This window comes from Ambystoma mexicanum, chromosome 2p (genome assembly GCF_040938575.1).
Source record: "Ambystoma mexicanum isolate Mex_15411 chromosome 2p, UKY_AmexF1_1, whole genome shotgun sequence".
NCBI classification, from domain to species: domain Eukaryota; kingdom Metazoa; phylum Chordata; class Amphibia; order Caudata; family Ambystomatidae; genus Ambystoma; species Ambystoma mexicanum.
The window spans coordinates 1,042,604,637-1,042,892,994 of record NC_090923.1 but is presented as its reverse complement, the minus strand read 5'-3'; the positions used below and the strand labels follow the sequence as shown (position 1 = coordinate 1,042,892,994).

The window sequence follows — 288,358 nt, the reverse complement described above, 5'->3', positions numbered from 1 at the left end:
GAATGGAGAGCATAGAGGGAGTCGGAGGGATGGAGAAAGGAGTGCAGACATCCGAAGAATCAGGTAGGTGGGCCAAATTAAACAATGCTAAATCCACAATGTCCAATCATGTGAAGCACCATGTGTCCCCATAGTGCAATAGAAACACATGTCCAGGAGAACGTCCACATACATTGCCATGATAGCGCCCTGTAAAAGTCAGATTAAATACATAAATAAGTAAAAATCCTAAAAACACCCTCTGCATGTGCAGCATGCACACCCTAACTGCAGGCTGCAAAATAACTGCACCCTCAATCCACACGAAAATGAGACCTCCCCCAAGGCCCTGACCCAAATCACCCTCAGGTACCACCCCAATGCATGTGATACAGTGCCATTCCAATTTCAACAGACCCATAAATAACGCTTGCCCTCCTTTACTCCACCACAGGGTCCGAATCAAACGACGAACTTCAGGACACCCCTACCAGCACACCTGCAAAGAGGGCCAAGACCAACGGCCAAAGACCCTCCACCTCAGCTGCACGGATGAAGACACGTCAGCAGCACGAATCGAGTGGCAGCACACTGGAGGGGACATCAACAGGCACCCCAGCAGCCAGCATGTCCACAACAGCAGCACCACAGGTCCCCCCAATGGATGCCACAGAAGGCACTGCTTCTGGTGGCAGCAGCACCATAGGTGACACTGCTTTCATGCCAGCATGCTCCGACACAGAAAACGGTGCTGTAGATGTAGGATCCATCCATGACCTGTCCCAATCCCCCTGTATGTTTCATCCCGTACACCATGAGGAAACCACGCAGGGGCACCCACAAGACGACGACTGGCCAACCCCCACAAGGCCTGTGGCAAGGCAACATGAGGTGATCAGCCCCTCTGTGACACCTCCGCAAATGGCCATGGCCCAGCAGAGGCAACAGTCCCTCGAGCAGATGATAGTGCAACAGCAGCAACTGGCCACGCTCCTCAAGGAGCATGCTGCTGAATGTGGGGGTTCTAAGGCAGCCATTGAAACATCTACTGAGACACTTAGGGCAGAAATGGAGCGAAGTACAGAGACACTAAGGGCAGAAATGGAGCGAAGTACAGAGACACTAAGGGCACAAATTGAGGGAAGCACCGAGAGCCTGAGGGGACAAATGGAGAGAAGCACCGAGAGCCTGAGGGGACAAATGGAGAGAAGCACCGAGAGCCTGAGGGGGGAACTGCATGCGACGTCCAAAGATGTATGTGGTGAACTTGCCGCTGTGCGCCGTGTGCTCACTGAGCTCTCACAAACCCTTAGGGACATGCATGGACGTGAGCAGGCAGAGACATCATCCGTTGCAAGTTCCGTCCAGGGCAGCCCCCAACGTAGATCTGGGAGGAACCTGCGCTCCACAGGCAGGGGTGCCCCTGATACCCGGAGAGGGGGCTTGCAATAGCGTCTGACCAATGACAATGAGCATCTCTGGACACTGGTGTTCGGGGGGAGGTAGGAGGGTGGAGGGGGTGTGTAGGGTTCTTCCGGGTGGCGGGTCGATTGGGTGTGTAATACCATTTCACATTTGCTATACATATATTCACATTAATCCAATGAGATGTGTGGACATTGATCTTTGTGTACGAGGCCTTTCTTGGCGTACAGGCCACATTGTTCATGTTCCCGACACACACAGTGCCACGAGTCCCGTGTCCATGTAACAGCCACCAGGCGTGAGTGATAGAAGCATGCATCTATGATATTCTGACGAATCTCACGGGCCTCCTGTGCCTCGCGGACTCCTTGAGGTGCTGCCACATCCCCACCCTCATCATGACCATCTTCAGGTGCTTGCAGTTCTGCGTCAGGGGGCATGGCCACATTTCTACGTACGCACATGTTGTGTAGCATTACACATGCCATGACCATCTTTGCAACCTTCTCATGGCGGTACAGGAGTGCCCCGCCAGACCTGCTGAGGCAGCGGAAACGAGCCTTCAGTAGGCCGAATGCCTGTTCTATGACTACACGGGTACGTGAGTGGGCATGGTTGTAGTCCTCCTCATGCTGGTTCTGTGGGTTCCGGATTGGTGTAAGGAGCCATCTCTTCAGTGGATACCTGGCATCACCTGTATGTGGACAATGAAGGATGTTTGTGTAATGACATTGCTACGTACGCATCCCCCCCCTTCCTGCCACGTCATTGACGCATCACCTACCCCACATTCTCATGCATCAAATGAGACTAACCGAGTAGCCAGGATCGGTGCCCTGCGTGTCGCTCCATGTAGCGTGGTACTGTAGAGTTCCTCAAGACCATAGAGTCATGGGTTGATCCTGGAAATCGGGCACAACAATGTGTAAAGATCCTGTTGGAGTCACACACCATTTGTACATTGATAGAATGATATTGTTTCCGGTTGCGGTACTGGACCTCCATGGCATGTGGGACAACCAATTCCACATGGGTGCAGTCGATGGCACCAATGCAACCCGGTATGCCGCCAAGTGCATGGAATCCCACTTTTGCTTTTGTGAGCTCCTGCTCCGAGCGTGGTAAACAGATGTAGTCGTCTGCGTGCTTCAGGAGGGCATCAAGCACTTGGAATAGTGTCCGTGACAATAGTGGCTGTGAAATGCCATGCAACTGTCCGACTGTGTGCTGGTAGGTGCCTGTGGCCAGGAAGTGGAGTACAGACACCACCTTCAGTAGGGGTGGGATGGCGGTTGGGCTATCTATCATGCTGACAAGGTCAGCGTGTGTCATGTCGACAATGGCGGTTATGGTGTCCCGGTCCAAACGGTAGAGGGTGTGGATCTGCTCAGCAGTGAGGTTGAACGGATTGGCTCGGAGGCGTGGGATTGCGGGCTGCCTGCGTGGTGGTAGTGGCTGTGCTGGTGGGCCTTGCTGCCCCTGCCTTGCCCTCCTCCTCCTCCTCCTGCGTCTCCTCTGTGCGGCCGGTTGTTGCAGTCGCTGGTGTTCGTCTTCTTCTTGAAGTTGGAGTACTTGCAGTGCTATCAGGTCCCCCAGGCCCAACATCGCTAGTCCTGTCGGTAGCATTTGGGAGTGGGTGTGGTTGTGGGAGGGGTTTGGGTGTGCAATTTATGTGTTTTCAGGCTGTATAGCCTCCACCTGTGGTGATTCATTTCACCTGTGCCAGCTGCAATTACTTCTGGGCGAGCACGTCCCGCACACAACGCTGCTATTTGACGCATGGCATCTTGCAATTACAATCATGTATATGATCCCGATGGCAGTGAAATATTGGTTAATATGTTGATTCTGCTATGGTCCCATTGTTTCACATACTATTTTTGCAGTCGCGGACAAACTTGTGAAGGGTCAGTGGAATGTAGTACTCGATCAACGGTGGACCCTCATGCAGCACTGTACCGACGTTCACCGACGGGCGGGGAGTCCCATTAGTGATTGAAGCCAGTTACCATTTTCACACACAGCCGCACTACATAGATGTATTTGTGAATTCAAGCGTTCACAGATGCCTTTTCGACGTGATGTTGCAAATGAGGAATTCGAAGGACAGCGCTTTTGGTTTTCAACTAGCGGCGAGGAGACGCCCACAGGTCTGACTGGAAATGTAACGTTCTATTGTTGAATGTCCTTGGGACAGGGCCCATGACGAGAATGCAATGATTGATGTGAATTGAATGGGATGCGCAATAGCGTAGTGGACGATGAGGCAGGACGTCCCCAAATACATGTTACTTCACTACACTAGTGAACCGGGCAGGAGCACAGTGGATTTTGCAGACTGCATTACGCACAGACTCAATGGAAATTTCAAATGTAATGTGAGTAAATATTCAGGCGTTTCTATTCCGGGATGAGGGAATGATGAATGGATGCATGGACAGATCATTTAATTGAGAGTTTGTCATGTGCATGGCTTTTTGAAATCTATCCCCTTCCCCTGCGCTATGTGATGCAAAGCTGCCATAGTGGGTCCATCATCTGTCTGCCCTTGTTGAACCCTCCCTGTCTCGACGCGCCTTCAAACACTTGTGTCTGTGCACGTTACTAATCACATCTAATGGATTCTGTTTTAACAGACGCATGCACACATACACTCGTTAGTAATGGTGTATTGACCTCGATTTATGTCGTTATGATTCGCAAGTGATTTTTTGGTGACATTAATCCTTTTGAGTGGGCTAGCATGCATATGGTTGTAGATTTAGTGTGTTGAATGAACTGAGTAATACATATGAAGTTCGGATGCCCATACTATTATTTTTTTCTTTTGGGTGACAGGTATCTCCTCCCCTTTTGCCGCTGCCATCTGTACGCCACTCCTGCAGATGGCTTTTTCACTCGACACCTGCAGCTTCGAGTTAATCAGTGGAGCACCATTACGATTTTATGGGACGATCGCCAATGGGCCACATGCCCTTACGCAGTACTAGTGGCTAGGAGCAACATATGTACCTTTCAGCTGGACTAGTGCCTACTTCATGGGACTGCCCTGCGGTTCTAGGCGCTTCCGTGTTGCCTTTTTGATCGTAAATGTAGGCCCTGTGTACCATGAAGGAACAGGGCGTCACACAAGAAGAAGCTGGTCATTCATTGCGGATGCAGCCCACAGTAATGGAAATCATTTGGGAGTTAGTGAGCGAATAGCTGTATGGGCTTGGTGATTTGGATGTGCATTAAAATTATGTTCAGATATTGACCGTGTAGCCTTATTCTTTACTAGTGATGTAGCATATTTCGATTTGTGGCGCAATGTATTGTGAGATGATCTGCATTGGGTTCCGGATTCTGAGTGGAGTTGTGTGGTACTGTACTGGCCGCGTTTGCCTACGAAGCCCAGTAAGGTCAGGGATAGGGGCTGCCATTATGACTGTTTTTCTGATGTCATGCTCAGGGGCGGGGGATTAGCTTTTGTGCAACTGTTGCCGGTCAGCCAGGTGGATTGGTGGAATGATGGGATTTTCAGAATATGGCTGGTCACAGGTGCCTGTGTTTGCGTGCGTTTCTTGGAGGGGGACTGAGGTCAGGTCCATTGGATTTGGTTCTGTATTCGTGCCATCTGTGCCCGACAGCTCCCATTGGCCCCTCTTGAGATGAGCCTGGCTGCTCAGTCACTCTGCCTACTTGTGTGGTACATGCTTATGCTGATGGTTGGTTTGTCTACTGGCATGGGTACAGGGCTGGTGCAGTCTCCCTCAGGATACTGCTTTGAATGTTGATTTACACTGGTGGCAAGCGATGGGGGACTATTGTTGTTTTGTCTCATGGAATGTTTCAGTTCATTTTGGTGTACTTGAGCCTTCACATGCCTGTGCTGCATCAGTGCGGCAATGGTGTCATGTCAGATATGGATGGCCACTCACAAGGCACTTGGAGCCCCTGCAGGCATTTGTTCGTTGGCATGCATGGGTGACTTGTACATTTCACTGGTTGCATGGTGTGGCTGCATTGCGCCTACGAGGAGTTGTGCAATATGGGCAGGGAATGGAGTACAGGCACTCAGTAGGGCCATGTACGGTTGGTTCGCGATGCCGTAATTCTCACCATGGCGGAAAGGTACTTTCCGCCATGCTTGATGGCGTTGAGTACATGTCCGCTAGGGTCAGAATTCGCGTACCGTTGCGCCATGGCGGAAATTACGGTTTTGCAAGGCGCGTGTGCGCGTGCTTGGTGCAGTTAGCGTTGGCGTTCACTACGGTGTCGCTAATGGCATCGTACTTTACGGTGACGGGTCATGATCGCAATGAGCGGTATTCGATGGCGGTATTTCATTTCCGCCTTCGTTTTTGGAATTCCGCCAGGGTCGTAATGAGGGCCTGTGAGTCAGTGTGCAAAGGTATCTAAAAGAAGGCGTTTTTTTAGATCAACCACTGTGAAGTGGGTCGCCTCCTTGGGGATACTACACAGAATGGTGGCAGGGTTAGGAACCACAGGAAGCTCTTTCTGTAACACATCATCTAGGGGGGTGTAAATCCTGGATCATCCTCCAATTGCCCCCTGTTACCTTTTCGACAGGGTAGATCACTGTGTTACACAGTGATGTGGATGGCACTATTATACCTTGATTGAGCAGGGCCTGTATCATGTCCCTGATTCCCTCCTCTGCTTCTCTTGATAGTGGGAACTGTTTTACCTCAGGTAGCACTGCTCCTGCCTTTAGTGTTAGGTGTGCTGGGGTTACTTCCTTTAAAAGCCCAACATCATGTGGATTGGTGGTCCACAGCTGCTCGGGTACATATTGTAGGTCTGCTTCAATGAAGGGGGGCGAGGCCATAACAGCCATCAGGAGGCACTGCACTCTTCGGGACTGCACCATGAACTCAGAGGGGATGCAAATCACCAAACTTATTTCTCTATCACTGTCATTGTTTTCAAACAATTCTGCATCTGTCACCTCCTTAAGAGGTACAGTGGGCAAGGTTCTCTCTAAGCTGTGCGCATGTGCGCTTTCCCAACTTCCTTCTGGGTGCCGCTCAGAAGAATTTCAGCAGCGCACAAAGCCAATTCCCACCTATTCAAAAAGATGTAATAATGCACAAGGCACAGCATGTACCTAATATTTGCTTTCTCTCAAAATGAAGCTAAATTATATGAACTAGTATTGATATTCTGGTCTAGCTTATTTAGAGTGCCCTAATCTGAAAGCTTTACCTTAAAAATGCCAAACCCTAAAAGTAGAATAAATCCACAATAGGTTAAAAGCTAATATGAAAAAGCTACTGCATGAACAGAAGATATAATTAAGAGACGTCTGCAAAAATTAACCAAATTATTTGCCCTCCCTCCCATGACTCCTATACTTGACTCTACCACACATATACCTTATGACTCGAACTTCCACACCAGCCCTCATTCAGATATATTACCAGACAACCTTGACTCTGCAAATGGTTACCAGACTTTTACCTACATCCACCTGTTTAATGTTTCTAATATGAATGCAGTTTAAGCACAATAATGTATGTTACTCATGGCGCCTTAGCAAAAGCATCACCCAGAATATGTAGCCCAACTGTCAGCTCAAATATCAGATACTTAGTGTAAGTAACCAGGCTACTTGAATGTGTAACCTCATCCCATGATTCCTATTCTTTGTACATATGTCACAGAAGCACTTTGATGCGGCCCCCTTGCTAGTTATTGCATTCTAAAACTTAAATATTAATTTTCCCTGAAAGGATTTTGAGTAGGCAAATGTCATGTCTACTTTTTAAGCAGAGTGCTTGCAATATCATTTACCTAGCCTGCAAGGGATAATGGGTATGGACTATGCCTGCCATTATTCATATATAGTATTAGGGCAACAGATATTCAGATCACTAGAATGCTTTTCACACAATCTGTGTGTATTTTCTGAAGGATAGGATACTCTAGGAACAGTCTAAGAAACCGTGTCTTCGGTTTCTTTCTCTGCTCAGCTGCTGAGGGCTTTTCAATGTGATAATGTGTTTGCGTTTATTGCCTCTAGCATCCTCATGTATCTTGTCCAACTGATGACAGCAAATTTCATAAGAGTGGCCCCTAGTTAAAGAAGAAAGCACTGAATCTGTTGTACCTAAGACAATGGGCCTCATTCCGAGGCTGGAGCTATCCATGGAGTAAAGAGCACCATGGTAAGCAACCATGAAGCTATTTACTCCATGGATATCCGGCATGGTGAATGGAGTAATTACCGGTCCATTCCAAGGTTGGAGGGACCGGTAAGTCCCCATTCACCATACCGGTTCCCCATCCCCATTCCTGCCCCCATAGGGCTCAATGGGAATGGGGAAGGAGTAAATTACAGCACCGTAAATTACGGTGCCGTAATTTACTCCAAGGTGCCTTTGCGGGTTGGATTTTTAACGCCTGCTAAAGGCAGGCGTTAAATGCCAACCCGCAAAAGGGAACTCGGAATATGGTGGTAAGTGTTAACGGTCACCGTTGCCATTAACGGTGACCGTTAACCCTTACCTCCAGCCTCGGAATGAGGCCCAATTTCTGCTATTGACTTAATAGGCAAATGTATGTGATTTTCTTCAACAGTGCTCCAGATAAAACCTCAGTAAGACTCTAGTGGAATTGTGTCTAGGCTGCGGTGAGAAAGGCTGGGCAAAACTGTAAGCTGTTGTATGTATCCTGTCATATCACTTCCTACGTCAGGGTTACAAGGCGGGCTCTGATATGATGTTACTACCTACTCAATCAAATTTCAGGGAGTACGAAAGTAATTAGCTTTGCCAGTAGGGATATTTCATGTTTATTAAAATATGTTCTTTCCTCTTAAAATTCCTCAGATTGGGCAGTAGTATTATTTGAGTTTCTACCAATGCCACTGCTCTGCGGGTCACTAATTTTAATACATATCAGTGGAACTTTGTGGCTAGGAGCAGGGGGTAGGCTCCTATATGTTCATGGTTTCCCATTTTTGTTGGGCACAGTGGGCCTCATTACACGGAAGGCGGTAATCCAGGGTGCTATTAGCACCCTGGACCATGCCGGTAAATTACCGGCACCGCCTTGGCGGAAAGGGGATTTACCGCCACATTCCAAGGTTGGAGGGGCGGTAAATCCCCCTTCCGCCATTGCCCTTCCCCATTCCCATTTCTGCCCCATAGGGCTCTATGGGAATGGGGAAGGCGCTAATTACGGCACCGCAATTTTGCGGTGCCGTAATTAGCTCCGAGGTCCCTTAGCGGGTTGGTACTTAACGCCTGCAAGAAGCAGGCGTTAATTCCTCCAACCCGCAAAGGGACCTCGTAGTACGGCGGTAAGGGTTAACGGTCACCGTTGCCATTAACGGTGACCGTTAACCCTTACCGCCGTCCGTGTAATGAGGCCCATTGTCCTGTTTTTAGGGAGTAAAAATGGATTGTGTATATGCCTCGAAGCTGTAAGGCTGGTTTTGGGAAAATGTCACAACTCACAGGACCACGTAATGTGGATAGCAAGCAGAGGCCCAGGAATTCTGATCATCGTATTCTGTGGTGCAGTTATTTAAATGCAATTATCGTCCTTACACACATTTTGAGGCATGTTCTCATGACCCTTAAATTACTTCATTAAAGTGGCACGTGAATTCCTATTTGTGTGTTTTCTGACACATTCCTTTTAGTTGCTATCATCAGTGATAAGTGATATTTGCTTTTATGTAATAAACAGGAGCATTTTCTGCAAATTATTTTACACACTTTCTGCATTGTCTCTAACAGTGTCGACAAATGAATAGCCACATCAAAATCTATTCTCATCCCGACCATACAAAGCTTTTTTGTGCATACACATTTTTTTTTCTGCACATGAGTAATTCTGGTAAGGAACTGTGACATATCTTGAAGTATTGGACTGGTTGATGAGCTCTCCATATAACCACATACACTTTGCTTTCTTTTTTAAGCCTATATGTTTGGAAAAAGTGTTTCAAGATTGACTTTTTACACTGACTCGTAAAGGATTGTAGCGGTTGGGAAGGAGATATTCTCTTCCAAACTCTTTAGAGATGGTAGCTCATCAACTATGCATGCTCACAAAGTAGCTCACCTCGTAATTTAGTTGCGCACATGGAAAATAAGTTGCGCACGAAAGCTAAGCATTTCCGCACTTAGGGAAAAATAATTAGAGGGAACATTGACAGTGGGGTTGATGCAAAGCACTGTACGCCACTCACACCCATGCCTGTCTGTCCCTAGTACGACCACTCTCTTCGCCGACACTAAAAACCCTTGCAGGTCCATGTACAGGATTGTGCCTGCCACCATTTCAGGGGACACTACAGGGTGAAAGATAAAATCTGTTGGTAAAATCTGTTGGTACTCTCAAACAGCCCTTGGCAATTTGTGGCACCACTTCCACAAGCACTGTTATTGCATAGATAAACATGTCTGGGTTTATGGGTATCCCTAAGACCACTGCCCTTCCTGCCATTGCATGTATTATTACCATTGCTCTTATTGTGCCCATTCCTGGCATGGCACAAACAATGCCCTGATCAGTGAATGACATTGTCATGTTCAACTTACTGAGCAGATCTGAGCCCAGCAAGTTGACAGGAGAAGTCTCAGAATACAATAAGGGGGCGCGCACCACCTTCCCTTCCACCTTTACATACAGCTCTTTTGTGTATAGAACCTTAGAAATAGCCCGAGGTAAGCCCCGGAAGGAGGTAACAGCGGTTGCCTAGAAAACCTGAAGCGCACAGAAAGAAGATCGGTAGCCTAGAATGCGCTGTACTCAGGAAAGCACAGAGCCATAAGAGAGAGAGAGAGAGTGAAGCCAGAGGTAGGCAAGACCAAAGAACAGGGAAAGGTGAATGATCGGCGAGCAGAATGGCGAGGAGAGAAGCCCGCTCACAGGGGACAGCAGAGAGTGTAAACCAGGTACCTTGGCCGGCGGGGAGATTAGCCACGCCGAAGGGGGCATGACAAGACCACCGGCGCGGAAAGGAGAGACAAGAGTGGAACGAGGAAGAGAAAACTAGCGTCAGACCCAAACAGTGAAGAATTCAACTGGGTTGCAACGCGCCGGTCGCTAGGAGGGGAGGGATTAAGAACCTCCCGGCATCGGCCATGATGTACAACAACTAGACCTCTCAGAAAGTGAGCGATGCAACGTGGTGGTAATAATCAATGGAGGTGAGTCCTCCATCGATTCTAGATGCGCCAGTTGCCCTGGCGCGTGACAGTATACCCCCTTCTATCTCAGGGACTGCCAGGATGGCCCGGATGAGCCAGATGGAATTTGTGTACCAAGGCTGGGGCATAAACAAATGAGACGGGTTCCCAGAAGTTCTCAGGAGTTCTCAGAACTAGAGTAACCCTTCCAGCTTGTCAGATACTCAAGGCATCCCCGGCGGTAATGGGAATCGCATATTTGCGAGACCTCATATTCCGCAGAAGTGTACCTTGTAACCGGTTTCTGGCAGGGTATGCGACACTTAGCTTTGTCGGGAACAACAGGTTGTAAGAGGAATGAATGGAAAACAGGGTGTGTTCGGCTCAGGCTCTTGGGCAGCTTGAGCCGAAAAGCGACTGGATTGATCTTGGACTGTATGGCATAAGGAGCCAGATAGCGAGGTGACAATTTAGAGTGCTTGATCCAGCGGGGAAGGAATCTAGTGGCTAGCCAGACTTTGGAGCCCATCTTTCATTCGGGACATACTCTGCGATCTCGAGCTGTTTGTTTTTTGTACATCCGTTGGCTGTCTTCTAAGCTGAGCTTCGTGGTCTAATGAGTCTCTCAGATCTTGGTCAAGGTCAATACTATGGCTGGTAAGTGGAGACCGGAAAAATGCTGCGGGGATGTTGTCCATAAGTGCAATAGAACGGGGTAACACCAGTGACTGAATGCTGAGAATTATTGTACGCAAATTCAGCAGTTGGTAACAAAGACACCCAGTTATCCTGTTGTTGGTTTATAAAACATCTTAGGTATTGTTCGAGAGTATAGTGTAGCCACTCAGTCTGGCCGTTGGTTTGTGGGTGGAATCCCAACGAAAAGGGCTCTCTCTATACCCAACTGGTTACTGAGTGCCTTCCAGAACCTTGAGGTATACTGACTTCCTCTGTCGAAAATGATCTTGTCGGGCAATCCGTGGAGGCGGAACACATCCTTCACAAAAACCTCAGCCATGACTGAAGCCGAAGGAACACCTGGCAACGGGGAGCAGAGAGCCAGTATGGAGAACAAGTGCACTGTAACCATTATGCAAGTAGAAGATTGAGACATGGGGAGGTCCACAATGAAGTCAGTGGACCCAATGCTCCAAGGTCGCACTGGCAAGGGCCCTTGTTCCAACAAACCGATGGGTTTGAGGGTGCCATGTTTGCTCTGGGCACATACCTGACAAGATCGTGTATATTCTTCCACGTCTCTCCTCATTCCTGGCCAATAGAAAGAACGTTGTACCAGCTCTGGGTACAAGACTGGCCTCGAGGATCTGCTGTCTTGCTGTCGTGACACCAACCGAGGACCGAACGGCGCAAGGGTGTAGTAGGAATTAACAATCGTTTATTGAGGAAAAGTAGGCCCTCCTTTCTTCTCATGCCAGTTGCTGAACCCCTCGAAATGGCTGTTTGTTCCTGGACAGTGGCTTCCTTGACCTTCTGTAAAAAGATAGAACTCTGTGCAATGATCCGGTTTCTGGGGAAGAAACGTTCCGGTTTCTTGGCCATGGTCGGATCATAGGTGTCCCTGCGAGAGAAGGCATCTGCAAGAGTGTTCTGAGTGCCAGGTAGGTACGTTATTGAAAAATTGTATTGCGCAAAGAAGTGAGCCCACCTTGCCTGACGAGAGTTGACACAGTCCATACTTTGGAGGACCCTTAAGTTCTTGTGATCAGTTTGGATAAGAAAAGGATGGGAACCTCCCTGGAGGAGATGCTGCTACTCCTTGCAGGCTAGCTTCATGGCGAGGATCTCCTTTTCGATGACGGAATAGTTACATTGGCTGGGTGTGAGGTATGCTATTGGGTGTTCCTTACCCTCGTGTTCCTGAAGTAAGACTGCTCCCATGGCAGTGGCAGAGGCACCCAATTCCACGACGAAGGGTTGATCCTGGTTGGGTTGGTTCAGTATGGCGGCTGAGCAGAATAATTCCTTAAGGTTTCTGAAACTGGCACCCGTAGCTTCAGTCCATAGAAACGGGGTTGCCAATTTATTTAGCAGACTCGTGATCAGCAAAATCACTCCCAAAAACCCTGGTATAAAGCGCCGATAAAAGTTTGCTAGGCCAAGGAATCTCTGGATATCCTTAACCGTGGTCGGAACTAGCCAGTCGAGGATGGCAGACACCTTCTTTTCATCCATCCTTATCCCTTGATCCGAAAGGATAAACCCTAGATAGGGAACAGAGTAGACCCCGAACAAGCACGTCTCCGGCTTGGCGAGCAAATAATGGATTTGAAGATGTCGTAGAACCTCCTGCAAGTAGGATTGGTGATCGTGAAGAGTAGGCGAGAAAACCAAGATGTCATCTAAACAGACGATTAGGGAATGGAACATGAGATCGTAAAATAACCTATCCATGAATCATTGGAAAACAGCTGGGGATTTCACCAAATCGAACGGCATCACTCTATACTCAAAGTGTCCGTATGGTGTCCGAAAGGCTGTTCTCCATTCATCGCCTGCACAAATTCTTAAGAGGTGGTATGCAATTCGGAGATCCAACTTGGAGAACATCTTGGCACCTTGGACTGCCTCCACAATGTCTGCGATGAGAGGCATTTTGTAGCGGTCTCTAACTGTAACCTTATTGCATTCTCGATAGTCTATATCAAAGCCGTAGCTCAGTGGAATGGCGTTTAGGTTTGAAAAAAAGTGAGGCGCCTGCAGGGGATCGAGAGGGCTGGATAAGGCCGTTCTGGAGGTTGGCGTCCAGGTATACCCGAAGTGCCTTCTTTTCAGTTTGAGAGAGAGAGACCATCCGACCAAAAGGCACCAGAGCGTCTGGAATGAGGTCGATGTCACAATCTTCAGGCTTCTGGGGAGGCAGGTCTTGCAGAATCTTTTCAACAAAGACTTCACTGTATTCCGATAAAACAATGGGCAAACAGTGAACCCCAACAGAATCCTCAGTAGCAGTGGGAACAGCATGGACAGGTTTGTATGCAGCCTCTAAGAAGCAGTTTTGTTTGCAGTAAGTAGAGTCGAACTAAAGCTGGGACCAGTCAATCTTAGGGTTGTGCTTCCATAACCAAGAAATCGCCAGGATGACAGAGAAGTGAGCAGCACGAATGATGTCAAACTTGAGAACCTCAGAGTGATGCAGGACCGTCACCTGTAGGTCTTCTGTAGTGTGGGTGATAGGACCCAAACTAAGGGGACTGCCGTCGACCCCTTCCACCTTTTGATCCTCCTTACGCTCAAGGCATCAGAGTCCGTTCTTGTCCGCCCATATAGTGTCCACAAAGTTCCCGGCGGCTCCGCAATCAAGGATCGCAAGGGAGTCGATCCTTTGTTGATCGACGAGCAGTTGTATGCTCACAACCATGAGACGTGAGTCCTCAGGGATGCTTGAAGAAGCCACAGAAAGAGAAACATAGGGACTGGGAGTAACACCTCGGTAGCCAGTCCCTACTAGGACCGAGGTTGCCTGTTTCCCTGACGCCAAGGGGGAACCTCAGGACAGTCCCGCAGAAGATGACCATCAGATCCACAATATAAGCAGAGCCCCTTGTCCCTCCAACGCTTCCGTTCTTCCGGTGTAAGTGGCAACCAGGCAGTGCCTATTTGCATGAGTTCCTCTTGAGATGTTCGCCGAGATGGGAGAGAAGCTGGAGGTGGTAGGTCGGGAGAAGAGAAGTTTCCACAAAGTCGTCTTCTTTCGGTTCTTCTTTCCAGAATGCAGTACTCAATCTGAAGCACGTGGAGAGCAGATCAGAGAAGAAAGGGGGACGTGAAGACCGGGCTAACTCGTCCTTTACTTCTTCCCTAAGTTCACGCCGGAAGATGACGTATTGCGCTTGCTCCGGCCAACCCGCCTCCGTGGCTAATCTCTTGAAGGTGGTAATGTAAGACAGCAGATCCGAAGTTCCTTGCCTGACATCCAGCAACTCTTCGCATGCAGTAAATATCATTTCTGGCCGTTCAAATGCTTGTTTTAGCTGAGCCACAAAACCTCAGAAATCATGAAGAATGGGATTGGCGCTGGTCACCAACGGCGTACCCCAGGCTAATGCATTTCCAGTCATATTTGAAATCATATACCCGACTCGGGCGTGTTCTGAAGTGTAAGTGCTAGCCCGGAAGGTAAAATGGACCATACATGCATCCATAATTTCCTTCATCTTTTTGGGTGCCCATCATACTTTCCGGAGGCTACAGCAATGGGTGGTAGTCTGCTGGATGGTATTCTCGGGCTGAAACCAGTTGGCGCAGAAACAGCTTTTCTGTCTTGAGGTTTTGCACCTCGTGGGTGAGTCCGTGGACTGCAGTTAGTAGCTCTTGGACTTGCTCCGGGGTGGCCATACTTTCCTTTTGGTGTTGCAAACTGTCAAAATCCCTGGAATCCTCCCCAGAATCAGAGATATTGATACTGATATTTATTTCTATCACGCTCGTACACAAGGGTTTCAGAGCGCGACAAGGCAAGGGAGCGGAACAGGGGAGAACAAAATAGCGATCTTACTAGGCCCAGTGACATTGAGAACCTGCAAGTGCATGGGAGGGCGGGAGGGGAAAAGTGCATTCCTTCTTAAAGTAAGTTGTACACGCTCCTTGCCTTTGCTCTATTATGTGTTTAAATAATACATTGCGCCAGTCCAACACGAAAAGATCCAAGATTGCACCATTGTTGGTCCTATCTCTTTCCCTTCTAAATACACGCTCGTTATACAAATATGGCGTGGAAATTTCGGATTTAGCAAATGATCTCAAGCCAGACTTTTTCGGCATAACCGAAACCTGGCTCAACTCAGATCTATCCACCCAAGCCACACTCTCCATGCTCGACGACTACACCCTTTTCAGAGCAGTTCGCTCGCTGGGTAAAGGTGGCGGAGTTGCACTGATGTGCAAGTCAAGCCTTGAATGTTACGAAATTCCCCATACTTCTCCCGAGGGCTGTGAGACTTTATGGGTGAAAATAAAAACCTCTTCACATACTACTTTAAATACTCTCACAATCTATCGTCCACCAAGAGTCATGCCCCTCCTTGAAGAACAGCTTAGTGATCTGCTGGCTCAGATTTGCACTACCAAAGGCCTTGTTATTGTTATGGGTGATTTCAACTATTGGGCCAACGACCAACAGGACAAAGCAGGTACCAATCTTATGGACACCATCACCTCCTTTGGCCTTACTCAGTGGATGAAGTCTCCCACGCAAAATAAGGGTCACGCCTTGGATTGGCTCTTGTCTCAAAATACCAACATCTCTGACATCTCAGCCACACCATGTATTTGGTCTGACCATTTTCTTATCCAGGCCAAGATTTTACTACCCTCCTCCACTCTTAAACTGAATGCCTGTGCAGGCATTCATAAAATGTCTCGCAACCTCAAAAACCTAACAGCCCCCAAATTAGCCACACTGCTGTCAACCAAACTTCAATCCCTAGATAACTTTGTTGACTCCTCGGAACTTATTAACCATCTGTCACTTAACATCAAAGAAGCAATCAACGATCTAGCTCCATTGAAAATGAAGGCAATAAAGACTTGCCTCTCTAACAAAATTCTTGTTGCCAGACAAGAAAAGAGAGCTCTCGAAAGAGCTTGGAGGAAGGATTCTAATGATAACACCTTAACAAACTATAAGAAATCCATCCTTAGCTACAAAAAACTCATAATTGAGGCCAAGGCCACACTCTTTAATGAAAGAATTGTGAATGCACAATCCAACACTGGGGAGCTATTCAAAATCCTAGCGGAGTTTCAAAATCAGCCTCCACCCACTAACAATATCATCAAGGACGATAAGTGGTGCCAGGGCATTCATGATGCCTTTCTACTCAAGATCGACTCTCACAAAGAAAAAATCAAGAAAGCCCTTAGCAACGTAACTTCGACACAAACTTCTACCGATACCACTCCGTCCAACACTAGTAAAAACACTATTCCTCAAATTTCATTTTCACACAAAATGAAGTATGTATGAAGTATCCAAAATCATACAAGATCTCAAAGCCACTTCCTGTCCTGCCGACGACTGTCCCACTAGCATTCTTAAGGAGTCCTTGGAAACCTTGGTTCCATGGATTACCAAATTGGTAAATCTCTCCTTCGACAAGGGTCTGGTGCCGGACCTGTTAAAATCGGCATGGATCACACCTTTGTTGAAAAAGGAAAACCTTGATCCAGCCAACAATGACAACTATATGCCCGTGCCTTTTGTCCTTAAAATACTTCATAAACTTGCTTATCTAGAGTTACAGGACCATGTTGAAAAACATAACATCCTGGGAACCCGTCAGTATGGCTACAGAGCTCGTCACAGGACTGAGACAGCTATGCTAGATCTCAAATCCACCCTAGCTAGCATTGCTGACAAAAACCAAGCTGCATTGCTCATGCTATTAGACCTCTCCGCAGCCTTTGACCGAGTTGATCACAGCTTACTGGTGTCAAGGCTCGGAGAGGTCGCTAACTGCTCTGTAATTGCATCCAGATGGATTGCTTACTTTCTTGGTCCCAGAAAGGTTAGGGTTTGCGTTGGCAATAATCAATCTTCCCCGATCTCTCAGACATGCAGAGTTCCTCAGGGCTCCTGTCTGTCGCCCCTGCTCTTTAATCTTTACATCTGTCCCCTTCTCGACCTCCTAAACAAATTAGGAGTGCAATACACAAACTACGTTGACGATACTCAAGTAGTCATACAGCTGAGTGGCTCTTATAGCAGCGATGTGGAAACCATCAACAAAATATATAAAGCCATACAAGACTGGATGGCCTGCAACTCTCTTGCTCTGAATGACAAAAAGACCGAACTCCTTATTGTGTCATCTAAAAATACTCGGACTAAACTTGACTCCAAATATGCGAGCTTCCCTATTGCTGACAATATTATCACCGTCCAAAAGAAAGTCAAGACCTTAGGAGTTGTTCTGGATGAAGAACTCTCCATGAAATCCCACGTCTCCAGCATTAAGTCCAGCTGCGGTCTTATAAACAAGAGAATAGGATACATTCGTCCATTCATTTCGGAAGAGAACTGTGCTCTCCTGTCCACTGCACTGATTAACTCGAGATTAGACTACTGTAATAGTCTCCTAGCGGGCACCGCAGCCTCTAACATCCAATCACTACAAGTGGCTCAGAATAATGCTGTGCGTAACATCTTTTAATCAATCTCGTCGAACACATATCTCCACTTTTAGGAAAAAACTTCATTGGCTTCCTATAAAACATTGTATAACACACAAGGTGCTTACTACGACTCACAAATGCCTTAGTCTTATCTTGTATTAGCACTAAGCCTAATGTGAGGAATCTTCGTTCATCCATTGCGATTGTTCTTAAACACCCCAAATTCAGGTCAGCCAAATTTGGAGGTACCACTCTGGATGCTCAGGGTCCCCTTCTTTGGAACACACTTCCAGCCCGGATACGGCAGATCCAGAGCTATACTGTGTTCAAACGTGCAATAAAAGCTCACTTTTTTAATCTGGATTAACTCAATGACTCTTTTCTCCTCTTCTTCCTCATGTGCCTGTTTGTCCTTGTCTTGTCTTTATGTGCGCCCTGAGGCCCACGGGGCATGTTGGCGTGTTACAAAAATAAAAATAAATACAAATAAATTAATAAATATAAAATGGAAGGGGGGAGAAGTGGAAAGTGTGAAGCAGAGGAGAAACAGATAAATAACAATAAATAAATAAAAAAGACAACAAACAGTGGTTGTGCAGCCAGCAATTTATAAGTGCTAGGTTTAAGGCAGCAGACAGGGTAGGTCTAATAAGTGCAGGAAGAACAAGGGGGGGTTTATGGGTACAGATACAGACCCCAGTGCAAGGGGTGGCCCGGAGTCAGTGCGCGAGGGTGGCAGGGTGAGCAGGTACCTGGGCCCAGAGGACAGAGGGTGGCCAGGTGCACAGTGCCAAGAGAGAACAGATCAGCAGGGGAGAGGGGGAGCAAAGGCAGAAGAAAAGAGGAAGGTCTTGAGGTGCTTACGGAATCGGAGATGGTTCTCCTCAAGTTTTAGAGTGGCAGGGAGGCTGTTCCAGAGGGAGGCCCCAGCCGAAGACAGATATCTACCCCCAGCTCGTTTCTTTGAAAAATGACTGACCCTGGGGGAGTTGGAGGTAGAGGAGCGAAGAGCTCGAGAGGGGAGGTATTTGCAGAGGGATAGCTGATGGTATTTTGAACCTAGGCCACAGAAAGCCTTGTGGACAATGCAGAAGATTTTGAATTTAATCCTTGCATCCACTACGAGCTAATGGAGAGATTTCCGAGCTGGAGAGATACAATCCCAGGGCTTGAGGCCAAGGACAAGTCTCGCAGTCCTGTTCTGGATTAGTTGCAGAGGGCGGAGAGTAGAGGCAGGTAGATTTAGAAACAGGCTGTTACAATAGTCCAAGCTAGAGAGAACCAGAGCTTGGGATACCATGAGCTTCTGGGGGAAGGAGAGGAAAGGCAGAGTACCTCTGAGGAGGTGCAGTAGGAAATTTGACTTTTTAGAGACCTCGGAGGTGTGGGCGGAGAAGGAAAGGGTGGAATCAAAGATGACCCCGATGGTTCATAACATCGCAAGTGGGGGTAGGAGGAGGGCCAAGGGAGGCCGGCCAGAGAGTGAGGGGAAAGGATGGTGAAGGTGTGCCGATGAGGAGGATCTCCGTCTTGCTGGCATTCAGACAAAGATCATTGGCGGCACACCAATCTTGAATGGCAGTTAGGCAATCAGAGATGAGAGAAGGAGAGGAGATGGCAGAGGGCAGCCTGAAAATGAGTTGTGTGTCGTCAGAGTAGCACTGGAAATTTGAGCAGAAAGTGGCAATGCAGTGGGCGAGAGTTGCCAGGTATTGGTTGAAAAGCCAGGGCGAGAGTTTAGAGCCCTGGGGAACACCACAGGTAGAGAGGAAGATAGATGAAAGGAAGGACCCAAGTTGGACCTGGGAGGGTCGATTTGAGAGGAAAGAGGTCAGCCAGGCTAGAGCCTGATCAGTGATACCCATGTTTTCACGGAGACGGTTGAGCATGATGGTATGGTTGACCGTGTCAAAGGCAAAAGAGAGATCGAGGAGGATGAGGACTGTAACACTCACCTGATTCCCACGGAGGCGCTGGTCTTGGCAGGAAGGTGTCTGTGACTCGAAAAGTGATGTGCAGGACTCGATTGGCTTCTGGGGTCGAACCTCTTCGCACTGTGTGTCGAACTCGTAGGGTGAGGTTCTGCAGGTGAAAGAATATGGGGGTTAATGGTCTGGGTTGTTGAATGTCCCTCTCTCTCTCTCTCCGTAGAGCCCCCCAGGTCAACGTGCTCACCTTAGATAGGTGAATACTGGACTCTCCATCTGCGTCTGGTGCAGGGTGCCGTTGCCAGTTCCTTCACTGGTGAAACATACGCCTCTTGAACTCAGAGGATCGCTACCGTCGTTAACTGCACGAGCGGTGAGTTTCCAGACACCTTTTTAGTCTTTATAGTCTTTAGGTGCGTGGCACATTAATATTGAACAGGACTCTGTATAATGCTTTTCCCTTTTGTCTTGCAGGATTCTTGAGATGGAAGATGGAGTGAGCACCTGGAAATGCGTAAGTAAATGCAAGTGCTCTAACTGTCTTTTTCCCTTGCAGCTTAATTCGTGCTGAAGAGATGCCGGAGTATTTGCAGGCGTTCTACTGCGACGAGCGCGATGGGCGTAAGTAAATACCTGTCTAATGTCTCTTCTTTTGTCTTTCAGAAGTTGGGTTGCAGCGCCGGAGTTTGCAGCGCCGGAGTCCGCGGAATGCCCGTAAGTAATAACAATGCTTTTGTCTTCACAGGCGGCGATGCAGCGTGAAGAAATCCGGAATTCGCGGAGTGCCGGTAAGTAATAACAATGCTTTTGTCTTCACAGGCGGAGGTGCAGCGTGAAGAAAAGGCCGCAGCCGATGGATCAGGTGAGTAAGCACTGCGAGTAAAGCTTGCCTTGCTAACCTGTTGTTTCTTGTCTTTGCAGGTGCTGCTGTTGACTGGATACAGGAATGGTAAGTATAATTCTTGCAGGTTCAGGATCGAAAGAAGAAAGGCTGGAACAGACTCGGTGAGCGTTCTGCTGCAGATGCAGAATAATGCGAAGCACGTTTCATCTATCGGGTGTGGTTTAAATAGCCTTGGAGTGATGAGGCGTCTTCCTCCACGGCCCCGCCTAGGTAAGAAAAGAGTTCCAGTTCCAGAAGAGTTCCAGTGCTGTATCCAGGGAGTGGAGCTTGCCCCACCCAGGTAAGAAAGTAGTTCCTGTTCACAGAGGACTTCTAAGTGGCTGGTAAGTAAGCAGCATGGTCTGCTGCAGGTAAGTCCACCCAAGCATCTTCACACATATTATGAGCCCGGCGCTTCCAGTGCCGGGACCGATGGTTTTGATGAGCGTGGTGCCACCGGCGCCAGGACAAGGTCCAAAAGGTCCCAGTGGGGACCGGCTGGTGCCTAGGATTAGGGTTAGGGGCCTGCTTCCAAGGACGTTGGGCTGGTCCAGGCTCCTTGGAAGCAGTGATCATGACAAGGACAGAGGGAATGGTAGAGTCAAGGTTGGAGAGCAGATCTTCACGGATGTTCAGGAGAACAGTTTCCGTGCTTCTGGCAGCTCTGAAGCAAGACTGGTGGTCATGGAGACAGTCAACAGAATTGGAATGAAGGGTAAGCTGAGAGATGGCCAAGTTTTCCAGGAGTTTGCCCAGCAACTGAGTAATGGAAATTGGACGATAGTTAGCTGGACAAGAAGGATCAGCCATGGGTTTCTTGAGAAGAGGATGTAGAAAGGAGTGCTTCAGAGTGGGGGGGAAGGATCCCGAGGCAAAGGAGTGGTTGCAAAAATCAGCAAGGGCCGGAGCGAGGGTGTCAATATGGTCCTTGATGGTTTTAGAGGGACAGGGATGAACCTGTTTTGATGAGGCTTTCATAGATCAGACTTGTCTAGCAACCTCGTCAGGGGAGAAAAGAGGAAAGGGCGAGACGGATGGTGGGTGGGTGGCTAAAGGAGGGTTAGCAAGCACAGATGGAGAGGGGAGGGGAGGGGTGTGGGAGGGGTGTGTGTGGAGAGGGTGGACAGGATGTCATGGGTTTTTTAAATGAAGTGAGAGGCAACAGCATTGCAAAGAGCCTGGGAGGCAACAGGAGAGGTAGAGACTGCAGCAGGGTTGGCAGCTCCTCGCAGATTTTAAAGAGTTTGGCTGAGTTGTTAGATGCCGCAGAGACACAAGCTTGAATGTGGACTCTCTTCTTGATGAGGACAGAGAGTCGGTATTGCCTTTGTAGCAGGCGACAGGCCAGTTTGTCAGATGATGAACAGGAAGTCCTCCATTTCCTCTCAGCCAACCTACACTTACGTTTAAGTGTAGCTAGGTCAGAGTCATACCAGGAATTGCACTTGGCTTTGGACTTCAAACGGATCCTCATGACAGGGGCAAGAGCATCAAGCGTATCAGAAATTGAAGAGAAGAGCAGAGACAGGGATGTGTCAGGATGTGAGACAGCCAAAGGTGGAGTGGGGGGAGAGAAAGTGGTGGCAAAAGCCTCAACTGACACACGCTTCATGGGCCGGATGTCAGAGAAGGTAGGTGGCAGTGTTGGGGTAGGCTTGGCTATGACTTCTTCCCCCTCACCTGAACTGCTGGAATCGAGGTGTGACTTCTTCCTTCTGCCATTGGATTGATAGTCCTTTTTTTTATGCAGATAGGGTCTACCCCGGAAGGAAGCCACAGTGACTGCTTGCTCAGTTAGCAGCCATGTGGCCCCTCTCCCTAGGCAACCAGAATAGAGGAAAAAGACACAGCAGGCATTAAAAAACCCTGATTTTTTAGAACGGAGCAGACAGATGCAGACTTGCTTTTGTCCAGGTAAAGTCCCTTGAAAGTGGTGGAATCTGGATGGGAAGGCAGGCGGAGGCTGCGAGGAAGAACAAGGAGCCAAGCCCCACAGAACCCGAGTGAACCGAGAGACGAGCCCCACGGAAAGAGGTAACAGTGGTTGCCTAGACAACCTGAAGTGCACAGAAGGAAGATCGGGAGCCTAGAGTGCTCTGTACTTGGGAGAACACAGAGCCATAAGAGAGAGCGAAGCCAGAGGGAGGCGAGACCAAAAGAACAGGGAAAAGTGAATGATCGAAGATCAGAAGGGCGAGGAGAGAAGCCCGCTGACAGGGCACAGCAGAGAGAGTAAACCAGGTACCGCGGCCAGCGAGGCGATTAGCCGCGCTGAAGGGGGCGTGACAAGACTGCCGGCGCAGAAGGGAGAGACAAGAGAGCAAAGCATTCCGGTCTGGCACGAGGAAGAGAAAACTAGCGTTAGATACAAACAGTGAAGAATTCAATGGGGTTGCAAAGTGCTGGCCACAGGGAGGGATTAAGAAACTCCTGGCAGCAGCCATAATGTACAACAGCTAGACCGCTCAGAAAGCGAGCGAGGCAACGTGGTGGCCATAATCAATGGAGGCAAGTCCTCCATCGATATCAGACACGCCAGTTGCCCTGGCGCGTGACAGAAGGCCCCATTCCTCCTTCTTTGGGCCCCATTACACCAAACCCCCTCCTCTTGCCACACTAAACATACCTCTTCTTTGCGGCTGTCCTCCTTGTTGCCACTGTGGGCCGGGATACTGTGGACTCCCGCCTCACTGTCCTTGCCCTCCTTCTGACCAAACTGCAGCTATTCTAGCATTTGCAAACTCTTGGGCTGCTATCGATACTGACGCCACCACAGCAACTTTAGCAAATTTGTTTTGTACCAGTTTTGTTTCCTCTGCTTGCAGTCTCTGGGCCGTTTTCTTGTCACACTCCTTTATTCTCTTACAATGGTGTATTATTATGCTTTGCATTTCGGCCCACCCCTCCGCCTCGATGCCCACGATTTTGTCTAGTACCTTTTGCCCTTCTTTGGGCAGGCCCTTTTTAATGATAAAATAGAAAAAGAGTATTGACTGGTCCCATGAGCTGCATGTCTCCGCTCCCTACATCCCCTGAATCTTAAGAATAAATTGAGAGGGATCTTCATCATCGCACATAATACATTGCATTATTGATTGTAAATCAGGTGTGTCGGGGAACGCTCGCCGCAGTGCGTCCCATATTTTTGCCCAAATCTTGTTAAATGATGCTCCATCGTGTGCATTGTTTCCTAAATTCACTCCCAGGTACCATGCTTTTACCCACACATCCCCAGCTTGGTCTTCAATAGTTGCTACCAATAAGCTTTTTATGTCTCTGACCACCAGGGGCACTCCGGCTGTCTGCTTTTCAAATGCATAAATCCACTTACTTGCACCCGTCATTAGGGGCGGGAGCACTTTCATCAAATTGTTTTCATCCATCTGTGCCCATGGTACATAGTGCGGCCTGCCGGACCCCTTATGTATAAGGGGCATCTGCATCTTTGCTCTACCCGCGTCAACCTTTTTCCCACTTCCTTTTTTCCTTGCCACCGCCACTCAGCCAAATCTGCTTCTCAATCTACCTTCCCACAAATTCTCCACCTGGGGAGTTTGTTCAGGTGCTTGCTCTGCCTCCTCGTCATCATCCTCGTACTCCAGCCCTCTTCCTCTCCTCGACGAGATCCTATATTCTCGTATCCTAAACTAACCGCCCGCTCGTCCCCTTCTCCCTCCTTTTCTACATGCATGTTTTTATAGCGGCACTATCTATTCTGAACATAAAGAATCTGGCTTTCCACCCATCCTATCCCTGCTCTGATGGTTTATCGATTTTCACTTCACTCTGTGCTGCCCGCAATCTAGTCAATTCTGTTCGCACCTGCAGCCAGTGCCACTTCTAGGTCTCTTTTGTTGACATCGGCATGTGCCGGGACATCCGCATGTGGTGGGGCTGTCGCTCTGGTAGAGACATAGGTCGGGTTAGAGTAACTTACTGCGGGGCAAGCTGCCAATGGGCATATTCCCCACGCTCTGCTAGTGCCCACCCTCCTTTCCTGTACAGTCGCCCTTGCTATCATTTTGCGCTCTTCCTCCCTCAAGATCTTCTGTATCTTCAAACGTTTTCCAAAGGTCTAATATCTTTTTCCTCTTTTGCAGCTGTTTCTCTTTATATTTGGCTGACAGAAATGTGGACATGTGTTCTAGAATTCCCTTATTATGGGATCCCTGCTCTGTTCACGAGCGGGGCATCCCCCTTCTCTTGTTTGTGTCACCCATTGCTTGTGGTACTTCTCGATGGTTTATAGTGATTAAATCGAATTACATTATGTCGGAAGACATAGGCCCTCATTACGAGTTCGGCCGGTAGCCATGCCGCTATTGGCAGCATGGCTGCCGCCGAAATCGCATCCGTGTCCGGGTCCTCGGAATGAGGACTTACCGGGCCATTCCAAGTTCGGATGGCCCGGTAATTCCTCCCTCAGGGACCCGGACACGGTCCTTCCCCATTCCCATTTCAGCCCCTATAGGGCTGAATGGGAATGGGAGAGGGAGCAAACAACGGGCCATAACGAGATGGCCCGTTGTTTGCTCCCTCTTCCCCTCGCGGGACCCGGTAAGCACGCCTGGTTTTCCCAGGCGTGCTTAATGTGTCCCGGGAGGGGACCTCGTAATGTGGCGGAACCGGTTGAATGGCGCCATCACCTTTTACGGCACCGTTGAACCCGTTCCGCCAGGGTCGTAATGAGGCCCATAATGTCGAAAAAAAAGGTAGAAAAAAAATTTCGAATGCCATTTTTTGTTTGATTTTTGTTCGAAATGGGGGTTCCCCCCTAAACCCCCCCTTTTTTTTTTTCTTTTTTGTTTTACCCATTTTTTTTACTTACGGAACCCCAAAAAAACATAAATAAAAAAATTAAAACATTAGAAAAACATTTTTTATTTCGACATTGTCTTTCGACATAATGTTTTCGACTTTTTAACTGCACACCCTTCTCGATTCTGCCTTACACATATTCTATAGGTGTTTCTCCTATCCTTATAAGGTATGTGTGCCTCACTGTCTCAACGCCTTTGTTAGCGCGCCACGCACACTGCCAGCGCCTGTCATAAAAGTCAGTCCTTCATCCCCTGCCTCCTATCAAAAAATCAAAAAAACACTCTGCCCCATTTTTTACCACACCCACTCCCACACTCCACACACTCAAAACACAATGCTACTTACATAATGGACCTCATTACAAGATTCGTGGTACATCTAAAACGATGCCAAAATGGTAATACCGGCATCGTTTACCATACCGGCCCATTACGAGTCTACATACCGGTATTACAGGCAACCCCATGGAGGCGTTGATACCGTGAACCTTCGTACCGGCATGTGTGCTGCCACGCGCCCTTTGTGGCGGCAATACCGGCATGCCGCAAACAGGAGGACATTACAAGTCACGTGGACATGCACTTACCGGTATCCAGATGGCGGTAATAAGGGTTACCACCATGCCGGTAGCCCCGGCATCACGGATCACCCATTAATAGCAATCTGCTGTGTCCCCAACTGCCACAGGTGCACACAATTAGCACAGTTGGAGGCAATGGAGTCTGGCCCAGCACAAAAGGAGCACACTCACACACCACACCCCTTCCTAGCCCATAATGATCCCACTTGCTGTTGCAATTTTGGAGCTGGAGGACATGCCTGCACTGCTACTCCACGAGCAGGCACTACATCAGGTACTACAGAGGAGACGCAGGAGGAGAAGGAGGGTGAGACTGGCCCAGCAAGTACCACCAGTGCAAGCAGTGGTACCACACAGGCAGCCACCAATCCCTCGCATAAGGGCCTCTTCATTCAACTTGACTCCGGCACAGATCCACACTCTGTACCACCTGGACAGGGACACCATCACCGCCATTGTGGAACTAATACACAATGACATAGTCAGCCGGATTGAAATCTGTACCGCCATTCCCCCTCTACTGAAGGTAGTTTCTGTGCTCAACTTCCTGGCCACAGGCACCTACCAGCAGACAGTGGGGCATCTGCATGGCATATCACAACCATGTTTCTCACGCATGCTGAACCAAGTGCTGGATACCCTCCTGAAGCACACAGGGGACTACATATCCCTACCACGGACTGGCCAGGAGGTGAGTGACACAAAAAATAGGTATACATGCACTGGCAGGGGCTGCGGCCATGACAGGGGCAAGACATTGTATCAGTGCCCTCGACTGCACCCACATTGAGTTGCTGGTCCCGCATGCCATGGAGGTGGTGTACCGCAATCGCAAGCTATACCACTCCATCAATGTGCAGATGGTATGTGATGCCAGCAAGATGATCACACATTGCTGGGCCCGATTCCCTGGATCAACGCACGATGCAATGGTGCTGCGGAACTCCTCGCAACCCCGCTACATGGAGCGACATGCTACACGATGTGCTTGGTTGCTGGGTAAGTCTGCTCACAGGCTCACGGTAGTGTATGGGTGGGGGTGAGACATACATATGCTACCTGGGTGTGTTTGGGGGGGAAACATGCATATGCTACCTGGGTGTGTTTGGGGGGACATGCATATGTTACCATGGTGTGTTTGGGGGGGGGGTGGGAAACATACATATGCTACCTGGGTGTGTTTTGGGGGGGAAAATGCATATGCTACCTGGTGTGCATATGCTACCTGGGTGTGATTGTGGTGGTGACTGGACACTGCCCATGCTGGCAAACACTGTGCCCCTAATCATCCCAACCTGACCATGACACTGACAATGTATGCCGACATACTCTGGCCGCACACCAGTGTCAAAATGTCAGACTCTCAAGCAGCGCACAACCCTCATCATGTCCACTGCACATCATCAGACCGTACCCACAGCACCACAATGCACCTACATGCAGTCACAAAGAGTAATATACAAGACTGCATCAAAGCACCTCACAGATCATGCATGCCTGAGTGTGTAGAATAAAATGCCGCTAAGGGAATCCACTGTCACTGGCCCTCCACCACAGGAACAACGCATACCACCATGGCGAAATGTGTAGATGAATGCCAACACAATAATCTACTTGTGTCAAGACTGCTGGGAATCCAACCCATCAAGTAGTGAACATCACCTATATGAGTGCAATTGGAGTGGTGACATCCACTGCACATGAGTACCAGCATGCAAGTGGACACCCTGTATCATCAAACGAACGCATCCCTACACTTGTGGACCATACCACCGAACACATTGTGGCATGATTACATGTATGCAGGCGTGTAGGGACATGTGCATGGCGTCATCAAATTACAGCAAGCATGATACTCCAAACAACATGTGACATGGTGTATATCAGCATATATCATCAAACACTGTCATACATGAATTTGGTCACATCACCTGCCACACATCCCCCACGAGTACATCAGGGTCCCTCTCACTCCATCTGGGTGAGTGGTGAGTCTGATGTGAAGTCCCCTCAGTCCTGTATGTCACACATGCCTGCCACCATGGCTTGGCAAGCTGTGAACATGCCAGATAGTTGCGCATATGTGTAGTCAATGGCTGCCATCAGAAATATCCTGCATATGAACATGAACAATGTACAGGCTGAGCACAGATGGAATTGAAGAATTACCCGCACACATACCTTATTGTGCTCCCATGCAGGTGATGCAGGCTGTCCCCTGAAGCCGTGGCTTCTCACACCTGTCAGAATTCCGCGGAACAGGCATGAAGAAGACTTCAATCAGGCTCATACATGTACCCGTGTCGTGATCGAGTAGACCTTCGGCCTGTTGAAGGGGTGGATTTGCTGCCTCAGCAGGTCGGGTGGGGCACTCCTGTATGGGCCTGAGAAGGTGGGCAAGATCATCATGGTATGTGCCATGATGCACAACATGTGCATCCGACGGAACGCACCTCTGCCGCCTGACATTGACCAGCACCCACCGGGTGAGAATGAGGAAGATGAAAGGAGAAGGGGTTGCACATCAGCCAGGTGGCGATGCACATGAGGGACGTGACCAATTTTTCTGATGCACTTGAATGCAGAGGGTGCCATGGATGTGGGGCTCTGGGCAGTGGGTGTGTGGGTAAGCAATGTCCAGTCATAATTTTACACAACAGGTGTATTAAATAGGTGATATTTACAACTTGCACAGACCCTCCACCACACACAGACCCCATTCCCCCCCAAACCCGCCACATACCCCCTCCTCCCTCCCCTCTCCCCCCAGCACCCCCACACACCCATCCTCCCAACACCCCATACCCTCAACACCCCCACACACCCCCTCCCTCCTCCTCCAACACCCCCACACATGAAGTGCACAAAATGTTTCTTGATGCACTTGCAGTCAACACATGCAGGGTGCCCCTGCTACTATTCAGAGAAGGGGGTCGCATTTCATTGTGCCATGTGCTGCGCAGCGACCTGCGCACAGGGCTGGTCTGCGTAGAGCTGGCTAGTGTGGCAGATGATGAGGTGGATGGTTGCGGGTTGGTTGGTGCTGGACACCGCTGCTCCATGTTGTCAGCTATTCGGGCCAGGATCTGGCCCACTGCTGAAAAACCATCATGGACCCACTTGCTGTTTATGTTTACGGCCTTGATGATGGCCACGGTGTTGGCACGCATTTCACGCCTACTTGCCTCCCCATCTGCAATGTACTGTTTGACAAGTACATGCATCGCCTGTTGCCGGCCCTCCATCTGTGTCATGCGCCCCTCAATGTCCCGGATCGCAGTGGAGGTGGATGGTACATTTGCTGAGGTGGGCAATACGGGGGTGTTCTCAGATGGGGACCACTCTGCATGTGTGCCCTCGCCTCCAGACTCAGGCCGAGGGGAGCCCTGTGGGGTGACCTGTCGGGTGACCTCGGGGCTTAGGGTTTGCACGGCATACTCAGACAGGGTTCCTCCCTCGTGTGTGTGCTCCTCATCATGGCCCTCTTCCTCATTGCCATTAAGGGGCGCAGATGCAGCTACCTCCCCGACAGAACTCGTGGCAGTCGACTGCGTTCCCTCATGCTCCGAATCAACGATTGTGGCCAGGTCCTGTGTGACGGTTGACTCCTGGGGTGTGGCGGCAGGGGTTTGTTTGTCCTGTGCTGGTGGCTCTGAAGATGGTGGGGCACTGGTGTGTCCCTTGCGTGCCACTCGAACCATCCGACTGCCCTTGGACATCGATGGCCTGGTGCCATCTTCCCTGGCCTGGGCCTGGGCACCTGCTTCATGGTCATCACTGTCTACATCCGTGCCTGTGGGGGACAAAGAGAGGCAGGGCATCAGTGATGGTATTACTTGCATCATGCATACATTGGTTTCTGTGCAGTTTGTGCCGTGTGGATCGTTGCATGCTTGTTGTTGTGGTGGATAGGGTGCGTGCTATGTTAGGGGTGGGTGGAATTGGCATCCCTCAGGTTTTTATATGTTTGCCCTGGTGTCTGCTGTGGGGCCTACAGGTGTGTTGTGGCTTGCGTGCAGTGTGACACATGCTGTTTATCTGTGTGTCGGGTGCGTTTTGGGTATGGGTGCAGCATGCAGCATGCATGTTGATGTGACAGTGGTGGGGCCAGCATCTAGGCAGGGATATGTGTATGTGTGAATGATGGGCCGTGTATTGGCTTGCATCACTATCACATTTGATTACCGACATTGTACTTTGCATGTCAGTTGTTTGTGGGGACACTCACCTTCATCAGCTGATGATGGTACTTCGAATTCCGCTGCACCAACTCCTTCGATCCCCTCCATGTCTATTGTGGTGCTGCACGTTTCTTCCCACCTTGTGAGCTTAATGGGTGAGTGGGACCTGCCCCCTGTTGCCTGCCCCTGGCTGCGATTTGCCGACAGAATGTTTCTCACTCGTAGGCGTAGATCGTCCCACCGCTTCTTACAGTCCTTCACGGTGCGTGTGGTGGTACCAACCGCACTGACCCTCTGCGCCACATCCTCCCAAATCTGCTTCTTCCGGAGCTGTGCCGGACGCCTCAGGTCTGCGCAAAATACTACGCCCACCTGCTCCGCTAAAGTGTCAGCCAACATATTTAGTTCCTCATCACTAAATCTTGCCTTGCGCTGGCAGGGAGCGCCTTTATGGGTGGCTTTTGACATCTTCTTCAAGGTGTGTATGCGATTTTGCCAGAACAGATCCTGTCTATCAAGGATTGCAATGGATTGTGTTTTTAAAGATGGCCGCTGCTTCATTTCCGGTTCCGGCACGATGACGCTACTTCCGGTTCTGCTGATTAGGTACGCGGTAATACCCTTAGCGGTACTACCGGGTCCGTTATTTAGGGGTGGTCAGAGGCGGAGGAGGTATCAGCGCATTTCATGATGCCGGTATCGGGTTTTAAGGGACATTACAGGCATGGCGGTATGGCCGTTACCGGCTTGCCGGTACGCGTGTGCACGCACTCTCGTCATCACCCGCTATTTGCGGCGTCAAGGCTACACAGACCCGTTATTATCGCCATGCCGGTAATGACGGGATTTTAGCACGAATCTCATAATGAGGCCCAATGTCCTTTCTCGGGCCTCCACCCTACACAATAAAAACATGAACAAAGCAAGCTAAAATAAAAAAAAACTACTATTTCCGAGCCCACTATTTATGCAGGGCTCCTACTTGTTTCCTTTTTCCTCCATTACACAATATATGTGGTACCACCTTCTTCCCTCACTCGGCAAGGCTCCCTGACACTGTGTTTGCCTTTCCTTAATATTCTCCTTAAAAAAACGAATAATACTAAAAAATACAATAAACCACATCCACACCAACAACCTCACCTTTCATGTGTTCACAACCTCCACACTCTCCCATATACCCATCCCCTACTTGTTATCACTTGCAAGGTATACTCACATGCGCGTGTTCACCTGAACTCCCCCGTCACAGGGTTCCCAATAACACCAGCTGTCAGGAATGCTGTCAAGGTCGGAATCCTCCTCCCTCCCTTCCTCCTCACCTGTCTCTTCCAGAAGGTCTTCTCTTTGAGATTTCTTCTGACGTCGGGGGTTCCGGGTCTCTTGCTTTCCTTTCTTCCCCTTCTTCTGCAGTAGGTAGGGTCTCTCTCCTCGGAAAGCCACCCTGTCGGCAGGATATACTCCAACAGAGAGGCCTCCCCGGGAGCCAGACCCAAATACACAGGGAAAAGCCGAACGGCACAAAAACCCTGCTAATGTGGTCCTTGGAGCTTGCACAGGCGAGCCACGCACTACTCTATCGATGGGACTTCGAATACTGATTCCGGAGAGAGAGTGGCCTTCAATCCATGGGATAGTTGTGTTCCCGGGACAGGAGGGCGGAGCAGCCACAGTGCGGTAAGGAAAACAGAACGATGACAGGAGCATAACACGGGGCAGAAGGAAGCCAGAAAGGGATGACAAAAACAATAGCAGGTAAGAGGGAGGCAGTTGCCATGCAAAGAGGGAGCAGAGGAAACAGGTAAAACACTACAAAGGAATAGTGAGCGGCCAGCTGACAAGAAATAAATAAACACTGAGTCGAAACACAGTGCAGCGCAAGCATGAGAGGAAAATAAGTGCAACGCGCGGAGCTGCAGGAAGAGTGGAAATGTATACACGGCAGCGCCCATTGTGAAAACAACTAGACCGTTACCCAAGAAATGGCAGAAGCGTAACGGAACTAGTAATGGCGCCACCATCTCCCCCATAGTTTCCAGCCGGGCATGACAGTATAACCTCTCTTCCTCGGAACCCCTCCAGGCTTGCCTGGATTTCGTCTATGGAATTTCTTGAGAAGTCGGGGGGCATGTATATGGGACCTAGCCTCCCAAGTACGTTCTGCCTTAGAATAGCCCTTCCAGTGCACTAAATACTGGAGGACTCCTCTCCTGTACCTGGAATCTACCAGATAGGCCACCTCATATTCTTCCCCTGCGGGTGGAGTGAAGACTTCAGCCCTGGGAATCTTACGCTTGTAGGGATCCTCTCTGCATTCCTTCAATAGTGATGTGTGGAAGACTGGGTGTATTCTCTTCATACCTGCTGGGAGACAAAGGCGGAATGCCAGAGGGTTGATCTGGTCTATTATGGGGTAAGGACCGATGTATCTAGGTGAAAACTTCCCTCTACGGATCCACAAGAGCAGAAATCTGGTAGACAACCATACCCGAGTACCCTTCTTCCAATTAGGGTTAGGCTGTCTCTTCTTGTCAGCGTAGGTCTTGTAGGCCATTCTACTCGCCTCAAGGGATTATTTAGCTACTTTATGTGTTTCCTTGAGATTGTCCAACAGATGTTCAATGGACGGGATCTTAGAAGACATCGACAGCTCCAAAGGGAAATGTCTGGGATGGTAGCCGTAAGTACAAAAAAAAGGGCTCATCCGAATGGCAGAATGAACCGTGTTGTTATATGCAAACTCTGCAAAAGCTAGGTTCTGACTCCATTGATCCTGTATGTGGCTGCAAAAACAACGTAAATACTGTTCCAGGGTGGAATTTAATCTTTCAGTCTGCCCATTACTTTGGGGGTGATATCCACAAGATAGCGCCCTTTGGATACCCATCTGATGGCACATGGAGGACCAGAAGGCAGAGGTGAATTGGGTACCACGGTCGGACACTGTGGTGAGAGGGAGTTGAATGGAGACGAACCACATCCCTTAGAAAGACAGTGGCAGTCTGAGGAGCTGAAGGGAGACTGGGCAAAGCAGAGAAATGGGCCATCTTGGAGAAGGTGTCCACTGTTACCATGATAGTTGTGGAACCTTCCGATAAGGGAAGGTCCATGATGAAATCTGGGGAAACATGCATCCAAGGCTGGGAAGGGAGAGGCTCTTGTTGTAGTACACCCAAAGGTCTCTTGGTTGAGTGTTTAGCTAGGGGGCAAGTTGGACAGGTGGATACGTATAGCTTCACATCCTTCTGTAATTCGGGCCACCAGAAATATCGGCTTAGGAGTTCGATGGTGGCCTTTTGTCCTTTGTGACCAGCCGTGGGTAAGTCATGACACCATGAAATAGCCTGATTACGAAGAGCCTTGGTAGGCAAGAACAAAGCCTGCCCCTTCTGGTATAGGCCTTCCTTTACGTCAAGGAGGTGTTTCTGATTAAGGGAGAGCACTTCGGAAGAGGAGCTTTCTTTGACTTCTTGGAGAAAGGTGTTAAGGGTGGCGATGATCTCCTTCCCTCCAAGTACTCTTTCGCCCTTGTACAGAACTTCACCTTCTGTATCATGACAACGAGAAAGAACGTCTGCAACGGTATTGTCCTTGCCAGGTATGTATGAGATGGTGAAATCGAACTGGGAATAAAAATACACCCAGCGAGCATGCGGGGCATTCTGACACTCCATCTATTGAAGGACATGGAGGTTACAGTGATCCGTCCTCACCACAAACGGGTGAACAGCTCCTTGTAAGAGGTGTCGCCATTCCGAGCAGGCATGACGAATGGCAAGTAACTCCTTCTCGATGAATGGATAGTTCTGTTCACTGGATGTAAGCGTCCTGGAAAGGTAAGCAATGGGGCGCTCTACTTTGTCCTCTCCTTTCTGAAGAAGAACCGCCCCAATAGCCCTATCAGAGGCGTCGGATTCAAGTATGAATGGGCGGTCTTGGTCCGGCTGCCTAAGAATGGGTGCCGGGGTGAATGCCTGTTTGAGATGACGAAAAGCTTCTTCAGCTGAGTCATTCCATGCAAAAAGAATTCCCTTCTTGAGTAGGGCTGTAATAGCCAAAACCTTTCTGGAAAAGTCAGGAATGAATCGCCTATAAAAATTCGCCAGTCCAAGGAAACGTCGAACATCCTTAACCTTCTTAGGACTGTGCCATTTCAGGATGGCCTGAATCTTGGAAGGATTCATCTTTATGCCTTCTGCCGAGAGAATAAACCCCAGGTACGCTATAGTGGAAGCTTCAAACACACACTTATCTATCTTGACGTACAGGATATTGGCTTGAAGACGGGAAAGAACTTGTCGTACCAGTTTGCGATGTTCGTCCAAAGAGGAAGAATAAACCAAAATGTCGTCTAAGTAGATCACCACATTGACGAATAGTAGGTCTGAAAACATCTTGTCCATAAACCTCTGAAACACGGCTGGGGCATTAACGAACCCAAAGGGCATGACGGTGTACTCATAGTGGCCTAAAGGGGTGCAAAAGGCCGTTTTCCATTCGTCACCAGAACGAATGCGCAACAAATGGTAAACACCCCTAAGGTCTAACTTAGTAAAAATAGTAGCCCCTTGGATGGCTTCCGGAATACTATTGATTAGGGGAATGGGATAGCGGTCCTTGATTGTCTGTTTATTCAAACTTCTGTAGTCTATGCAGGGTCTTAATTCCAGGGAACCTTTCTTAGGTATGAAGAAGAGAGCTGCTCCAGCTGGTGACTTGGATTCCGGTATGAGACCATGCTCCAGATGGGTCTCTAGGTATTCCTTCAAAGCCTGACGTTCCGGAATGGAGAAGGGATACATCCTACTAAAAGGAATAGAGGCTTCAGGAAGAGTTTCTATGGCGCAGTCCTCTGCTCAAAGAGGAGGAAGGAGGTGATATACCTTGTCTTCGAAAACCTCTGCGAAGTCTCTGTACTGGGTGGGTATCGAATTCACTGAAATGGGGATGACAGACTCTTGGACTCCATGAAGTGGTTCAGAAATTGAGTTGGCCAGACAGTGATCCCTAAAATCGGGTGCAGCAAATAGCACAGTATTTTCCGTCCAATCAATAGCGGGGTTATGCTGACGCTGCCACGGCATTCCCAATATTATAGGGAAGTGAGCAGCCTTGATAAGGTCTAAGATCAGTTCCTCCTGGTGAGAGAAAATGGTGGTTCTTATGGGAAGAGTATCCCACTGAACTGGTCCTGAAGACAAAGGATAACCGTCGACTGCTTCCACTGGGACTGGTCTTCCCTTGCATCTAATAGGAAGAGCATTCTTCTTTGCCCAGCTGATGTCCAAGAAGTTGCCTGCTGCCCCGCAATCCAGCATGGCTAAAGTTTCGAGTTCCTTGTCCTCAAAAGACATCTTGACCTTTATCACCATGAGTCGGCTGTCTTCAGTTGTTCTGGTAGTCTTGGTGGAACTACAGGGACTGATGACAATCACCCCCGACCTATCCCTGCCTAGGTTCGGTGATTCCCGTTTCCCGACCTTCGAGGAGGCACTTTGGGACAGTCCCTTAGTAGATGTTTCTGGGAGCCGCAGTACATACACAACCCCAACTCCCTTCTTCAATTGCGTTCTTCTGCCGTAAGAGAACCCCTCATAGTACCAATCTGCATCGGTTCCTCTCCAAAAGATGTTGAATGTTTCTCGTTTGAAGCAGGAGGAGTAAATTGTGAAGGAGGATAGGAACGGCCTTTCTTCTTTTCCTTCTTGCGCTCCCCTAAACGGAATTCCACCTGTAGAGTAAGAGTTACTAATTCTTGAAAGGTCTGGGGATGAGCCGTTCTAGCCAATTCGTCCTTCAATTCTTCGTTTAGTCCTCTGCGAAACAAAGTTTGTTGAGCCGAATCAGGCCACCCATCATTAGTGGCTAAACGTTGGAAGAGCGATGCATAGGTCTGGATGTCTTGGGTACCTTGTTGAATATCGACTAAAGCCTCATAGTTGGAGTATTGTGCCTCTTGGCATTCGAATCGGTTCCTGAATTGCTGGATGAACTGGGCATAGTCGTTGGTAACTGGATCTGAGCGAGTAATCAATGGATGCACCCACGCCAGGGCGTTACCCACCAAGTTGGATACCAAAAACCCCACCTTTGCCTTTTCCTTCTCAAAAGTGTGGGGTCGGAACGCAAAATACATAAAGCAGGCATCCAGAAATTAATTTAGGGTCTTGGGGTTCCCATCATACTTCCCAAAAGATAATGGATAAGGCGGTAAATCCCCTTGGTCGCCTTCGTTTCTAGCAGCTATGTCCGCCATCTGTTTCTTTAGATTTGCGTTTTCTTTGCGAAGTGTCTGCATCTCATTGGTGAGATTTTGAATGGCAGTGACCATTTCATGATACTGCTCTAAGGAAGCCATAACTTTGGGTTGGCGTTGCACGCTGTCAGGAATGCTGTCAAGGTCAGAATCCTCCTCCCTCCCTTCCTCCTCACCTGTCTCTTCCAGAAGGTCTTCTCCTTGAGATTTCTTCTGACGTCGGGGGTTCTGGGTCTCTTGCTTTCCTTTCTTCCCCTTCTTCTGCAGTAGGTAGGGTCTCTCTCCTCGGGAAGCCACCCTGTCGGCAGCATATACTTCAACAGAGAGGCCTCCCCGGGAGCCAGACCCAAATACACAGGGAAAAGCTGAAGGGCACAAAAACCCTGCTAACGTGGTCCTTGGAGCTTGCACGGGCGAGCCACGCACTTCTCTATCGATGGGAGTTCGAATACTGATTCCGGAGAGAGAGTGGCCTTCAATCCGTGGATAGATGTGTTCCCGGGACAGGAGGGCGGAGCAGCCACAGTGCGGTAAGGAAAACAGAACGATGATAGGAGCACAACACGGGGCAGAGGGAAGCCAGAAAGGGATGACAAAAACAATAGCAGGTAAGAGGGAGGCAGTTGCCATGCAAAGAGGGAGCGGAGGAAACAGGTAAGCCACTACAAAGGAAAAGTTAGCGGCCAGCTGACAAGAAAAAAATAAACACAGAGTCGAAACACAGTGCAGCGCAAGCACGAGAGGAAAACAAATGCAACGCGCGGAGCTGCAGGAAGAGTGGAAATTTATACACGGCAGCGGCCATTGTGAAAACAACTAGACCGTTACCCAAGAAACGGCAGAAGCGTAACGGAACTAGTAATGGCCCCGCCATCTTCCCCATAGTTTCCAGCCGGGCATGACACCAGCCTGCACTCTCCACTGAGCTGCGTCCCGCTTCAAAGAGCAGAAAGGAAATCTGCAAAGACGGCTCCTCTAAAACCACTATGGAATAGATTTCTTTTCGGGACTGGTTGCTGTAAGCGGGTGCGGCCCTTTCAGAAAAGTGACCTGGACACCTCCGCAGGCACAGGGGGCATTGGGATCATGTCGCGGGCACCAATTGAAGGCACGCCACTAAACACTCACACAAGAAAAAATACAACTTGCTAGGCAAAAAGGCCCAAGAAACTCTTGGAAGGATAACAAGTTTTTCTTTCTACAAACATAGGTGTGCCAGCAAACAACTCTGCTGCCATGGAACGTTCTGGGCAAAAAGGGTGCAAGCAGAAGCTTAAGAGGGGGCACAGTGTCATGGGGCATATATATATAGTGAAAATTTGCATGGCTGGTTGGTGCAACCCTATTCATGGTCTGCCTACTCCATAGGGGATGCCAGGCAATTGGTCCCAGCCCCGTCCTTCTGTCTTCCAACACGTGGGTTCTACTGGGCTCATCGTTTCCAGGGAACCAAGGTCGAAGAAACAATTAGCTACATTTTGCTAATAGTGCTACTCTATCATAATACAGTGCACCTGGCATGATCACAGACTGGCCCAGGGGGAGTCTCGAGCTCTCACTTACCCACACACATTTCACTCATCACAATCGTGTCTTTCGGCTTCCAAGGCTTTCACCCTCGCTTTTGAAGTATAATGTATCCCTCACTGCATCTTGCATAACAAATCATGTCATTATGAAATAAAGGTGGGATGACCATGTTCTTAGATCTTTTATGGTGGATTGGTTTATTGTCGGTGGTCTGGAGTCAACTGGTATCTTGGAATTCAGGGGTCTTGGGGCTAGGGCAGTTGTAGGGGCTATAACTTGTGGTTGGCTGGGAGGGAGTCAGAGGCCTGCTTTTGGCCTGTGTGTGATAAAACGTACACCATGGCGCCCAGCACTATCTCATGGCATTGCAGGGCACATTTGTTCTTAGAACAAACATATTGGCAACAATTATAAGACAAAGAAGAGTTTCTGTGGAAGTTAGTAGTGTGGGCCTATCTCGTCGACGCTTGGGCGTATTCAGATTTCTTCGTCAGGCTTGCGGTCTGTGTCTAACATACTGAATACTGCATGGCCGTGCAGGCCTTATGCTTTGACTATGGCTACTTAATAAGTGCAAAATGGTGTCTGCTTATACACGCGTATCTTCGTGCCCAGAACATATGCACCAGATCTGTATTATTTGCCCCGCATTTAGGGCAGGCCTGCTCCGTTGCTTTGCCAAACTCGGCTATCCTCTTTGGGGTCAAATATGCCCTGTGAGTGACATATAACTGTATCAACTGAAGCCTTGCGTTCCTGGATACCCTCTTGTGATATTCTAATATGCGACTGAAGGCACATCTGTGATCTGCTCCTGCAAGTCTGCTTCCCAACTACCCTGGGTCATTTCAAGCATATCTCCCCACTGTGATCTGAATAACTCATATATCCTCGACACTGTATGTCCCCCCTCCGGTATATAGTATAATGTTTCAATGGGCTCATCTTCTTGTAGTTCTCCCTCTCTGCCCGGCCATCTCCGCTGCACTTCTCTGAAGAGTGCAGTGTGTGTGATGTGCTGCCCAACATTCCCGCCTTATTCCGTGGTAAGCATACTAAAGTCCATCGGTTTGGCGTCTCGTAACAAGTCCCCCACTGTGCCCACCCCCATTGGTTCCCAATACTTCCTGACATTTAAACTGAGTTGTGGGTCTTCTTTAATTGTCACCAATGGGGCCTGAGGTGAGAAGGGCGGTTCCCTCCCTAAAAAGCGACAAGCTCTATGCCATATCACTTTACCCAATGTCAGAAGCAGTGGAGGTCCCGGGACACGGGGGCTACGGTCCATATCACCTCTTGCAAGAAGAATGGGGTACAGAAGGGCTGCAGTAATGGGGTGTCCTGGGTCTGCTCATCCAACAGCCAATTTGTGATTAACTGCCGTTGGCACACCAAGAGATATGCCTCGAAGTGATGGGCTTTAATTCCCCCTCGCTCATACGTCCTCTGCAGTTTCGTCAATGCCATTGGGCATCTCGAATTATGCCAAAGAAAGCTACGGCTTATAGCGTCTAATCTCTTAAAGAAGCCTTTGGGTATATCCTATGGTACATTAGTAAAGTAATGGACAAGCCTTGGAAACACAACCATCTTTAGCAGTGCAACTCTACCCATTAGTGAGAGCGGCAATCTGGCCCAGAAGGCCATAGATTTTTCAATTGTGTCCACCGCCCTCTCTGTGTTTTGCAGGTGTTCCGTCCTAGGATAATGATAGATATCCACTCCTAAATATCTGAATGTGGACACCTCCCATTTAATTGGCAGTGCAGCTAATATGTTCAAAGCCTTCCCTCTGTATCCTGCTAAATGGAATAAGCAGGATTTTTGTGCATTAATCGTGATGCCCGATAGGTCCGCATAGCGCTCCCACACGTCTACAATGTATTGGAGGTTAGTTGCTGGGTGCTGTAGATATAAAAGCATATCATCAGCGTATAGGGAAATCAAGTTCCTACTGCCCTGCACATTAATGCCCGTGTCTTGGTATTCCTTCCTGAGGTACACCGCTAACGGTTGCAAGGCCAGTATGAATAGCATCGGAGACCACGGGCAGCCCTGCCTGGTGCCTTTCTCCAGCTGCCATTGCTCAGAGACATAGGTACCTGTCCGGACTGTGGTCATTGGACTGTTATATAGCAATTGCACCCATTTTCGGTATGTTGGCCCAATGCCAAAGCTTCTCAGGGCAGCTAGCAGCCACGGCCACATAACCGAGTCAAATGCTTTCACCGCATCTAGCGAGGCCGCGGCATACTGGTGTGTACTGGTTTGATTATGGTCAATGACATGATGCAACCTTCTCAAGTTACATGTGATATTCCTGTTTGGGACGTATCCCGACTAGTGTGGATGTATGAGTTTAGATATTTTCGGCTTGAGCCTATTGGCCATTAGTGCCGTAAGTATCTTCCCATCTTGATTGAGCAGTGATAACGGTTGGTAAAATCTGTACTCGTACCAGGTTGATTGGGTTTCAGTAATGGAACTATGATTGACTCTCTCAATGACATTGGTAGTGTGCCCATGTCCAAGGCTTCATTCAACAACGCCAACATCGGGGGCGTGACATCTGCTATGAATTCCTTGTAGAATTTGTTTGGTAATCCATCCGAGCCTGGGGCTTTGCCAGTCGGCAACCATCTTATTGTGTATTCCAGCTCCTCAATAGTTATGGGATCTTCAAGCCTGCTCACCGCTTCTGCCTCCAACTTGGGGAGGTCTATCGGTGCTAATGCCTTATCTATTTCTGACATTTGTGTCTTGGATGTATCTGTATATAGCTCCTTGTAATAGTCAAAGAAGCACTTGTTTATGTTTTCATGCGTCACATGGGCATTGCCATTTCCCCCATAATCTCCTGTATCGTCTCTTTTTTAAACTCACTCTTATACAACCAAGCCAGCAAGCGTCCGGGCTTATTGCCTTCCGCATGCTGTCTTTCCACATATTTCTTATAGCTCAAATTACCCAGCCTTTCCCAATGACCCAAACACTCTTGCTGCAGGCGTGCAAATTCTTGGACCCGCTCTTTTGTGGTGTCTTCTTAGCTCACCAGGGCCTCCAACCCAGCTCCGGCTGTACTTAAGTCTCTTTTAATCGTGGCTTGCACGCCTTTGGCAGTGGCTATGGCTGTCCCCCTTATTTCTACTTTAAAAGCTTCCCACTGTGTGCCTGCCGACCTCACGCTCCCTGTGTTGTTTCTAAAATAATCTTTCACCCCTTCTCTCAAGCGCTCACGGAACACCCTGTCTCTGAGGGATTCACCTCTGAAGTTTCCATGTTGGAATGCGTGCCCTCAGTGGGGAGCTCTGCCATGTTACCATCAAGGGAGCATGGTATGATAATACACATGCTTTGTACTCTGACATTTTGAAGTCCCCTACTGTCTCACTTCCTGTGAAGACGTAATCTAGTCTAGTGTGTACATTCGTGGGGGCACTATAGTGGGAATATTCTCTAGCCTGTTGATGAAGGGTTCACCATATATCGGACAGTTGGCACGCTTGCAGTAGTGTGTTCAAGGCTTTTGCCGCAGGGCTCCGATGTGCCACCTTCTCGTCTGACCTGTCTAAGCCAGGGCACAACGTACAGTTAAAATCACTGCCCCACACCAGTGTGCCGTCTCTGTATCTGCTCAATTGTGGATACAGCGAGCGGAAATAGGCAGCCTATTATCATTGTTTGGTGCATAAGTATTAATGACACAGGGCTCTCTTTGTTCTAGCCATCCGTCCCTGTACTATAATCATCCTACCTGCTACATCCTTTTGAGTCTTAATAACTTTGAATGGGACCGACTGCGAAACCATATCAGCACCCCCCTCGCATATGCGGAGTACGATGGGCCCAGGGTTGTGCCGCTCCATTTATTGGCTTCAGTAGTTTATCTCTCTCCTGTCAGGTTCGTCTCCTGAAGTAGTGCTATATATATTCTTTGGCATTTCAAATATGTCATGATCCTATTACGTTTAATATAACTATTCAGCCCCCTGACATTCCATGAAACTATCCTTAGGTCAACCATCCCAAAAAGGCATTATTACTTTACACCTCTCATGCGTTACTGCTGTGGATTTATAGGCTAACTCCCCTCTACCTACCCCTACTACTCCACCCTCTACAACTACCCAGCTCGATTCCTCGTGCTCGGGCATCCCTGCTTCTCACCCTGCACCAGTCGCTGTTTTGGTGCCTAGGGTGCAGGAGGCGGATACTCTACAACTATTATCCGTGGACTAATCCGCCCTTAGGTGGAGGACGCTACTTCGCAGTGTGTACCCTGCCGGGGACCCCACTGCTGACTCTGTAATTTACGAAATATATGTGCCTGAATTTACTACCCAGAGGTTACACCCGCTTGCATTCAATCATTCGAGCTCGGACCCACCATTTCAAGACTTCGGGCGCATTCCTGGATATATCTCTTCCATCTGTAGTCTGGTCATCGGCTCCGTTTGGCAAGTTTTCTGAGTCCAGCCATTTGTGCGCATCATCTGTGATATCAAAGAAGATGGATCTGCCATTGTGTATCACTTTCAGTCTCACTGGGTATAACAACATATACTTCAGGTTTGCCGCACGTAGCCGTCGTTTAACAGGTGCGAAGTTCATTCACTGACACTGCACCTGCAAAGTATAGTCCGGGTACGCCGTTATGCTGGATGATGCTCGCTGTATCGTCCCGCCTTTCCGGAAATATTCCAGGATCTTTTCCTTGTCTTTATAATTCAAAATCCGAGCTATGATGGGCCGCATCAGAGGACGTGGCGGCAGTTTCTTCATCAGGGATCTATGTGCTCTTTCAACTGTAAATCCCTGGGTGAGAGTGCCTGGGCTGACTTCCTGCTGCAACATGTTTTCAATGAAGTTAGTGGGGTTTGTGTGTCAGGAATCGAGGTGGGATGGCTCCACCTCCGTCTTGTCAAACACAACATGTGTTTTCTAAAAGACAAGATTCACACACTCAGTCGCAAGTACCATCTCGAAGAAACCCTCTTAAGGGACTATTAACACCCTGCAGAACCAGGTTTATTGGAAAGTATACTTCGTTCTCTTCGCGGTGGAGGTTGCCATGGAAATTGAGTCGGAGACACTGAATCATTCAACGTCAGACGCACGTTATGGTCATGTGACCTTAACTTCATAAACTCCCGTTTTTCCTGTGCTCATTGCTTCTGATTATTTTTCCGAAGTGTGCTACGTTCTTGTTTTCAAGTTGCCTGTTTTCCCTGTTCTTGACCTTTGAGAGCCCATTGAGAGAATGTATTACCCGCTGTTCTTCCCGTGTCAACCTTTCCCCTCCCTGACTCTCTGCACCTTGTTTTCTACTGTGTCTTGTATCCCGATCCTGTGTTATCCATCTCACTCTATCCCTGATTTCCTGTTGCCGACCCGGACTACCTACTGGATTGCTTTCGTCTCACAAACTGATTACTGCCTCCTCCACGCACATTGTCGACTCAGACTTCTTACTGGATTGCTTACATCGCACAAACTGGTTACTGTTTCCTCCACGCACATTGCTGACCCGGAATCCATTGGACTGCTGAATCTTCACTGGACCCACAAGTGCTCCCCCGTATAGAGTGCTGGTACTCTCCTCCTCACCTTATCCCGGTACGGACTAGAGACTGCCGTTGTAGCATTGCTGGGGAAAGGGAGGAGCGTCCTCGTGTCGTCGGGTGCTTCTGTTGGACTTCCTCACCCCTAGGCGTTTGCGTGCCGTCGGGAACAGCCCCGTGCCCCTCAGTATCTTACAGTCTTACCTGGAGCACTTGTCCGGTCCATGATTACCGCTTAATCATGTCATGGTAAGAAGTGTTGGTCCATTTCCTCTTTGATTCATATTTCTTCGACCTGATTGTCTGTGAGTATTAAGGATTCTCTGTATTGTTTTTGTATTTTTAAACAGATATCCCAGGCCTTCCATTTATGTGATGTGGTTATCAAGCTTTGTTACCTTGGGGTTTTGGGCATCTACATTAAGGTAGTAAGTTTAACTGTTTTCCGTTTTTGCCAAGGAAAGAATAAGGGTTGTTGTTAATTACTCTTTTCCTTTCCGGTTTAGGAAGTCTCCTGCCACGCGTTTTGGGTCCATTCTTCCAAACAATTGATCCCTGGTGCTGGTTTCTTTGTATCCAGACACAGGGTTACATTGTAGGGTAGAATTCTTCTTCTACACTACGAGGGCAATTTTGACCAGGCAATCCTGACATTGTGCCCTCTTTCCCCTCCGGAACTCCAATGATCCTTACGTTGTTACGTCTAGCCCTCCCTTCTGCATCCTCAACTCTCCCCTCTAGGTTCTGCACTTGCTGCTGCAGGATCTTCATGTCCTTAGAGGTGTCTCTGAATCCAACTGTGCGTGCCGCAACTTCTTTCTCCAAAGTTCCTGTGCGTTCTGCAAGCGACTGAACATCTTGCCTCAAGAGGTTGACATCCAGGCTAATGGCGTCCATTTTGGATTCCAGCACCATCTTCAAGGCAGCTATGGCTTCCAGGTCCTGCTGGTATCCCTTGACTTGGGCTGATTCCCCCTGTGGGGGTGAAGACCCTTGCATGATGTTCTCTGCCAAGGTCACTGGTTTGGCAAAAGTGTCCAGGGTATGTTCCTTAGCCGTGCTCTTCTGCGACCTGGATGCCATGAGTGTCGTAACCGGCCCTGGTTCACTAAGCTCCTCTATTTGGTATCCGCCGTTGTTCCTTCCAACCAGGTGGCTCCTGGTATTGGTTGAAGGCAGTTAGCAATGCTTTGAGGCAGTAGGGCTGTCTACCAGGTGTTGTTTCTGCATCCGCCGTTGAATGCTGCAATGTGCTGGTTGTGATGATAGTCTGATGTTGTCCTGCTGGGTATTGTACAGAATGACTGAATACCAAACGTTTGACTCCCAAAAGTCTGACCCCCAATTTTCCGCATATATATATGTGGGGGGGTAAAGTGTATAACAAATGTATAGGGGTAAGGTGGGGGGGCTGTAGGAGGTCTCCCCCCACACATATATTTGCAGAAAATGTAAAATAAAAAAATTCGAACTTTTTGGAGTCAAACCTTTGAGTTTGGTAAAATCACGCAGGTCTGTCCTGCTCCCGGCAACCTTATACGCCCATTGGTGTAGTGCCGTCTATGCCGTCTGTTGTGGTATGTGTCCAGCAGATGTCAAAATGTTACTGAGTGCTCCTTCACACCAGTATTCTCTGGGACCTGTCTTGAGTATGAATCACCATTACAAGGTCTCTGTGCTTACTGAAGGCTGGCCATTACTGATATTCCTTTTAGTGCAGTTCTTTTCTATGTCCCCTACATGTGCACTCGTTTGCTACTGATCAGCCCCCAGCGTTGTACTGGGCCTGTAATTTGCTGCCATGTCTGGCTGCTGTTACTGTTCGCCTCGCTACTAGAGTAATGTTCCTGGGTGTGATGTTGGCATCCTTTTGCTCCGTATTCCTGGACTACTTATGCTTATTCGCCTTTAGCAGGCACCCGGGCCATGCCAGCGTAAAATTCGCCTTTTCTTTACTTCTGCGGAGTCATTGGCCCCATACACGGTTCAGAAACTGCGTTTCAGGTACTCCTTCTCAGGCCTGCTGCCTCTGCGGTCCGCTCCTTTCATCCTGTGCGCTCCATGGGCAAACTTCCACTATGGTCCGCCTCTTTCTTTTGAACACGGCCATCTTCCTCTGTGGTCCACCTACCTACAGCGACCTGCTTCCTCTGTGGTCCGCCCATTCATACTGTGCGCTTCATGGGCCAGCTTCCACTGTGGTCTGCCTATTCGTACCGACCGGGGTCAGTGCCCTCAATGGTCCGCCTATTCGCAGCAGCCTGGGTTGCTTTCCGCTACAGTCCACCCCAGCCGTTATTGACAATTGTTATTGTACGCGCACCCATGGCGCAGTTAAATGTCACTATGGGGAGTTCGGGTGCAAACTTGGAGTCACATCATTGATCGCGCTCCTAATTTTACCGGCCCACTGCTAGCACCTCGCTCTCCTTACCGTGGACACGGTTGGTGGCTTGATGCATGGTATTTCTACAGTCGGCAAGGGGCAGCCGCTGTTTTGTTGTCCCCCTGCAGCCGGCCGGCAATGTGGGCCTGCCTTTAGGGGGTGGTTCTCATACCGGACGGCACAGGCATCCGGATCTTGCTGTCCTCCCCTGCCAGCTTCTGTAGCTGCGGTCTCCGCCACGGTCCGTGTCCACTTCAGTTGCTCTTGCTGCCCCTCTCTCCCGTCATAGGGTGTATACCTTCCAGGCACTGGTACCGTTGCTCATGTAGGGCGATCCGTTAATCGATCTGCTCTATTGTTTTCCCCTTAAACACGGGGCTCAGCCTCGTGGTCTCCACCATCTTGGAGTCGTCGTGCCACGCCAGGTCACCAACTTCAAAGAGTTCTTTCAGCACAATCTCTGTGCCGTTTTCTTTTTATGCTGCACACAACTGTGCGCGGCCTCTTCATATATCCTTTGTTATCTTTGCAGACTCTTCTGCACTCGAAAGCCTGCTTTCTCGGCCTGGATCATTACGGATCAGCAGGAGCAGCTAGTTTTGCATCCTCACTGCCCGGCTGCCTAGCCACGCCTCAAAAGGGGGTAAGGAGTTAGTGAATTGTTCCAGGGTGATCACCTCTATCAGTTCTTCTAAGGATTTGTCACTTATCCAGAGGGCCACAGTGTTTTTGACACGTTCACCCATTTCTAAGGGGTATTCTCCCAGGTTCATTCTAATGGCCCTCAATTTCTGCCGATAAAAATTGCAGGTTTGCCCCACTCTTTTTAAAAGCCCTTCTTTGATGGATCAAAACGTGGCTCCCGGTGCAAGATCAAGTAGCTGATAGGAGGTTTGTAATTCACCTTTCAGTAGAGGGGCTAACTAGCATCTTTTAAGGTTCTCTTCCTATCTTAGTTCATCTAGGTGTTCGAAGTTTAGAAAAAAATGTCCTAAATCTCTGCTTTCAAGATATGGTTGAAGCACCCCCTGGGGTAGCAAGGGTCTTGCTTGCAGTTCAATTACCTTAGCAACATTTTCTTGAAGTCTTATCTCGGCCTGCATCTGAGGGGCTGCTAACTGGGCGGTGACATTGGCTAAGTCGGCCATTTCTTCCGAGGGTGTAAGCGTCCCTTTTGTAGATGATACTGAATCAGAAAGGAAGCAACTCTCAATTCCATTGGATAAGGTCCCGAAATCACCTGGTTCTTCTGGCTCTGGGTCTGTCTGAAGTAATGGGCTGCGGTAAATTGATCTCTAAACCTGATGGTCCAGCACCAGATAATGACTGGGTACTATGGAGAAAAAAAAGGTTTGGAAGGAGTGGGATTCAGAGCACTAGCTCTAATGAAGGAAAAGACAGGCCAATCTTTTAGAATTATCTGGTCCCATGTTTGGACCTTGTAATGAGAGAGAGGAAGGATATCTAGTAACACTTGGGTTTTAAAGAACAGATCCTGTTGAGCAGGTAGGACACCCCATTGAGAGAACACCTCTTTCAGCGTGGATACGCGGTCAGAATCAAGGACATCAGCTTTCTTATTTTCCCCTTTCTGTGGTGCCACAATTCTTAGCAGTGGTTTCAATTTTTATCAGTTGAATCACATCCCACCCTGACACCATATGTAAGGAACTCATGGTGGCAACAGTAAAGACAGACACACATTATCACAGTTCAAGGGTGTTTAATGAACTTTATAATGGGTGAGATAAACGCCTAATCTAAACCTAAATCTAAGATTGTAGCAAGCTACAACCATCAAATAATAATAAGGCAGTCCTAATGGCATCTTGTCAAATAAAAAGGGCCTATACTAAAAAACCTATTGCCAATCCCTACTGCTAAGTTACAAAAAGACTGTGGGATAATGTCCACCAGAAAAGAAAGTAGTGTTTTCAAAATGACAAGTCAGGATGGTATGGCTGGGTCTCCCTTCCCCGTGTTTTTAGCACGGGACAAGGCGGGACTTCTGAGCACAGCAAACTCCTGGGCCTCTCCAGCACGAGGCTCACAATTCCAGTTCAATGATACCAAAACCTTCAGGGCCAAGTCTCTCCTCTGCAAAGTCAATTGCCTTAGAAGGCCTGGTGGATCAAAACAACAAACAAACAAAAGTTCCTTAAGTAATCTTGCACCTTGGGCGATTGCTACATCGCTCCTCAGATCTCCCTCTACCAGGCTTGGATCCTTCTTGCAACTTGGGCTTCCCTCCGTCGGGTTCACTAAGGCCTTTCAAATGCAGCTTGCAATATTCAAGAGCCTTAATGTCTTTTTAAACAACTTCTCACTGTGGACAACTCTCAACCGGGTTCACTCTTGTCGACACAATGTTCACTTCACTTTATCACAACGCAGGATTCACTCTCATTAGCTTTCCCTTTGGCATCCCCCATCGTGTTCACATAGCCACCTTTACCACAGTCCATGAGTTCCTAATACAGTTCATGATTTGCTTCATCTTATCAGAAAGCGTGGTCCCTTTTCCTAGCTTTCTTTCGGAATCCCTCTGTCGGGTTCACACTTGCCTTATTCTACAATATTCACAATCTTCTCAGAAAGCGGGGTTCCCTTCCCATAGCTTTCTTTTGGCAATGCGTCAGAGACGATCGATTGTACAAGGGTTTTGATGTGACCCTTGTAGGAGCACTCTGACATCTCCTGCCACCCTTTCCTAGGACCTTCGAGTACTTGCAGTTTCAACACAAAAGGGACTAGCGAGAGTCCTTCGAATGAGCACTCCTGCTCGGGGCTTTCCCAAAAGTTCAAACTCATACAAGTTCTTTGTTCTCAAGTTCTTGCGCAACTTTGGGCTCAATACAGTTCGGTTTGCTATCAGTTTCCTCCAGCTCACCGATTGTGCTGAGCCTGTTGGCTGGTCTTGCTTCTGGAGTCAAGGATGGTACCACGGTAGCCAGCGTGTCTCCCCACCTGTGTTATCAATGCCGGAGGCCCACGTGCACCATTGACATCTGTTCCTCCACATGCCAGCTGTAACTCACGATCTTATGATTTCCTTTTCGGAGGCTTCGCAAGTCTGAGTTGAAAAGGGCAAGGGCAGTTCCCTCTTCGTCGTCCTTCTAGGTCTCGCTGCCTTTCTCCTCCTTTTGAACTGCCGGTTCGGTGTAGCTGTTTCCTCGTGCGTTTGGCCTTGCTCGAAGTGTGGTCTTGTGTTCCGCCTTTATCCCTGTGGGGAACATAAAGGGGTGTCGGGTATGCGTGGTTATTGTCATCTGCCTTTCCCTTGTGTTGGGATATGTCAGGTAAACTGTCCATTGTCTGTTTCTGTGTAGGAAAGTGCTTGTGTTGGAAAAGGGGGTGGGGGGGTGAGCTTCTAAATATCCTACAGAGTAGGATGGGGAAAAGGTGTTATAAGGAAGGGGGTACCGCGTTTCAACCCTCAGCGTCCCACTTTCACTCCCTGTAGACCCCTCATCCAGGTGATCCGTGTTAGGCAGAAACCTGTACAGTTCCCTTAGGGAACACTGCAAAAGATTTAGGACTACAGGTGTTAGCAGTAAACCCACTTGGTAGCAGTCTGTACCACCCAGATTTACCTGGTAGCTGTGGCTGAGCAGTCAGACTTCCCTCAAGAAGAGTTAGGCAGTATGCAAGGTATACACAATAGGCACTCAGACACAATAATACAAGCAAACACTGACCAGAGCTTTGGTATCAAAGTATATAATTATTTATTTAAAAACACACTGTTTGAAACACTCCAGCACTCTTATTGTAAAATATTCTAAACACAGTTACTATTGTAATCTATACACCCCTTATTCCTTATCAGATAAGTCTTAGTTAACACCACTTATTTTCATACAGAGGTGAGCGCTTAACTATAGATGGCACTCCAATAAGTTTATGAAAAAGGGAGGGAAAAAGACAGAACATGGAAAGGTACACCACTCTAAGATTTTGGAACACTATTAGCAAGGCAGAAGAGCAAAAGTCACTTGTGAGCCAAAGTCCATAGGCTGGGCCCACTCTTAGAGAGAGCAGAGCACAAATGTGCCCAAGATCACACAGTTACCCTAGGCTTAGAAAGTCTTGCAGAGAGTTCGAAAAGAGTTTAGAGAGGCTCAGAAAAGTTTAGCCAGGGTGTCCCAGGCTAACCCAGGTTCGAAAGCCGGGGGCTAAATCTACCCCATACAGTCGGTGGCAAGGGAAGCCAGGCGGGACACGGTACCTTAAGTGGGAAGGATCCTCCAGCGGTGGCAGTTGTTCCTGGCAGTGGGTGCAAGTCTCGTCGTCGTCCAGGGGAAGAGAAGATCTCGACTTGGAGGAAAGAGGAAGGTCGTTGCACTGCCAGGGAAGAAACCAGCCGCAGAGTTTTCCGGTTAAAGGTATTACCCTTTAATTCGCGGTTGTGGTAAAACGTGGTATCCCGCTTGCCGGGGTGCTTGGCACAGGCAAGGCGGCCACGAGATACGTCGGGAAGGTGAAAAGACGGTGAAACTGGTTATCCCCACCAGTCAAAGGAAGAAGACACTCCGGGGGGAGATCTCCTCTGTCGTTGAGAAAAGTGGTGAGATGGTTCAGCAGGGCTCCACCGGTGGTGTTGTTGTGGCAGGTTGGCTCAGCTTCTCCCTCGTCGGATTCTTAGGTCCTGTGGCGACTTCTGAAGTTCCAGTCCCCAAAGCCCTGCTTTTATGCAGAAAACCCCCATTCACTCAGCCTAGCTGTCGCTCAAACATGCTAAGTGGTGAGCCGGCCGGCTCACCACTTGGGCCAATCAGAACAGAGTGCGACTTGAGTTGCCTAGGCAACTCAGTCCAGGGTGCCTAAATCCCCCTCCACCCATCCTAACTACCCCAGACAGAGTGGCACCACTTTGGATGGCTTCTGTGGAGAAGCCCGCCAAAAAGTGGAACAAAGGGCTCGACTTGGGTTGGAGTCACAGAAGAGAACACAAACGCCATTTTAGAACCGAGTTTTGGCAAAAAATACCAACCGGAGAATTAATATTAATTAAATAAACCGGCGGAATGTTCGAGGCTATCGTAATTAAATAAATAAAGATAGTAGCCTCGAACAATGGGAAAATCCCATAGAGAAATATTCGCGGTTCAATATAAAAAGTAGTATCCACTGCCACCAGCCAAAACTCGATCAGGGGGACGGAAACGCGCCCCCTCGACTAACAAACCCCGGGGCAATTGAATTGCCACAGCCAGTACGTCCACAATATGATGGTTTGTACTGGTTCTGTTCAGAATTTAAGACTATTAAAGTCAATGGTGACTTTACATGCCCTGGGAGACAGTAGTCAGTCCCAGGGTATGGAGTCTATACTGGGGGGTCACTATGACACCGCTGTGTTACTGCACAGAGGGTGCTGTGTAACACACATCACAAAAACACATGAAGCCCTATGGGGTAAAAGACCCCATAGCCCATTAAACACATCTAGATTCAAAGAAACACACTCAAATCATGCCCAAGAGTGAGGGTAAAAGAGTCTCACTTTTGGCAGGAGAAAAAAAATAAACCCCAAAAATCCAGCAAAGCTGCTGGGGGACTCACTAGGTTAGGAAATTCAGCCTAAACAGAGAATTCTCCCTAACAATCCTACCCACTGGCCCACCCCCAGGAACTGGATCCAATAGCGATGGCCGTGTCCTGGCCACCTGGATGACAGATGCCCAGGGACTAGTAAGTGAGACACCTTCAGGTTTCTCACAGTCACCACTCTGACTGTGGAGTTCAGTTGAGAGTCAGCATTACCTGAAGTCAAAGAGTTTGAAGAGATGTCACTATTGGGAGAGTCGAAAACAGAGGTAACAACAGTCTTTCCAGTTGCCATGCAGGTGAATAATGCACTTTGGACCAGGAGTTCCTTACTGGAATGGGGGTCCTTGTCCCTGAGAGAGGAGTCACTCCCAGTGGGGCCCATTTTGCCCAGACCCTAGGGAGGGTCATGCTGAGCAGGCTCACCTCCGTAGCCTCAAAGTGGGGTGTCTCCACTCTGGGGAGAATGGTTGAATAGTCCAGATTCGTCACAGGACTGAAGCTGTGTATGTTGGCGTTGCACTACAAAGCATGAGCTTGGTTTTGGAAGGATTGATCTTAAGTCTTTTAGCCATCATTCATGTGTGCAAGACATCTTTTTAGGTCTGCACTGCAGTTGATACGTTATTTTCCAGTTTGTGGATAATTTGGGTATTGTCTGCATACAAGTAGCAGGTGAATCTGGAGAGGCTGATGAGTTCTAGTAGAGGAGTCACGTAGATGTTGAAAAGGAGAGGTGACGGTGTGGAACCTTGGAATATTAAACAATCCAACTGGCATGGCTTGGATCTGAATGGCTTCATGATAGTGGTTTTGTTGCGGTTGGTGATGAAGGCTATCCAGAGTACAGCTGGTCCATTTATTTAAATTTCTCCAAGTCTTTTTAGACATAGCTTGTGACTCATGGTGTCAAAGGTTTCTGAGATGTCCAGAAGGATAAGGGCACTCTGAGCTGTCGTCTGCACTGTTCTTTAGCCTGTCCGATATTGAGCACAATGTTGATTTTGAGCTCCTCGTTGGGTCTTGAAATTGAGTGTAAATTAATTTTTCCAGTATTTTCTGATGAACAGAGTGTTTGAGATTCAGCAATAGTTTGTAGGGTCTCTTGGGTTCCCTGTCTACTTTTTTAAGAGGGGCCTGTGATTTCAATAGTACTGGGATGATCCTGGTAGTGAGGGAATTAACGAGGAATGACAGAAATTGAGGCTTCAGTTCTGGATTTTTCTTGATGATTTTAAAACAATTTGGAGGACAAGGGTCATGAGTTGATAGTAATGAGAAGGCCTAGCAGGCATAAAGAGAGGAAGGTGGTTAGTAGCGGGGAGATTGGTCTGAGGGGTAGCATCTCCTTGCAGGGGTAGGGAGATGGTTACAGCACAAAATGAGAATATTATGTGGGAGACATGAAAGGATGTGATTAAGACTGGGATACAGACTGCAAATGTGGGGCATTGCAACACAAGAAAGTACATAATGGTTATTGTTAGGAAAGATTTCATTTATGTGCAATTTTCCCTCCATTTATGGACCCCCCACCCCCAAACCTTTTTCTTTGGTTTGGTTTTCCTATCCTGACTTTTTCCAGTGGATCCCAGCCTTTGGGGAAACTGACACGTCCTTCAGACTGTCAGTACTGGGAAACTATGTTTCTCTTAGTCTTTAACTGTGTTGCCATTCCTTGGTAACTTATTTACAGTGCACAATGTACCTTCCAGGTCCGTGTGCTGGGGTCTGTTTTTGTTTTATGGCCCTAGACACCCTCAAAGGGTTTTTTGGTGATTGTACGAGTGTGCCTTGGACAGACTGGTGGCAGCAGTTACTTTTTGTAATGTTTTACTTCTTTTTACTGAATCATATCATGTTTACCGCATTTGGTTTAAGGCTTTGGCCAGGTCCGAAAATGGCTGAGCCACAAAGGCTTTTGTTCTTTCCAATGCCCATTTTGTCCCTTGCCTTCACCCAGGTCGCATTACACAGGTTTTCCTTATTTGGGCATGCAGCCTCCCATGAAAACCGATCTCTTTCGTGGGCTTCTGCCTGTCATATGTGTGTGCCGAGGAAACAGGCTGCAACTGTCTGGTCCCAATCCCCACTATTGGTGCCAGGATGTCTGGAGTGCCTGAATGACTGAGACCACTGTGGATCATGATTGGTCCATGACTGGGATGCCTGCAAGAGAGCAGATTTTCGATTGGAAGTCCTCGACTTTGGTGCAAAGCAAATCTTGGATAAGAGAGGGGGTTCTGCATCCATTCCAGGTCGATCACCTGAGTTCTCACCGAACTACAGAAGGAGCCAAGTCTCCTGCACGAAGAAACAGTCTTGTGAAACTGCCGGAGACGTTTCGGAAGGTTTTGGCACCCTTCACCCTCTGCTGTCCCGTTGGACCCGTTTTCTTCTTCGATCAAGAAGGCCTGCCAAGGGGAACTACTCTTGGCCGCCCCCTGCTTACCATCTGAACAAGCTCCTTCGGAAGTGTTCCTGGGCCATCCAGCGAACTGCCCAGCTCAACCTCAGGTTATCCCGCGGAACTGCCTCTGTCTCAAGTGCAAACCCGAGACTTGGGACATCTCTTGCTTGTGGTCCTGTGCATTCTCCGGCCAAATTTCGCAGGCTTATCTCCTCTGCGTCCCAAATTAGGAGAGTGTGTAACACTGCCTGCACCTGTGATTCCTGTATCACTACGTGTTGGTGATGGTGGCTTTAGATCCCTTGCTGTTCTGCTCTCCTGTGCCCTGAAGCCTGCTGCACCTCTTCATACCTCCTTCGGGAGCTGTGGAAAGGCAACTGTCGCCTCACGGACGATCGTTCTCCTCCGCAGCCGCTGAGAGCCAGAGCACTGCAAAACTGCAGGATTCGAATCTACTAGAGGCCTCGACTAAACTGGCAACGTTTGGTCCGGATTGTGCCGAGGGTCGGTGAGTTCTTGCAACACTTACCGACGGCCCTTGGCATAACCGATCACTTTTACGCACGAGTATCCCTTAAAGGTTATTCGAACTTGGCTGAGTTAGCCTGCGCGCCCCAGCTATTCTTGCCATTTGAACACTTCTTTGCTGCCAGGGGCAGGGCCTACTCGAATAGTAGGAACCAATTCTTCATTGCTTTAATCCCCTTCCTGACTTGCTACAGCCCTTCCAAGAACACCCACTTTTTGCTTCACCTGCGTGATCGTGTGTTTTTACGCACAACTGTACTGTTGAGCTCAAGGCTCCACTCTTCTTAAGGCTAAACTCAAAAGTTAGGGAACGACTCTGAAGAATTACCTAATCTTATTACTGTGCTAATTCAACCCTCTCCTTACAGGTTGTGGCTGTATTTCATCACTGTATTACATTAGGAATTGTAATGTATATATATTGTATAGTACAAGGATTTTGTGTGATAAATGTTTTCGCATTACTAAAGTTACTTGTGTCTATTGGTCTGGCTGACAATAAATGTATACATATTTTTCATATAGACTTGTCTAAGAGTGATTTGTAGTTCATTGCTGCATGTGCTCATTGTCGGCTTCCGATCACAATCACCCCTCATGAGACTTAGTTTTGACCGCCTGCCAAGCTACCTAGATTGGTCTGGATTGTCGAGAAGGTTCCCTTGTTTCACTAAACCGAGGGTGGCCTCCTAAACTTCTGCTCACCAGGTCAGAGTTTAGAGATCCATTTTAACAGTTATCAACTGGATGCACTCTCCTTTTAAGTTAGTTACACTTCTCACACATTGCCACAAGAGGCTTGAGGGCTCTGGGTAACTGCATAGCTTGTTGACAAAAAACTCATAACCACACCACTTCTCCCCAACATTATTAACTAAGCTATGCCACTGACTAAAGAAAAGCAGTGTTACCTAATAAGCCCTAACTAGTGCAGTTGTGAATGTTGCCATGAAGTACTGAAATTGTGCATCTACTCTAAACATTCCCCAACATGACACTCCATCACCTATGCTAGTGAAGGCATTACCCATCGGCGGCCGTTGTGGTCGCCACTATTATCAGCACGTTCTCCCTTGATTATAGATCGCTCCCGATTGGCCTGTTTTCTTGTGTTGTTGTCTTGTGTTTTTGTTCAGCCCCATGATGCCTGTGTGTTTTCAAAACCCTATAAATGAATAAATAAAATAAAGCTTTGTCCACCTGAACCCGAGGTTCTGATGCCACACCATGGGCCATCAAATGGGGAGTGAGGTCCAATATTTGGGGAACTGGGTGGGATGTAATTGGGTCAGTGGGTGGGGCTGGAAGTGTTGCCACCAGGCAGTGACTCTTGCAGGTAGAGGGCGAACTGCAAGGTCACTTTGTGGACACAGGGTTTCATTACGAGTTTGACTGTAACTCGCCAGTGTTACTAGCGGGTTGCTGCCGAATCCGCTCCCAGGATGTCATGCAGCAGAAAATGTAAGTCCCCATTACCTTGGAGTCTCAAAGGACTCCACGGGAATGGGGACACGGAAGCACTGTCACTGTTGCTAACGGTGAGATCAGATCTGCAAGGAACAACGGCCCCTGCAAGCATACTTGTAGTCTGGCGGCCTGGAAAGGGTGCCAGTACGCTGCTACCAGCACCTTTATTTCCGGACTGCCAGGCTTGTAATGAGGCCCACAACAGACTCTCCTTTTCGGCACCGCAGCAGCGGAGTTACAGGGTGCATCCAATAAGAAAACAAGAGTGCCAAAGAAAGTAAACGTGTGAGAAGTAAAAGAAAGGTGACAAAAGAATGTCAAGAGACGAAATTAAAATGTGGTGTTTTAGTGACGTAAATAAAGTATACATGCCATTTCTCCCCATTTAGGCGGGAGACTCGATTTTCTATTAAAGATATTGCCCCTTTTTTTTTTACTTTCTCTCACCTAATATAATGAACTCCGCAGTGCAATCGTATGGGAAAATTCAATGTTGGCATGTATTGTATGATAAAGTTAGCGAGGGCTAATCGTGGAGTTTTAAATTCAGATGTACGATGTGTGCGTTATTTCAGGAGTGAGGTTGAGGTTGGGGGCGGTGAGGGAGCATGACGGGGGTTTAAAGTGATGTATAATCTTCCAGGAAAGAACCACTGTGGCTGTGATGTGTTTTACACGCTTTCTTCAATCTTGTGAGTTTTTAAGTCACCCTAGTTTACCTTTCTACCCTTCCGATTAAAGAAAATAACATCCTCTCCCGGCCAACCGGCATAGGACGTCGTTATTTTCTCTGGTTGTTATCCCCGCCTGCACCAACTTCCCCCCGCTCTGCTTCCTGCCTCCGCCCAGCGGAGCCCATCCCAGGATGTTACGTGTAGCCTTGCTCTGGAGCTGCCCGGCACAACCCGCCCACCTTATTTCCTCCATTGGCAGGGAGGAAGCAGCTCTGCCAGGCCCAGTGAGAGGCACCGAGCACATAGAAAGCAACAGCTGAGACCTAGGGGGTCTGACCATGGACAGTCAGGGCAGGAAGGTGATCGTCTGTGACAATGGAACTGGGGTAAGTGCGCAAAAAGCTGCTCGGAGTCCTCGCCTTGCTTAGTAATATCCTAGAGATGTACTCTAAAATGCAGAAGCAGGAAGTGGCTGCTGCCTGTGCTTTTGAAATCTGACTGCCACCACCACCCTGTTTGGTTTCCTCTCCTGTGCCTTTATCTAACGCTCTAGCTAATCCCCCCCCCCTCCCTCAACATAATATACCAGGTATATGTTTTAAAGTATTTCGTTTCTTTGTTTCGGTCTCTCTGCATGTTCCTCTATCTTCCGCGCTCAGACTCTGCCCGTCTCTCTCTCCATCACTTTCTTTCGTTGCTCCCTTTTCTTTCTTGCCTACGTGTTTGGGTCCCTTTCTGTCGCCATATGATGTACATGCCCAACGTTTACCATAGCAAATGTTCACCCTGTTTCCAACTGTTGATAGATTAGATGAGGAAACCGAGTCGCTGGGATGAAAAGCGATGTGTGCACACGATCAAACTGTTAGGCGAGCACTGGTGAAGGGTACGGCGCTGGCCGCAACCGCCCAATGTCTTACCACATTTAATAACAAATGTTACTCTTACGCCCGCTGACGGTTGTTGCTTACCTTTAGAATAAGGTAAGGCAGGGTGGAGCCACGCTAATTTTCGCGTGTTTACATGTGAATGAAAACTTGGAGAAACGGATGGTTGTTTTCTTTAATAAAACATATGATCCTGCCAGTTTAAGACCCTTTTTTAAAATAGCTCATAGGTTTTAAGCACCCACCCCCGCCATTTCTCTGTAATATCAGTTTTATAACACACTTTTTAAAAGCAGGTGTTGAAACATGTTCGTCCACCCATGATCTTGACACACACGTCTCCCATGCTATAACTCCAGACCACATAATCTTCCTAGTAATAATATCGACATGCACTTCATATTAGCATGGAATAAAAGGGACAAACGCACCCAATCCCATTATTTCCAACTGTAATAGGGCTGGAGTTAGAATAGTGGCTTAACCCGGTTCTACAGCAGTAGGTTTAGGCTGGGGAGTGACTCGCTGTTTTGACAGCTCTTTTCACGTTCAAAGTATGGTATTGGTTTAGGTCGCCTAGAAAGACGCGTTATTTGATGGGTTCGTCATAAAGAACAAAGCATTTGAATGTCTGGTAACTGCTAAATGAAATGACATTGTAAATAATCAATGCATTATGGATTAGGTTCATTTGGCAGAAACATTTGACGTACGTTTTTCCAATTTGCGGTAGTATGCACGTACCTCAGACTGCATTGTGTGCTATTACCAAAGCGAGGTCACAGATCTAGTGTGGTCTGGTGATCAGTAAAAAGAATAGTGGTTGCAAACGTGCAGTGCTCAAGCGCTCGCCTTTTTTGTTGAGAGTAGTTAAATCAGAATAAATAGCATAATAAATTAGACCCAGGCATGACCATCTCCCCATCTCCCCTCTCCCCCCTGACAAGGCTACAGTGCTGGCTCCGTGCGCGTTACTGGCCAATGGACAGGGTTGTTTGTAAAGTGTCAGATGCATAGATAATACTTCCTAAAAAGGTAGCACTGGGACGTTCCAAAGAGTTCCTCATCAGTGGCCTGGCCTTCGAGGCCTTCACTTTCTGCTCATTAACACGCTCCTTTTCTCCACTTTGTAGGAATTGTGGCATTTCTTACGTTCTTGAATGTAAAATGATTTGGAATATGTGATGGCAGTACCAAGTGTAAATCCACCTATAAAAAGGGGTTACGCTCCCAGTAATTTGACAGACAACAAAAAGAAGGCGAAAAAATGCTGCCCAATGTTGTATCAAAAAATGCAAGACAGACGTTTCTGGTTAAGAGTGAACGCAACAACGAGCTCTCAGGAGGATTTACAAACTAATGTAGAGAGATTGGGAAACTCGCATTGCTCACTTACACAGGCCTCCAGATGTTGCAATTTCCTAGGTCTTTCTTTTCCTGTTGAGGGTATAGAATCCCGTATTAAGGCAGCCTCTAATTCCAACGCCTGTGGTCCCAATGGGTAAAGTAATGCTATTATGAAGATCGACCTGCCGCTCTGGGCCTCTATCTTTTGTAGTTAATTGTATGCAAGAAATGGGTAAGATCTCTGGTGAGGCTCCATTAATATGGCAGTGATCGATCTATCGCAAGCTTTCTATACCATTAATGAGGACAGGCTGTGGGCTAAACTACGTGGATGGCATATCTCAGAAAATCTGCTGGCTATTTTGATGTGATCCACGTGAGTTCTTCAGTCCAGGTGAGGTTGAATAAGCTGGGACAGTTAACGGATGATTTAAAACCTCCCGTGGCGTGCGCCAAGTTTATGCACTCGCCCGTGCCTCTTTAACCTCTATCTGGCAGATATTCCTGTTTATTTAGAAGCCTCAGCCTTTTGTTCCGATTAAACTGGGAGATCTGAGTGTGTCCTATACATACATCATTCGTGCAGATCGTACACAGGTCGGCCTACTAAATTTGATAAATGCAATTGTGTTGTATACAAAGGAGAACAAACTAGTAATCCATAACAATAAAGCTGTTAAGCCCTTCAAATTCACATGGACTGTTGATGGGTCTCGTTGTATCTCTATCCTCTGAAATCAAATATCTAGGTATGTTTTTTTAGAGCCAACCTGAGGAAATCTGATGTTTATCTTAAACGGAGGCCCTAGTGGGTGTCTCTTAGCTTAAATGGTTGTATGAAAGGCATTGCAGATTAACTATCGGGCCAGTTCTAGACTACAATAAACAAACAAATCATGCTGTTGCTTCTATGCAGGCAGGAGATCTCATGTGTCACCAGACATAAATTGGAATTTAATTGAAGACTAATTTGCCGTAAGACCCTAGGGCTACCAACATGCGTCCCAATGGCCGCTTTGCGGTTTGAATTGGGCATGATTTCTTTAGTGGTCTGGTATCGATGGAGGGTTATGTCTTTCTTTGGCACGTTACTTAAGCCCTCTAGGGGTTCCCCATTTATACATCTCCAGGGAGAATTACTGGCAATGAATCTGCTGACTCCAATTGGGCGATTTTGTTGCTATGCATTTGATATCCCGCGTAAGATACAAGCGAGCATTCATTTACATATTGCAATGCATCTCCTGGTGAAGAAGCTGCTTTTTAGAGGAGATTGGATGAAACAATTAAAAAAAAGAGATATTATACTCTAGAAAAGCTTACCTGGATCGACACGCCAGTGAACATGCTACCAAATTATTTAGCACGTTTTCCCCATCCTTATTGGCGTCAGCAGTTCATGCGCTTCTGGGTGAATGCGCTTCTGACTGGTGAAATATGGGTTTTAGGTCAGGAATCACCCCAACTTGTGAAGCGTGTGACTTTCATCAGATCCCGGGCACGAGGCAGACTAGACGGCACTTGATTATCAAATGTAATGCCCTACAGGAGCTGAGACTTAAGTATTTTCACAGGTTTGTCAAAAACTGAGTGGTTACAAATGGAGAAGTTCTATAACTAGAGTGGTGGGAGGCCAGAAGGTGGGCTTGATCATGGCTATTTTGACATTTCTAGGTGCAGTGGGCATAGCTCATATTAAAGATACGTGGAATCCTCATGACTCCCGTATAAGGGGCACACACGCCTTTACGAAAGGGGAATTGAACGAACGTGTTGCTATACAAATAAAAAACTGAGATGAGGTAACGATGGACACCAAGCCCAACTGCCAGGTTGACAGGGCTCATTTACTTACCTACTTATTTGGAGTGATTTGTTTGGTAAGAGTGGTTATACATTGGACATTAGCTAAAATTTGGTTTGCCTTTAATTTTAAGTGCTGGATTTATTTTATTTGCATGATACTGTGTTTAATTTATTGTTTTAGAACTTAATTCATTTAAGAGTTTATAGTGTTTTGTGAATCTTTCTACAGTATGAATCATGAATGATGATTTTATTTTTTTAACTTTTGGTTTTATTAGCATTTATTCAAAACAATAAAAATAGCCTCCGGAACAGCTCTGTTACACTTCATGCATTATCAAACAAATGTTGAGCATGTCCTGCCCCCCCTCCCTAACCTGATCGCCTCCAACTGGGGATTCCGTGAACTTGAACCGCTATAACTTGACGGTAGGCATTATGCTATGGCACTAAGACTTTGAAAAAGAGCTTCTTTGCTGGTGCTCGAGAACTTGCTAGGAAATGACTCTTATGATGGTCTATAGTTTGATCCCTTTGTGCTGGATAGTGGATCTCCCCTTCTCTTCTCCCCGCCTGACTCTTCTGTCCCTTCCCATTTTCGGTGTCCTCCTTTCCTGTTTCAGGTCCATCCAGACATCCTCACCTCAATGTACTTCCCATCCCCATGATTGTCTCACCCCGTCCCAGTTCGATTGACTGGTGCTCGAATCATTGTTGACCATTGCAGTCAATTTGTCCATGAGGAAAATGTTCTTCAGCTTCCTTTGCCACTCCTCTTTAGTCAGGGCTGTCTGGCTCTTCCATTTCTGTGCTAGGGCCACCCTCCCCGCCCTTAGCATCTGTATATGTCAGTCCCTCGGGGGCAAACCTAGTATCAATGTCAATGTCAGTGGGTCCTGTGGGAGCTCGTCCCCGGTGACCTCTGCAATCCATCCCCTCATATCTTCCCAGTACCTTTTCCAATCAGCAGACAGTGCCACCACATGTGTTCCCTCGTTCCCCCCTGGCCACATCCCCTCTGACATTTCGGCGAAACCCCCAGGAACATCTTTGATAGTTTTAGTGGGTCCCTATGACATCCATGTATGATTTTTAAACTATGCTCCATGTCTACTGTAAATAGGTTCCCATGGAAGGCTATTTTGAAAAGCTTGTCCCATACTCTTCCGGGAGGACTTCCCCTGCCATGCCATTCCAGTAACTTTGGTACCCTCTCCTCTGTGAGATTGTTGGTATTCAATATCCTGTACATTTTTAGACACCATCCCCTTCCTTGAGGTGGCAGTCTAACATTTTCTCGAAGGGAGTCAGTGATCTCCTGAGTTTTTGCCCCCAGGTCTGCTCACATAGGATGCCCTTCAGCCTGAGATATTTGAAAATAGAGATTGTCTCCTGACCCAGTGCCTCTTTCATCTCCTCATATGATGGGAAGTCTCTCTCTCTGAACAATTGTCCCGCATGAATGAATTATTAATGTATGCAAATGTTTGATCCATTTTATGTAAGGCCAACTTGTTTGGTCAATTCATACATTAAAAAAAGTGCATGTCCAGTTAGTAAGGGGCTGCCACTGAATCAGAACGTGAGTGCAGCCAGCATGTGTGTCAGATGTGTGGGGTGCCCCCCTCGACACTGCTGGTGCGCTGCCAGCAGACGGGAGCTCTGCAGATGCAAACTCAGAATCTCCCGCACCCCCAGTGGGTGAGCATCACCAACCTGTGAGGGTGTGCGTGCCAAAGAGCGGTGGCAGGGGGCAACATCCGCATTAATGCACAGATACCTTCGTTGCCACTTCTACCCAGATGTGTGAACAGTTGTTTACCAGAGAGTATCGGTGCCATCCCTCCCAGCGCACACACCCTAAAAACGTGCAGTTAACATCTTAGCTGGAATGACTGCCACTGCGTCTCATCGGAGGGCGAGATGTGCCCCCTCCCAGATGTTTATGAATTTTAAATTCGTCTGGAGAAAAAAAGAATCCACAAGCAACTTTAAGGGGGGCGGGTGTCGTCTTTCAAAGCTGCACGAATAACCCAAGAAAATAGGCCTTTGTCCAGAAACTCAACGCTGTGTCGGAATGTGTCTGTTGGCTTTTCTCACTGTGGTCAAAACCACCACGAATTCCTCTCCTTCCGCCTGAGCGAGACGCAGAAAGCTGCCGCGCTGCTTATAGTCTCTGTATTTTGAATTCTCGCGGACACCTTTCAACCTTATCTCAAGAATTGACTGGTCTAGAAATTGGACCCTGGTTGGCCTTCTTGGGTTGAGGGTTGTCCTGTGGACTATCCTCCTGAGTTTGGAATCGAAAGCTGCTCCAGGGATTGTTGTTTGCAATGTGTGGGAGAAATATAACGCGTATGTACTGTGCGCGCATCTAAAGGTTTTGCCTGTTAGCCAAAATCACTGTTTATTGCCTTAATGGCGCTCATTTTATCATCATTTGGCGGGTGAAAGACAATGTGTCATTCCTGGTTAAGAGCAACCGTTTTATCGTTGAAACACGTTTTATTTTGCAACTCCTGTTTTAATGTGGCAGGCTGGAGAAGTGTCCACGTGTTGTGGCTGGACTGTCTCCGAGTGCTGGCCTGGCGCGCACTAGTACATGAAGTACAGTACAGCTCTGTCCACGCGGCTTTCAGCCTGCTAATGTCCTCTTACGAGGAAACTGATGCCTGTCTTGGAATTGCTTTTTGGACTGGGTTAAAACGGTGACCAACATCAGTTTATTTTAAGACTTGTACGTGGCTCAGGAAGTGGAGAGCTGTGAGTCAGTAGCTGATGGCCCTTTAGGCTTGCTTAGCAGTTTTTCTGGTAACCCTCTCTGCTGGACGTTTAGTGGGGTGGCTGAGCCGGCTAAAGTGCCTGCTACAGAGATTCTCATCTGTTTAACTTGCAGTTCACAGATCCAAGTTGTTGTTCATCATACTTCGGTTGAGGAAATTGTCACCAAAAAAGTCCCTCTGCCAGAGCTGACAGATGATTGCCAGCGCTGCAGAGGCACTTTCTTACGAATAGTTGAGTTGATGCGAGCCGTTAGACACAGTTCCTTCCGCATGCAATATTGGGAGGTTTTGGTGGGCGTTCCAAGGTCACTTAAGAAGGAACTGATACACACTCAAAGGGAACTCGTCATAGGACCACACTGTCACCCTCTAGCCCACAGTGCTCAGTGTATGTATGGCCTGTAGACCATGGGAGAATTTAAGGTTTGAGGGATGCTCCTGGAATTGCAGAATCGGGCCGAGCAGTTGTGAACCCCCTTGCACAATACCACCGGAGATGCTTCAAACTTTTGCTCCCATCGTTGAGTGGGCTTTGTTGGGGATGCTTTCTGGGTTCAAAATAAAAGTAGTTATCTGTGCCGAAGAAAAACATTTAGTGTATCCGTGTGGCTCTTCAGCGACATAATGCTTTCTGTGAGTTGCAGCTTGCTTCCAGTGAAATATGCAAATTACACTATTTCACGACTGGCGCGTGGCGATGTAGATTTGTCTAGTTGCAGGTAGCTGTTCTTCCAGGCTTCTTGCTCCGGTGCTTTAGAACAGTAGCTGCCTGTATGATGGCTGGCCAGGTTTTATTTTGGGGTATGTTGTGTTGCTTGCGACACCCATTAGCCAAAAGCATTGCATTGAGTGCAGAATAGGGACAAACTGCATATAAGGAGGATCACACAGCATGTAGGTGTTTTTTGCCCAGCAATGTCTGCCCATGGCCATGCTAATCCCTATGGCCATTCCCACCCAGTTTCTACAGCTCCCTTTAATCAAGCCTTACCATCAGTGCTTTAAGTGGGCTGGGGTGAGCCTGGGCCGTGCCCCGGCAGTCTCCAAAAAGTGGAGCTGAGCCGGGGCCCTCCGTTCCCACCACAACATTGGCGGGACACATTATTGTGTCCGCCATTACAGGCAAGCTGACAGAAGTGCCAGCCAGCCACTGTAACGTCCTCTGGTGACAACTCGCGTGAGGTGTCCTCAGAGGAAGTCCCCCACACCCAAAATGAGGGACTGGGAGTGTTTTTTCAAAGCAGTCTTCTGAGAGTTAATGAGCCTTTAATGCGAGGGCAACCTCACCTTACCGTTACCCGACATCACTGTTGCCGGGATATATCAGCCACTGGTGGTACGTTCCCATTCCCATGAAGTCCCATAGGAATGGGAACACTGAAGCACCAGCACTGTTTTTAACGGTGCTGTTGCTTCAGTGAAAAACCTGCCTCTAGGGGCCTGAACTACCGGCAGGTTAGGCCTGCCGTTTGTTCAGTGCCCCTACCGGCATTTTCGAAGTAACCTTATTTGGAAATAAAGGTGCTGGTGTTTACCGGCACCTTGTTTCCGGACCAGGCACTCGTAATGAGGCCCAATGACTTAATTGGATTTGTAAACCCGCTAGTTGTGTAATACACATTTCTTAACCAGGTCTACCTTCAGCCACTTTGTTTAAGCACTATGAGCGTTCTTCACGGAAGTCCTGTTAAAAACCAGCATAGCATTGGCAAAGCCAGTAGTTTTTGACTGGTGTATAAGTATTAGGCATTTGCCAGACACTGCTATTAGATGCCCAGGTACTTGCATCATTTTGCACCTCCTACCATCAATGGCCAGTTAATGCCACGACGACTGTCCTTGGCAAATGCCTTTTCCATGCATACACAAAAGCCCAAACTGTTGGCACTGCCAATGCTTTTTCTCCTTTATGGAAAGTATCTGAGGACTCGTATCACCTGACTTAGGTGAGAATGTGAAAACCTGCTTTAACTGAATGTACCTGTGAGTGTAATCTGAGTCAGTGAATTGTTGTTGTGGTAATTCCAAGCACGAAAGCGGGCCTGCAACGCTTGGCTCGTCAGATATTTTGGAATACAACTCCCATCATCTCCCACCAGCATAGTTGTAGTCCAAGGCATTTGTAAAGCCACAGGTTGCAGACCCCCGTCTCATTCCGTTCATTAATTTGAACTTCCCAACGTACTGGCTTGCCTGACGCATGTTTAGGGTTTGAAATTTGCCTTTCTCAAAATCTGAGCAGACAGTAAAGTTGACTTGCATACATAGTTGGAAAAGGGTTAACTGTAAAACAAATGTAAGGGATAGGAGGCCCCCCCTCCTTCCGTTAAGATGGCTTTGAAAAGAAATGACACTTAAGCTACGTTTTCTTTCTAACACTATTTTTACATCCACCCCATTTAAGGTGCTAGTTTTGACATTTATTGAGGTTCTCACCTGGTTCCCGCTTTTGGCAACAAATACTCTGAAGTAGATGCGCAATAGCCAATTTATGGGTTACCTCGGGCTGAGGATTACTGGGGCAGAGCAATCTGCAAAGCGGTGCATCTCCTGCACTGTGCCACCCATTGGTTCAGGCTGGCGGAGAAACATGGTGGCCTGTCCACCAATACCCTCCAACTTTGGTGCTACCGTGTCTCTGACAGGAGTAGGAGTGTAAGTAGGGAAGTTGGCGTATTCTCCTCCCACCCACTGTTGGTGGCCTAATTGGACATGTGATAGCAGGATGCACTGCACACATGCCCCTTGCATGGGCGTGAGTGCTTTGAGACTTGGGCAATGGTGCAGAGGGGATTCAGTAAATGTATTCAGTTGGGCGTTGGTGGGCGTTTTGCTGCTGCTGCATGATGGAGAGTGGATGTTGGCGGTTGGAGGACAAATGCTGATGGGTCATTATGCACCCTTGCATAAGGTGGAATGGAACGGGTTTGGCTACGGCTCAGCCGCCGGAGTCAACCCTCTTCTGTCTCAGGCTGGAGTTTGGGGGGAGTGGTGTGCATTGGCTGGATGTGGCACTGCCTGAGTTTGGATGTTGACCCTTATTTGGCTTCTTGCCTTCCTTATATATTTCTTCTTTGCTTACCCTTTTTACAACTGTTTAATTTATTTTTCACATAAGTAAACTTGGGAATTTTGCCCTTGGGCAGCCTATTTATCTAGACCTTTTAAAAGACACGGCCCATCCATTAGCATGATCCTGGTCAACTATGCCCAGAGGATGCTTGGGATAGCCGGAGCCCTTCATGCATCCAGACTTTACATTGATAATGAAGCAATCGCCACCTACTGCCTGCTTTCACAACTTCTCGTGCTCTCCTCTAGATTTTACTTCAGCACATTTCTCCTTCTGTTATCTCGCCATTTTCTGGTCGGTGCATTTAAGTAGAGACCGGTCCCGATATCCCTGGGCAGGATTTAATGCTCGGACAAGATTTACACGCTTTGAGGCTACTACGGTGGTGTGATGTCGCTATAGGAAAAAACCTAATAGTCGCTAGTCTTAAAAAAAAAAAAAGAAACTACATTACTTCTAAGTAGAGGAAGATTTAGGGGCCCACAGAGTTCACACACAGCTCTTAAACCTGGGAGTCTTGTCAAAGTTCTGTTAACTTTGTAGTCAAAACCATCAGTCCAATCTTTTAAAGTTTGGCCATGTCTGCCATCAGAGTTGGACTTGCCTTTATTTTTTGTTTGCTAGCATTGGGCCTTGTGGGTGAGTGGCTTTCTCCAAGGTTCCTATTAGTTTTTCATCCCTTTTTTAATTCGGGCTATTGGATGTCGCTTGCGATACCTATAAGCTGAAACTATTGTATTAAAGATGGGGAGGAATGGCATATGAGGAGGGACACCCAGCCTGTCGGTGTTGTTTGGTTATGTTGAATACAAACCAACGAGACCCCTTCAATCAAGCAACGAAATCCGCCTGGAACTCAAACCATTGGTTTACAATTGGGGTCTGTTCTGACATGTGATATTTCAGGGGAGCTACTAATTGGTTATAGTAGACCTTATAAAATTTTTTTGTGTCTCAAAAAAATATACAAAAACGCAATAAATGTGAAGATGTACAATGAGAAATTCAGACAAGAATAGATATGATTCGGACAGCTTTTTAAATTTATTTTGCTGTTTGATGCATTTAGTCGTCATGCAAAATTAGTATTCAAAAAGAGAGGTATTTGTAAAGATAACAGACAAAAATGCAACTAAATTCTTCACAAATACTTGAGTGTACAGGGAGGTTAATTCTCAGTCTTAGCCTAACCCTAACACAGTTATAACAAGGTAAATTGCAAAATAAAGTTGAAAGAAAAAAACACAAAATAGCTCTATAAAGAGCACTGTGTAACCACCACCTTTTGTGATAAGCGATTAATGTGTATTTAATACAAGACAATCCAAACAGAAGCAAAAGATGCGAGAACTTTTTGTTGTCTATAGCCAGGCTGAAGGGTGACCTCATACATGGTCGACGTCTAGAAGTGGATCAAAAAAAGGTGTTGGGACCAGGAGAAATCTAAGTGTTGGTCCTGAGGACGTTTCGGCTGAATGCCTTCATCTAGGGCCTGGTAGGTCTCCCTAAGGTAGAGATATAAGGACACTATTAGTGTCTGAATTGTGGGTTAAAAACTGTTTAAAAGACACAATGCAGAGTCTGTTCCAAAACTTTGGTACACCTCAAACAAATAGGGCTACAAGGAAGTAAAAAAGGGGGACTGACCTTTAGGGGCTGCAATGCTGCATGTAATTGGAGGTAGCTGGTGGCCCCACAGTAGAAGAATGGGGCTTATTTTTGAACAGTAGCTGCAAGCTGTGAAAGACTACCGGGGAAAAGGGGAACAATATAGGGTAAGATGCCAGTTGTGGAAATACAGAACTGGAACATGGCTGGCACTAAAAATAGGCGGGCTCTCACCTTGATAAATGGCTTTCGTGTGAAAGATCACATGAGGTAAGCGGGATGCCGGTGGGGCAGCTATGTAGTGTCCCATGCGTTTTTAAGTCTTGGGCTGTTGAAAAAAACGAGAAATAAGTGCCCGTTTTTTAAGATAGTAAAATTAAGATACAACGTTGGGTGCAGGGATAGGGGGACTGTTCACCTGGAGTCCGAGTCTCAAGTTCTCTGCTGGTTGGCGAGCGTTGTCTCGCCTGTGGCTTGCGAGTGAAGCGCCGCGTTCACAAGAGAGAAAGCACCATGAAAAAAGCCGAACTAAATACGGCTGTGTTGGGAAAGCGCATGCGCGTCTCACGTAGTGTTCCCTGTATTGCCCAGCGATTGCGCATGTCTGTGCGCGCGCTCCTGTAGTGGTTCCAAATGAGCCTGCTAAAGTGAAATGCTAATCACTAACTCCTGCGCGTGTGGCACCGGTGTCTCCATTGCCTTGCGAGCATGAAATGGAGGGAGCGTAGCCCCATAACTAATGTGGGCTATTGCGAAATGTGTAATGGTAATGTATTAACTCTGAAGAATATAAAACGGAGTGCTACAGAAAACAGTGTGGTACTGTGAGCCCTAAAATTGGGGCTGTAGTATTGGATGGTATCTAGAAAGGATAATGGTATATGCTTAAAATGAAAAGGTAAAGAGGTTTATTGTGGGATAATAATATAATTATCTGTAAAAGCGAGTGGGGTCCATCTCGTTCAGGCCATTAGTGATGCTTTTGAGTTTAAAAATCCACCATGCTTCTTTATGGTTGAGAGAGTTAATAGCGTTGCTTATGTTAGGTACTAAGTCTGCTATCCACCACAGGATATCGTCTGGGCCATGATGATTTTCAATGAAGTGTTGTACCAAGGGGGCATTGGCAGATTTGCAGCGGATGCGGGATCTGTGTTCACCTATCCTTTTGTGGCTTTGGCGAGTTGTTTGCCCCACGTAACGGAGACCACAAGGACATTCAATGATATAAATCACGTTAGCTGTTTTGCAGTTAGAGAACTGTCTGAGTTCCCAGTCTTTTCCACCAATTTTGAATGAAGACATTTTTCTAGTGAAGCGGCATGCTGTGCAGGTACCACAGGGGTGGTGCCCCCTTATTTCCCGCATGTTCCAGAGCGTGGATCTTTGAGACTTCTTCTCCAGTCTGGCGTGTGATAGAATGTCCTTAAGGTTCTTCGATCTTTTGAGCGCCATTCTTGGTGTCTTTTCTTCTGGCAAACTTAGTTGTACTAGGGGCCAGAATTTTTTCAGTATCCTTTTAAGTTTGGTCGTATCAGGGCCAAAAGTGGAGACGAATGTGAGAGTGTTTTCCTGATCCGGATTGTTTGGTTTAGGTGTTAGCAGACTTTCCCTGGGCGTATATTTTGCTCTTTTTATCGTCCGTCTGATAAGTTTTCTTGGGTATCCCCGTTCTAATAGTTTGCTTTGTAGTTTTGTGGCATTTACTTGGAAAGCGTCCATCTCTGTACAGTTGCGCCTAAGTCTCAAAAATTGACCGTATGGGAGATTGTCCCTTAGGTTTTTTGGGTGATGGCTATTGTAGTGGAGTAGGGTATTTCTCTCAGTTTCCTTTGTGAAAAGATCACATTGTAGAATGCCATTCTTGACTAAGATGGTAAGGTCCAGAAAATTAATGGCTGTATTGCTTTTTTGCATGGTGAATTTGATCTCTGTGGTCTGAGCATTGATCCACTCAAAAAATGAGGTGAGGCTGTTTTCATTTCCATTCCATATCAGGATGACATCGTCGATGTACCTATACCACGAGAAGATTTTATCCAGGAAAGGGTTAGAGATGTCAATGACGTGTTGCTTTTCAAATTCTGCCATAAAAATAATGGCTAAACTGGGGGCAAATGCTGCTCCCATAGCGGTTCCACTTGTTTGAAGATAGTATTCGTCATCAAAGGCAAAAAAATTATTGGTTAACGCAATCTCAAGCAGTTCCACTATAAAGTTGGTGGGCACTCTTTTCTGGGTCATAAAGTGGGTTAAGTGATGACGGATGCACTCTACCGCTGCTTCTTGTGGGATGTTGGTATAGAGGCTAACTACGTCCATGGTTACTAGGATCTCTTGTTCGCTGTTGAATTGGCGTCCTTCAAATTTAGAGATAGTTGACATGGTGTCTCTAAGGTACGTGGGTGTTTGCTGGCTTAGAGGCTTCAGAAAGTAGTCTATGAATTTACAGATAGGTTCTAGAATTGAACCGCAACCTGACACAATTGGTCTGCCTGGAGGGTTATGGCTGTCTTTGTGGAGTTTGGGAAGGGCATAAAAAGCTGGTATTCTGTTTTCAGACGTATTGAGAAAGATTTCTTCCCGCTCCGTGATCCACTCCTGCTCTAGGCCGAATCTAGTTGTTTCCTGGATTTTTTGTTTTATAACAGCCGAGGGGTCTTTCCTTAGTTTTTTATAGTTGCCTTCTGTATTTAATAGTTGCATCACCATACCCTTGTATTGCGTGATGTTCTGAATAACAATTCCTCCACCTTTATCAGCTGTTTTTATAATCAAATTCTTGTTTTCCGCTAAGGTTGTTAAAGCCTTGCGTTCACCAGTGGTCAAGTTCTGTCTCATCTGTTGAGAATTTGTTTGCAGTTTTCTAATTTCCTTTGTTATACATTTTTCAAAAGTGAGCAAGGAACTAGGAACTTCATTTTCCATGGGGTTGAATGTGGATTTAATTCTGAATCCTGTGTCATCTTTTTCTGGACGGGGGTCTTTATCCATGAAGTAAACTTTCCTTCTAATGCTTCTAAAGAAATTGGATAATTCAGTATCCAGTTTGAACCAATCTGTGTGTTCTGTAGGTACAAACGATAGTCCTTTGGTGAGGACGGAGGTTTCTTCTTTTGAAAGTACATATCCTGATAAGTTGAAAATGGGTATTTGAGTTAAAACCTGCGGTTGGTTCTCCTCCTCTGGTTGCGTTGTCCCCACTGGGGGAAATTGAGAAACGGCATTGCCTGTGGATGTGGAGGAGGCCCCCAGTATGCGCCTCTGGGGGCCATTTGTCCTAAAAAAGGCATCTGGTTCGGAGGTTGTCTATTGTCCTTGTTGAACTCAAACCATACCATTAAAAAAAACTTGGAGGCACCTCCTTCTACCACTTAGCCGCAAAAACCTGGAACAACATCCTAAAAGAAATAAGAAACACTGAAGATCACCTAAAATTCAGGAAATCACTAAAAACCTGGCTCTACAACACCACAGATTAAACCAGGAAACCAAAACTGAAAAGGGATGACTAAACCAAAAGACACGGACATCCCGGACCTGAGAGAGTAACGCCCACGGCACCTGGACGGGTAACACCGGCTAGACTGGAACAAAGGCGATCCGCACGGAGACTAAGTCAACTGCCCCAGACAATCCCACCAACACTTTCGCCCGCCCCTTAATTAACTACCGTCAGGTACCATATGGGTGTGGAATTATCGAGATATTGGCAATCGCCCCACTACCTGAGAGGTTGTCATTGGCAGGTGCAATGGCCACAGGAGTATGAATGGAAGATAAGGGGAGCTATGAGAGAGTATGTCAGAGGCGGGGGCTAGAGGAGTAAGGAACTTGTAGGCCAGTCAGACCCAGTTCAGGACAGAGCCGCAACAGGGGAGACTACGCAAACAGAGCGCATCATAGAGACGCAAACTAACCAACCCCTACTAACTATTTCCCTTTCTGCATACACCTCTCAAACTCCAAACCAAACGCAACCAAAACCTACAGCAAAACAAACCGCACAAACTTCACTACACTGCAACAACAAAACAAAAACACACAAAGCCTTGCACAACAGTACACAACAACTACCGGCCGCAAACACCCCAGGCCCAGCCAACGGACCCACCGGGCTGTGGCAGCCAACAGCACATCACTGCCCTCGTGCACTTTTCCTGCTTCCTCCCACTAACTCAACCTCCTCACCCGTTTCAGAGCCAACAGAGCGCCAAGGGACCACTCTGGTGGTGATACTGCGCGTTACAAATGTCCTTTAACATTAACATGTGCCCACCCATTGACTGGCCATGGCCATTGTAATCCCTATGGCCATTCCCACCCAGTTCCTTACCCTCACCGTTCAAAAGACCTCCACATGGGAACTCGTTGAGCTTGCTTTAATCGAGCCTTATCAAACTTGGCACTCAAGTGCCTGTCATTTTTTTTCCAAAGCAAGTTAATTCCTTAATTGGAGTTATAAACCTGCTACTGTTTTACCAGGTCTGCCTTCAGCCACTCGATTGTATAAGCACTGAGTGTGTCCGGCACTGAAAGCTTGTTAAAAACAAGCTTTGGGAAAGCCAACAGTTTTGGCTTGTGTGTAAGTATTGGGCGTTTGCCAGGCACTGCTATTAGATGCCCAGGGACTGCGCGCCATTTTGCATCTGCTATCAACAATGACCAGTTAATACCGCTACGGCAGTGCCTGGCAAATGCCTTTCCAACGGCTACACAAACGCCCATACTGTTGGCATTGCCAATGCACTTTTTCAGTGATTTTGCCAATCGACCACTACGTTACAGATCGCAGGAAATTAAGTTAGGAGGGCGATTCTTCACAAACTAGTAAATGCACCCCTTGTGGATTAGGATATGCAACACCACAGTAAGGGCAGTGGCTCCATCCAAAGCGTTGAGAACCATCAATGATGCGAATGTCCAGTGTAATTAATGCAGCTCTTGATCGCCCTGTTTCTAACTGCTCCCAGCTTTGTCCGGTGAGATCCTTGCTTGGCAAGCTCGATTCAGTTCGCAACAGTGAACGAATGCTGACTGCCCCAAATGAAACCAGGTATTTGTTATTTGGCAGATCGGCTTCAACTAATGTAAATTGTTTGCTCAGTATCGCATATTTTTGTTAAATTGGGAAAGGCAGCTTTAGCATCTAGCCACGCTGTCTTTTGCTTCTACGTGGGAGGGTCACATGTCCTCGCTGATTTTCCTCAAGGGGCCAGGACTGGTTTTTGAGGTGAGTACGGGTAGCTTCTCTGCTTCCCCAGCTCGCTTGCTGGAGCCGCCTCTCGGACGCATACCTGCCGAGCGCCGTGCAGGTTGGTGCACGCTTCTCCAGGAGCGTGCTAGGAATGCGGCTTGGCGAGCGGGGGTGGGGGCAGGGTGTGCTCCTTGGACTCTTTGGGATGGACTTTGTACGAGCCGGTTCCGATACGGGGGTGGGGTACGATACGATTGTCGTGCTCCAGATGTGCGCTGCCTCTTGTTAGAATTTAATTTATTTATTTGTTAACAATCTGGAATCGGTGCACCATGCTTGTATATCAGCAGACTGTCGTCGCTCGAAAGTAAACCTCTGCGTTTTTCAAAGTCCTGCACCTCCAGCAACACCTGAATGTAAACGGTAATGGGGTGCTAATGCTTCCGTGGCCTCGATTTGCCATTGGTGCCCAGGTCGGTCTACACACTGCCCTTGTTTGGGCCTTGTGCTGCAGCTTCCAGGGTTACCCGGAAGTTGGCCATCTAACTTGACATCTTACTGAATCTTTTACCTCGTGTCTCGTGAGATCTAAGGGGCCCCTCGAACAACCCTCGCTGTGTGCACTTGTTGCCGCTGCCGTGTGTCAATTAGGAGGCGAATCCCGACACGTGGGGGTCTGCTACCCTGCAGAAATCTAAAGTAAGATTGGTAAGCAGGAGCTAAAAGCAGAGCTGAGCATGGTGTGCCACTTGAGTGCTACCTCCAGTCCTACACATAAGGGGTGGTGTATCGGCCACTTTTACGCCCTAAAAGTAGGCAAATACTCGCACAAAATTAAAATGGGCAGTAAAAATACACTCAACGAAAAATGGGAATCCGACACTTGGAACATTGACCCTGCTTTTACCCACCCAAGTCCATTGGATGTATTTGGACTCCTAGTGCACATAGTAACACGAGGAGAAACTTTTGTTACTGCCTGATTGGAAGAAGTAAACATGTATCCTTTTAATGTGCATAACTAACCAGATGCAAAAATAATTATTACAGAAACTTTTCCGTTTTCCAGTTAAAGCATACTTTTGCTTGCTTATAATATATTCCGATTGGGAATTGAAATTACATGTTTACTTCTTTTTAAAAAAAATAACAATCATTCTCCCAATGAAAAAAAATAGGGAGTAAAATAATCTCACTTCCTAATCTTATTTGGAGCGCTGGCTACCTACCCCACGACCCAGGTTCAAATCCCCAGTAGGGAAGAAGTTACTAAATACATAAGTAAAGGTGTCCATCACTGCCATCCTGGAAAGGTGCTCCGGGGTAAATAAAGTAAGAGGGATCATTTTTTTTTTTTTTTTTTTTTATTTCCCCAGAAAGTAGGGGAACGTCATACACTTTAGTTTACGCCCACTTTGATCTCTTCCCCTTATACTTTAAATATCATATAGGCGGGTCCTAATATTTATTTATAGATCGTGCCACATGCACAGACTTACATTCCTATAGGTGTCTGTTCAGCATCAGTTGGCTTGGGTAACCAAAACTAGCTCCTAGTAGATGATCAAGGTAACCATGCTCTTCTAGGCCACAAACTCCCAGCTGCCCTCAATTTCGAATCCTCGGCTTTATCAACTGACAAGCGACTGAATGGTTCACTCTCAACTTGAGTGGCATTCTGTCCTCACTTGACAACATTTCAGGGCGTCTTCTACATGGCTGCCGGGCCATGGCTACAACTCTACATTACAAAGGAAAGTCTGGTCTCCTGCCAGATGTCTGCTCCAGAATACATCACAAAGAAGCCTGGGTAAGGGATACCCTTTTGGTGTGTTCTGAAAGTCTTTTATTTGCCCTTCCGTTAATACCTTTCACCAGGCAGCCCTTTGATCTGGCAAGACATTGAAACAGGACTCCTATTAGCCCCTCTCTGATAGACCCAGATTAATGTGGTACCCAGTTCCTGCTGAGCTTGTAGGCCTCTAAACTGTGGAGACTTGCAACAGACCCATCACCACCTTTGCCATGCCTGGCTTTGCAGTGCTTAAGTCGAGCACTGGGACGGTTTTGGAAGGTCTTTTCAAATTGGTGGATTTTATTGGAATGCTTTAACCAGAATTCTAGGATGCCTTAGGAATCCCAAATTTTCTTAAATACGGGTTTCATATTCTGCCATCTGCATCAAACCTAGGAGTTCAGCTGGCAGCTCTTCAAGCCCTGAGGGAGGTCTCGGCTATGGTGACTTAAATAGAACTAGCAGGCCAATTGCTGAAGAGCGTCACGCTGTAATGTCTTTCAAGACCGACACCACAGCTATCCTGGAACATGCAACTACTCTAAAACTCTAAAGAACAACTTCCATTACAGCCTTTGCGGGGAGTGAATGGGAGATTGCCTTACCCTTTTTTGTTGGCAAACGCCACTTTTCTTGTTGCCGTCTTCTGAACTCCAGACTGGGTGAATTGGGAGCTTTTATGTATTCGAGTTTTTCAGCTTACTTTAAATCACTCCAGTTCGGTTTGCATTGCAGTCACGCCCAGACTTCATTCCCGACAGCTTCATCTTTCCTCGTAAATGCAAATTAGTCTTCTCTCTGAACCCATCCATGCCAGAAGGGCACAGACTGTCTTGTCTGTAGGGGAGCTGTGGATGTTTTTCCGGAACAAGCAACGGGTCAGAGTTTTCGTATATGATTGTGTCCTTCGAAAAGGGACAGAAAAGTGAAATTGTCTAAGACCGCATTGGCTATTTGTATTAGATCAGCTACATGGGGCAGCCACTGTCCTACTGCCTTCATGTACCTTGCTAAATCCAGAGGGGGCATGGCAAAGTCATGGGTAGAATGTTATGACCTATCTCATGGACACCTACGAGGCAGCAACATGGTCTTCCTCTGTATGTTTATGGCCCATTACAGGATGCAGCTGGCACATGTCAGCACTATGCAGTTGTCCACAGGGGCTTTTGCAGATGTATACTGAATACATACAAAACACGATAATTTAATGAATAAATCCAATTGTGCAGTATTTCTATTAGTAATAGATTTTGGGATTGTTTGGTGGGTTGCTGCTAGGTCAATCTCCTCTAAAAAAGGACTGGAATGAGGAAGCTAGATGTGGGGGCAATGCCCAGATTATTTAAATTAATCCAAGCATCTCCGTCTTCTCAACCCTTCCCATTGTGCTTGCAAAAATAACACCTCCTAAGTCCTGGTGTGGGGGCTATGTAGCCCAGGAAAGTCTGTCTTATCACGGCGCCTTGTCCGGGAAGCTTCAGAGTGATCTCGGAGATCTAGTCCTAGAACCACAAGACTCGGGAGTGTGATGATACACCATTGTCCTCCCAACAAAGCCTAATTCCCAGTACATACATGCACTCCGGGGATGGTGAACCTACTTCTATTAAGCTCGGGGGCAGTAGATTTTATTTCCCACACGGCATGCAATGCACAACCTGGAGTTGGATCTGTGTGTGGGACTGTGGATTCCAGGTGAGCCACCTGGAGATTGCATAGGGTGAAAAGGCAAACCCCGATTGCACGTCCTGTGCATGCAGAATGAGTTTTGCACATTTCGTATGGCGGAAGGGATCCCTGCAGGGAAATCTGGGGCATAGCCTAGTTCTAACCCTAGAGTGAACGACCATTCGAGGCACTGAGTGCAGTCGCGGGGTCCTACTTTTGTAATCCCGTTTCCCACAAACTCATGGACATTGCATACCGATAGTACTGTGCCCAGCGTAGATGCGGATTCAGATAGCGAAGTTTCCCACATAAATGAGCAGACGAGAACGATGAAGCCATGAAACGCAGACGTCTCTAACATCTGGAGTCCAAATGGCCGCTGGGCCTCATGTAAGCTCTCGAAACGGCAGACCTGCAGCAACTGTGACACATTTCATGTTTTAATTAAGCAACCAGACCAATCTGACAAGTCTCCACAGTGGAGGAAGGACACAAACCAATCAGAAGAGTCCTTCTACAGAGAATGACAGAGGACTGTAAACAGGCCACACCAAGGCAGAGCTAGGAAAGCAGTCCTCTGTAAGCCAATGGACCAGACGGCACGAGAATGGCACCAACTCGGAACGCTGCACAGAATGCTGAATCCTAAAGGCACACTGGCAGTCATAAGCCATTGATTCCTGGGCAGGCTGGCCAGACTGCCAATTCTGGAAGTGGTACCGTCCTAGGAACTTGAAATATGAAGGGACTGACACCGGTTAAGAATAAGAAGGGCACACTGCCCATTGTGACTAAACAGCAGCACTATGTCACTGGAACAGAAAGAAGTGGTCCAGGCTTTAACTTCCTGGCTGGATTACAAATGGCGAGATGGCCCTGTAACCCTGTGCAGGCAACGTAAGGCAAGTAGCAGTTGGGCGCTTTATCTTTGGGCTTGAGAAACAAATGGTGATCAGGGCACTCACTGTATGATCATGAAGGATAATCATGTCAAAGAAGCGGGCTGGGCATTAAATCCCTGTTACTGTAATGTTGAGAAAAAAGTTGCCTTGTACTGTACCCATGAGACTGTGTTAAAAGTAAGAGAACTGGCGTGAGACCAGCATCCCTGCTCGGGAGTGAAAATCGATATAGTTGAACCAATCCTAATGCCATTTAGTTAGATAATTCCTAGATCGGTTCACCTTGCTCAGCTGGAGAGGAAACATCATACTGTCAGTTCAGCCAGCACTTGGTCTCTTTGGTAACATTGGCGTTGACGACACCACCACTGGGTTTTTAACCCTTCAAGATGGTGGCTGGTTGGTACGCTCTGTAGAAACTCTGGCAGTGTTTCAGCTTATTCCAAAATGGTGCCCGGGAATCGCTTCGACTCAGAGGACAGGCATATAATGCAGCACAAAAGTGAGCGCCTTGCGTCAATTCAATTCTTTAAGCACTGACGCCATTTCATAGCCCTTTCTGCTTGTGTCCTCTACGCCTTCCCTCCCGTTTCGGCTTGCGCTGTGCTCTGGGCCTCTGCTCTCTGCTCAGTGCCGGCTTCTGCCTTCTCCTGTTCAGCTTCTATGCCCCTTCTTGCTATTCTGCCACTCGTTCGCTATTGCTGGCAGTGCTCTGCCCGCCTACTTCCTGGCTCTTAATTTACCGCTCCCCTGACATCCTCTGGCGCTCTACCTTCTGAGCGGTTTATGCTCATTTTCCATCGAAGGCTGTACCTTGGATTTTGTCATACTTGATCCACCCGGGGAACCTTTAAGCAACACCAGCGCTACAGCGTCTACGGACAAGAGTTTTCCCCTTGGTCTTGGCCCATTAAGCACCCATTGTTGCCCTGTTCCTTTAGGTCTCAGAGAAGGCTTTGTGGACTCTGTTGCTTCACACGTCAGATGATTCATAACAAAACTCGCGGCTTGCTCAGGTCAGTCCAAACACCTAATCGTTATACATAGGCCCTCAAGGCCTTTCTCTATATCCCTGCCCTTTTTTCAGGACAGAAAACTGAAGAACACAAATGGACTAACTTTCAGGGAGAATGCATTGACCTTAAGTCTTCAGAGGAGCTGTGGACCTAGGTTAATGGGAAGTAGAGTACAGAAGTAAGACTGGCAGAAGTGGTAACATCAAAGTGTGGAAGCAAGAGGTTGAAAGAGCGAAAAATTGGAGGGACAGAAGTGGTGGGTGGAGTGTGATAGTCGGAATAGACTGGAAAGGTAAGCGTGGGTATGAGTGAATCTGTATCCAAGTGCCAGGAACCTCCCAATTCCCATAGAATACAAACAACTGGCAGGAAGTCTGCTGACTCTTCTACCATATTCAGCAAATCTTTCTTACCTCGAAGACACAAAACTCCTCATTAGTTTGAGTGGCACCTACCAAGCAGCTGACGCATCTGGGCCAATGCTCTGAGGCCATCAGCCTTGGAAGAGGAAGAAGTGGGTCCAACTTCACATGGGATACACAAGATCTACTTTTCGGCCCTCCTGCCATGGTTACCCATTCCTCCCACTAGCTCCTACTACCTCCCCTGGTTGGCATTTCTATCACAACAATCTATTGTAGTTTATTTTTTTTCTAAAATCTCTAGGGTAAATGGGACTCAAATACCATGGAGCCTGCTCCCAGATTGTCAACTTCAGTAGTACTGCTACTTACAAATGATGTCTCTTACGCCTGGAGATCTCTGCACTCGTTACAAGTGGGGGACCTAATCTGTTATAAAACACTGGGCCTCATTACGGGTCTGGCGGTATCCGTGCCTGTAATACCGGCAGGTTGCCGCTGGACCCGTAAATATTTAACGATGCCTGATTTCCTGGTAACACCAGGGGATTACAACCCCTGCGGCAGGAAAGTCAGGCGCCGATAAAATGGTGACCCCCCCCCCCATTCCCATAGTCGCATAGGAATCTATGGGAGTGGGGACCACGGAAGCAGCGGCACCATTAATAACGGTGCTGGTACGTCCGTGAAACTGTGGGTGGGGGCAGTCCCGCCCGGCAGAGTAGTAGTGTGCCGGTAAGTTTACAGGCACCGTTCTTTCCGGAACAGCATGCTTGTAATGAGGCCCACTGTTTTATGCACAGATGTCTTTGGGTCCTATCTCCTGTATACCCGAATGCCTTGATGCACCATTATTGTGCTTCCAAATCATTCCGATCGGCCCAGTTAGGGATCTTGGTCATACCGAAGATCTGCTGCTCTACCAGGGGTGAGAAATGGTTTTCTGTCTAGGGCCCCAAGCATTAGAACTAATCTCACGTTAGAACCCAGCCATCTACAGTCTAGATCCCTGCTAAAATCTCCCTCTTTCAGGCCTACTATCTGCGAGCACCCCCCTTCTTTGATGACCAGCCAGTGGCAAGAGGCAATTCATTTTTTTTTATAAACTTTATTGACATTTTAATCGAAAACAATGCAAACGTTTTGAATGAGCCCTGTCGCATTACCCCAAAATATCCATTTGGTCACCCCCTTCTTTAAGCTCTGCTATGTAATGCAGTCCACATGCTCTGGTCCACAACTGCCTCTCGGGCAACATTCAAACATTCCCATTAACTCCCCTCTAGTCCTTTTCCCCCTTACCCCCCCATGCAGCCTCTATTCCTTCCCTTCGGGAGGCTCGCCATCCCAAGCCATCATTCCTCCCCACTAATGGTTTTGTGGTCTTCTGGCCGAGTTTGTTTTCATTCCCCCATCGTATTCTGTGTCCCTAGTGTTTGCCCCTTTCATGTCATACCCGGGACTGTGAGACCAGATATTCCACTGCTGGGGGTCCTCAACCTCCTCAATCTTTCACCTCCTAGCTCTTTATTCCCCCGTCCCCCCGCGTCTCCATGCTCATACTTTTCAAAGAAAAGGCTCTCAACATTAGTGCGGACTCGTCAAGCAAGTGTGTAAAACTCCATGTCGGCTCGCACCTTGGCTACCCAGTCCTTTTAATTGGCATGGTCAGTTTCTTCCACAGATGCAATTCAGTTTTGATCAAATGACCACTCGCAAAATAAGTGTTACAGGGCCAGCAGTTTATAGGGAAATAAGAACTTGCATACATGTATATAAGATAGCAGAGTGGGTTGAACACCTGCCCAGTGAGATTAGAAGTCTTTGACGAGTCAGTTGCCAGCTTTGAGTCCCGGACTTGAGGTTCATGGGTTGAGTTGTGTGTGGATCCCCAAAGTGACATATGATGGGATACCACAGATTCGTTTTAAGGTGCATTAATGGCGTGGATCCCAATACTGGATTGATCTAGGTTACTGTTTAAATGCTTTGCCAGTCGGTGGGAGCCATCCCTAGGAACAAGGGGGTGCCAGTGACATAGAATTTCCTATTATCCCGATGTCCCCATTGCCCCTTTTTCTACTATCACTCCGGCTGTTTATGGATGGGGTTGAGCCTCCTCTCTTGCCATGTTTGGAGGAAGTTCTGTTTATCAATTCTTTAGCAAGGTGCAGTTGTAAAGGTAGCGGTTGCAGCGCTGGTAGTCTGTTTCTTTAATGAGCAACCTTTCTCCCCCCGGACAGTCGAATCTCCGTAGATACTAGGGGCATGAGCTATTTCACTGCATAACAGAATATAGGGCGGGTCCAGGAGATGCCCGTCTCATTTCCGTCCGTTCCACCCGGACCAACCCAGTATGCATTGGAATGTGCCCCACCCCAGATCCCCATCTCATGCAGTTAGAGCACCCCTTTTCATTTAGATAGAGGGCTCCACCACTTCCCAGAAGAGATCCGCCTGTGCGGAGCGAGACAGATGCCTGTACGCACCGCGCTCTAGGGTGCACAATTTGGCGAGCAGGGTATGCCAAGCTGCTTTAGTGGGCAGGGTATCAGACTTCCAGTTAAGAATTCGAAGTATGCGAGCAGTGAAAGGCATCACATGGATTAGTCTGCTCTTCAGTAGGTCTGCGTGCCATTCGTCACTGTTTGCTCCCAGCAGCATATGTTCTGTGGAATGTATGAGCCCGGATTCTCCGATGCAAGAGATCTTCGAATGAACCTTGCCCCAGAATGGTTTAATTCATGGGCAAGACCACAGAATGTGTCCAATAGACCCCAGCCCCCTCCAATGTCACCAGCACTGCAGTGATTGTATGATATCTATCTTGTAGAGCTTACTATGGGTATAATACATTCTCTGGATTATTTCTAACTGAATTTCCCTATTCTTAGTGTTAAAAGACACAGCCGAGATTCCACGTCTCCTGAGTCTAATGTGACCTCTAGGTCACTAGACCACATGAGTGCCAGTGTTTGATTTCTACCCGCATTATTAGGAATGCACATATTGTAGAACGTGCGATGGTTGTCGTGGTGCATTCCCTTTCTTGCTCGCATGCAGATGGTCTGGCCTGGAGGGATTGCTCAGAAGTGTGTGCGACGATAACGGATTTGGGGGGGGGGGGGTCCTACAATGAAACCAGTCTGAGCCCCCCCCCCACCCCAGGAGTTGGCACCTCATGAAATGGTAGAGGGCCTTCCCCCTCGTACATGTCCATTACCCTCACGTGTTGCCATGTAGTGTCATGTCTGGGGTGGAGCTTGTGGTCTAGCCCATATGAGAGTATGTTCTGATACTGATCCAGGCTTTCCCCTTGTGTGTCGGCAAGCCATGTATAGCCTTCATCTTGTGCCATTGAGTAAGCGTTGGGCCTGTTATGGAGTGTGCCTTGATATGGGTAGATAGTCTGGTCAGTGGAATGGCCAGTACCTCTTGGGGAGAGTACGGAGCCAGCAAGTTGAGCTCCGTCGTCCTCCAGCTCATTCCGTTGCCCTGATTGAGCCCGCGTTTGGCCCCACAAATGTATGCTGCTTGACCCTTGCACAATGGGAGAGCCAGTCCCCCATCTGCTTTCGAGGCCTACAAGATTTTGACATGACGCTGTGCCTTCTTGCCCAAGCATATGAATTTGGAACATTTGGGGAGTAGGTGTTGTGGGATTCATTCGACCAGATAAATCTGTTTTGGTAGGGAGTTCATTTTAAAGTCGTTTACTCTGCCTGTAAGTGATAACCAGCGAGTCCTCTTTAGGTCTTGTTCAGTTTTGTCGAGGATGTTGGGACAAACTTAATCTGAAGTGTTGCACTGATGTTTACCCTCTGATATTTGATGTGGTGTAGTTGCTGCCTAAAACAGGCTATACACCAGGGTCCCAGGGAAAATAGTTTTTAATGGTAGGAGCTCTGATTTATCCCAGTTAATTTTTTACCCTGCCGTGGGACCAAATTCCTGAAGGAGCCACCGGATCTGTGGAATCAAGGCCATACATTTACTGACATATATAGGTAGGTCGCGTCAGCATATAAAGAGACTTGGTGTTCCTCACCTCCCCTTGATATGCCCACCCACACTGGGTTGTGCTGGAGCTTTGTCGCTAAGGGCTCTATGGTTAGCAAGTATAGGGAAGGAGGATAAGGGGCACCCCTGCGCATTTCCGAATGTAAGCAGAAGGGTGGCCAAGGTTGTGCCATTCGTGACCATGGTGGTTCCGGGATCCGTGTATAGTAGTTGGACCAATTTTGTAAAATAGGGTGGGAAACCAAATTTATGCAAGATCCTGAACATAAAATCCCACTGGACCTTGTCAAATGCCTTCTCGGCGTCTAAGGTGAGGACAGCATCCTCTGGGTCTGCTTCTACTGCTAAGATGTGAAGTAGCCATTGCACATTGTCGGCTGAATGTCTGTCACAAATTAAGCCGGTTTGGTCCCTATGGATCAGGAGTGGGAGGATCCCCTCTACCCGCTGCACCAGGCACTATGCCAAGATTTCTGCTTCTCGAGTTGATCAAGGAGATGGGACAGTATGAGCTACAGTCCATGTGGCCCGTCCCTTTTTGTGAAATACGATGTTAGCAGCCAGCATCGAGTGTGGCAACCTGCCTTATTCGCCAGCCTTGGAGAATACCGATTCTAGTATTGGCGCTTTCTTATCGGCCAGCGCCTTGTAAATATCAATGTGCAGCCCATCTGGGCCAGATGCCTTTCCCCCTGTGAGTGATTGGATGGCCCTGATTATCTCTGATGCTGTGATCAGGGTGTTGAGGTTGTCTGCCTTTTGATGCTGTGAGTGTTGGTAGCGCAGTGGAATCGAGAAAGCCGCTCAGGTGCTGCGTCTCCTGTGCTACAGGTTTGGCATACAGTTCACTATAAAACTTTGCAAATAGAATTGTGTTAATATGTTCATCCCCCATTCAGAGGGTCCCCCCCTCCCCTAGTCCCGAATGGATTCGATAACTTGTGCCATTTGCCTACTCTGCAGTGGTTACGCCATCATATGCACTGGCCTGTCGCCCTCCCGGGAGAATGTTTGCGGCCATCTTGTGAAGGATTTTTGAGCGCAAGCCGAGCATACTTGTTTCTCCAGCATGGGGTCTGGCATGGATTCACATGCTCATGAATATTCCCCGTCGTCAGGCCGGGAATCCTCGGTATAGAAAAAATCAGTATCCGTATCAGTTTCGTTTCTGATCTGTCTTTCTCAGTAGTAACCAATCACTGGTCTCTGGGTCATACTGCCCCCAGCCAATGACTGCCCTCTCCCTAAGCCCCGCCCCTAGCGGCCATCCTCCGATTTTACCGCACGTTCAAGTGTTGGGAGTCCTCGTGCTGTAGCTCTCGAGCTTTTGCTGCGTTTTCGTGCTTTTTTCAGGAGATTTACTAATTTTTTTTGGTTAAATAGAGCCTCAAGCTCCACCGTTTCTACTTCCGATCAACGGGGATCCGTTTAGGAGTTTCTACGCCCCTCAAGGGTGAAGATTTCGTCGAGTTGCGCTTTTGGAGGATTCCAGAAGTTCCGAGGCCTACCCCGGACATGGCCCAGGAGAAAGGGAGCTCGACGCCCCAGGACCTGCCCTGGATGCCAGGTTCAGAACGTTTTCAAGGAGGACGAGCATTCGTTATGCCTCTACTGTCTCCATGAGGACAAGACGCACAAGGAAAAGGACTGCGCGTTTTGTGGGAACATGTCGGAGCGGACCATGAAGGATCGCCACTTCCATCTCGCCAACTGGCTGGAAGGTAAGAGCCCGCCAGGCGAGAAGAAGAAAAAGAAGTCCGAGCGGTCTTCTAAGTCCTGTGAGGGTGCCCCGGCGACGGGGGCCCAACAAAAGGCTAAGCACCGCGAGTCCGCGGGCACCGGGAGCGCCGAACGGTCGGGCTCCTTGGCTGCCAGGCAGGGCGCATCCTCCCCAGGGCCATCGACCACGAGCCAACGCTCTGGCTCGGGTAACAGGAAGTCCGAGAACCCGGCGAAGCTTCTGGAGAGGCCCCGGTTGATCTAGAAGATTCCGGCAGAGGGGGAGCAAGGCTCGGACCTCCCCCCCCCCCCCCCCCCAAGGTGAAGGCCCCAGGCGTACAGAAGGTGATGTTGGCCTTAATTCACCCTGCTAAGACCTCGATTGAGGATGTCGCCGCGGCCCTGGCTCAGCCTGTGGAGGCTACACCAGTGGAGGTGCCCTCGGGTACCAGAGTCTCCCTGCCACCACAGAGGGAGTCGTCTTTCAGGCCCATCGAGAAAACCCTCACAAAGTCCTCGTTGGAAAGGGTGGGGGAGGGGCTGGTGGCCCTCGTGGATACGGACACGACCTCTGAAGAGGAGCTCATCCAAGTCGTGGAGGAGGCCCAGCCCATCGGGAGGGATCCTGACGAGGGCGACGGTGACGCAGACGAGGCTCCTCAAGAGCCCTCGCTCCCGTCGTTTCCGGCGCCACAGGACACCTTGGCGGCCATTTTGTCAGCCATCCAGTCCTTATGTTCCGAGATAAGGACTAGGTTGCCCCTGCTCCCGACGGAGGTACCTGAGCCAGAGCCGACGGGGGAACCGGAGACAGGACCTTCGGAGAGCCCACCACTTAAGAGGAGGAGGAGGAGGAGGATGCATCCTACGCCTCCTCTCCCGCCTCTGCGGCCTTCTCTGCCTTCCCCCGGTCCACTACCCACGGGGATGATTCAGGCATGGACACGACTACGATGGGTACGGATGACGACGGAGGCGACCACGGAACGTGTCCCCCGTCGCCCCCTGCCCGGGCATCCCCCGCCCGACAAGATTGGATCCTTCCATGCTATGATTTCCAGGGCATCCAAGCTCTTCCATCTCTGCCCCGAAGAAAAGGAAGGGTTCCTTTACCAATGGCGCAAGGCTAAAAGGAAGACGGTCCTCGCCGTACCGCTTCTTGATGACATCTGTGATGAGGGGCTCGCCCTCCTCAAGAACCCTGCCACGGCTCCTGCGAAGAGGGACCGGTATGAGAAGAAGTACCGGGTCCCCGACGCTGCCCCCTTGTGCCTTAGGGCGCAACCTACCCCGGATTCGGTCGTTTCGGCGGCGGCCAAGAAGAAAGCGGGGGGGCATCGGCCTCGACTTCAACCTCCCCGCCGGACGGCGAGGGTAGGAAGCTAGATGCGATGGGACGACGGGTCATCTCATCTGCAGCGACGACCATCAAGGCGGCCAACGCCCTGGCCATCGTAGCTCGCTATGACAGGGAGTTGTGGTTCAAGATCGCCCCTCTGTTGGTCTTCCTTCCGGACGCCAAGAGGGCTGAGGCCCTGGAAATCTTACAGGAAGGTCAGATTGCCTCGGACCACGCCATTACGGTGGCTACGGACATCGCCGACACTGGTTTCCGTCAGTTGGGCAACAGCGTTTGCCTGAGACGACGAGGATGACTCAAGGCCACGGATTTCCGTCGGGACGTACAGACCAAGGTTTTGGCCATGCCCTTCGATGGGAACAACCTTTTTGGCAAGGCGGTTGATGAGTCCCTTCAGGCGATCAAGACGGAGACGGCCCGTGCACTGGATGTGCTCCAACAGCGACGGCCGTCCTTTCAGAGCTCCGGAGGCAGACGGGGTGCCTCCAAGGGATCCGGCAGCAGGTTCTCTACGTACCGTCAAGCGGCAAGATCTTCGTCGCAGGAGGCCTACAGGGGACGCGGCAAGTCAGGTGGATCCCGCTGTCGTCGCCAAGGTGGTCAAAGAGGCAAAGCGGCCTCCAAGCAAGATTGAACCGACCTTCGGGTCGGGCCCCCGCCGAAGCACCCAGGTGGGAGGCAGGCTGACGAAGTTCGTCGGCGTGTGGGAGTCCATCTCCACCGACCGTTGGGTGCTGGACGCCCTGGCCCTGGGGCACGCCCTCGAGTTCCGCAAGAGGTGCCCCCGCATTCCTCCCGTGGCCAGGAAGGAAAATCACGTCCTTCAACTGCTGTTGGAAGTAAGGGCGATGCTCAGGAAAGGTGCCATCGAGCTTGTTCCAAAGAGGCTGACTGAACAAATGCATCAAGGCACAGAAGTTCTGTATGGTCACCCTCCAGCACGTGCTGGGACAGCTGGAGGAGGGCGATTTCCTGTCGTTGTTGGACTTAGAGGATGCATACTTCCACATCCCTATTCTAAAGAGACACCGAAAGTTCCTCAGGTTCGTGGTCAAAGGGCGGCACTACCAGTTCAAGGCCCTTCCATTCAGATTAAAATCGGCGCCCGGGTGTTCACCAAGTGCCTAGCACTGGTGGCTGCGCCTGCAGGGGATCCACGTCTACCCCTACCTGGACGACTGGCTCATACGGGCAAGGACAAGGGAGCTCGCCGTGGAACACACTGCGAAGACCGTCCAGCTGCTCACAGACCTGGGATTCTCCATCAACTTTCCAAAATCCCACCTGGTCCTGTCGCAAGTCGCCCTGTTTCTGGGAGCACAGCTCGACACAGTGGCGCGGCGGGCCTCACCCTCGGAGGAAAGGATAAGGACCAGCCTGGGGAAGGTGCAACGTCTGCTGGCCACAGACGTGGCCAGAGTGAGGTCTATCAAGTCCCTCCTCGGAATGATGCCCTCCTGCATTTATCTGGTGCCCCACTGCAGACTTCGGATGCGGCCCTTGCAAGAATTCCTTGATGCCCACTGGATCCAGACGACGGGCAGCTTCGAGGACAGGATCCCGCTCGACGAAGCGTTCCGTCAGGCGATACGATGGTGCGGTGTCCGCTCTCATCTGACGGCGGGAACAGGTTTCCTAGCCCCGGCCCACCAGGTGACGGTGACGACGGATGCCTCCCTGGAAGGTTGGGGAGCGCACGCCGGGCTCTCCACGCGAGAGGCCTTTGGCTCCCAGAGGAGAAGACTCTCCACATAAACATCTTGGAGCTCCGTGCAGTGTTCTGGGCCCTCGGGTCCTTCCGTCCGTCCCTCAAGGGCAAGGTGGTGAGGATCTTCACCGACAACACCACCACAATGTTTTTACATTCGGAAGCAGGGCGGAACCAGATCCCTGCCCTATCCAAGGATGCCCAGGATCCGTGGCATTGGGCCGTCGCCCAAGGGATGTTTCTGGTACCCTTTCATCTGGCAGGGATAAAAAACACCATCGCCGACTCACTCAGCAGAGAGCTGCGCTCGTGCCATGAGTGGGAACTGCGCCAGGATCAAGTGGACCGATGATGGGGCGAACCCCAGATCGATCTCTTTGCGACGGCGGCTAACTCCAAGTGCCGGAGGTTCGCCAGCAGGTTTCCCCAACCGAGGAGCATGGGCGATGCTTTCTCGTTCCCTTGGGACGGCCTGTTCCTTTATGCGTTCCCGCCATTGCCGTTGCTACTCCGGCTCGTCAACCAGCTCAAGAGGTCCCGGTGCAGGATGATCCTCGTCGCACTGGCGTGGCCGAGGCAGATCTGGTTCCCGGACCTTCTGGACTTGTCAGCGTCCATACCAGTCAAGCTGCCGACGGACGTGCATCTTCTCTCCAGAGAAGGAGTTGCCATTCTTCATCACGAACCAGAGTCGCTGAACTTGCAGGCCTGGCTCCTGCAGCACTAGAGTTTGGAGTATACGACATCCCGGCCGACTGCAGAGAGGTTCTTGCGAAGGCCAGGGCATCCTCAACTCAAGTGCTACAGACACAAATGGAAGAGGTTCTCTGTCTGGTGCCGTGCACAGAAGATTAACCATCTGCGGATTACGGCCCCTCAAGTATTGCCGTACCTATTGTCCTTGGCCAAGGCTGACCTGTCTCGCGCTTCCATCAAGGTACATCTGGCTGCCGTTTCACGTTACACCAGAACTACAGGACGGGTGTCCTTGTGGTCTCATCGACTGGTGAAGGAATTTATGAAAGGACTGTTCCGTTCATTCCTGCCGGTGAAGGCCCCTGCCCCGGCGTGGGAGCTCAACGTGGTGCTGACTGGGCTCATGGGGGCCCCATTCGAGCCTATGCATTCAGTGCCGTTGAAGTTTCTGTCGTGGAAGACAGCATTCCTCGTGGCCATCACCTCTGCACGACGAGTGGGAGAGATCCAGGCCCTGTCTTGCAAGCCTCCATACTTGACTTTTAACGACACGAGGGTGGTGCTGAGGACGCACCCCTCCTTCATGCCCAAGGTGCCGTCGGACTTCCACCTCAACGAGCCCTTGGTGTTGCCAGTTTTCTTCCCGTCGCCTTCGTCGACGGCTGAGAGGACTCTGCACTCGCTGGATGTAGCTAGAGCGCTGAAGTTCTACGTGGACCGCACAAAGAGTTTTTGGAAGACATCACAGCTGTTTGTGAACTTTGGACCTGTGAATCAAGGGAAGGCTCTCTCGAAGACTTCCATTTCCAGATGGCTCACCGGCTGCATCATGCACTGTCACCGGTTGGCAAACTGACCGTTGCCAGGCCGTCCGAGGGCCCATTCGACCAGAGCGATCGCTGCTACTACGGCGTTCCTGTCTGGTGTGCCCCTGCTCGACATCTGCAGGGCTGCTACGTGGAGGTCGACGCACACCTTCACGAGATTCTACTGCGTCGACCGGGATTCCAGGGAGGAGTCCAGAGTCGGCCAGGCAGTGCTGCACAACCTGTTCGCCTAAGGTGAGCCGGATGAGGAGCTAAGAGTTGCTTAATGTTGAATTGTTGTATTGCTTGATATTGAGCCTTTTGCCACCTCCCGTGGTTGTGCATGTGTATACTGCTATGTATTCTTATATTCATGACCATGTGAATCCATGCCAGACCCCATGCTGGAGAAGGAACAAGTTACTTTCCTGTAACTTTTGTTCTCCAGCATGGGTCTGGCATGGATTCACATGTGAACCCTCCCGCCTACCCCTCTGCGGCTCTTCACTTGGTCATACTGCCACTTCACGTGCTACCAAATCTGAGGATGGCTGCCAGGGGCGGGGCTTAGGGAGAGGGCAGTCATTGGCTGGGGGCAGTATGACCAGTGTTTAGACAGATCAGAAACGAAACTGATACCGATTTTGTTTTTTTTTTTTTCTTTCTATACCGAGGATTCCCGGCCTGACGACGGGGAATATTCATGAGCATGTGAATCCATGCCAGACCCATGCTGGAGAACAACAGTTACAGGAAAGTAACTTGTTCCTTAAATTCTGCGCAGAGTTTAAGGACGTGTGCATGGGTCTAAGGATCATGTGTGCGCCTATGCAGTTTTTCCAATGCAAGGATGTCGGCCAATAGTTGCGTCTCCCGGTTTCCCCGGGTTTTTAGTTTGTGGGACCATTGCGAGAAACACTTGCTTCGCATGTAGGCCTTAAAGGTGCCCCATCGGTCATGGCATGCATATCCTTAGGACATGTTGTTCGACCAAAAGGCTTCTACGTCACGCTCTAGGTGTGCGAGAAAGTCGGGGGAACTGTAAGGCCCTTAAATTCAGTCTCCAAGATGGTACCCTACGTGGGACATCTGGCAGTGCCATATACAGGATAATGGGTGGATGATCCAATAGGGTGGTGGGTAATATAATCGCATTTCTGCACTAGATGAGTTGTGTTAGAGGGCAATAGCCAGTAGTTCCTTCTGGAGTAACTATGATGGCGATTGGAATAGAAGTTATAGTCCCTCTGCCCTTTATGTTTAAGTCGCCAGACGTCCCGCAGCCTAAGGTCTCTATAAGGGAGCCAAGTGTAGCCCATTTTCAGGGCGCATTGCTTGGGGCCGTATTTGCACTGTCCATCTGTGTGTCTAGAGCGACATTCGGGTCCCCACACCCTATTGCCAGGTTTCCCATGAAGCGTGGGCACTAAAAAGGATGGGGTGTCGGTTTTGTGGGCACCTATATATTGAGTAGAGTGAGAGGCCAACCCAATGTTGCAGACTCTGCAGCGTTGAGGTGCGTCTTGCAAAAAGATATCTATACTGATTTCTGCAGGATTGAAAATATCCCTCGGTCCAGGGCTGCCTACTTTGATTCCAGCAGCCCAGAGGGCGTTTCCAACTCTCGGTCTGACAGCCTTTACCTCACCCCTCCATCATGTTTGCGCCCTGGGCCTCCTTCTCTCTCTCTCTCTCTCTCTCTCTCTCTCTACCTCTCTACTCCCATGTCTGTCTGATTGTATTACATGGTTACCAGGTCCATTGTTTGAGGAATCGCCAGGCCAATTTGGGGTCTTCAAAGGAGTGTCACTGACGGTCGACCTAAATGCACCGAATAGCCGGAAACCTTAGGTAGTATATGTATTTTTTGCCTTTCAGTGCTTGTAGCAGCAGGTTAAAATCCTTCCTGCACCTCTAGACTTCGAGGGAGTAGTCATTGAAGATGGGGTATGCCAGGCTTGCCAACTTGTACCACCCCTGCTGCTCGGTAGGCCTTCATGGTGTGTGGGTGATCCCTGCGGCCAGCTTAGAGATGGGGGCTTGGTGCACTTGCTTGATTATATAGCTCTGTGGATTGTCCATATGTAGTTATGTCTTGCATGAAGACCTCTACATAAGCTTTAAGATCAGAGCCATCGGCATCCTCTGGTAGGCCCAATAAACGAAGGTTGTTGCGCCTAGACCTGTTTTCCTGGTCTTCCAGTTTGGTCCCTAGGCGCTACAATTTTTTAATTGCCCAGTCAAGATCTGTGGCGGTTGTGTCTTGATTTTCCTCCAGCACACTGATGCTTGGTCTGTTTTGGGTGGTATGCTCAGCTTGTGCAGTGAGTTGTGTGTGCACATCTTGTAGATCCCTCGATATCCTGGACGGTTGCATTTGTTTTAGTGTCTGTTGGCCTATGACTCATCTGTCAATATGGCTTGGAGGTACGCTTGGGGCGGCGTCGGCATGAGCGGCGAAGCGGTTGTCACTGCTAATGTTGACTGACACACTACCTGGATCTGAGACTTCTGAGGGCCGTGGTATGCCCAGCTCATGCCTGCGGAGGTTGAAGGAGCACAAGGATGCAATGCAACAGCATTATGTGACTGGGTACTGTGTAGCCACAGATATCTCTGGGGCTGGGGGGGATGGTCAATGGCTGTAGGAAGCCAACTGTTACAGGGCTTTTGGATGAGGCACCGACCTCTGCTTGCGTAGAAACTGGGAGAATGCAGCAGCCTCACCTGGTGCAATGCAGTATGTCCAATTGCCCAGTTGCGAGCCAGCCAAGCCTTGTCCGATGAATACCTGCTCTTTCATGCCTCTGGCTGCATTGCACCACGGTTGAGTTGTCCTGCTATACCCCTATGTGGGTCTGCTGCCGGCCTCAGCCTGTGAAAAACATGCGTATGTGGGTTTCCCCAGCGTGTTCGTGGCTCAACTCCCTCTGGGCCAGCTGCTCAACGTGTGATTTGTGCGCCGCTAGGGCTCTGGGGCGCTGTGTCAGTTCATGCTCCTCACTGTATGAATAGTGGCTGCCGTGTGCTCCAGCACCAATCCGTGCTATAATCAGTGGAGCCCACAGCCGGCTGACCTCTTACCCTGGTTAGTGTTTGTCAATGATGACCTCAGGCATTGAAAAGGCAGTGGGTTTTATTGCACACGTATAATCGTACAACACATTTGGGTACATTTATTTATCCAAAACACACAATGAAAACACTTACCTTTTGGGTCCCCGGGACCAGGGGCATCTACCAGGCCCGTGCTGCCACACCTGCATGGGTTCTCGGCCATCCAGGTTCCCCCAAAAGTTACCATCCTACTTGCATCCTCTTGCAGCTAAATTATTAATGACCTCAGAATGGAAATTGTCCATTCCCTTAACTGACTGGTGAACCCTGTCTGTGTGGAACAATTGGTCTTCTAGTGAAATTGTGTTGTGCCGGATGGCCTGAATTCTTCTATGCCCCTGTTCAGTTTCTTCCTGGCTGTGTCGCTTGCTTTGTATGAATTGGCCCCTTGCCATGTCTTTCTGGGTAGCATGGCTGAAAAGAAAATGTCGGTCTCCTTCCAGTTGTGTGCTATTCCTGCCAGGGATGTGCATGTGTCTGACAGCAATTTCTTTCTGCCTTGTTCGACCAAGTCGTTGCCTCCCAGATGTATAATTAAGAATTCTGGTGGGTCCCTGAAAGCTACCAGTTCTCGACAAGTTTGTTGTGTATCTCGGCCCATCTCATGCCCCTGTACCCCCACAATGATGGAATGGTATTCCTAAAGGCCAGTTTCTCTTTGTTTCCTCAGACCATCTCCCTGTCCTGAAAATGAACGAATGTCCTATGATCCATGCCGATCTGAGGGGGGTTGCCCCACCCCCCAATGCACGTGCACGGGCTGTGCTTAAGACACTGTTTTGTGATGCATAACGGGCAATTTGTTTTATCTTCATTACAATGAATCGTGATTGCCCTTCTGTTGCTCGTCCTGGGTGTCTGTACGTTTATTGCAATATTGTCCCCCTTTACCTGGACCTCTAACATGCCTAAACCATTGCTTGCTTTAGTGCTCGATGCGGTGAACTCACTTGGCCTAAATGCCCCAAAATATGCCATGGCAAATGCCGTTTTTAAACAGTTGTCTCGTATTTGTGCGAGCAGACTTTCTAGCAATTTTAGTAACATCGTTCTTTTCTCAAAATTCAAGGGACGCCTTCCCCCATCCTTTCAGCACATATGCTATTAATGTGCTGTGGGGTGGGTCCGCTCCCCCCTGTATTTTTGCAAAATGGGCTACTGCTGCAAGGTGTCTGTTTGCCCATTCTTTTCTCATTTTCTGCTTGTAAGCCCGTTCCAGGAAACCATTTATCTCTTTGGTGGTTATAAGCTCTGCATGCTCCCTCTTGGTAATTTTCAGCACTGTTTCCAGACACTTGCTATATTGTTTCACTGTGTTTGCCGCCAAAGCTTTCTTGGCGAGTCCCAATAATAACCCTGTAGCAGGGTATGTGTACCCATCCGGAGACGTGCTCCTGTTTGAACCCCTTTCTGAGATGCTTGCTTCTGCTGTTCTCACCTTGGTCCCAGCTGTCTGGCGCCGACGCAAGTGTTCTCCAATTCTCTGCCCGTATATCCCAGCATTCTTTGGGTACTTCTGTCCTCTTGTCCGCCTCTGACCTCATTTTGCGAAATGTATCCCACTGAAAGCGAGACAATGCATCTGCAATGTTTTTATCCTTGCCGGCTATGTACGTAGCTCTTAGTTAAATATTTTTGTTCAGCGTTGTAATGGTCATAGCCCTAAGAATTCTTAGGACTGAATGGCATGTAGTATATTGTCGTTTCATGATCCCTACTACTGCCATATTGTCTGTCCATGCAATTACTGTTTGCCAGCTGGTCGCCCCATATATGTAGTGCCAGCCAGATTGGTGTGATTTCCAGTAATGTTATGCTGCTTACCAGTCCTCGTTTGTGCCATGCTTCTGGCCATGGTCCTGCACCCCATGCATTCTCTAGGATTGCTCCGAAGCCTTTGCTTCCGGCTGCATCAGTAAAAAGCACCCTTTTCCTGCTGGTGTTCAATGGCGTGCACCTTTCTAATATTTCTGTTGAATTTAGTTAGGAATTCTTCCCATATTGCTAAATCCCTCTATACCTCCTCCCCTAACCTTATGTGCAGGTGTGGTTTTGTGACCCCTTTGGTCTTCGTTTCCAAACTCCTTGAAAAGTCTTTCCCCTGTAGGATTACCCTGGCAGCAAAATTGGCACTCCCTGCTAAGGACTGTTTTTTCCTTAACTGTCCCTTTTGTTCTTTTCCCCTAAGCGATCTGATATTTTTGCGCAACTCATCCCTTTTACTTGCTGGAATCCTGGTCTCCCGCTGCCGTATCTATTTAGATCCCCAAGAAAAGTATGTTTGCGGCAGGGTTTGAGGTTTTTCCTTTTGCTAGGGGGATTCCCCAGTGTTCTGCCATCTCTATCATTTGTCCTAGTGACTGCAGTTGGTTCCTGACTGTCCGATTAACAGGGAATCATCTCGATAGGTCCCCTGGTTTTTCCTTCAGGAAGGCCCATTGAAAGAAGCAGCAAAATTGTCAAAATAACATGCATGATATTGCGCACACCATGGGTAGGCTAGGCACCTATCTGTGTAGAATTTATTTTCAAATGTGAAGCCTAACCAGGGCTGCGACTCAGTATGGACTGGTAGTAGTCTAAACACTGATTCTATTTCTAGTTTTGCCAGTAATGCATTTTTGCCACATTTTGTTTACTATCATGAGTGCTCCTTGAAAGTGTGTGTATGACACTGCTGTTTCTGTGTTTTCTAGCCTCTCATATACTAACCTCTGCCGTGGATGCAACAGGTGGTGTATTAATCTATACTGCGTTGCCTCCTTCTTGGGTACCAGCCCCAGTGGTGAGCATATGTATTTGTGGAAAAGAATTGTATCCCATTCCCCCCGCCCCCGATTCTCCATAGCTCTAATTCTTTTTGTAGCTTTTTTTTTTTTTTACCATTGTAGAGTGTTCTCTTGCAGATGTAAGTTTAAAGTGTTTGTTTTTGAACCCTGGCCTTTAAATGGAATGCTAAAGCCTTGCATGAAACCTTTTTTAATAGATTGCCTTGTTCCCTTGTCCAGGTATGCTTCTAACATGTGCATAAAGTTCTCTATTCTAATGGGTGTCTTACTGTGGCAATAAGCCACTCGGTGGCGGGCCAATACCGCCCCAGGTAATGGTGCCCCGGGCATTACCTCGGGGCAGTATTGGCCCGCCACCGAGTGGCTTATTGCCATTAGTACCCCCGGCCTGTTAGACCGGGGTACTAATTGTTGTTTTTTTTCTGTTCCGAACAGAAAAAAAAACCAAACAAAAAAAAATGGCCGCCGCCATGGAATGGGAAAACTGAGTCTGTTTTCCCTTTCCATGGTGGCCATCGGGAGAGTTCCCAGCGCGTTCGCTTCCAAGACCAGAAGAAAAAAGAAGGTAAGTGGGGTCGGGAGGGCGGAAGGGAGGGGATGAGGAGGAAAAAAAAAAATAATACCGCGGTCTCTGGCGGGGGACGATGGAAGCCTCCATGCCGTGCGTGCCGACTACTCTGTGGGGAGGCTCGGAGCGGGGATTGCCCCGTTTCGAGCATCCTCATTGGCTGAGGGGCTGCCACGCCCCTCGCCTGGAACTGAGTAGTAGGCACGCACGGCATGGACGGGAATACCGTGTGGTATGGCTCGCAAATGAGCCAATCACCACACAGTATTCCTGTTCAGCCGCGCGTGCCGGGTACTAATGGGTGTTAATTTGTTTTATCCGTTTGGTTATTCTCGCTCTTTTCACCTTGATATTGTAGTTGTTAAAGCCTGCTTTCCCTGTAGATTCGACACTCTAAGGGTCTTCTCTTTTTGTGATTTTACTGAGCAGTCTAGTACATCCAATGCTTTTATGTTCGCCCCCACGTTTAATGCATGCATGTTTATATCTGCACTTTTTCCCCCATGAGCAGTAACCTTTTTCAAATTTCCAACACGTACATCGCTTTTACTGGGGTTATGTGGCTTGTTTGTGTTTGGGCTGCGGGTATTTGACGTAGCCACTCATAGCTGTTTTTTTTACAAAACAGCTGCTCGCTCTTGTTTTTGCTTTCTGCTTCTATGCCTTTCCCACTGTTGTTAATTTTTCTTTTTTATTTATTTATGTATGGATTTATTTTTTTGTTGCATGTGCCGTGGTTTTCTCTGCGCCGCATGGCAATTTTAGTCTTTAAAACCCCATATGTAGAGGCTAGCCTTCTATTTCTAGGCGCGTCACCATGGCTTTCATGAACTCATCATACGTGAGCCATGCCTCGCCTGCAAAGGTTTCTCTTACTTGTCTAATGTTATCATGGTATGCAAACAGTGCTGTGCCTTCGTTGGGGAATTTTTCCAATACTCCTGTTGCCCTAATGTTAAAGGCTTTGGACCAGTTGGCAAAGTTCTGCCTCTACCTGCTATTTTCTAGCTATGGCCTTCTGGCCTTCTCTTCTATCTTCTTTGGATCCCTGAATACATCCTATCCTTTTTGCTCAGCTTCTAATAAAGAGAATATTTCTATGAATTCATTCTTCCATATTTTCTCCTTTGCTACCTGGTCAATATTCCATGCTAAGGATCTTTTGAAGCGGTTCTGTAATTCTTTCTCCATCTCTTTAATTATATCGGGTATTGGTGATTGTGCGATCCCTTCGAGGATTGAGCCTTTCACCTGTTCAATATACGCGTCATTTGTTAATATGACCGGGTCTTCGGGCATGGGGGTTGTTGTAATGCCTCTATGTATGGGTGCATCTTCTGTGCTGCTTTGGGTGACATTTTGCCCCCACCTCCACGCTCTTAAATGCCAGTTCCCCTCTGTCACATTTATTTCAGTTGTCCCTATGTCCCGCATTTTTTCCCCCTAGTTTAGTCATCTTATTTTTTCTAGTTTGTCAAATTTAGCATTTACTATCAATTCTTGCTGCACCATGTATTTGCCCACACAATTATCCATTAGTTCAATCCTATTTGCCTCTTTTTTTTTTTACTTTTTTTTTTTTTTCTTTCTTGTGCTTCCTCTGATGCAGATAGTGTCTCCTTCCTTGGCGGCTCTCTTGTCCAGTTCAATGATGCCCCCCTCATCATCTGTGTCGTCTCTCAATCTTTTGCGTACCCAGGCCCAGCCATATATTTTATTTTTTTTTTTGCCGCAGCCATCCATTCCATGAGTTTGCTCCCTCCTTTTTTTCTGCACTCAATCATGATTTTCTCTGCCAAATGTTCCCTTTCCTGTCACCCTGACCATACGCTCCTTATTCTTCTAATTCTTGTATTGCACCGCGTGCGCAGTACTGTAGAGTTTGGTTGTGCACAAACTGCAGTTACCCCACGTTTCTGCCGTGGTGAGTGCTGCTGAACCTTTTCCATTTAATCTAATTTAAAGTGAACCAGCCTCGTGTTCGGTGGGCCGTTTTCTTGTAAGCTACTTCGCCCTGACGTCTCCGCTAGCTGCAGTCTTACCTCGTTGCTCTGGCAAACTTGTCTCAGCTTTACGATGAAATGATTGCTTCCCAGCCACCTTGCTGACGATGCTTGCGCTTCAGTTTCTGTTCATGTGAGCCTTGGTGGTTACCTGTTCACCTTGGCCGGGCTGTCTCCTCTGCCGTTCGTTTCTTGCTTGCTGCAGGCCATGCCGTAAACTTCTGTTTTTTGTCTGTCGCTCCTGGCCTTTGGATTGCTTGGCGTTCAATCACAAGTGCTCAGTCTGTTTGTTGTTTGGCTGTTGGAAATATTTAGTTTTAAGAACCACTCCGCGCCGGCCTGAGTCTCCATGATGCAGGTAAGCTAAGTTTGCTTGCCGTGTCCCTGATCCACAGATTGCCTGCTACCTTCCTCATTTCATCTGCACTTTTCCTGGGGCGTTGGAGTGAAAACTGACCGTACGGTCTTGTTCAACCCAGCAATTCGACGCTCCCGGAAACTTAATTGCGGTATGCGTGGTCATGGGGAGAAAGTCTGGGGGAGTCCGGTGCTTTTGATCATCCGTTTTGACCGCTGGTTTGTACTTTTCCCAAGCAAGGTGAAGCTTGCAGAAAGCAAGTATGGAGCAGGACAATGCTCAAAGTCTCCTGCGTGCACAGGATGACTGTTGGTGCTCCGTTCGGAGGACCAAGGAGAACTGGCCTCTTGAGCCCAGCTCCCTCCTTTTATTCATCTTCCATAGCTCAGGGGTTATGCATTTTCCCTGGGGCTTCCAGCCCCTCTGGCGGGCTGGCGCCAAGGGCCATTCACACAAGGGTGGCTTTCTTTTCCCTTTTGTCCCTAAACTTCCTGACTTTGAGCGTGTCTCTGCCTCTGCTGACACCCTGTTGTGTGTTAGTGGTGTGTGTTGTTTGGCGGGAAAAAAGGCACCAAGCCGTCTTCCCTTTTTGCTGTTTGGCTTGGTGAGTTACATTGCCATGGCCCCCTGGATTATTGCCCCATGCCTGGCAGTTACATTGGTGCCCTATTCTGCCGCAGCACTGGCCATAACGACTCAATCCCTGTCCGAGGCACACCAGGGGGCCTGGATGCTCTTAGTTATGCAGCAGCGGGACGCTCCACATGTTCTCACTCACCACATTCACGTGGTCGGGCCGTTTGCCCTGCTCATTGGGCACCTCATCATCTCCTTTTTGGCGACACTCTTATCACTTTCTCCGACAAGCGCAGTAGCAGGCGGTGGCCCGCACAGCGACCGCCGGCGCCTCCAACACTTCGCCCGCTGAACGCGGTTCTCTTCTGCGGCTGCTGCCCTCCTCCAACAGTGGGGAAAAGAGGCTGCACCCCAGAAAAACCTGATTAAATAAGTGCAATAGGAGTCCACCACTGGCCCCTTCAGCTAGCTGCAGGCACCAGTCTGCACCCGGTTCCGGTGCTGGAAGCTGGCCGATTTCAGACGGTTGAGCCTGTCTCCCTCAGAGCTCCGTCACCCTGTGGCCATCTTCTCTGGCTTTCAAGCGCCCCCACCTTCCCAACACCTCTTCAAAGCGAGCCATATCCTGAAATATTTGAAGCCTACTTTCTAGTCCATTCCAGTCAGAGGGGAATACGCAGAAACCCACTCAGTGGGGTATATACCCGAGCTAAATGAGACCTGGCAATGTTGCTCTCAGGGACGGTCTGCCCAACAGGGAAACTTGATGTGTTCGTGGCAGAAAAGGGCCGCTGTAAATCGGTGTAGAAAGTGTCTTGACATTTACCGGACATGTTCTTCCAGCCTTGCTATCACAGTCTACGATTCTGCGTCCCCTTTCCTCAAGGCGGTTTAAGTCTGGCGACAACGTTAACAAGTTACACAGTTTGCAATAAAAATGCTTAAACTGAACATGAGCATGCATGTCATAAATGTCAATCGTTTTGAGAAAGTGAAAGAATATTCCCATCTTTTAGCTTTCTCTCTCTGGTGTGTTTAATAGGATGGTGAAGTGAAAAAAAAAGTCCTCCCAGAAAGTAAGTTTCTTGTTCAAAGAAACATTGCCTGGGAATTACCTTGCGGTTTCCCAGTAGTTATTGACTGCACTATGAACATTCTGATTGGTTGAGAGGAGGTCAATAACTATCTCCACGTGCTTAATACCCATAGTCCAATCTGCCTCGTAATGTTTTTCCAATGGAAGTATTTCTCTGCAGGGAATATCTGGGGCATTTGGATATTCCTTTGGAGGAGCGTTTTAGAGTTCTATGACCGGTAACTCTCTTTGCAGGGTCTTTTCAAAGGGGAAAAGGTTTTCTAAGCGGGAACCTTTACACAATGAAGGTATTTCTACTCTTGACCTGTTTAAATGAAAGGAGATGGCATATTGGTTGCCTGAGATTCCCAAAGCACAGTTCAGGTACTCTTCTACTAGGAATATTTCGACATTGTGCAGAGGAGAATACGTTGTACAAGTACGTCTCTGAAGGTATTTTTTAAATGAGGCAATGTGAGTTTCTCTAGGCTTACACTTTTCACTGCATAACCTCGATCTGCTTGGTAGGGGCTTTGTTTTGGATTGGAATGTTTTATTGATTAGAGGGAAAAGGAACATAGCTTTTTCATCAACCATCCCCATAAGGGTCTATGGCTCAGGCATAAGGTGCCCCATTTACATGGGCAGGCCGGCACGTGTCCCTTCCCCCTTCCCCGGTTGATAAATGGAGTACCGTAATAAAGGCTGTTGCAGAGTTTAAGCGGAGGAATTTCGCAAGAAGGGCTTTGATTATATTTTAGTATATATACTCCTGTCATATCATCCAATTTAATAGTTCATTGTTTGTGTTGCTTATGCAACCCACACTCCAAGACCAACCCCACTTCTTTTGCAGGTCGGTGCAGACCCTAGTTAATGTGTTGCGAGCAGCCAATGCTCCTTTGGTCCATCTTGAACATTTTTCAGATTGATGAATACGTTTGCGGCTCGTAGTGGTAGTTTAATCCTTTGTGGAGTAAATTTGAGGACGCATATGTGTGTGTGAGAAATGAGGTAAAAGAAAACAAAATTAGGCATTTTCGGATTCAGTGTATTTTGTTTTAGATATTTTCACATAGATTCGGCCTTCGTACTACAAGAGATGGCAACTTCCAGCTAACTCTTGGTTGGACTTCTGGTACTAGGATTGCTTTTGCCCCAGCACCCAAAGCTGGGATAGTAACATTTGGCTACTGGAGGGATAGCCCTTACTGCCATTGACAAGAGCATATATACACCAATAAATAACTTGGGTGTGCCAACAACAGAAAATATAATTTATTTGTATATTCTTTTTCAAAGCCTCATATAGAGTTCTATATTGTTAATGCCCCAACCTTTGTTGGTTCGTATACCGCGAAAAAATATTGTTTGAATGAAAATTCCTTGACTTCTTTAAAACGTATAAAATTAAACACTACGACACAAACCATATATATGTTCTACTATGACCCTACAAAGAAATATTTTTTACTGGTTACATAAAATTAGACTTAAAAATGTACACAACCTAATATGAGGATATAGGAGTGAGGTGTGAAAGAGATAGTGAAAGGAAGAATAGATGATTAAATTCCCGATGCGATTTTGCAATTAAGAAAAAAGAAACAAACAAAAGAACACCCTGCTATACTTGCCGTAGTGATAACCTTTCAATAATCCGTGTGTACTTATTACATTAACTGCTGTTCTCGTAGAAGTTATATAGTGTCCCACGAGGATAGCTCGGCGGCAACGTGCCGCCTTGGAAACAAGACTACACGAAGCAACACATGTTCGATCCCCGGGTCACGCTTAGAAACCTTTGGATGTTTAAGTACGTTATAAATACGCAACTAAGACCCACAAAAAATTAACTAAAAAAAACATATCTGTAACAGCACCTCGATGACTGCGGCTGTGTGAGAGCTTTAAAAATGTAAAATAAAAAAATAAAATATCATAAATTAATTTTTTTTACGAAGAGATGCGTTTGTCCTTGGTGAGGGCTCATTTACTCTTTCAATGGCCCTTAAGGCACACTTCACAAAATAACTCTTATAATATTTCTTTTGCAGTTATTCTAATATGCTAAAAAAATAAGACATGGGCTACTCAGGGGGCCGATGTCTCTCTGGGGCACATACATATCAGGTGAGCCCTCCCACTGTTGCGGTAGGCTTGTACGGCGAGCTAGATGTTCTTACTCACCTTCCTTCGGACAAAGATTTACCAGTGAACTCGGTGGGGACACATAATGGCTGTGTTTACATAAAGTAAAAAACGTTGCAAGTGTCCTGAATTTTATAGAGCAATACTACGGAATCACTAACCTTAAAATGTGTGTCGCGTGGTGTCCGTGCTCCGTATTTGATAGCTTGTTAATATTATGAGGGGGAAAAAAACTTTTTTTCAATCTCTCGATAGACCTGCAATACAGGAAAGTATGGATAACGGGAGCTACTGCCAAATTAGGTTACTGTGGTTCTTTACTGATGGAAGTATTCTAACTCGCAAATAGTGGGCCTCACTACTCCATAATGTGGAGTTGCGTGGCACAGGTCTTCGTGTTTGGAAAATCATGTTCATCGGTGCTGGTATTTCCAAAACATTTCTTAAGGTGGATCAGGACCTACGATGCAAAAAGTGTTTACTTTACTCGCGCCCAAGGTGTTTGTTACCCAGAATACCCAGAATTATTGTAATGACCTCACCTTGATTGTAGAAGTTGGAGGTGTAGGCAGCTATTCAAGTGCACCGTTCGTCTTGAGCTGCAGATCAATGGATACAGAGGAGGAGGGGGCTGGAGTTAATCATCACAGTCCCATTGCCTAAGCTATCCTTGTAGTTTTAAAATAATGGAATACAATAGTTCAAAACGGCTGCCCCACATTAGCCTTCCTACCTTATGGGGGTACACAGTCTAATATCAAAGTAAAGGAAAACTACCCAGCTAAACTCCTCACAAAGGAACACCATGTTACTTCATAATTTTCAACCCATGTATTCAATATCATAAAATGATGCACTGCGGGACTGTCTCTGCATCCCTACAGCCCCCCTCCCAGCACTTGTCTGCACTTACCTTGCACTTGCCACCAGCTGGCCCTATTTATTTATTTATTTATTTATTTTTTATTCTACTTACCTTGTTCAGCACTTCCCCCTCTCCCCTTGCACTTTTTCCTTTCCCCCCTACCCCTGCGCGATCTGAATGACACCTGGCCTAGTAGGATCGTTGTCCGTCTTCCCCCTGTTCCCCCCTCCCTGCCTCGTCGCGCCTTGAAACACTTGTGTATAGGCGCGTTACAAATGCCATATCATATCAATCATAGAAAACGTATAATATACAGTTAAACCTACAATAGAAACCCATTACATCTCTAAACCTTAAATCAGTACAACTGGACCTCGAGCTCATGTGTGTAAAACAATAGTCATGATACAAGACTGTGACACTAATTCAAATAGGAAGGAAAAAACCGATTCCTCATTTCAATTGTAAAAAATATATATGTATTGTATTTATTCAAACCACCCAAAAGAATCCACGCTTCACATATTTAAAGTGACTTGTGCTTCGCAGTGCTGATTTGATCTTCCAGAAAAAGATCTAGAATTAATTGACTCGACAACTAAGGGTAAAATATACGAACACTTTGATATTCCTTTTAAAATAATGGAAAGAGTTATTTATTACCGGTTCAGATATTGGACCTGTATGCACACGGCATTCAGAGCATTTTTTTCATTCAAGCTCCATGTCTCTTTTGCTATGTGGAACCGCCCCTTGGAACTGACCGTGTCTGCCTACTGTATTCTAGGTTTCCATGGGAACCATACATGCATGGTTTCACACGTACTGTGCATGCAGCAACTAGATCAACGCTTTGGAAGTGTATTGGTCTCCTTCTACGGCAAGGACGTAATGCTCCGAGTGGTAGATCATGATCTATACTGCAGGTGCTCAACTGCTGTTTTGGCGGCAAGTCCAGCAACAGTACTTACACAGGATTAAACTGATGTACTGCTTCATACTAGGTATATGGTTATATTCTAATGGCAACGCCGTGCATATGCATTACAAATCTGCTACAATAAATTTCTAACAAGAACTGTTATGAAAAGGGACACTAGGTCCGGTTATTGCTCATCTGGTGTGTGAACAACATATCTTATATCCATTAACCTGGAGTGGTGCTGCACTCTGGGTCTTTTATTCTTGCATGTAGAGCCTGTAAGCAGTACAGCCAAACTTACATCCGCCAATTGTTTTTTTTTCCAGTAGGCTCAGTGGTAAGGCCAGATGTGCCTGATATTGTTTGACTATTGTGAAAAACTAGGTGTTTCACTACCCAGACCCCAGGGATCCCTTGGTCAGGTGGCCAGGGCACGGCCATTGCCTTTGGATCCTGACCCTGGGGGTAGACCAGAGCAGGAGGATCACCTGGGTGAGGGGTCGTCGGGGAGTGGGTGAGGGACACCCAATGGCGAGACACGGTAGTCCCCCACACCCAATTTTCTAATACCCCTATCAAGTCCTATTTTATGGGATATTCCAACTTCCTAGATCCCTCCCCCTCCCCTCTTTCCTGTACAAGCACTGAGCCGAGGAAGAGGAGGTCTAAAGCTGAAGGGATTACCACCCATGCAATACATTGGACATGTCACTCTGAGATCAGGCAGGGTCAGGCACTTGACTTTAATCAGGCACAACTAGTACCTATTCACTCTCTCCACATGTTAAAAGATGAAACACTAAGACACTTTGAGCAAGGCGGTGCACGAGAAGTAGTAGTCCCTCCAGAGCTATGGCGAATCAGGCGAAGGAGAGCGACGGAAGGGTTAATACGAAGGGACAGAAAGCCAGAAAACCCCTAACCACCGGCAAGTGATAGTTATTTCCGAAAGACCGTGAGGATTGCGCACTACAGTTCAGCTGGAAGGAAGAACGAGTCTTCCGAGTGCTACAATGTTACCAGCCACCCTCCCGGAGGGAGGCGCAGAAGTGGCAATGGTAACAACCTTGACTCCTACATCAAAGGCGCGAAAGACGGAAAGCATCTTAACACATCCGGTGAGTTGAAGGAAGCGAAGCCCAGTCTGTGTTTAATTGAAATGCTTGCAACAGTATCTGAGGGATGATGGTTACGTGAGCGCCGATAAGCTGAGAGAGAAGGTGAATCCATTGTTAAGAACTGTGAATACGAGATACAAAGTAGCAGTGGTCCGGCAAAGTGAGATTGCCCAATCGAAAAGTCTCTGTGGAATGTTTTAAATCTGTAGAGGCAGCGGGAAGTGAGAGATGAGCATTAAAAGCTCACACACTGTTGAACTTCGTTTTGTTGAATTTGGCAGCAGGAGAACGGAGGGTGGTTCTGAGGGCGACCCATGTGAAAGGCGGGAGAAGAGTCTGAGCCTGACCGAGTGAGACCCATGTGTGAAAGTAAACGGAGGGTCTGAGCCCGACAAGAGAGACCAGTTTGAAAAGTAAGTCATATATAATGAGTAGATTTTCCAAAAGGCCTTTGAACTGAAGGAAAATATGTAAAGTGGAAGTATAGAAAGAAAGGCGGGCTAAAGTGGTCATGTAGAGGTGATGTGAAAATCCTCCCAGTTTCGACAGCGAGAGCAAAATATGACAGGAGGTTTGAGCCCGATTGATGGTAACCTATAGTGAACTGTGATCAAATACTTTAACTGTTTTGCTGAAACTGTGCAGAAGCTTGAAGGATGGCCTGGACTTGGGTGAGAGGAACCCGAGAGGTTATACCCATGAATTTGTGACTCTGACTTGAAGGGCAAAACGACTCTAGAGGGGAGAGCCAATCACCCCACTGTGTTCGCAAGCCAAAGTCTGTTCATCCATCAAGTGTTCCATCTAACCTCTTTCTATACAGTGTGGTGACGAGAATTGATATTGATTTATATTGCCATTTTGACATTTCATTTCATCACTGATTTTTTTTCCTTTAAATCACATTGGATTGTATTGGAGTGAGGGCGGGGATTAGATTTTTGTTAGTGTGGGCCTTTATTGTTTGACTAAGACTGACTAGGACTGTTTCTTTATTATTTGGTAGTCGAGATTACTCCCATCTTAGTTATAGGGCCAGACAGGAGTTTTTCCAAGGTCCTTGAATTTAACTCGTGTCAGTGTCTATTTGTGATGCCATGCCTCCCTTGCACTATATTGGAGTCGCTTGTCAACCGCTGTGTCAATACAGATATGGGTTTCGTGGTTGCTGGCCATGGGGCCCACTATTATGAAAGTAAGAGTTTGGTAGGAGTGGCATGTGTAGCTCAAGGACATGCCACCATAGAATCGTCTCCTCCGGGGGTCCCAGGTCCATTGTTTTGAAAACAACTATATCAAATCCCTTGTGTAGATTAAATGATCACTGGAATGGTAGGTCTTCATTGCGACCAGCAATATGTAATTTGATTTTGTAGATTAACCACAATTCCTTGTGGGCTAAAGAGTCTGCTACATTAACTCCTGCTTGAGCCACTTTGACCACCCACCATGACATCTTGTCAGGTGTATGTCTGTTCGACCAAGTGTGCTACCAAATTAATCTTTTGTGAACCGGCCTGCTGGTTTGGCCAATGTATACTGTGCAAGAGCCACAAGGTAGTGGCCTACACTGTCCCTTATGTTCGAGAGTGTTCTTTTGTGGGGTATCTTTTGGAACTGGGAGTGAGTGAGGTACTCCAAGTTTTTAGAACCTCTCAGTGCCAACTTCCTGGCAAACTCTTGGTTGGACTACTGGTACTGGGATCTCTTTTACCCCAGCACCCAAAGCTGGGATAGTAACATTTTGGACAGGTTTGGTGAACTGTATCGCTTCCAGAGGCATACATAGCTTGTCTACCCATCAGCAAGAAAAGAGGATGTTCACCTGGGGGAATTTCATAATTGTCCACCCCCGCCGCTCAGCACCAAGCCCACATGACCCTTCGCGTTTTGGAACAGAAATAATGCGCTAATCCCTGGCGACCATCACACTGGAGATTGCTTACCTTTACGCAACAAATGATTCATTAACAAAAAGTAATTGTGAGTGATTAAATCCTTTTAGAATATCACAAATTGCTGTTCAATCATATAGTCCTTTTATCAAAACAAATTTATTTTGTAGTACATGTACACAAATCCAATGCGAATCAGTTATATGATCATTTTATTTAAGCCAAGGATTAATTGGGTGTACATAGAGCCCTCATCCTGTCCAAACTCGACTACTGCATCGTCCTCTTAGCTGGCTCCTCGGCTAGCAACAACAAAAAACTTTGTCACACAACAATTCCCTACGAGCAGCTTTAAATCTACCTAAGAGAGAGCATATCTTTGAAACAAGATGCAAAGCACTCTGGCAACTGGTGCAGGACTGGATCGGGTACAAAACTGTCTATTACTCTCAAATGCCTGGCTAACACTGCCCCAAAATACCTCTCCAACATACTCTCATCATCCCAAACGAACAAACCTGCTCGCGCTTCCACTCCTCACCTCCTCACTGTACCCAAGTTCAAGAGAGCGAAGGCTGGGGGCCGCAGCTTCCCAGGGCAGCCAAACAATGGATCGCCCTCCCCTTAGCCATCAGATCTGATCCTTCCCATTAGACATCATATCTGATCCGTCCCACATATCCTTCTGGAACAAACTCAAAACCTGGCTCCTAACAGAAAATCTGAAGAAATGTCCTATGCACTCCTACTTCCAGGCCCTCTGGATCCCTCTGCACACTGTATCTATGTGCCGACTGTACATATTGTAAATATGGATAGTTGTATACTATGCGCTCCCTGTAATTACTGCCTGCACCATGTATGCAAATGTAGTGTTTTATTTCATGTGTTGTCCAGCGCCCAGATACCTAATGGGTTCAGCGCGCTTTACAAATGCTAAATAAAATAAAGTCCCAACTCCTCATAGTTGACACTGAAGTTCTTTTCTCAAACATGAAATTATTAGTCAAACCATCTTAGATTGACGGCCTGCCAACATGTGTTTTGCCCAACCTGGGCTTTCTCAAGGCTGCAGCTTGTACTTGATCAAAGAATGGTTCCCTGCCCTCTCGGTCTTGAGCCGGATCTCCTAAAGTTCTGGACTCCTCAACCTTATTTTCTCTTCTTCCTTACCTCTCCCCTGCTAACCCCCCTTCCCCAATTGCTGCAGTAACTGGCTTCCTGGTTCCCTCTGGGTTCTACTGGGCACCAGGCCCCCTCTTGCCCAGTCCACCCGCATGCTCTTAGCATGCGGACCCTCACCCCCTGCACCCCATGCAATCCCTGGAACTTGCCCTCCTGACCTCCCCTTAGCACTCGCCTCGCCCCTGTGGCCCTCTACCGCACCCCCTCCTCCACACCCATCTTCCTCGCACTTCTTGGTATTGCACTTGCTTGATGCAAATGTCACAAGGCTTAGGACAGTTGTTATCTTTCTCCCTTGTCTCCTGCCCCCACCCCTCTTTGTATTTTGGTGCCTTGCAGCACCATTTGTGTGTTGTATAGGCACCATACAAATATCCAATAAATAAAATACATCTGCTTTTTCCCCCCTTTCTCTTAAAACATCTGTGTCAGAAATCGAAGTTTCCTGTCTCTGACAATGCCGAGGATTTCATTTCCTGTCTCTTCCATTGTAGTACAACCAGCACCTTTGAACATCGGCCCCTCCATTCAGTACACCCTTTCCAATGCCTCCATATCCTGTGAGGGGTCAGAAATGCGAGGTGGACCATTTTATTAACTTGTAAGGGTGTGAAAAACACCTTGCTTTCACTAACCTAACAAGGATTTCCCTGCCTCTAAGACTATAGGAAAACACTCCACAGCAAAAGGTAGCTGTCCCTAAATGTCTTTTTAGGAAGCTTGGCAAAAACAACAAACATCTCCCTGACTCAGCCAAACGTTCTGATTTATTCATTTGCATTGCTTTGAAATGTATCACAGCTAACTGGAAAGACTTCCGATCTCTCTCTCTACAAGAGGATGGTGGAACTCTGTCACATTCATAGAATGGAATTTTGTATGGCTAGCAATTTGAATACAATACCTAAATACAATGCTAAATGGTTTTTCTTTATTCGTTATCTCAACTGTTTCAATGTTACTGCGCATGGAACCTGAACTTACATACTTAAACTAAACGCTTCAGCTATCTGGTATTACTCTTACGCCTGTCAGATCTCATGATCCCGTTATTACTGTTGGAATAACAATCTGATTAAATAACACCTTATACCCACCTTCCTCCTTCCTTCTTCCAATTTGTTTCTAGTTTGTTCTATGTCTGTCTACTAGTATGTCTCCCCATTTTTATTTTACAATTTCCCCATATCAGTACCTTTGCAGACTTGTTTTAACAAATTGATCTTATATTATATTGCTCCTATTAACTGTGATCCATAATCTATATACAATAACTCAATTGTTTAATGAATATTTAATGTGTTCTCCATTGTCTATACCAGTTATAGTGTAACGTTCTGTATACATTTTAGTTCTAAACTCAACTTGATGTCTAGCTTGCGAACGCTTGTATTACTATTATTATCTTAACTTTTTTTTAATTTTAATAATTTTTATTGTTTCTCTTACACATATCCATACAATAAAAGCATATAGGAATTGATATGGCTGTTCAAACTCAACAAAATACCCTTTTATATTTCAACACAAACTTCATAACCAAATATCCTTGTAACCAGGGTCGAACCCCCTTCCCCAGGATTAATGCAGGATTTTCCAAATACAAGTTCCAATTAGCAAAGTGCTCTATAATAGTCAAATTCTGTTTCACAGGCAACATGAGGTTCATTTCTTCCTTTAGAATGCTTATTGGCACTTGGATTATTTTAAAACTAAGTTCATCAGTCTGCAAAAGGGAGGTTTCCTCAAGCTCTCATTTAGCCAACCAAGTCTTTGCCTTCTTCTAGTGAGTATTTCAATAGAACTTGTCCTCTTTGGAAATAACTACTTCATATCTCCTCGTTATCAAAAAGGTTTTCACCAGGATTGCTTTTCCACAGTTCATCATACACATCATGTCTTTGCCACTTTCTTTCAACAGCAACCTTTCACCACAATGCAGTACTTTAATATATTCTTCCAGGTCCACTAACCTGCCAGGACTATACTAACCATGCCCTTCCTGGGATACTTGCCTGCCAGAATAAAACTCCTACCACTACTGCAAATACTGTGTGGTGCGGTTTACTTTAAAACTTTAACAAAGCCTTTGACTTTCAACTACATTGAGTTTCACAACTTTTCCCACAGGGATACAACACCCATTGATGCTGTTTGTTCCACCGATTTTGTTTGCAACATGCAATGCAGGATACATTCCTCTTCCCTCTTGATAGTTTCTACAAGGAGAGCGTCTTTCCTGCCACCTTTGAGTTCCTACTATCACACCAGATAACTGCTGGTAATGTTCCTCTTCCCCCTTAATAGCTTTTATAAGGAGGATTTCTCTCCTGCCCCATTTTGACAATGGCCCTTCTTTGGCTTGGGCAATGCTGGCTATTATCTTGTTCACTTATTGTTCCCTCTTTAATTTGGCAATGATGGTTCCTGTCGGGATTCAATATTGCACCAACTTTACTTTGGTATTGGTAGTAGTACGTTTTATCTTTGCGTTTCCTCTTAATGCGAGTATTGCACCACAAATACTTCCTTTCATTATCTTGGTATTCAGGATGTTTGTAAGCAGACAGCAGTCTGTTGCGGAGCACCACAGGTTCACCTATCAAAGGCCAAATCACCGATCTCTGCTTTTGTGTCTGCTCAACCTGCTGCACCTTCTTCCTTCGTCGACCTCTGCACTTGGGGCTTCCACCTTCTACGACTCAACATCATCTGCTATGAACACTGAGGCAGTCCCAGCGTCTTAGCTTCTTTGCTCCTGCTGCATACAAGCCTGCTGGCAACTCCTTCCACTGCTTCTGCTGGGCTGCACCTGGAAAGGATTTACATTTAAAAAAAATTCTGCTCAGGTGTGGGTAATCAGAAATACTAGACTGCATACTGCAGTTTTGTGCCTCTTTGCCCCTCTTCCTCGCCTCAGTACCTAGGGCATTATGGCACTTGAGGTCCTTAATGTTCCACTTTTTTTCAAAGTTTTCAATTGTAACTTCATTCAACTTACTGTGTTTATAGAATGTACTTTTAGGAAAGGGCTTTAGCGTAATGCATATTTTATTCTTGATTTCATAGCTCAAATAAAAGGGGGACTTGCATGTATCAGAAGTAATGGTATTGATGTTCTGATCCATATGTGTTCTGTTCACATGCTGACCATAAGGGTTTTTACTAGTTAAACTTTGGGTGTTTTTAGAAAGTGGTGTCTTACTCTGAGCGCTGTTAGATACTCTGGCATTAGGGAAGGGCTCACCCTGTGAAGTACTGCGTCCCTCCGAACTGAGTCACACTATTCCCTTGGTGTCCTTCTCCTCCCAGGTGATCCACTTGGTTAATGCCACCCCCGCGTTAGGATGAGGTAGCGGCTGCCTTTCTCTGGCCACCTGGAGGAGATGTTAGGCAGGGATTCTGTGAGGACTTGCAGGATTCATCACAATCCTTCCTCAACCTTTAGTATATCAAGGCCCACTCCCTCCTTGATCCCTCCTTTATAAGCAAACCCTTCCAGGTCGCCTTTGCCGCCTCCCAGACTGTACCAGCATCGACCTCCCCCGTATCATTCCACTTGAAGAATTCCCTTATCTCCTTCCCCAGCTCATCACCAAAAAAGATTTTTTTCCATACAGTATCATTACAATTGCATGCAAAATCCCTCTGGTAACATCCTGCCATGTCAACCTCTGTAACTCACTAGAGGGTGGTCTGACCAGCCCACCGCGTGCATTACACTAAAGGCTCCCTCTGCCATACTTTTATCCATCAAAAGATTGTCTGTTGTAGTGTACATGACACGTGAAGGGTAAAAGGAAAACCCCTTAACATCTGAGTTCTTCAATCTCCATACATCCACCAATTCCCTGCTTCCCAGTAACTCCTTTTAGGCCTCCACTTTTCGGTGTTGAGGTAGTTGCGACCACTTTCCGCAGAGGGAACCTATTCCTTACTGGGTCTGCCCACATGTTAAGGTCCCCTCCAAGTATCAAAAGTCCCACAGCAAACGCCAGTACAAGATCCATCGCTGTCTGACAGAAAACCGCCTGCCCCTGATTAAGACAATACATTGTCGCCACAGTGACATTAGTATCTCCCACCCTTCTCTGTACCACCAATATCCAGCCTTCCATAGCCCTGTTGACCTTCGTCTTAACTACAAGAGCTTTGTGGAAGACGATCCCCATACCTGCCTCCTTAGCCGCAATAGAGGACCAGCATGTCTGACGCACACAGCCGCCACACGTTTACTTTCCTCCCGCGCCCCAAGTCTAGTATCTTGAAGGAGCCATATATCCAAGACCATATTTCTAAGTTCCCTGGCCACAAGAGACCCTTTTATGTAAGGGAATTCAATCCCTAACTTTCAAGGTACCCAACCGTACGTTTGTTTTGCGTATCCCTCCTTGTATCCGCCATCACGTTACTGCTAGAATTCCAAGACTCCACCACCCATCCCTTTCCAAAAACGACATCCAGAGCATCCTGCCCCCTGTTAAGCTCCTGCATCCTTTCCACCACCCCCCCAATAAACCCATACCAACAAAAATCCTGTGAAAAAACATGTAGAATTTGAGACTTCCATACAAGGATGGGCCAGTAGGGTCAGCTTCTACTGCCTTGCCCATAGCACAAAGCTACCTTCCCCAATACAACAGCAACCCTACCACCCTCGTATCATAATCCAAGCCCCATTGACAATGAGACCTCCAGAACACCCACCCTTCCAGGACACCACCATTGAGCCTTAAAATCCTAACTTATTAGGAGAAGGTTTTCCCCAATCTTCGCCATGTCCTCTGTATCCACTTGATTTGTTCTCCTCATGCTGATTCGATAAGTTTTCCAAGACCGAAGGTGCTTCTGTACCAGTGAGACCCTGAAGTCCTCGTCTCACTTCGAAGATCAATGCAAAAGGGAATGCGCAGCAATCCCCAATCCCCTTGGCCGTTAGCCATTAGGCGAGTGGTCAACAGTATCTTCTGGCAAGTGTAAGGCCTGACAAGTCATGGTATATCTGCAAGTTGTCCCCCTTGCACTGAAATTTCTTCTGTGATCTGGCTTTAGTCAACATCTCAGACTTCTCCCCTTTTTAGTGGAATCGGACAATGGTTGATCAAGGGCCTCCACCATGACCTGCTCTGTCCGATCAGGACCTACTGTCCTCCATCGTCCTTTTAAAGGGCACCACCGATCTTTCACCTTCCTCTCCACGTCCTTGGGTGTCTCCTCTGGATTCCTTCAACCCAAATAGCCTTTGGTTGTTCCGCCTCTCTCTCTTTCTGTTCTCCAGGTCATCCATCTTTAGCAATACCTTGGCTTCTCCGATTTCAAGATCCAGCAGTCTCGCTTTGTACCTAAATTCCAACATGTCTCCTTGTAACTCCAAAGCCTCAAACTTATTTTCCAAGGAGTTCACCTTACTCCGCAGGTCAGCAATCCACGTCTGAATGTCCCCCCTTCGTGCCTTTTATTTCTAGGAGGATCCCCAATATGTTGTCTTTGGTCGCAGGATGGGTTTTACCACTGGTACTCCTGTTGCCATTGGGGGAAGTCCTTCTGTATTTCTGTAAAGCCTGGATACTATGCCGGGGCGATAGGTTCCTCTGGGTTCCAGAACACTTCAGCTAATCTCGGAATCAAGAAATCCCCTGTGCAGAGAGTGTATACCCACCTCAGCTCTTGGCCTGGCTCAAGTAGCGGATGGCCAGTTACCAACAAGGACTGTCCTGAATCAGCTTGGGCCTTCAGGAAGCCAACCACTCAAAGCCCCTGTTCCATAACTGGTGGTAGGCCGCGATCTCCACTCTCCTCGAGACCTCCACAAAATCGAGGAGCTGATCTCCCTTGGATTGTTGTTGCTTGGCTGCACCAGCCTCATCGGTCCATACTGCACTTCCCTGGTCCCCGGATATTCAGCTTTGAACACCCCACAGGCCTGAAGTCTCTATTGTCTCCACAGAGCACCGAAGCTCGAACACCTCAATGCTCAGGACCTGGTTTCCCGGATGGCTCTGACACAGCACACCAGTGTGTCCGCCACAGGAGGCCAGCCGATGTCTCCTCCAAATGTTCCCATCCCCACTGTGGCACGCTACTGGCGATAGCCATAGTGGCAGGCTCCTTGTGTTCCGGGTTGGCCCAGGTGGCCCGTTCGCATCGGGCACCACCAATCGCACTGGGCTGCACCACACGGCTAACCAGGCCCCTGGTTGGCCGTTGTCCCTCTGGCTGCATCAGTCTACTTCCCCATCCCTTTGGCATCATCCCCTGGGAAAACCCTTTACAAATCTCCCCTGCTGCAGGATGTCACTCAGCGAAGGCTACCACTGCCATAATTCTCCAAGTGGCAGGGCAGTGACTTAGCTGATGTTCATGCAGCCATATTGGTCCGTGCCCCTAGTGCTCTCCAATAGATTTATTTTAAATGAAAATCTTGATGCCCATAATAAAAAAAGACGAATAAATGAGGCATCATCCCCTCCTCCCTTTCACTAACGCTCTTCTCTGGAGTGGCCAGGGAGTTCTGTTTCCCCAGGACACCACTTGCTAACACTGGAAATGTGGCGTCCCAGGGACATAGGGTCATTAGGTTGCTGAGCCCACGCTACCATCCACCCCCCTCCCCCCATACCATAGATACTGTCCAGGTGGGTTATGGGTCCGTTTGCCGTTTTGGGCTCAGAGGCTGCCTTTCCACACCTAAACCTCGGTCACAATCCGCCTGTGTGATCTTGCGTAACTTCCTGGTTTATAGATTTAAATTTTATCCGACATTGTTCAGCACTGGGAATTTTAACTCTTCCACGAGTCTAAGTGATGTACACGTGCTTGTAGTTAACAAACCAGAGGGCAAAGTCCCATCCTAAAAGGTGATAACAGAATGTGCAGCTTGTTGCCTGCCTTTGCCACCATTCAGTGCCAGGCGTGTCTGGTAAACACTACCATGTGTGTTTTAAAGGGAGGGGCTGGAGGTGGGAAATCTAGCAAGAGATTTCTTTGCAACTGCTGTATATGCTGTGCAGTTTTCTGGGATAGTCCGTAGACATAGTTGCAGGTACTCTGCTGTCCAGAGGATTGATGCTAAAACGACACAAACGTTTTCTTTACATAGTCTGGATGTTGAAAAGTTATTGAATGCTGGTTTAGGATATTAATTTTGCAGAAACCATTAACATAATGATGATAGTGCTTGGTATCACTGCATTAGGTTTCTTTTGTACAGGTGAAATGACTCCTGTTTTGCTGCAAGGTAAACTGTGCAGAGCGTGACATATATTGGCAATAATCGCTTATTTCTGATCCCGCATCCTCCTTTTTTCCATGTGTGGGATATTGGATTCCAAAGCAGCATGGAAGTCCAGTGGTGTGGCAGTGGGAGATGCCATTTTTTGTTTTGCTTGATAGTGTAGATTATTCTGCATCCTCTGCGTTTTCAGTCCCAGGGTTCAGTCATTTGAAACCCCCTTCATTTTGCATCTTTTCTGACTGCCTGCTAAAAGCTTGCTTCACATAGTGGGCCCTACCTTATGAAGTAACACTGGACTCTTACTTTATATATGGATGGGCGTGTTTTGTACTTTGACCTCCAGAGAATACCAGCCTTGTTTTCTACGGTCTATTATTCAGTGTTCGTTCGTGTGTTGAACACATTTGATTTTTTTATTTTTCTTCAACTTCTTAATGACACTACACCGGTGATAGTCATGGTGCAGAGCAGGTGTGCCTACTCCTGGAATCTCAACTTCTGGGAAGTGAAAAGGCCTGGATAGAGATTGCCTCAAAAGCAAACGTAGGAGTTTATACGAGAGGCAACCAGAGAAAATGCGTTTCATAACCAAGAACTGCTAACATTGAAGATCTCTGTAGCCTTAGAAGATCTAAAGGCTAGGAATTTTGTCTCAGAAGGGCTATCTCGACCCAGTCAAAGTAACTTCCACATAGTTTTGCTTTCCAAAGAATTGGGTGAATCCATTTAAGATCTAATTTGGCACCAGGGATGCTCTTAATATTCAAACACAGGTACCATTACAAACGGAAGGATTGTAGCGGCGTGTCAGATCATAAAGTGACTGGACGATCTTGGGAGCGGACCACGTAGAAATAGTCTAAATAAGAGGAATACCTGATTTAACACAAGGAAAGGTTTACTTTAGGATTGCAGGCAAATTAGTATATTCTCCTAATTAATTAAAACTGTGCTCCGCTTGATATTCTCATCCAAGTGCACTCCTTTCAGGGAAGGAAGACCTCAAGCAAGCTTTACCTGCACAGTGAAACCAATTCAAACCTGTTACAAGCAACCTTTACAAAGGAAAATGCTTCTAAAAATAACGGACCCCATTAATGCTAGCTTTACAATACTAGGTATGTTTTTATTTCCCATAATGTACTGCACATATTAAAAGTTCTGGGTTGAATTATCCTAGACAGTTAAAAAAAAGACCAAGATGAGCAGCAGGCTAAGGGTTTGCAAGTCCAGCAAACCATGGGATGGCGAATCGCAGAGAAAATGCAAATGCAGCAAAGATGATTTAGACTTCATGGACATGGAAGCTGAATTGATATAACCAAATTACCCTATTGATGAAATCTTGGCCACTGATACTGTAATTGTTCTTTCTATGTCCTTGGTCACATTAAAGAGCGCACATTAATACTGGACTTCTGAATGACCAACCCACAAAATTAAGGGGTTGCAAATTGTTTTTAGTATTGGGAGACTAAAATGTTATTAAAGGGAGAAGATGAACATTGTAGGGATGAGAAGGGCCATTTCTCAAGATTTGCAATAATGTTTTTATGCAAGTTAAATTGGATTGCCATAAATTATGAAAACCACGTGGAAAAAAACCAAAAAAGGCGAGTTGCTAGGAGAGAAACCCAAGTGTGGTGTTTTTCATTTGATAGTTAATAAAAAAGAATATTTTGAAGAGGAGAATTCTATTAGGAAATTGACAACTCTATGTTCTAGCACTTATGTACAATAGACCACAAGAATTTCTATTAAGTTAAACTGTTTTGAATTGAAGAGAATTGTGTCTAGAGCTTGTCATCTTGGGAATGATTGTACACTATGAAGACAATTGCATATCGGAAGAGGTTCCAATTGTTCAATGAAATTGTGATGCTATTCGATCAGATTTACAAGAACATTTCAAGAGTGGGTGAATGTTCACAAAATACTAGAAATTGCCCACGCCAAATGATGTTTGGCTTTGTGCAACAAAATAAGGTTCCTGTGTGCAGAATATGCCTCAACGACGAAACCTAGTTTGTCGGAAATTCCCAATATTGCATGTATTATGGGCTTCACTGAGCACAGACCTTATGAGGTAAACCGCAGTTTGAGTTTGATCAAATAATCAAATGATTGGCATCTGGGCTAGCACCAGTTTGAACGATTGGGCTCACTCCTCATTTGTCTACCTCTGCTTCTCGACAGTGACAGATGTGTAATGCAGGCTGTGTCCAAGCAACAAAATGGCCACTCGCTGCTAACCATTGGCGAGTGATAATTTACTCTTGGTGAGTAAGAAGATATGTCACATTTGCATGTGCAGAACAGGGTGAGCGACTTTTGGGCCTGGTTGGTAGCTGTCAGCTTGTCATTTTCCACTCTCTCAATCTACAAACGGTAATTGCCGCCTGGGCCCTATACACGTTTTAATGTACACTGATGATATTTGATGTTATGTTTGGGGAGTGGAAGTAAAACAATTGGTAGGTAAGTGAACGGAAGCACAGGGAAATGGTGATTCTCAGCATGGGGTCTGGAATGTACATGCTAGTGAGTATTCCCTGTAGTCAGGCCGGGAATCCTCGGTAAAAGAAAACAGTTTCACTCTGCATTTCTCCTCTAAACCAATCACTGAGCTCTGGGTCATACCGCCCCCCAGCCAATGACTGCCCTCTGCCTAAGCCCCTCCTCTGTCAGCCATCTTCAGATTTTTACCGCACATTCAAGTGTTGGGAGTCCTCGTGTTTTGCTCTGTGAGTTGATCTACGTTTTTCACACTTTTTCATTAAAAAGTTTGATTATTGTCAAACAGCCCGTGTGCACTTTCTCTATATCGGCCGACAAGTGGGGATCTGTTTGTCAGTGAATTTCAACGCCCTTCAAGGGCATGAATCATCAGTTTCATTGAAGACTCCAGAAGGCCATCAGGCCTACCCCGGACCATGTCGGAGTAGGAGGGGGAAGCTCCCTTTTCAAGCCCTGCTCCAGCTGCGGACTGCGGGATGTGTTTGTAGAGGATAAACCCCTCCAGTTCCTCTACTGTTTCCATCCGGATCACAGGGAAACGGATTGTGAGATATGCCTCAGGTTCTCCAAATGAGCCGTGAAGGATCGTCACAGTAGGCTGGTGGCGTGGCTCAGCGCCAAGGCCTCTGCCCCGTGCAGCAAGTAGGGGCATGCCTCACCCAGGAACGACCGGTCCGAAGAGTGGGCTTCCAAGTCCTTTGAGGACGCTCCATCCGTGGGGGCCCAAGACCAGGCCAGGCGCCGCACGTCTGTTTCCGTCGGAGTCGCCGCGCAAGCGGGTCCCGCAATAGGCAGGGTGCGCGCATCCTCGCCATCTGCCTCCATCTCCAGCTCCTCCTCGAAGAGGAAATCGGCTAACCCGGCGAAGCTGCGGGGAAAGCCAGTGAAGACGAAGTCGCAGGAGAAGGAGACAGACCTACCCCAGAAGGCCCATGTAAAGTCGTTGACGATCGAGTTGGTGATGGCTGCACACTCGAAAGCCAAGGGGGCTGACACACTCAAGGTAACCCCGGCATTGCCCAGAGTGTCACTGCCCCCAAGCTGGTGGAGAGGACACCATAGAAGAGAATGCCATCCCTGAGCCCAAACCAGACCCCTCGGGATGCAAAAAAAGTGCGGGGCCGGGGGGGAGGGGGGAGGAGAGGAGGCCTCAACCGAACTCCAGGGCACAGATATTTCTTCCTCTGAGGAGGACCAGGTGTCTGTACACACTGTCCAGGAGGACGTGGGGGATGATGATGATGATGATGATGATGCTGACGGAGGGGGGCGATGGCCGACTGTGCAGGGCCCAGTAAGCTTACCGCCCTGGCCCCTCCGAGGGATGGGTTGCTCAACATCCTTTCGACCTTGCACACCCGGGTGTCGGAGATTCAGAAGCTGATGCATACGACCCTGGCGGCCCCAGTTGCCTTAAAAAAGAGGGAGCGTCGACCTATGCCGCCCGCAGCATCAACCACCACATGTGCCCCCCCGACCCCCACTTCCCCACGGACACTGCAAGGCCAAAAGGAAGACCATCTTGGCAGTGCCTCTCCTGGACGACATTTGGGGGAAGGCCTGGCTTTTATGAAAAATGGTTTGTCTGGAGAAAAAATAGCAGGTGCTGGAGCCCACACCCAAGTGCCTACGTTCACAGCCTTCCTGGACAGGCTGGTCTCGCGGCAGCGAGAAAGTCGTCTAACCCTTCGTGCTCCATCCCTCCAGATAGCGAGGGGTAAAAAGTTTGATGCCATGGGAAGAAAAGTAGTCTACTCGATGGCGTTGCCAGTCAAGGCGGCCAACGCCCTTGCAATTCTGGCCAGGTACGACAGGGAACTGTTGTATAAGATGGCCCCACTGCTGGAGTGCCTACCAGATGACAAGCGGGTCGAGGTACTTTCCATCCTACAGGAGGGGGAGGTGGTATCGGACCATGCCATCGCGGTGGCCCTAGACGTCGCTGACACAGGGTTTCGGCAGATGGGGAACAGCATCTGCCTGAGTCTTTGTGGCTGGCTGAAAGCTTCCAACTTCAGTCAGGAGGTCCAGATGAGAGTACTGGACATGCCCTTCGGGGACAACTTCTTTGGGAAGGCCGTCAACGAGTTGGTTCCCGCCATTAGGACTGACACGTCCCATGCCTTGGGCACTCTTCAACACTTCCTGTTCGTGCTTCCGGCAGGAAGTCTGGCAGATCGTCAAAGGGTTTCGGCAGAGGGTCCTCTTCGTACCATCAACCCTGCCGGTCCACGACCCAGGTGGCCTACAGAGGCCATTCCAAGGCTTTCGGTGGAGGTGCCCGATGTCGTCCTCCCAAGGCGGCACGCATGCCCTTGATTGAACCGGACAGGACGATTGGCCCCCACCCATGCACACCGGTGGGAGGTCAGCTTGTCCACTTTATCAGTGAGTGGAAGAAGATCTCAACCGACCGATGGGTGCTGGATGCTCTCGCCCACGGACACTCTAGAGTTCCAGCAGAAGTGTCCACGGATATGGCCGGTGGTCTGGCAGGAGCAGCACATCCCTCAGCTCCTGCAGAAAGAATGTGCCATGATGAGAAACGGGGGCGACATAGCTGGTTCCAAAGCGACTCAGGGGCTCCGGAGTCAATACTTCTTGGTAAAGAAGACCGGGGGCTGGAGGCCCATTCTAGACCTGTGGCGCCTCAACAAATACCTGAAGTCCCAACAATTCAGGTTGGTCACGTTGCAGCACGTGCTCGGCCAACTGGAGGAAGAAGACTTCTTGACAGCGCTGGATCTGCAGGATGCGCACTTCCACGTCCCCATTCACGAGAAGCATCGTAAGTTCCTACGCTTCATGGTACAGGGAAGGCACTACTAATTCAAGGCATTCCCCTTCGGACTGAAATCGGCGCCCAGAGTATTTACGAAATGCCTGGCACCAGTGGCAGCCCATCTGCAAGGCATGAAATAAGCAGTGTTGCATAGCAATTTGCTATGCAATTCTGTAGGTTTGCTAATCAAATGGACACTTGTGTAGCAAAGTTAGCCATTTAATTTGCCCTCTTCAATGAAAGCACAGCTTGCCCTGCATTCCTCTTGCCCTTGATGCTCTTTTCAGCCTCTTTTGTCTGTTCCCTTCAACTGCGAATGGTGAGCAAGTGCAGCAGTAATAATCTCCTCCACTCAAGTGCCAAAGGCATGTGTGGGAGTGCTAGGCAAGACTATCTTTTTTTCTTTTTCAAATAATTGCAAACTAGAAGTAATCGGGATGATGCTTTTATTAAGCGTTCTATATCCTGTTGGCCAAAGATCAGTATGTCAACTTTATATATATTTTTTAATGCAGTCATGCAATTCCATTCCTAAAATGTATGTCGTTGCATAATTACAGTATTAATACTATAAAACATCTCAATGCTTTACAGTGAAGTTTAGGTTAGTGTATCTAAATTTCATAGTGTCAACTATATTTCATTTAGTTGTGTAAGATGCATCATATTGACTAGTTAACACTTTTGAAAATTTACATGATCAAATGCTTTTGATGGCAAACCTAGTTCTGTAACCTGCACATTGCATTCCTCTTGCAACTGATGTTCAACCCATGAGCGAACCCATACTCCTTGACATTATATATTATCCTTTTGTTTTATGCACGGTACCCTGAAAGTGAGATGACCACAAACCACAATATACCACATAGTCTGTCCAGTTCTCTGCCTGCTTTGCAATCTACTCTGCTTGGTCTTTCTCTCCTCTTACATAATGAATACACAAAGCGAACTAATTGTTTACGCAAAGTAGTGATCAATAGTTCATCCAGTCTGTAAATCTACAGATCTACTGCAATAGCAAATGCAGTAGTTGGCCTCCAGCGCTCGCTTTGGTTTATGATTATGGTCGTATTATATATTGCCACCTGCAGGAGACAGCTGGCCAAACAGTTTTCGGAGCCTTTTTATCATATCTATTTGTTTCCATTTCATGATACTGTTTTACTTTTTACTCATTGATTGCTCACAAAGTCTTTACCCACTTGCATAGTCGAGTAGATTTTATGAAGCGCAAGTAGCATTTACAAGAGATGTCTTAACTTTTATTTCACATTTACTTTGTTTGCAGTAAAGGTCAAATAAGTTTCACTGTGCATGGATGGCCTCTGGGTGGCAGCAGTGTGCAAAATAAAGTGGGTTTGTAGTGACATGCAACGTTTTACAAAATAGCATTTGAAATGTGTTGTCCTCCGTTGCTATGGGTCGAGTGCATTTCTCTTAGGTTGAATAGGTAAACTAAGTTACCTGACCTGTGGGTCTAGCTGGAGTTTAAAGAATTTGCAAGGCCTGACTCCTCTCACTAATGTCTTATTTCAGCGATACGCAAAACTGCTGGATTGTTTCCCATTTATGTCTTGGGTACAAATAAAGTCTGTTGACATTAACAATATTAGTATGAAATTGCTAATCAAATGGGTCTACTTGCTAATCAAAAACACTTTAATTAGCGAACTCTGCTAATCAATTTTTGAAAACTAATTTATGCCTTGCATCTGTGTCTACAGGGGGTACACGTGTACCTGTACCTCGACGATTGGCTCATCTGATAGCATCTGGGCCAAGTCAAGGGAAGTAGCCGTCAAACACAGACAGCTGTCCGGCTGCTGACGTATCTGGGGTTCTCCATCAATTATCCAAAGTCCTGCTTGCTACCATCGCAGAACGCACTGTTCCTGGAGTCCAGGATCAACACTGTCTCCTGCCTGACGGCGTTCCTTGGAGGAAAGGATAGCAGCCCTGTTTGGCAAGGTGCAACGGCCTTTGGCACTGAAGACCGCCGCGGTACAGACAATCAAGTCGCTGCTCGGCATGATGTTGTGCATCTAACTGATCTGGCTCTGTAGTTTGCTGATGCAACCCGTTCAGGAGTGCCTGGCCGCTCGCTGGATCCAAGCGTCCGGAAGCTTCACAAACAAGATTACCCTCGACTAGGAGTACCGTCGAGCGATAAGGTGGTGGGGCTTATGCTCCAACATCGCCCGGGGCACAGGATTTTTGAGCCCTGATTTCCAACCTCCCCACGCCCCATACCAGGAGACATTCACCACGGACGCTTCCCTGGAGTGCTGGGGAGCCCACAACGGTCGTCTCCACGTCAGAGGCCAGTGGCTGCCAAAGGAGAGCGATCTCCACATCAATATCCTGGAGCTGCAGGCAGTATTCTGGGCCCTCAAGTTGTTCCTTGCATCCCGCAAGGGCAAAGTGGTGAGAGTCTTAATGGAGAACACCACCACAATGTTCTACATCGGGAAGCAGGGGGACAACAGATCCCCAGTGCGCTCCAGAGAGGCGCAGTATTTTTGGCACTGGGCTGTGTTAGGCAGAATCCTATGAAGTGCCCTTAGGGACCACTGCACAGAGTTAAGACTACAAGTGGTAATACAAGTTCACCTTTGGTACAAGCCTGTACTACACAGAGAGAGTGGTAGCAGTGACTGAGTAGCCAGACTTATCTCAAGAGCAAATGAGCAGTAGTAGAGCTTACACAAAGAACTACAATTACTGTGACTCAAGGAAACACTGACTCAAGGTTTCTGGTTAAAAAATAGAAGTACATTTATTTTTAACCCATCTGTTCACAAAACACTTCACTTCTAGAAAAATAAAACCACACTTCAAATACACTACACAAAACCAATTCCCCTTGTGCAGAACAATTCAAGGTAAGTACCTTAGGATTTGACAGACAGGTGTTATGAAAGAAAAGACGTTACCGGGAATACATATCCAATCACTTTTTGAAAGTAATGACAGTTCGGTATTACTAAAGATACACGTACCCGCGGGAAGAAATGTAACCATAGTCACATACTTAGCCCATGGATTAACACAAGAGAGTTGGGGATAAAAATCATAGGCAATACTTTTGTCAAGGCAGAGAGAATCAGAGGGCACCTTCGAACAGGAAAATAAAAAGTCTATAGGCCTGCACCAGTGTCAAGTGGAACAGGGTCCCTGTTGCAGAGGATCACACAGTTACAACAGTTCAAGATTCAAGGTTGCCAGGAGTACTTAGATATTGTCAGAAGAGGAGGTAAACGTTATAAGAGGGAAGGAAGAAAAGGATAAGCCTTTGGTGAGGAGGTAGGGTTCACCCCAATTCCTCGAAGTCGGACACAGTACCTTATTCGTTGCAGAACGCTGGTGCCACGGCAGTTGTTCCTGGTAGTTTCCTGCAGACTCACGGTTCCTGGAGCTTCAGTCGTGGGGACAAGGACGTCTGGAGTGATCTGCACTACCCAGGGAGGAGGCCAGCACCAGCGACGGTGAGTAAAAGGTGCACTCCTTTGAAACAGGAGAGGCTCTTCAGATGGCTATCCGGACCACTACAGCAGTGTGCAGTGATTTCGACCACGAAGACTCCGGACTGTATCTTCTCTGGTCGTTGAAGGGTAGATAGCTCAGGACTGCAGCAGGGCTTCACCGGGACTCGGGTTGCAGCAGCTGTCTTCTTCTCAGCTTCTCTTTGGTTCCTTGCAGTTCCAGTGGCGGCTTTGACTTCCAGCCCAAGAGTCCTGCCTTTTATGTGAAAATCCCCCATTCACACAGACTGGCTGTCAATCACTCAGCAGGGGGGTTGTCCGGCAACCACCTCAGCCAATCATCACAAAGTGCGACTTGGGTCTCCAAGGAGACCCTGTGCAGGGGGTGGCTACACCCCTCCTTCACATTCAGCCCACCTAGACACCCAGGCGCCAAAGGAGGGCTTCTTCCTAGAAGCCCGCCAAAAGACGGTGAACAAAGAAGGCAAACCTGGTTTGCCGCGCAAAGTAAGAAACATGCGACTAAACCCGACCGGAGCCGAAATCAAAAGTATTTGGGCAAGCGGGTTTAAGTTCGAGGCTACCACAATAGCCTGGAACAGTACCACGTTTATACAGTATAATTGCGGTAGAAAAGTTAGGGTAGATGGCACTGCCACCAGCCAAGTCTAAATATTAAAAGAGCAAAACAAAGCTCAGAGAGGCACAGACAAAAAGGGGTAGGAATTAACCCTTTCCAATACTCCATGTAAGATGGGGTGTACTGGGTCTGTAGTTTTAAAGGGACTATATAAAGTTAATGGCAACTTTAAATGTTTCTGGGGGACAGTAGTCGGCCCCAGAAAAATGGAATTCAGTGGGAAGTCTAAAAGACAACCGTGTCACTGCACTGAAGGTGCTGTGTAACGCCCACAAAATGTGGGGCTCATGGAGTGGTGGCCAAGATCAAACAAACAGTAGAAATACACATGGCAAAAGACATGTAAGAGTGGGGAAAAAAGGCTCACACTCTTAACAGGTGGAAAAAATCAACCCCATAAACCCAGCAAAGCTGCTGAGGGACTCACTAGGTGAGGGAAATTAGCCAAAAATTAGATTTTTCCCTAACAGGCTGTCACCTAAGAGATGTTCCTCATACCCTTTCACCTGGAGGGAGCCGAACACCATCGCCGACTCCCTCAGCAGGGAGCTGCGCTCCTGCCACAAATGGGAACTTGGACAGGATCAGGTGGACCACCTCTTCCTCAAGTGGGGCAGACCCCAGATCGACCCGTTTGCGGCGGTGATGAATTCCAAATGCCAGAAATTTACCATCAGTTTCCACCAGCCAAGCAGCATGGGGGGGATGTGTTTTCCTTAGCTTGGGAAGGCCTGTTCCTGTACGCGTTCCTGCTCCTCCTGCGAGTCATCAATCAACTCAAACAGTGCAGATGTAGGATGAATCTTGTTGCCCCGTCATGGAAGAGGGGGGGGGGGGGATTTGGTACCCAGACCTTCTCAGCCTGTTGGCGTCGCCCCCAGTGAAGCTGCCGGTGGTCACGGATCTGCTCACCAGAGAAGGAGGCGCCATTCTGCATCACGACCTAGGGTCGCTGAACCTGAAGGCTTGCCTCCTGCAGCCTTAAAAGTTTGGAGGGTATGAGTTTCCAGCGGACTGCAGGGAGGTCCTTGCAAGGGCCAGAGCGTCATCGACTCTAGTGCTACGGGCACAAGTGGAAGCGTTTCGCTACATGGTGCCGGGCGCAGAAGATCAATCCTCTGAGGATTACTGCCCCGCAGGTTCTTTTGTACTTGTTGAACCTGGCCGAGGCGGGGGCTGACGCACGCCTCTATTAAGGTGCATCTGCAGGCGATCTCCAGCTTTACCAGGCCTCCAGGACGGTGGTCTTTGGTCCCACCGGCTCGGCAAGGAGTTCCTCAAAGACTGTTTTTATCGTTCACCCTAGGGAAGGCGCATGCCCCGGTGTGAGAACTCGGCGTGGTGCTGACGAGGCTAATGGGGGGAGAGGGGGCCTTCGAGCCTATGCATCAGGCCCCTCTGAAGTTCCTCTCATGGATAACTGCTTTCCAAGTGACCATCACCTCTGCCAGGAGGGTTGAGGAGATCCAGGCCCTGTCCTGCAAACAGCCTTTTCGAATGGATTGTGTCCTCCAATGTATTCCACCTCTTTGACATGTAATGTCCACATCTGTGCTGCTTTGGAAAATTTTCGGCAGAGGGCGTCCTGCGTCGGGTCAATGTCCCTCGAAGGCCTCTGTCAAGGGTGACGTCATCGGATGTTATAAGTAGCACGCACGGCGCCCGTAGCCTCAGTTCTGTTTTTTCCGCAAACGTGTTTGCTTCGAGAACTCGGCACGCCTCGTGTTATTTACTTGAAAAAGGTCTTATTCTTCTACCCCAGGTCAGGCTGTAAAAAATGCAGGGACTGTAAGTTAAAGATGTCCATCACGAACCTGCACCGTATCTGTTAGTGGTGTCTGGGCGAGAGCCACGACACAGACGACTGCTCGAAGTGCCAGTCGTTGACTGCCAAGGCCTTGCGGGATCATAAGGGGAAGTTGCAGGTAGGTCGGGTATCCAAACCCCGTAAATCCACAAAGACTACTGGTCTTTCCACCGACGATTCGAGGGGTGACTCTGTTGGAGGGAGTCCAGGGGATCTCGGTCCCCGAGTGGTTCTCGCAACTCCTCGTCGTCAAAGCACTCCCGGAAACGGCATCCAGTCGCCTTCCCTGTCCTCATCAGATGATGGCTCCACGAGGAAGGTGGCTTTCCCCACTAAATCCTCTACTACGGAGGAGTGGGAGGCATTCAGGGAGAAAATTATGGAGAGTTGTCAATCCCAGGGCACTGTCCCATCCGCGCCTTCGGTTGAAGTTGGCGGGGATCGGTCTTGGTGCGTCGCTTGCGCGCCTTCGGGCCCGTGCGGTCGGCGCGGTAAACATCGCGAACCATCAAGGTCCCATTTGGACAAGGCTTCGGTAGATCGCCCGAGACGTGCCAGGTCTCGGTCTTCGTCCCTGACGAAACCGTCAAAGTCTGGGAAGGTGTCGGCGCCGTGCCCATCGAGTGCGGCTGTCGGGCCTTGCCCTGGGTCAGGCCCTCAGAGCCATGGGTGCCCTTGTTGACACCAAAGCCGTCGGGGCCTGCAGGTCTGAATTGGCCGTTGGAGGACCCTAGAGCTGTGGAACCTCTGCGAAAGGCTCGAAGACTGAGGCCTACTCTTGACTCCAGGTCTGCTCCTGTACCTAGGAAGGAGTTATTCCATTCTCTACAGGATATCTGAGGTTGAGGAGAGGTCTGGTGGAGTTGGAGCCTTTTGATGCTCCTGGTGACACTCCTCAAGCTCCTGACATGGTCTTTTCTGAGGACAGTCAGCTGGAAGATGTGTCAATCTTGACATGCCAGTGGCCTGGACACATCTCCTGAGATGGAGTTTGGTAGGCCAGAGCCTTGGGCTGATGCTGAATCATCCTATGTCGAGGGTTACGGAGTACCTGGGGTGGTCCGGCCCTCCAGTTGCAATCAATCAGGATGACCAGACTGCCATTTTAGATCAGGGTCCGTCCACTGACCCAGTGTTGCCTTTTCACATGGCGTTACAGAAAAGGGTGGCTGCTGCTTGGAACACCCCGGAGTCTCTTCTGGCGGTCAACAAGTTGCTGACTAAGAAATACCACCCATCCAGTCACGACCCCAGCTACCTATCCACACAGCCCACTCATGAGAGTTTGGTGGTTCAGACGGCCACCTCGAGACATGCGGCGTACACTATCATCCCTCCAGATAAGGACGACAAGCGCTTTGATGGATGGGCACGCAACGTATTTTTTTCGGCTGGGAGTATGGCCCTTAAATCGGCCAACTCCACCTGTGCCTTGGCCAAATTTTCGCGCACTCTGTGGAATTGTCTCTCTGGCGCCTAAGCATATTCTTGAGGGAGAAGAAGGGGATGGGTTCCTTGCTAGTGCACGATGGCAAGGATGCCATGTGTGAATCCCTTCAGTCTGGGTTGGACACATCAGATCGGGTCAGCCGGTCCATGGCTGCGAGCACAGTGATACGCAGGTTTGCGTGGTTGCGGAAGTCTGGTTTTGCACCAGGTGTGCAGGCCCGTCTTCTCAACATGCCCTTTGACGGCTCTCATTTGTTCGGCAGCAAGGCTGACGAGAGCCTTGAGAGGTTGCAGGCCTCAAAAGCAGCTGCTAAACCTTTGGGTGCAGCTGTGCGTTAACCTCTGCGTTTTTGTCCTAGGGAACAGCAGTGGAGGGGTTCCTTTTGTTACTGCTTCTCTTTTGGTAGAACGAGCGGAGCGACCAGTCAAAGGGGCCACCGTAAGGGTACTCGCAGTGGACGGGATGAGGTGCCAAGCCGCTCAAGCAGCTGCCTCTTTGCCTTCAGGTGCTGTCGCAGCCGCTCCGAAACAGCTATGAGGCCAGGTCTCATTGTTCGCCGGTAAGGGGCAGACTGTCTTAGCATCTCGAAGAGTGGGGAGCCATTACTTCAGATGCGTGGGTTCTGGAAACGATAGCCCACGGCTACTGCCTACCATTCCTAAATTGGCCTCACAACAATCCACCAGGGAAACTCTTTGAAGATTTCAGATCCACTCCTTGTGCAGAAAAATATTAACCCTGCTGGAGAAAGGCGCTATAGAACTAGTGACTGTGGCGGAGAGGAACAAGGGTTGGTATTCCACATATTTTTTTATTCCCAAGAAAGACGGAGGCCTGAAACCCATCTTGGACTTGTGTTGCTTGAACAAGTTACTCAGGAAGGACAAGTTCAAGATGGGCACTCTTTCTCAGGTCCTTCGGGCCCTTCGACTTCAGGTTTGGTTGGTGTCATTGGACAGGATGCTTATTTTAATGTGGCAATCCATCCAAAGCACAGTAAATACCTAAGGTTCGCCGTTGGCAGCTGGCACTTTCAGTTTTAGGTCCTGCCGTTCGGGTTGACCTCCGTCCTGAGGGTCTTCAAGCTCATGGTGGTGGGGTGGCAGCATATCTCAGGAGAGGGGGGTGGTTCATGTCTACCCCTACCTGGACGACTGGCTGATCCGTGCTCGTTCTCCTGAACAGGCCTTGGATCATCTCAGCCTCACCTGCCACTCCTTCTTCTTTTTTTTTTTTTTTTTTTTTCTCTAAACAATTTTATTACAATCAAACACATATGCCATGTACTGCAGAAGTTTGGTTGACGTTTCAAAATGTTCACATTCTTCAGTGTCTACTGCTGCTCCCCCCCAGCCCCCTCCCCGAGGCTACTTCGCTTTGCCTTTCGCGTCATCTTCTTCCTCAGGGGATTCTCTTTCTATGTCCCCAACAGAGTCCTGGTCACTCGCGCAGTCCTGGGCGGACCCATTCAGTGTGGCCACTAAATGTCTCCAGGCTGTCAGGGTTCCTGCCTCTTAATCTCCCCTTCTGTTACCCGCTTCTTGCCATACTGCTGTTTCAGCTTCAGTCCATTTCTGGAGGTCATTCCACCAGACTTCTATTCTGGGCCTGTTACATGCCTTCCATCCCATGGCTATTCTAGGTTTAGCAAGTGTGTATGCCAGGTCCTTTAATTTGCTTATGTTTTAATTTACACGGCCTAGGGAATTCCCCTACCAAGCATGCCCATACTGATCCAACATCCATCTTGATCCCTTTTTCTTCGAGCTGGCGGGCTATTTCTTCCCAGAATTTCCCATTTTCGGGGGAATGCCCAAAACCTATGCATCATCCCCACGTTTGCCACCTGGCATTTGGGACATGTTTGTCTTCCTGCGTTTTTAAACTTAGCTATCCTCTGGGGTGTTATATATACCCTGTGGGTTACGTATAGCTGTATCTGTTGTAGCCTGATGTTTCTAGATACTTTCTTATGATACCATTGGGCACGTTCCCACATCCCATCCGTCATGGGTATCCCAGCGTCTTCCTCCCAGTCAGCTCTCAGTTGTTCAACTTCCTTCCCCACTCTGGACATCAAGGGCTCATATAGCCTGGATATCTCGTGCCCTCCTTCCGCTATATCATACATGGTTTTTATAGCAGTGTCAGGTTGTTCTTCTAGTGTTACTTCTGACCATGTATCCCTGATCCGCTGTACTATTCTGTTATACGTTATGTATTGCCCTTCATGTAACCCTGTTTCCTCCACCAACATCCCAAATGCTTTAATCCCTTCTTGCCATATGTCTCTCATTGTTGTAATTCCCAGTGCTTCCTAATTGCCTTCAGTAGTTGCTCATCCCTCTCATCAGTGCGACCAACGGTACTTGCGGGGAACACGGGCTGGGTTCTCCATGGCCTGGCAAGCTTTGTGCCATACTTGCCATCCCAGTAACATCTCTCACCTGCCACTCCCTTCACAAGCTGGGCTTCTCCCTCAATTTCAAGAAGTCGCACATGACGTCTTCCCAACAGCTCCAGTACATCGGGGCTGTGTTGGACACATCCTTGGGGAAGTGCTCGCCACCCTAGGTGAGGGCTCATCACATTGTCCAGATGGTCAACAAGTTTCAACATGCCCAGAGTCTCCCACCTTTCGAATTCTTAAGGTTGCTCGGCCTCATGGCATCCTGCATTTTTCTGGTGCCAGAGGCCAGACTGCGGATGAGATCGCTTCAAAGGGCTCTCAGGACGCAGTGGTCCCAATTCTCTGGCAAAATGTTGGATCCCCTTCCGATTCTGCTCACGGTCTCACAGGATCTTCTGTGGTGGATCAGCGAAGAGAATCTGATGAATGGAGAGCCGTTTTGGCAACCATGGCCAGAGGTGACGATAGTGACGGATGCTTCCCTCACAGGATGGGTAGCTCATGCCAACGAGCTGACCACCAGCTTCGTTGGTCTTTGTTGGAGTCCAGATTTCACATAAATCTTTTGGAGCTGAGGGCCATCCGGCTAGCCCTGAAGGCTTTTCTGCCATTTGTACGTGGGAAGAGTCTCCTGATCATGATGGACAACACAGTGGCCGTGCATTACCTCAACAAAAAGGGGGGGGGTGTCGGGTCGCTCCTGCTGTGCGGAGGCGATGCAGCTCTGGTTCTGGGCAATATGACAAGGAATCTTGCTCGGAATTTCATCTGGCCGGAGAGGAGAATGCGGCGGCGGAAACTCTGAGTAGGCAGAGTGTGGTCTCCCACGAGTGGGAGTTGGCTCAGGAAGTCCTTAAGGAGATCTTCGCCCTTTGAGGAACCCTTCAAATGGATCTGTTTGCGACGGGTGCCAACCGGAAGCGCGAGACATATTGCTCAAGGGAATTTCCTCTGAGAGGAGCTTTAGTGGACTTGTTTGACATGGATTGGTTTTTCCCACTGCTGTACATGATTCCCCCTGTCCCCATCATTCCTCAGGAGGTTGCGGAGGTTCTGCTCCCGCATGATCCTAATTTCTCCAGATTGGGTCTCGCTCTTTCGCTCTCTCGATCCAGAGGTTAAGACTCTCAACCTTCACGCATGGTTGCTGAAAGGTTGAGATATAAGGATTGGGACCTCCCGGATGACGTGATGGAGGTGTTGCTTTTGGCCAGGTGTCCCAAACAGACCTTGTCCATGTGAATTATCCTCACCATTGCTGAATGTTAGATTGGCTGGCAAGGACCCTCCTGAGGGTTTACTAGCTCACTCCCCCAGTGGCGTGGCTACATCCAAAGCCCTGAAACAGGGAGTTCCAGTTAAAAACATTTGATGCTGCAATGTGGTCTTCCATCCACACCTTTGTCAAACATTACTCCCTGGATACTTACATGGTCAAGAAATGGCCTTTGGTAAAGCAGTGCTCTATTCTGCCATCTGATTGGGTATATCCAAATTCTTCTCACTCCTTCACTCACTGATACTGCTTTGGGAGTCTGTCAAAGATGTGGAATACATTGGAGGACACAATCCATTCGAAGAACAAGTTACTTACCAACTGGTAACATTCTTTGGACTGGATGTTACTACTCCAACGTATTCCACATCGCCCTCCCAGCCTGCCCCTCTGAAGAATTTCTTATGCTATTGCAGCTTGTGTTCCCACAAGACTATGTGCAGTCAAGGAGGCTTGGTGTGCGGTTATGGCACACGTTGTGAGGGAAAAAAACATGAACTGAGGCTACGGGCGCCGTGCGTCCTCCTTAAAACATCTGATGTCACCCTCGATGGAGGCCTTCGAGGGACATCGACTCGACACAGGACGCCCTCTGCTGAAAAATTTCCAAAGCAGCCCAGCTGTGGACATTACATGTCAAAGATGTGGAATACGTTTGAGGAACAGCCATTTGAAAGAACGTTACCAGTTGTGAAGTAACTTGTTCATCTGACTTTTCATGACACACGGGTGGTGCTACGGGCACACCCCTCCTTCAAGTTTCTGTTGGAGTTGCACCTCAACGAGTCTTTGGTGTTACCTGTGTTCTTTCCGAATCCTTTGTTGCCGGCTGAAAGGACTTTGCAGTTGGTGGATGTGGCTTGTGCTCTGAAGTTCTATGTGGGTTGCACAAAGTTTCCGCAAGACGTCTCAACTATTTGCGAACTTTGGTCCTGTGAACCATGGAAAGGCCTTGTTCAAGGCTTCCATCTCCAGGTGGCCCTCTGGCTGTAACACCACACTAACACCACACTAACACCACACTAACACCACACTAACACCACACGTTTTAATTTACGATACGACTTTATGCTGGAGTTGTTTCTGTCCAAGCATTCTCGTGTGTCCAGTAGAAAAACTGATGGGGTGGCGGAAGGTTGCAAAGGAATTTGCCCAAGAACAGAATTTTGGTAAAGCATGGAAAGGGGAATTCAAATCGTTATTTTTTTCCCCCACCAAAATCACAGGGGTTGCAATAACCTCACACAACTCGGATGAACTAGTGCCATAGAATAATTCCTGACCACGACAATGTGCCAAGATACCCTTTCTAAATTCTTTTTATTGAAGCCCCGAAGCTGCAGCATCTTGATTTATTTTCATTTGTTGACAGCACCCAGACCCAGAGGTATCCTGGTGCTGGTACTTGTTGGTGTACAAAAAAGCATAAGAGGTACATGGGAAAGGGAGGTGCCTTGGACATATTTGTTGAGCAGTAGGGTTTTGAGACGTTTTCTAAAAGTGAAGTATCGGGGTTCATCTTGGATGCTGGGTGGTCGGCGTTCCACAGTGGGTGCTGTGATGGAAAGCTGGCTCCTCTGGCTCTTTCTTGTGAATGTAGGTATGGCAGAAGGCCAGGGCAACAGAGGAGCAATAGGCAGGTTGTTTGTTTACTTTGAAATCTACTTCTTGAGGAAGGCGGGTTCGGCGTTGTGGTTGCAACGGTGGGTTATTGATAGGATTTTGAACTCGATGCAGGCTTTGACAGGAAGCCAGTTGGCCTCCTGCCTGGCTTGTGAGATGTGATCCGTTCTCTTCATGCCCCAGGCTGCCCAAAGGGCATTGTTTTAAATCAGTTGAAGTTTGGTTAAGTCTTTCGAGGAGTTGCCTGAGGGGATGACATTGCAGTAATCCAATTTGCTGCCAATAATGTTAATAAACGATGATGAATAATCATGGGCAGAAAGGGCCAGCTTTTAAACTTTTTAAAAGCTAAAGACATACTGGCATTCTTTAATGGCACTGTCAGATGGTTTAATCCCTGGGGTTAAAAAGCAGTGCAGTTGTTGCACATAATCTTATTGCTGGATACACCAAAACTATGCTCATAAATATGCTCATGACAGTCTGGTTCCAAAATCTATTATTTGGGTGCTAGACCACACCTCTCCTCACCAGATACATTAGTGTAATATTGGGTTGTCTACTAGTGCCCTATTTGTTTCCAAGACCTCTGTGAGGAGTCAGAAATGGGAGATCAGTCTGTGTCAAGTCAAATGTATAAACTGCCCTTGTTTCCAAAACCTACTAATCTGACCCTCACACTAGAAATGTTCAACTAAGGTTGCGAGGAAGTATCTTAAACTTATACTTTGAAAAATGTGTTCATAATCGAACCAAATAAATCCAATAGAAGTAACTTTCTCTGACGAGTACTCCTTGGATCCAGGGGGTAGTTCCCATCCCCTGACACCTGATTTTCATAATTGCATTCTGGGTTGCCTAATGCCATCTACCTACTTTTTCCTGCACTTTTACTTGTTATGCACATATTGTACCTCTCCCCTCTTCACTTCACCCCCCTTTTTACATGTTGCAGCACTTGCACATTTTAAATTCTCACAACCTAGTCAGAATGCTGTTTGTCCTCCCTGCTACCCCTTCTTCACCTCCCTCGTTCCCTTGCTCTCACTTGCATGTTCCAAAGGTTTCAAGATCTTTTAAGAATGTTTTTGTTTTGTACCGTTTTCCCCTTTTCCCCCCTCTTTGTCTTGACGCACCTCAAAACACTATTTTTGCTGTATAGTGCGCATTACAAATAACCAATACATAAATACTTCAGTTTCAATATCTTCAGGATTACCTGGTATACTCTCCTGCCAGGAATTCCCTTTTTGGGTAATATAGATCCCTGTTCTGCCAGGTATCTCTCTCCGCAAATCTTCCCTTGCCTGATGTATTCTTTAAACCAGTATTTCTTCACTGATTGTGTCTCTTAACACTACAGTTGTATCGCTGTACTGTGTTTCTATTTGTTTGAGGTAACTTTAATCACGTTGATATCCCATATATGGGGACTTGTTCAAGTTCTGCTTTTGCACTTCATTTGTTGGGTATTCAAATATTCTTATGTTTTGCTGGCTTACATGCCTGTCGGTACGCCCCAGGGTCCCCTACGGCTCTGGGTGGACTCACCAGTGTTTTGTAGCATCCCCGACCCGCGGCATGTCTGTGAAGTTTCCCCTCTGGAACAGCCTCCATTACTTTGCAGACCTTCCTCGGACTCTCCCTGCAACTTGCAGCTCACCCGACAGCTTCTCTGCTAACTGTAGCTCTGTTTCTGCTGCTGGTGTTTTGTTTGTCTTCCAGTGATTCCCTGCATGGTCTATCCTGGTCTCGCGCCACACCGGTAAGCAATTCAAATGACTGTGTGCTGCTTTCTGGACTTCTCTGCCTTCTCGCTCTCCTCTGGTGGGGTCTTCTCGTGTACCGCTTCCTTCTCTAGCTGCAGTTAGAGTGCGGACAGCATATTTAAATGTCCTGTGCACTCCAAATCTTCTAAAACAGCTAGTCCGCTCATTCACTCCTCTTTCTTTGTCACAGTATATGGGAGTTGGAGTTCACATAATGTCTAAAGTTTCTACAGTGATTTTGTTCAGAAAATTCACTTAAGAAAACATAGAAACAGGAGATGTTAGGTTTGTGTTATATATGTGTGAGGCATGAATGGTATCTCGATTAGATTTCTTGTTGCTTGTTGTTTGTCATGTTGCAGTGCTATTATGCCTCAGGGCTTTTTGTCTACAGCGCTTTAGAAATGCATTAAATAAGTGATTTTCAGTGGGGGTGTTTTCTGAGTTTATAAGGAGAGGGAATTGTATGATGACCAGTCATCAAGAACTTCCAATTTATGAGGTTTTCCTTTCTAGTAAGGCAAGAATACTGCGCCTCTCCTGATGGTCACCACCTCTCCCAGACAGCCGTTTCCTCCTCTGTGATCCTCCCTCATAATACCACCTATAGGGTCAGGATCAGGTAGCGGCTGCCGTTACCTGGCCACATAGGAGATCTTTGTTGGGGAATCGCTGATGACTCCACAGGATTCATCACAACTCACAAGTGTGACTGATAATAGAAGAATGAGAGAAAGGGATTTGAGTAAGATCAATTAATTGTGGTCTAATGAAAGAGCTGGAATTCAGAGGGTGATCTTCAGGTCAGAAAGGTGCAACTTCGATTCTAAAAACCCCTTGCATTTTGTTTAATAAACTGGGACATTGTAATTGTGTTCAGTTTGTTGGCACTCTTCCATTTTGGCAGACACGGAAACTGAACCACGTGGAGGTGAAGTCCTGTGCCCAAGATCACATATTTGTGGTCAAGTGCTAGCTGATCTCATACTGTGCCTCCAAAAGGTGGAAATAGTTTAGCGTACCACGGTTTGTGGAGAATTTATTTGGAATTAGCTTTTGCAGGGCTAGTAAGGGGTGACATTGGTTTTTGGTACACATATTTCTTTCCAGTTAGATAACTTGTGTACATTTGGTGGGACGGTTGGTTTTAAGGGAAAGCTGAATCGTATCTTTCCATAGAGGCAGCAAAGGAAGGTTAGGAAATGATTTTCAATTAACTTTTCTCCTCGAGGCCTACGTTCAGAGAGGTAAGCTGATTATGGGGAATGTCAAACAACTTCTATTGATTTCAGTCATGGAGCGATCCTACAAATTGACCATTGTGCAGAGTTCCTATGCTGGCATAAAGCGTAAAATGATGTGCTTTACAGGAGTGTCTTAAACACCAAGACAACAATCTTTACAGTTCTATTGTACGGTTCTATTTAGTTTCATTTGTTGTAATTCGTTACGATGCAGTTACTACGTTTTATTAATGTGTACTAATGTGCAGGGGGGGGGAGAAAGGGAGAGTCCCCCGGCCCACCACCTACCATTTCCACCATTTACCCCCAAATATACCTCTATCAATTACTGACTTTAGTTGCACGTTGCATTCGACCTGGGTTCCTGGCCTTCCCTGGTCATTGTTGGGTCCAGGACAGCACTATCTTCTGAATTGAATATTGATCTCTCTGCTAGCTGTCGGGATGATTGCTGGACTAGTGTTTTGGTTGCTGACTTTTCCGCTCTTGATTTAGGCTCCTGGATTGCTGACCTAAACACTTGTTCTTGATCAGGACTGCGTTTCTCCTGGACACCTTGTATTGTTGTTTCGGCTCGGTACTCTACTGACATTAAGACTTGCTTTGCTGTTATCTTACCAGACTTCTCTCGTTTCCTCCCACAGTTTGTCAAGTGCGGATATGCCGGATCCAACTTCCCAGAGCATATTTTTCCAGCCCTGGTGGGACGTCCCATTATCCGCTCCTCCACCAAAGTGGGCAACATCGAAATCAAGGTAAGATTTGGGAGAAGGTGAGGCGGTAGATCGGGTTTGTTTGGGCTTCAGCCATTTGGCAGGAAGTGAAAAGCCAGCGCAGGTTTCAGCTTCTGTTAAGTATAAGGAGAAGTTGGTCTGTTAGCTCTTGAAAGAAAGAGGAAGTGTGTTTTTGTTATTTATTTTTTAATGTTTTTTGTTCTGCCGTATGCAGGGACCCATAAAAACAGAAACCACTGCATGTTAAAGGTACGAGGTTCCCGATCAGTGACATGTTTTTTGCCTGTGTGGTTTCGGGAATAATCCAGGTTCCACTGGTGTGTTAGCCTAGTACCCTTAGAATGCATAACGCACTCTGTGTATGCAGCCTGTAAAATATGAGGTGAGTGATGAGGGCAAGGAGTAAAATTCCATTAAGTTCAGGTGCCAAGTGAAATGTAACCTGGAGACACACCATGGAAGTAGAATACCAGAGAAGTGCAGAATGAGTGAGATGGTTTACGGGAAATGGGTGGGAATTGAACAAGCTTTTGATTTTGCCTTTGTCCTTTAGTGCAGCTGTGGTCTATCGAGATGAGAATAACAGGTGCTGCAGGTCAACGGCAGGGTGCGTTGGGGTAGAATTGGGTGTGGGCCCTAGTACTAGAATGGCTTAGAACAAAGCCAGGCAAGATTTAGGAACACTGGCAGACCAAATTGATGATCCTAGTACAGGACTGGCAGGGGGGTGCTGAAGATTGGGATTGAGGTGCATTGACAGAGCAGACTCTGGTGGTCTCCAGGCTCCTTACCAGGATGGAGACGTGTGTAGGGGTTTCACAGATTCATTTTCAAGGGACTGGGGGATGTACAGGGCAACATTGAAGTGCTCTGGCAGAGCTGTTTATGGCTCCTGGTACTGAAAGGGTAGGCTGTGGAAGAGTTCATGATTGAGGTGTAAAGGCAGTGCTATATGTGGGTTTTAATGATGGATTAAAAGGGGATTCTGCAAGACAGGATTCAGTTGTATGCTCAGGATTGTTTAATCGCAGGTCTAGAATATCGGCTGTCGATGGACCTTTGTGATGGCTGGGTTCTTTTTTACCAATCGGTAGGATCTGATGGTGGGAGATGAGGCCAGTGAGCTGCGCTCCATGCTAGAGGTGAACTATCCTATGGAGAATGGCATTGTCCGCAACTGGGACGACATGAAGCATTTGTGGGACTACACCTTTGGGCAACAGAAACTGAATGTGGAACCTCAGAACTGCAAAATCCTGCTGACTGAGCCGCCCATGAACCCCATCAAGAACCGTGAGAAGATCATTGAAGTGAGTACTGTGTAGAATTGGAAGTGCGGTTGGCTTTTCCTTCCATGCTACATTGCTGTATATCGCCCCCTGATCTCCCAGAGTGCTGTCTTTTTCATATTTCCGTCTCAGGCAGGAAAAGCAAACACTTAGTGGAATAGCCTTGGAGAGCCATTGTGAAAGTGGGCACTTCATTTAGTACATCTTTGTATGACTTGCCTGTAATCTTACTTACTCCTAGTGCTGCTCTCCCTTGTCACAGTACTTACTTGCAAAGTACCAACCGCCATATCATGAACACCCGTTCTTTCTTCTGTAAGCCTGTGCCTACTCCCAGGTGCGTAACACCACCCGCTTCTCAGCATGCTTCAGTTAATTATCACTCTGTGGCTTATTCTATCCTTGCCGGGTGGGCAAGGCAGGTTGTAAGTACTGTGTTGAGGAAGAGTAGGGCTATGAGTAATGAAAATTACCAGTAAATGCGACTAGCATTACCGCCAAGTCTCAGTACTTATTTGTGAGGCATAACTCCTCCATTGATGGATGGGCCCAAGTAAAACGTATTCAGATCACCATATACTGTGTGCACCCACCATCACAAGATCACAAGTGTATTGCTCATCTGACATGGCTAGTGAGCATCTCCCTGCAAACCTGCACTTAACATTGCAGTCCCGAAGGGGACCTGCCCCTTGCCTGGCCACATTTTAAGGATAATGTTCTTTTTTTGGATCTGCACACCTGGCTGCCACTGGCATATGTCCTGGATAGCCATGCCTCCTGTAGTCCCCTACCTGGGTGGTCGCCATTGCACTTGTTGATGAACCGTGCCACGTGGAGGGGGACGGAGACCCTGCCTCTCTGTAAACCATAGAGATGGTTTAAATGGCCCACCTACTGATAGTAGGCACTATTGCCTGTGCATGTCCAAAGCTTAACACTGTCTGATGTCCTCATATGCTCTACATGCAAAGGCTCCATACTACTTCCTCAGGAGAGGTATGATTTGGAAAAGATGAGGGTAGAACAATCTCTTGAGAAAGCCACCTTTAGCACGAGTGCAGGATTACAATAGAGAAACGCCTCTCCCTGAACCCAGAGGGAGTGCCCTATAAAACCTTCAGTACCAGGGGAAGGCCCGATGGGCGTACTTAAGATATTGTGACCTGTCTGGCTAAGGGAAAAACTCTTCAGGCGCTGGTTTTCAAGCTTTACATTTTTCTGGTCTTTATCTCAAAACGCGACTTTTTTGACAACCATGGTCAACCACCCCTCCCCCTTTAAAAAAACAGTTTTAAAAAATGTTTTATGGGGGAGTTCCACCCCTTACTACACCTAATGTGCATATATGTATATTTTTTAGGATGTTGAAGCTGCTTAGAATTGCATGCTTTGCATAGGCTGACATCTAATGGTAGGTGTGTAGTATTGCATCACTTATTTTCGAAGTTTGAAAAGGGACTTCGATTGGGCGCGTTTCTAGTACTATCCCTAGTGTGACGTGTATTGTACCCATGGTCCTTCAAGCATCGAGGTCCTTCAGATTGTTTTTTTTCCCCGCCATACTGGTCGGTCACTTTATGCAGAGCTACTTGACTATAATCCTAACTTTCTTTATTGTTCTGCCTTTGGTGGATGCTTCTTCAATGAACATCTCAAAGGAAACCATCGCCAGCAGAAAATATCTGCAAATGTATTGACTACTGGTTGCGGCCTACACCAGGCTTGGGCTTTGTAGAGTGTGGGTTTTCAATATTCTTACATTTTTTTTAGAGAATACATTTGCCCACTTTCTTTTACACTAGCTGCCTTTTTAATAATCATTTACCAGCATGGAAAGGACTCCCTTTAAATTTTCTAGTTCAAAGACACCCATCGGGTCTGTAACCACTGTCTTCCCCCGTGATCACACTGAACAGCATTGTGCAGGCTCCTTCTCCCTAAAACGCTCAAGGATCGACGCGCGAGCGGTAGGCGGCCTTTGCTGTGCAGGCCGAATCCATGTCCCCCACTGGCGCTGATGCTTCGGAAGACTAACAGGGCAGTGGCGGCTCTTTTTCGGAAGCCGATGACGTAATAGATTAGTTGGTAGACTCCCATGTGTCATGCCTCCCTAGCCCCACAAGGCAAGCCAAATGCTCTACTTCTGAGAAATCTTCTGGCAACAGGGACACTTGCTCGCAAACACAAGGTGGTACGCATCATAAGCACACAACCCCAAGCATATCTTCGACATTCGAAACCTACTTCGAAATCTTCAGAAGCCGCTTTTTCTGAGCCTGCTGCACTTCCGTGCTCATGTCCAGCGCATGGCTCCAAAACAACAAAAACTCATAAAATCGCGACGGTTCCAATTTCTGTGCCACTGAAACAGTCATTGAAACGACACTTTCATTCCAAACAAAAGGGGGAAAAACACTAGCGCAACTCCCTACACATGTTGGGGCTACTGGGTCCCCTAAAACAGTCTGTTACTGCACCAGTCACGTCTCCTGGGTATACTAAGGCTACTGAAACAATGTCTCAGTCCCTAAATCACAAGAAAAAAGCTGTGGACCCAGAAGAAATGGTACATGGACTAATGATAGATTTGCACAAGCCAAGGACAACGTTTCTGAATTTGTCACATTCTTTTAAAAGAGGGTACCCCCCTTACAAAATCACCTAGACTCCAGTTACCTTCTAGTCATTCAGTTATTGATATCCCAGATCAACCATCCAATATATTTCATGGTGACCATTATTATGACCAGCAGCAACAAGACCAATTACAACAAGACCAGGGGATGATGGTCACGGTACATGGCCAGCAGCTCCCACTCATGAGGATGCAGATGAGCCAGATATAATTTTTGGGGATGATCCTATAGATCAGCCCGGCAACCCATCTCCTATAGATGAGCAGCTTCTTTTTAAAGACTTGCTTAAAAAGGCAGCTGAACATTTCCAAAAACCACTCAAGAGTCGGTACCAGACTATTATTTTGTGGATCGGCAAATCTATCCCTTTGTTAAATTCCTTACTCCATGCCTTACATGTGCGGTTAACCCTCGGGTAGAAAAAATATTCAAACCTGCACCCTCAGGCTCTCTTTATGTCTGGGGTCACATTGAACCTGATTCTTTAGTGGTTACAACTACTATAGAACTGCAGGTGTCCCTTTATCAAACGCAGAAGCACCTAGAGATAAAGAATGTAAAAAGATTTATGCATTAGGAGCAAGAGTTACCACATCTGCTTACTCCACATGCATTGCTAATAATACCACTAGTTTAGCTAGTTATGACGCACACTGGGGGGGGGGGGTTCCTTCAAGACAATTTAGACAATGTCCTTCATCCAACAAAAACTCAATTACAAAAGATTGATGAGGAAGGCAGGTTACACACTATTTTAAAGCACATTCTTGATTCTGCAGAAACAGTAGGCAGAATTCTTGCACAGGGAACTTTATTAACACTGTGTTCGTGGCTTCGTAATTCTGGTTTTAAACCAGACACTCAGGACACCGTCGTTAATATGCCGGTAGAAGAATCTGTCCTGTTTGGTTAAGCTGTAGACAATGCTTTCGAAACCTCTAAGAAATAAACAATAATAATTGTTGGGACTTGAGTCCCGTGGGCCCACATAACCTGGCGCTAATACCTATATTTACTTTCTTGCTGGCTACATTTATTGGCTTGTCTGCGACAAGTGCTGCCCAGCACTGTGAGGCCTGCCTTGAAACACAAAAGATCCTGAAGCCTGCTATGGTACAAGTGTTAAATAGAGACGAGGAGAAGTCTTTGACAAGCCTTGAGCATTTGTGAATGGGCCTTCGCCCATCTTGCAGGGAACACCGGCTGCATTTGCTGATGTATGCCCCATGCCATGCATTCTATTTTCTTTTATGCAGCAATGTCTCTTGGGTTGCTGTGTCTGCTCTCTCTCTCTGCACCCCTGCCACCTTGGCACAGCTCCTTTCTTGTACCTTCTGCTTATTTAGCACATAAGCCGTTGACTTCAAGCTTCCTTGCTCAGCAGGTTGGGCTACCATTTTACACTGCTCTAGCTGAAACATTGCTTATGTGCCTTCTGCTCACTCTCACCTGGATGTTTTTTGCTGTTATGGCAGGTTTTTATTTGCCAAAGCAATGCCCAGTCCATGAGGGCTGTAACAGAGTGACCCACCCAGAAAGACCCTCATGTTAACTCTGCATGACTGGTGCAGCGCTCATGGAATGGCATTAACACCATATTCGCACCACAGCAAGGTGGGGTCCCAGTCCATTGGGAAGTTCAGATTGCGGGCTTTAACCCATGGTAAATCCCCCGTTCCAAGCCTCCTCAAAAGCGGGTGGCTGCCTTCTTCCCTATCGGAGTGCAGGTAAGTGAGCCCCCTTCGTTCTACCCCACACGTCCACCTCCCTCCCAGCTTAGCTGCTGCTTCCACATCCCTTGATGGCACCGAGAACACTGTTCCGGTGCTTCCCCGCCACGGTAAATGGCTGCCATGGAAGGGAGAAGGAACTTCTTGTAGTTCTCTTGTCCATGACGGCCATCTTTTGTATTTTTTTTTTTTAAGTTGAGAAACGGAAATCATGCAGTTTCTAAAGCATTACATCTTGGAAACAGCGATGCTAATGGCAATAAAACCCTCCGCTCAACTCTGTAACTCTGCGCCGGGGCATTACCTGAGCCACTAATGCCCCTGCCCTTCATGTTCTATTGCTTAAACATAACATTAAAATGTTGGTGAACAATTGTTAACAAGGAGTCAGCAAAGAGGGCCTTAACCATGGTTGCAAAGCTTGATGGCACTGGGTCTGATTTGAGGCAAATGTTCACCTAAATCAGCAGATTCCATCCCAGCAAGTGCTTTGCTTACTAATGATGGTGAAAATGATTTCAATATTTACCCCATCATCTACTAAACCATTGGCTCTGCTGGTCCCAGAGCTTGTGAAACCCATCATGGACACTTTCCTCACTCTGAGAACTGTCGCCTATAAATCACAATGAGCTAAACATCAAACCCCTGAGCTAGGCTCCCTTTTATTTGCATCAGAAGTGTGGAAGCTTCAACCTGTTTGGCCTCTTTGCCTAAGTGAAGCAGGAAGGCGGAATAGTTGGGTAGGAATATCTACAACACCGCGTCTACCATGCTTTCTAGGAAGGTACAATTGGGCCCTATGAAAGTCTGACACTGTATACAAATCTTCTGGCTACCAAGAAGGAAATCCTTCTGGGGGTCATCAAAAAGGTTGGCTTGTATGATTAAATGTTCGGCATTGTGAAGGATGTGTATGATTGATTGCCGTAACAATTACTGCTGTGTCCTTGCCCAGTAGGAGGGAGACATTGAATATAAATGTACAGCAGAAGATTGCGTGTCTATCCTTCTCTGCAGTCTCCTCTTTGGTTTGCATACTGATGATTAAGTATCTTGGATAATGACTGAGGCTGAAAAGATTGAGGTGAAACGCCTTGAACAAAGGCCAAAATCGAGGATAATTTCATCGGAACTGCTGGTTTCAGGGACAAAGGGCTCCTAAGAGAAATTACTCAGACTCCAACAGGAAAATAACATCTATTCTCGCTGTTTTCCAGTATATATATAAAAAAAAAACTCATCAGCTGAGGCCAATTCTAGACCTTTTCCCTACATCCGATTTTTCTCAAACTTGGACCAAAACTGTGGATGCATTCCATAGACCTCTTGGATGTTTACAAGCTCTGATTGTAAGAAAGCTCAAAACATTCGATTTGTTTGTGGTTCAAGGTCACCACTACCAGTGCATAGTGTTTCTTGTTGGCAACCAGTCTTTCTTCCGTGCTCAAGGGGTACGCTAGATACTGAAAGCATCCTGCGTGAAGAAGGGAAGTGAGGACAACAGCAATGCATTGTAGAAATGACAAATGCTCCTGCCTCCAGAAAACCGTGCTGTAACAGGAGCCTTACCATGAAAAGGTAGTGAGGACCTTCAACTGTTACTGCTACAGAAAGAACGCTAAACAATGTGGAGAACCAGTTGGAAACAGTCCTATGCAAGCTCAGAGGGGGTAGCGTGCAGATCTGCAAACGCCTTCAAAGGATTGTGGAGTAGCAGCACCGTATCGGGAGGAAGAGGGTACCAAAGATGAATGGCTTTCGGTGAAAAAGTATGGCAAGAGGTGATGGGCAGGTATCGTTTAAAGATAATTGTTATCCAATGAAATGCCGCATGTGGTGGAAACTGAGTCGACAACCCTCAACCGAGCAGAATAAAACTGATCCATAATGAAATGTGTTGGGGAAACTACATCCAAGGTTCTACAGTGAACTGGGAACTTGTGTTTAAGAGAAACATTGACATTGGAGCAATTGGTTGCAAATTTTGCCAGCCATTGTAAAACCATTATCCTTCTGACTTGGTTGGTAAAATGAATGATACAATCACATAGGTTTAGGTTTTAACCAAAGAGTACACCTGAGCTGTGAGAGTAGCTGAGCAAGCCAAGTGACTTTCATGAGATTGAATAGTTAATACTCTGACACCAAAGACTGAACCAGACCTACAGACCTTTGTTTCTTTAGTAAAGTTGGTCTCGCTGCATTACTTAGTACATTTTCATTGTAACAGTGTCTTTCACTTCCCATTCAATTTTAAATGTGTTCTTAGTGTATTCACAAAGTGCCTGGCTTTGGTGGCAGTCAACATCAGGCAGTCAGGATATTGGTCTAGCCTAATCTGGACGATTGGCTGAAAGTCCTCTGGGTATCCAAGGACCTCCAGTTAATTCCTTGTTTGCTGAGCCTTCTGGGCCTACAAGTCAGCCTGGCTAAATCCATGGCAATTCTAGTGCAAAATCCTCACTTTCTGGAAGCTATCTGAGGCTTTGAAAATTTAAACGTTTTATACAGAAGTGCCTCCTACTGAAGAAACGTCCACACGGTTGGCAAGGCAGATATCATTACTTCTGGGATCAATGGCTTGCTGTATCTTCCTAGTGTCTCATGCTTGATTAAAGGCTTCTCCAAGAGTGCCTCGAGGATCAGTGGTCACAGCTAGACTCCCTTTTAAAGAAAGCAACATACTCCACAAGTTGGTGTTTCCAAAAAGACCAGCGACTGAGGAGTTCCCTTTCAGATCTGCTACAATAAACGCTGGCCAGAGCACCTTTGCATTTATTGATTGATGGATGGTTGGGGAGGTCAAATGGATTGTCGTAAGCTTCGGTGGAACTAGGCTAGCAAGGAGAAATCTTACTTTATGTTCTTGTTCGTCTAACGCTGTCCATCTGGAACTAATGGCTTTGCTGCCTTCAATAGCAGGAGCCTCCCTCCTGTCAGACAGACGCGACCACCATGTATGTATTTGCCAGGCAAGTCAAGGTATAGGAACTTCCCTAGGGGCGATTCAACAATTTTGAAGTGACGGCTGGCAGTGAACCTGTGACAGCATTTTTCTAAAAATGTTGATGGCTGGAAGGTTTTGAATTGATCATAATCCTGGCATTGCTCTGGCAAACTCGCCAGACAGTTGTTTCAACCTGCCATGCCATTACAGAAGGAACGATCATATGCAAAACAGTCTTGGTCCCACCCCAATGGGGGCAGTCAGCCCAAATTGCTAGTTCACATGCCTTCTGCGTGTGACCATAAGCAACACAAGACATGGGTCAGTTTTGTGGGGCAGCATCAGCAAAGTATAGCTTGGGTCTCTTGGGACCCACATTTGAACATCACATTTTTCGTGAGTTGGAGCAACTTCCCATCCTGTTGTGTAAGGGGGCCGAGGCACGGGGGGATGGCTGTCTGGCTCACTACCTCATGTGGCTCGCAGTGGGTGGTTTGAGCAGAATCCCCTAGTTTGTGAGTCAGTCTCCCACATACTCAAGCACACAGAGAGACCGGAGCAAGGCACAAACGGGGAGCTTTCAGCATTCAAACCAGAACTGATGAACACCTTATACAGGGTGAGACTATTACAGCCCCCTGTTTCTCACCCCGCTTTGGGGTGTTTTCACTTTGCCCACTTCTTGGGGTTGTCGCTGGCTCACCCCCTCTCTGGTTGATTTCTTATCCAGCTTGGGAATACTTTCGCTTTCACCCCTTCTTGCGGTTATCTGTCTCAACCCTCTCTCGGGATTTGCTTCACCCATGCCCCCACCGCTTGACTGCTCCAAGCAACCGGGTATATCGGGGAGTCAGCGGGTTGGTCTGGTAGTCTGCTGGTGGTTTTTTATTATTTCTTTATTCAACAGCAAACGTATATACATAAATATATGCAATTCATAACTTTTTACAAAAGCATTCATCAATTATCAAATTGTCTACCAATAGTCCATTAAATAACAAACATCTCATTAGATGTATAACAATGAAAAAATGCAAGATTCAATAAGTATCCAGAAAATTCCTCAATTCTCTCAAATGTTCAGTTTTTTGTCTCCTGAATATCACCCTCTCAACATTCGACAATGAATGCATTTCGGAAATCCAATCTGATGACAACGGAATTGTTTGACTTCACACCGGCAGTAACAATTGTTTAGCTACCAATGCCCCCCTGAACAAGAACTTTTTTTGTGACTGTGTGAGATCATCCAACAAAGGGTTCCCTCCTAAAATCATTGTTTTAAAATCCAATGCAAGATCAAACCCTAACACACAGACACATTCCACATATATCCGACCAAAATCCGCAAACCCTAGAACAGTGCCACATCATGTGCTTCAAAGTACTGACTTCACATAAACACTTCCAACAATCATCCGACTCAGACATTCCACGCCTCATCATCCTTTCCGGACTCCAGTAAATCTTGATCTGTCTAGGTCTTTCACCCAAATTCTTTGAACACAGTCTCGCATTACTACACATCTCCATCCATTCTGTCTCTGTGATATCACACCCCAGCCTACGACTCCATTCTTCTCTTAAATGCACATTTTCTTTATATTTGTAAACCATATGTTTATATATCCTACTAGCAAGTCCACTTTCACCAGGCTTTCTCGTCGTAGTCAAGTCAACAATTCCAAATTCAGATCCTCTTCCCATTTCACCATCCCAATACTTCCTTTCAAGCATTTGTAATCACACTCTGAAATTAGCAATATGCCACTTCTCAAACATCTCTGTCCTCGTTAGCCATTTCCCATTCTGCCATACATTCCCAATCCAGCACACTCCAGCTAAAAAAAACCATTACACCCAGAACATCTTTCCTTTCTCCTTAATAGCTGAATCCAGCCAAATCGATGCTTGCGGCGAGCGTAAAGCATCAGCACCTACAAATTCATCCAATTGTTTCCAGAATTTCCTCAAAAATTCAGTTACAGGATTCCTCTGATTCACCTTACTAGTCGTAGTCAGGACTGCTCTTGGTAATAGAGGGCCCACCAATCCCATTTCGTAACAAACTGACATGAATAGGCCCTTTTGATATGCACGAAAATTTGGTAAACCTAAACCCCCCCCTTCTCCAAAGGAAGCTGAAGTTTCCACAACTGCAACCTCAGTAGTTTTTTATCCCATATGAATGACTTACCAAAAAGTCAAGTTCCTTCCATATTGAGGATTTAAAATCAAATGGTAGCATGCCAAGCACGTAATTAATTTTAGGTGCGGCAGTCCTCTTCAAGGCATTGGCTTTACCCCACAACGAAAGCTGCAATAAAGACCATCTCTCCAGAATAGCTTTAAACTCTCTGCACACCTCGCCCTTGTTTTCTTCAAACATGTTCTCTACTAATGGGGTGAGCCAAATTCTAAGATAATTCATTCTCCTCTCACACCACTGGAATCCCAGATTTGAAATAAACAATCTATCACAAGTAGGCGTCAACGGCATCACCTCTGACTTTGAGCAATTGATTTTATACCCTGCCACCTTATAGAATTTATCCAACAACCTCATTAAGCCAGGCAATGATTCCCTCAGATCCCTGAGAATTAACAGTGAATCATCTGCAAAAAAACATCTTTTGTCCCATTCCTTGAAAACCATTGCCTTAATATCCACCTTCTGCCTCAGGGCAATAGCCAAAGGTTCCAAAGCCAAAACAAAAAGCAACGGTGTCAAGGGGCAACCCTGTCTTGTAACTTTTTTCAAAAGAAATGGAGCAGACTGCAAACCATTAGTTCTCACATCAGCTGTTGGTAGAGTATACAAACGACTTATCCAGGATATAAAACTATCTCCTAAATTCATCTTAGTAAGAACAGAGAAGAGATGATCCCAATTAATCCTGTCAAATGCCTTCTCTGCATCTAATGAAAAAGCAGCCACGTCTTCTTCAGATGATTGAGCAGTAAACATTGTCAACAACAAACGCCTCATATTACTTGAAGTTCTCCGACCATGAATAAAACCCGATTGATCTTCGTGCACCAGATTACTCATCAATGGAGTGATTCTCGATGCCAGTATTTTTTGCTAAAATCTTATTAATGTTTATCAAGCTAATTGGGTGATAATTAGCTGGAATATTATCTTTACCAACCTTCAAAAAGACAGAAACCATTGCATGCAGTCGAGGACGGTAAATGACCTTACTCTCGGGAAATGTATTTATCTAATAACAAACTTAATGCAGAGTCTGGCAGGATTTTATAAAATTCCACCGGCAGTCCATCCGGACCCGGTGCCTTACGCACATTCAATTTATGAACTGCCATTTCCACCTCATCCAAAGTAATAGACGTGTCCAGTAACCCACAATCTTCCCCAGATGCCTGCGGTATAACTAGAGACTCAAAAAAGGATTTTCCATGTCACGTAATATCCAGTTCATTCACATACAAGTGTTCATAATAATTCTTGAAGACATCATTTATTTTCACCTGATCGAAATTAACATCACCATTCAAGTCACAACTTGATGTAATGGCACCCTCAGAATTCTGTTGACGAAGCCGATGGGCCAGCCAACTATCATTGTTTTCACCGTAATCAAAGTATGAACATGTAAATTGAAACAACTGCTTCTCCACTTTAACATTTATCAAACCATTCATCTCATTCTGCAATGCAAGCAATTCTTTCCTTGCTCCCGAGCTGTTTGGATCATTCACCAAAACATTAGTCACTTCCTTAATCATCCTCTCCAATTCCATGGTCTGTTTCTCCTCCGATTTCCTTTTCCTACACTACAGGCCCAAGACTAGACTCCTCATTGTACATTTAAATGCCTCCCATACAGTTTTCACACTCATTCCCTCCGTCCTGTTTTCTTTCACAAAATATTCTGCTTCATCCCTAATCTTATTCACCAATTCTTCATACTGCAAAATCAAAGTATTCATCCACCAAGTGAAGGATCTATGCATCCCAAAATAAAGTTTTGTCCTTAAAAAAACAGGAGCATGATCCGTCACCACTACAATGTCCCCCGCGACAACATTATCAGTAATCTTGCCACTCGTAAGAATCATATCAATGCGGGAATAGGTACACTGAGAATTTGAATAGAAACTGTATTCTTTTGTCTGCGGATGTGTCAGGCGCCAGCAATCCTTTAGATCATTCTCCGCCCCCATTGACGGCAGAGATCCTCATTTTAGATCTTTCCAATCTGCTCCCCCCCAATTACTTCGATCCATCTTAACATTCATCACCAAATTGAAATCGCCACCCACAATTACATTTGGCGAATCAAAATCTTGTATAAGTTGTGAAACCTTTCGAAAAAATGAACCATCAACTGATTACACAGTCACTTTACACCCCTGAAGTTCAACCAACACAACTACAATCCTTCCTTCCTTGTCAGTTTTATGTTTCAGTACCTTAATCGGTGCATTTTTGTGTAGTAATATTGCCACTCCCCTAGAACCCGAGGAATAGCACGAACTATATGCACCACCAACCCACTGTTTCTGTAATCTCTGGATTTCATCACTCAGTGTTTCCTGTACAAAGTATAAGTCACATTGCATATCACACATATAATTGTATATTTTCTGTTTCTTCAGTTTATTCAATCCATTAACATTCCATGACATCACCTTTAAATCCTGTTTCACCGGAGGCATTAAGTCTTTTATCACTAGCCAGAATAAACTGAAAACACCAAATTCAAACAACACACTAAAACACAAACTGCTATTATATTTACAACCCCACCCTCCCCGTATTGATAAAATGCTGATAGCCAATACTACAGTGAATAAAGCCCAAGTCTCCCAGCACTCCCTCCCTTTATTAAAATAGAACTCAAAATACCACTTTCCACTATTACTCCCAAATAAATGCCAACCACTAACTAAAATAGATCCCCTATACCACACCCAATTAAATACCAAACTGATTGCAAATTTCCCCTAGTCACCCACAATCGGCAACTACTAGATTAGTGCTTAATGTCGCTGTTCCAGGTGATGTATATCTTTCACCCAAATAGACCCTCATTCTCTTGGTGTCACCTCCAATTTCTTCCCACCCTTTAACCCCAGACCCTCCTGGAAGAAAATACTATGCTTCCATTACCACCCAACTACCCCATTATTCTAATCTACACCCTTACAATTAAAGACTAAGCTCAATTGAATATTCATTTCATATTGCTCATTGACATCTAGCCAGCACATAATGCTGCAAGCAAACGTCAACATTCACTAAATACTGCACAGCTCCTCCTGCAAAACATTTAAAAAATTTAACCAATCAAAAATGTAAATACCAAAATATCACCACCTATATATTCTTAACACCACAACGTTGCTTTACAGATGACCACTAAGCCCGGCATACCCTCCCACCACGCCAGACGAACAATACATTCGTCAGATAAGGCATTATTCGTTGGATCGTAGTCCACAACAGCGATCAAATTACAAAATGCACCCATAAAATAAATAACTTGTCAAGATGTCAGGTGCATTATCTACACACTCAAAAATGAGCTAATAATGCACAGTACACAATTTCTAACATTAGAAAATCCAGTCCTATTATATCTATTCCCAGTCTGCGACCACCGTCACTTCAAACATGTGGATCGAATCATATGTAAGCATATCTCCTCTCTCCGTTGGCCCAGTCTTCCCGTACACGTTCCAAGTATTTCGGCAATCTCCACATCGCAAGTAACCTGTCACCACATCACCCAGAATCCACTGCCGTTGTTACTAGCTCGACTCTTCATCCTGATGCGGCCGTAGAAATGTCCTCTATTGCGTACGCTGCTAGTCAGCTGATCGCCGGAGGAGAGAAGGTCCTCTTTTCTAACACTCCTCGCCAGCACGATCCACGCCATAACAGTGAGTTTATTTACAAATATCACAGCCGTTAAACGAAACTTTAGTGCTGCGCCATTTTAACCATACGTTCAGTGAATGATGAATTGAAAAAAGAGCTTAAAAAAATATAAACCATTAAAACATGTTCATATAAATATGACGATTATTCCATGGGTGCTGAATGAGACCAAACACAATGTTTCTCCAGCCAGGAAAGCGCTTCTTTCAGGTCATTAGTAACTCTTTCTCCTTTTGGGATGCATAAAGTAATATAGTTGAACTTGTTGAGAAATACTTTAATGCCCAAATCTTTTGCTAATGACTTAACTGCCTTGAATGATTTCCTAATTTCCAGATGTTCCTTAGGATAATCTGGATATATAAAAATGGGCTTTCCTTTAAAATTAGTTGGGCCCTTTGATCTAGCTGCCTGCATCAGATTCCTTTTTCTTGGAAGTAGAGAAGGTCACAAATAAATGTCTTGGTCTAGGTCCAGGCCGACCATCCCGATATATATTATCCATATCCACTGCACTGACCTGGCCCACACCATAGCAGTCTTCAAAAATCTGTATAATCAAAAAGGGCAGCTTTTCTCCCACTGAATCTGTATTCTCCTCCACTCCAACAATCGTTATATTCTTCTCTCTCATCTTCAGATCCAACTCCAAACGCTTTTCCTTCTCAGTGTGTAGCTCTTTCTTTAGATTATTGTAAGCTCTGAAACTACCGGCATTCTCCGATCCCATATCTGAAGAAGTCTTCTCCAAAGAGGTCACTCTGACATCCAAATGGGAGACACTGACACTAAAATCTGCCATAGTTGCTTTCACTTCTCTCATATCCCTCGCTACTTGTCTGAGTAGCTTATAAATAGTTTGAGAACTAGGATCTTAATCTTCCTCTACTTTCAAATCCGGTAGTGGGTTCTGCTTTTTGGGAATTGGATTGACTAACTCCTGAGATTTTTTCGTTGAGTTCATAATCAAATATGTAATTCCTCAGGGAAGGAGGCAAGGAGCCACAGGCTTAAGCTGCTGCTTCTTGGACCAACATTCCAGAATTCCTCGTCTGCTTTTGTTGGAGCGGCTACCCCCTCCTCTCCATGGTCTAGCGGGTTCTAGGTCACAACTCCCCTGCTCCTCTCGTTTGGGAGACTCTGGCGTTCCCCATTGGACTGCCTCTGTGGGACCTGCTGCTCCCATGCTGCCTCTCATTAGCCAAGACTTCTGTGGGTTCGACTGCAGTCCCAAAACCACATCTGGCGTGTTCTCCCTGCTTTGAGCAACACCTCTCAGGGAGGCCCTTCTGTGTCGCACTATTGTCCTCTTTCGCCTACCAACAGCGCGGACAGGCGGCTCCTTCCTTCTGCAGTGTGCAGGAGGAATGATGACGGCTCCGAGTTGTCTTATGTGTGGTGCCTGCAGAGCCACAAACCACACCACCCTTATACATGCCTTGAAAACTCGTTACATCTGTCAATCACCATATAGCCAAAAAACGTATGGCATTTTGGAGACCCTGGAGGATAACACATACCCCTTTGTAGTGATGGCTTATCGTGTAAAGGGGGTTGGAGGGGTTTATCACCACATTTGGCATCCCGCTTGCGCTGGCCCCTAGGGGGTGTTAAGCTTAGCGGGCTCAGCTTTGTAGTCCCAAAGGGGGGTGACTAAATTCCCTGGATTCGTCACAGCCTTTAACAAATCTATTCATTATCTTTATACATATTTCTGGCCATTAAAGGAATTTAGATCACTCAAATAAAAGCTCACCCCTTTCCCCGGTGAAGTGAGAGCTGAATAGTGCCATCTAATGTATTTGCGCCCCCTCTGTGCCCATGCACAAAGCTGATGGCCAACATTTGGTTCTGGAAAGTTACCCTTTCTTTAGACCAAAGGGAGAAACGGGTGCTGTGCACCAATGACCCTTTCGTTTTTCCACAGTAATGAAGTTGCTCTAATAAGGCGCTCTTTCCAAAAGTGATATATTTTCACATAAACCCAGGCAATCTCCTTAGCTTCTTTCCAAACCCTCCCCTCATCACCGAGGGCCTTTCGAGTCGTAATGAGAAGTAGCGCTGGAATATTATCCCAATGATGAACGAAACTAGGATGCAAAATTAATGGTTTGTCATCTTTGGGGAAGTAAACATGAGTTTTCCTGCTGCTAAGCAATCTAGAACTGTATGAGGTTTTTTATATTGCGTTTTTATGAAATAATAGACCACTTTTGAGCACGCGGGGAGCCCATAGCACTGTGCTCCCTGCCGCCTAGTACTTGGAAATGTCTAATTTCAAAGATTTAAGGCCAACAGGTGGAAATTGGTGCAGGCTTTTGCGGTGCGGTGTTGCTTGGAATAGGAAGCTATAGCAGGTGCACAAGCAGACCGAGCATCCTTAAGGAAGCCATTTGCTTATGAGCACTTGTTGGTTCTCTTCCTAGTTTGTCTTTTCGCAGCCCTCCAGTCTCCCCTCAGGTTGGGTGTAAGCTTGCCATAGTGTTCAATGTTAATGAAAGATTAAAGCGCCAATATTGGGAAATACCAGGTCTTCATCAGAAATATCTTCATTATATACACAAGCAGTTCCACCCTCTGCTTCCTTGAAGAGGCCAGATGAGGTAAGAATGTGGTAAAAAGATGGAACTCTAAGGCACACTTCGATGGGAGAATGAAGCAGCCTGACACCTACACATGGCAGCCTCCATGGCTCATTGTCTACTGTCTTGTTAAGGGCATGGAGTGTAATGTTGCAACAGTGCTTGGATGGTAACAATTGTTGGGGGATTCAATGGAGAAGACGAACGGACCAGAAATTGGAAGCATGGAGTACGGCTTAATTGTGAAATGAAAGGCTCTACATGAGTCCAAGTAAACTAGTTTGTGGTGCTGCAGCAAGTGGTGCAGACTACGATGTGTGACAGATAGCTTCAATAAACTCCAGAATCTCAAAAATGTTATAGGGTTTTTATTGATAAATAGTTAAAAGATTGTATGTTCTATCTTGTCAGGTTGCAGGGTTGTCTGTCTAATGGTTTTTCCTACCTGCCCCTCGATTTCTTGTAGGCTCCCACCACCCCAGCCCAGTCTTCCCTGACACCCAGTGTGATGTTAATGTTAAAGGGTTTTTGTACCGCGCACTATCACCACTGGAGTGGTCCCCTGGTGCTCTGGCGGCTCTGAAAAAGGAGGAGGGGGGTTGAGTTAGTGGGAATAAGCTGGAAAAGTGCAAGATAGCAGTGATGTGCTGTTGGCGGCCTCAGCCCGGTGGGTCTGTTGGCTGGGCTTGGGGTGTTTTACGGTCGATAGTCGTGTGCTGTTGTGCAAGTCTGTGTGGTTTGTTTTGTTGTTGCAGTTTAGTGAAGTTTGTGCGGATTGCTGCATTTTAGACTTGTGGTTGTGTTTGGTTAGAGTTTGAGAGGTGTATGCAGAAGGATGAAATTTAGTGGATTGATTAGTTGGCGTTGCTGTCCTTGCAATTCTGTCTAGGTGTGATGCTTGCTTTCATTCACTGTTCCATCGGGGTGTGGCTTGCTGATTTCTAATTATGTAATTGCTTATTTCAATATTCTGTCTAGATGTGAGGCAGGCTAGTGATCACGATTCCATCCCAGTGTTGCACTTGTCGTCATTCACAAAGTGTGGCGCGTGCTGATATTCACATATTTCTATCTAGGTGTGATACAGGCCAAAGTTAAGAATTCCATCTGAGTGTGGCACATGCTAACATTCTTCTACCCATCTAAAGGTGACGCAGGATAATCTTGACAGTATTCTATAGGTGTGGCACTAGTTAACATTGGCTAGTATATTAGTGCATTATGTAATGCAACATTTACAGTCCAGCCAAGAATGGATTTGGGCTGGTGGTCACAAATCTCTCCAAGTATGCATGTTGTAATTCTATGGCAGTCTACATTATGGAGAGGCAAGGTAGAGTGGCGAGGGCTTTCTGGAGTAGAATAATTGCTCTACACCCCACCCATGCCACACTTAGTTTTGTTGGTGTCTGTTGGCTGCTGGCTTCATTGGCTTCCCTGCAGACACGTCTTGGAGCCGCCAGTGTAGGAGCCGCCATTTGCCTTGGGGGCCCTTAGCAGCAGGGGCTGCCGGGCAGAGGGCTGCCCTGGAGGGGGGGGGTGGCTTAAGAGTCCAGAATGAGCCAATCGCTCGATGGGGCGCAGGCAGGGAGGCGGGAGGGGGTGGGAACCAGAGGCGGGGAAGAATAGTGAGCAGCAGCAGGGGCCATGGGCCAACTAGATGGAGGTATGGACAAAGGCCTTTTTTTTACAAAATATGGGGTCGCTCTAAGAGCCCCACTTAACTGCAAGGCTCTGGTGGTAATGGAGGCAGGTCTTGGGTCAGGGTCACTAGACCTGCCGAAGCTACGGAGCCCATAGCCAATCACGGGGGTGGGAGGGCCTCGGAGGTGGGCGGAGGGAGGGAGAAGCAGGAGGAAGGTGCAGGTGGCAATGGGGGCACTCATACGGCCTGGATGGCCTTTTTTACAAACAATTGGGTCGCTCTAAGAGCCCCACTCAACTGCTAGGCTCGGGTGGTAATGGAGGCAGGTCTTGGGTCAGGGTCCCTAGACCCGCCGACGCTACGGAGCACATAGTCAAATATCAAACTAGAGATTGGTAACAGCTACTTTCTATTCTAAGAATCAGTTGAGGACCTAACTGCGGATGCCTTCTCCGTCTTAGTCACTCTGGGAGTTCCTTTCGGTTCCCTACTCTGTAGTTTCCCCAGAATTGTATTAGTGTGGTTCAAGACTTTCTGTATCAGATGTTCTTTCTCTTTCTCTTTCGCTCTATCAGTTCTCTCCCTGATCTCATGGTTCCCTGTTCTAACTTCCGTTGTCCCCCTGCACCCTCTTTCTCTCTCCATACCTCTGATCTTCCTAGGTCCTCGTCACCTGGCTCCTCTCCCCTCGCTCCATTATCTGTCAATCCAGTAAAATCTCTATCTCCTCTCCCTGCTCCACTCCCCCCCAACCCCCCATCTGATTGAAATACGAACAGTTGTTTTTATACCAAGAAATACAATGGTCGGAAATGCATAGAAACACTTGCAAGTTGGAGAATTCACTTTTTCTAGATTTCCTTAGGATTTCATTGGTTTGTTATATCACCTCGAAGTTTACGTTGATTAGTGAAGCGTAATTGAAGCAAACACTTTAAACATTTCTCATTACAATGCCTCCCCTTGTGGTGGTAAATTTCTTCACGCCCCACCCTGGAACAACTTCTTACTGAAGCAACATTTATGCTGATCGGCAGAACTTTAATGAACTGCCATTGGTCACCACCATTGAGAACGGAGCACAAAACGCCCTGAAGCTGGTGGGAAAGGGGATATTCACATGATACCTGTTGGATAATGACCTTTGCAGACTCTAGTAGACACTTTGGATGCTGGCCACCTCCCCAGAGCTCAAGAAATTACCGTCTTATTGGTCCTCCCAGGAACGCCACTCCGTCCAGTGTTACCTTCCCATAGCCATCTGCCAGTGGGCATCGGTGGTCATGTGACAGCACACTTGTACAAAGCAACCCTCCCTGGCTAGTTTGGCTGACCGCCCTGTAATTACATCACCCAGTTCTAGTTATGTTGGCTTTCTCGTGATGAGCAGCTTCAGCCCCACCCCCCATTGCAAATCCTTGTCGTATTGGTCACATGTTTCAGATCAAAGAGCCAGCCTCACTCCCACACCCCAACAAGTGCCAGACTGAGGGCAGCCCCCTCCCACCGGTCCTTACCTGAAGGATGTCGGCAGCATTGCCAGGGATAAACGCAGTCTGATGGATAGGAACCACTGCAGGGAAGACACCGGAGCTGGACAGCATCAGTCTTAAGCCACAGGGTGTGGCAAGTGTCTTGATACCCGCTCGCCTAAGGAAGTGGCCCGGGAAGGGAAAATAAAGTGGTGCGTCTGACATAACAGAAACCCCACTGGCCCACCAGGGAGTCACATTAGAGAAAGGGGGGGAGTCACTAGCCCACCAGGGAGGCTATTTTATTAAACAAAGGTCTCACAAAACCCATTAAACCACCAGGGATTCTTTAGTACAAAGCTGGGACTCCAGGAAGGCCTTTGACAACTGTACCTCCTGGACCCCATCGGGGATTCAGGTTCGAAATGCAGCAGTTTGGTGAAAGGAGGGGGTGGAGCTTGCACGCCCTTTTTAAGTCTCTCAAGCCCTTCCCCTGTTACCTTATCCAATCGCTTAAATGGCTTCAGGAATGTAAGTGGCCAATCCTGGGAGGTGTGAGGTATTACAGGGTGTGTGTGAATGGTTGAGGGGGGCTTAGTTGAGTGAAGAGTTGGTGGAGGATGTCCAAGAAACCAAAGGAGGCGAGAGCGAGAGGAGTGCAGAGCTATTGGAGAGAGAGGGGTCTGTGGAGTATTTGTGTGCGATTGGAGAGGGTGAGGAGTAGAGGTAGAGTAGGAGTAGCAGGGCAGTAGTGTAGCATAGGTTGTAGTAGTGGTAGTACGAGTTGTTAGTGGGCGGTAGTGAGTGGTAGTCGCAGTAGAGAGGGAGTAGTGGAGGCGAGCAATGGTGGTAACAGGCGGTAGTGGCGACAGAGTGAGAGACTAGGAGTAGTTTTAGGGGTAGCGGTGAGAAGGTAGGGGCACTAATAGTAGTGGTGGAGGTGGAAGTACTGTAGGAGCAGGGTGGGCGGAAAGTTTAACAGCAGAGGTGCCATCGGAGTGGTAGTGGGAGTTTAAAATGATAGTAAGGGCAGGAGTAAGAAGAGAGGGAAGATCAAAGGGTCGAGGTAGAAAGACAGAGTGAAAGATTTGAGTTATAGTGGTACTGGGGGAGAAAGCATCTGATACGCTCAGTTTAGTGAAGGGTCAGGTAAGATTGTGTATGAGTGTGACACCAGGTGAAAGGGCACATCCCAACAACTCCCCTAGAACACTAAGCATGCTACGGTGAGGAAAGAGAAAAGGGCTCTAGGATTGGTTAGTCAGCTGTCGTTTTAGGGAAACCACAGTTCACAAGAAGTGAGAGACCGATAGGTTTCCATTTCGGTAGTACTAAAATCCTGTTAAGGACACCTGGGCTAGGGAAGGCAGTAAACCGATGCGAAGTATAGAGCAAGGGAACTCCATAGTGGCAAGTTTCCAAAACCCTGGTAGCAATAGGGCAGTAGTGCATTGCCTGAGCCAAAAAACATGTTAGTGTGGGCCAGTTTTGTGGCACATGTTGGGCCCGTTTGATAAGTTACTTCACCATGTAGCTAGTAGTTTTGACCAGTGTTAATGAATAAATATTCTTTAAAATGCAGAATTTACATCACATGTGCTCAAAAACCCCCCACTTGGGTACCACTCAGTGTCACAAAAGGAACAAATTTCCATTTGCGTCTGTGGGCCACTTTTTCATTGGTGCCAGAGACAATTTTATGCCCCAGTCAGACACTGCCTGGTAGGATGAAAGGTATCCCCTCTGACCTACAGCCAATCTATCTGTATTTGCAAATGATCACCCTTCGACTTGCTACTGGAGTCATCGGTCTCGCTCTCTCTCACACTCACTCTCTCACACTCCTAACTAAGAGTTGGGTAAGAGAATGCATAACAAATTACTCCTCTCCGTCCCCAGAGAAATAAGTCAACCAGTGAAGGGCACAACTTCTGCCAGAGTACAGATCCCAGGTTTGGTAGTGAAACCTAATACGTGTATTCTATGTCACGGATGGCAGTCCATACTCCCACACTCAGAAGGATGGTTCAGGGATCTTTTTTTGTGTGCGAAGAAAGACATTGTTTGCTTTTGCTCTGGTTAGGTTGCGTGCAGGGTTCACAACATGTGCCACAAAACTGGCCCACACTAACATGTTTTATAAGCTTCCCTATCTGAACCTCCCATGGGCTCCCTTCAGCCTATAAAATAGCATGTGGGAACGCACTACAGATACGAAGATGTTCTAAATGGATGAAATAGTTAAAATTCAAGAATTACTTCAGGTGCTCCAGGGAAATGTCCCTGGTTACAGAGACATCCTATACAATAAACATATAGTTCTTAGAAAGCTCAAAGAAATTCCTTGGCCCTCCTCTAGGAATATCCCAAACAAAAATCAAATCCTATTCTTAAATATTTATTCTTTTGTTAAGTTTATAAATATGAGAAGTAAAAAACAGATTAAGTGTGTAGGGATACATTATAGATAGACCTAATTATTTTACAATTCACATAAAGCCACCTTGAGTCATTTTCTCATGATCTGTAAGAACAAATGCAGCAATCCTATACAATTAAGAACATTTCTTCTTTACTTTATAGAGAGGTCAGTCATAAAGTATCTCCTTAGAATAATTGCAACAGTATGTAACTTTGCAAGGATATTCCTTCGAGCGGGGCAGATGTGGATTTTTTGCAGTACTCTTGCAACTAGGGAATCGCAATCTCCCTTAATCAGGGAGACACATCCTGTCTTCCTGTTAAAAAAAAATGGCATCAATCAGTGTTTATGGTAGTCTAACTGGGAACTTGGATAACTAGTGACAAGCTAATGGGGATACACTAATCTTGGAGGAAATGTTGGCTGCCTGTGGCAACTTCTGATATTCTAAAAGACAATCTTAAAAAAAGAAAAAATAGAAAAATAGAAACATATGAGAGCACGGCAGTAATATTTCTACTGTTCACAATGTCAACATATGTATTGGTGACATAAATTCACTTACTTTGAAGCATAATGATGCTGTGTTTGTCAAAACTTCAGGATTAATATTGTCAGTCCTGAGAAAAGACTATAAACTATAGGTCTTGCGATATTTGTTCTTTTCTCCAGCATGGGGTCTGGCATGGATTCACATGCTCATGAATATTCCCCGTCGTCAGGCTGGGAATCCTCGGTAAAGAAAAAAAAATCAGTTTGTTTAGGTTCTGAACTGTCTTTCTACTAACAACCAATCGCTGGTCTCTGGGTCATACTGCCCTCAGCCAATGACTGCCCTCTACCTAAGCCCCTCCTCTGTCAGCCATCTTCAGATTTTTACCACACGTTCAAGTGTTGGGAGTCCTCGTGCTGTAGCTCTCAAGCTTTTTCTGTGTTTGCGGTTTTGAGTTTATTCTTTGTATTTTCGGTCAATCGAGCCTCGGACTCCACCGACTTCACTTCTGATTAAGGGCATTTGTTCGTCGTGTTTCCACTTCATGGAGGATTTCGGAAGAAATTTGAGGCCTACCCTGCGTGGACATGGCCCAGGACAAGGGAAGCATGACACCTACTGGATCCAAGCTGTTCAGGAGCTGCCCTGGCTGCGGGTTTCAGAATGTCTGAACTCTCGGTGCCTCTACTGCCTTCACGACGACAAATCGCGCGTGGAGAAGGACTGTGCGTTTTGTAAGAACATGTCCGAACGGACAATGAAGGATCTTCTTATTCGACTCACCAACTGGCTGGAGGGGGGGGGGTGAAGAGCCCAGCAGCAGGTGAGAAGAAGAAACCTGAGCGGTCTTCTAAGACCTTTGAGGGCACTCCGGTGACGGGGGACCAACAAAAGGCAAAGCACAGAGAGTCCGCGGGCACCGGGAGCGCCGATTGGTCGGGCCCTTTGGCTGCCAGGCAGGGTGCACTATCAGTGATGCCATCAACCACGAGCCAACGCTCTGGCTCGGTGAAGAGGAAGTCGGAGAACCCGGGTAAGCTTCGCAGACAGCCGAGGGGGATTGAGGCAGTGACCCCCATTCTCCCCCACCCCAAGGTGAAGGCCTCAGGCAGCTCAAGGTGGTGAAGGCCCTGACTCACCCGGCTAATGCCTCTATTGAGGGAGTTGTGTCAGCCCTGGCGACACCTACGGAGGCTTCCCCAGTGGAGGCGACTTCAGGGGCTAGAGATTCCCTGCCGCCCAGGAGGGAATCGTCTTTTCTGCCTATCGAGAAGACCCCTGTGAAACCCCAGCAGGGAAAAGAGGGGGTGCACGGTAGCCATAACTGACATGGATGCCACCTCTGAGGATGAGTTGGCGAGCGTCCAAAGGATCCTGGACAGGAAGCGCGAGGAATCCAGGGCCTACGGGAAGGATCCCGACGAGGAGAGTGATGGGCCTGACGAGGAAGATAGGGCCGCGGAGGACCCCGCACCCCAACCGTCGGTCCCGTTGCAGCCAGTACTCGTACCGCAGTACAATTCAGTAGCCATCTTGATGGCTATACAGACCCTGTGCGCGGAGATTAGAACGAGGATGCCCTTACCTTCCCGCCGACGACCCAGCAGAATCTGGCCCGTCGGGGACCCCGCCAAGCAAGCGGAGGCGAATCCATCCTCCTCCCCCGTTCAGCCTTCACCCCATCCCCTCCTCTGAGGGATGATACAGGCACGGAGATGGCAACGACGGGGACGGACGACTACGGTGGTGATGAAGGAATGGACCGCCCCCTCACCACCTCCTCGGGCCACCCCACCCGACGAAATTGGCTCCTTCCACGCCATGATTGCCAGGGCATCTGCGCTCTTCCAGCTCTGCCCCGAAGAACTGAAGAATAAAGGCTTCCTCTACCAACAGCGGGAGGCCAAGAGGAAGACTGACCTCTTGATCCTGTTACTGGACGACCTCTGGGACGAGGGTCTGACGCTCCTGAAGAACCCGTCCACGGCTCCGGCCAGGAGAGACTGGTACGAGAAGTACTGGGTCCCATCCCCCCCCTGTGTGTCTCGGGGCACAGCCGTCCCCAGATTCGGTGGTCTCTGCGGCGGCCAAGAAGAAAGCGGAGGGGGCGACTGTCAACTTCATCATCCCCACCGGACAGCGAGGGGGGGAAGAAGCTGGACGCCATGGGACGACTGGTCATCTCGTCAGCCACGATGATTAAAGCGGCCAACGCCCTCGCAATCGTGGCACGCCAAGATAGGGAGTTGTGGTTCAAGATCGCTCCCTTACTGGACTTCCTCCTGGATGACGGGAGGGCCAGGCCCTGGAGATCCTACAGGAAGGCGAAGTGGCGTCGGACAAGGCGGACACCGAGACGGCTTAGGCCTTGGGTGTTCAACGGTGACGGCCGTCCTTCCGGAACTCCAGAGGCAAGCACGTTGTCTAAAGGATTCTGCGGCGGTTCCTCATTGTACCACCAAGCGGCCTACTACTCGTTGCAGAAGGCCTACAGAGGATGTGGCAAGATGGGAGGATCCCATCACCAAGGAGGCCAAGGCAGCAAGGCCACGACGGAAAAGGATTGAACCGGCTGTCGCGTCGGGCCCCCACCTGAGCACCCCTGTGGGAGGCTGGCTGGCGAAATTCGTCGGCGTGTGGGAGTCCATCTTCACCGACCATTGGGTGCTGGACGCCCTGGCCTGTGGGCACACCCTGGAATTTCAAAAGGGGTGTCCCCGTATTCCACCCGTGGCCAGGAAGGAAAACCACATCCCACAGCTGCTGCTGGAGGTACGGGCGATGCTAAGAAAGGGAGCTATCGAACTTGTTCCAAAGAGGCTCCGTGTACTCGCGATACTTTCTCGTCCGGAAGAAGATCGGCGGTTTGCGACCCATCCTGGACCTTTGTCGTCTAAACAAGTAAAGTCCCAGAAGTTCTGGATGGTCACCCTCCAGCACGTGCTGGGACAGCTGGAGGAAGGTGACTTTCTATCGTCGCTGGACCTGGAAGATGCCTACTTCCACATCTCTATTCTGGAAAGACATCGAAAATTCCTGCGATTTGTGGTCCAGGGGCGGCACTACCAGTTCAAGGCCCTTCCCTTCGGATTGAAGTCAGCGCCCAGTGTGTTCACCAAGTGCCTAGAACCAGTGGCGGCGCAGCTGTGCCTGCAGTGGATCCACATCTACGCCTACCTGAACGATTGGCTCGTCCGAGCAAAGTCTAGAGAACTCGCCGCCAGCGAAGACCATTCAACTGCTCACAGATCTGGGATTCTCGATAAACTTCGCAAAATCCCACTTGGTACCGTTGCAAGTTGCCCTGTTCCTGGGAGCCAGGCTCGAGACAGTGGCGCAATTGGCTTTGCCGTCGGGAGGAAAGAACGAAGGCCATCCTGGGCAAGGTACAACGGCTGTTGACCATGGACGTGGCCAGGGTGAGATCCATCAAGTCCCTACTCGGCATGATGTCCTCGTGCATCTATGTTGTGTGCCTATGCAGGCTACGGATGCGACCCCTACAGGAGTTCCTCAACGCCCGTTGGATGCAAGCGGCTGGCAGCTTCGAAGACAGGATCTGTCTCAACGAGACTTTCCGACGAGCGACCCAGTGGTGGGGCACCCGCCCGCACCTGGCGGCGGGTATGGACTTCCAGACACCGGCGCATCAGGAAACGGTGACGACGGACGCCTCCCTGGAGGGATGGGGAGCACACTCTGGCGATCGCCACGCAAGAGGCCTTTGGCTCCCGGAGGAGAGATCTCTACACATCAATGTCCTGGAGCTCCGAGCCGTGTTCTGGGACCTCAGGTTGTTACTTCTGTCCCTCAAGGGCAAAGTGGTAAGGATCTTCACCGACAACACCACCACGATGTTCTACATCCGGAAGCGGGGGGGCACCAGATCCCAAGCCCTATCCAAGGAAGCGCAGGACCTGTGGTACTGGGCCGTCGCCCAAGGGATGTTCCTGGTACCCTTGCACCTGGCAGGAGTAAAGAACACCATTGCCGACTCGCTCAGCAGGGAGCTACGCTCGTGCCACGAGTGGAAACTTTGGCAGGATCAGGTGGACCTCCTATTCCAACGATGGGGCAATCCTCAGACTGGTTCGCGACAGCGAGGAATGACAAGTGCCGGCGGTTCACCAGCAGGTTTTCCCCAACCGGGGAGCATGGGCGATGCCCTCTCATTCCCCTGGGACAGCCTGTTGCCGTTGCTACAGCGACTCATCGGTCAACTCGACGGTCCCAGTGCAAGATGATCCTCGTTGCACCAGCGTGGCCGTGGCAGATTTGGTTCCCGGACCTTCTGGACATGTCAGCGTTGTCCAACCTCCACCCCCAGTCAAGCTGCCAACGGACGCGGATCTACTCACCAGGCAAGGAGGCGCCATCCTCCACGACCTGGGGGTCTCTGAACCTGCAGGCCTGGCTTCTGCAGCACTAGAGTTCGAAGGATACGATGTACCGGCGGACTGCAAGGAGGTGCTTGCAAAAGGCCAGGGCGTCCTCAACCCTCAAGTGCTAGAGACACAAATGGAAGAGGTTCTCTGTCTGGTGCTGTGCACAGAAGATTAACCCTCTGAGAATTACGGCCCCTCAAGTGCTGCCCGTACTTGCTGTCGCTGGCCAAGGCGGGGCTGGCACATGCCTCCATCAAGATCCATCTGTCGGCTATTTCCTGCTACACCAGAACTATGGGGTGGTCATCGCTGTGGTGTCACTGCCTGGTGAAGGAGTTCATGAAAGGACTGTTCGGCTCGTTCCCGCCGGTGAAGGCCCCGGCCCCGGCGTGGGAGCTCAACGTGGTGCTGACCAGACTCATGGGGCCAGCATTTGAGCCTTTGCATTTGGCACCGTTGAAGTTCCTGTCATGGAAGGCAGTGTTTCTTGTGGCCATCACCTCCGCACGACGAATCGGGGACCACAGCGGCTCTCATGCTCTTGTGCATACCAGACATCCTGGTACCAGTGGTGTGGATTGAGACCGGACAGTCCCAGCCCACTTCCTGGGTACCCACAAGTGTGACATGCATTAGCCAGCGAAAAGTGCTGGCTTGTGAGGAGAATGCATGCTTAAATGAGGAATCCCCAAGTCACAAAGAGCGCAGGGAAGGCCAAAGGAGATGAAGACCTTGTGGCACGGCAATGATGGACACTAGCCACAATCAAGAGCCACACGCAGTAAGCACAGTATGGCTCAGTAAGTTAATAAAAATACATGAAAAGGATTCTTCTGCAACCAGTCTCCTCTTGGGCATATTGTCCAGTCACCAAAAAATCCTTAAGGGATGTCTAGGGCCTGAAAACGCAAGGACCCCCAGTGTGCGGTACTGTAATGTACTTTGTGCACTGAAATACAGTTGCCAAAATTAGCAACACAGTCAGAACACTAAGGTAAAGAATGTTTCCCAGTACGGACTGTCTGAAGGACAAGTCCGTTTCCCCAGAACGATGAGCGAAACCCCAGTGGGGCGCAGCTGAAGGCTGTGCTCCATTGGCAAAAAGTCAGGACAGGAGGGTGAAACAAAAGCAAAAAGTTGGAGGGTCCACAAATATAGATGTAAAATAGCAGTAAGTGAATTTTTGGGTTTGGTAAGTCAGGTGTTGGGAGTCTCTGTTGGGCAAGAAAAATCTCATTCCTGTTTGATTCCATTCCACTGGTTCCGGTCTGCATTTTCTTGGTTGCATCCTAGTGCGTCCAGAAAAAGACGAAACTCTGGGCAAAAACAGTAGTGGGGGTGGGCATTGTCTAACAGAGGGCAGTACCCACATTAATATTCGGGGCATATGAGGGAGTTTAAGGGACTGGGCCCTCCCAAACTCCCACACCTCATCTCTGGGACAGAGCTGGCTCTGGCTTTCACCCCCTGCCCAAGGTTGGGAATAGTCCCCGTTTCCTCTTGACAGAATCCAGTCCCAGGCCCTGTCGCATCTACAAATAATAAAGTTGCCACTGACCTCGCCATTCATTTAAGCCACTGAGGAGAAAGTTGTGAACACTAAATTTGCCACAACAAGCTGAAATGAACTGGAAATAGGTTGCAGAAACCATAGCAATGAGGTTACCATGCTTGACAGAATAGCCAAGTACTACAATGCATGGAGCGAGTTAAACACGTCCACTATAGCAATTGGCAAATCTGTATATATAAGACTTTGGTTAGCTACTGCAGGAACAATAAGTGGCCTATGATGCCTCCACAAGTGGCTTAACAGATCGTTCCATAATCGCATTGGACCAGTGGCGCAAAAATAGTGGACAAGATAACCAAACTGTGTGATGAAGTCTGTGTTTGATTGGGCACCACCTTTTGATATGATAGTTTATTTATAACGCGCTTAATACCCAGAGGTTTCTAAGCACGGAACCGGTTAACCTGTGGTGCTCCGTGTCTTGCTTCATGGTGAGCACGATGCACCTGAGCTATCTTCCCCAGACATTGATATTGATATTTTATTTCTATTGCGCTCATACACAAGTGTTTCAGAGCGCGACCAGGCAAGTGCAGGGGAACGGGTTAGAACAAAAACAACGATCTTACTAGGCCCAGTGACATTGAGAACGCACAAGTGCAGGGTAGAGGGGGATAAGTGCATGGAAGGGGGAACAAAAGAGTGCGGAGCGAGGAGGAAAAAAAAAACAAAAATATTAAATAAAAAGGCAACAAACAATGAGAGTGCAGCCTGCAAGTGGTAAGTGCTAGGTTTATGGCAGCAGGCCGGGTAGGTTGAAAGTGCAGGAAGAAAAGGGGAGGGCTGTATGGGTACAGATACAGACCCCAGTGCAAGCGGTGGCCCGGAGGCAGTGCATGAGTGTGGCAAAATTAGCAGGTACCTGGGCCTGGAGGACAGAGGGTGGCCAGGTGCATGGTGCCAAGGGAGAGTAGAATCGGCAGGGGAGAGGAGGGGAGAAGGCAGAAGCAACTAGGAAGGTTTTGAGGTGCTTCTGGAACTGGAGATGGTTCTCCTAAAGTTTTAGAATGGCACAGAGGCTGTTCCAGAGGGAGGCCCCAGCCAAAGACCGTGATCTACCCCCAGCTCATTTCTTTGAGAAACGACTGAGCCTGAGGGAGTTAGAGTTTGAGGTAGAGGAGTGGATGCTCGAGATGGGAGGTATTTGCAGAGGGATTGCTGAAAGTATGTTGGACCCAGGCCCCAGAAAGCCTTGTGGACAATGCAGAGGGTTTTGAATTTAATCCTTGCATGCACTGGGAGCCAATGGAGAGATTTCAGAGCTGGAGAGATGCAATCCCAGGGCTTGAGGCCAAGGACAAGTCTCGCAGTCCTGTTCCGGATAAGTTGTGAAGGGCGGAGAGTAGAGGCAGGTAGATTAAGAAAGAGGCTGTTGCAATAGTCCAATTTAGAGAGAACCAGAGATTGGGAGACGGTGAGCGTCTGGGGGAATGAGAGGAAAGGAAGAATACCTCTGAAGAGGTGCAGTAGGAAGTTTGACTTTTTTGATACATCAGCAATGTGGGCGGAGAAGGAGTGTGGAATCAAAGGTGACACCAAGGTTCTTGGCCTTGCAGGTGGGGATAAGAGGGAGGCCAAGGGAGGCCGGCCAGAGAGTGAGGGGAAAGGAAGGTGATGGTGTGCCAATGAGGAGGAGCTCTGTCTTGCTGGTATTAAGACAAAGATTGTTGGTGTCACACCAATATTGAATGGCAGTTAGGCAATCGGTGATGAGAGAGATGGAGGAGGAGGCCGAGGGCAGCCTGAGTTGTCCGCGTGGCACTGAAAGTTTGAGAAGAAAATGGCTATAAAGCGGGCGAGAGTTGCCAGGTATTGGTTGAAAAGTTAGGGCGAGAGGTTAGACCCCTGGGGAACACCACAGGTGGAGAGGAAGATGGATGATGGGAAGGACCCAAGTTGGACCTGGGATGGTCAATCATAGATGAAAAAGGTCAGCCAGGCCAGAGCCTGATCGGGGGGGGAGGGGGAGAGAGAGAGAGGGAGAGAGAGAGAGATTTTTTTCAAGGAGTTTGCCCAAGAAGGGGGTAATGGAAATTGGCTGGACAAGAGGGATCCGCTGTGGGTTTCTTGAGGAGAGGGTGCACAAGGGAGTGGTTAAGAGGGGGAGGGGAAGGCTCCTGAGGCAAAGGAGTGGTTGCAGAAGTCGGCAAGGGCCGGAGCGAGGGTATCAATGTGGCCCTTGAGAGTTTTAGAGGAACGGGGATGAACCTGTTTTGACAAGGTTTTCATAGATCGGACTTGTCTAGCGACCTCATCAGGGGAGAACAGCGGAAAGGAAGAGAAGGATGGTGGGGGGGTGGCTGAAGGTGGGTCAGTGAGTACCGACGGGGAGGCGAGGGAGTGGAGGAGTGTGGACAGGATGTCCTGGGTTTTTGAGACAGTGTGAGGCCAGGGCATTGCAAAGAACCTGAGAGGCAAGGGGAGGGGTAGAGACTGCAGGGTTCCATGTCATTTCATCGCCTGCTTTTACATCGGCAGGCTTTTAAACGTGCACATTCCATTGAATGTGCTCATTTTGTTTTTTAGGGGGGGTCACCCCCAAGCCACCCATTGCCCACCCGCCCAAACCCTTATTTGCCCTTTCCGACCCCCCCTAAAAATATTTGATGAGCACATTCAATGTAATGTGCACGTGTAAAAGCAGGCGATGAAAGGACGTTGTACCAGACTTCAGCAGGGTTGGCCAGCTCCTTACACATTTTAAGAGTTTGGCCAAGCTGTTAGATGCCGCAGACACACGGCCTTCAATGTGGACTCTCTTCTTGGTATGGACAGAGAGACGGTATTGTCTTTGGAGTAGGCGACAGGCCAGTTTGTCAGAGGATAAGCCGGAATCCCTCCATTTTCTCTCAGCCGCCCTACACCTACGTTTAAGTGCAGCAAGTTTGGAGTTATACCAGGAATTTCACTTGGCTTTGGACTTCAGGCAGATCCTCATGATGGGGGCAAGAGCATCAAGAGTATCGGAAATAGAAGAATAGAGAGAAGATAGGGCTGTGTCAGGGTGTGAGTCAGCCAGAGGATGAGGGGATGGGGAGAAGGTGGAAGCGAAAGCCTCGACCGACATACGCTTCATGGGCCGGATATCCAGGAAGGTAGGTGGCAGTGTTGGGATAGGCTTGGCTTTAGCGGGGTAAATCTATTTATCTATCTATCTAGAGGCTAAAGGAGATCAAGACATCAAGTGTGTGGGACTTTCTAATAGCTACAGAGCACTTCATTGCACAACCATCTTCAACTTGTGACCATGCTCTGCACTGAGTGGCCTTGCTTAGGATGTGAGGTGAGGAGCATCAACCTAGCAATTTCTGACTTCATCTGCTACAAAGCATGTGCCCGCTCGTCTGGCAAGACCTTTGCCCGCCCAGACCAACCTTGCTTTACTTGGGGTGAATGTTACTCTGCTATACACACAGGTTGCAAATCTTACAAAGTTTAATTTATATACAAAGGCCTTAATGCAAACCGAGTGCTGCAAGTTCCAGCGTGCCTTAAGTTGTCTGCCTATTGCATTTCGAATATGCTGTGTGGATGCTCAAGAACCTGGTCTTGTGTATTGCTTCTTGGTTGGTTTGTGGAAGTGTCCTCCTTTCATTAGCAAATGACTTCCCTCCACTTTCATTGCCCCTCGCCATTGCTTTCCACCATGATGGAGAGAGCCGCAAGGGTGGGCAGGAATAAGGGTGTATTATGGCATTGTTTGAAAAGTGGCCTACAAGGATACTAAGTGGAATGGCAAGGCGTAGTAAAAAAATGTTTGTCTGGGATATAAATACATTACACAATAGGCTAAGTAAATGACTGTTACTGTTATCCAGCCTTTAGACTGTGTGATCTCCACAAAACAGTTAACTCTCCATAAAGGAGCATGAGACCAGGTAGCAGTTTGCTTGGCAAGAGAGAAAATATAATCAAGGATGCCGGTGATCCTTTTCATTTTTATTTTTTTTAATTTTTTACTAGCAACCCAGGAATAATTCAGAATTCCCAGTATTACCCAAACTCCACCTAGACATTGTCAAGGACCCTGAAAAAAACACCCTCCCATGTTAAAATCTGCAGTTCATTAGATAAATCCAAACTGATTCTTTCGGTAACAATCATTTTTCGCAATCCCCCTTTACATGGAGGTTTTGGAACAGTGTTGGTTACTTAAAACTTTACGTTTAAAAATGGTTTATTAAATTCAACAAAACGTTGGGCCACTGGTGATTTTCTTTTAACCATAAGCTTTGTTTTGCAGAGTAGCTCTTCCCAGATGGGTACCTTGTACAGTAAATAACAAATGTTTGGAAAGTTGTTTATATTTTAACTGAATTTCCATTCCTGTCATTGGATGATATAACATTGTCCGTTCTGACATTATCACAATGTATGCTTTATAAACAACGATCTAATATTTGTAAATGTCTATTTCTCTTATTTGTAATTACCTCATATTAATGTTTTGGATTCCTTGATTGTGGCATATTATGTGGTCTTTGTAACCGTATATTTTATACAGATATTTAATGGCGAATTGTAGTTAATCAGGCTTAACAATTTTGCATTCGCCCCTGCATTTTTTAGTACATTTCAGACATTGTCTATATGGTGAATTATGTATTGATAATCTAATATGGTAAGAATCTCCCTCCAGGGAGTTATTCCTGTTTGTTGGTTTATGAAATACTTTGAATAGGTAGTCCTGATTTCCAAATGTTACCATTATACATAGAGGGGTAATCGCTGGTTGAATTGTGTCATGGTGCATTTATTGGTTTTATGACTAGCATTTATTACTTGTACGACTACGTTTAGTGTTTCCTCATTGTTCCACGTGATGTTAATAGCTTCTGATGCACACCACAATGCTCCATTTTCCTTCCAATTTAAAGAGATTCTTTGGTCCTTCCAAATAAGCCCGTTTGTATATCCTGTTGCAAACCAAACCATCATTACTGCTGGCATTACTTTTAGAAGCGAAAGAAAGTGATTCCCAATTGTGCTTGGCACTAATACATAATCTCTTGGCTATCCAGTGTTCAGCAAACCTTATGATTGCTTGTTGTTCCCCTGCATGGGTTATATATTTGGGTCTAAACTTGTGAAATCGGAAGTAGGCAGTATTTTCATTTGACGTTGAGAAATGTCAGTTTGAAAATGGTCTCTTGTATCCGTAATATGTTGACTGTAACTGGCCATTGGTTGAATGTGTATAATCTGACAATGGGAAGGGAAGACGGAGCCAGACAAGATTAAGAGAGCAAGTGGGAGAGGGAAACTGACCAATAGTGAGAACAAAATGAGGAAGAGCAGTACAGGAATAGAATGGGGAGGGACATGGATGAAAGGTGGAGCAGGGGTGAGGAAGTGAGCAAACCGGAGCAAAAGAGGAATATGGAACTTGTTGCAAAGAGACTGAAAGGTAAGGCCTTAGAGCACAAAGGAGTGGCGAAAATGCAGAAAGGGAGGGAGAAAAAGCCAGCAGGAAGGAATGAAAGAGGCTGAGTAGAATGGAAAGAAGGGCACTGCATGAGGGAGAACATGATAGGCTAATGACAAAAGAGAACCGAGAGAAAAATGGCAGAGAAAGAAGTGGCTGAACTGGAAATGGGGCCGAGAGGACTCGAAGGAATGAGTGGTGAGGGAAATAGAGAGACACAATGTGAGGAAGTGTTTGAATATGAAGGAAAAATAAGCAAGATTGCATAGAGGGGAGGTGATTGAGCATGAGAGGGAGAGTGTAGGAATTGTAGGGGAGGAAAGGAAAATAGAATAGACACAGAACAGGAGTGGAAGATTGAAGAAATGAACTAATTTGGGATGTAGAATGAAGAGTGGAAGGAAAGTGGAGAGATTGAAAACAAAGGAAGCAGAGTAAGACGGCAGTAACCTTATTTAGTCCAAAAAGATAATGATGATGATGTTGTGGGCAGTCTATGGATATGGTGCATTGTGGAAATTCGATCTTTGGTGTCATCCGATAAAGGTTGTCCATTTGGGACTTGGGTGCCTCTGACCCTGCTGTAATGAACCATAAGTGACCTAAAGGTCCCCCCAAGCTCCCACCACCAAGTGTATTCCTCTCAAGTTAACTTGATTTGAATGTTTCCCTCCTTGGACTCCGTTTATTCCTGCCAACAAGTTAAGTTTAAAATCTTTTTATTGGGATCACCTTCACATCGGACTTCAAGCATACTGAAGGTGGGTGCAGAAGGCATCTGCACCCAGAGCCTAAACTCTACGGCCCCCTGTGAGCAGGGCTAAGGGGAAGGGTCTTGGGGCAACCCTTGATCAACTAATTCCTCTCCACCCCACCACCTCAGATACCCCAACCACAGGTGTGGGTTATTGGGTGGGGTGTGGCTGGCAACTTCTAAAACTTTCTCACGGGAGGTTTAGCATGAAAATGTTTGTGGATATTTGAGAGCTACTGCAAGCAATCCATATTCTACACTTTGCCCCAGTTGCACTTTAGATCACTCTTTGTAAATTTGACTTCTGTATGCATGGCCATTTCTAGTGGTGGGCAGGGTAGGTGGCTGCCTGGGGCGCAGTGTGTGAGGTGGTGCTGTAGTAGAGGCAGGTTTGAATATGCCCCAGGGTTTAAGGGAAAGTAAACACTGGTGGACTTTTTGTGCAGTGGGCACAGGATAGAAGATTGCTATGGCCTTGGTGGTAATGCTGGGCAATGGCATACATGAAAATGTATGGTTAGAAAAATGTGCCTTGCCTTTTTATTCAAGCAAGGAGTTGGAACAAATGCCTATAGATGTAGGGGATGAGCTACAAACGATCAGAAAATATCTAAAGCAACATGTTTCAGGATGGGACGGTATGGTGTGTTTAATCGACACTAATTTTTTCGAAGTAATTTTTGACGAAACAATTACTTTGAAAAAACTCATATAGGAGAGTGGTTAAAAGGGGCGGGCAGGGTGTTGGGATAGGGTTTATAGTATAGGGAAGGGTGTTGGGGAGGGGGACCCCCCCAAATAAAAAAGAATATTCCATGAGTTTTTTAAAGTAATTATTTCCTGGAAAATTACTTCATAAAAAATGGTGTTGGCAGAAGGACATGGAACAGACGGGACAAAGTCAAGTGAAGCTTGCCCCAGATGTCCACTTCCTTTTTATTACCAAAAAAAAAAAAATCACAGAAGTTCCAACCCTACATTTGCAAGTTCTTGCTCCTCTGTGGGACATCCTACTCTACAAGGTAAACTTCACAAGCCTTTTAGCCTCCTGGCTACTCTAAGCTTATAGCACAAAAATGTTTGAAGGTTCATGAGGACTCTCTCTAGTCTTCCTGCCTCCACCAGCTCTGAAGACCTCTCCCAGGCATTGGATTCTACAGGTTCTTGTATGAATGTCTTTCTCTAACGGTCTCCCTCAGTTTCCAGCTTTCAGGTGTGCAGGGCCCATCACTACACTCCTGGTGTACCTCAGAGTTTTCTCCCCTACTGGGGGTTTCATCTGCATTCATACTAGGCCTTACATACCTTCAATGTCTTTTAGTTTTTACAATAGGCCACTCCCAGACCTTGGCCTTCACAGTTTACACGACCGGTCTCTCCAAGACCTTTGGGCTCTTCGATATTCACTACTGGTCTCTTCCAGACCTTGTGTTTCTTCAGTATTTACTTGTATGGGTATTTCTCCCCCCTACTCCAACCCTTTCATTCAGGGTCCTTTTCAGGCAGTCAATGGGTCACCCTGACGGACCAGTGGAAGAGCAAAGTTCCTGCCTTCAGGCTTCCTTCTGCTTCGCACAGGACAATCGTTTGTCCTGTACCCTCCATTGAACTCTCCTCTTGTGGGCATCTGATCTCGGTCAGCCTTTTCCACAGAAGGTGCTGTAGTTTGACCAAGGTAAGGGCTACCTCGGGCAGGTAGTGTGGTCCACGTGTATCTGTGAAGTCTGGTTCAGAAGCGCATCTACTATTCCCCAAACTTTTTCTCCCTTCTGTCCCCCTCTTTAATAGTGTTTCTGGGGAGTTTGGGCTTTTTTCAGCCCTGCTGATTGAATGGGCCCAGAGTGGCTTCATTTTGGAGTCTGATTGGATTCCCACCTGCACTTCCCTTAACTGATAATTGAATTAATGTAATGGTTTTGCTTGACCTCGATTAATTGGATATTTCCCTCACCTGGAGCCTCCTCTTCTACAAATGTGGCCTTGAGTGCTGCTGCCATTTCTGAAGTATCCTGGTATTTCGGCTTGCAGCACATGCTCGAGGTTGTGCTGTGGTTTCGGTGGGCAGTTCACCTCAACCACGAACACCACAGTTTCTTTCTCACGACTCCCACAGTTGTCCTGGTTGGCTTAGGGAGCATTCTTTCAATGTCAGCAGTGGGGTTAATTGTGGGAGCAAGAGCACTATTATTGTCCACTTGTTTTCTGGAGTGTTTGTACCTCTTTCTCAATGTTGGGCTTTTATGTCTTGTGCATAAACCCTTTATCTTATTCCCTCGTTGTCCTTGGAAGCATGGATCTATAACGTTTCTGTAGGTGTTACACCGTGCCTTGGTGGAGGTGGCGAGCCTGCGGGATCCCACAGCTTACATCTTTTGGCAGCCGGACCAAGCCAGTGCCTATCCGCTTGCCCTGGCCTTCCACATAACCAGACATGGAGTACTTGTAACTGACCATAGGAAAGTCCTCTGTAAAATGCAGGCAATGTAGCCTTTGTTCAACGCTCCCCTCCACCATTCCAAACATTAGTGCATGGTTTCAACTTTTATGGGGCACTGCTGGCCTTGGACAAGGTGTGACAATTGGGTCTCTGGGGAAGACTTTCCAACACTGAGGGGTGGAACAGAGAAGGGGGGGTCAAAAGCCAAGTAAGACTAAAGAGAAAGTCAGCATGAGAAGACTAGGGGACAGGAGTATCTGGGTTGAGGGACAGAAGGGGTATAATCTGCCATAATCAGAGGTAGAAAGATGGAAAGTATGAGGTTAGTGACCAAAGGAAAAGACCAAATGTGAAAAAGTGATACTCTGGGAATAATGAAAGGAGAAAACTAGAGTGAAATTGATTTGAGACTGAAAGGAGGGGAGGAAGAAAGAGGGTGGAAAGTAAAATAATGGGAGAAGAACAGCATGAAGCAAGTGTTGGTTAAGAAAAAAAGCAGGGAGTTGACGATGGGGGGGGGGTGAGGGGGTTAGAAAGGAATTCCGGGGAATTGAACGAAATATAGAGATACTTTGGACTCCTATAGTCTGTTCACACGCATGCACGTTCCATACCCACCCATATATTTCAATGGAGTCTCCTGCCAAAAGCAACATTTTATTTCATCAGTCCTGGTGACCCAAAGGTTGAGAGATCTAGGAAGTGGGTGGAATTAAAGAAAAACATGGCGAGAAAGACAGAAGAACGCGTGGTGAATATAAGAGATCAGTAGATGGGGACATGGAAAGAGCTGGCAGTAGATGGAGAGAGATGAAGGGAAGGAAATATGTGCACCACTGAGGTGGAAGAAGGGTGGCCACAAGGAAAGCAAGAGGAGATGAGGAATGAGTGATGGGTTAACAGAAGAAACGGAAGAAGTAAAAAACTAAACCAAATCATGGGACGGGGAGTGGGAGATTGGTGCAATGCTTACAATGAAGGAGGTCTAATGTGGGAGAGAGAATCAGGGGTGTGGAGTGGTGGGGAGAAATGGGTTGATGGATGGGAGATGAAAACAGAGTAGGGCAGGGTAATCTGGTAAGGAGGCGAGTGAGACGCTGGGAGAGTTGGCGGTGTGATAGAACCCCCGTGAAGACTTGCTCTCTAATCTCGATCCCAACTCTCCATCCTTTCTCATCTTTCTGGGTCTTTCATCTGCCTTCGACACAGTCAGTCATGCCACCCTGGCAAATCTGCTCTGCGAGACCCTTGGCATCACAAACCTGGTACTTGACTGGTTGACCTCATTCCTCGCCGACTGATCTTCCCAGATTTAACTGGGCCCTTTTCTCTCCCCGATCACACGCTCCACCTGCAGCGTCCCTCACGTCTCTGGCCTCTTGCTGTGGCTCTTAGACATCTACACTTCCCCTCTGGCCCACCTGATCTCCTCCTTCTCTCCTCACTTCCAGTGTTCTGCAGAGGACACACAGCTCTCTTTCAAGCTTCCCTCTGCTTCCTCTCATCCCAGGCTGTCGGACTGCTATTCGGGCATGGTGTGGTGCCAGCGATCTTTGCCTTAATGCCAGTAAGGCAGATCTTTCTCATTGGGACCCCTGCTCCTTCCTTCCCTCCTACCCTCTGACTGCCCTCTATGGGTCTCCTCCCCAACCCTCTTGTGAGGCAAAACACCTTGGTGTCATCTTCAGCTCCTCTCTCTCTCCTTCTCTCCTCAAATTTGCAGACCTTGCCAAGAAGGCCCACTATCAACCACACCCCTTAGAGGCATTCTCCCTTTCCTCACCTTCCCCCAGAAAATCGATTTCTACAGAGCTCTGGTGCTCGCTGGACTGGACTAATGCAGCAGCGCAGCAGCCTCTTCCTCAATCTTCCTCTATCCTCCCTTCGCCCCCTTCAACTAATCCAGAGTAGGACTGCAAGACCTATCCTTGTCCTCAAGCCCAGGGACTGCATCTCTCCAGCCTTAAACTCTCCACTGGCTTCGGTTGCTTCTAGGATCAGGTTTAAGACCACCTGCATCATCCACAAGGCTTTCGTGGGCCTCAGACCCCACTACATCCAACTCTCTCCCTGAATAGCTCCCCCTGCTAGAGCCATTTGGTCTTCTAGCTCCAACTCTCTGCAGATCCCAGCCCCCCTCTCCCTCAAACTTCTTGTTACTATACTTGCACCATCTGAATGTCACGTGGCCTAGTGGGACCATTGTTATTTTTCTCCCCTTTTTTTTTGTCTTGTGGCGCCTTGAAGCACCATTTGTTGACTAGGCCCCTTACAAATATCCAATAAATAAATTCAATAAGTGCAGGGATGTAGCTGAGAATCTTAGAATGCTTGATAAGGGGTCAGGGGTACAGTGGTATACCACAGATTGACTTTAGAAGCAGACCCGTACAAATGGAAGCGACATGGGAGTGGAGGAGTGTTAATGGCTTGGAGCCAGAAAGGTGAGAGTAGGACCGAGAGGAGGCGAGAATGGATGGGATAGATCAAAGAAAAGGGTACATAGCGTTGGGAAAGGGGATAAGAGGCAGACTGTGGGAGGGGGGAAATGAGGACGCAGGCAATAGGTGTACAGGGGAATGATCACCAAAGAGGCATCGATCGAAGTGAGAATCAGAGCCAACGCTGTGAGGGAAACTGCGATAGATAGTTGAGAGCTGGTGACAGGTTAGTTGAGGGTTGCTGGCGTAAGCATTAGCTTGGCGATAGTTATATAGATGGTTATGCAAGGGGCGTGCTAATTGGTGCGAGAAACTCTGTAGGTCTTCTAGAGAAAGGAGGTGGGTGAGGCAGTGAAGGATGAGGAGACGAGGGCTGGAGAGGTTAGGAAAGGAGGGTATGTGTGATAGGCAAGATTGAGAAGAGAGGAAGAAAGGAAAATGGGTAAGGATTGGTATTTGGAGACTAGGAAAGCAGAAGTGACTAAAGAAAGTTGAGGCCTGATGAGTGAGTGAGTGGGGGGGGGGGGGGAATGGACCATAGGAGGAGGCGATGGGGAAAGGAAGACGTGAACAAGGTGAAGGGAAGTTCCGGCCCACTTAATGGCTTCTTTGGTTTGTTACTGAAGTGCCTGTATTGCTGTAGATTACCTTTCTCAGCTGAGCCATGTGGTCTCCCAAGCATGGTGTAATACCGGGTGAGGTCTAGGAATGACCACACCTCCATCTGGATGTAGGGTGCCTCCCACTCAATGTATATTTGGATCTTTGAATGGGCAAATTGCATCTTACTTCTATGTTTGTGAATTGGTCATGGCATGAGTGAGCCAAGCGACACTTTTTGGTCCTTGTCCCATCCTAAGAGAAGGATGAGGTGAAGGATATGCTGCAGTGTTGGGGGCTGGCTTCGACCTTGATTGAATGGTACACTTGCCTACACAATTGCTTTTGCCAGCCCCTAGGTTTTTGGGCCTGTGGCTGTGGAAGCTCCACCAGTTGCCGTGTGTGCCTAAGGCGAGACGATCGTGGCCCGCTGGTCTTGAGCTAACTTTGGTTAGTGCTTGGCACTGCTTGCAATGGCGAGGAGGCTTTGGTGGCATGGAAGTGCGTGGCCGCTTTTTTGATGTTTGCCCTGTGGGCCATGTTGCATAGAAACTGCCCTGGCTTCGTTCAGTGGATGCCTCTTGGCTGAGGGTGGTTGGAGGACACGAGTTGCCACCCGCTTTCTCATTCTTCTGCCTCTCTCCCACAGGTGATGTTCGAAACATACCGGTTTGAAGGGGTGTACATCGCCATCCAGGCAGTACTGACACTGTACGCGCAAGGTAAGGATGTGTGCGTCCTCCTTTGCTATCGCTGCATCATCCTTTGTGCCCCTTAATCACTCAGGTGGGTAACATTATCCGGCCTCCTCGTGTTCCAATCTGTGCAGTTTAGGTGGCCCGTGAAAAGGGCGTTTAAAATATGTCCGAGTTTGTAAGGGTCAATGCAAGTGACCTGCTCCACAGTGGCATATCAACAGGAAGGCAATTCAAGAGTCTCGGAGGGCTGCGGATGACTGCACACTTGGCTTTTTATGGCCATTGCCAAATGGGACTTTGAAATATTTTTCTGTGTTGGGTTTGAAAAATCCTTTACCAGAACAAAAACAAGAAACGTACTATAGTGCCTTGCCTTCTCCTGTCCCTGTGCCGTGAGCTCATGTGCTTGCAATGCCTGGGGAATGCCTGCCTCTGGAATGTTGAGCGAGTGTTTGTGTGTAAGTGTTCCTTGAGTGTCAGCTGAAGGGGACCTGCTTGACTGTGAGGGTGCTGGTGGATGTCTTCTTATATGCCCGTTACCTTTCACCTGATGTACTTGACTTATTCTTGTACCTGTAACCAGAAACCTAAGTAAAGAAGTCTCTTACCTTGCCTGAGGCAGTGGTCCTCTAAGAAAGATACTGCTATTCGAGCAATAAAAAGTTTTTTTTTTAAAAAAGCCAAATGTACCATATCATCCCATTTCCTATGTTGTTGACTGAGATGTTATGCTCATTACCTTTATCACAAATTAATTTATAAGGTTATTGTGAGAATGTTATTGATGAATAGTCGTTATTGTTCGTGCTGGTGAGGTGCCATCAAATAAGCTGCTCCCAAATTACTCACAAAATTCCTTGAAATTAATTGCACGCCTCCCCACTTTGGATTGTATGGGGCTGCAGGTGTTTGATATTGGCAGCGCCAAACTGAAGAAAGAGGTAGGGCTTCAATCATCTTCCATGTTCACCACCTTGTGCCCATACTTATATAGCCAGCTAGATCACTGAAGGAAGCCGGTCTGCTTGGAGTCCAGAACTTCTCTGGGCTGTATTTCCTATGTAAATCCACTAGAGGGCAGCCCCAGCCAATTTTTCTAAAGATTAACTGTATTGCTTTACTGTGGGTTTTCTCTGCTAACGGGCACATTGTTTCAACAGAGCAGTACTGGCGTAGAGGAGCCTACCGCTCATTGATTTTTTTTTTAGATGAACATGCAGTCGGTTTACAGAGACAAGGGTGCTCTTTGAGTGCAATGGTAGCATGTGGTGTTTAAAATAACATCTCTTTTTAAAATGTCTTCTAATTAAGATTTGCGGTTGTATTTGCTGTTTACTGACTGGGGAACAATAATGCAGGGGGCTAACGAGCCCTAATTCACCCTTGGCAATGCATCCAATGTACTCTATGCAGTAAATATCCCTTGGCATTATGAAAACCAGTCCGATTTAAATGACCACCATGGTATGCCCATTGATGCCAAAGGCGCGGACTCCATCCAAGCCCATGCCGCCGGCTTACTCTTGAAGCAGAGGCCTTGTATGGTCTTCAGCTTGACACCCTTTCTCTAAACGTGCAGTTGCTTCCCTGATGTGGTCACATGCCTTTGTGTCACAAACCATTTTTGCGAACATCCCTTCTGCTGGGAGACTGTCCCATATCTTTACTGTGCTGTGCATCAAGGAAGCAACACCTTCATTTCCGTGGGGGGGGGGGCTAAGTGGTGGTGGGAGGGGCCACTTCAGAAAATCTGCTTGGGGAAACAGTCTCCGCCCCCACTGTTCTACCTCCCTTCCCAACCCCTCCTGCTCTGGTGTGGGGACCAACTATCAAATAGTATATTTTAAAGCGCAATATGCAGGGAGGCGATGGAATTCTTTCTTGAAAGTAGCAGCTTTAAAGTTTTACTGCGTTTGTTCAAGTACACTTTTCTGAACAAACATATTAAACTTGAACACCACCAGTTTTAGGGAAAGGCTTCCCTCGCCTCTCTGCCTAAGAAAATGCAAGTGTGTACATCCAGGGGTGCACCTAGGCTAAAATTTAGGCGGGGGCTAACCCAGAGTGGCGCTAACGTCCGAGACGGTGGAGTTAAAAACGTACTTGTGTAGAGGCATCTAACTTCATTACTCGTAATGAGACTATTCTAGTGCAGATTCAATGATACAATCAGTTGACGCTCTCCTTTAAGTCTGAAACGCCCACTTCTTGCAGATCCTGGAGCTCCTAGAAAGTGTGAAAATGGTGTGCAATGAAAGACCCAATATCATAGCATAACAGGACATCGCAGAGTGTGGGGCAGTACTCTGGACGGCCCAAGCAACTTCAGTGGCTGGGAGCAACAGGGGAGAAAATGTAATGTTGCTTCTACCACAGTTAGTAAGCTATCCTAGAATCTCTGGTGCACTGACTGGCTGGTGAGACTGTCTGCCTGTCAAATCAAGTGTTACGACACTGGGTGAGGGCCATTGCAGCAATAATGCAATTCTATGTCACAGTATTGAGACCACTAGCAAAGGAGCACCAGGGTTCACCAATTTGCCCCAACACTTATTGAAACTGTCCTATTGTAAGGGTGTAAGCATAATCACTTGTAAACACTTCAATTTGTGCAGTTGAAGTAGGGCTGACATTGCATGATTTGCCCAGGATCACACACTCGAGCTAAACAGCGAAGCAGGGATTTTAACCCACTCTTTCAATTTAGGCACGGCCACCTTCTTTCACGCTTTACTTGGAACAAATATTTAAGTTTTGGGTGTCAAGACCTACAATAATACTGTCCTATAGAGTTTACTTACAAAATACACAAATTGCACAGCAAAGCATCATGACAACATGTAAATCCGTATAGCCGCATGTTCGGCCAAAATATCAGTGTACCTTTATTTTCCAGACCCTGAATGTAAAACTACAAGATGCAAAAGGCAAAATATCTATTTACCCACTTTATTTTCAGCGCTTCAAGACGCACAATAAAATAAGTTGTCATAAGCTCTTAGGTTTGGAGATTCGTTTCAAACCTCCAGAATGTTATGTATGGTTTAAGACATTCAACTAAGGACATCAAAGCAAACTTTACTTTTTAGCATTTCAAGCTATTAGACGTTATGGGTATGAACACATTTTCAAAGGGTGCTTTGTGTTGCTCGCTTTAACTCACAGATTTGCAAGGTGACTGGCGGTCTTTCAGTTGGAAATTTACCATTGTGCATAAGAAAGGCTACGCTACTGATGATAAAAGAAACGTGTTGTCGAGTTCATCGCAACCTGTGTGTCTGGGGGCGGGCTGTGACTCTGGGGAAACGGGTAATGCTTGATCACTGGACCCGTGCAGATAGATTTGCCTCGTAGGAAACCAACCCCGCCTAGAACTGTTAAAGGGTGCAGAAGCCCCTCCTATCAGCTAACATTTGGGGTGAGGGCGGGGGCTTAGCCCGGTCAGATCAATGATGTTTCACACCTGCTGTGCATGCAAGATATTTGGTACTGAGTTTATATCCTACCCAGTCTCGTTTTGTGGAATCCAGTAGTGCACTTAAGCTGTAAGGCACCTCCATACCCCCCCCACTCCCATCCCCCTAGATTTGACAATTTGGAACCCTTGAGTTTTTGGCTGCCTGTGGCCCTTCATTAACTCCTCCCATAAGTATTAAAATCTCAGCCTTTGCCCCAACCCCACGTTAAAAATCAAATGGTGTGTGTAGTGAAACTTACACACACGCAATCTGAAAAGAATTTAACTGCAGTAATTGGATATTAGTACTAGCATAATGCCACCTGGGTAAACCCGATCATTGCTTCTTTGATCATCCTTAAAAACGGCTACACGCATGGGTTCCATTTAATGATTAGCTCGTCCTCCACTCCATGCAAAAAAACAAACAAGCGTTCAGTACTTCACAGTAGAAAGGAATAAAGATGTGCTGCGAATAACATACAATTAAGGGTTGAAGTCTGAAATTTAGGCACTTGACCCACATAGCTCCTTCAGTCTAATTAGTGGAAATATGTGCTCATGTTTGGCTTTTCAGAATACTCTTCTTTCATACTTTTGATGATTGAAAGACCAGTCTATAAACCCTTGTAGAAAGAGGTTAAGCAAGAAGTTTGATCGCAGTTTCCCTCCACCTGGAATAAAGCAATACAAGTTTCAGAATGCAGAGTTGATGTGAGCCTAAACAAACATTCATTTGGGGCTTGCAAATGTACGTTCAGACTTGACAACACACCAAGAGATGTATTGTGATAAGATCACCTGTTTGTAGGCACCGGTTGACATCGAAGTAAGCAATGATTTGGATATCGAACTGAAGACTTTTCAATCATCATTACCCAAGCATGAACTATGAGGGTCCAGAGCTTCCCATTTAAATGATTTGACAGTGTTACATATTTGCGATACCCCGGTTGGAGCATTGCTGTATTTGCTCGTCTGTTACTGTCCTGATCTGAGCTCTGGTGGCTAGCGAAGGCTGCTGAATTGCAGTGTACCATGCATTCCCAGGTCTGGCAATCCCAGAGCTTTCATGCTCTTCACAACCCCCCCCCCCCCCCCAAAACACCCGGTCCCACGCTCCACCCACCACAAACAAGGAGAGGATTGTGAAAACTTGGAGTCTCCTGGCCAATCCCGGAGGCTGGGCAGATATCCACAGCTTTTTTTAACTGGGCTGCTGCCCTTATGAATTTATGAAGTGTCCAAACGCTGGAGGGCATTGTATAAGTACCGTGCAAGTACTGCTTGGCCGCTGCTTGCTGTTTGTTTCTCCGTGGATTTTCCCTTCACGAAAGGACTCCTACTACCAGCAGGTGAACATTATACATGTATGGACTAAAAGAAGCCACCATACAAACTTAATTCCTTACAGCTATTTCTATCTTGCTTGTTTAGGCTGTGCGGCAACCTTTAACACACCCCTTTGAAGGCGTGTATTTATTGAGACTCTCGCGCGCACCGTACCAAGTACCGTGCAAGTACCGCTTGGCCGCGAAGCTGCGGCGGTACGCTTCTTGATTTATTTATGTTCACCTTTTTAAATTTTGCTTACTTTGCTCTCGTAATTTTGGCACTTTATAATGTTATGCTCCGTTTGTTTTATTTGATTATGCTATATAACATCCGTGTTTAGCAGTGCCAATACGCACGCAGCACCGTGAAAACGAACACATTGCTCTGCCTTTTCTGGAGCTGGTTTTCCTTTTATGCGCTTTTACACTCTGAAAACAAACATGCCTGAAATACCTGATTTACCACTTATGCCAGCAAACAATACTTCTAAAGCTGCTGGAAAAGTCAAACGCATGGCCACTCGGCAAAGCATTACCCTTACACCGGTGCCCAAAACACCTCTATGCAAGCATGACATCCGCACTTTCTGTGCGCAGCCTTCAAGTCAGGTTCAGGCTGCCGTTTCGGCCTTGGCCTCGTCAGCAAAGACTCCAAATAATACCCCTCCAATTCTAGAGCAAGTACAACCGTTACAATCTCTACCTTTGCAAAACGAAGAACAGTGCATGTCGGACAATACCATTTTGCAAACCATTAAATCTCCTATCACCAATCAAAAACAATGTGCACTCTTACCATCTGTGGCTGAAGAAAACGATGAAGTATTTTCTAACACACCGACATGTGCAACCAATACGATCCAAAATTCATCAGTGGTGTCAAATATACCCGACTACCGAGCACCTTGTTCGATGGACTCTAGTGTTTCCTCAGTAGCCTCTTTTATACAACCCACTCCTCGACGGCGCTTATCTTCTGAACGTCCGATAACATCTGCCAACAATGGCCTTCAGGAGATCGCCCTCACAGCAGTAAACACCACAATCAAAAGTTTATATAGAATGTTCGAAACACTCGAGCAAAAAATAAACTATCAATCCAAGCAAATTGAAAAAATTGCAACGTGGATACAATTTCACCCCTACATGAATCAGTCTAAACAAAATAACACAGATGATGTGCACCCGCAGGCCATATTAATTGAGGATGAAATCCAAGTTACTGCAGTTCCTGTTGTAACTGGAATCATCCGGCCGGTGGAGAGTATTAATCTCAATAACCCTGACCCGAATGCATCATGGATTAGTGGCGACAAACTACCCACAAATCCACACTCCACGGCTCCAGTAATCTACGATGTCTTCAAAACGCAAGCCCGTCAGGGGCCCCTTCCAAGGCTTCTCATTTCCAAACCACGTTCTACTACACAAAAATTAAGACGAATGATGAAAGCGAAAGCACGCCTAGCAATGAATGATGCCATAGTAAAAAATGCATCTAATGATACTCAATCGATTTCTACTATTCAACAAGCAGAAACAATAAGCCAAACCAGCACGAAGCCAAATGAGTTTCAAGCACCAACAGCAGCTTTTATGGCTCCTGCTCTAAGACAGTGCAACATGGCGAAAGACACTGGGTCATCAGATGACACTCTGACAGCTACTTCTGCGGCTCAGATTCGTTTGGTCCATCCACCTTCACACTCACCCTTGAACGCTTTGGTGGCCTTATCCGAAGAAGCAGAAGATACCCGAGTGAATGCTGTTCTTATCTCCAACAGTCTGCCGTTGCAAATTATTACAGCTGCATCATCATCAACATTTACAAAATCATCCCTCAGTGCGGTCTCTGACCGAAATTACATTTCTGAACGAGTTGAAGAAATTAAAGCAGCTGTTGACGAGTATTTATATCAACGTTTACAGCTTCCCAATACCAATTACTCTAGACAAGTAGCAAACTGGGAATCACACTCGCAAATGCAGGATGGAGATTACCCTGCAGAAAAAAATTGGTTGGAAGTAGCCCAATCGAACTATCAAACAGGACAACGATCTACCTCAGCTAATGAGGCGCAGAATAAGAAGAGTTCATTTTACAACACCTGAACAACCAATAAAAAAAGACACCGATAGAACCTACAAAAAAAGAAACCAAGAAGAACAAATTTCGTGATTTCCATACTCTCCTTTTGAAATGTCGAAACGCTCCGCATGCCCAATATGACTTGAACAGAACAAGCGTTCTTAACATCTTTGGTGAACTACCAGTTTTGGAAGATATTTCATCTGACATTGACCAAGTGGAGTTTTTGTGCGATAGTAATCTCCATCATCCGCCTATGGATTAGATCTGGTTTGGTGCTAAACACCCTATGGCGAGCAAAAATTCTCCTATTTGATATGGGGTTTCTATTAGCGCAAGACCCAGAAAGAAGCTATAATGAACAACGAGAGCAAAAACCAAATCAAAAACAAAAAGCACAAGTCAATCAACGACAAAAAGAATGCAAATGTGCCTTTTGCAACTTATCAACCAAAACATAACCATCATTGAGCCCGTCCAAACAAAATGTTTCCTTGATTTCATGGAATTCGCTAGGCTATCGACATTGTACAATGCTCACAAAGTAGGGGATATTTCCCTATTTTGGAAATTGATCTCTGGCAGAGCCTGTAAACCTGAACAGCCATAGTCCTGTTGTATAAACGGTGAGCTGTGGAAATCTCATTTTTCAGCCTTATTTTGTGACACTTTGCCTCTCGTGCATTTGGTAACCCCTTTCCCCTGCCTGAGCAAAGTAGTCCCCTTTGGCTACTACTGTGGAAGGTGGAAATAGCTCTGGCCATATTTAAATGGGGTAAGGCCCCAGTCCCCGACCTAATACCTTTTTTTAGGCCTGTTTAAAAATGAAGCCAAAATTTGACCCGGTCCTTTCAAAATTATTTAATGCCATCTTAACCTGGGGAGTGATTCACAAAAAGGGTGGCAGAGAGATCCCCGAAAATTCTTGACCGATTTCCCTACTCGATGGTGTGGGAAAGCTGTATGGCAAATTTTTTTTGAAGCAGCTCCAGGATTGGGTGGATAGTAGCAACATCTGATTTGCTGGCAGGTTTTAGGAGAAATTGGTGCACGATTGACCAATGTTTGTTTATTTCTATCCCTACTGATCCAGAAGTATGTATCTCTTTGGGCAGTTAATCTTTGTTGCATTCCTTGATTTAAGTACCGCTTTCAACTGTCTCTGGGGGGAATGGTGTGGAAAATCCTTTTAACTGAGGGGCTGGGAGGGGGGTTTGCCAAATTTGATTTGTGTTAACTCATTGTACTAAAAAAAAACAAATGCTTGTGTACACCATGGCCCGGGGGGGCGGGGGGTGAGTCCACTGAACATTTTGAAGTGTTCATGGAGGTAAGACAAGATTTTAACATCTACACACAGGAAATAATGGATGCATTATTGAGCGGGTGCAAGGATGCTCCTAAACTGGCATCATGCAAATATGCGGTGCTCTTCTATGCAGATGATGCAGTTCTAATCTCAACCACTCCAAAGGGTCTAGGCAAATCCTCCTCGATCTTCCTGGCCAAGTGTTTCTCGCTCCATTTGAAATTGAATGTGGGCAAAACTAAATCCATGGTGTTTAGCTCCCACCCCTCGAAGCAGAGGGTGATCAAACTGAAGTGGGAGAGGGCCTGATTGAACAAGTGGCGTATTTTGATCTTGGTGTGAGCTTCCAAGAGTATCCGGGCTGGGGGGCCCACGTTGACAAAGCGGCGATCACCCTAGAAAAATGTAAGTGGCGCTGGTAGGTTGTTATTTTGTAGCCATGGAAGCAGCGCTGTGTCCCCCGGCCCTGGACCAGTATAGAAAGCGGGTTCTTCCTGGGGTGCTGTATGGGTCAGTGCTCTGGGGACATGCGAAGGTCAGCCAACTGTATATAAAAGAAACTAAATGATTAACGCTTCTCCCCAAGAGTGCCCCTTCCGTTCCCACTTACTTAAAGTAGGATATAGTCCCTATGGGCAATCTGGCTATGTTTAAACCTACCCTCTTTTGGATGAGGGTTCCAACCGCGTCTGGAACAAATGTAGGGAGTGCTGGTACCCCTCATGTCCCTGAGTGGAGGCAGAAGCCTCAAATGGTTTGTGCATGTTCAGAAGATGTTACATTGTCTGGTGTTTTGGAGTGACCCAAGGGGGAGCTGTCGCCCAGCCCTGAATAAAGCCAATGCTTCTGCTAAACCGATTGCAAGGCAATCGCTGCTTGTGGACGCGTAGTCTTGGTTGTGTCTATATCGCCCGTGTCACTGATCTAGGCTTTTAGCAGTATTTGGATGAAATCTCGCCTCAAATTGAGAGATCTCTGTACATGCGCTTGAGATTTCGAGTTTTTCCAGTTGCGCTGTCTACCCAGGTTTGGTGCCCCACCACGTCTGACATTTGCCCAATGTGTGACTGCACAAGAGAAACGGTGTCCCACTTCTTCTTGCTTTGTGAAAGATCAGAGGCTGAGAGTTCTGTACCTAAAACTGTTTCTTAAAGCCTCCGGAGTTTGTACAGTTAATCAGGGCATGGCGCTTCTAAACGATTCCTTTTCCCTCACTGTGATATCTGCAACAGGCCATGCAGCCACTGGGAATGGCTGGGCTGTCGAGTAGGATCTAGATGCTGCCTTCCCTTTCTTAGCATAGATGTCCCAAGGCTGCCAGAACTGCTCTCCTTGTTTTTAATGTCCAAAGGGAAGCCTGGACATTTCTAATGAACTGCTTTTAAAAGGTTTGTTTTGATTATATGTTTTGTAACATGTTAAAACAAATAGTTTCGAACTTTGAGTAAACGTGACCAATGTGACGGATTGTGCCTCCGTGCGTTATGATTGGCCATCTCTAGCTTTGTGATTTTTATTTATTAGCTATGCAGAAAAGGTAGAAACTAATGTTTTTAATAATAATTATCGATGCTCAATATGCATCACACTGATCCATCCCTTGTATTAGTATTGCTTACTGAAATTGTACCTACATTTTGTCCATGGTGAGCAAAATGATAAAGGGAATGTTTCTTTGCTTCGGAAAGATGATTTCTAGGATTACCTCTTTGCTTGTTTGCATGATGTATCGTTATTGGTTACATTTGTTATTGAGATTTTATACTTCTTATTGCCTTCCTTTTTACTATCTTGAAGTTTTATGTACGCATATAAATGAATTTTTATGCTTTTATGGCTAATCTGCCGTAATAAAGCTTGATTTGATGTCATGAAACTAGGACTTGTCGTTTCACGTTGGGTTGCCTCCTGCCTCCTTTTATACCAATGCAGCGGAGGCTTCAGGATTGGACACGGAAATGCAGAGGGGCGGGGCTGTGAATTTCGCCCCAATAATCCGAGGGAGGCCTTGCCAGTGTTGTGTACAGCAGTAATGCAAGCACCCCTTTCCTCATGGTTGTACCTTCTCTCTATTCACTGCATCCTTTCTCGGCCTTCAAGTCTTGTCCCACTGTCTGCTATCTTTGTAGGGAAAATGAGTCTGCTAGCTTTAGTGCTAGCAGAAAACGTTGTGGCCTGTGCTTCCTACTTGACCGAATTGTGTGATAGTAAACCAACTGAGTCTGCGGTAACAGACTCGGTGTCTGTTACCGCAGTCAATTTATATTGGAGCGTTTGTAAACAACTGGACAATGGCCATCGAGTGCCATATAACAAATAGAATGGGCGAGGTTTTATTAATTGGGGAAAGGACCTCGCTGGTTTTGGCTGTAGTGACATTTTTAAAGCTTGTATTAACTGAAGGAATTGAGAGTTTGACTTAATATCTTGAGATGTATGTGTTCTATGTATAGTGGTTCTTTTTCTCAGTGGCCTGCGTCTGTGCTTTTTTTTTTTTTCTTTTTTAGGATTGTCATTGGAATTATATGGATGTGTTATTGGAATTGTTTTAATTTTTGCTAAAAAGTTCGCAATGAATTAAATGCAAATACAAAATTAAAAAGGAAAAAAAAAAAAAAAATATATATACAGACCTGAGATTCTGCTTCTTTCCTCACTCTGGCTGGTCTACGGCCGCCTTCTGAGCGGACTTGGCTTCACTGAAGTGGACTTGTTACATGCCTGAGGCTTCACTGCCTTCCTCTAGTCACTCTCTCTTTGCAGAGTATTGTGCACTAATGCTGGCTTGCTTGTGTCACAGGCCTCCAGCACTGGTATCCATTTATCCTCTGTAGCCCGGGCCCTCTCTCCATTTGCGAAATGTGCAGCACTGAGATGGCTCCATCTTTCTGAGTCCCTGTCCAAGACCCCCACCCCCTGTTTGTGCTGATGATCCTGCACTAGTGTTGGCTCTGTGCTGAACTGATGGTTGTTCTACTGTCCTGAGGCTCTGCTATCGTCTCCTGCCCAAGAGACTGGTGTCTGTGTGTTGAGCATGTTTTATAAATACTTTAGTCTGATTATCCTGAGGCTCTGTCACTGACGTCATTCTTTGTGCCACCCTCAGGCCTACTCACTGGAGTAGTGGTGGACTCTGGCGATGGAGTGACCCACATCTGTCCCGTCTATGAGGGCTTCTCATTGCCTCATCTAACGCGGAGGCTGGATATCGCTGGCAGAGACATTACACGCTACCTCATCAAGGTAAGTTCCCTTCTAGTAGTTCTCTCTGTAGTCCAGTGGAAATAGAGTAGTGGTCAGCCATTTTGAAAGGTGAAAAACGAGCAGGTTCTGTAATTGCAAAATGTGGAAGTGTGGCTGTGCTGGATAATCTTGGCCTGGCCTCTTGCTTTGTGCTTGGGTGCAGCAGAGGAATCCACTATTAATATTTCTTTGTCTCCATGTTCCCTCCTTTTTTTACATACCTCTCGCTCCTGCTTTCTCCCTCAACCTATTTCCCATGTTTCCCTTTGTATGTTTGTGTGTTTCTACTTTGCTGTTTCTCCACATTCTAATCTCTGGTGCCCTGGCGATGGCTCCATCCTTCCAATTCTCATCCCTTTTCCCCCCTTGCTGGCACCGTTGGTGCCACTTCTCTTGGTCTGCTTCTGCTCCCCCCCCAAATCACGCAGCTACTGCTTCTGAGAGGATACGCCTTCAACCACTCTGCGGACTTTGAGACGGTGAGGATGATGAAGGAGAAGCTGTGCTATGTGGGATACAACATCGAACAGGAGCAGAAACTGGCCCAGGAAACGACTGTGCTGGTGGAATCGTACACGGTAAGTGATTCTGGGTGAGTGGGCTGGTGGGGGAACTCTCCAACCTACATATGAATACAAATATCCCCCAACATGTAAAAACGCAGACTTTACTTCACTATTAGGGTTCGTATTACAAATAATGATGTATGCCTAATGTTGCCTTTTTTTTATACAAATAATTCAGACGATTACTACTACCTGGTCTTTCCATTAAGACACTGCAGAATATCTTTATGGTTAAAATCAAACCGACTGTGGTCTGGATGCCGCTATGGAGTAGCGCAAAGGAGCATACATACAAAGGAGTGTGGTGCCATGGCAGATTTTCCATATTGCCATCGAAGCCCCCCACCCACCAATGTCGAGGCTGGTTCAGCCTTTGGTAGTGGGGCGGGAGGGAGGTGGTGGCTGCACAATAGAACCAGAGTGCTAAAGGTGACCCCTCCTCTGAAATTGTGGTGGGGGAAGGCAGAGAGTGACCTTGCAAGGGGGGGCAGCCTCTTAACTGTCTGTCGTTCGTATTCGGGGGACTTTCGGACATAGGTCCAATAATACACGTTGTTCTTTTAATTGTTGTTTTTTTTCGTCTGTTACCACAATATAAAATCCATGAGTGAAGTCCATATTCTCGTCTTTACAGAGGTGGCTGCACTTGGGTTACTTACAGGGAACAAGTTTAGGTTCCTCTACATTGCTGTGTAGTTGCACCCACATACTTCATTACAGCAAATTAGTTCAGGCTATCACACTTTGAGCTCATTCCAGTGGGCATAAAAAAGGTCTTTGTGTCTAAAAGTGTGTATTTTTTTATTTTGCTGCTGTTTCCTTTGTCTGGATATCTACAGCATGTGGTAATCTTGTGACAGACTGACCAAACATGTGACACAATAAGTAAAGATTCAAACTTAATTTATACCACAATATGGGGGGGGCGTGGCTTGATGGCTACGTGAGAGGAGGCTCCTTGGAGGAGCTCCCGATGATCCGATTTTGATCCTGGGAAGAAGTGATGGTTTTCGGCGGACTTTCGAGCCTACGGTGCATCCAAGGGTGCATGAAAGTGGGGGGCACATGGTGAGTGCCCTCCCCGCCAGAGAGACTGCATATCCACAGAACTAGACTTCGAAGAAGGTGGCGGTCACGCAGTGGAAGGGCAGCACCCAAGATGGCCGCCTATGGACAAAGGGCCATAAATGGCCCGTGGAGCTGAGGAAGACAAAGCCGGCCGGAGCGGGGGCGAGCCCAACCAGAGGGATGCGTCGCATGCGTCTCTGGCCGGTGGCAAGAACATAAGCGCGGGCCCCCAGTGAGGAGGCCCTGGATCGTGGCGTGCCAGCAGAGCGAACCCGAGTTTAGCAGAGTCTTGCTGTGAAGGGGTCGCAGCGCCGGAGACACAGCTGGGCGCATGTGCCCAACCGACGCAGCAGGATGTCCTCCAAGGTGGTGCGACCCCCCCGGATCAAGCAGCCCACGATGGAGGCCTACGCTAGGTCGCCCCTGGCCGCGGAAGGGGGCAAGAGCAAAGAAGCCCCTGCGGCGGTGACAGACCCACCGGGTACTATCCAGGAGGTGCTGGCAGCAATTGCCGACTTGAGGGTGGCTTGGGAGACGAAGTTGGGCCTGGCCATGAAAGAGCTGCAGGAGGGCCTAGACCTTAAGATCGGAGCGGTCCGAGAAGAGTTGAACCTGTTGCGTCAGGACGTGCGAACGATCGCGGAGCGCACTGGGGAACTGGAGAAGGAGTTGGCCCGACCACGGAGGCGTGCAATGCACATGCTAAGGAGCTTCATGCCCTCGTGCAACGAGTGGGCAATTTGGAGGACAGAGCAGAGCAGGCAGAGGGGCGCACCAGGCGCAACAACATTCGCATAGTGGGTGTTCCGGAGGGAATGGAAGGATCGAACCCCACGGAATACGTTGAAACCATGCTCTTGCAGGAGATTACAGGCGGGGAGCTGACCCAGGGGTTCGCGGTTGAAAGGGCGCATAGGGCCCTGACCAGGAGACCGGCCCCAGGAGCCCCTCCGCGGCCGTTGATCGCGAAGATCTTGAACTATCGTGACCGCGAAAAGATCCTCGAATTTTTCCGAAAAGGAGGTACGATAGAAAGGGGGTCAGCGAAAATAATGGCGTATCCGGACTATACGCTGCTCGTACAGCGGAGTCGAGTGAACTTTGGAACGGTGAAAAGGAGGCTTAGAGAAGCAGGCCATCGCTACATGTTGCTCTACCCCGCTAGGTTAAAGGTGTTTTATAAGAATAGATCCCTCTTCTTTGAGACGCCGACCGAAGCGATGGAGTGGCTGGATATGCAGGGTCGACCTCAGGAATCGGATGCCCAGACAGAAGCGGCTGGAGATGAGTAGCACGCTGCAGAGGCACCCGTGAGGCCATAGTTACGACATTGGGACTGGAATATAGTACGATATTGTGCATGTGGGGAGGAAGTCATTGTATCTGCCGGCGGGTCCTGTTGAATGCACTTCTCCCAAATAGATGACTGGGAGCTCCTGGGGAGCACCCTCTGTGCCCAATAGTAGTACACTTAGTTAGGTCACTGTTAGATAGGTGACACCCCGCGGGGTCCTTGACCTCGGATACGAGACAGGTCCAGACGTGGGTAGGCCTGAGATCCAGGGATGGAGCTGGGCTATTGGGGGTTGGTGGGGAGGGTGGAGGGGGGGGGGAGTTGTGTGCAGTGGTGTGAAGTTGGGGGGGTGGGGGGATTTGAGGGGGGGTGGTGTTTGTGAATAGAAGGGAGAGAGCCAGGAAACTAACTAGCACGGGGAGCATTATGGGAAGGGATGGGAGGGGATAGTCCGACCAGATGGCATCGGGTAATCTCAGAATTGTGACCTGGAATGTACAGGGCCTTAACAGCTACCTGAAACGTAATAAAGTGATGTTGTATTTAAAGAGGATGCGTGTAGACATAGCCCTGCTGCAGGAGACCCACCTTACTAGGGAAAGGCTGGAGGTGGTCAGGAGAAAATGGAAGGGCAATGTTGTGGGGGCGGCGTACTCGGCGTACGCCAGAGGGGTCATTACTTGGGTGGCGCCTCATGTGCCGTTTCGGGTGCTTGATTCTACGGTGGACCCGGAGGGTAGAATGGTGGTGGTGACGGGTCTCCTGGAAACGGGGAAGTGCATATAATAAATTTGTACGCCCCCAATAACGACACAGCGGCTTACTTTAGGACCCTCTACAGTAAACTTGGCCCCCTGGCAGGGGGCACGGTAGTGTGGGGGGGACTTTAACTGTACCGTGAATCCCAGAATGGACAGGTCCAAGGACAGGGTAGGGAAAACGGCACCGGCGGCCAAAGCGCTGGGCACCTTACTGAAAGACCTAGGCCTAGAGGATGCGTGGAGAAGGCTGCATCCCACGGATAGCAGTATTCACACTTCGCAGCGCCACATGACTTGCACACAAGGTTGGACTACATGTTTGTGACAGCCAAGATAGTGAGGGACATAGAGGGAGCGGAATACAAGGCCCGAGTACTATCTGACCACTCGCCCTTGGTGGTGGACTGGAGACACCAGCCACCGAGACCGCGGATTCCTACATGGAGACTCAGGACCGAGGCTCTGCCGGACGAGGGGTTTCGGGAGGGCCTGAGGGATGTCATTGAAGAATACTTTGATATAAATACGGGAAGCGTCAGCTCTGTGGGCACACTGTGGGAAGCGTTTAAGGTGGTGGTGCGCGGGGTAGCCATTTCCCAAGCTAAGGGGCTACAGGGGGGTATCGAAAGGGAACTCCAAGAGGCGGAAAGGGAGCTAGAGGAGCTCACGCGTTGCGAGAGCACCGCTCATGATAACAGAACCAAAGTAAAGGAGCTACAGTTGTCCTGTAGCACACTCTGGGATGGGCTATGCAGACTCAATTACAGGAAATATACGGAGAGGTTTCACGGAGGGGGCGACAAGCCGGGCAGACTGCTGGCCTGGCTGTATAAGAGTGAGACCCCCGCTCGGTGATCAGTGAGATCAAGGATGAGAGAGGTTGCATATGCAACACTCAGAAAGAGGTAAATGAGGAGTTCCTTAAGTTTTACAGACACTTGTCTGAGGACACAGGGGAGGATATGTGTCAAGACATACTGGACACATTGGAGGACATAGAACTGCCCATCCTGGATGACCTAGAACGCGCGGAGTTAGAGGCACCCGTCACCTCGGATGAGCTGGAGGTAGTGATTCAGAATTTGCCCACTTGCAAGGCTCCTGGTTCGGATGGGCTGCCTAGTGAGTTCTACAAAACATACAAGCAAGAGCTGCTTCAGCCACTGCTTGCCACCTTCAACAAGGCCTATGAGCAGGGGGAACTCCCATTGTCCCTCTGCGAGGCTGTGATCATCCCACTCTTGAAACCGGGCAAGCCGGCCGTGGAGTGCGGGTCTTACAGACAGTTGTCCATGCTTAACCAGGACAGCAAAATACTTACGGCTGTGCTGGCCAATAGACTGAAGAAGGTGATTGGGAAACTTATACAGCCAGATCAGATGGGATATGCTCCAGGCAGGAACATCACCGAGAACCAGAGGAGGCTACACCATATCATTGACCAAACTGAGGAGGACACGGGCGAGTTGGCTATAGTGTCATTAGACGCGGTCAAGGCCTTTGACTGGGTACAATGGCCCTGGCTGAAAGCGGTCCTGAAGGGGTACGGCGTGGGACCTGAATACCTCAGATGGGTCCAGTTGTTTTACAGCACCCCGATGGCGAGAGTCGGGACAGGGTCCACAATCTCAGATACTTGGCAACTTTGCAGGGGGACCAGACGGGGATGCCCCTGGTCACCCATGCTATATATACTGGCATTAGAGCCGCTGGCAATATGCCTGCGACAACAATATGGGGAGGTGGGCATAAGCACTGTCAGTGGAGGGCACCTGATATCACTATATGCGGATGATATGCTCCTTTATTTGCGTTATCCAGAAGAAAACCTGCAGTATGTGCTGGAGGTAATAGAACGGTACGCCACCCTTTCGGGCATATCGGTGAACCCTAGAAAGTCTAGTCTGTTTCCTTTGGGCAGATACAGGAATGTCCCGGTACCGAGGCTGCCTGTCCTGCCAATACCATGGCAGCCCGTGACATTTAGGTATTTGGGAATAAATATTTACCACAAGGTCGAGGCAGAACACTAGCATAACACGGAAAAGGCAATAGAGCGGATCAAGAACAGCATGGTATTTTGGTCTAGATTGCCCCTGACCATGATGGGGAGGGCGGCCTTGCTCAAGATGGTGGTCCTGCCTAGACTCTTGCACTTTTTCGTGAATGTCCCGTTTTTGATACCTAGGAGCCTATTCGCGAAACTTCACAGCGTGTGTAGGGGTTTCGTGTGGGGCAGCTCTAGGAATAGGGTCGCTCTGTGGAAGCTCCAGAACCCATGTGACAGGGGGGGGATAGGCCTGCCTAATTTTGAACTCTTACCTGGTGGGGCAGCTACAGTACGTGGCCAGGTGGCTTTCGGCTGAAGACTCGGCGGAAGCTAGGCTTCTGCGTGGAGACTCAGCCCCATGCTTTCTGATGGAAGTGGTGTGGTTGTGCAGAGACAAACTGGTGGGCAGGGGGCGGCTACTGAGGCTGGGCTTGGAGATCTGGCACAGGACATGGAAGATTGGGGGGATTCGGAGCCATACTCCCAGCAGGCCCCTTTGGCGGTGCTGTGCGGGAGCGACTCTCAACTACTTGAATCGGTCCGTAGATACTGGGAACAGGTAGGCCTGGCCACCCTTGGGTACATATGGCAGGATGGGGAGGCATTGGACTTTCAGAGGTTGCAGGAAGAGACGGGGGTACATGGTGGCCAATATGTAACCTACACTAGGCTCTTGTGAAAAAGACTAGAGAAAGATGGCCCGAGACAGTGCTAGCGGAAGACCCTGACGCCTCCCTGGAAACTATGTATGATGTATCGGAGGGCGGGCACGAAATATCGAGGTTATACGAGCTCCTGCGAGTAAGGGCAGGGAAGGAGTTGCTTCAATTGAGACAAGATTGGGAGCCAGAGGTGGGAAGACCCATGACAGACGGGCAATGGGAATGGGCCCAGAGGTACCATGAAAAGGTGTCCCGGAACGCGAGATTCCAACAGCTTCAATTGTACGTTACCCACAGGGCTAATTTAACTCCCGGAAGATTGCAAAGTTTGGGGGACCAGCTACGCAGCTATGCCCCAAGTGTGGGGAGGTGAATGCGGGACTGCTACACGTTTTGGGCTTGCCCGGAAGTGCACAGATTTTGGGACGAGGTTAAGACGAAACTGGCTGGGTGGGGGGGTGGGGTGCTGGATGTGGAATCGGCCTCGTCATGCATGCTTGGGCTTTTTCCTAGACCCCGGCATTCAAAACACATAAGCAAGATGAAGGACCTGGCTTGTGTTTTGGCCAAGCGCAGGATTGCCATGGGCTGGAAGGCGGCCCACAGACCCAGGATGGAGCTATGGTGGGCGGACCTCTTGAGGTGGGCGGAAGCTGAATCTGTAGTCTGGTTTCAAGCGGTCACTAGGGGGGCGAGGAGGAAGTAGGGCCCTTGCTGGCCTGGCGGCAAATGGTGGCCTCTATGGCAAACTCTCATCAGGGTAACAACGGTACAGAGGACCCGGATGATGACTGCCTAAGTACTGTGCTACCCAATGATGCTCCTGTAAATGACATGTGAGAACCGGCTCTAGTTTAAGGGGTGGGGGGTAGTTGAGGAGTTCTAATGAAAATGTGTTGGCCTATGATGCTTTCTATGCTTTGAAACAGTTGTAGTGTGTTTGTTTGACTTCAAAATAAAATAAAAATATTTACAAAAAAAAATGTATACCACAATATGGGATGGTTTGGACAAATGTCTATATGCTCTAGAAAAACACCGGGAATCCAAGTTAATCGTTTCAGGATGTGTCAAAGCAAGTGTTGGGATTCCTCCTCTCATCGGGACACTGGCTTATCTCCAATTCTCTAAACTAGCCAGTCCCTGGGATATAACGCCAAGCTCCTTCTTTGCCAGACAAGCTCTTTACATGGATATTGCGCATAGCTCGCTATTTTTAATCTAGCCAGGAGGACCCTGCCTTGCTCCCTTCTTGCTGATCCAAGGTTATAGTGCCCCATTTCACTATTCAGGGATATTGCTCCCTTCCCACTAATAAAGGAAAGTGTGCCCTTTTGACACTTGAGGGATATGGTGCCCCACACACTGGCAAGCTTTCTCAAGATGTCAAACCGATCCAGCTCTTCTCATTCTTCACCTCAGCTGTTGGACCAGCCAGCCCCAGTGATGCTGCCTTTCCTGAGTCTCTTCTGCAATGTCCTAGAGCTTGCTCTCTCTGGTACTGCTGGCTCGAAAAGGACCATCTCCTGCTGTCTCTGCTTTGCCCCTCTGAGGCTTCTCTTTGCCTTATGATGGCCTTTCCATTTCTTTCAAATCATCTAGGTTTTTCTAATTTTATTGTGCTTTTATTGTGGCTGGATCACCCCATTACTTTTTTGCCTCTCATTGTGGGTCCACTGTTTCCTGTACCTATCAAAAGCTTGGCAGACATTTTGATATCCAGCAGAAGTATTTCTCCACTGCCACCGTCCCCAAAAGGTCACTGTGGTTTCCTTCCTTGACTCGCCTTAGCGTGAGCAGTTCAGCAGTGGGCTTGTTCTATTGACATGGATTTGTCACATGTAGGTGAGGTTCCTGACTCGGCAGTTGGGCTCTGCTACCACACACTTCAGCTTCTCTTTGTGTTGTTAATTGCACTAGATGCCAATTACACTGGGGATCGATCCACTGTGGCATGCATTGTCACACAGACTTTGGTCCCTAACCTCAGTGCTCATCATAAAGGGCTTTTCATTACTGTTTTTCTTAACATTCAAAGGATTTAACAGATACATGCCTGCATCTCCTGTGCTCGTTAGCACAAGCCCCTAGCTTTAATTCAGTATCTAAGCAGTAGTGGCAGGGTATTGCCCATACAGTAAGGGTGGGGTGTGTAGGGGGGTGTGCTAACTAACTGTTCTGTCTCCTTACTTTGATGGTAGATCACTTTAAATCAGCTCACGGACATAGGTTTGGGTTAGGGGTGCGTTGCACTGCACTGATTCTACCCCCCAACCCTCCACCCCTCCTGTACTGCTTCTCGGTAGCTCACAACTCTAGCAAGATTGCCCCACTTGGGCTTGGAATGGAGTCAGGTGTCCGACTTCATCGAAGCTTTCATTAGTGTAGTCTTCCAAGGTGCCATGTATGCATCTGACATACGTTTATGCTTTGGTCGACAAATCTCTTCACATAGGCAGAACGTTAGTGGAAATAACTACAGATCTCTTATTCAAATATTCTGTTTTGAAAGTCCTGTTTTACTCTAAACTAGCCCTCTAATTATGGCCTCTTTGGAGAAATTGTTGAATACCTGTTGTCCCTTATTCATTGAGACTTATTGTGAAATGCCATTTCACACCGGGCGTGGCAACTCAAATATTTCCCAATTTATGACCGTTCCTATGACTAGACATATATATTTCTGAGGCTTGTGGATCTGCTTAGAATCCTATGGTTTGCATAGGCCAACATCTAGTGGTTGGTGGGGAGATTACTTGAATTGTTGAAAAAAGGGACGTTGACAGAGCGTGTTTGTTTGTAATACTATCCCTAGTGTAACATGTATTGTACCCATGGAACTTCACGCGTCGAGATCCCTTGATAGTTTTTTTCCACCATCGTGGGCAATCGCTCTATGCAGAGTACCTAGCTTGCTAGCTTTTACTTAAAAATGATTAAATATTAATTTATATCACACCCCACTATTTACCATCATTCTACATTTGACGGATCAAGCAGGGCTCCGCGATATTACCGTCAAGAATCGAAGCAGCTTGATGACCATCTTCGACTTCAAACTCCTTGCTGGCTTTGGCCTACACTAGGCTGCGGCCTATTCAGTAGGGGAGAGTGTGGGGAATGTACTACTTCCATTGCCTTTAAAAAATGTCTCTATTCATATTCCCCTTTTACGTACCTTGTCCAGCTGTCCTTTTTTCCAGATATGGAAGTGTTGCCCTTCCTGCAAAAGAAAATATCTGTGGATGGAAATGCACAGCCACTGCAACCAGAGTCTACCCAGGGATCTCTCCGAAAAGCACTGCTCAACATGCAAGCCCTTTCGTCCTAAAACATTGAAAGACAGACTCACTAAATGGGGGTGGGTAGGGGAAGCTTACACCATGCAAGCCGAGGACAGCCCCACCGGCGCGGAGGAGTCTGAGGAAGAACAGGGAAGCTAAGACACACAAAGTGATGCTGGAGACACAATATCAGCCGATTCCTGCGCTCCCGTCCCCCGCTCCGAAGGGCAGGTCATCGTCCATGCTGTGGAAACCACAACCAGTGACAAAGGCATACAGAAACATAAACACAGGGGTTCACAAACATCTTAAACACACAACACCTAGTCACACTTTTACAAACCCGTCAAAACATGGCCACACTGTATCTAGAGACCCATCCAGTTCTTCTAGCTCGACTAAGACTTAGAAAGCAAACAGATGCCGAGCAATCCCACTACAGCACATAGAAAATCAATTAACAGTTTCCACAATACCCATTGCCAAACAGGTATCGAAACAACCATCCAGACTGTCGAAAGAGTCACACAAACAGCCATCGAAAAAGTTAGATCTTTTTTAAAATACACACACTATGCTTTAGCTTTGTCCCCCTTATTTTTCTTCATTTGTTAATTTTTTAGAATGTAACCCAATTAAAAATAAATTGACATGGGTGAGGATCAACCACCAGCTAAGTCTCTCAGACTAGATGGGGAACCTTCACAATCTCCTGATGACGACCCAGACAATTTGCCTGTTATGATGTTGATGATGAACTGGTCGTTAACTCCCCTTTAGACGACCAGATCCTCCATAATGACTTACTAAAAAGCTGCAGACCATTTTAAAATACGAACTCATGAGTCCATAGAGGATACAGATTTTGTTGATGATGTCCTTAATGAGGAAAGGTCTGTGGCACCATATATTCCTTTTTATTGCAGCCCATAACCTAACATTTATAACCCTCGCACATATATGCATCTACATAGAGGCCCCTCTCTACCTCAACAACTGTATTGCCCCCAAATTTGCTTTAAATGCATCGCAGAGCATACCGGTCCCCATTTCTTCACTGGTGTTAAAGGAGAAGTACTCTATTATTTTGTGCTGTGTCGTCATAGACTGTTTGATCCGCTAATAGCGCGGTCAGGAATTTCCAACTCCATAATTTGGGACGAGATGCCAGAAGGGCAAGATCAAAGGTGATTGGGGCATGATCTGATATGGTTATAGTATGGGTGTGAATATTTGATATTCTACCTATCAAGGTAGCCTAGGCTTAGGTGTAGTCAATTCAGGGGAAAGATTTGTGAACATGGGTGTAATGGGTGAATGCGATTTCATCCCCCTGCAGGGTTGTCCATACATCATGGAGCGCCAATTGTTCACATTTTTCATTAAGGGCTTGTGAGGCCGGGGGTTGGGCAGATTTAGTTTTTGAGCATCTATCCCGGGAGGGGTAACAAGCTATATTAAGATCCCCTAGCAATATAGTCTCGCCTTCACTGAAGTTTTCTAGTTTCGTTAGGAACATTTTTAAAAACCCTTCTTGGCCAGAGTTTGGGCGTAGATGGAAGCTATTGTCGGGGTTAGAGAACCTAACTGGAGCAGTAAAAAGATGTATCCGCTTCTGTATTTAGGATCGTCACCTGGGTACCTGCTTTGAACGCTAATAGTACCCCAGCTACTTTCCCCTTGGCGTTGAAGAATCCTGCATTGTGTGTAGGATACCCGGGGCCCTCCTGCGTCAATCAAAGCGGGGAGAATCGCCTGCCACTATGGTACTATACTTGGCTCCATGAACAAAGCTGCTTCAGTGAAAACACAGCTGGTGATTTGGGGAGGCCGTAAAAGACCGGTCTGTGTTGAAGCAAGGTTGCAAGCAGCAACATTGTATGGTGACCGCTGGAACAAACATTGTTAAAGCGCGTTTGATAAGAGACGTGAGTGAAGTTAAGCTGCCGATGAGTGATTGAACTTTAAAGCGAACTCCAGTACCTTAGATGGAGTGGTCCGACACCGTGTGGGTGTTCAAGGTATCCAGCTGAGGAGTAACAAAAGTAGGTACATTTGATCTGAACCCGGCAGAGGGAGGTAATTTGAAAGTGAATTAATAAATGTGAATCGAAGTGGTCCTGCGACGGGTCACACAAAATTTTACGCACACTCGAAAGTTCGATGTTGATACAGTAAAGCAAGTTTGTGGCAAACTGGATAAAGTAGGTCTGAGCCCGGCAGAGGGAGATCAATTGAAAGCCGTGTTACAGTGGGTCTGAGCCCGGTGGAGGGGGGCCCGGGGTGAATTGAGGATAATCTGAGGTTGTAAATGAGAATCCTGAGGAGAAATGATTGTTGTATCAGACCCTCTGAAGACTTTGAATGGCAAATATACTTTGGTACAGAAGGCCCTGATGCTGAGATTTAAACTGCATCCTTATGCTAGAGAAGACGGAGGCTGTGCTTAGCTCAAGTATGCTGCCTTGTCCCGTGCTGAAAACGTGGGGAAGGGAAGCCAACGGCTTGAATATCCTAACATATAATTTCTTGAACACTTTTTTTTTTCTTTTCCATAACATGGTTTCCCACACCATTTGTATTTAGAAGTAAGGATTGGCAATATGTTAGTATACAGCCTTTTATTTTGACAAGACACCACTGGGACTATGTTATTTGATGATCGTAGCTTGCTCCCATCTTTAGATTTAGGATTAGACGGCCGTTTTGCAAACCAAGTTGAAGTTCGATAAAAACCCTTGAACTGTGATCACTTGTCTGTTTTACTGATGATACCATGCCTTCCTTACAGTTGGTATCTGGACCTCTCCTTTTCTGCTCCATTGTGGGGTTACTCAGTGTCTCATGTCTGCGTGGGCCTCAATGATGCGCCTTTCTTCTTGCTTTCATTTCTTTCAGCTCCCGGATGGCCGCGTGATCAAAGTAGGAGGCGAGCGCTTTGAGGCGCCTGAAGCTCTGTTCCAGCCTCACCTCATCAATGTGGAAGGGGTTGGTGTAGCAGAGCTGCTTTTCAACACCATACAAGCTGCTGACATAGATACCAGGTATGCGGGGGAGTGGGCGGGTAAGTGCTGCTTAGAAAGGGAATGTTAATGTAATTTTATATGAAGTTACCGGCTAGGGCTCCCATGAACTGTCCGCCACTGGGAGATATTCTCATAACAGGAATTTCTTCCCCAGTGAAGGACCCGCTGGGGCATACTGCTTTAAAATGAAGCATGGTCTATGAGCCTGTAATTTAAATGGAGACGTTTAAGCCTTCATTCACGTCACAGCTTGATTGTGTTATGCCTTATGGTCACTAGTAGACCACATTTGACTGTGTTGTGCCTCATGGTCGTTAGCTAGCTGCTACTCTAAACCTACCTACTAGTCGTGCCATTCACAAGCTACCTGTAAGCGTGCTTCAATCCCGAATCTAGCGATACCTCTAACCAGCCTGTCTTCCCCTTGGGCCTATAAGCATTAGTGTAGCCTACAACTTCCATCATCCCTCTAGTATCCCGCCCCGATCCCATATCTGAACCATGCCAGCCTGGCTAGTACTCATCATGTTACCCTTCTGCATCTTGCCCGATTGCACACAATGCAGAAGAAACGGCTATATCCCATTTAGCAATGGACTTGCCAAGCTTGGCTGTCTAAGACACCACCCCATTCCCTGCCCCACACCCTTCCTGCCCTCCCAGCCTCCTTTCCCCCACATTGCTCCAACAGACCAAAGCACTAAAATTAGCATTACTCTAGGTAACCCTCCACCCAACTTCGTCACAGACAACCACTCGACAATATCCTGAACACACGTAATTTGCTCGAACTTCGCCCTACAGCCCACCCTAACTTTATGACTTGCAACAATAGACTAGGCTGGAGACCCCCTACCTTACTTAACAAAATGACCAACAATCCTACACCTAAAGCCACTAACAAAAACATCATTGCAAACACTATGCCACTCAAAGGAGCCTTACTCAATGTCAGATCCCTTGTGGCCCACCCTACGGAAATCGCCGACATCACCCATTCAGAAAATTTGGATTTCCTTGCCGTCACAGACCTGGCTTCATGCCGCAGCAGGTCCCTCCCTAACCCTCGCGGTTCCAGACAACTACTCCATCCTTAGGGCCGGCAGACCTAATGCCCGTGGAGGAGGTGTAGCACTCGTTGGATATTAGATCTGTGACCTCCCTTCCTCTAAACTCCTGTGAACACCTATCTATTAAAATTCAAACTACCCCTAAAAATACCATCACCCTAGAATTAATATACAGACCTCCTGGTCCTATAGGTTCCTTCGAGGAAGATATAACGTCCCATATAGCTGAAAAATCCAAACCCTCATCACAGAACATTATTCTAGGTGACTTTAACTTGGGATACAACGATCCTCACGACACTCCAGCATCCGCCCTTGCCAATGCACTTGGCGAACAGAACTACATTCAACTTAACACCCTACCCACACATCAGAAAGGCAGAACCTTAGACCGGCTCGCTGCCCATAACTGCAACATTATCTGTAAGGACCCACAACCACTCGTATGGACCAACCATTTCCTACTCTCATTTGACATTAGCACTAATAATCCACACCATATACTGTGCCCCCCTGCACCTGTATGCCTGACGAGAAATAAACGGAACATCACCGCTGAAGCCCTCATTCCACTGGTTCTACCCACTCTAAATATCCCCAACTCAGCGGACCTTAACCTACTAGTAGACACCTACAATAACGCCATGACCAAAGCTATCGACCTTGTCGCCCCTCTAAAACTACGCAAAGGTAAACCTAAAAAGCACATCTCAACTCCTGGTACACTCCTGAACTTAAAATACTTAGAAATAAAAAGTCCAAAATGGAAGCCCTTTGGAAAATGAACCCAACAGAGGAACATAAAATCAATCTCACAAATGCATCCTCCCTTTATAAAAGAGAAATAATTCGCACTAAAAAGGAAGCCTATAATATAAGAAGTAATGCTAGTTCCAGTACCAAAGAAATATTCACCATCCTGAAGGAGTTAGAAAACCCTAATCCACACACGGACACATCCGTGAAGGACCTACTCTGGTGCACTAGTATCCAAGATGCCCTTGCGAACAAAATCACTGGCTTACAAACTAAAATTGAAAACAAAAGACTACAACTCTCTATTAGCAGCCCCACCCCTAGCCCCCTTATCCCCAGCTCACCCACCACCCCTAACACTATCCCTAACACTATCCCTAGCCCACCCACTACCCCTAACACCAACCATGGCTTCTCCTTTAAAAAAGTCACTGCTCTAGAAGTGCAAAAAATCATAACCTTCCTCAAACCGTCAAACTGCAAAGGGGACAGTTGCCCTTCACAGATTATAAAAGACGCAGCAAGAGATCTCGCCCCCTTTATCTCCAAGCTCATAAACATGTCTTTCTCCACTAACTCGGTACCCAATAACTTGAAACAGTCATGGGTCCTCCCGCTACAAAAAAAACAGACCTTGGACCCAGCCATCCCTACTAATTACAGGCCTATCACAACCGTTCCCTTCCTGTTCAAAATTGACAGAGTTGCTTACTTTCAAATTCAGCATTACCTAGAGTCTAACCAATCACTTGAATTGCGTCAGTCTGGCTTCCGGCCTCAGCATGGAACAGAAACTGCCCTTGTTGATCTTAAAAGCCAGATTGACGAAATCAAAGATAAGGGCAAGGCGGCCATCCTACTCCTTTTAGATCTCTCAACCGCCTTCGACCTGGTTGACCATAAAATTCTCTGTAATCGCCTCTCCTCTGCCTCCCACTTCTCCCCCTCTGCTGTTGCGTGGATACAGTCCTTCCTGACCAATAGAACCATGAGTCTTCTCTCCGGTGGCAGCAGCAGACCCTATCCCCATTACTTGCGGCGTCCCTCAAGGTTCATGTGTTTCACCGACCTTATACAATATTTTCACAAAGCCCCTTTTTGATAAACTGGACCGTCTGGGTGTCGCCTGCACAAACTACGCGGATGACAACCAGATACTCCTCACTATCTCGGGCAACTACAAAACTGATGTAACCAGGATCAGTGAAATCTTCTCCGTCATTCAGGCATGGATGGCCACACATGGCCTCTGCCTGAATGACGAGAAGACTGAACTGCTCATTGTTGGTTCACCCAGCAACTTACAAAAACTAGGTCCCAACTATTCCAACATCATAATCGATGGTAATACTATCCCGGTTGCCAAAAATGTAAAAACACTTGGCTTTTACCTCGATGCTAGTACCAACCTCGCCAAACAAGTCAACTCGACCGCTTCAGCCACTGCCTATACTGGAAAACTAGAGCTTGTAGACCATTTCTTTCCTCTAACAGTTGCCTCACACTAGCTAGAGCTCTTATACAATCTAAGTTAGACTACTGTAATAGCCTCTACCTAGGTGCCAATCCAGCGATAATTAGCAAACTCCAAGTCCTTCAAAATAATGCACTACGGGCAGCACTAAACATTCCCAGGCGTGAGCACATCTCTGCCACTAGAACCTCATGCAAATGGCTCACCATCCAACATAAAATTGATCTAAAAACCCTCTGCTTTATCTACAAAGCACTCGACCAGCTAGCCCCTTACTAAAAAATTCACTTTGAAATCTTCCCCTAGAACTACGAGATCTTCCAACACCCTATGTCTCAGAGTACCTAGATTTACCTCTAAAAGAGCCGGAGGTTCGAGCTTCAATGTCCTTGCCTCCCAAGTCTGGAACACCCTGCCACTGATTATTAAGGCGTCCAAATCCTTCCAATCGTTCAGGAAGCTTGCCATTGGGTGGCTTCTGACAAAAAGTCAACCTTCAAGTTAGACCTCAGCTATAAATTGTACATATTGCACATGGCTCATTTCTGTCATTATTGGTTGCTATTACCTCTACTGTCTGTATATTCTGTGTGTTTATGTGTATATATATATATATATATATATATATATATATATATATAATACTTGTTGATCTACTACTAATATTGATTATTACCATGTACTGTACCTTGTAACTTGTACTAAACGCCCTTATACTCCCGGGTTCGGAGCGCTATAGAAATATAATAAACAAACAAACAAACAAGCTAATTTTCCTTAATTTGTTTGTTGGAGAGAGGCAGAACCTAACTTATATTTCCGCTGCTCCCTTCCGAGACACCCCATACAAATACTGCAGCATTTGCACTGACATGTATTGTCATTCCAGCAAAAAATCTCTGGATTACCGTGGGGCCTGGCTGCTTTTTGCCTCGAAAAACAGGTAGACTGCATGGGAATCCACTGTAAATGCTGCTTGACATGGCAAGCAGCATTTACTTGATTTGCACAGCAGAGTGCAAAGGGCACCGGCAAATAAGTCGGTGCAACCCTCCAGATAAGTTGCGTATAGGGCCATTTTACACATGCAATTATGTCCATTACAGAGCATTTAATTTTCAGATGCGTACCATTTACACTTTATTTATTTTCATTAAACAAGCATACTTTCCTCTACTAGATGGCAATAGAGTGCAAAGGGTGTCTTCGATATGCACCATCAAACACATTTCTTTTATCAGTGGCAGAGCCTTTCATATGTATGATGGTTAAAGTGAGCAACACAAAGCACCCATTTGATATGATAATGATGATTGTTTATTTATATAGCGCCAATACACAATGTGTTTCAAAGCGCTTCAAGGCAAGGGAGGGAACAATCAAAAATACATCTACATTCTTACAGGCCATGAACAGTAAGGATGTGAAATTAACTATCGTACTCGGCCTGACGACATTTCAGATAGTGCAAGAGCTAAGACATAGAAAGGAAGGGTGGGGGAGAGTGGGAAGGAAATCGAAAAAGACAGGCGATTACCGTACTAGGCCTGACAACATTTCTGGTAGAGCCGGAGAAAAACAAAAGGTGAGGGAGCGGGGTGCAGAAAGGGAGGGGAGGAACAAAACAAGCGACTATCATACTAGTCCTGACGACATTTCAGATAGTGCTGGAGGGGGGGTGGGGAGGAAAAAAAACAGTAATGGGAGGGTGGAGGAAACAGACAAGGTTGCTATCATATTAGGTCCAGGGACAATTCTGATGGAGGAAGTGCATAGAACAAAGTAAGGGGAGGAGATGGGAAAAGGGAGAAGGGAAAGGAGGAGAGCACAGTGAGTAAGCAGTCAACAAGAGTGGAGAAGCAAGAGTGGAGAGCGAATACAATTGCAGAAGTCAGTAGTAACACATAATGTTGCAAGCCCGGATACAAGATGAAGATGGGAATAGCATGATTCAGGGCCACCATGAGTACAAGATGCAAAGGAAGGCCAGCATGAGAGTTGAGAGAGTGATGCACCGTGAATGAATGAAGTCCATAAGTCAAATCCAGCATTGGCCACAAGACGGTGATGGTGGAGGAAGGCACCAGGTGGGCGGGGCTTAGGCCAGGTGACCTAGATCCACTTGCACCTGCTCCCCATCTGCAAAGGAAAAGAAGCTAGGGGGCTCCTTAAGTAGGGAAACAGAGTGGCAAGCAGGAAGACACCAGGTGGGCGTGGCTTGCTAAGTGGTGAAAAAGAGCGGCAGGCAGGAAGGAAGTCACCAGGTTGGCGGGGCTTAGGCCAGGTGACCTAGATCCACTTGCACCTGCTCCCCATTTAATTATGTGTTTGTATTAACACATTGAATGGGCGCTTTATATATCTATGATGTCTAGATTGACACGCAAACAGAATAAAGTTGCTTTAAGTCACTAATAAAAGGTTTTCAACATCATGAATAACAATGAGTTGGAGGTTTGTTGCAAAGAATCTCCATATCTGAGTTTATTATACAACCTCTTTTATTACATGTTTTAAATCACTGAAAGTACTGTGGGGTTAACTAGATCTTTCAGGTTGACATTATCTTGCATTATGGGACTTATAGTATACCATTCAGGACGTGAACATTAAAGCCACAATGATATTCTTTTGGCTTAACACGTAGCTGTAAGGATTTACATGTTGTCATGTGGCGTTTATTATGCAATTTGTGTTTTTTGTAAGTAAACTCTGAGACATCATTACTGTTGGCCTTGAAATCCAAACTATTTGTACCAAGTAAAACTTGAAAGCTATGTGGTCAAATTTGCAGAGTGGATTAAAATCCCTGCTTCACAGTTCAGGCAAGGTTTGTGATCCTGGTCCCGTCCCACACTCGCCCCTTGCCTACCCGTCCCATATGTCTGTCCACCCCAGTCCCTCCTTTTTGGATGCAGCCAGAGTACCAGTAGTTCCTTTTTTCCACTTCCACCACTCTTTAACCCCCCTGATGTGATTAGCGATTACGAGCTAAATTGGCTGAGATGCGTGACATGCCAGAGATGCAGATTGTTGACTATCTTGGAAGAAACCAATCAAGACTGCTCACCTATGATGGAAGTAGAAGATGGGGGAGGGGGGGTGGTACAGGCGAGTTATTAATACTCGAGGAGTTAATGTGAATTTATATTAAAGAAGCAGCAAGGAGTAAGCCACAAGACGTATACACTTTGGGCCTAATCACAGACACCTTTTATAATGGCAACACCCATTGGAAACGCTCAATGAATTAGGCCCTTTGTCATGTGCATTATATAAATGGTCACTGCTATTAATGGTATAGTTCAAATAGTGGAAAAGGGGTCAGTCAGGCTTTTTTGAGTAGTAACTAGTTGGCAATAAATCACTTGTTATAGACATTTGTTTTTGCTAAAAAGACAGTGTCAAAATTAGTTGCCCAGGATCACACACTTTAGTGTTGAAGCAGGGATTTGGGACCTGTCTGCAATTTATGCACTTCTCTGCATTTCTTCCCAACTGTAATTGCCAGAATCATGTTTTGGTTTTGTACACAATGGGGGGGGTCCACATTAATTTCCTGCAGCAGACAGCGGGGAAGGTAGTTTAGCAGGTTGTGACTGTTGCTGAGATTATGTGTGCAAGTTCCTGTAAGTAAATCATATGCTAACACTTGCTTACTCACACTCCCTCTGCAAGTAATACATTAGTCTCTATAGTAGTTCTTAACAGAGTTTCTAGGGTCCAGAATTTTGAAAAAGAAGCTGTATATGTAACACGTACTTACAAGTTATTTTATGGCAGAATATTTTCCACAAGTGTAATAAAATGGTTAAAGGCAAGCCAGACAACTTTGATCTACAACTCTTTTGGTCTATGGGTCTTCTTTTACGTATGCATTGGGTGTATGTTGGATACGTTTTACTCTCTTGCAGAGGAGAAAATTAATTTTTACTCTCTTGAAATTGCATTTACTCTCTAATTTGAAAAATCATGCGTACAATACTCCCACCTCAAAATCTTATCTGGAGCACTGAGTATGTGCATTGCTTTTTTATATTCCCCTTTTGCACTCTGCCGTACAAATAAGAAATATTTGGCAGTGAGCACCAATCTACGCTGGAGTGTAAACGTAACTTGTCCCTGCCGTCAAACTACAGGTGCTTGTAAGATGAGACCCAATGTGTGCCACTGAACAACAGTATTTTTATGATCACTTCCTTAATGCATGTGGTAGCATCACCAGGTGTTAAACACCATTTATACTTTGACAGCGCAATTAGGAGGACTATTGTTTTGAACTCTGTACGCAATATTGGCTAGTTAGAGTATTGTTTCGTTTTGATTTAACTGTGCATCCATGTCAAATGTTGACTGTTAACATAAATATGTCAAAAGTAAATGTGCATCGAACTGTGGAGGTATATTTATCAGTCGTTTGTAATTGTGCCTCCTTTTCTTCCAGATCTGAATTTTACAAACACATTGTGCTTTCTGGAGGCTCCACAATGTACCCTGGTCTACCTTCTCGCTTGGAACGGGAAATCAAACAGCTCTACTTGGAGCGTGTGCTCAAAGGGGATGTGGAAAAACTTTCGGTAAGTGCAGGACCTCTATGGGTGCTTCTTTGTCAAGATTTTTTTAAAACCTATTTTTATTTCAGTTTTAAAAGTTGTTTCTTAATGGCGTAGTTTTCCCTGTCAACGAAAGGCTAGACTGGACAGTTTCATAGTGTTTGCTAGAGACCGGACCACAAGACGAGTCCTTTATCTATCTGAAGAGTCTGCACTTTTGCTCCAGTAAACTGCTTTTTGAACGGTTCCACTTTTCTCACTGCTTGGGAGGGGAATGGTTCTGTCTGGCAACAGTTTCATGGCATTGGGGCTCTTAAGATACAGTTTAATGCACATATAGTGCTCCCAAGAGGTAATACCAACTTTTGGAGGGATCTCCAGCTTCTGTCACTGCTTCCAGTGTAGACTGACGGGCTGACAAGATCCCGGCCAAGCAGGCATAAGGATTGACTGGTACACATGCAGCATGAGAGTGATGAAAAACAGCATTTCATGAGCATATGCTAAATGCAATCGGAAGAAAATCCCCACCCCCTTCCCAGTCCCCCATAACCAGCTTCACAAACATTGGATGAAAACTGTGCTCGACACACTGGATCAGGAAACGTGACTGTCCTGCCATATGAAATCGGACAAAGGCTGTATGGAAGCAAATATAAAATTCATCTCTAGCAGCAAACTTCACAGGACATACTAGAACCCTGCTAAACTTCACACAGTAAATACATCGATCTTTCTTGTTCTGGTGGGGATACAGACAGGTGGGAGCTTTTGGTCTCGGGTTTGTAAGACATTGGATGCAGCCATACAACTGATATCCAATTTCCAACTTGAGACTCGCATTGCTGAGATCAGGCGGTACTCCAAACCCATTACATGGTACGTAAGCCATATGTGGGTAATATGCACTGGTCATTGCCAGTAGGCTGAGGCCTTTTATTTTATTTGCAGCGCTAGATTATATATGGGCAAAAGCATGACCTCCTGGTTATGTTGTGTGGTAAGTCAGAGTTAGGAGGCGGACAACTGGACCTGTTGTTTCAAGTCTTAGTTTTATTAAACTTAAACATCCTCACCCAGCCCAATCACTATGTGGAAGTTCCCTATTCTACAAAACAAAAGGAAAACTGTACCAGTCTCCTAGCCTTATCGAACTGGCCCTACCACTAAATAACAGACCATTTTGACCACCTAGAGAAGTGGTTCTTCTTCCCCTTTCTTCGCTTCTGCTGGTTGGGGTGTGACCCCCCTCCCAAATGTGTGTTGAGAAAGTCTCTCTTGAACTCTCAGGTTCTTGTCTTTAGATATTGTTCAAACAAAATAGTGTGTTCCTGAAGAGTCCCACATCATCCAAAGAAATGTTCCTCTTAGCTCACTAGGCTTTAGCTTCCTTGTAGAGTTCCAACAAATGACATTCCTGATTTATTTCACTCTTAATTGCCAAACTTGATCTTGTAACTCTTCCAACTTTCCTTCCCCTGTTCTTTGTACACCGTTTTCAAGGGGATTGGGTAGGTTATATCTGTTGGTGGCCCGACTGAGACAGAGGGACTCTTTCATATTACTGTTTGCAGTTCTCCACTCTATGTATGATTGTGGTTTGTAACCCGGACTGGGCTCAGACCTCTTGGACTAAAGTCTCCCTCTTGAGGGATGTCTGTTTTACATACTCTTATGGTTGTTTCTGCTTTTTCCAGGTTGTGACTCACCCGTCCTTGAGTACAGATTATAGATTTAGTCACTCAAGGTAGTTTGCTTACTGTTTGGTTTCTAGTATCGCCATCTGGGGTCTTATCTTGCAGAATGTATCTGTTGTATACATCCTCTGTCATCGTTTCTACTTCTTGTAAGTTTTTACCCCTCCTCCGGTATGGAATTTCTAGTAACCGCATCCTGGGTCTTACCTTGTGGAATATATCTTTTGTATACAACCCCCCTGATTGTTTCTACTACTTTTAGGTTTTTGGTCACCCCTCCTTGGGTATACGTTTTGGTTCAGCCCTTCCAGCTGGTTTGTCTACTGTTTAGTATCTGTAAGCCCCTTCTTGGGCCTTATATTCCTGCCCCCCCACCCCCCACTTTAGATTTTTCAGTTTTGGTGTGTTTTTTTTTAGACTCCCCGGGTGCCCTTTGCATTTGTTCCGCTTGCTTAGCGTTTAGGTTTTCTGTTGTCTAGCAGAGTTTAGCTGCCCTTCTTTTTCTCCTCTCTCCAGCCCGCATACCTGTATTCTCTCAGGACCCATCGTCTGGGTAGGCGGTTGCTCCTTCTTGGTGGGAGCCGTCCTTTACAGTTCGCAGACTTCCTCATTAGCTCAGGTGCCTCAATTCGCCTCATTGGTCTGCTGCATCTGTCGCGGCAGTGTCTTTCTCCCCCACCCCCAGAAATGTCTAGGATGGGAATCCTCAGCGTTCCTGGATTCTGCAGCGTTCAGCAGACTTTCTGCCCATCATGTATGCGTCATCGTCCTGACTCTAGTCGTTCTCTGCTCCAAGTGGCAGCACCGGCTCCTGCTCTTCATGGTCTCCCTGCTGCTGGTCCCTTTCTGGCGGTCGCCCTCTTCCGCAGCAGCTCCGCTTCCCCCTTCAGGTAAGACGCTTGTTCCTTGTATGCTCCTTCTGGGAACTCAGGGACATAGTGCCATTGGTAATGGACTTTCAACCTCATGGAGGGGTCAGCAACCAAACTCAGCATTTTTAAAGGGCCCATTTCATTAACGATCTTATCAACATGCATGCAACAACCCTGTTAAGGGAGTTGGTACAGATGTTTTACATTGGAGCCCTTGTCCCCTAAAGGGATGGTCCCCCTCAGTGAGATCCTGCATGCCCAAGGCTCACCTCCCTAGCTCAAACGGGATGGTGCCACGTTGGGGAGAGTATACATAATTCCCTGGATGTATCACAGTTGCTAAAGACTCCCTCTTAACAGGAGGCCAGAGAAATAAGCGAACACTTCCTGATATTGTAGATTCCTCAATGTTTCCCTAGTTTTGTATTCTTGTGTAATTTATTTGAGAACTGAGACCAGATTGGGGTTGGGGGAGATTTGTGGGGGAGGTGAATAATGAATGTGTAAAGTTTCTGCAAAAAAAGAATGTATTGCTTGTTTTGTTATTTTGATTTATACCGCACACAAATGCCGTTTTCATGGTCGTCAGAACGATGAATCTGAAAAGGAATGGGGGGGTTGGAAGGGTTAGTTAGTGGGATCGAGAGGGAGAGCGCAAGAGCTTTGATGCACTTTTTGAAAATGTTTTTTTTAAATTATTTTACACGTGTTTCATCACAGTACAAGATCTCATTTGTTATGCCAAATCTTATATTTAACGGAACCCATTTCCCCCTGCCCCAATTTCACCATCTCCCCAATTTTAACCGAAACAAACAAGTAACCCATGGCTTGTAGTCCACTAGAATACCACCAGAGTTCCTTATCTCACCCTCCACCAGTCTACGCCCTATTAGGAATTCAGGGGAGCTTTTCTGGCGGGCTAAACAATGCATGCACTAAGAAATTGCTGGCTGTCACATTCTCAGAGATTTACCTCCTTCCCATCTGCATAGCCTCATACCACACCATTTCTTCTGCCATAGACAAGCGTCGCAGATCCTCCCACCATCCGTCTATGCGTGGACCCTCCCGTGATTTCCATGCCATGTCAGTCCTCCTTTTTGCCAGCACCCAGGCCAGGTCTATCAGTCTATTCGCTGGTTTGGCACCCTTGGGGCATGCAAACACTCAAAGTAAACAAGCCTCTGGTGACAACACATTTTGTTATCCATCCTTTCTTAAGCCTCAGTTCCATTTCTCGCCAAAACTCCCGAATTACTTGGCACGTTCAGAACGTGTGCATCATGCCTGCCCCGCCCTCCCCACACCTTGGACACATCCTCTCTTCTGAGCCCTTGGGAATTGAGATAAGATGTGGCGTCATATAGGCCCTATGAAGTATGTAAAGCTGGGTCAGCCTAGCATTCCTGAGACCTTTTTTGGGTATACCAGCGCCCTAGACCATTCTGATTCTGTGAGCACTCTACCTATATACAACTCCCATTTGCTCCTCCTTTTGGTGTTCTCTTTTGATATTTCCTCTAACAGCCTCTGATACAATCTGGACACGCCATGTCCTCCCACTGCAATGTCATATAGCAATCAAGGATGCTATCTTCCTCCAGAAGACTCAGGAAGCCTTGCTATCTCTATCCTGGAGTATGTCAATAACTGCCCTCTATGTACTCCAAACCCTACTACCAACTCCTGGAATTCCAGGAGCCCCTCTGGTGAGAGCAGATCTCCAACCGTCACCAGCCCTTTACCTTTAACTTCTTTGCAACCTATGCGCCCTGATACCTTGGGTCTGGAGCGCAATACAAATTAATAAACAAAACAAACAAACCTTCCTATTGTGACCTGATCTGTGCTAGGTCTGCTGTCTCTACCATGTATTGCTGCCAAAGGTATTTGGGGAAGAGTAGGGTTCCCCCAATTTAGTAGCGCCTTGGTCCAAAATTTCCTACCCAACTGTAAGGGGCAAGGGGATCCTTGATTCTATCCCTTTCTAGCCATAGCACCTCCTTCAGTACATAGGGAATTGTCTTTGCGCCCACAAGTGTGTACTCCACTGTCTGTCTGCTAACTACCCCGCTACATGGTGCAGTCCTCCTGCTAAATAATATAGTTTGAAGTGCAGGTGTCGCATCCACCTGTCTTCATAGTCCCTACATAAAGTGTCCAGGGCCACCTGCGCCTCCCCGATCCCCATATGAAACACCCTGTTATCGTACCTCTTGAAGAAGGACTTCTGTATGAAATACAGAACATTCAGGAAATGATACAGGAGACTGGGCAGGGCGACTATTTTTAACAGTGCAATTCTGCCCATCACAAGAGAGGTAGCTTCTGCCAGAACTTGAACTCGCCTGGTTTTTACTTGCACCGTATTCTGCTGATGAGTCAACTTTGTTTACTAGTGAATTCCAACTCCTACATGGTATGTTCTGTCTACTAGGAGCCCTGTGACCCTGAACTCCTTCCTCAAAAACACTGCTAGAGGCTCCAGGGCCAAGACGTACAGCATAGGGGACCGTGGGCATCCCGGTTTGGTGCCTCTTGATATAGAGAACTGCCCGACACATGTTTGCTTGTCCGTAACCTCGCTACCGGATTAGAACAAAGCATCCAAACCCACCTTTTATAAACCTCTCTCCTATACCAAAGTTTTCTAGGGAGGCGAACAGCCACTCCCACTGAGTCGAATGCTTTAATTGCATCTAGTGCCACCACTGCGCACCCTTCTGCCCACCCCTGCGCCATGTCTATTATTGCATGTAGCCTTCTTAGATTCTCTCTCGCTCTCCCCAGAATATATCCTGTCTGGTCCAGGTGGATCAAAGTCCCTATTAGCTTCAGTCTTTCTGCTAGGACCGCCGTGAGGATCTTGCTGTCCTGATTAAAGATATCGGGCGATAAGATTCGCAATACCTCTGTTTTCCCTGGCTTCAGGATTGGGATAGTAGGTTCTTCCATGCTATGGAGTAGTGCCCCACCTCATATGCCTCCTTAAAGGTCTGCAGAATCCTTTGGGCCACCTCATCTATGAGGTTCTAATAAAACTGAGCCGGTAGGCCGTCCCCTCCTTGCGTCTTACCTGTGGGCAGTGCGCCGATCACCGCCCGCAGCGCCTCTTATCATAAGCGGTGCCTCGAGTGCTTCTGCCTGTTCTGTACTCTGGGTGGGCAGGCTTATCTCAGACAGGGTTTACGCAATCTCCTGCACCTTGTTGTCCCCTACTTCTCCATAGAAGTCCTTGTAAAATCTCAGGAAAGCTTCCTTAATTTCTCTCCGTGACCTCCATTACTCCCCACACTCATCCTCTATTTCAGTGGTCCCGTCCCGATTATGAACTCCCCGGCACAAACACGCTAGCAGTCTACCCGATTTTGTCCCCTTGCCCGTGTAACTTCTCAAAGTATTTTGCAAAACTGTATCTTCCTAATCTCTCCCAATGTTCCAGACATTCCTGTCTAAGCCTAAGATGTATTCCTTCCGCCATCTCTTCCCTTGGGCAAGCTCTCTCCACTGGTTTTATTTTTGCCTTTGTGTCTGCAAAATTTCGCTCCAGCTCCCTTTTGGGTCCCCCCAGCCATTGCTATGGCAGCCCCCGCATCACCACTTTAAAAGCATCCCATAAGGTCTGTCCACTGCAGACACACCCCTCATTAATACTGAAGTACTCTATTTGCTGTGCCATGTCGTCCCAGAAGGGCCCATTCTGCAAGGTCTCGCCTCGCAATCTCCACGTAGATATCTGGGTAGGCTGGTTACGAAGTACCAATTCTATGGTCAAGGGAGAGTGGTCTGGGAGCGCCCTACCCTCATTCAGGGCTCCCACCAACTCCCAAAGGTGGTCTATCCATGTGAAGAAGTAATCCATACGCATGTAAACTCTAGGCATGCTTGACTAGAATGAGAATTCCTTCTTAGTGCCCATCAGCCACTGACCGATTTCTTGCAGTTTCAACTCCTTCAATAGTGTCTTCAGGACCTTTGCTTGCGGGGATGGTGTTGCATGCTTGCAATAGTGTACAATTAAAATCTCCACCCCAGATCCATGTTATCCCTCGGAAAGGGGCCAGCCTTGCATACAAGGAGCGAAAGAAAGTTGACACATCCTGATTGGCAGCTTAGGTATTTATTGGGCAGCTGTCTTTTCTATCTAGGAACCCGTACACTAACACCATTCTTCTCTCGTTATCTGCGCAGACTTCTACCTTCCAAAAGGGCACTATTGGAGCTAGCCAGGTAAGCACTCCTCTCGTGCAATTGGACAAAGCCGACCCGAATCTCTTCCCTCCCCATTTTCACTGGACCCAGGCTTGTTTATTGGTTGTGAGATATGTCTCTTGCAATAGGGCTATCTTGCTTTACGACGTATATATGCCGCCAGCCTGACCCTTTTCGAACATAATTGTTAGGTCCCCTGACATTCCATGAGGACATTTACAGCACTTCTGTCATTTGGTCCATCCCTGTCTCTCCCCTTCTCTCGCTCTCCCTTGGAGGTGCCCAAAACCCCTTTTTCCTCGCTCCTCCATCCCCCCGATGAACCCCTGATTTCCACTATTATGCAGAATTATGCCTATTTGCAAACAAAACAAACTACATTGAACTTGAACTGACCACCCATCAGCACCCATCTGTAGACGTCTAACCACCATTTATTCCACCCTCACTTTTGGAACTTGGTGGCTGAGTACCACCCAGCAGCCTCAGATTCTTCCAAGAGAAAGAAAATTAAAACGAAACGAGGGACTGAATGTGTGGGCCAAGTCTCCAAAACCACTAATAGGCGCATATTTTTATACCCTGCTGCTGCAATCTTTCTTTCATAGGGAAAAATTGGCCTCTTCGAACTTGTAAGGTATAATCTTGGTAGATTGCTAGTGCTGCCGACCCTCTCTCCTTCTCCTCTTTGTCCCTAAAGTTTAGAATCTTGCCAATAATCGGCCAGGGTGGTGCTCCGGGAGTGCGGACAGGGGAGAGGGGTGGAGAGACTACTCGCCCATGCCTGTGAGCTCTCTCTACTGTGAACCCCTGCCATAGTGTTTCCAGACCAATCTCTTGGAGCAGCATATTTTCACATGTGGTGTGGTCTCTACCTTCTCCCTACGGTAGTCCCAGGATTCGAAAGTTGCTTCTCCTTTCTCTCCCTTCTGCATCCTCAGCTCTGGCTTTCAACATCCGTACCTTTGATAATTCCTGGACTTTCTCCTGCAGTTCCTTAATGGTGACTGACATTCTTCCACCCTCTCTTCTGTCCTTTGACCCTGCCCACCAAATTGCACACATCCTGCCGCCGGAGACATCACATTTTATTTCATGAATGTGGGACTCATTGACGTTCTCAGGGCCACAATTGCCTCCAATATTCTAGCATCTGCTCCTCCCGCCGGCAGCTCTTGGCTCCCCGGTGTTGACTGCGTCTCAGCTTCCCTGGAATCCTGTTTCATCTGCCTTGGCTTCGCTGGGGTTTTCTTTTCCCCCCTCTGGCATATGGTAATGTTTACTTGTAAAGTGCCTAAACACAAGGCAAGTGTTTAAAGCGCTAAAGGAGGGAGGGAACAAGGGGACAATTCAAGCCCTTGAATTTCTGAACGATACAAGTCTGCACAGGCAGAGTAAATGCATATAATACATTTAACAGTGTAGATAACAGCAAATGGGTCTAACGATGATTCTGCAGTGTTTCCAAGTGCATAGAGGCGCCACCATGCAAGGAGGGGAGACTGGGAGAATAGATGGACAATCTTCAGGCATGGTACGTTCAGATCGTGCAAGTGCACAGACAGTATAGGAGAGGGGAAGGGAAGGGGGGGGTGGGAACAGCAGGGGGGAATCCAAGTGAACCCAGTTAGTCAGAAACTGGTTAAGTGCTGAGATGCCATTCTCATGGGTCATTGACAAAGTGCAGTAGCAATTGGGCAAGTGCTGGCGAGGACCTGTGAGACTGAGGTACGCCCAGCAGCCTGTCAGCATGCTGTGTGGAAAAGGAGGGAGAGGGAGATGGAGCGGAGAGAGAGGTTAGCAGGGTAGAGGGAGAGCGAAGGAAGAGAAGAGTAATGTCAAAGAGCTTCCAGAACTTAAGGAGATCAGGCTCAAGACAGAGTGCGGCAGGGAGGCTATTCCAGAGGGAGGCCCCTACTGAGGATAACAATCACCCTCCAAATCTCTGCTTAGAGAACCGGCTCAGTCGCAGAAGGTTGGAGGTAGATGAGTGGTGGGCTTGGGAGGGACCGTATTTAGGAAGGCATCATTGTAGATGGGTAGGTCCCAGGCCACAGAAAGTCTTGTGGACAATGCAAAGGGGTCTTGAGCTTGATCCTTGCAGCCATGAGGTGCCAGTGGAGGGATTTCAGCGCTGGAGAGATACGGTCCCTGGGCTTGAGGCCAAGGATAAGTCTCCCGGTTCTGTTCTGGATGAGTTGCAGAGGGCGCAAAGCAGAGGCAGGGAGGTTGAGAAGGAGGCTGTTTCAGTAGTCTATCCTTGAGAGAAATAGGGCTCTGGAGATGGTGAGCCTCTGGGGGACTGTGAGAAAAGGAAGAGTACCTAGCACACCATGACTGAATTGAGTACAGACCGTCAGGTAAGAGCGAGTTAGAGGAGGTGGCTGAGGGTATCCTGAAGGAGAGTTGCTTGTCATACGCATAACACACTGTAAGTTAGAGGTGAAACTGGCATTAACAGCTATGTAGTCATTGAAGAACCAGGGGGATAGGTTAGAATCCTGGGGGACACCACAGGGGCCCCCTGTGCACATACCAGGCCTTCGCCTATTGCAATTACCTGCCCAAGACCCTTCACTTCAGCTCCTGTAAGTGTCTTTATGGCACGGTCCTTATGTCAATCCAGCATGCTCTGCCCCCTCGCCTCAGAGATGCAGCACCCAGCTCCAGTCCTGCTGGTCTGCATCATTCTACCTTGCCTCCAAGCTCCTCTGCCCAGGCTGTGGTGACTGCCCCTCCAGTCCACTGGCTAGCCCGTGCTCCTCTACCTGTGGTTCGTCGCACGGCTCTCGCCTTCCCTTTCAGTACCGCCAGGTCAGACCCCTGCTTCACGGGCCGTGTCAGGTCCGCTGTCCCAGCTCCTCCCGCTCAGAGGTGCGCGGCAGTCGCAGACCTGCAAGCTTGTTCGGCTCCTCCTCTGCAGAGGGTCTCTCCATCCTTTGCTATGATTTCCGAGTTGTGCCTGCTATTTTGAAATAAACTGTCGCGGGAACTCCACTGCGACTCTCCAGCAGTGTCTTTACAGTCGTTCCGCGATCAGAAATCCCTTCCTGCCATTTAGTGATGCAGCGATGTTGCTTTTGGAGCACTTTCCATTCTATTAGATGCATGGAAAGCGTATCTATGAAGGATCTTTTAGAAAGCTTGGAAAGAACAAGTCTTCCTCACATCTACACGTGCCACGCCCCCCCCTTTTGATGCACTGATGGCCTCAGTTCGGAAAAACCGGTCACACACTACTGGGTTTGTATTTTTGTTTGATAATAATTTGGTAATGTTTTGGGTAATACCCAATTTGACCGAATAAAACTGTTCGAATGGGAGATTTGAATGTAGATTTTACAATCGAATCTCCCATTTGAATGACATTATAGTGAACAAGGGGAGCAGGGGCTGCAGGGTTGTCCCCTGCACCCTTGTTCCCTATGTCAGCAGGGGGTGTCCTCTGCGCACGACCGCTTAAAGATTTCTTTATTTTTTTTGTAAAAAGGGAAAAATAAGAAAATGGGACCCTGCGGCATCAGATCAAACCCATGTTAGAGGGACGGATCTGACGCTGCAGGGGTGCAGGAGATGCAGCGGTGAGTGAAAAGTTAAGTATGGGGAAGAGGGTGGGGGGCTTGGTGTATGGCAAGATTTGATTGTTTTGCCGAAGTGGAAACGGATTAGCAGCCAAATTGACTACGGTCAATTCCCAAATCCATGTTTTGTATATGAGGCTAAATACATGGAGTTGTTTGTGTGCTTGTGATTTGGCTTTCTGTAGTGTGCTTGGTTTAGAGGTACTGCAGATTTCTGTAGTTTATGGCTGCTTCAGGTTTCTCTTGTGGAGGTATGTGCATTTTGTTTTGGTGTTTGAGGGACAGTATACAGGATAATAGAAAGTTATTAGAAGGCTTAGTGAAGAGGGTGTTCTGTGCCCTTCTCTTCTAGGGTGGTGTTGGTTTGGGAGGGCTCAGATTCTTCGTGGGCCTGCATTAAAGTGCTTCGTGTCCTTCGGTATCCAGTTTTTGTTTCTTTAGGTTGAGGTTGTTTTGGGCGTTTCTCTTGTGTAGTGATGGCTGTTTTTCTCTGAGTTTTCGTTTTAGCTGTGAGTTTAAGTGCCATGTTTTAAGTAATTTTTTTAATGTTGGTTGTCGTTCTGTTCGAATTTCTTTTGCAAGGGAGTTCCAAAATGCAGGAGAATGCGTAATCCACCAAATACATGTTTTGTTTTTAAATATTGTGGTTCGAGGCAAATGTTGCTGGATTTCAGTGTTTGATTTGTTTTGTAAATGGACATTTTGCTTACTGTAAGAACTCTGCTAGTTAGCCATGGATAGCTCTGTGGGCTATGCAGAGAGTCTTGAAGAAATTATTTTTTTTGACCTGTAGCCCATGTAGGCTTTTAAGTGCTGGTGTGCTGTGTTGTCTCTTGGTGAGTCTTGCTGCTGCGTTCTGGATTTATTGTAGTTTTTGGTGAGGTGGTCCGGCATTCCAAGATGGATGTGGTTTATGTAGTCTATTCTTGACACGACAAGGCAGATACTTCTTTGTTGGAAGGTGAGTATGGTTAATATCAGTTTGATTTTGTGTTGGTGGAAGAAGCACTTCTTTACTACTGTGTTGACTTGTGGTTCTAGTATTAAGTCTCTGTCCATTAGTAGGTTTTTTAACTTCTCTGGGGTGTTCTAGTCGATTTCCCGTTTCCATAGGCCATGGAATTTGGAGTTGGTTTGATGGGTGGCCGTGATCATGATTTCCGTTTTGTCCAGATTGAGTTTAAGGTTGTTATTGTTCATCCATTCTTTTATTTCCGAGATTTCTTTTTTACTTAGATGTTTATTTAACACATTTTTAGGCATTACAATTCACAGGATTAAGGCACAAATATTGTCAAACTTCCTTAAGCAAATCCCCCTTCCCCCAAACTCCGTCGGGGAGTTGCACACAATGATAATTCTACCTGTCAGAACAATAGGTCAGTTACATAAAACAGGAGAACGAAAATCACTGGCAGCATTGGTTCATTGCATACCTCGTTACTATCCCTGTAGTGTTGGCTTAGTCTAGGGCCAGCTGTTTCACTTCATAGCGAGCGTTAGAGGTCAGAGTTTCGGTTTGTCACTAGCCCATTTTAAGATCAACATTTCCCAATCAACGTAAAATGACTCCACACAGTCATTAACCACAGCCGACAGTTTTTTATACGTAAATATGTCCCAGTTTATTCCGCCAGTCAATTTTGGAAGGTATGGAGTTGCCTTTCCATTTCTGGGCTAACGCCACTCTCAGCATAGCTTCACTAAGTTTTGGGACTCTTAGCTCATTACTGTCCTCGTCCAGGACTCCCAAGAGTACTTGTAGAGGTTCCAGATCAGGGGTTATTCCCAATGTGTCTTTGATGCAGCTGAGGACTTCAGATCAGTAAACCTTTACCTTTGGGCAGGACCACCACATGTGGAACCATGAACCAGTCTGACCAAAGAGTATGGGGAAGAGGGGGCAGGATCCCAGGAACATCTTGGAAAGTCTCGGGGCAGATAAGTGCCAGCAGTGTAGTATTTTGAAGTTGTGCTCAATCGCCGAGGTATAAAGATTGCCACAAAACCTTGGTTTATACATTTTACCCCAAGTCGCTTCTGGAATTTCCCGTCCTGACTGTTTGGCCGAAAACTGCTTGAAATTCTGTCTCCCTTCTAGTTCCGATGTAACCATCATTTTATATATTCTAGACAGGATCCCTTTCGTAAATTGGCTTTGTTAATGCAAGGCATACATTTAGTTTTCAAAAATTGAGTAGCAAAGTTTGCTAATTAAATATTCTTTGATTAGCAAACAAACCCATTTGATTAGCAATGTTGTACTAATATTTTTAATGCCACCAGAAGATACAGGTACCCAAGATATAAAATGAGCAACAATACAGCAGTTTTGTATACCGCTGAAGTTAGACATTAGTGAGGTAAGTCAGGGGTGGCAAATTCTTTCTGTAAAATGGTGCATGTCACCATAAACCCACTTTAGTTAGGCACACTGCTTCCACCCAGAGGCCAGCCATGAAACTTGTATTTGACATTTTTTTTTTAAAACTTTAGTTTTTATTGGCATTTTTAGATACAACAAACTCAGTCCAGAAACCATAAACCAAAAAAAAGGAAAAAAAGAAAAAGCCCCCTGCCCACCCCCCTACCCTGTGTCCAGAAACCTGTATTTGCCTTGGGAGAATTTCAATGTTCAGTCCTCCGTCTGTACTATGGAGATGATGCGATTTGTGGCCTTTCATCTGTTGGTTAGATGCCGCTTTTCCCCAGGTCGTGGGTTCCCTGGCGTATTCTCACCTTTCGGGGTCAGTCCCGGCTCATGCAGGCCGGAAGTCTGGCGACAAAATCAGTGAACGTCCCAGCCCCACGACTGCTGCACCCGTACCAGTTTGTGAGGAAAGTGCTACTTTCTTTGTTCACCATCGCAGTCAGTTTGTCCATCAGGAACATATTTTTCACTTTTAGCAGCCAGTCCTCTTTGGAGGGGGGCTCGGGGCTTTTCCACCTCTGGGCAAGGGCCACTCTGCCTGCCCTCAGCATGGTTTCCCACATCCTAGGGTATCGATACAGCTCTGTTTCCTCCGGGGGGAGACCCAACAACATTGTTAAGGGATTCAGTGGCAAACGTTCTTCTATTACTTCCGCCATCCAGTCCCGCACTGAACCCCAGTAGTCCTGAACTTTCGGGCAGAGCCACCACATGTGGCCTCTGGTGCCAGTCTGTCCGCATCCTCTCGGGCACCTAGACGAGACCCCCGTGAACATCCTCGACAACTTTGCGGGATCCCTGTGCCACCCCTGCAACACCTTAAAGTTGTGCTCCATGTCCGAGGTAAACAAATTTCCGTGAAATGCTATCTTGAAGATTCTGGCCCAGGAGTCCTCGGAAATCTCTTCCCCCTGCTAAGTTGTTCCAAAACATACGGAAGTTCCTTCTGCCTTGAAGGTCGTAGGTGTTTAAGATTTTATACATGCTGGACACCGCCCCCTTCCTTGAGGTCGCCAGATCGAGGAGTTTCTCGAAGGGGGTCAGCTGTCTCCTCAGGTTCGGGCCCCATGTCGGGTTGCAGAGGATGCCCTTCAGGCGGAGGTATTCGAAGATGGATAGCGAATCTCTTCCGAGAGTATTTGGCATTTACTGCAAACAAAGTAAAGTTTAAGTGTCCACATCTCCTGCAAATAGTACTGGCCCTTCTTAAAATCTACTCGACTATGCGAGTGGGCGAAATTACTTTGCGAGCCCCAGATCAGTGTCTGTAAAAAGGTTAGCTGCATGAACGGACACAAATAGATATGATAAAAAAAGGCTCTTAAAACAGTTTGGACAGCTCCCTCTACTCTACTGCAAGTGCAAATATATAATACAATCATAATCATAGACCAAAATGAGCTCTGGAGGCCAACTACAGTGTACATTTTTGCAGTTGGTCTGTGGATGTACAGACTGGATGAAACTATTGATCGCTACTTTAAGTAAATATCAAGTTAGCTTAGAGTATTCATTGTGTAAAAGACTAAACAGAGTGGATGGCATAGCAGGCAGAGAACTGGGCAAAGTAGGCAGAATATTGTAGTTTGCGGCCCTATCACTTTCAGGGAAGTGGGTTTAAACCGACATAAGATAGAATGTCAAGGAGTATGGGATCAGCTCATGTGTTGAGCACCAGTTGCAAGCTGTATGCAACCAGCAGGCAATAGGACTAGGTTTGCCATCAAAGCATTTAGCTGCGTAGTCATGTACATTTTCGGAGGTGTCCGCTCGTCAACATGATGCATCTTCACCAACAAAGTGAAATCTAGTTGACACTGAGATTTAGATACACTTCACTGTAAAGAATGGAGACAATGCAGTCTTTTACAGTAGCAATACTGTAATTATGCCTTATGTAACCTATTACATTTTTAGAATAGGAATCGAAAGCCTTTTAAAAAAAAAAAAATAACTGATACATACTGGTCTTTGGCAGACAGGATACAGTTAGCTTGATAACAGTATTATCCCGATTTATTTCTGGTTTGCAATTATTTGAAAAATAAATGTGCATAGCACTCCCACACAGGCCTTTTGGCACATGCGTGAAGGGGATGAATATTGCTGCACTCTCTCTCTCCATTAGCCTTGCAGTGAATAGAGAAAAGAGGGCGGTGAGAGCTCTGAAGGCAAGAGAGGAATGCAGGGTGAGCTGTGCTTTAATTGAACAGGGTAACTTAAATAGCTAACTTTGCTACACAAGTGCCAATTTAATTAGCAAGCCTACAGAATTGCATAGCAAATTGCTCTGCAACACTGCTTATTTTATGCCTTGCTAATGACTTTCTCAAAGGGAGTGAGGGGTTGCGAAATCTTGATAATACCATTTTGATACACTGATATCCCTTTGTAGTTGGAATATGAAGGGATCAGGACATATGCTACATAATTAACATCTACAGGAGCACCAAATCATCTGTCTTTTAAAATATTTTTTATTTTTTATAACCAACACACCAAACATTACAACTTGGAGGACATTTACATTAAAGTCTGTTGCGATATAGTCATAGATCAAACATTACGGTCCTCCCTCCCCTTTACCTCGAGCCCCTATTTCCATGCCGCCCGCCAAAATTTCTCATTATGCTCTCACATCTCCTGCGCAGAGTCCCCGTCGGGACCCGCCTTGGGGATGCCTGCTAGTGTAGACACCAGTTGCCTCCATTCAATCAAGGGTCCCACTTCTTCCTCCCCACCCCTGCTGATTGCTTCATACCAGACTGTTGTTTCTGCGTCCACCCATTTTAGGAGGTCCGTCCACCACGCCTCTATTCTGGGGCGCTGGGCGGCCTTCCAGCACATTGCGATTCTTCGTTTGGCCAGAATGTAGGCTAGGTCCTTCATTTTACTAACATGCTTCAAGTTACGTGGTCTGGCGAGCACCCCCAGCAAACATGCCCATACTGATTCCACCTGATTCCTCCTCCAATGTGATCCCTTTTTCCGCCAGGCGCAACTTGATCTCTGTCAAAAATCTGCCCACCTCCGGGCAAGCCCAGAACATGTGTATTAGCCCCGCTTCCGCCTCTCCACACCGTGGACACTTTTGCGCCGCTGGGTTCCCAAACTGGGCAATCCTACCGGGGGTCATATATGCCCTATGGGTGACATAGAGCTGTATCTGCTGAAGCCTTGCGTTGCGAGACACCTTCTTGTGGTACCTCTGAACTCTGTCCCAGTGTCCATCTAGTAGGGGTTCTCCCAATCCCGTCTCAATTGCAACACCTCCTTACCCACCCTGGACATCAGTAATTCGTATATGCTGGACACTTCATGCCCACCCTCCGAGATATCATACATTGTCTCGATAGCCATATCTGGTTGCTCTGATAACTCTTCCACAGACCATTTGTCCAACACCAGTTTAATAATTCTAGTATGGGTAATGTGTTGGCCTGCATGCACCTGGTGTCTTCCATCAGCCTACTGAAATCTAGTGCCTCGCCCTCTTGCCATACATCCCAGAGGGTCACAAGTCCCGTTGATTCCCAGTATTTACGGACCGCTATTATCAATTGTGGGTCCTCTCCGCATACCGCTACCAGCTGCACCTGCGGGGAGCACAGGGTCGGGATTCCCACCAGCTGCCACGTTTTGTTCGATTTCCCAGCCCAGTGTTAGCTTTGCCCTTCCCTGCAGCTTTGGGCAACCACACCACCTCCCTCAAAAAATAAGGGGCCAACAGCAGCCTGGTCTCAGCGGACTCTTCCTCGGACAACCATCTGGTCACGCACTGAAGTTGTCTACCAGGTAATACAGCTCAAAGTTCGGTAAATGTATGCCCCTTTGTCGCTCGGGTTTTGTAACTTCCATAAAGCCACCCTGTTTCTGGTATTGTGCCAGATGAAGCCCCTACATAAACTGTGGAGTTTCCCAAAAAAACGTCTGGGGAGCATACATGGAATATTCACAAAGAAGTGCAACAGTCTCGGCAGGACCACCATCTTAAGCAGCGCCACCCTACCCACCATGGCTAAGGGGAGACTAGACCACAACCCCGTACTGTTCTTAATACCTGCTACTGCCTGCTCCGTGTTTGTTTCGTCCTCCGCCGAGTGGTATATATCAATGCCTAGATACCTAAAGGTCCTTGTCTGCCAGGGTATCGGCAAGACCGGCAAGTCTTCCACTGGGACCCTTCTATATCTTCCCAAGGGGAACAAGCTCCATTTCCTTGGGTTCACCGCTATGCCCGAGAGGGTGGCATAATGTTTCATCACCTACAGGACAAATTGCAAGTTTTCCTCTGGGAAGCGCAGGTATAACAGGATGTTATCTGCATACAGCGAGGTGAGGTGCGTCCCTCCCTTTGTGGGAATGCCAATCCCCCCATACTGTTTGAGGCAGATTGCCAGCGGTTCCAGAGCAAGGATATACAACATGGGCGACCATGGACAACCTTGTCTCGTGCCCCTGCTGAGCTGCCATTTGTCTGAGATCATGGCGCCAGTTTTAACCCTGGTGATTGGGGAGCTATAAATAATTTCTACCCACCTCAGGTACCCTGACCCCATGCCATACTCCCTCAGCGCCACCAGCGGCCACGGCCACCTCACCGAATCAAAGGCCTTAATTGCATCCAACTAGACTATCGCCAGTTCGCCCGTGTCTTTCTCAGTTTGCTCGATTATGTGGTGGAGTCTACTATGGTTGACCGTTGTATTGCTTCCTGGTACGTACCCTGTTCGGTATGGACCAGTTTCCCTATGACGTGTTTAAGCCTGTTTGCTAACACGGCAGTAAGGATCTTGCTATCCTGGTTAAGCATGGACAAGGGTCAGTAAGATCCGCAATCCGAGCCTGCTTTGCCTGGTTTCAAGAGTGGGATTATTACCGCCTCCCTCAGGGACATCGGCAACTCCCCTTGTTCATACGCCTCGTTTAACATGGCGAGCAGTGGGGGAACACCTCCTGCTTTTATGTTTTATAAAATTCACTCGGGAGCCCATCTGACCCTGGGGCCTTGCATGTGGGTAGGTGCCGTACCACCATCTCTAGTTCTTCAAGAGTGATTGGGGCATCTAAGTCCACCCGCTCCTGATCACTAAGCTTGGGCAGTCCTATATCCTCCAGGGTTTCCTGAGTCTGTCGCCCCATCTCCTCCCTGTGTCCTCGTATAAGCGCCTGTAGAATCTGAGAAATCCCTCATTGACTCCTTCTTGGGTATCCCAGGTCTGGCCATCTTCGTCCTTTATCTCCTTAATCACTGAACGCAGCGTTTCGTTCTTGTAAAGCCATGCTAGCAACCTGCCCGGTTTATCTCCTCCGGCATGTTGCCTCTCAATGTAATTTTTGTAATTTAACTTGCAGAGCCTGTCCCAATGCCCACTGCTAGCCTGCTGGAGTAGGCCCACCCTTGCCCTATCTTCCTGTGAGGTACATCCCATCCGTATTATCTCTTCAAGCTCCCTCTGTCTCCTATAACTCTCGCTCCATGCCCCCCTTGTCCCCTCTAGACTTGGACATGGCCATGCCCCGCACCACTATTTTAAACGCCTCCCATAGGGTGCCCTCCGACTGCACACTGCCAGTGTTGATATCAAAATATTCAGTTATGGCCTCCCTTAGGTCCACCCGAATCCTGCAAAGCCTCAGCTTTGAGTTTCCACGTCGTGATTCTCGCCCTGGGGCGCCGATGGCTCCACTCCACAACTAGGGGGGAGTGGTCTGAGAGCACTCTGGCTTTGTATTCCGAACCTGCCCTTTCCCCGGCTATTCCCGAGGACACAAACATGTAATCCAATCTAGTGTACAAGTTATGGGTGCCGAATAGTGCGAGTACTGCCTGTCCCCCGGGTGCAGCAACCTCCAAATGTCATCTAGATCAAAATCCCGCAGTAGGGCCGTTGGTGCCTTCGCCGCAGTGGTGGGTCTCAAATTTCTTATCGGACCTGTCCGTCTTGGGATCTATTGTACAGTTAGTCGCCTCCCCAGATGGTAGCGCAGCCCATTAGGGGGCTAATTTTGTCATATAGGGCCCTGTAATAGGCCGCTGTGTCCTGATTGGGAGCATATGTGTTCACAATGTTGACCTCCCTATTCTCCAACATTCTCCAACATCCCCCGCACCACTAGCATTCTCCCATCTGGGTCTGGCGTTAATTGAAGCAGCTGGAAAGGTACATGAGGTGCTACCTACGTGACCACCCCCTTGCATATGCCGAGTATGTAGCTCCTGAGGTGGTTCCCCTCCACTTTATCTTGACCACCTCTAATTTGTCCCTAGTAACATGGGTCTCCTGTAGTAATGCTATATCGACTTTCAGCCTTCTCAGATACATCATTACTTTGTTCCTTTTCAGGTAGCTGTTGAGACCTCTTGCGTTCCAAGTTACAATCCGGAGGCTATCTATAGCTGTGTGAAAAATGTACCGCCTCCCTCCTCCCCAGGTCACTGGTCCAGTCCCGGCCAGCATGAAATTGGGCTCGTTCCCCACCCTGCCCCAACTTGCGCTCTCCAACTAGCCCGCTCCCCACCCCCACTCAACTATTCCCCACTGCACACTTCCCTTTCCCTCCTGCCCCCCCCCCCCCCCAACCCCAACCAAACTAATGGCCAGCTCCATCCCTGGATCTCAGGCTCCCCCGCGTTTGGTCCCACCTCGAAATGCCGAGGTCGGGAACCCGGCAGGGTGTCACCAATATTAGGTGACCTAACTAATATACTAACTATTGGGGTCCAGAGTGCTTCTCACTCATCTCCTGATGATTACCGTGGTACATTGTGCATCACCCATATCACAATAAAGTACTTCGCCCCTGAGCGTCAACAAATCGCTACTCTATATTATAATCAAGTCCCAGAGTCACAATATGTACAGCACCTCGGGCTCATGATCGGGCCTCACTCGTCCTTATCGTCCTTCTTGCGGCCGCCCGCGCCCTCCGGGCAATTCTGGCCATCCAACCATTCCATCACATCCTCCGGACTCTCGAAAAACAGAGCTTTGGTTTTATGGAATACTTTCAGTTTAGCTGGGTACATCAACATGTATCGCAACACCGCGGCTCGCAATCTCCTTTTCACCGTCCCATAGTTCAGCCTGCGCTTCTGCACTTGGAGTGTATAGTCAGGATATGCCGAGATGGTCGCGGAGGCCCTTTGTATGGTGCCCACCTTCCTGAAATATTCCAGTATCTTCTCCATGTCCCGATAGTTCAGAATCTTGGCGATGATCGGCCTGGGGGGGGGCGCTACCCGGAGGGGGCTTCCTCGTGAGCGCTCTGTGTGCGTGATCCACCGCGAAGCCTTGCGTGAAGATCTCAGCCCCTATCTCCTGAAGCAACATGTTCTCAACATAGTCCGTCGGATTGGGGCCCTCTTCCCCCCTCCGGAAGCCCACTATACGCACATTATTCCTTCGAGCATGCCCTTCAGCCTCCTCTGCTCTATTCTCCAGGTTGGTCACCTGCTGCCTCAGGATATGGCTCTCCGAGGCGTGTGAGGTCCGGGCAGTCGTGTTTATGGTCGCTTCTTTCTCTAGTTCATATGTCCGTTCCGCCATTTTCCGCACGTCCAATCTGAGCAAGTTGACCTCCTCTTGCACTGCGCCGATTTTGAGCTCCAGCTCTGCCTTAAACTCGGCAGTGGCTGCCTCTAGCTTACTTTCCCACGTTGCCTTAAGGTCTACTATTGCTTCCAGGATCTGCCGGTCGACGCGTGTGGGAGTGATGTCCGCTGGTGGATTCTTGTCTTTAGGTCTCGCCCCCTCCGCCTGTTGCGGGGTCTTGGTGAAATCTTCCATTGTAGGCTGCTTCGTCTTGGATTTGAGCAGTTTGGATGCCATCCTGCCATCTGGCATTCCTGTGGTTACAGGCGCGAGGCCTGCTGGCCCCTTGTCGCAGTGCCGTAGATCAAGTAGGCCTGCAATCTCACTGGCCGGCCAACGGGCTAGCCGTACATTGGGGGTCCGGTATTGGCCCCTGCCTCCCTCCAGTCCCGGGTTGATGCTGCCGCCTTATGTGCACCCGCTCTCGGGTTTCCCTTGGGGGTATCCTGTGTCGGCTGCTTCAGGTCCACAGGGTGCTTGTGCGCCGCCAGTTCTATGGAGCGCATGTGCACTCCCGTTTCCGATGACCGCCTGTATAAGCAGCAGGGGCGTCCACTCCTCCGGGTTGCCCAGCAGCGCAGCTTGGGCTCTTCACGATTATCCTCTAAGCCGCCATCTCGGCCGACCAGGGACGCTTTCCCTCAGGATGCCCAGTGAGGCCTCCTCAGTCCTTCTGTTCCTTTGTTAGGAGAGCCCGTACAACCGCCATCTTTGATTCCGGGCTCTGTCCTCCACTGCCAGCACAATTTTCTGCGGTAGCCGCACTAATACTTGATGCATTTTGAGCGGGGTACCGTCATTCGAAACAGCTAGCGTTCCCACCGACTCTGGTCTGTCTTTGGTAGCGAATGTTCAGGATTACGGTGCCAATGCACCCAAGGATCATTCCGGATCAGCATGAGACGGTCTGAAGCGTGTCTTACGCCATGGCTGCCTAGCCATGCCCCCCACCAAATCATCTGTTTACAAGAAACATGGCTTTCTACTGCCCCAATTGCAGAAGGGGATGAGGTATACGTGAACCCTGCAATAATACAATCAAAAGGTCGCCCTGCGTCTGGCCTGTTAACCCTGATTAAATTAGATGGCATTTTTTAAATCATCCAATCAATAAACCCTAACCATTGGACACAAATCATCATTGCCCAATACAAAATACAAAGCCAAACTGAGACGATGGGTTTGAGGAAGCTAGGAATTTTTTACTTCTACTGGAATCCCATTGCAATATGCCCCAATCGCTTTACTGACATTGTATTGTCTGCTATAGATGATATCTGATTAAAATATAACAGAAATCATTATTTGCAGCGACTTGAATATTCATCTGTATGCACAAGACGGTGGAGAATTGGATCCGAGGAAAAAGACCTCCTGAGCTCGGATTTGGTCTAAAGAGATGGCTAACAGACAACTCGTGCTAATGAATTAAGATATTATGGAACATCAACCTGCAAAACCAACATGGAGAGGACGCTCCACACTTGAAATATTGGACTATATTTATACATCTGAGGGCATTGCAGAGACCCTTGTAAAATTTACAAATTCTCACAGAATTCACAGCGATCATAATAAAATATCAATTGAATGGAATGCGATAATAACCCAACCACATACAATTCACCTGCCAAATCTGTACCTGAATAATGGCATGTCCCGCCTAAGAATCTCCACAAAGCAAATAGCCAGTTTACCAGAATTGTTCAAAATTTCACTGACATGTAGAAGATAAATTAGAGTATGAATGGATGCTGAAGCCGTTTCTGTTTCCCATAAAACAGAATAGGAAACCAGCGAAAGATTGCGTCAAAGAAAAGTGACTTACGGTAGACGTTCAGGAAAGAAAAGAAATCTGACGGGCTGGATTCCTTAACAAATGCTAAAAAGCTAAAGCACCAAAACTACAATTGGCTAAAAGACTTTAAAGCAAAATTATGTAGAAACCATGCTTAAAGCGCTTTGGAAGCAAAATACCAGAGACCTGTGGTCTCTGCTCAACGAAAACACAAGTAGGAATGAAAAATGTATCCAGAATGTCCCGGAGATTGCATGGATTGATCATTTTACAACAATGTACAAAAAGCAAGCTGAACATGAGCGAGTTACTAAAAATACTCAAGCATATTTTGGGACCCGACAGATATTTTCAAACATATCCAAAACTTGTACCCATCGAGGGCCCCCGGCCCTGATGGGCTGAGTAATGAACAGCTTAAGAAAAACCCACAAGCATGGGCGAACCTATGTATAGAAATGTTTAGAGTTATTAATATCACCATTACCATCCCCCTTACATGGTAAACAGCTGTTATCGTCCCAATATTTAAACAAGGGGACAAGGCAAATACTAGGAACTATCGCCCTATAGTGTTGCTGGACCCCTGGGAAAGGTTTTTGCCTCCTTACTATTAAGCAAACTTGTAGTGTGGGCAAAACTTGCTGGAAGATTCGACCCGAGACCAACTAGATTTGTTAAAAACATGGGCAAATATCAACCTACTTCTTTTAAATCTCCTGAAACTAACACATATATTATACGCGGATGGCTTGGTAATCGTTGATAAAACACAAGTGGGACTCCAAAAGAGAATTAATGAATTGGCTTCATATATTGATGCAAATTAACTAAAAAAATAAATGTAAAGACAGCTTGAGTCACGACTCTTGTTCATAACCCAAAGCTGAAGCACAAACATCTGACAATATTCCTTGAAGGAAAACAACTGGAAGTAGTAACTACAATGAAATATCTAGGAGTAATGATGAACCAGTCAGAAATTGAAAAACAATGTGTGGATAACTTGAAAGAAAAAGCCTCATCTCTTTCTCGGCAAGGTACAATATTGCATCGCAAATATGGAGTCTACTCTTTAAAGCCGGTAATATTCTATAGGCAGAAAATTATGGCGATCTTAACATATGGTTCAGAAACCATGCTGAACGCACCACAGGATATGTGGATGAGGCTATAAGGGATAATATGGAGGAAAATCCTCTCCTTGCCACCAACATATCCTGCACCACAGATGTCACAAATTGGCGCTTCAGTTTTTGGAAGCAGAAAAAACCTGGAAATCTTTAACTCTATACAGAAAGACCCTCATAAAAGATCAGATACCATCGATCGACATACTACGTGAGAAGGAAATGACAATCAAAGGTACAGCTCTCAACCTTTGGAAGGACGTTTGTTCACAAATACTAGAACGTGAGGATATTAGCTTGGATATGCTGTCATTAACACATGAAATTGGTGTTCAAGGCTTGAACCAACTTCCACGGTACCTACAGCAATTCCCAGAACGAGCCATGAGGGACATCTTTGAGATTGCATCTTAATATACTAACGACCAGAGAGTTCTTGACAAAGACAAAACTGCCTGAATCTCTTGCATTTTGTAGATTCTGCAAAGTCGAGAATCAGGTAGTCTTTACATCACATCATAATGCAAGGTTGTGCCTTAGATGAAAAAAGAAACCTGTTCAGAGATATGTTGCCCCAATCGAGAATCCAACATGAACTGAACCAACGTATGGCTTTGATATTAAGAGGAAATGATAAATTGTTAATTTGTAGAGTTATCCAATTCTAGAATTCGATAATGGACTCAAAGACTCTGGAATTGCAGCCAAATCTATGAAACGGAGAAAAATGAAATGTAAAGATTTTAAAGTAAATTAACTAAATGAATTAACATGAGTGAAAGTTTGTAATAAACTAAAACATTCAATTATAAAAAAATTAAATAAACACTGAGTGACCCAGTTCTCAGAATCTCAGACAGCGGAATGCATTCAATGAAATGGGCTTCTGAGAACCGTTGTCCAGCTCTTTCTAGAGCTTTGTTGGACCATTTTTGTGAATGGCGGGGACCCCCACACTGAACTCAGCAGAGATGGCCAGGAAGAGAGGTGGTTATTGCATTTACCCTTTTTTCCATAGACCAAACAAGACTGCAAGAGTTTGGTGTTGCCTAATATAATCGGGCATAGCTTTTGTTTGGGACCATATGCAGGCCCTGGCTTTCTTTGGGTGGGTCTATAGGTCTTCAATGTAAGTCCAGTATGTGCCTAGGTCATCTCTAAAGTAGTCTAACATGACTCGTAGTTGGGCCGCTTTATAGTACAACCAGAAATCGGGGAGACCAAAGCCACTGAATTCTCTATGGAGGGTTAAAGTTGTCAGTTTAATTCTAGGCCTCTTCCCTTTCCATATGAATTTGTTAATCATCGGCTTTAGTTTGGCAAAGAAGGATTCCGGGAGAGGAGTCGGAAGGGCAGTAAACGGGTATAGCAACCGGGGCAGTACATTCATCATAACTGTCCCCATTATCCCAAACCATGGAAGTGTTAAGGGGGCCCAGCGTATTGGGTCTTTTCTAATCTTCTCAAACATAGGGGTAAAATTACTCTACCAGCTTTGAGAGGTACCTGGGTATTTTGATTCCCAAGTACGGAGTAGCCATGTTCTCCATTCTCATCCCGCCTATGGTTCACTTATCTCTAGTTGCGGAGTCTACGAACCGACAAAACAGTTTTATTTTAGAGGGAAGTTCAGGCGGAGACTTTTCTATATCTGTTAAGTAGCATAGGATGTTTACAAACAGAGAAAGATTAAAATCAAGGACCCCACACCGAATTGCTGCAATCTTTCGGTTTTCCCTAATTGCAATGGCCAAGGACTACATCGTAAGGGCGTATATCAATGGGGAAATGGGACAGCCTTGTCTGGTTCCTCTGGTCAGGTGGAAAGGGGCTGATGTAGTGCCGTTAACTGACACCTTAGCCACCGGGTTGTTATAGAGGGCTAAGATCATTGCCTGAAGTTGCTACCAAACCCCATCTTTTGCAGGACCTTTCCCATGTAGCTCCATTCTACTAGATCCTAGGCTTTCTCAGAATCTGTTGAGACCAAGTAAGCATTCATCCCATTATTTACCTCCTCCTCAGTCATTGGGGATTCTAACGCAGCCACTTTGTCCGGTGTCAGACACTGGATGTGCAGAGCGTTCAGGAATTGGTCAATAAGGGAACCCTCTTCATTATATTCGGTCATATAAAGTGTTTTGTAAAATGTATGGAATTCATTTATCTGTGCATCGTCAAGGAGTCTTTCTCCTCTCGCTGTTTGTATTGCAGCTACCCTCCTAGCTTTTCTTTGTTCCCTTAACCTCCAGGGTAACATTTAATCAGGTTGGGCCCGCTTCTCCATGTATTTCTGTTTGAGGAATGCCAACTTATTTTCCGTTTGGTGAATCAAAAGGGCTTTCAATTCGGCTCTGTATTTCTGGAGTTACTCATGATCACTAGGCAGCATTTGGGATTTCAATTCGGTACACCAACCCCACGCAAGTTTTCTATTTTTTTTTTTTCCCCCTCAGCGCTAACTCTTGCGTTGCATTCGCATCAAGACACCCCGGATAGGTGCCTTAAATGCCTCCCATATTCCCGGAATCCCCACCTCGACATTGGCATTGAAATGAAAGCATTCTCTAATTGACTTCAACAGTGTTTCGGCCAACTCCTTATCTTTTAACGGATCGTTACAGGACCATTTAGTATTGTGCTTATCTGAGAACCATTTCCCTATTCTGACTTTAACCAGGTCATGGCCAGACCAAGGTATGGACTCTGTGGTTGATCCAACAATGTTTTTTAATGGGCTTTCAATTAGGTGGTAGTCTATCCTTGACAATGTGTCGTGCACTTTCGAGTATTTAGTGAATAGGGGGGGCGGGTGGGTTGTACTGTCCACTCACTTGGGAAAGAGAATCGACCACCCCCACTTTTGCATTGGTCTATTAAAAGCAGAGAGCCTTCTTGTACTGCTTTTGGGAGGCTATGTGCAGATCCGCCCTTTTCCTGTCTGTCAGGGTTCAGGACCATATTAAAGTCACCTCCTATAATCAAGGAACCTTCAACAAACTATTCAAATCTTACCCTTCGATTCGTCCCAAAATTGGTCTTGCCAGTCATTTGGACAGTACACTGAGACCAAGGTAACCACATTGCCTTTAACTTCCCCTTTGACCATTATGTATCGACCATGAGGATCTTTTGATTCCACCTTCGGGACAAAGTTTTGCTTGCTAGCCACCACAACTGCCACCCCTTTATTTTTGGACGAATTGGACACATGTCAAACCTTATCTATACTTTTGGCTCTCAGGGCTGTTTCATTCCCTCTCTGCCAGTGTCTTACAGAACCAACAGCCAAAACCTTCACACAGGGCTAGTCTCGCTCAGACCGAGGGCGTTCCTTTGGCAGTTAGGCAACCGGACAGATTGCCCAACCAACATAAGCGAAAACACCAGAAGTCTTTGCACAAGGGCTTCTTTCAGTCCCCCTCCCAGTCATCTGCCTCCAACCCAAGGAAGCAATGATGGCTCGTTTCAGATCCACACACCCCAGTCGGGGAAAGGTTGGCCCTGCACAAAGCTTGGCGTGCATGCTTTACCGAATCATGTGTGATTTCGGTAGTCTCCTTGGGCTTCCGCTTGCCCTACCACAAGACTAAACGTGGTAGCGGCCCTTCACGTCAGAGGGCCTCCATGTATATCCTTACCTCGAGGACTGGTTAGTCCGCGGGGGGGGTCCCCGGAGCAGGTCAGGTACTCGGCGGCAGAATCATGACTACACTCTACGAACTGAGGTTCTCGGTCAACTTCCAGAAGTCCCAGAAGTCTCTGCTCTATCCTACACAAACACTGGTGATTTTGGGGCTGCTGTTGGAATACGCAGAAGCAGAAGGTGTCCTCCACAGGGAGAAAGTGGCTGCGATCAAATATTCTGTTGCTCACTTCCTCAGCAGAACAGTAACCCAGGCCTGGTGGTCCAAGCACCTGCTGGGAGTACTTCTACATTTCTCCTGGCGATCCCTTAACCCAGGCTGTGAATGAGGAGGCTGCAGCTGCATTATTCAGCATATTGGGACCAGGAGTCAGGTCATCAAGGAGCCCTGGTCACTACCCGCTCGCCTACAGCAGGACCTCACGTGGTGGGGGCAGGATGCAAACCTCATGGTGGACAGGCCATTCAGACCGCCTCCAGCAGATCATACTATGACAACGGATTCCTCACTCCAAGGGTGGGTTGCTACCCTAGGGACACATTCAGTACACGGTCTGTGGTCCAAGACCGACCAACAAAATCACATCAACTGGCTGGAAATTTTGGCCATTTGGCTCAGACTCAAGGTATTCCATGCAGTTTGCATGTGGATGGACAACTCTTCCTTTTTTTTTATTTTTTTTTTTTAAATATGTTTATTTATAGCAAGGCAGTATAGGTTACAAACAGTATTGGATGGCAGTGTAACATAGCAAAGGAAAGATTCTGGCTTTGTGTCCCTTTCCCCCCCATCATTCCGGTTTTCCCGGGCCAGAGATTCAGTCCATCGCCCCCACCTATTGCGTACTCTCCTGGTCCCTCAGGGCCCAACGTGCGTTGATTGGTTTGAACGTCATTGCAGGAAATCGCTGATCATAGTCCAGCACTGGGGCCCATATATTCTGGAAGCGGTGCAGAGTCCCTGCTCTCGCTGCGGTGACCTTTTCCGCTATTAAGATGTCCCACAATTTTCCCCACCAGTGGGCTAGGCAGGGGCCGTCCTGCGACTTACAGAAACGGGCCAGAACTGTCTTGCCCGCCAAGAGGCATTGTGTGAGGAGCTTAGCCCTATTGCCGAAGCGGGGGTAGATTCCGGGGACCGGGATCCCCAGCAGAATTGTTTCAGGGTCCAGTGGGAGGGCGGAGCCGGTGATTTGTTCAATGGTTGAGAGACACCTGGTCCAGAATTGCTGGATCTTGGGGCAAGTCCACCACATGTGAAAGTAAGAGCCTGGTTGAGTGCAGCCTCTCCAACAGACGGGGTCCACTCGTGGATTCATGTGGTGGAGTCTAAGGGGGGGGTAATACCAACGCAGGGTGAGTTTGTATGCACATTCTTTGTTGGTGACGCAGGTGGAGGAGGAGTGGGTGCGGGACCATATGTCCACCCAAGTTTGGTCATCAATCGGGTGGCCTAGGTCCGCTTCCCACTGGGCCATGGATCGAGTTTTTGCCATCAGAAAGTCCCCCGAGAAGCGTCTATATATGGCTGAAGTTCTTCCTCTAGCCGGCAGATCCGCGAGAGTTAGCTCCAGAGGAGTCGGGGGGCGAGTTGCCGCCTGGAGGGTCTTGGGGTGTGAACACCAGTGGCGGAGCTGGCAGTACGTGAATCTGTCCCTCTCTTGAAGCCGAAAAGTCTCCTTGCACTGTTCGAAGGTCCGGGGTTTGTTTTCGGAGTACATCTGCCCCAGGGTTTCAAGGCCCCCGTCTATCCAATTCTGGAAGTTGCGGGGATGAGTTCCCGGGGAGAAGTCGGGATTGTGAAAGATCGGCGAGAGGGGGCCCCGGCCCCTCGGGATTCCTTTCTGCTTTAGAGCCCAGTCCCAGGAGCTTAGGGTCTGCTTCGTTGTCAGTAGGACGTCCTTCCAACGTGCCCTGAGGGAGGGTTGGATGTGAGGGAGGAACCGGAGGGGGAGCGGAAGCTGGGCTTGCTCCAGTTCCACCCATCTGGGGCGAGCTGTGCTCGACTGCCAGGCGTGTAGGTGTGATAGTTGCGCCGCTGTCCTATAGGCCTGCAGGTCCGGGACCCTTAGGCCTCCTAGCCTGGCATTACCAATCAGGGTCTTGTGGGGGATCCTGGCCTTTTTGCCTTTCCATATGAATTTCGATATCTTCCTCTAAGTCGTGGAGGGTCTGGGCCGGGAAGGGCACCGATGGGGACGAGCAGGCATAGAGGAACCTAGGGAGCAAGTTCATTTTGACGGCTGTGATCCGGCCCATTAGTGAGATCTCTTGCGTGGTCCAGCGCTTCAGGTCTCCCTCCAGCTCCTTGATCAGTTTGGGAAAGTTCGCCTGATGGGTCTCCTTTGGGCTCGCTGGAATGAGAACTCCTAGGTAGGGGATCGAGTGGTCCCGCCATTCAATCGGGCATAGACCCGTTAACGCCTCTTTTTCCTTTGGGAGGAGGCCGATTCCCAGGGCCACTGATTTGACGAAGTTAACAGTAAAGCCGGTGACCTCCCCCAATTCCTTTATTTCGGCCAGGGCGTGCTTCGCTGAGGTACTGGCTTCCGTGAGTGTCAATAGTACATCGTCCGCGTAGAGAGCGATTTTGTGGTGGGACGGGCCCACCTGAAGTCCCTTGATGGACTCATTCCGCCTGATCTTCTGGGCGAAGGGCTCCATTGTGAGGGCGAAGAGTAGGGGTGACAGCGGGCAGCCCTGCCTTGTCCCACACGTCAGAGATATCGGGGCTGAGTGGGCGCCATTGATCCTGAGGATGGTTTTGGGCTGCTTGTAGTTCGCTAGGATCATGGCTCGGGCTGTGGGGCCGAACCCCAATGCTTCCAGGGTACATTCCAGATAGGACCAATCGACTCTGTCAAAGGCTTTGGTTGCGTCTAGGGCCAATAAGGCAAGGCCTTGGGAGTTGCGGTGGGCGATGTCCACTAGGTTCAGAGTCCGCCGGATGTTGTCCCCTGCTGCTCGGTGAAGAATGAAGCCTGTTTGGTCGGGGTGGATTATTTCCGGGAGGATAAGTGCCAGGCGGTTAGCCAAAATCTTCGAATACAGGTTGGCGTCGATATTTAGTAGGGCGATGGGTCTGTATGACGCCGGATCCCTCGGGTCTTTCCCCGGCTTAGGAAGGAGGATCGTCACCGACTCTTGCATTGTGGGGGTTACAGATCCCGAGACCTGGAAGGAGTTGAAAAGAGCCACCATGTGGGGGATAAGCTGGAGCTTAAATGTCTTATAGAACCTCGGGGAGAATCCGTCTGGGCCCGGGGCTCGCGATTTGAGGGCCTTGATGGCTTCGTCGACTTCTTCATCTGTTATCGGGGCTTCCAACTGCTCTCGTGTGGAGTCTGGGAGACGCGTCAAGGCTGCGTTCCGCAGGTATGCCTCCTGCTTCGTCCGATCTCGAGGGGGTGCTGTCATGACCTGGGTTAAGTGGTCCGAAGCTAGTTGTAGTTTCATCTGTTCGGAGTGATGTATCACCCCCTGTGGGTCTCGGAGCCCTATAATTGTATTGGTCCGTCTTGTTTTAGCTAGCTTGGCTACCAGCAACTTGTTGGCCTTGTTGCTTTTGGCATAGTAGAATTGTTTGGTCTTCGCCAAAAGTTGCGCAGTGTGTTCCGCATAATGGGCCTCCAGTTTCTTCCTGGCCGAACGGAGCGCTCTGCGTTCTGGGGGACCAGCCACTCTTTTTCTGGGCTTCCTCAGCTGCTCGCAAGTCCTCCTCCAAGGATAAACGGACGTGTTTCCGGTTTCGATGGTATGCTACGCCTTGGGCTATCAAGGATCCCCTAACTACAGCTTTCATTGCATCCCAGTTATTGGCTAGGGAGGTGTCCGCGGCTGGGTTCTCCTCAAAGAAGTTCTTGATGGTGGTAGTTATATTGTCTCTGATTGACATATCATTGAGGATTGGGTCGTAGAGCGCCCATCTGCGTGACGCCTTAGCGTGGGTGTTCTGAGTGCTTAGTTCCATTATTATCGGAGCATGGTCTGATAGAATTCGCTGGCCTATAGATACCTCATTAGCGAGGGCGAGAGTTTGGGGGGGAAGATAGGAGGAGGTCAATTCTGGAATAAGTTCGGTGAACGCCCGAGAAGAAGTAGTCGTCTTTCTCGGTGGGGTGAAGCACCCGCCAGGTATCCACCACCTCTAGGGTTCTGAAGAGCCGCAGCAGACTGAGGGCCTGACCGAACTCGCCAAGAGCAGGGGGGTGGGATTTGTCCTTAGTGGGGTCTGGAACCCCATTGAAGTCCCCTCCAATTATTGTCTGGCCTTCCGCAAAGCTTGAGAGGGAGGAGCCCAGAGAGTCATAGAAAGTTGCCTGTCCCGAGTTGGGTGCATATGCCGATACCAAGGTGTAGAGGTCCCCCAGTAGGAGGCATTTGATGGCCACGAAGCGGCCCTCCGGGCACATCATGGAGTCTAAGATCTGGGGGCGCAGGTCTTTCCGGAACATAATTGCTGTGCCCCCCTTTTTAGAGTTCCCCGAGGCGAAGAACTGGCGTGGGTACATGCTAGATCGGAGACGACCAAAGTCTGCCGGGAGGAGATGAGTCTCTTGAAGGAACACCACACCGGCCTCCTCATCTTGTAGCTTCTGGAGAATCGATTTGCGCTTGGGGGGAGAGTTGAGTCCGTTAACATTCCAGGAGAGGCATCTCAGCGTCTGGTGTTCCGGGATCGGGGAGCTAGAGGTTCCATGCTTGGGGGATGGAGGGGGGACTCCAGGTTGTCCATTAGCTGCCATCTTGAAGAGGGTGTAGAGGCGATCTGTACCGCACTTGCAATTTTAACAGAGGCCCCCAACGGGAGGCCAACTTCTTAACTGGAGGGGTGGGAAACCTTGTGGGTGTAACCCCACCCCACCCCAGGCCAACAGGGCCAATTGTATCTGAAAAGGTAACGTATGCATCCAAGGACTCTAAGATGGAGCGGACCTTGGAGGGAGGCATAGGCCGTGAAGGAAGCCCGCCGCACCGGGCGAATATAGGACTGTGTTGGGCCGGAGTTACTGCTTCTGAGTTTAGCTGAGGAGCGGAGGACATCTAGGGCCGCTCGGGCTCCGGCTATCTTTTCCTGTTTCGGGAGGCCCTGGACCATGGGGGACGCCTGGGTTGGGGAGGAAGGGCTGACGTAGGGCTCCCTGAGGCCTCCAGGTCTGGGGAGGTAGTTCCTTCAGGGGAGGAGGATATCTGCATGATTTTAGCGGCATCTTCTAAATGGGATATTCTCCGGAGGGAGCCATTATAAGAAAATTGCAATGCTGTGGGGAAGAGCCATCTGTATTTGACTTGACGCTCTTGGAGGAAGAGGGCTAAAGGTCGGAGAGCCCTTCTTTTCTGTAGGGTTGAGAGGGAGAGATCCTGATAAATTTGAAGAGGGTGACCTTGAAAGGAGAGTTCATCTCCGGACCGACTGATAGCGGAGATAGCTTCTTTTGTGGAGAAATAGTGAACTCTCGTAATGACATCCGGGGACCGGTCGGAGTCTACTCCTCGACGCGGACGCAGTCTGTGAGTCCGATCCAGCAGCAGATGGGATTTGTCTAGTTGTGGGAGGAGGGTTTGGAAGAGGTCTCCTATGTAGTCTGCAAGATTTTGGTCGGGGACTGAGGGCGGAACTCCCCGAATTTGGATGTTATTCCGACGGGCTCTGTTTTCCAAGTCCTCTTGTTTGTATTCGAGGATTTCGCATCTGTCTTGGAGGGCTCTTACTGTTTGCTGGATATCTCCCATGGCAGATGTTTGGTCTTGGGAGCGGTCCTCGATCTCACTCAGCCTCTGCTCCACTTCGGTCACCCTGTGGTCCGTTTGTTCCAGTTTGGTGGTGAGTTCCGACATGCAGGACCGAAACTCGGCTTTGATGTCCGCCATAAACGCCAGTAGATCACCTCTGGTAGCTGGGGTGTCACCCTCCTCCTGGGAGATCGTTGGGGTGAGATTAACTGAGTCCGGTTTCTTTCCCTTATCCGGAGCGGTGAGCATGGTAGCAATGTCCACGTTTTTAGTAGCTTTCGACTGTCTAGACATGTTGGCGAATCGTGGGTAGGGAGATGGTTTGGAAGGCGCACCCTGTGGACGGGCGTCAGGGCTCCTGATTGAGGAGAGGGAATGCTGGTTCCAAGCTTGGCCGGTGCACCGTGGCTTCAAATAGGGGGGGGTGAGCTCTCCAGATCTTGGTGGTGGGCAAATGTGTGGGGCATAGGTCCCGGTGGGTAGCTAGATTGATGTGCGCCCACTTGGGACTGGGCCGGAGAGAAGGAGCGGGTGATACAGTGGGCCGGGGCGCCCCAGGAAATACGCAGTCACGTCGCTTCTGAGGCTGAAGGGGGCTACCCCTCCGGAGTCAGGGGTAGCCCGGGATGGAGGTGCGGCCAGGCCCGGGGGTTAGCCTAGCCGCGTCGGGGGGCGTCAGTGAGGGCCTTGGGCCGGGGCTCCAGGTGGGTGGCGTTGGTACGTGGTGCGTAGGTCAGGCCCGCCTCGGGGCTTGCAGCTGTGGGTCCCTCAGCGTGGGCCGGCTAGGACCACTCCTCTGTGGATCCAGGCTTGGAACCCCTGTTGGGGATGATAGTGGGAGGGGACCTCCAGGTCCCGGGCCTGGGCGGAGGCCCCAGATGTTGATATGGGCCGGGGTGCCCCAGGAATGCGGCGTATGGGGTCCGGATCTCTGGGTATTGGGCAGCGAGGAGTGGGGGCAGGAGCCCACCGGAGGGCGGAGGGGGGGGTGGTGATGGTGCGGCCCCCACCTCAGGCGCCGTGGCAGGTCCGGAGGGCTTCTCTCGTGTGGCCTCAGAGGGATGGGAGGCCAGCCCCCCACCCGGGTCCTCACCCCCAGCAACCCCTACCTGATAGGCACCGTCCGTGCCGTTCTTCGTCAGGTGGCCGCGAGCAGGCCTGGGCCGGTAGCGCGGGAAGCGGGGGCCCCCCGCGGGTGGCACAGCTGCGCAAAGGTCGCTTCGGGGAGGCCACCGGAGGGAAAGTCCGGGGGGCTGATGTTGTTTCTCAACAAGCAGGGGCACCAGATCACCGCTCCTATGCAGACTGGCCCTCAGCATCTGGGAGTGGGAGATTGCGCAGTAAATTTGGATCTCCGTGGTGTATCTGCTGGGAGAATCGAAACTGGGGGCGGACAGAAGTCGGGTGGCCTCCGAAAAGTACGAGTGGCAACTGAACGAGAGAGTCCTTCAGGAGATTTTCAGCAGGTGGGGTCATCCGGTCACAAGGCTGTTAGCGACGGAGAGCAACCAGACTTGTCAGCAGTTCGCGTCCTTGGAGGGGATGGGGGGGCACGGCACCCTCAGACACACTTCAGACGGGATGTGGGCATAAGCATTTCCTCCTATCCATCTCATCCACAAGGTAGGTTGCAAAATCGGGCAGACAAATAGTCTGCGTCTTGTTCTCATAGCGCCTCAATGGCCAACCTGGCCCTGGTTCTCAGATCTTCCACAGCTGTCAGTCCAGCCAGAAGTTCCTCTCCCGTTAGGGAAGACCCTGCTTCTGGCACAGCAAGGGGGAGAGGGTGGTCCTTCACCCCTGTCCAGAGAGGCTAGCCCTAGCAGCCTGGTACTTGATCAGGTAACATCATCTCCGGCTGTCTCGGGCCAACCTGGAAATCATCCAGGGAGCCAGGAGTCCAAGAACTCAAACGATACAAAAGCAAATGGACCAGGTACTGGTTCTGGTCCAAGGAAAAAGAGTGGATGCGCTGTCTTGCACGCTGGACCAGGTATTGGTCTTTCTCAGCCAGATCAGGGGTCCAGGTCGACACCTGTCAGACATACCTAGCGGCCATTGGCACATACAGAAACCCGGACAAGATTACCTTCTCTTCTGCCAACCAAGTAGTGAAAAGACATCTTGTGGGGTTAACTGGGCTGTACCCACATGTCAGATGCCCGCACTCTGTGATCTTAATGTTGTACTTGGTACCCTTGCGCACAAATCATTTGAGCCCATGGCCACAGTGGACATCAAATTGGTCACGCTTAAGACAGCGCTACTATTGAGGCTTACTTCAGCTTGCAGAGTTAACGAGATCCAGGCCCTGGTGGCTTCCGAGCCCTACACTATGTTTCATCGGACATGGTCGTGCTCCAAAATCACCCCAGGTTTCTCCCAAAGGTGGTCTCCTCCCACATTAACTAAGAAATGGCGCTCCCCACTTTCTGTCCAAACACCAAGGAAGACGGTGAGAAGGCTCTTCACTGTTTGGACGTCTGAAGAACACTGAAATGCTATCCAAGGCCTGTCGCAGGACGGATGCCTTATTTGTCACATTTGACTGGTCAAGGCCGGGACAACAAGCGTCCAGAGCTTTAATAGTTAGATGATTGACTGCAGCCATCCAGGATGCATACAAGGCTCAGCACAAAGAATCAACAAGGGGCTTGCACGCTTACGCCATCAGGGCCAAGGCAGCAGCTGTTGCCTTTCAGCTTCATGTTCTGTGGCAGGTGATTGGCAGGGCGGCGACATGGGCCACCCCATCGGCCACGAATTACTGTCTGGATACCAGTGCCAGGGCGGATGCAGCATTTGGCCAAATGCTGCATCTTTGTAATCTGTTTGCCTTGAGTTTCCAGCTTTCCTCCCCTGGGCAGTTGTGTGAGTGGTAGTCGCCCATACAGGATGTAGGAAAGGGGACGGGACGTAGGAGCAATTTAAGTTTTACTCACCTGAGTGACTAAAATACTCATAGTCCCCTTTCCTCCATACGTCCCACCGTCCTTCCCCCTAATAAAAAGCAGAGAAGTTGAGCAGTGTAATACTGCCAACGCGTCATAGGGAACTGAGGTGTTGCACCAGTGGGCGGGGTTAAGGGAGCGCATGCACCTGGGGCCGTGCCCCCACGCATATAAATTTGAGGGGAAAGTTTTATTTTTCTGGTGAAAAGGGTTCTGTTCCCGTCCCTAGCGAGGGACGCCCATACAGGATGGAGGAAAGGGGACTATGGACTAGGAGTACGTTAGTCACTCCTGTGAGTAACAATTATTTACTTGCCAAGAGTCCATTAACAGTAGCCAATGGTGAGTACAAATGTTGAGGCATGGTTTATGGGAACACTTCCTTCTTTTTCTTTTATTTATCATTTTGTGCTTTGAACAAATCAATGCAACTAATATGAAACCAAAGTGGTTACAAAACAGGAATGTTACCATGCAGGTCCTCCAGAGCCCCTTGGCTCACCCCATTCCAATTACAGGATTTATCTTGGCACGGACGCATACCCCTCTCCAATTTTCAGTCCTGATAGTTAAATTCTACAGAGGTGTTTTAGATGGCTTCCGTTTTCCATTATTACCTGAATGTTTAAGAATGGTGAGCAAATCTTAAGTTAAATATCCTAGTTGGAGGGGGAGCACTGTTTTCTTTTTTTAAACAATTTTGCAGCTGCTGGGAGAGGTTGGTACCCCCCCTGATTATAAGCCACATTACAGTGAGGGGGCAGTCTTTCTTTAATCTTAGAATTGAAGAGCTGGGTAAGACCATGTGGTTGCCCAGATTACGTTACGTTTCTTCTACAAACACTATTGGGTAAACTTGCCTGTTCAATTGTTAGGAGTAGCAAAGCTTGGTAGTCAAGCATATGTATCGGAATTCCCAGTTTGGTAAATTACCCTTTCCTTAAAACATTCAGATCAGAACTCGAGCAGTTTCTATAAAATGAGCGACCTTTGTACTGGTAGGCAGTAATACAGCCAGTTGCCCTTATTTCCAGATGCTGTGTTTTTTGCCTAAAATTAGTTTGGCTCAGTTACTGATAATCTCCACCACATCCTGATCCTTGGAGCCAAATGTTCATACCCTGTCCTGCAACAGTTACCCGGGTGCTCACCATTCCTGTATGTCTGAGCCTGCCAAAGAGAATGAAGTTCAGGAGTGGACGGAGGAAGAGTGCTGCTCCGGTGCACTTCTGAGTTGATTTGGCTTTTTGTCCCTGTGGTGCTTAGACTTCCACCAACCACATGCCATAAAGGTCCCAATGATGACACTGCTTCATAGTTGCCAACGGACCGTATTTCCCTTTAAAACTATTTGTGCAGCGTGTTTACTACACATTTGCATGTGACTGAGCTCATGTCCGAATCAAAGGGAATTGCTGGGTTTGGTTGGCGTCATAGGGTGTATGGCACAGCCAGGCTCTTCATAAACTCACATTAAATTGTTTTCTTTTTTTTCATTTTTGAACTCTTCTATATGAAACCATGAGATGTTAGGAATATGCAAAACATGCAGACCTTTAACTGACAATAAGCTGCTAAAAACCTGCTGCAGATATGTAATTCTTTTTATTTTGCACACAAGATCTACTCTCTGATCACTCTTGTCCTCAATTGTCTGCCATGTTTATCTCGCCTTAGAAATTTAAGATTCGCATTGAAGACCCGCCACGCCGGAAGCACATGGTATTCCTGGGAGGGGCAGTGCTTGCCGACATCATGAAGGACAAGGACAGCTTCTGGATGACCCGGCAAGAGTACCAGGAGAAAGGCGTCCGCATCCTTGAGAAATTGGGTGTGACTGTACGATAAGAGACAAGGTTCTGACCGGCAGGCTCCCTCCCTGACACAGCACAACAATACAAGGAAAGCATCTGCTTCGTCCTCCTCTCCAGCATCACAACAAAGAGCACTTTGTAACAGATGGACCAAAAGAATTGTCCTGCATTTATTCTTGGCTTCCATTGGTTGTTCTGCTGAAGTGGCACCCAATCAAAAGAAAGAAGGCTTGTTGGTAGCAGCTAGCGGCCAACTGTGTACTTGGGGCTCAAACGACATTAACACACATGTAAAGGTTAAATCACTTTAGGTTAAAGTAAACTGGTGGCACATTGGCCTCACCTTCACATGACCTTCTTTGGACGTGGATATACAGTCTCTGAATGGGAAGTACTTCCATGCTTTTTAATTACCTATTGACAACATATTGTTTAAGCAATCACAAATTCATTCTTCCGGGGCTGTGTATCAGCTAATGTAACAGCCAGACAAGTATTTACATTCAACATCACCTCCAGTCATGACCTTCAAAAGCGATTTTGCTTCCCGATGGGTTTTTATCATCTTTTCAGTATAGGCTGCTCCAGAAGTGATCACATGCCCAAGATTTCACTTCCGGGTGGGATTGGTCAGTGAAAAGGTCTTTAGAGGGAAATGTACTTCTTCAATGATCACACTGCTTCTGCGGCAGCAATGTCCCTGGTGGTGAAGGATTACCCCTACTGTGATGTCCTGTATCAAATATCCCATCACTTACGGTTAAAAATGCGTGCACATCATTTCCGGCATGGGATTTATCTACTTGAGACACCCTTTTCAGGATAACCCCTCATGCAGCATTGCATCTTGGGAGATGATATCCTCTACGATGACCTCATTGTTCACCTTACGCTTGGTACATTGTGAAGCTTAGATTGGTCTGCCTTTTGCCTTGCAATTAATTTGTTCCAAAAGACCTCCTTTGGAAGCGAAGAATTGCACATTGTTTCTATATTTCACCTGTAATTGGTGATGGAGTTTATCCTTCACCTTAAGAGCAGAGATTGCCTGTTTTGGTGACCTTTGCCAGGGTGCCTTGCTTGATCCTCCTTCAGTCATTCGTGGGGACAAAAATGAGTAACTTCCCTCTCCTGCTTATTTATCAAAAACCATAACGGTTCTGTGGAGGACTTTCTGCGACAGTGGTCTTGTACTGCCTTTCTCTTCTCTCTGACTGTTGACATCTGCTCCCCCACGTGACATAAATTCACTATGACCTAATGCTGCAGCGTTGTCATACATGGGAAGTCAGTGGTGGTTTGGGATGGAAAAATAAAAAGCAAAAATAAAATGTACAATATCTAGCCAAATATATAAACATGGTTAGGAAAAAAAGCAGACACTGCAGTGTTTGTCTGTTCAGGTCAGAAGGCTTAGCCTCTGAAAGGAGCTTGCTTTGAATGTGTATTCTGTGGGTGTTGCATATCACCTTTTTGTCCTGACCTTGAAGGGGCCTGGAAATGGCTGGATCTGGTCATTTGGAAATTGCTATCGCCTTTACACTTTCACTTAATGCAAAATAAGGTATGGCATAGTCAACATGGGGCCTTCCAGAAGTGTTTCATAGCCTTTCCAATGGTGTTCTTTCTGCTAGAATCATCCTGTTTTGATATTTGGCAGGATTCAAAGTGGCAAAAATAGCAGTTGGTCTGTTACGCCACAGGTTGCTCAACATGCTTAGACCGAACTATTGAAATGGTTGCTGAGATTGGCTGATCAGACATAGTTTGTAAATGAGAAAAAGTAGCATGCTCTTCAATTAACTGGGTCTTGGGCTAGGTTAAGATTGCCACTTCTAGATAGATGTTTTTGTATCGCATCAGGATAGTGATAGCAGCCGGCAGACCAGGTGATTCAATGCGATTCATCGAGTGTGTTGGGTGACATGCAGGAGAGGAGCAAAGCATAAGGTTTTTCAGAACGAATTAAAACAAAATTATGGACCAAAAAACTAAGCGAGTGGGCTTGAACAAGGACATGGGACCAAGGCGGGGGCAACGGAACCAAAAACTCTGCTCTAAGGAGAGGATGGGCTGGAGCTACAAAGGGGATTGGAGGCACTGCCAAGTTATGAGCAAGCAAAATGCTGATGTGGCCAAGTTGTGTATTGTATTTTGTTTTTTTTAAGAAGAAAATGGGCAAATACTGCCTTGGCTGTCAGTGGGGGCAGAAGAGTTCTATGTCTGACAGAGTTAGGGTTAGCGGTAAAAAGCGGGGCGATTGTTTATGCTTCTAATCTCCTGGTTGAAACATTGTGCCCTTTCTCTGCTCCCTCCAACTTACTCTTACCTCTCTGGGTTTAACCCCAGAGTTTCTATTTTTATTTTTTGCCATGTTTATCCCCGCCGCTCTGTTTCATATTCGCAAATCCTGCTTAGCTGAACCAACTGTAACCAGCAACAGCTTATCCTGGCCCGTCACTCTTTCAGATGGAGAATTCCCTGTACTGCAAGCTCTGTGCACTGGGAGTGGGAATAAAATAATTTACTTTTTAAAATCTGCCTTCACGTTTCATTATTTATGATGTCAATGTTTACTAGTTTAAAGTGTCTGCTTTTTCTGTTACATCTGTATTTCTGCTCATTGGTTCCTGCTTTGTTTTTCTTTTCTACACCTAATTGTTTGTCTCCTGTCTTAGCAGGAGGAAGGGTCACCTGTCGGCAAGTGCGCACTCTCACTTCAACAGTTGCTGCTTTTAAATGCTTTTTTCTTCCTCTTCGTTTCCTGTTCCAAAATCCATCAATGTCTTTCTCTCCAGCCTGTGCTCCGATCTTCTTAGATTTTCTGCACTCCTTTCCCATCTTTTAGTAGCTACTGTTCTTCCTCTTTCTGAATCTATACCCGGTAGTTTTGCTCTCCTTTTTGCAGGCATTGGACATTGCTTGGATCGCAGGGACATTTAATGATGTACAGTCAGGTTGTGAAGAAGAGGCATAGTTTTGACAAGGAGGGATCTTCAGTGCAGTGATAACAAGTTGGGCGCTGTATTGCTTTGTGGTAGGAGTTGCACGGATCATAAATGCTTTTCATATAGTCCTGGGAGATGGGACATGTGTTCCTATGCAAAGGAGGATAATCTAGATGCAGCATTTTAGTTCTTTGCATCAAACCTATGCTAACTATGTTGGGAGAACCATGCCACTCAAAGACGATAATTGCTTAAGAGGTGAACGTGGCACCCAGTTCTCTAGCCCCGATGGAGGCATCAGAGGACCGTTGAGGTAAGAAAGAGGTAAAAAAACGTGTGGAGGAACAGGTGCAGCAAGTAGAGCATAAGCCAGAAAGGTTTCTGGCAAAAAGGCTAATACAGAGATTGCTGTAGTCTGCTATATCCTAACTGCCCTCACACTAGTAGTTGCTTTCCTGGGCCTCTTACCATAGTTCATGCCCCATTCCCAAGCTGCCTGCATGCAGTACATCCCCCCCTCTGTCTGCCTCACTGGGACTTTCTTTCCATGGTTCACTGGTGCTCTTGCTTCTCTAATTAGATCTGGCTGTCCCACAAGAGTACTTGCTTTCTCATGGCCTCTTTCCACAGTTAGTCATGTCCTCTCCCATTACCTCTTTATAGTTTCTGCTTTCTGTTCCATTGTCTTGCTGTTCTTTCTACTTTGGAAACAAGAATGTGTTCTAGAATTGCATACATGCCATCCTGCCATCTAGCGATTAGGTCCATAACTAGCCTTAACATTCTTGTAAGAAATAGTCCCTTGGGGCATAGCTTTCACTGTTTCTTTAACGGGACCCCTTGCGTTATATTGATCAGCCACCCTCTGTTTTTTTGTTTGTTTTTTTTTATTCCTCCTGTTTTAGCATAAAATTGTGCAGTCCGGATGCTGTGAACTGAGGATGCTCAAAATGTCCAGTGGCAGTTTTCAACAGGAACACGAGTGAAGGCCAAATCATGTATTCATGGTGAATCAATTCAAAAGGTGGAGCATATTGCAACAAAAACTAACTGAAAATTATAATACTTTTGTCTCCTGACAACCTCAAAAGTGTTTTTTGATGGGTATACAATAAGAGGGTACAATTTCTGAAAAAGGGGTGCACACTACATGTGAGGGAGACAATTGAGGGCCTGTCACAGGGCAGGGCTGATAGTGGCCAGTAAAAGGGTATGTCTGACTTTCCCAGGCTACGCTAGATGTTGGGGAGTTGGAAATACCACAATGTGTTTTTGGCACTTTGCAGGCCATAGATGGAAGTGAACCTCTCCTGCCATCCCTTGCACAATTGACTATTGTGGTGAGGTTATCAGCAATAACACCTTGGGAGCCCACTGTGTAAAACCGAGGCAACCCTGGGGTCCTGATTAGTGAATGACCATTGCTTCCCTGTAAAGGGCATCAGACTCCACTGGCCCCTAACCGTGGCTGGGAATGTGGAGAATAAAGCCGCTAAACCAAAGGTTGAAAGTTGGAAGTGGGGGGGGGGGGGGAGCCCAGTGAAATAACAGGAATATTTTGTATATCCGGAAAGTGCACTGGACTCTGCCTGATTGGTCGGCATTATCCGGTGTTGGTGTTACTACACTGTGATATTGTTAGCAAATGGGAGAGCACTTACTGAGGTACTCACTACACTGTTGGGTTAGCTCCCTAGCCAGTCATTGGGTGATGATATGGTTGCCATCTTGGCAAGTCACCCAGTTGCAAGAGGTACTAGAAGCATGCGAAGGTCAAATTGTCACTGCATTTTTCTCCTAGCCTGTGCTACTGGTACCGGGAGCTTCACTGATTTGTGACCTATTGTGAATGCCCTGAAGTGGAGGGTGTGGAAGATTTGCTAACAAATTGATGGCTAGCCCTGAGACTGCATAGATTGAAAGGCATAGGGGAGGGGCAGTGCCAGTCTCATGATTTTGTAAACTCTGCAATCGGAATTTCTTGAATGCTTACAGTATCCTGTTTCTGGTTGATCTTTTTTGGCATCTTTCTGATCCACAATAGAACTATACCTCAAACACTTCTGTTGCTGGTCCACCTAGGGTTGTGATGGTCTGGCCTCCTCCGATTTAAGTTGTGTGAGCACAGCAGCTGTGTGTCAGTTTACGCACTTTGCCTGTCAGCGGAAGGCTCCAGTTTTCCTGGGTTGACAACATGAAGGGACTGTATATCCTAGAAGCACAAAGCCGGTTTGAGAGAGGCTCAAGTGCTTCCTCTGGGCAGTTCGCACAGTGTTCTCTACTAAGCGCACCAATTCCACCGAACACTAGAACTGAGCTATTTAAGGGACCTTTGGGCTGCAGTGTCACCTCTTGACTTTGGTGCACCAATCAGGTGGGTCCTTATATGCTCTGCTTAACCTGCTGATTACTTTACAGATTCTGTAAAATAACACTTGTTTAGTCTGCTTTCTTTTGCAGGAAACATTAAGAATGAGATATTAAGTGGCCTGTTGTATGCGTTTCAGGTCCAGATACATTGCTGCCCGTGCGTCCTTCAAGTGCCACACATCTGCACCATGCAGTCTGTCTGGACATTTGTGAGGCATAGTCCAGTAACAATCACACCACAGTAATGATCCCTTAATAAACTCTAAGGTACGTAGTCTGCTCTGGACCCATTCTCCTCCCCAAAGAGACTGATGAGGGGCTCCGATTCACACCTGAAAATCAATAGGTCACCAATCATCCTCTAAAAGTGACTGCATGGGGGAGGGGGTATACCTTTTTTTCTGACTGTACCAATGACTCCTACAATTAATGGTAATTCAGAATGACATTGGAATGCCCATGATCTTTGTTACAAGGGTAAGAAAATAATAATGTTACCAGATGGAGTGGTCCACACAGCAAAAAAAACACATGGTGTGACATGGTTTTCACAACAATGAAGACTGATGGCTTTTTCGGGGTGTGTTGCAGCTTGACAAAAAGGAGTCGGACACACTGTGAACATTCTTATATTCTTTTAATGAAATTATAAAGAAAAGGCCTATCTGTCCCTATCGTTATAGGGATTTCCCTACCTAACTAAAGAAACTAAAGGTGCTCATCTATTGTCAGGAAGTCCAAAGTAAATGTCCTCAGTCCAGACCTAACTAACTGACCCTACCACTAATATAAACAACCAAAGTAGGCCTAAAGAATGTCTCTTGCCTTCTGGCCGTTTTCCTTTTTGCCTTCTCTCTTGCGGCTTTCTCTCAGAGTTTATCTTGGTCCAGATATATATTCCATATACAAATGTCTATTTTGAAATATATTTCTTACCCTGATCTCCTCTTACAATCTCTTGTGGTTGTATCCAGGAGCTCTTGTAGCACCTCCTAACTGATCTTGGCGTCTAGATTCTCGATAATAAAGTTAGAGAGGGCTTGCAAAAGCTACTAGCCCACTGGCATTGGCAGGTCTTTTTTATGAAGGGCGAGTACCATTTGCATGATACTTGACCTTGGGATGTTAGAAACATATTTTTCATTTACTGCAAACACTTTGCAGTAAATGGCAACTACATGTCCCACCATGCATGCTTGACAGCTTTGCACCAAAATATGAAGTGTGCTTATGGCAAAATGCACCATTTGACAAACAGTGCTGGTAAATATTCTGTCACTTGTCACCTTGGGGCAAGTGCATTTCTCTTAGGTAGAGTATGTAACTAAGGAATTCCCCATACAGGTCTAGTTGGATTTTTAAGAATTTTCTAGGCCTAGTTACAATAGTTCTCCTTGAGATAGTCTCTCATATTCTTCCTTTATATTGCATGGCTCTCACTGTCTTGACATCTAACCTTTCTGAGGTCTGTTGTCTTGATCTGAATTGGGGATCTCCCTCTTCTGGGGTTTCTCTATGGGATTCTGATTCTTATTTGGTTCACTTTGTAGTCTTAATTCACAACACTTTTCCTTATGTAGAGTTCTATTTGCTCTTGATATCCAACCTTTCAGAGTTCGATTTTGACTTTATCTGAATTTGAAACCCTTTTCCTGTGGTCTGTCTACTGGATTCTTTCTCATTATTTGATTCACTTGGTGGTCCTAATTCACAACACTTGTTACTTTCTTGGGGAGTAATCTCCCCGTTCTTCAAAGCATAGTTTTTTGGTGGCTTTTTCCTTCTTCCCAGGGTATTCGTTTCCACTTTCTCAGTTTCACATTCAACCTTATTTGTCACTCTTTACTAGTTTCTCATGTGTCCAGTGTTGTTGGGTCACTGTTTGAATGTCGCCTTCATGGCTTTCACAAGTTCCTCTATTCATAACACATTGTCTCAGTGGCCTCCCGCTTCTCCCGTTCAACCCAGTACCTCAAGGGTGACCTTGTGGGGCTCGGCACTCGCTGTGCTAAGTTGATTTGCTTTCTTTCTTCTAGGTCTCGGGCTACGCATTCGTCCCGCTCTCGGCATCCCTGCAGGATGCTGCGGTCGGGTGATGATGGTGGTTGGGAGCTTTCAGTACTCCCTGCTGCACTGGTCTCGGTGTTAGACAGGCGCCTGGCCCATCACTGTACTGCCGTGGCCATGCCACCACGTCGGACAATTTTTCTCACCCCGTTCTCCCAACGGTTTCTTGAATGCCTTGCAGGGCCTCTGGCGTCTCATACTGGCATTCTCCGACCTTCGAATTGCTGCGTACTCCACGGCTTCTCTTGGTTCCGTCTCTCCAAGGCGTAATTACATCAGGGAACTTCCCCTGCATACCGTACTGTCTCCTCTCCTCTTCTGTGATGGCGTGTTTGATTCAACAATGTCTGAAAGCCAAATAGGAGGACGACACAGTATCTTTATATATTAAGCTATATGTACGTGTGTCTGTTTGTCCGGCTATACAAATCCACACTGTTGAACCCACAGCTACCGAATTTTGTATGGATTACTCATTTGTCTGGGGCAAGATTGTAGTCTGTTTGGATGCAAAAAATTCACTCTGTAGACACCCTCATTTATGGATGCTCACCACGATTCACTACAGTAGGCACTAGGAGGCAAAATTTGAAAAAGTGTCTGAAGCAAAATGGTTGATGTGTTGGTTATTCCTTTCAAATGTATGTATCACTACTGGATACAGTTTGAAGTGTTTATTGAAGCATTTTTAAAGGGAATTAAAACAAATTACATTTTGTTCATTCACAAGAAGAGAGGACAATCAATCTTTCTTGGACATTTTCTCAAATGTGATGAAGCCATTAAGTGACTGAAACATGCCGCACACAAAACGAACATCACTTTGAAAAGCTCCATCTGATGCAAAGCGAAAATCAATATGAAGAGCTTCTGAAACACTACAATAAACAGCGCAACTTGTCGAACAGAGGACAAGTGCAATTTTCTCCAGGGCAAATGAGATGCCAGAGCAAACTGAAGCAAGGCTTGGTGACTACAGTAATATCCTCTAGGGCACATGACGCCCCTCGATCAGGACACTGGGCAACACCGGGTACCACTGCTAGTTCATTATAAAAGGCAGTCCCATATATGTAGATAAGGTGGTTGGCCTAGGGAGTTCCTTGTAGGAATAAGTTATTTTTTCCCTAACGGGGAGTCTCTCCCAGTGAGGTCCCACTTGCCCCTGATCCCTAGGGAGGGTCTTGTGGAGCCGGCTCACCTCACTAGCCTCAAGCTCCCAATTGGGGAGAAGGGACGAATACCCTTGATTCGTCACAGGTGCCATGCTATTACAGACGGGAAAAGACCATCTGTAAATCCACCTTGGTCCCATCTCAAAGTGGACAGTACAGCCCAAACCTCTATAGCACATCCCTTCTACATAAGACCACAAGCAACTCTAGACCTGTTTCTGCCTTATTGGGCATTATCCGTTAGGTGTAGTTTGGGCATCTAGGCGAGGGGCCTCCAACCGGCATATACAGATGTTTTGAACTGACTCCCAGGATCCTTCCCCAATGACGATGCCGACTATGGCGGATAGGAGTTGTTTTCCAAATCATCTAGAGAGCCAAAGGTTGCAGACCCCTGAGCTAGGCACAACATGCTCAGGATCCATGTCTGGTCTGACCTGTTCAAATTAGAATGGCTTTACAGAAATTAAGTTTCATGGATGGATAGTTTTTAATGAATTTTAACCCCTAGTACTGTTCTGGACAATCTCTAAACCATGTTTTTATTTTGATTGGTTTAAAAATTAAAACTACATAATTTGTACATAAATTGATAATGAATACAAAATATTACATATAATTCACGTATTCATATATAATTAAGCAATATTTACATGATCAATAGATAACATGTCATATAAAAGGGTTACAAATCTAGTAAGTGCAAGCAACGGGGAAATGTTCTATCCTTCCATACATCGAAACTATAGTCGTTTATCCGCATGTACAAACATAAAATCGGAAAACTCCGGAATAAAAGTCATTTTTAAGATTGGTCGTACCCGTACAATAGAAAATAAGAGTCTAAATTGTTTCCAGAGATTCCATTCTACGGACTCTTTGTTCCTTTGCCAAGCCTATCTGGGCCCCAAGCACTCCAAACTGAGTAACCAATTTAGCTTAAATCTAAGAATAGATCATTCTAGCTGTGTCACAGGGAAATATCTTAAGAGAATCTCGTCGTGAATATTCAAAATAGAAGTTATTCAAATTCTCTCTGGTGAGTCTCCAGTCCCACTCAAAAAGCTTTCTTTTCACCCAGGCAGGACAGTTAATCCATTCTCTCTCATTGGAATCTAGTTAAAGCAAAAAAAGACTTGTAGTTTGGCCAATCCTCAAGTGAGGTGACAGATTGACATTTAACAACTTGATTAAGGTCACAAAATAACGAGTTGGGAGAACTCATTACTTTGGCATAGAAAGTTACATTCTTCCATTGGACTCTGCATTCTAGAGATGTTAATACCAGCTCATGTTGGATGACCGATTTGGACAATCGAATGCGCAAGTCCTAAGGCTTTTTTTGCTGGCTGAGGCTTCAATGGAATTAAGGAAAACACTGAGATCTAATGGCATGATGTCAAGGGCGTAGATAATAGAGGAAACAATTTTTATTACACAGACTTTAATCGTAGGGAGTAAAGAAAATATACAAAGACTTGTATAAACACTTTTACATTGAGATATGAGAGGCTTTATCCTGGTCCTTAGCCTTTTTTAAATCGAGTTATGAGACCATGAGCTGGAAATCAAAAAACCCACATAAGCAATTGAACCGACTTGCTCGACTTGTATATTGCAGACCGACCAATTCATAATTTTTGGTGACCTTTTATTAGTAAAGATCATTAACTTTGATTTTAGGGCCATTAATTAGTAAATTGTTTACATGGGCATAGAGAGCAAAGGTGTCTACTTTTCTTTGTAGCCTGGCAAGTACGATTGCAAAAGAGCAAGTCATCCGCAAAGGCCATCCAGTGGAAGGGTGTTTCCAGTTTAGCTGGAATGCAATCAGCCCATATTTCATCTGTCTGCCAAATACAAATTAAAAAGCATGGGCACCAGATGCAACCCTGTCGCAATCCAATGTTATTTGTTATAATACAAGACAGAGAACCTTCTTTGTTAAGTAGAACCTGAGTTTGGGTGTCATCGTGGCATTTAGTTTAATTTATTTTCTTATAAAGCGCGCCTAACCCAAGGGTATCTGTGCGCTTGAACTTGGGTACAGAGGGTGGGTTACAAAATCACCCCAAAACAGTCCCAGAATATATTACAAGTCATAACATGAACCTCGGAGTCAACTTTGACTCCACCCTTTCCTTCTCCGCCCACATCTCTGAGGTCTCTAAAAAGTCAAATTTCCGACTGCACCTCCTCAGAGGTACTCTGCCTTTCCTCTCCTTCCCCCAGAAGCTCATGGTATCTCAAGCTCTGGTTCTCTCTAGCTTGGACCATTGTTACAGCCTCTTTCTAAATCTACCTGCCTCTACTCTCCGCAACTAATCCAGAACAGGACTGCGAGACTTGTCCTTGGCCTCAAGCCCTGGGATTGTATCTCTCCTGCTCTGAAATCTCTTCACTGGCTCCCAGTGGATGCAAGGATTAAATTCAAAACCCTCTGCATTGTCCACAAGGCTTTCTGGGGCCTCAGTCCAAAATACCTTCAGCTATCCCTCTGCAAATACCTCCCCTCTCGAGCTCTTCGCTCCTCTACCTCCAACTCACTCAGGGTCAGTTGTTTTTCTAAGAAACGAGCTGGGGGTAGATCTGTCTTCGGCTGGGGCCTCCCTCTGGAACAGCCTCCCTGCCACGCTAAACCTTGAGGAGAACCATCTCCGGTTCCGGAAGCACCTCAAGACCTTCCTCTTTTCTTCTGCCTTCGCTCCCCCTCTCCCCTGCTGATCTGTTCTCTCTTGGCACCGTGCACCTGGCCACCCTCTGTCTTTTGGGCCCAGGTACCTGCTCATCCTGTCACCCTTCCGCACTGCCTCCGGGCCACCCCTTGCACTGGGGTCTGTATCTGTACCCATAACAGCCCCCCCCTTTTTCTCCCTGCACTTATCGGACCTACCCTGTCTGCTGCCTTAAACCTAGCACTTGCAAATTGCTGGCTGCATTACCACTGTTTGTTGCCTTTATTTATTGTTATTTTTCTGTTTCTCCTCTCTTTCGCACTTTCCACCTCTACCCCCTTTCATGCACTTTTCCCCTCCCCCCCTCTCCCATGCACTTGCGCGTACTCCATATCACTGGGCCTAGTAAGATCGCTGTTTTGTTCTCCCCTGTTCCCCTCCCTGGCCTTGTCGCCCTCTGAAACACTTGTGTACGAGCGCGATAGAAATAAAATATCAATCAATAAATGTAAAGCAAACACAGCACAAATTTACAATGATACAAGGTTGATGCATATTCACAAATTCACAGTGTATATATACAATCTTTACAGTCGTTTCTTTAACTCTGCTGAGTTGAGGTTTGGGCAAAAAGCCATGATTTGGTCTTTGCTCTGAAAGACCAGAAAGAGGGTTCTGCTCTTATGTCCCCAGAGCAGGGAGTTCCAGCATTTGGCAGCTAACACTGGGAAACTAGATCCTCCTGCCTTTTTTAAGTTGTATTTGGGGATGGTGAGTTTGTAGAGGTATTTGGATCTGGTAGGTCTGTTTGACTGATATCTACAGAATTTGTCGGGTATTTCGGGGCTGTATTAGAGAGGCATTTGTGTGTGATGACTAATGATCGTAGAGTGATTCTGTTGCACGCAGCCAGCCAGAGTCTTCCTTTCTAAGGGCTGGAGATATGGCTGTAGCGAGGGATATTTAAGGCTGATCTTAAAGCATTGTTCTGGAGAACTTGGAGATTATTTAAATTTCGGGAGGAAGAGCCAAGGAATAAGGTGTTACAGTAATCCAGCTTCGAAAGGATCAGAGCTGTGGCCAGTGTAATACAACTGTTGGTGGATAAAAATGGTTTGCAGGCATTCATAAATGTGTTGGTGTAGGCCATGGATTAGGCTGTGGTGTTGACTTGTTTTTTTAGTGATGGAGTGGAGTCTAAGTAGACACCAAGTGCTTTGACTTTGTTGGAGACTTTTATAGTGTTCCCATCAATGATGAATGCTGAGTAGCGGTTATCTAATTTGTTTAGGCAGGCTTGGGAGCCAATGATCAAGAGTTCCGTCTTGTCATCGTTTAGACATAGATTGAGTCGCCATCCAGGATTGGATCTCAAAACAGATGTCGATCAACTTGGTGTCTTTAGTGTAACATCCAGTAAGAGTGATGAGTATCTGGTAGTCACCCACATAGTTAGTGTAGGGGACACCCAGATTGTCAAGACGGTCAAAGAGAAGCTTCGTAAATATGGTATACATCGTGGGTGGAAACGCAGGAGCCCTACAGCACTCCAGAGGATAGGAATTGGTGACGCAGATGCTGATGGCGCAAAGACCCTGGTAGTTGTGTTAGCCAGGAAGGATTGGATCCAGCTAAGCCGCATTAGGAGATGAGGCTGCAGCTGTGGTAAGGTATTTAGTCAGGATTCTATAGTCAACCAGATCGAAGGCTGCTGAGAGGTCGAATAGAAGGAGAATGGCCAATTTACCTTTTGTCTTTTGCCTCGTCCATCTGTATCTTTAAGTCAAGAAGAGCAGTCTCAGTACTGTGACTGGGTCTGAAACCGGACTCTCGGAGGCCTAATTGCTCATCGTTTTATGAGTGTTTTTGAATGTGTATATTGGCGGCATGGTCTAGAATTTTTAGGAGAAAAGGAACCATTGTGTTGGGCCTATAAATTAGTAGGAATGTTGGGGTCAAGGTTAGGTTTTTTCAGAAGCGGCATGACTTGCGCTCTTTGAGGTTATCCAGAACTGTGCAATTTTATTAAGGAAGCGTTTATCAGTGTAGTTATGAAAGGGGCTAGTTCTTTTGCTCCATCCTTGATGCTGGGCAAAGGTCTCCTTGGCAGTTGGAAGATTTTATTCCATGGATTATATTTTCCACATCACTGGTGACGGGAGCAAAGTGGAACAGTAAGCATGGTGGATGCTGGGGGACATTGGTTTCAGTGTTGGAGCTAGGGGGTAGGTGGGTTGTGTTTTATTTATTTATTTATTTATTTATTTTTTTAGTTTCAATTTTAGTTAGAATAGTGAAAAGTTCTTTTGTGCTCGACTTGGCATTCTGTATTCTCTCGCTGTATATTTCTGTTTTAGTTCTGAGAATGGCTGTTTTGTAGGAGGAGGCTGCAGTGACAAATGTTTCTTTGTTGAGGAAGGATGGTGTCTTTCTCCAGGTGGATTCGGCTGATCTTTTTTCATTGCGGAGCAATTTTAGGTCTGCAGTGCACCACTTATTTAGATGGGAAGTCTGTTTGGCCTTACAGTTTTAGCGGAGCTTTCTTGTTAATGGCTTTCTTCATGGTGGTGTTCTATGTTTCGACTAGAAAGGCGGGGGGTCCTTATCCTGACGTATATAGGCAGTGGGCTGTAATAGGGGCCAATGGTGATTGTGTTGAGCTCCGCTTGTTCCTAGACAAGGTAGGGGGGGCAGCAGCAGGTCCTGGGCTAGAACTGGCTTTCTCCAGAATGGAGAAGGGGATGCAATGGTGGTCGGACCATGCACATGGTTCGTTGTTAAGGATGGTTGTAGGGCAATTAAGGTCTGCCAACCAGTTCAAACTTCTGGCTTTACACTGGGTGGGTTCAGAGATGCGTAGGTTGAATCCAAATTGTGAGAGGGTGATCTCAAGGGCGGTGGCGTTCGTGTCTTTGGGGTCGTGGAAACCTAGGTTCAGATCCCCTAAAAGGATGATTTGAGAACTGAGTTTGGTGTTTTGGGTGAGGGATGACCTCAAAGGTGGTGATGGGGCCAGGAAGCCGATAGATGAGGTGCAGGAGTAGGGTCCTGGTGGGGGTAAGTGGCAGTTTGACTGAGAGTAGCTCGGCTGATGGTATTGGGGTACTGGAGAACTCTGAGGTGGAAATGGGTTTTTGCTATGAAAGCAACACCACCCACTTTGCTAGCTGTTCTATCGACTCTTATAATGGTATAATTATCTGGGAGTGCTAGCGCTAGAGAGGGTCTGGTGGCCATGTTCAGTCAAGTTTCTGTTATGGCCACAAAGTCAAGTTGATTAGCGATGATGAAGTCGGCAATATCGAGAGCGAGGGCTACTAGGGAACGCGCATTGATGAGGGCTCCCTTGATGTTGGGCAAAGTGGTTGGATGGAAGTGGGGTTGAAGTGAAGGCTTGGCTTTTCTGTCATCAGGTGGGGCAAGTGAGCGGTGACAGGAGACTGGGCAGTGATGGGACTGGTACCTGGGGCATGGCAGTTTTGGATCTGGGTGCCCTGTGACGGATGCAAGACCCTAGTGTAGCATTCCTCAGGGTGATGGGGCATGGGACCCAGGGGTGTGGGCGGCAAGGTGAATCGGTTAATCCATTCCTTGGGAGTGAGTGGACAGGGGGCAACCAGGGTAATCCCACTGGCTGATCTGGTGTTGCACAGGTAGGAAAGTGGGGGATGGGTGTGGGAGGTGGTGGGTCTATATGATATGAGAGTGGCATTATAAGAGTTAGGCTCCAGACACAGGCCATTCGGGAGAGAGCCGAGCGCAGCGTTATTATGCGTGAGAGTAGCTGTGGGGTTCTCAAGCAAGTGATACTAGGCGGTAGAGCTGGCGAGCCATAGACTGCTATATGGGCAGTGATTGTACAATGACTAAGGAGGCACGATATGTGGATCTACAGGTCTAGGCAGGTCCTAGGCGCTTCAGTAGTGGGTCAAGTGAAAGTGACAGGCAATCCGTTAGCTGAGAATACCATGCACTTGACATAGGTAGAGTAGTAGCGGTAACAGAACTAAGGTGCAATATTTGGCTGAGCCAGACAGCATGCTACACAGGGCGGTTACATTCACACAGAGGCAAAGGTGTGAAGGCTAGATAGCATTGCAAAGGCAGCAACAATGATCACAGTGTGATACAAGTACAAAGTAATGGCAAAGATACCGGTACAGTGTGAGGCTGGCAAGGCAGGTATGGTTATTGAGCACTACTGTGCAGGCAACTGCATCCGAAAGGCCTGACAGGGCTGGTCCTAATACAATAACTGGATCACTAAAAGGAGGGATTCTACAGGCTGGCCGCAAGACATTGCAGAATACACAAGTGTACAGACTACACGGCCAGGTTCAAACAAGTGGCAATTCAAAACAAATGTGTTTGCTGGGTAATACAGTAGTAATCACATGAGTCAGAGTTAATGGCAAGCTGCTGTGAATCAGATGGTGCATTACTCAGAGGGATTACCATAGCCAGGGATGTATAATGGCGGGGCCAAGTGCACGTGATGCGCGTCAATATGGTGCGTACAAGGCGGAGTAGCACTTTAACAAATGTACAAATCAAAGCAAACAGATTAGACCGATTTAGGAACGACTACGGCATACTTGGAGAGACAGACCTATGTGTGCGCTGAGCACTCCGGCAGGAGAGATATGCACGGTAACGAGTGCACATGGGATAGAGCTGGTCGGCGGGTACACTGGGTAGCTGCTGAAAAGAAGTTGAGCGGAGTGGCCGAGTAAGGCATTGTGAAAAGGTGGAGTGTCTCACCGCACTTGGTTCCAATAGTGCGAAGAGATGCACAGCAGAAGTTCGGGAAATTTAGCAGCATTGGATCCAGCGCAGGAGTGTAGGGCTGGATAGTGGGCTTGTGATCAAGCAGAGGGTGGCAATCTGTAAGTCAGGATGTGTGGAAGGACACAGATAATGGAGCAACGATTGCGTTCGGTCAGCTCAGTCAGGAGCCTTTTTTTTGTGCCTTCTTTCGTGGTTTGGTGCTCGCCTGCCGGCAAGGCACAATTGGTTGAAGAAGGTGGACTCAGCCAATCCGGGCGCTTCTGTTGCCAGCTGTTAACTAGCACTAGATGTATATGGTAGGACTAAGCGCGGCGGCTATTTTACAAGGGAGTACACCTCGTGGCACATGGAGGGTGCTGTTGTGCAGGCAGTTGGTGGTCAGATTCTTGGTTGCTGATGTGGCGAGAATGGACCTCATTAATTTGTAGTCGCAAGTGCAACTAGGTATGATATTTAAGCAGCGGAATGCAGTGATCCCAAAAGGGGCTTTGGGGCGGATGACAAATATGCCCAAAGCTTACCTTAACATCAGGGCAAGGTAGATGAAGATAGTACTGCTCCTGCAGCACAGGGCAGCGGGGCAGAGTTCCTGCTCTGGTGAGGGTGGTCTGAAGCTAGTGAGCTCAGTCAGGAGCCTTTTTTTTCTTGGGCCTTCTTTCATGGGCTGGCGCTTGCCTGCTGGCAAGGCACGATTGGTTGAAGAAGGGTGGACTCGGCCAATCGGGGCACTTCTGTTGCCAGCTGTTAACTAGCACTAGATGAAGAGGGTAGGACTAAGCGCGGCGGACATTTTAAAAGGGAGTACACCTCATGGAGGGTGCTGGTGTGCAGGCAGTTGGGGGTCAGATTCTTCTTTGTTGATGTGGGGAGAATGGACCTCATTAACTTTCAGTCGCAAATGCAAATGGGTATGATATTTAAGTGGCATTATAAGCCTCAACAGACAATCTGGAATAACCCACCGCTTACGTTTACACCAAAGTTGATCCCCTCCATCTGCCCGATCAATGTACATGCTCCCGAAATATGTTGTTATAGCATGGTGCTCTTTGGATAGTGCTTTGAAATGAGCTTTAATGAGGGCCTAACTTTTTCCGAAACCCAATTTTGAAATTTGCGAAGAATATCACATTTTTCAGCCCCTCTTTTCAGAACTTTGACGAGAAGGGATGCAAATTACTCGAGGCATCTAAGATCGCAGTTGGCCAATGGGTTACATGGTTTATTTCTACCTCCTTTTTTAAACGATGGAATAATGTAGGAGCTATGCCAGGAAGACAGGATCCTATCTTTAATGATATCCAAAAGCCTCCAAAAAGAGGCTTTTCAAAATATGTGGCCATAGCTCTGGGTTAAACTTGATAGTGACTGGAGCTATGTAGTCCGGGCCAGGAGCCCTACAGGCTTTAGACTTCTTGATGACAATCAAAATATCTTCTCTGCCAAAACCACCAATCCCCTATTCAAATCTTCCACCCTACCTATTCTCCCTTATAGAACAAAGGATCTTTTGACTTTCTGCAATTTGGTGAGAAGTCTTAAAGGGGAAGTTCACTCCGAAATGTTATTGTCTCAATCGATCGGGCATTTTTATGCACACTGTAATCTGTCTTCAAAAATATGTCCTATGCATCTTACCTTAGTTTTCCTCACATTTACACATGTGAAAACAACGGGTTGGGCGTCGCCAACTTATGCTAATCTTTTCTGTTGATACATCGCCCTAAATTAAAGTTCCCTCGCAGCACTAAATCTTATCACCCTTAAGCTGACATCATTTTTCCAAATGATATGCTCCACCTATTTGTATGACATTCGTGGCCTGCGTAGCCAAACGTACCGTCATCACCCACGACATAACGTTACTAATGCAGAACCAATGTATGTAACAAGTACTTTTTTTCACATAACATTCAAAAGGGAAGATTCTGTCCATGAAACCATTGATATAGTTTTCCAATAGACATTCTCGCTAGCGAACCTTGCATGCTTCGAATGTTTTTATATAAGTTCGTCAAGAAATGCCGATTGCGCTCAGCAATCGATTAACCCATGTTTTTCATGCCTTCTATGTTCCATTAGTTGCAAGATAATGAGTGGGTTCACTTTCAAATACAACGCTTTCACATCAGCTCCTTGTTGCATCATAAACGTGCTCCGGTTGCTCCTTCTTGCTGCTACTGCTAAAGAATAGATTGGTTCCTGGTGATCGCCCCCCCCCCACACAATCATTATTAAAAACACATTGTTGGTAGTGGGGGTGGGGCCAGCTGTTGGAGCATGAACACGTAGTCCTCCGTCGCTCTAGGACCGCCTGACAAACTCCTGTTAAAATCCTGCCTTTTTGGGGAAAAGGACTGCATCCACGGATGAGCACACCCTGGTGTGCTCACACCGACAAGAACTCCACAGTGTGGGTTGTCTTGGAAGGATCCCAGAGAATCAAGCGCCGAATTTGCAGAGCAAGGGAGGAGACGTTGCTGCCCCGCACAGCGAGGACAGTGGTGAGGGAGAGCGCACCCGTCGAACGGTCAGGTCTGGAGTGGGTCAAGATCCAAGAAGGCAGACACGGATGGTGAGGGAGCCCCCTGCTGGGCGCATTGGATTGCTGAACTCGAGGTGGGACGTGAAACAGGAATAGCCCGGAGCCGGCGGCTGCACAGAGAAATTGTCTGCAATCGGCGGAGTCCCTGGAGGGGACAAGCATGCTCAATAGCTAGACAGCTGAAATATCCTGGATAGCAGTGACAAGGTACAGAGGCACGGTTAAAGTGGGGGTGGATTGGTGCCATGATGGGGATGTTTTCGGCATTCTGAAAAGACTGCATGGTGGAGTAGAAGCACAGGGACATTGGTGGAGTGCTCAAACTAGTGGGTGTGTAGCCACAGCAGGTAACTTGGATTGCTGTGACTGACATACTGAGTGCTACCCCTGTGAGTGTTAAGAGGATGAGGAAGAACACAGTGGCCCTGGTGAACAGCTTGAATCAGTGGGTATGCAGGGGCAGCTGGGCACTCAGATCCCTGTGAAGCTGGAGGACACACCCTGAGACCACGAGGAAAAGTGGGTCCCACCTGTGTTGAGTGGTGCAACAGAAGAACACAGTGGCCCTGGTGAACAGCTTGAATCAGTGGGTATGCAGGGGCAGCTGGGCACTCAGATCCCTGTGAAGCTGGAGGACACACCCTGAGACCACGAGGAAAAGTGGGTCCCACCTGTGTTGAGTGGTGCAACAGATCTGGTGAAACTGGAAAAACAAGTGCAAGCTCCAGTGAGGGTGAAAATCAGGGCACAGGAAAGGGCCAGTGACATGGAGAGCGGAGGTGGGGGACCCCTGGGGCAGTTGTGACAGTGGCCAGAGGCTGCAGGTGTGGAAGCTGCCACTATGGTGAAGGGTCAGCAGAAAATGGGCAAGGACACTGACCCCAAAAAAAACAGCAGAAACATGGAGACCTGGTGCCTGCTGGGGCAGCTGCTGAAGGGACTGGAGGTGTGATGTTAGAGGACCTAATGGAGGCCATTCAAGCTACAAAAACCTCCCTGGAGGGGACCATCAAGGAAGTAGGGGTGGATGTGTCCCTGGTGAGGGAAGACCTCTGAAAAGTATGCGAAAGAGTCGGACGTGGAACAAAGAGTGAGCAATATGGAAGATGGCCTACAGCATCTAAAAAACAAGGTGGCTGGCCTAGTGGGAGCAACGAGAACACTGGAAACAAGAGCGGAGGACGCTGATGGACGATCTCAGCACTGTAACATCCGGTTGGTTGGTGTCCCTGAAAGAGAAGAGGGACCGAGTGTGGAACTATTTGTGGAAAATTGTATCCTGATAAGTCTTGGGGTGAAGGGGCTCTCCAAACTCTTTACAGTTGAGCGTGCGCACAGAGTTCCTGTAGGGCCCTGCCACCGGGAGGACCAAGAGTGATGGTAGCCAAGATCCTGAATTTTCGAGATAGAGATGCAATCCTGCAGGAGTCACGGAAGGTTGGCTATTTTGAGATGGGTAACACCAAGTTGCAATTTTTTTCCAGACTTCACGTTAGAGGTGCAGAGACAACAGAGAACCTATAACAACGCATTAAGGCGCCACATCCGACAACTCAACATCAGGTACATGTTTTTTTTCCAGCTAAGCTTAAGGTCATAGTGGATGGGATATCCTGGTTCTTTGCATTGCCGCAGGAGGTATGGGACTGGCTGGAAGCTGTGCCACAACGCTCTCCTTCAAGGGAGGAAGGAGCGGAAGGATTGTCACGACCAGGGGACTGAACTCTCAACCGGGTTGAGAAGGGGGAGATGTAGGAATTAGCCGGCTATATGCACTCGTGCTGACAGGGTGGTTACTGACTATAGGCTGCTGAAAAGGGGAGCGGTAGGAGGGGGTGGGAAATCTTTCCTTTCTCCACTTTTTGTCCTAGGTGCCGGGGTAATGAGCATTCCCCTGCACTCCTGGTGGTTTGTCCACGGGTAAGAGAGGGAGCATTGACAGTGGCTGGGGTGGGGTGGGGGTTAGAATAAGAGAAGGTTGGAGGGAATCTGGGGAAGGGAAAGGGAGGAGGGAGGGCGAAGGGAGGGGAGTGGGATAAAGGGGGGTATTGGGAGACTGGGTGGAGAAAGGGCTTGGGGGAGGATGGAGAGGGGGGTTTAAGTTGGATGTTCAAACAAGTTGGGCACGGTTGCCTAGTTGGTTGAAGTTCGAAATTAGGTTGGTAGAACAAACGGTACATACAGAACATGGGTGATGCGACGGAGAGGAACATATGGAGGGAAAGGGACAACCGTTTTTGGAATGGGAGGTGATGGTTTGAAAATTGGGACTTGGAATGTATGAGGTCTAGGTACAAAGTTGAAATGTGAGTGGGTAGGGGGTGGGGTGTGTCCTGAAGCGGCAAGGGATACAGTTGGCTTGGATACAAGAAACCTGCATGGTACGGAAGGACTTGGATTTGCTTAGAAGGTGGTGGGGGAGGGACAGTAGTTAGAACATTTATTCTAAATACACGAGGGTTGTTGAATTGGGTGGTGGCTGCCGTGCCCTTACAGGTAGGCATGGTGGTAACTGATGAGGTCGGAAGAACAGTGGCACTTCAGGGTGTATTGGAAGGCAGAGACATCTGTGTGATCAATTCTTACGCTCCTAATGTAGGTGACAAGGAATAGTTTCAATTGGTGATGCAATTGGTGGGAGGATATCGAGAAGGGTTGTTTATATGGTGAGGGGATTTGAATTGCCTCTTAAACCCTAGCCTGGATAGTATGGGAAGTTGAGGCTTACTGAAACGGCAAGCTGTGTTGTCCTTGCGAAAGATAGTGGGAGATTGGGACTTGGAGTTGTTGAGGGAAACTCATGGACAGGACTGTGGATGGTGGTACTACTCCGGTGTGCGTGGATAGTATTCACGACTAGATTACCTGTTTGTCGGAGCTGAACATTTCCGCAAGTTTAGTGGTATGGAATGCTTGGGAAGGATCCTCTCGGACCACTCACTCCTGGTAACGAACATAGGGGAGGGTGAGGGGGGCATACAGCAGAAGACATCACTGTGTTCTTGGAGACTTTCAGTCGCGGCTCTAGAGGATGGGGCATTCAAAGAGACAATGAGGGAAGAGAGATTTTTTTAAACCAGGGCTCAGTGGAAAATTGGGGAACCCTATGGGAGGCGTTCAAGGTTATGGTTAGGAGAATTTGTATAGCTAAGTCAGTAAGCAGGGGTTAGGAGAACCTTGCAGGAGAAGTTGCGGAAACTGAAATGAGAGAACTGGAACAGGAAATGGAAGCGGGAAAGGGTAGAGGCACAGAATTAACTAACGCTTTGGCATCTTACCGGAAGGCACAGGACTCCCTTTCCAAATTTGATGGGAATCAGAGCCACACTGATTCACAGGGTGGGAGATAAGGCAGAGAGATTATTGGCCTGGCTGATCCGACTGGAGCACACTATAACTCAGGATTCTTGGGACCTAACCATCCCTCAAGCAGGGAGTAATGAAACCTTTCAATGCTTTTATAAATCTTTGTACATGAGTGAAAAGACTTACCCGGATGATGATGCACTGGAACTCCTAGACATGACAGAATTGCCGGTGCTGGTGAGTGATGTCTGGGAGAAGCTAGATGAGTCAATCGAAGTATCCAAAATCTATGTGGCATTGCAGGTGATGGGGAAGAGTAAATCTCTTGTAGGGGATGGACTCCTGGTGGAATTTTACTGTTGGTTTGAGGAGCTATTGATCCCCCGGCTTCAAGTCTACGACGAGGCTTTTGAGACAGGCATTCTCCCTGAATCAATTTGGGAAGCGATAACTGTCCTATTAAAACAACATAAAGATCCCCCTCGTTTGCATCTTATCGCCTGATTTTGTTACTTAACATCGACATGAACATTTTGGGAAAGGTGCTGGCTACCGCATCTGGTACACCCAGACCAGTGCGGGTTTGTGGGGGACGGAGCACCACTATGAATCTCCATCGTTTGCACCATGTGATGGACCAGGTTAGAGATTCCTGAGAGACATGGCGGTGGCCTCTTTTAATGCCATGAAGGCCTTTGACTCTGTGTAACGGGATTGGCTGTTTCGGGTGCTGGGAGCCTATGGGTTTGCAGACAATATATGCTGGTGGTTGTGACTTACACAATGAACCAATGGCAAGAGTGAAAACGAATGACTAGGTGTTGCAGCGATGGATGTTAAGGTGGGGGACACGGCAGGCGTGCCCGGTCTCACTGATATTGTTTTCAATGGTGCTGGAACCATTGGTGAGGGGTCTCGGGAAGGAAATGGGGGATGTAGGCATTCGGAAGTGAGGGGTAAGACACGTGATTTCCCTATATGCTGATGACTTGTTGTATGTGGGGAACCCGCTGGACAACCTACCAATTTTATTAGAATTGCTGGGCAGTTTCCGGAAGTTATCGGGCTAACGCATTAACGGAGAAAAATCGGTGTTGTTCCCGTTAGAGGGTCTTCGCAATCGGAACCTGACTGCCCTCCCAGCCTGGGGACTCCGATGGGAAGGGGAGTTGTTTCGGTATCTAGGCATTCAGATCTTTCACAGTATCGCAGAGACATTTGTACATAATACAGATAGAGCACTCTCAGGGATAGCGGACTATGTCCCACTCTGGAAGAAATTACAGTTCTCATTGATGGGCAGAGTAGCTCTATGCAAAATGGATTTTCTGCCGAGACTCCTTTATTATTTTACCAACATCCCATATGTCATCAAAGTCTTCAAGATGTTGGATGAACCAGTTGTGGAGTTGCTGTGGAATTTGGGGAGAAGGAGGGTCTCAATGGCAACACTACGAACTTCACGTCCGGAATGGGGGTCTCAGTTTACTAAATTACAAGAAATATTTTATGGCAGCACAGCTGCAGGAGGTGCGGATGTGGGTGGTTACTAAAGGGGTGCTGCTGTAGGGTTCGTTGGGGGGGGAGGTCTCCTGGCTCACCGATGTGGAGTGAAACTACTGTGGGGGAAAGGGAACACAAATGTTTTCCAGGTAGTACAGGAAACCTGGAGGAAACTTCTGAAAAGTAAGCTGGTATGGGGACTCTATAGGGCAGACCTACCGTAGAGTGCAGACTCAGAACTTTGGTCGGCTGTAAGAAGAATGGGGTGCCCGGAGTTGATGGAGAAAGGGGTGTGTTTCAGTGGGGAACCTTGTTTGGAGGAGGGAAGGTGATATCCTCTGTGGAATGGAGTCAGCGATATGGAATCCCCAGAGGGCACTTCCTAGCCTATGGGGCAAGGGTTAATCGCGTAGCAAGAACATGGGTGGACACCCATGAGGAACCCGCTACGAATACATTAATGCAAGTGTTGCTGATGCAGGGGGTGAGGGTAGGCCAGGATTTCTTGAATCTTTCAGACAATAGGTGAGCTGTATCCCAAGTAGGAGCTCACAGTTAAAGCCAAGTGGGAAAGAGATGCGGGGGAGCAGATCTCGGAAGTAGAATGGGGGTAATGTGGGAACAGATCTGAAACAGTCTCCAGAAATGCCAGATTTCAATTGATAGAGTTCAATGTCCTGCATAAGGTATATGTAACCCCTGTGAAACTGCACATGATGAAGCATGCTTTGAGTGCAGATTGTCCGAGACGCAGGACTGAGCTAGCGGGGATCTGGCACATGATGTGGGGATGCTTGGTGATTGCGGACTTCTGGCAAGCAGACGTATCAAAAATTTACAGATTGAGTTCTAGTTTTGAATGCGTCTCTAGAGTATGTTTTTGGGGATTATTGGCAAGCGGGAAGCGCCATAAAATCCAGAAGCGACTGGCCCAATTCGTGCTAGTACTGGCCAAAAGCAGGGTGGCCATAGCTTGGAAGAAACCCCACAGTCTGTCCTTGACGCAGTGGATGGAAGATAACCGTAGGTGGGGGGTGGCAGAGCTAGATCTCCTGAAACCAACCTGGGACCTTATGTTGGAGGAAGGAGTGGTGGTGGATTGGAGCCAACTGTTAAATGAACTGCACTCCTCGGCAGACCTGAAACCCCCATGAATACAGGAGGGAATGCTAGCTGAACTGGAGAGGGGAACCGTTTAAAGGCAGAGAGAAAAAGTGGCACATGCGCGGACAAAGGGAATGTAATGGAACTGGGATGCTGAATATGCATGGTTCTGCTCCAGCAGGAATCTTGTGCCCTTGAACTCATAGCAATGTTCTGTAACCGTCAACCTTGGTCTGTGTTTTTGTGTGGGAGAGAGGAGAAGGGGGGGGGGGTTATGTTGAATAAAGGGATGTTCTTAGAAGAAAGGAAAAGCAGTAGGAAAAAGGCACAGGTTTTGTTAATTACATGATGTCATTCATTGACTGGATGTTTACTGTGCTTGTTTTGCACTGTGTTAAAGAAAAATACAATTCTAATAAAGAGATTTTAAAAATAAAAGCCCTGTTGATGATTATCCTCCAATGTTGATTCAAGAATCCATCAGATTGGAGCTGGAAACTATGGCATGTGCAGCACCGTAGAATGTAGCTATGAAAATGAAAGCATAGACCTGTAACACTCGCCTGATTCCCACGGAGGCGCTGATCTTGGCAGGAAGGTGTCTGTGACTCGAAAGGTGATGTGCAGAACCCGATGGGCTTCTGGGGTCGAACCTCTTCGCACTGTGTGTCGAACTCGTAGGGTGAGGTTTCTGCAGGTGAAAGAATATGGGGGTTAATGGTCTGGGTTGTTCAATGTCCCTCTTCCTCTCTCTCCCCCTCTCCGTAGAGCCCCCAGGTCAACGTGCTCACCTTAGATAGGTGAATGCTGGGCTCTCCATCTGCGTCTGGTGCAGGGCGCTGTTGCCAGTTCCTTCACTGGTGAAACATAGGCCTCTTGGACTCAGAAGATCGTTACCGTCGTTAACTGCACGAGCGGTGAGTTTCCAGACACCTTTTTAGTCTTTATAGTCTTTAGGTGCAAGGCACGTTAACATTGAACAGGACTTCGTATAATGCTTTTCTCCCTTTTGTCTTGCAGGACTCTTGAGGAAGATGGAGTGAAGCGCCTGGAAATGCGTGAGTAACTGCAAGCGCTCTAACTGTCTTTTCCTTGCAGCGTAGTTCGTGCTGAAGAGCAGTCTATTGCGAAGAGCGCGATGGGCGTAAGTAAATACCTGTCTAATGTCTCTTCTTTTGTCTTTCAGAAGTTGGTTTGCAGCGCCGGAGTCCGCGGAATGTCCGTAAGTAGATACAATGCTTTTATCTCCGCAGGCGGCGATGCAGTGTGAAGAAATCCAGAATTCACGGAGTGCCGGTAAGTAGTGACAATGCCTTTGTCTTCGCAGGCGGAGGTGCAGCGTGCCGAAAATGACCGCAGCCGATGGATCAGGTAAGTAGCACTGCGAGATAAGGCTGCCTTGCTAACCTGCTGTTTCTTGGCTCTGCAGGTGCTGCTGTCGACTGGATGCAGGAATGGTGAGTATGCTTCTTGCAGATTCAGGATGCAGGAATGGTGAGTATGATTCTTGCAGATTCGGGATCGTAAGAAGAAAGGCTGGAACAGACTTGGTGAGCGTTCTGCTGCAGATGCAGAATAACGCGAAGCACGTTTCGTCTATCGGGTGTGGTTTAAATAGCTTTGGAGTGATGAGGCGTCTTCCTCCACGGCCCCGCCTAGGTAAGAAAAGAGTTCCAGTTCCAGAAGCTTTCCAGTGCTGAATCCAGGGAGTGGAGCTTGCCCCGCCCAGGTAAGAAAGTAGTTCCTGTTCACAGAGGACTTCTGAGAGGCTGGTAAGTAAGCAGCATGGTCTGCTGCAGGTATGTCCACCCAAGCATCAGCACACATATTATATTATAAGCCCGGCGCTTCCAGTGCCGGGACCGATGATTCTGATGAGCCTGGTGCCACCGGCGCAAGGACATGGTCCAAAAGGTCCCCGTGGGGACCGGCTGGTGCCTAGGATTAGGGTTAGGGGCCTGCTTCCAAGGTCGTTGGGCTGGTCCTGGCTCCTTGGAAGCAGTGATCATGACAGTCTCCCCCCCCCCCCTCTCAAGGCCCCTCCTAAGCGTGTCTTCTCCGGGGGTTTTGGCTTGTCGGGGTGATTCAGATGGAATCTCTTGACCAGACGAGGTGCGTGGACATATTCAGAGGGTTCCCAAGACCTTTCCTGGGGGCCGTATCCTTTCCAATCAACCAGATAATATAATTTAGATTTGGAGATCTTGGAGTCTAGAATGTTCTTTACTTTGAATTCGAGTTCTCCGTCTACCAAAACAGGTTCTGGGAGTTCAGCCAATCGGGTTTCTGGTTGTACTGGTTTTAATAAGGAGACATGGAATACTGGATGTATTTTCATATGCGCAGGTAATTCCAATTTGACCGCCACCGGATTAACTATGGTAGAGATGGGGTAAGGTCCAAGGTATCTCGGGTTGAAGGTGCGAGGTCCTTTTAGAGGCAGGTGCTTAGTGGATAACCAGACCTGATCTCCTACTGCGTAGTGAGGGGCCTCTTTACGGTGTCGATCTGCTCCCTTTTTGACTTGAGCTTTAGCTCTTTGCAGATGGGCAGTGGCTTCTTTAAAAGCAGGGGTAATCTCAGAGTGCAAATGATCCACAGCAGGTGTTTTGAATTCTTGGGGAGGATCCAGATTAGAGGTTCTAGGATGATGTCCGTATAATAGGAAGAAGGGAGTCTTCCCGGTTCCAGAATGAGTCGAATTGTTGTAAGCGTATTCAGCGATCCAAAGAATATCCTTCCAAGGGTTTTCAGTTTGTTGGAGCATGCAACGCAGATATTGCTCTAGAGTCTGATTTGTCCTCTCGGTTTGTCCGTCAGTTTGGGGATGGTGACTGGTTGAAAGTCTTACATCAATTTGGGCTAGACGACAGCAACTTCGCCAAAAGTGGGAGATGAATTGACTTCCCCTATCGGAGATTAAAACCGAGGGAAAACCGTGTAACCGAACGATGTTTTCTAAGAATTCTCAAGCCAATACCGAAGCCAAAGGTAGGCCCTTCAGGGGAATGAAGTGAGCCATCTTGGAGAATAGATCCACGATTACTAAAATGGTATTATACCCTGAGCATGGAGGTAAGTCCGTGATGAAATCCATGGACAGGGTATGCCATGGACAGGGAGGAATATCCAGAGGGTGTAACAGGCCGGCTGGTTTCTCCTTCTGACTTTTATTCTGGGCACACACACCGCATGAGATTACAAAGTCTCTAATATCCTTCTTCCATGATGGCCACCAGAAATGTCTCTTGATCTTTTCCATGGTTTTGGTAATGCCGGGATGACCCTCCATTAGAGAGTCGTGATAACCGGAGATTACTTGTTTTTGTATTTTCTCACAGGGCAAGTACAATCGCCCTTGGAAATATGGTAGGTCTTGATCCACTGAGAATTCTTTTCCCTTTAATTGCCAGTCCTGCAAATCGGCCGGAGTCAGGAGTGACCTGACTGTAGTCTTGATGTCTTCAAAGGATTGAGCGTTGACCAACCCCAAAAGCCTTTGTTCTGGGATTATGGGTATTGGTTCTGGATTGGTCAAATGTTCATCAACTCCCATCCGAGAGAAGGCATCTGCTTTTCCGTTTTTACTGCCGGGTCGATAAGTAATTATAAAGTCAAACTCAGCCAGAAACAGAGCCCAACGAAGCTGTCTGGAAGACTGAGCTTTGGTCGTCTTCCGATATTGTAGATTGCGGTGATCAGTCATTACGGTGACTGTGTGTCTGGCTCCCAAAAGATAATGCCGCCAGGCTTTAAAGGCCGATCTGATAGCTAAAGGTTCCTTGTCTGTAATTGAATAGTTGATCTTGGAAGCCGAGAATTTGCGGGACCAAAAGGCTACTGGATGTAATTGGTGTGTGACCGGATCTCTTTGTGATAACGCTGCCCCCATAGCAAGACTAGAAGCATCCGTTTCCACGATGTAGGGGAGTTCTGGGCGAGGATGTTTTAGAACAGGAGCAGAAATGAATTTAGCTTTTAAGTCCTGAAAAGCTTGTTCTGCTTCTGTAGACCATTCAAAACGTTTGTTCTTCTTTAACAGAGCGGTGATGGGCTGGACTATCCGAGAGAATTCAGGAATGAATCTGCGGTAAAAGTTAGCGAAGCCTAACATGCTTTGAACTCCTTTTACCGAGGTTGGTGACGGCCACTTGATGATTGCATCGACCTTCTTTGAATCCATATGAACCCCATTAGGTGACGATATGAATCCCAAGAACTCAACTTCAGTTACGTTGAAAACGCATTTTTCAAGCTTGGCAAAAAGGTTATGTTGACGCATTCTCTCGAGAACCTTTTTAACGTGTTTCCGATGTTCCTCTTCAGATGATGAATAGACAAGGATGTCATCAATGTAGACAACAACACACACATCTATGAGTTCTCTAAGGACATCGTTCATAAAATACTGGAAAGCGGCAGGAGCGTTACAAAGTCCAAAGGGCATCACTTGATATTCGAATAGCTCATACTTGGTGCGAAAGGCCGTCTTCCACTCATCGCCTTCTTTTATTCGTACCAAGTGGTAGGCTCCTCTGAGATCCAACTTTGTATATATGCAGGCTTCTTTGACTTGGTCCAGGAGTTCAGGGATCAAAGGTAACGGGTATCTGTTTTTAACGGTGATTTGATTCAGGGCGCGGTAATCTATACAAGTTCTGAGGTCTCCTTCTTTTTTCAGAACGAAGAACAAAGCTGAGGAAGCTGGAGATTTAGAAGGACGGATAAACCTGTTAGCTAGGTATTGGTCCAGATATTGCCTGAGGTGAAGATTCTCTGGCTCGGTGAGGGCATAAATCCTACTGCAAGGAGGAGTTGTTCCGGGTATCAGGTCTATTTGACAGTCGTAAGACCTATGAGGAGGCAGGGTGTTAGCTTGATCCTTCCGAAAGACATCTTGGAATTCTTGGTAGTCGGGAGGCAATGTGGGAACCTCTGAAGAGATCGCTGCCACTGAAACTTCAGGCCGAGGATAACAAGTGGTAAGACATTCTGGAAACTGAACCGTCTTTGCTCGCCAGTTGATCTGAGGATTGTGCTTCGCTAACCAAGGGATTCCCAGAATGATCTGGAACTGAGGGGCCTTGATCACATCGAACACGATTTTCTCCCGGTGTCCATCTTGGCTCACTAGCGTCACTTCTTGGGTGGCGTGCGTTACTGGTCCGGAGGCTATCTCCGTGCCATCCACTGTAGTAATGACGTCTTTTACTGCCTTAGGGACAAGGGGTAGATTCATCCTTGATGCCATTTCACGGTCCACATAATTGCCGATTGCTCCGCTGTCGATGTAAGCTTCAATTGCATGCAAACGATCCGGACGTGCAGGATTAATGAGGACCATGGGCACCACGAAATGCGAGGTCACGGGACAGATCTTAACGCTCGGCAAGAGGACCTCTACACTTGCCGGGCTAGGTTGTTTCCCTGCTCGGAACCTGAGGTACTGGAATCTGCGGCTCCTACAGCCTTCTTAGCTGGTTTCACTGGACAGTCTCGAAGAAAGTGCCCCGAGTTCCCGCAATAGAGGCATAATTGCAGCTGTCTTCTTCTTTCCCGCTCCTTTTGGGTTAAAGGACCTTTAATTCCCCCTATTTGCATGGGTTCCACAGTGTCAGATCCCTTAGTAGAAGTCTGTGGTTTAGAAAACACTCGGGTATCAAATTTAGAACGATCAGCCTTCCTGTTCTGTAATCTGTGGTCCAATTGGACGACTAAGTCAATATAGTCCGAACATTCTTGTGGAGGGTTCACAACTTGAGCTAACACATCCTTGAGCTCTCCACGCAGGCCTCTGTAGAAAAGCGTTATTCTCTTATCCTCGGGCCATTGAGTTTCCACTATGAGTCTGTTGAATGAGGCTATATAGGTCAAGAGGTCTTGATTACCCTGTCGTAATGAAAGAAGTTCATTGTCCAAGGCCTGCCCTTGTGCATGTCTTGCAAACAGTTTCTCCATGCTGGACTGGAAGGCATGGAAATCATGTAAAACCGGATCATCCTGGGTGACTAAAGGGATCGACCAATCTGCGGCGCTGCCACTGAGATAAGAAAGCATGAAAGCCACTTTGGTCTGGTCTGTTGGGAATGCAGCTGGTCGACATAAGAAATGTAAGCGGCACTGGTTGAGGAACACTGCAAATTTCTTTGGGTCACCAGAAAAACGTTCGGGCGGAGCCAAGGGCACATTACCAGGTAGATTGATTTGCACTGGATTTACAGATGATGCAGATGGATAGCTTCCTCCTGGAGCGGGCAGGGGTGTCTGTCCTGCCTGCGTTTGTAGCAATTGCCTAGCGAGGTCCTCTGTTCGCTCCTTGGAAATTATCAGTTCTCTTCTTAGAGAGCTTGTTTCCTGACGAGCTGCATGTACTTCTGCTCTTAATTCCCCGAGCAACTGGGCTAAGTGATCAGTGTCTGAGGTTTCCATTGCGCCTGGGTAGGAGTTTTGCGGTGGGCTTTGCGTTCTGTAACGCTCACCTGATTCCCACGGAGGCGCTGATCTTGGCAGGAAGGTGTCTGTGACTCGAAAGGTGATGTGCAGAACCCGATGGGCTTCTGGGGTCGAACCTCTTCGCACTGTGTGTCGAACTCGTAGGGTGAGGTTTCTGCAGGTGAAAGAATATGGGGGTTAATGGTCTGGGTTGTTCAATGTCCCTCTTCCTCTCTCTCCCTCTCCGTAGAGCCCCCAGGTCAACGTGCTCACCTTAGATAGGTGAATGCTGGGCTCTCCATCTGTGTCTGGTGCAGGGCGCTGTTGCCAGTTCCTTCACTGGTGAAACATAGGACTCTTGGACTCAGAAGATCGTTACTGTCGTTAACTGCACGAGCGGTGAGTTTCCAGACACCTTTTTAGTCTTTATAGTCTTTAGGTACAATGCACGTTAACATTGAACAGGACTTCGTATAATGCTTTTCTCCCTTTTGTCTTGCAGGACTCTTTAGGAAGATGGAGTGAAGCGCCTGGAAATGCGTGAGTAACTGCAAGCGCTCTAACTGTCTTTTCCTTGCAGCGTAGTTCGTGCTGAAGAGCAGTCTATTGCGAAGAGCGCGATGGGCGTAAGTAAATACCTGTCTAATGTCTCTTCTTTTGTCTTTCAGAAGTTGGTTTGCAGCGCCGGAGTCCGCGGAATGTCCGTAAGTAGATACAATGCTTTTATCTCCGCAGGCGGCGATGCAGTGTGAAGAAATCCAGAATTCACAGAGTGCCGGTAAGTAGTGACAATGCCTTTGTCTTCGCAGGCGGAGGTGCAGCGTGCCGAAAATGACCGCAGCCGATGGATCAGGTGAGTAGCACTGCGAGATAAGGCTGCCTTGCTAACCTGCTGTTTCTTGTCTCTGCAGGTGCTGCTGTCGACTGGATGCAGGAATGGTGAGTATGCTTCTTGCAGAATCAGGATGCAGGAATGGTGAGTATGACTCTTGCAGATTCGGGATCGTAAGAAGAAAGGCTGGAACAGACTCGGTGAGCGTTCTGCTGCAGATGCAGAATAACGCGAAGCACGTTACGTCTATCGGGTGTGGTTTAAATAGCCTTGGAGTGATGAGGCGTCTTCCTCCACGGCCCCGCCTAGGTAAGAAAAGAGTTCCAGTTCCAGAAGCTTTCCAGTGCTGAATCCAGGGAGTGGAGCTTGCCCCACCCAGGTAAGAAAGTAGTTTGTGTTCACAGAGGACTTCTAAGAGGCTGGTAAGTAAGCAGCATGGTCTGCTGCAGGTAAGTCCACCCAAGCATCAGCACACATATTATGAGCCCGGCGCTTCCAGTGCCGGGACCAATGATTCTGATGAGCCTGGTGCCACCGGCGCTAGGACATGGGCCAAAAGGTCCCTGTGGGGACCGGCTGGTGCCTAGGATTAGGGGCCTGCTTCCAAGGACGTTGGGCTGGTCCTGGCTCCTTGGAAGCAGTGATCATGACAAGACCTTAGTAGCCATATTTTTATCGAATATACACATTAAAATATGTTAGCTAACAAGTGATGTTAAAATTTCCGAACCAGTGAAGGGGGCGCTGTTGCGCACGACAGAGATGGCCACCTGATTGTAGAGCTCCCGCTCCACTGAGAAATCCTGCGCCTAACTATCCATTTCAGAACTGCCTGCTGAGCCCAAACTACATGTACAGACAGCCCATCCATCTGTGGCAGGTCTGGTAAACTCCTGAGGTCCGGAGACTGGAGATGCTGCAGTTACAGTGGCACAAAGATCAGCCGGCACACGCGGTAAACGCAATCCGACATCGAGCACCGAGGAGTGCTACTCGAGAGCTGCGGGCGTGGCTGAGAGGGAGGCCCCAGATGGGAGGAGCTTGAGACTGTAGCCCGTGTCAAAATCCTGATCAGTGGAGTCGGCCAGGGAGGGAGAAGTGAGGCGAACCAGCACACGTCCGAAGACTGCCCCAGTCTGCGGCGGTCCTCGGATGCTGGGCCCCAGATGTCCCCCCAGATCCTGCTGCATACTACGGAGCGAGGCGAGCGGAGAGACCACGACACAAAACCGCGCAGAGACTCTGAGCCACGCTATATACGCCTTGGTGCCAAGTAAGGAGGCATGGTGATGCGGCGGAGGGGGGGGGCACAAAGGCATACATTTGTCAGTGTGGCGACAGGCTCTGGCCCGGGGACAGCTCCCTTTGATCCGACACATGTGATCCGACACATGTGATCTGTCCACGCTTCAAGGGCAGGGGGGCCTGGCAGAACACGCATTGTTCCTAGGTGTTTGGAGCACGTCCCTGGACCGGGGAGTAGCCCCCTGAGGACTCCAAATCCTAGAGCTGGCTCTCCTCTTGGGGCAGCACTGTGTGGGCTGCGGTGGGGCTCACGAGCAAAGAGACCACACACCAGCAGCAGGTGCAGGATGGCAAGTGCACAACAACACGTGGCATAGGAACTCGAGGGCGCACACTGGCGGTACCCTTTCCCCGAACCGGACAAAACACTGGTATACACCCCGCCCCAGGGGAATGGTTGGTGGTGCTGTTCTAAGCCTATAAAAGCCAACTGGCATGCCGGAGTGGCTCAAAACCCCTGAATAACACTGAACTATAAAGCACCACGAATGTGACAACCCTAAAGTGCAATACGTGGGGGAGGACACAGTCCCCTCGCGGATACCTGGTACTGGCAAGTGGTACACCGAGGATTGAACACATATAATGCCCCTGAACCTGATCCTGTCCCAGGGCTGTGACATTGTACAAGGAGCAAGAGTGAACAACACGTAGAGGTGCGGCAAGCAATATATCGTATTGCTGCAGAAAAATATAGTGGAAAACAACTAGACAGCATTATGGGGGAACCACACAAGTCGGGGAAGGGCACCAAGACTCCGGGAAACAAAAAGAAAGGCCCAATGGACGCCTACACGGGCAGCCAGAATCAAACCACTGTCGCGAACATCCACACTGATGCTAACGAGGCCCTTAATACAGAGTCTGGCGATCAAGAGGACATGTTAACAACAATAGTGCAGAATGGATTTCGCGCAGTCAACATGAAGTTGGATGACCTAGTGTCCACCATCGGTTCTTTAAAGGCTAGAGTGGAGAAAGAAAGTGCACGTGTAACAGAAACTGAAAACAGGATAAGCACTAATGAAGACACTATTGCACACCACAGCCGTGACATCACCCAGATCAGGGAAAATATGGCAAAACTGCAGAATAAATGCGGGGACCTCGAATCGCGCTCAAGGAGAAACAACATCCGTGTGGTGGGCGTATCGGAATCCTTTGGTTAAGGTCAAATGGAAAAACTCGAGGCACTGCTCAATACCCTGTTCGGACCGGAGACATTCTCCGAACACTTTTTGGTCGAGCAAGCACATCTCACACTGGCCCCAACACCTAAACCAGGCGCACCGACGCGCACGACTCCTTAATTACAGGGACAGAGACACAATCCTACGAAAGGCGAGAGAGACAATACGAAGAAAGCCGCATACACATCTACCCAGACTTCTCTGAGGGGGTCCAGGCAAGCAGAAGATCCTATGAGCCAGTCAAGAGGCTCTTGAGAGAACGCCAAATCCCATATGCTTTGATGTTCCCGGCCAAGATGAGTATCCAACATGCAGGAAGAGCGCATTTTGAGCCTCCAGCCGAAGCTACACAATACATTGAAACCTCCATACCCCTGCCTCCCAGAGGGGGCAGACCGGCACAAAATAACAAGCCCAGACCGGCTGACTAAGAAACGCATAAGAATCAACCATGTGCAAGGGCTGCTGTATCCCTAGGGCTGTAGTCAAGATGATTTAAAGGTTAAGCGGCCCCAGGCAATGTGGTCAAGTGGAGTTGTTGGACCTGATCGGCGGCCATGTGAAGCAACATGGCTACCCTTGGAATATTCCATGAGTTTGGTTGGACACATCGTCGATTTGGGGGTGATGATGAAGGTGGTGGGGAGACTGGGAGTTTCAGCTCTAGAATGGACTTATTGTGGTATGAAGTTGGAGTTTGTTGCCACTTTATGAAGCTATGTTCAGGTAGAAAGTTGAGAGGTAAATTGTAGTTTGAAAAGTAAAATCGTGGTTACATTGAGACTGGCGCCGACCTTAATTGCACGAATACTGTAAACCTGCTAAACGGGACAATGTCAAATATCCACTCGCAAAGTTCTGGTGATGGGTTGAAGATCAAACTGTTGACATGGAACGTACGGGGATTAAATAATCATATGAAAGTTAAGAAAATCGGCAATTGCATTGCCAGGCATAATCCCCAAATCCTAATGTTGCAAGAAACCCATACATTGGGAACGAGTAATGCTCACATATTGCCCAAGTGGGGTCCCCTAAGGTTTCACCCAAACTATTCATCCCAGTCTAGAGGGGTTAATTACCCTTATTCATCCAGGCTTGGGGTTCAAGGTAGGCGGCCACAAGGTTGATCATCTGCGTAGATATGTTATGGGGGGAGGTTGATGGCCAACAACTACTCCTGGTTAACACATACGGTCCCAACATTGACGACCCTGCTTTCTACATGGATATATATCAGATAAGTGTCACTCGATGTATCTAATGTTCTTTGGTTGGGGGGACTTCAATGAGGCCTTCAATGAGGCCCTGGACCCAGTTGTTGACAGATCCTCAAATTGTTAGAGCCCCGAGTGAAACAGTCCTAAATCTGAGTCCTATTCTTTCACAACTTCTATTTGTAGATGCTTGTCGGGAGACGCATCCTGGTAGCAGGAGATACACGTTTTATTCTTCGGTGCACGACTCTGAGTCCAGAATTGATTATTGGTTTGTCTCCACTTCCATGGCGGCTGTATTGAGGGGGTGTGAGATCCTGCCCCATACATTGTCAGATCACTCCCCAGTGCTGTTGGAACTAGAGTTCCGAAATGTCCCAGGTCCTGCCAGGAGGTGGAGAATGCCAGGTGGAATGCTGGGAGACCCTGGGGATGGTAGAGGCACTCCATGTTGAAATTGCAGAGTTTCTGTCTAATAATGTGGGATCGGTTGACAAATACTCAACAGTTTGGGAATCCTTCAAGGTTTGGATAAGGGGAGTGTTGATGTCCAAGTCTGTGGGCATGTTGAAGGCTGTGAGAACCGAGTTATCAGTTATTGAAAGTAAACTAGATGCATTGGAGGAAACATACACAAGCATGCAAGATAAGGAACTACTAGCTGACATACACACACATCTTCAGGAATTCGATAAATTGGCCATAAGGGAGGTCCGCTATGTGGCAGCCTCTATACGAGCACATAGATACGGGGAAGGTAATAAGGCGGGTAGAGCGCTGGCCTACTTAAGCACGATAAACAACCTACTCAGATGACAAGTATACACGCGGCGCAGGGGAAGGTGCTGCTCAGGGACGAAGATATTAATGGGGAATTTGTTAACTTCTATAAGGAATTATATTCACACAAAGATAAGAAAACACTTGCAGAAATTAAGGTATATCTTGAGGCTCTCTCCCTCCCTAAACTCCCCGATGAAGAACGCCTAGCATTGGACCAATCGGTGACTACTGAGGAGATCACTGAGGGAATTAAGGCGCTGGCAACAGGCAGGGCACCAGGGTCGGACGGGATAGGGGCCGAATTCTACAAAGTTCCACGAGGAACTTGTTCCGATATTGATGCAGGTGTGGGAGGAAGCCCTCGAGAGTAAAATACTATCCCCAACTATGATAGAGGCTGTGAGAACTGTACTCCCTAAGCCTCAGCGACCACCACAGGATGTATCGTCCTATAGGCATCTGTCACTCATAAATACTGATGCCAAAATATTTGCAAAGGTTCTGGCAAATTGGCTTTTGCCGACAGTCCCTACCCTTGTCCATCCTGATCAAAACGGGTTTATCCCCACGAAATCCACGGCCCTGAACCTCCGGAGACTTTTCGGCGTGATGGCGCAAATGGACCCTGCGAGAAGCGCGGTGGCCATATCCCTTGACGCTGAAAAAGCATTTGATTCTGACTTATGGGTTTATCTCCTTGCGGTGCTGGAGGCTTTCGGGGTGGGCCCCAACTTTGTAAGATATGTAAGGCTGCTATACACTGAGCTCGGGTGCTAACTAATAGGGCCATCTTTGAGATGTTCCTGATGGGGAGGGGGACTAGACAGGGATGCCCGTTCTCGCCCCTGCTGTTCGCATTGACCATTGAGCAAATGGCGGCTGCGGTTCGACTGAGACATGCGGACAGAGGGATTAAGATGAAGGGATCCACCCAGTTCATCTCACTTTACGTGGACGACACACTACTATATGTTCGGAAGCCTGAGATAAACATAGCACCCATTATGGGAGAGATGCAGGAATTTGCAAATAATTCTGGGTATACTATAAATAGGGCTAAATCTGAAATATTTCAGCTCACACCGGCCACCAGATGCCCTGCAGTGACAGATGGACTCAAATGGTCGGAACACCATATCAGATACCTGGGAATCCTGGTCTCCAGAGATAAACTCACATTATACACAGATAACCATGAAAGCGACTTACAAACTCTAACCACAAAGCTTCAGATGTGGGGACGACTCCCAATTTCTCTAGCAGGTAGAGTCGCTATTCTTAAAATGGTAATCATGCCCAAACTGCTTTATCCCTTTGTTAACATCCCTATATGGCCTGGCAAAGCCTTCTTCGCCAAACTCTGATCCATGGCGGTGACATTTCTCTGAATGGTAAGACAGCCAGGATAGGATGGGAAAAAATGACAGAACCCTATTCTTCGGGAGGTATAGCGGCCCCCGATTTTGAGCTTTATTATGTGACCCAAGCACAGTTCGCAAAATCCTGGTACAATGATGCGGATAGTACACCCCACGCATGGATAGGGGAATAAACCACACACCCCACAAACATACAATCAATTATTTTCGATCCACACTACAAAGACACTTGTGAATACAATCCGGTGAGTTGCACAGTCAGGGCATGGGAGGCTATATACAAAAGACTGAGACTGGAGACACCCTATAACCCGGAGATACCTTTATGGAACTTTCCGGGTATACCCCCCCACACATGACATAAGCATACAGGAATCCTGGGACCCTACTAGCGAAATGAAGCTTGGGGATATGTTTGTCAATGGGAAATTTTTGGACCTGGGGCTATTCTTGAGGGCACTAGGAGACGGGCCACTTAAAACACTCCAATATTATCGTATTAGGTCCGGATTTCAGAAAAGGTGGCCGCTTTTTCCAGATGAGCCCACACCACATCCGTGTGTACAACTAGTGACAGCCAAAGATGGCCTGGGAATCTCTAGGCTGTACTCTGCGGTTCAGGACCACACCCCCACATTGAACCAGATCAAGGAGAAATGGGAAGCAGATTTGCAGGTGCCCATTGAGGAGGAGAGATGGGCTAGATATTGTCTGCTCACCAAGAAGGTTTCGCTGAACTCCGGGTTCAGGTTGATCCAATTCAAAATTCTGAATAGGCTACATTACACACCGGCCAGGGTTGCAAAATTTGTACCAGATACCTCCGATGCCTGTCCCAAATGCAACGCACCCCAGGCTGGTTCTTTTCATATGTTTTGGGAGTGCCCAATGGTGGAGGGTTTCTGGAGGGCCGTGGCAAAATTGTTGGAGGAAATCACTCAGGTTCCCCCTGAACTGACCCCCCAGAAATACTTGTTTGGTGACATAGGCAAACTTTCTGAGAAAATTAGAAGACTGTTTAATATCTCTTGCGCTGTTGGCAAAAAATGTATTCTACAGAAATGGAAAAGCACTGCACCACCCAGCATGAACAAATTCCTACAAGAACTGACACATGTCAATGAATCAGAGGAACAATTTGTTTCGACCCAACCTGTGACATGCAGGCCCAAAGACATCTGGGGCCCTTTTAGAGGCTACCTGTGCGACATGATTACTGATGACATGTTGCCATAATGTTGTATGTAGAAATGTATTAAATAATGTACTCCTGTTGCATATGTGAGAACACCCACACCACACGTAACGAATACAGAGATGTCAATACGGGGGGGGGGGGGAGTAGGTCGCACCATGACGTGCAGGGAAGTGCGCTGAAGTAGTCAGCCCTCCGAATGGGTGGGAGACCCAGGTGCACATGTTTCTCATTGCGGGCCCTACATGAAACTAAGGACACAGATAGGAACATCTTAGGTTGAACCACAGACAGAAGGAATTATAATTGAAGTGGAATGAGTAGCGAGCGAACGGATAACCCCTGAGGCCGAGGGAGCACAGGGAAAAGGTTTACCCCCACCGCCCCCCCTTAAAGGTGCCCAGGGATGCAATGGTGACTGCACCAGGATATGCCACAGGACAAAATGGTGTGGACATCATTAGTCTGAACACAGTTTGTGGGTACTGATGTTCGAGGATTCATCACCACAATATAGCCAATCTAACAACTGCACAGAATATATGATTGAGCAAGGCAAAAATAAATCTCAAGTTCAACACTCGGGCGGTTATAGCATGCAGTATAAATATCGTTCAACATAACATAGCGTACAGTGTTAATTTTTTTCGTCAAAAAAGTACATTTGTCCATCACATAGTCATCAAGTGCACAGCGCACATGCCATTTTCAATCACCCAAGAATTCTATAAAGTTATGCTTACATCATTTCAGGGTGTTCCATTCTCTTGATGTCACACTGAAAAACCACTCAGAACAAAAGATCTCAGAAATCGAAACTAAAGTTTCTTGTTTCCACTTTCAATATAGTCCATGTTATCAATTCTATGTGGGTATTCAACACATTATGTCCTTCGAACTGTTAGTGTGTTTCATTCAAGAACAAATAACAATACCAGCCTGTATCCAGTGAACTGAGCCAGTGAGGGGTATGTTGGGTTTGGAGAAATAATGCTACTAAAAAAGGCAGACAGCAGAAGACCTTGCTTCAGACACGTGGTTTGCAAAACTAAGGACAGTTAAAAACAGCGATTTACAATTTGTGCTACAAGAGGAAAGCGATAATACTCCAGAAAATGATGTATTGCTGTTCACTCCAGGGCTATTTTTGTGCTGTAAGAAAAGGAGAGCCATACCCCCTTCTTGCTCATCCCGCACTCTTTCATTGCCCAAAGCATACCCCTACTCCCGTCTCCTACAAACCTACCGACATTCATTACCAAGTCCCAGTTCCGCCTTTGATTCGTTTTTGTTCGCAACCCAAATTTCAGGCATAAATTGAATGCCTCTTGATATAATTCCTGCATGTCCGGTCATGCGCACCTGAAGCAGCCCTGTGTGCCATCAGGTGAAACTGGGTGAGATTGCGCACTCGCACTACATATGTTTCCAATGTATTTATTCTCATGCCAGGTAGCCACACGCACCACAAGGTGAGGCTTTAGAATTTGTATTTTGTATTTATTTTATTTATAGTGTGCACCTTGGCCCGGGCATCTGGGCGCATGTTTTGCAGACAGTTACAGGTTACGGCAATAGATACATAATTACAGGTTCTAGCAAAAGAACATTTTTAAACATTTTAAACATATTTACAAGCAAAACACATAACATAGCGAGGAGGCGAGTGGCCTAAGTGTATAGAATGAGCAGTTTATAGTGTGTAATGGCAACAGTGTGGCTTATGGCGCGAGGGCCGGGGCCTCCAGTTCACAAAGCCAAGTTTGGTTTTCGTTTTGAAGGAGTGGACTCTGTGTACTCATACCTAATTTGTCTCTAGCCTTTTGGTGCACTCAAAGGGACCCCTTCTGCCAT

At 47.5% G+C, this 288,358-nt stretch overlaps 1 protein-coding gene across 1 annotated transcript; it reads left to right on the top strand.

The window, feature by feature from the left end:
* The first annotated feature begins 56,627 nt into the window (after nt 1-56,627).
* LOC138567074 (actin-related protein 2-like) lies at nt 56,628-250,227 on the top strand. Its single transcript, XM_069644926.1, has 9 exons — nt 56,628-56,825; nt 136,699-136,809; nt 137,883-138,098; nt 178,183-178,255; nt 189,527-189,663; nt 190,092-190,241; nt 202,247-202,392; nt 210,119-210,251; nt 247,554-250,227. Exons 1-9 carry the CDS (start codon nt 56,778-56,780, stop codon nt 247,722-247,724), a joined length of 1,185 nt encoding a protein of 394 aa, XP_069501027.1. The 5' UTR covers nt 56,628-56,777; the 3' UTR covers nt 247,725-250,227.
* Nucleotides 250,228-288,358: the final 38,131 nt, after the last annotated feature.

Excerpts from the sequence above, each read along its gene's own strand:
- LOC138567074 (XM_069644926.1), top strand. The coding sequence starts at position 56,778 with ATGGACAGTCAGGGCAGGAAGGTGATCGTCTGTGACAATGGAACTGGG. Across the intron at positions 138,099-178,182 it reads ACCGTGAGAAGATCATTGAA|GTGATGTTCGAAACATACCG; the intron begins GTGAGTACTGTG and ends TCTCTCCCACAG. Across the intron at positions 178,256-189,526 it reads ACTGACACTGTACGCGCAAG|GCCTACTCACTGGAGTAGTG; the intron begins GTAAGGATGTGT and ends TGCCACCCTCAG.